At 41.1% G+C, this 227,767-nt stretch overlaps 9 protein-coding genes and 2 long non-coding RNA genes across 11 annotated transcripts; 4 read left to right on the top strand and 7 right to left on the bottom strand.

Annotated features, from left to right (window-relative positions):
* Positions 1–5,401: 5,401 nt before the first annotated feature.
* On the bottom strand, positions 5,402–9,130 carry LOC134672099 (GTP-binding protein Rit2). Its single transcript, XM_063530008.1, has 5 exons — positions 8,747–9,130; positions 7,740–7,813; positions 6,779–6,973; positions 5,899–6,039; positions 5,402–5,588 (listed from the first exon to the last, which is right to left on the bottom strand). Exons 1-5 carry the CDS (start codon positions 8,886–8,888, stop codon positions 5,481–5,483), a joined length of 660 nt encoding a protein of 219 aa, XP_063386078.1. The 5' UTR covers positions 8,889–9,130; the 3' UTR covers positions 5,402–5,480.
* A 7,063-nt stretch (positions 9,131–16,193) lies between these two features.
* On the top strand, positions 16,194–19,552 carry LOC134672339 (WD repeat-containing protein 91). Its single transcript, XM_063530234.1, has 4 exons — positions 16,194–16,534; positions 16,620–16,769; positions 17,715–17,920; positions 19,277–19,552. Exons 1-4 carry the CDS (start codon positions 16,291–16,293, stop codon positions 19,502–19,504), a joined length of 828 nt encoding a protein of 275 aa, XP_063386304.1. The 5' UTR covers positions 16,194–16,290; the 3' UTR covers positions 19,505–19,552.
* Positions 19,553–21,098: 1,546 nt separating this feature from the next.
* Positions 21,099–23,737, top strand: LOC134672338 (protein SPMIP1-like). The gene is made up of 3 exons (XM_063530233.1): positions 21,099–21,349; positions 22,013–22,194; positions 23,503–23,737. The coding sequence occupies exons 1-3, from the start codon at positions 21,194–21,196 to the stop codon at positions 23,711–23,713; spliced, it is 549 nt and encodes a 182-aa protein (XP_063386303.1). The 5' UTR covers positions 21,099–21,193; the 3' UTR covers positions 23,714–23,737.
* Positions 23,738–25,740: 2,003 nt separating this feature from the next.
* On the bottom strand, positions 25,741–170,567 carry LOC134672129 (uncharacterized). The gene is made up of 2 exons (XR_010099304.1): positions 170,142–170,567; positions 25,741–26,858 (listed from the first exon to the last, which is right to left on the bottom strand). It is a non-coding gene; the product is annotated as an uncharacterized LOC134672129 (long non-coding RNA).
* On the bottom strand, positions 35,187–52,473 carry LOC134672070 (MAU2 chromatid cohesion factor homolog). Its single transcript, XM_063529972.1, has 12 exons — positions 52,210–52,473; positions 51,856–52,035; positions 46,825–46,947; positions 46,248–46,376; positions 44,906–45,014; positions 44,332–44,496; positions 43,191–43,370; positions 42,437–42,546; positions 40,123–40,224; positions 39,130–39,233; positions 36,265–36,467; positions 35,187–35,374 (listed from the first exon to the last, which is right to left on the bottom strand). The coding sequence occupies exons 1-12, from the start codon at positions 52,432–52,434 to the stop codon at positions 35,187–35,189; spliced, it is 1,818 nt and encodes a 605-aa protein (XP_063386042.1). The 5' UTR covers positions 52,435–52,473.
* LOC134672100 (large ribosomal subunit protein uL11) lies at positions 53,896–61,814 on the bottom strand. The gene is made up of 4 exons (XM_063530009.1): positions 61,654–61,814; positions 61,501–61,574; positions 60,033–60,213; positions 53,896–54,115 (listed from the first exon to the last, which is right to left on the bottom strand). Exons 1-4 carry the CDS (start codon positions 61,688–61,690, stop codon positions 53,913–53,915), a joined length of 495 nt encoding a protein of 164 aa, XP_063386079.1. The 5' UTR covers positions 61,691–61,814; the 3' UTR covers positions 53,896–53,912.
* Positions 81,593–90,777, bottom strand: LOC134672029 (uncharacterized). The gene is made up of 3 exons (XR_010099296.1): positions 90,523–90,777; positions 87,993–88,181; positions 81,593–83,762 (listed from the first exon to the last, which is right to left on the bottom strand). It is a non-coding gene; the product is annotated as an uncharacterized LOC134672029 (long non-coding RNA).
* On the top strand, positions 92,479–97,747 carry LOC134672028 (tumor susceptibility gene 101 protein). Its single transcript, XM_063529929.1, has one exon. The coding sequence runs from the start codon at positions 92,592–92,594 to the stop codon at positions 93,807–93,809; it is 1,218 nt and encodes a 405-aa protein (XP_063385999.1). The 5' UTR covers positions 92,479–92,591; the 3' UTR covers positions 93,810–97,747.
* Positions 98,402–105,392, bottom strand: LOC134672027 (serine--tRNA ligase, cytoplasmic). Its single transcript, XM_063529928.1, has 8 exons — positions 104,997–105,392; positions 103,943–104,159; positions 102,802–102,962; positions 102,220–102,401; positions 100,989–101,079; positions 99,943–100,199; positions 99,391–99,517; positions 98,402–98,552 (listed from the first exon to the last, which is right to left on the bottom strand). The coding sequence occupies exons 1-8, from the start codon at positions 105,315–105,317 to the stop codon at positions 98,427–98,429; spliced, it is 1,482 nt and encodes a 493-aa protein (XP_063385998.1). The 5' UTR covers positions 105,318–105,392; the 3' UTR covers positions 98,402–98,426.
* Positions 105,827–167,762, top strand: LOC134672111 (dnaJ homolog subfamily C member 13). The gene is made up of 41 exons (XM_063530024.1): positions 105,827–106,014; positions 106,348–106,694; positions 107,021–107,156; positions 107,910–108,120; positions 111,073–111,208; positions 112,512–112,630; positions 113,689–113,835; positions 115,395–115,494; positions 118,311–118,483; positions 119,240–119,447; positions 120,917–121,072; positions 121,735–121,874; positions 122,563–122,665; positions 123,343–123,519; positions 134,802–134,999; positions 138,850–139,058; positions 139,778–139,937; positions 140,576–140,676; positions 141,250–141,424; positions 142,082–142,284; positions 142,598–142,718; positions 143,511–143,675; positions 149,558–149,709; positions 150,202–150,403; positions 153,260–153,445; positions 154,130–154,265; positions 154,686–154,876; positions 155,231–155,422; positions 155,918–156,097; positions 156,847–157,008; positions 157,616–157,825; positions 158,669–158,801; positions 159,767–159,922; positions 161,135–161,242; positions 162,981–163,093; positions 163,388–163,560; positions 164,390–164,618; positions 165,133–165,300; positions 165,525–165,671; positions 166,234–166,456; positions 167,601–167,762. Exons 2-41 carry the CDS (start codon positions 106,359–106,361, stop codon positions 167,672–167,674), a joined length of 6,609 nt encoding a protein of 2,202 aa, XP_063386094.1. The 5' UTR covers positions 105,827–106,014; positions 106,348–106,358; the 3' UTR covers positions 167,675–167,762.
* A 14,969-nt stretch (positions 170,568–185,536) lies between the features above and the next one.
* On the bottom strand, positions 185,537–208,759 carry LOC134672243 (tyrosine-protein kinase receptor torso-like). Its single transcript, XM_063530144.1, has 14 exons — positions 208,171–208,759; positions 198,426–198,462; positions 197,572–197,699; positions 196,585–196,846; positions 196,273–196,349; positions 195,824–195,926; positions 194,926–195,080; positions 194,061–194,181; positions 193,731–193,867; positions 193,256–193,445; positions 189,369–189,534; positions 188,670–189,095; positions 187,189–187,326; positions 185,537–185,729 (listed from the first exon to the last, which is right to left on the bottom strand). The coding sequence occupies exons 1-14, from the start codon at positions 208,342–208,344 to the stop codon at positions 185,537–185,539; spliced, it is 2,307 nt and encodes a 768-aa protein (XP_063386214.1). The 5' UTR covers positions 208,345–208,759.
* Positions 208,760–227,767: the final 19,008 nt, after the last annotated feature.

Below are 227,767 nucleotides of genomic sequence, written 5' to 3'. Positions count from 1 at the left end.
TGCATACGTCCACGTTAGTTTAATGCATATTAAGTTATCAATATTACACTATAAACAGCATTAATGAGCAAGAAACTTCGCCATTTTGAAGTTAACCATAAACTTCAAATTCCTATGAAATTATGACATTATTAGTGGTACAGACACATTTTCACTGCAAAGTTAGTGCGGAGTTAGCTTAGACGGACTCTAGATGTGATAATGCGCAAATTACAATAACAAGTCATATTTAAGCATTTCTCTACAACCCAGCGTCACTCGCCTAAGACGAAACTATAAAACGCCCTAATTTGTACTTTATTAGTACACGTTAAAATCTTTATTAGAATGACAAATGTTAACTGCAAGACCCTTTGGGGATAAGTAGGCATCACACGCCGTCGGCAAAGCTCAAGTTGCTTATGAATAATTTAAATAAACGCCGTTTAGGGTGGTGACGTAAACGCACACTTGAAATAAAAAACGGCACTAAAGTATGGCCACCGCGAAAGAAGGTCGAACGTTGACTTGTCAAATAAGTGTAACAATTACACTATTCGCGGAGTAATATATTGAATTTCATCAACAGGTTGTATCGCATGACTTCACTGCCCCCGACGCACATGTGTTTCACCGTCATACAAGTTTGTTCCTAGCCCCCCCTGGCAGTGAATGCGTTAATGGCATAGCACAATATTTAGTAAAATGACAATATATAGCTTGTTAAATGCGATAACTTTGTGAAAAACTAGTTTTAAGGCCGACTTCAAAACACACTAAGCCTAAAAAGGCAGCACTGAGAACAATATTCTATAGATCTGGCCAAAAAAACTAAAACACTGGCAATACTTTGGGTGCGTTTACGTCTTACAACGGCTGAAAATACCCTAGTTTGACACCGTCTTATTTAACTAGGATTATTGATTATACGATTTGTTCCTATTATTTGTATAAAGTCCTATTTTTTGTATAATTTTAGCGTTATGGTGCTGTCAATAGGACTAAAGTGATAAATGTTCTTAATCTTTTTGTCGAATGATCAAAACAAATAATTGATGCTTCCTTTAAATAAATATACGATAATATAGTTTGAAACATCCTGACACAAATAATAAAAACAAATAGTATTTAGTGTACATTTCGATAATTTCGCTGTCCATGACACAGCACTCAGAACATTTCCTTAATAATTAATTACTAAGTAAGTATATATCAATTTTAATATGATGCAAACCACAAATAAAGTTGTTTTTCTGTATAGCAAAAGCTGCCTGGAATTTATTACTGTGTAACTAATAAATATTACAAAATGTTCTGAATCCCGTACAAAGTAAGCGTTTTGGTACACAATAGGTACACATATTTAATTAGAATTACTGACTAACATTTGTGCGTTTCGACCTATTTATTACTTCACATCACGATACTAAGGTACTCGATACAAATACGTACACCAAACAAGATACTTATCGTATAATTATAATATCTTTATATCATATACTTATAAAGATAAAGATCTTTATCATATACTTATTGCTGTTTCTGTCACACAGATTACAATGAAGAGCTCGATTTATCTCACTTATATTACTTGCTGGCATTTATATTATTTATTTATCGGTTTCTTATGTTAAAATTCATATTTTGTTAAATTTTAGAGTCATGTCATGTGCTTAACTGTAAAAATAGCGTGGAATATTCTGACTGTTTTACAATTATTATCTTTTTGCACATACATATATCACCTTTAAAAACATATATATATATGAATAAACATATAAATGCCAGCGTCAGTTGTACTTTACGGTCATTGCCTCGTATCAGAACTAACATGAATCCCAAATTATGGCCTGTCTGTTAAAAACTACGTTTATTTTGGTATTCATTCCTACAAGGTCCTTATTCACGATATAAACCGACACATTTTAAATACTAAGCTATGTAAGCTATACATTAAAACTCCTAACTCCTCAACCACGAAACGCACGATCCCAGCGTGCTCGCTTGACGCTGACGCTAACCCCCACCACATACTGGCGTCTCCCTAGCTTCAGCGTCTAGCCAACTCTATGGCTGCTGCTCGACGCAACTGCGCAGCGACGTCATTTTCCATAGCGCTGGCTAGACGGCGACGCTCAAAAGGCGCTAGTGTGGAGTGACCCTTATAAGGCAGAGGGAATATATTTCCCACATCATTTTGAACTATGTTTCAAACTGATATGATTCAATTTTGCATAATTTCTACACCCTTATGCGTTATAAATAGTTAAATGTACGCTCGAAGCGTGCGTCCCGTGGCCCTCGGTGTAAATGAACAATGAACAACGCAAGATTTAAAAAGTCTAAATATATTTATTGCTTACTGGGTTCCTTTTGCGGAAGACTTTGCTTCGAAGCCGATAGTTTCAGGTCCACACCTTCTAGGTCTTGCTCTACGTTTAGCTTACTTCTTAAAACGGTCTGGCAAAAATTGGGGCCAATACAGCAATTTTGCCGTCTGTGTTAAACAATCCATTTAGGTAGTTATTCTTAGGCAATATATGTAGATTACATTGATTATTTAACGACTATTGCTATGAACTATAGTCTAGCAAACGAATTCTCATCCCTGAAAGATACAGTATGAATCTGTATGCCTATGCTGTGCTGACAAGATTCTTGCCAAACTTGTCAATAGTTTCATAAAAAAAAACTTCGAAAGCTAATCACTTTTTTTGCGTTCACGGTATACGTAAGTCGTGCAACTTAATTAAAAATTATAGCCCCAAAATTAATGTAAAAAAATTTAAGGATAATTTTCAATCTTTTTTTTAAGATGCTTGCCAAAATAAAATCACTATATGCCAGTAGAAGTAAGCTAAATATAGAGTAGACAAACAATACGTGGTACAGTGCATATGGACTATTCCGTTTGTACATGGAAGGACTATTACTAAACACCTAGTAAAATAATATCAACAACATCTAAATATCTCTCAATTCAACGACATATTGTTACCATTCGGAATCTAGTACTAACACTATCGACGCCTAATATTTATGGATAATAATTCCGAAAGCATAGCTTCCTTCCTACCCTTCTTTACTCATTTCGTTTTATAATACCTTAGATTTGATACGTAGCCATATTTTTTTCCTACCAAGATGCCAGTCGCATATATATCGATATGATTATACATTACAGAAAATATTTCACGATAATTTTTAAATATATAATCAATCGATCAATCTTATAGCGACCTACCCTCATTGCTAGCGAATTTTACCAAAGATATATCAATTGTAGAAAAGTCTATACATAAAATTCATGCTATGCATGTGACAGCTGATGTAGATAGCGCTGTACTGTACGGCACAATATGTTATTTTGATTTATCTAATTGTCAAAAGTTGACGTTTTACAATTCAGTTATAGCCGATCCGTTTTTCTAAGATTAAGTACGCCATAGTAAATGTATGGCGAACGTGATCATAGAAATCGGACAGGTTATACCACAATAATTATGGCGTCAGCTTCATCAGCTGTCAAACTCGGGGTACGATTTTTTCTTAGATTCTTCTACATTCAATAACTCTGTGATTATACTCAATAGCGACTTCTTAGACATCATTGAACCTTTCAGATTCCTTAAGCAATGCATTAAGCTCGACTCCCAAAGCGTATACTTAACCCTTTACCAGGCTAAGGGACATGTATTTCCCACATACGGCACTTCAAACATGTGGTCTATTTTGGGTCAGTAACACTGACATTTGACTGTCATTTTAGAACTGTCCGCCTGGTAAAGGGTTAACTCCAAACATCAACTTGATTTCCACATTCCAACCGACCTTACCATCTTTTCGTGTAACAATATGTGTTCTAACAACAAAACGCTAAAGGCAATGGTCTACAACTAAGTTTAAACATTACTTGGAACTTTCTAAGGCCTGGGGTCTTACTAGAGGCCTGTGCACACCGGATGCGTGTGCGTAGACGTAAGTTTGCGCGCTTTAATGTACAGATCCTTATGAAAGACGGCACATTGCTTGCGTAAAGTGTGCGTGCACGGTTCCAACATTTTAGCGCAAGTGCGCGTCTACGCACACGGAGCCGGTGTGCTCTGCCATAAATCACTCGTATTAACTTCAAATTCAAAATATCATAACGAAATCCGCTTTTATTTAATTAAATTGTTGGGATAAAATTTTTGAAGAGTTGTTTTCTTTAATAATAAGATATTTATGTTCAAGAGGGTTTCATATTAGGTACTTTATGTAGTACATATTGTCAAAATAATAGTTGACCAGTCGGAATTAACACTCTTAGCAGATTGGTCCTCAAAGAAAAATGTTATACCTAATTAACTTTAAATTAGTAAAAAATAAAAATATAACAATCATTAGCGTTACAAATATCTTAACAAATATAGGCCCTGCTTATTTTAGTTTAGTTTTAGGAATTATAGTAGTGATGTTAAAATCTTTAAGAGGTAGAAGGTTAATTCACAAAAAAAAGGTTTTGGCATAGAGGAGATGTAAAAAGGCCTCAGAAATGTGTTTAGAATACAAAGATACTTTAATTTTCTTGTATAAAAATTATAAATTGGAGTCAGATTCATTTAAAATTACGTTTTTTTTCTGTAGTAAAAATAATTTAAAGAACATTTATACTTGGACTAAAATATTATAAATGGCCACTGAAACGATCACTTTTTGACTGGTGGGGATGCCATATAATTAAATATACAGGTACATGATAAGTAGTAGTATTAATAACATTAACTCATTTTTCTAACATGGCTAATAAAACAGTGTAAGTTAGAAGGAAACAACAAAATGTCTCATTTTTAGATGATTTAGAAACTTTTTAGTTGTACAACCAATGATATTGTAAAAAAAAATTGCATATTTAAAAATAAATAAACATCAGTTTCAGATCTGCAACGACTGCAACTAAATAAATAAAATAAAAATTCAAAACAGTTTCACCATTGTAGGTGAATAACCAAGTTAGAAACTTAAGTATTCGATAATGAAGTGAAATGGATATAAATATCAAAATAATATCAGCTTTGGCTTGTTTTAACACAAATTTCTTAATACTTCATGCAACCACTCATACCCACTGTATAAAGGCGTCCGCTAGCTAGCGCGGTTGCACGGAGCGGGTTAACGAAAAGTAGTATGAGTGTTCTTAACAAAGGGCCTACCGCGAACCACGACGTGCTGCCTCTCTATCGCACTTATATTTACGTACGTAAGTGTGGCAGTGAGGCAACACGTCGAACGTGGTTCGCGGTAGGCCTTCTGGCGCGGACGCGTGCGACGTATTTTACCTACAACGGCACCCGCGTGCATCCACGCTAGCGGAAGCCCTAAAAGGTTCATTCAAATTTATTTCTAGAACACTACATAAAAGAATTATAAATCCATTACAATACCATTGGTTCGTACAGTCAAACGTCGCCTCGACGCGTCATTCGAATCTGAACCTAAAGTGGTTGTGTTAAGGCTTACGTTCAGTCGTGGCGCCGCCGGCGGCGGAACACGAGCGCGAAGATGCTGCGGAGGCGCCGCCAGCGCCGGCGCCCGCCGCCCGTCGAGATGCCGGTGCCCATTAGCGAGGACTGGGGACAAAATTGAATCTTATTCTCCATTGAATAAAGTCGAAATTAGAGCGGCATCCAATCCCGTCAAGATACTTGTACCCAACGCGGACTGAAAACCAATTTGAGTCTTATTTACTATAGAATAAAGTCGGAATTTGATCGGAATCAGGCTCTACTTCTAACAGTTATTATAAATTGAACCTAATATCATAGACAGTAAAGTTGCTAATTCAACAGACGAACAACCGTAATAAAAGCGCAGGTCCCAGTTACGTCTCGAAGACCGGGCAGCCGAGCTTCGTGTCAGAGTGAGACAAACAGTGTATACCTGTCTCTGTCGCTCCAACCGGCGTATCTCACGGACGAGCGCGTGAAAAGCGTCATCGACGAAATGTCGCAACGCAGCCGACGTCTCGAAGAACGGGCAACCGAGCTGCGTGGCCAAAGCCGAGCCTTCTTCAGTTGTCACCTGAGACAAAAAGTTATAATTAGCAATAATAATTGTATTTAAAAAAAGGAAAACAAAAAAATACAATGTTGTATTCTATCACCGCGTATAAAGATCGTAGATATTTTTTTACGCATTAAACAGTGAATAAAAACCAGAAAACCATTTACGACAAGTTTCACATTTTGACGGCCATATTATTAATTGTAAATTAATTATTAAACAATATCAAAACTAACTGAATAAGGGTCACTTTAGTTATTTTAATTTTTAATAGGTCCATGCGTTATAGATTCTACTGGCACCAACCTGCTTATTTAGGGCCAAGCCTGTGCCAAGTGTGCCTCATAAGAAGGCTCAAAGTCACTCAAAGGGCAATGGAGAGGGCTATGCTTGGAGTCTCTCTGCGTGATCGCATCAGAAATGAGGCCATCCGCAGTAGAACCAAAGTAACCGATGTAGCCCTCCGAATCGCTAAACTTAAGTGGCAGTGGGCGGGGCACATTGCCCGTAGAACCGATGGCCGTTGGGGCGGAAAGGTTCTCGAGTGGCGACCACGTAGCGGAAGGCGCAACGTGGGTAGACCCCCTACAAGGTGGACTGACGACCTGGTAAAGGTCGCGGGAGATAGACCGGTCAATGTGGCACCCTTTGGGGGAGGCCAATGTCCAGCAGTGGACGTCCTCTGGCTGATAAGATGATGATGATGATGATAGATGTCAAGTATTTTTAGTACAGAGGTCCTTATGTAGTCACCAACCTGCCGACACCTAGGAGCCAAGTCCAGCTTATTCCCAACGAGTACAAGAGGCAGGCGCTCCGTGGGCCGCGCCTGCGCGAGCAACCGGCGGTACTCGGCCGCGGCGCGGAAGGAGCGCCGGTCCGTTACGGAGTAGCAGAGCACGAAGCCCTCTCCGCACCGCATGTACTGCTCCCGCATTGCTGTGAACTCCACCTGGGGAGATGGTTGAAATGCTTTTTTTTAAGGGTTTTGTCACACAGTGACGATGTCACCCCCGTAATTAGATCTAGAGTCTGTGCGGAAAGAGAAGAGTTGTGGAATGTATTGAGCCCCATACATTCCACGACTCTTCTCTTTCCGCACAGACTCTAATAATAATAATGATGTAGCAGTGAAGTATTACCTACACCAGCCATTCTCAAAGTGTGTTCCGCGGAACCCTAGGGTTCCGCAAAAGCCTCTGTTGGGGTTCCGCGAAAATATACTTGTAATAATAAGAAAAAAACCAGCTCTTCTATAGGTATATCTGGTCCACAGTGATGAACGAAAATTTTTAATTTGGGGTTCCGTCAAATATTTCGCTTGCCGAAAGGGTTCCGTCACCAAAAAAGTTTGAGAACCGCTGACCTACACCACTACATCATATTTCAGTATAGTTTGCACATCAACCTGGCCTTGTCTGATAGTGGCGATGAAATGCTTTAAAGTTTATACCTTGTGTCAGAAAAGACTTAAGAGTCTTTTGGGTTGGAACTTTACGTCAGTTTCTTAGATTGTGGACATTAAAATCCAAAAGCCAAAAGGGGCCACGGACCAGATGAGCCAAAACTTATGGTCAGTTTTAGAAGTCTAACTAAATGTTTCAAGTCTAGATGTTGTAAACATTTGGCCAGAAAACCAAATCTTATAGTATGCTACTAATTCTCTTGAGGTTATTTTTAATAGTTGTTCTTACAAATTCAGACGAAGTTTAACTTACTTGTCCGGCTGTGTCCAAAATGTCCAACAAGGCTGGTTCTCCGTCAATGACAGCTTGCTGCTGATATGAGTCCTCTGTGAAATAAAAAAATATGCATAAAAATCAATACATTACACCAGCTATATCTGTGGTCCAGTCAGCAGCAGAAGTTGCTAAGCGGGCGAGGTGTTCAAAATTACCTTGACACACTCTTATTCTCTTAACAATAGCATCGCGTCAAGATCATTTTGAACGCTTTGCCCGCTTAGGAACTTCTGCTGCTGACTGTCCAGTAATATCACATTTGTAAACTCCTACATACAGTCAGTTCCTAACATAAGTATCCGATTTTCTATAAAATTTGGAAATGTGATACACAATAAACAATTAGTATGGCAACTTAAGTTGGGGCACCGATTGTACTATGATTATTTACAGAATTCAACCACTATATATGTATTTAGCGGCCCATTAGTGGCCCATTTAGCAATCCAGGCTAAATACATGGACTTTTGTTGGAAATAAATGATTTTTTGATTGATTGATTGATATATGTTATATATTGTTCGAATTACTTTAAGATCTGGCTTTGTGGCATCTTTGAAAAAATGGTTCAGTATATCTGCATTAGAGCCTTGAATACAGCGCAAACAAACATAATGTGCACTAAACAGTTGTGTGCAAATACAAATTGTTTGTTTATAAACAATTGGAATTCAGTAAACCATACTATCCTTCTAAGGCCCAGTCATAGAAATGAAAAATCCAGAATTTGCCACTGAAATTTGAACCTTTAGTGCAGGGAATAGAGTTGATTTTGGTTTTGTTTGAAATTTGAACGAAACAAAACAAATGCAACTCTGTTCCAATTGAATATGATTTAAATTTCATCGAACTGAATAAGTACTATATGTAGGACCTTGGGCTTTAGGAGGCTATCATGATACATGAAGATTTTGTTTAAAAAAAATTGAAAACAACTGTGGGAAAATCCATAGATAACAAGATAAATAAACATTGACGCATACCTATTGTAGGGTCATGGTAGTCCAGGAAACTGTGGCTCACGAACTGAAGAGTAACCGCGGACTTGCCTACCCCCCCGTCCCCCAGCACGACGATCTTGTACACCCGGAGCCCGCGCGACGTCCCCGCCGCCTCGCCGGCCATGCCTCCACATGCCTGGCCCTTCGGACCTTGGCCTCGCCCGCCTTCGCCTCCGTCACTCGCCGAACCCACACCGCGCCATCGCCCCACACCGCACAAACCCAAGATCACCACCGTGATTGCTTCTTAGCAGAACAGGGATTCGTTCATTTGTTAACGCGCATTGTGTTCATAATAAATTATTGCAATAAAAATCGACAGCTGATTATTGTACGCGATTGACATTTCGACAATGTTTTTTTTTTTATTTTTTCTTTGTATGGACTTGGGGGCGGTGTTGCCCGTAGCCAACGTCAAGTAAAAGGGTAGGAAATTAAACGCGGAAAGGAATAAAGGAACGGAATTTGGAAAAAGTGGTCAGGTCAGGTATAAGAATACAATGTGATAATGGAAAATATACTTAATACTATACTTTTATATTATTATGAGAGATGAACCATGCTAAGATGTTATATAAATCATGATTAATAAGCAAGGAAGGGATGTCTGTTGGAAAGGGAATATGTTTAGATTGTAAAGTTTCCATGAAAACAGTGCGATCGTACAAGGGACAAGAAAAGAATATATGGTTAATATCAGCCACCTCAGCACCACAGTCACATTTAGGATCATCAATAAATTTAAATCTAGCAAGATCAGAAGGAGTACTTGTATGGCCTAGTCTCATGCGTGTTAAACATGATATTTCGCGTCTATTGAAGTTTTTATTGTAAAACCACGGCTTTATAGGGATGTCGTTTTGGATCGTAAGATAATAACTTCCAGATTCTAAGCTGCTCCAAAACCAAAAGAACTCCTAGGCTAACCTGAGATATCTTTTGGGGAGCAACAGAAGATCATGGCAATAATTTTTATATGGAAATATATCACCAGAAGCAACAGCATCTACGGCCAGACGATCAGCTTTCTCATTTCCAGAAATACCACAATGACTTGGCACCCATACAAAATTTATAGTAAACCCTTTCTTTTCGCATTTTAACAAGATGTTTCGGATTTCATATAACAAAGGGTAACTGTTTGTCATTTTGAAAGGAGATTTTAATAGAATTTGGAGGCAACTTTTAGAATCGGAAAAAATTACACATTTATTTAAATTGAACATGCAAACATACTCAACAGCTTTATAAATACCGAATAGTTCTCCAGTAAATACCGAAGATTCTGGAGGGAGTTTAATTTTTTGTACAACATTATACTGGTGATGAAATACACCAACCCCTACACAAGTATTTGTAGAAGGTTTTGATGCATCTGTGTATATGTGATGCCAACCAGACCAATTTTCGCCCACTAAGTTGTTAAATACAGGTTGAGCACTTATTATATCCTTAGAAATATTGGAGTCTAGAAAAACTTGCGGAGAAATAATCAAAGAGTCAAAATCTTTCTCATATATAGGAAGGTTAATATGTCTGACAGTAGGAGAAGATAGAGACAAAAATTTAAGGTAGCTATTAATTATACAAGGAGGAGATCTATTACGCCAATATGGAGACGACTGCATATGATCATAAAGAGTCGATAATTTTGTGATAAGAGGATGTACCGAAAATTGCATAGTCCTAAAAATGAATCTGTCGGATAAAAATTGACGTCTCAAATGCGCAGGTGGATCAACACACTCCACTTGCATGGCATTAGCCGGACTGGTTCGCATAGCACCAAGGATTGTCCTCAGTGACTTATTCTGTATGACATTGAATACTTTAAAGGCATCTTCTGTACCCGGTGTTAAAAGAAAAGAACCGTAATCAACTACGCTTCTTATAACTGCATTATAAATAAGCTTCAAATAGAAAGGATGGCTGCCCCACCATACACCAGCCAAGCATCTCAATATGTTTAATGAGCGTTCGCATCTACCTTTAACATAATTACAATGACCCTTGGCTGACAAATTGTAGTCTAAAACCATTCCTAAGTACTTAACTTCGTCACGAAAGGAGATTGTAGATCCATCATAGGATAATTTTTCATTAACAGTTTTTTTCCTTGGAGAGAATAAAATTGCAGAGGTTTTCGGAACTGAAAGGTCTAACCCATTATTATTTAAATATATATTTAGCTCCTTCAAACTAGAATTTATAATTTCGCAGGCCTTTTGAACGGATCTATTTCTAGAGTAAAGCACTATGTCATCGGCATATTGTAAAATGGATATATAATCTGGCAAATTAGAACTAAGGTCGTATGTATATACATTAAAAAGTAAAGGGCTTAGAACAGAACCCTGTGGTAGTCCTTTCCAAACAGTCCTATGTAATACTTTATCATCTAAATCTAACCTAATCGATCGTTCATAAAACATAGCAGCAATAATATTACACAAGCGTACAGGAACTCCCAAGAGAAACAATTTATTTACAAGAATTGATATATTTACATTATCATAGGCAGAATTGATATCTATAAAACAAGCTACTACATATTCCCGTTTCGAGAAGGCTAAAAGGATATCCGAAACTAACAAACTAACACAGTCTAAAGTGCTTCGGCTTTTGCGAAAACCATATTGAATATCCGGTAATAGTTTCTTACTTTCAATAAACCACTCCAACCTATTTTTAACTAAATGTTCCAAAATCTTAATTAAAACAGATGATAACGCAATTGGACGATAAGAATTTGGATCATTACGGGGTTTATTCGGTTTGAGAAAGGGTAACACCAACTGTATTTTCCAGTTTGGTGGAATGTCACCTGTCATAAAAATCCCGTTAATAATATTGAGAAAGTAACCTATAACCTTGTCACTAGAATGTTTCAAAAATGAATATGGAATACCGTCGCAACCTGGTGCGGAATCAATGACATACGATAAGACATTCTTTAGCTCCAATAACGAGAATGGATCATTAAAACGCTGCATGTTATCATTATCAATATTGGTTGGGGAAGCCAGTTCAATACACACGGGGGATGGGACGAATGGAGGAGCTAATTTATCTAAAAACTTCTCAGCTACTTTAGGATCAAGATTAAGGGTGTTATTTTCTACAAAAGCTCCTCTAAACATTCTAACCTTTCTCCAAACTTCTGACGGGTGAGTACTGGGGCTCAAAGATGCACAAAAGGCTCTCCAACTGTCGACTTTCTTCTTTTTCAAAAACTGTTTTGTTTCTTTTAATGTAACTAATAAGGAATTAAAGTTCTCTTCGCTCATATTATTATTATACTTTAACTCACTCTGTTTTCTCTTTTTAACAGCTTCTGAACATTCAGAATCCCACCATGGAGGGCTGGGAATATTGAATTTAGAGGACTTCTTACGCGGAAATACTTCATCAGCTATATTAATTATAAACTTAGCAAAAGCATCAGAAGTTTTAAACAAATGTTCCCGAGATACATCAGGTAATTCACTCAACCTCTCATCCATATGTTTGCGAAACTTATCCCAATCTGCATTTTGAAGTTTATATGCTAACAGTGGAGATCTTTTAAGTACTGGTTTATTTTTAATAGGAAAAGAAATAAGAATTGGAAAATGATCACTGCCATAGGAAAGTGGAAGTACCTCCCACAATAAGGAATGTGAAATGGAAGAACTACAAATTGATAAATCTAATGCACTAGGATTTTCATTGGGAGCAGACCGACGCGTGGGAACACCAGAATTTAATATACATAAATTATAATAATCAACTATGTCTATTATTTCCTCTCCTAAACTACTTGAATTTAAACACCCCCAAGCAGGGTGATGGCAATTAAAATCTCCTAATATTAAACATGGAGTAGGAAGAGATGATATGATTTTTCTTACTTCACTAAGTATGGAAAGTGAGGGATGAGGTATATACACTGAAACTATACAAATGTTATCTACAAGTGCTGAGATGATGGAAAATTCATTATTATGAGGTGCTAATGGAACATGAGAGAAATGATATGATTTTTTTACAAGGATGGCTACACCACCATGCCCGTCCGACCTATCTTCGCGGAGGCATGCATAGCCTGGAACTTTGAAACATGACTCAGACCTGAGCCATGTTTCAGATAAGGTAATAACAAAAGGGTCATACTTCTTAATTAAATGGATTAAATCGCTTTTTTTATTATTGATGCTGCGACAATTCCATTGAAGAATTTTGGAATTGTTGGCCATTATTGAAGGAAACATGAGAGTATGGACTGGTAATGTGAGCAACGTTGGACGGTTCTGAGTGATTATTATGTAAATTAAAACTTAACAATTGTATGAGTTCTAAGATGAGTTCATTGGTAGTTTTTTTGTTAAACTGTTGTGCAATGGCACTACCATTTCCAGAAGGAGACGGCATGTTATAATCTTTTGATAGATTAAAATGTGTGACAGTGTCGAAACCTTTCTGAGGTTTTGGCGGACTGCGAGGCTTAAGAAATACTGTTTTTTTATATGAATGTGAATGCTGTGTATTAATACCTAAATTATTGTTTTTAGTTGTCTGGGTCTGGGGAGATGACGGAGTGGCCATAACCACATCTGCATAGGGTTTGGTCACAGGAGGGTGCAATTTTGATGCCTCAGAATAGGAAATAGCACTTTGGGCCATAGATAACTTAATATTTTTTTGTCTCTCATACTCAGGACAACGAGCCTTATTGGTAGCAAAGTGAAGACCAGAGCACAGGCAACAAGATGCACTATCTTCTTCAACAGTGCAAGAGGAGCCCGTGTGACCCTGTCCACACTTGTAGCAGCGGGGTTTTGACCTGCATTGCACCTGTGTATGACCAAACCGGCAGCAATTAAAGCACTGGATTGTTGGATAAACATATAGGTCGACCGGCAAAGCGTTATAACACATAAAAATGCGTTTTGGTAGAACCTGTCCATCAAAAGTTACAACGACAGTTTGTGATGGCTTCCACACTGGAACGCCATCCACAACAACTTTATAATTGATTCTTCTCAATTTTAGAACTTCTCCACAACCTACTGGTACACTTATACTCTCTTTAACCTCATCTAAGGACATTTCAGATGGAACACCTTTAACTACACCCATTCTGATAACATTAAATGATGGGATGAATGCTGTATATCTATTCTCCTTCAGTCGGCTGTCTAGAAGAAAATGGTTGGCATCCTCATACTTTGAAAATGACAGTGAAACTCTATTGCGACCAATACGTTTAACGCTGCCATTAACAATGTTCTTAAAGTTGTTACGTTTTAAAAAGTTGCCAAAAGCAACTGAATGAATTGAAGTGCCATCATTTTGAGATTCTTGTTGCTTCTGTACATGTACAATATAAGGTGAACAATCTGAATGAATATATTGTTTCCTAACTGTGACTGTGGGCTGAGAGGAGATAATATCAGCAGGATTCACGGCTGGGGCCGGGGCAGTGGCTGAGGCCAGGGCCGGGGCCGGGGCCGGAGTAGGAGCAGAGGCTGTAAGCGGAGCATGAGAATGCGTACGATCATTATTGTTTGTGGAAACCTGACAATCGCAATTGTCCTTAATAGATTCCCTATCCCTATTTTTATCTTTGTTATGTCGCTTTTTTTTATTACAGTGACGACATATCTTCCTGGATGCTGTCCTTTTTTTCCTAACTTCAGTGGTAGATAATACTGAGCTATCTGTATCCATACTGTGGTATTCTTTCATTTCTCTCTCAGAGCTATTGTTATCTATAGTAATTGTATGTGAAACCGGAGGCCCACCTCCCCCTGGGTCGTGAGGTTCGCCGTCACCGCCCATGGCGGTGAATATACACTAAAAACTTACCTAGATGATGAATTTATATACACAAAATATAATAAACTAACTACTAAAGATATTTACAAACTATTTACACTGAGTTGACCACTATTAACACAAAAAATATTTAAAATTTGTTAAATGTAAAAAAAGACGCGCGCACAGGTCGAAGTTTCCCGCCCTTTTTTTTCTTCGACAATGTTGTTTTGTGTATGTTGGTATTATTGGTGCATTAAACGAAGCATTCATAATTTCATTTAAAGAGGTAAATGTAACGAAAATGAAAAAGGGAAATAAGAGTCTCACGTCCTGCAACTTGACTCTTAGTTATGCTAACTGCAGCGGAATTATTAATATTTGTAGTACCTAGTAGTAGTAGTAGTAATAAAAAGTCTGTGAGATACACCATCTTTTTATTAAATTTGGAATGCGCTTTAAACATGACTGTGGTGGCCATAGACCTACAATATATAGAGACGGGGTCTCAGCGAGCTGTCACTGTTGCCACTTTTGTTTAGTGTACGATTAACAATTTAACACCACCTTGCTGTAGCCATGTCGATAAAGTCATATCGATAAACTATCGACATTTCTTACAATTTTAATTTTACTTCAAAGGTTTGACGATATCTAAAATGAACAAAAACGCTTTTATTCTTTATTGTGGTTATTAGATCACAATTTTATCGTCACGCCCCAACGTCAGGAACCAAGGGAAAGTTCAGATATTTAATTAAAATACATAAACACCTACTAAGATATGTGTTCCGCAATAATTGAAATATTTTATTATATTCTAATATATTTATTATTCATAAGCATTTCAATTATGTATATGTTTAACAAAGATATTGAAGCTTCAATTAATTGCTATTTCGTTCCACTGTGTAGCATTTATCGATATATAACATGATTAAAATCGACTTTTCACATCCCTAAAAGAGCACACATACACGTTTTTACGCACACATACACAACCTGGATGCATCAAAAAAGGCAACACTTGATTTGAAGTTCACCTTGTCAACAGTATGGTTGTCCTTTTTTGACAAATGGCATTTTAAAAGAGCGAGGAGAGAGAAATGATACTAGTTGCTGCGCCGTCAAAGAGAACAGAAAAGGTAGGGGCCTTGGTGGTGGCTAACGTTCAAAAACTATACATTGCTTTAAGTTTTATTTTGGGGTTATAGGGGTCATTGTGCTGGTTTTCGTCCGGTGTCAGTTTCCGTCCACTTGACGAAATTTGAGTATAATACTTCATTGCTGCACAAATTTGGACTTATTGCACCCTTAATATCTAAACAATTTAACTATCCACATAAAAATTATATTTCGCAAGTAGCAAATTATAAATCAAATGTGTTATTTACCAATCCGTCAAGTGGACGGAAACTGACACCGGACGGAAAACTGACGCACTTACCCTTTTCTTTTCTTTTATCAAAATGTCTTTTTTTAGAGGTATAGTTTTGTCATTAAGTTTATTTATACAGTGATATAATGAAGGATTAATCATTTATTATTTTTATTTTTTCTATAAAATGTTTAAACAATGGAATTAATTATATTTTTTTCTAAGTTTAAGTCAGATAATAATAAAAATGGCATTTATATGAACGCACCCGTCGAAAGCAAAATGTCTGTTTGCTGTCACTTTCCAATTTTTGTAAACAAATTTATTTTATTATCAAAATAAATTACTTGAAATGGCTCACATACAATTCGTTGACGAACTCGTAAGAGAATATTTACTATACAGGGGATTTACATCCACTGTAAAAGCCTTCGACAGTGACTTGAAAACTGATAAAGACAAAGGTTTTAGGGTGGACAAGATTGTGGATCAAATTTTGCATTTTATAAACGTTTCTGATCTCAACGGCTTGAAGGAGTACTGGTCCCACCTCGACAGTTTGGTTTTCTCTAAATTAGAGATACATGTTCAACCAGGTAATTTATTTTTTATCTTTAAATCTCAGGATAAGCAACATTAAAATTTGACAGTCACTTTATAAGCTCACCCCACTTGTTTCAGCTGTGAGGAAATTAGAATACAGTCTCTACAAGCTGTATTTAGTGACGGCCGCACAAGGTACCGGTGGTGTGAAGAATGAACGAGTCACAGAATTTTTTGCTAAGATGCTGCCAGAGTTGCAGGGCCAGAATGAGTGGAGGGATTGGTTCAGTAAGTATAATTTATTATTTATTTATTTATTTAAACTTTATTGCACAAAACATGAAAATAATGTACAAATGGCGAACTTAATGCCTAATGGCATTCATAATATAATTAGAAAATAAATAGTTTGTAATTTTTTTTAGGCCAATCCAGAAAATTTTTAGCCTTCTGTCTAACTAAAACAATGAAAAGTCATTTATTTCAATAGGGTGGTCCACACAGAGCAACTATACGCTCAAGGCAATCTCACACACAAAACGGTCAGTGCAGACGTGCCTCGGCCGAGGCACAAATCTCTGTGCTTAGGCAAGGCTTAGAAAAAAGACATGATAATTGGTTAAATAAAGTGTCATTCTATGGAACTTGCTAACTATGTAAACAAACCGCCATATTGAAATTGTCTCTGAATGATGAATTTACTAGCGACTTTTGTTTACATAGTTAGCAAGTTCCATAGAATGACACTTTAGTATTCTTTTTTTTTTTGCTTGTTACCTGTTTCAATATCATCATGACAAATACAAGCTGGGCCATAGGCGTACCCACGGTGGGGCAATGTGGGGCACTTGCCCCACCCTGGTCTCTGACCATAAGCTAAGAATTTCTGTTTCAATCGTACCCTGTTACAACATACCCAGCCTCTCCTACTTCTGCCCCACCCCTTAAAAAATGCTGCGTACGCCCATGAGCTGGGCAAAATCTTGTTTGCTCCTTAATAAAACATTATTCAATTCCTTCTGCTACTTCTAAGAGCCCATTCCCACTTATCAGATGTCAGACCCGGATTGTAATTGGATGTCCCAGTGGCAGAATATTTTATATGAACAAAAGAAAATGAAGCTGTTCACACTTGCCTGACACCGACTTTCTTTGCCAATGGGATTTTCTTCCAATTCAGATCCGGGCTGGGATTGTGAGAACAGGCTGTAAAGCTAAAATTAAACTTTCCAGTGCTCCCGTACATACAAAAACCCGAAGAGAACCCAACATTCAGCCTCTTCTTCACCCGAGCATGGCAAGACAGCGTGCTAGTGTCATTACACAATCTGCTAGCCACCGTGTTTCAGTGCATGCCGCAGCCTACGCTCACGAGTTATGAGAGTGATGTTGCTATGGTGAAGAGGCTACAAGATGAGCTGGCTGCACTTAAAGGAAAGGTAATACAAACATAAATGCATAAACATTAAACAAGGCATGTTTAGTGAACGGCTCATATACTATAAGGGCTGATTTAGAGGGTGCGCGAACTCGCATGCGATTTTAGTTACATTGCGGACTGTTGGTTACGTCCAATTCAACCGAACGATCAAAACCCGCAATGGTATGAAACTCGCAAGCGAGTTCTCGCATCCTCTAAATCAGCCCTAAAGGTGCTACTATATTCTGATAACTCTTGAAATAACTGAAAAAATATCTAATAGTGGCTTCTACACAATAAAATTTACAGTAAAACCAGCTTAAGGAGATTTTGAAGAAGCCATGCCAAAATAGTGTTTTACTATCCAAGAATATGAAAACAAACTGAAGGGACCACCGTAAACTACCATTTTAAGTGGGTTCCACTGTAAACTAAGTAAATTAGCTGATGTGGCCACACTAGGTAGACTACCCAAAATCTGTTTATCATAAAGACGTCAGCTGAAGATTTTGTTTACATGCCTAGTTAACAGATTAGTTCAGTTCAGATTAGGTGGAGGTGAGTGTTCCATAAGTTTCACAACCAAATATTTGAACTGTTCGAGCGGTTCTCAAACTTTTTTGGTGACGGAAGCCTTTTGGCAAGCGAACCACATATACCTATACTTCGTTTTTTTAGCATTAGAAATTAGGTAAACAATCTTGATGTGTCTTTTAATTGACAAACACATTTTAAAAATATCTTACGGCAAATATGTAACAATTATGAATCTAATACGATCATTTATATTCTTCGGCTTTCATAAGTAATAGTTTTTGATTTTTAAAAAGCGTTTTTCAATTAAAAGACATGTCAAGATCGCTTACCTTCTTGCAAGTTCTTTCTAATGCTAAAAAAAACGAACTATATAGAAGAGCTGGTTTTTTTCTTACAAGTATTTTCGCGGAGCCCCAACAGAGGCTCTGCGGAACCCTAGGGTTCCGCGGAACACACTTTGAGAATGGCTGGTTTAGACAACAACGGTTTCACTCACTTGAATTTTTAGTCACTATTGGCGAAATGTTTCGGGCCCTTCGGGAGTCCTTCCTCAGGCTCGAGTGCTCGCGGCGACTGTGCTTCGTGCGTCTAAATAGTTTAAAATATGTCTCACGAAAGTTTAATTTCGGTATCGTCTTGGGTCGTCCCATTCGTTTTTCCTCAAGTTCTTAAAGTCCTATTCTACTTTCGTCACCCATTCTATATTCGTCACAATCGTTGGTGGCTTTCAATGTAGAATGCGTGACGAAAGCAGAATAGGACTTTAAGAACTTGACGACAAACGAATGGGACGACCCAAGACGATACCTTAATTTCAAATATTTGAATTTTATTCCAGACCCATCAGCCAATAGACAAGATCTCTCCAAGCGGACACCAATCGCGACTAGCGCAGTACTCGCGTCTCAGCGGCCCCATGCCATTGGTGGACGACTTCTGCGCGGTGCCGTCAGAGCAGCTCGACAGCGGCGCGCGAGAGGCGAAGGGGCTGCGGGGGCTGATCCGGCAGATGGGCGGCAGCCCCGGCGCGCCCCGGAGCGCGGCCCGGAGTCAGAGCCAGAACTAAAACTACTCTGATTGAATGTTGAATAAATCAATCGCGGTAAAAAAACTTCTATTTATGAACCACTTACAGATTCATAGGATAGTTTAGACTTGTTTTTATTTTAATAGATTTAAGAAAATAATTGTTATTACTTGTAAATATATTAGTACATTCCGTCTATAAACTCTTATTATTTGTTTATTTTATAACGAGTATCACCTCTGTTGCTTCTACTGCTTACTAGTAAAACAGCTGTCTGACCGCCAGCAATTAACAAGTACTTAACGTTAAGACGGTTGGTCAGCTGTACGTACGTACAGTCGCCATCAGATATATCGGAGCGGCCAAGGTGCTCACAAATATCTGAACAGGCCTCTATTGTCAAGGAGTTAGAGCGCGTGCTCAGATATTGTGAACACCTTGGCCGCTCCGATATATCTGATGGCGACTGTACGTACGTACTCTCCAGCAGAGTAAACAGTCAGATATTCAAAAAACAATCCATCTTTAAGTGAGTATTAGGTATATTCTTTGATCTTTAGCTCCTAGTGAGTATTATATTCTTTGATCTTTAGAGTCTGGCTACTGAAATTTTACCTAAGTTATTGGCGGGAAATTCAAAAAATCTCGGGCTGGTCACACTTTGTGTAGTAGGAATTATAGGTTTGATACTAGACAATATTTTTGACAAGTAAGGTACCTAAGGAAATAAGTTTAATAAACGTTTACGTGGTCTCAAAGTCAGCTCACATAATTTCTACCACTATTTAAAGTACAGTCAATGACAAACACATATGTTTACGTTCCAATATTTAGATTTTATAGATATATTTCAGAACTTTTAGTTTATCCGTTTCTTTATACACTTGTCCTGTTTCTGAGATTCAGGCATTAATAAATTCACGTACTTAATCAAAGTAATAGGCAAATGTTAGAACTAGTATTTAAAGTATCAAAATATTTATAGAGCACCAACCTCATAATTTGTTTACATTTGGTTAGGAGTTGTAAACATTGCAGTTTTTCGTTATACAACGCTACACATCGAGTTCGCACATTGTCGTAATTATTTACGTGTTTAAATAATAGTTTGCGAACCTCACTCAGTATAGAAATTATTAATATTATTTAAAATAAACCCCTTAAATCCAGCAAACAATTTGAATGAATGACATAAATTGACAACTGACTTGTACCTTTTTTTTTAAATCATAGACAATTGGTGATACAACAACGAAATATCTGTCAACAATTTTTGGCTAGCCAGACTCTAGTCGTTAGTGGGTTTCTGGCATCGGCCTTAAACTTTTTGCGTTTAGACTTTTTTCTGACAACGTTTCCAAAAAATATAGGTAGGTATTTATGGCATTTGGGTTAGCTGTCATAACAAAATTCTTGTCATTTTATAGCAGTTAAATTTAAAAAAAATATTTTTATAAATTAAATAAACTAAATTGATACGTGTTTTATATATAACTAAAATAGATCAGGAACCTAACACCTAAACTTAAAAAATTCAACGGATTGTACTAGAACTTTCAACCACCGTTCACTGTAAGATTTTATTTAAAAGCTCGTAACTTAACTTCCACTGTTTCCTGATATATATCAACAAAATCGTGGAAACCTGCCCAATTTACCTACCTTCTTAAAACTGACTCCTATAACCCAGTCAGTGACAAAGGCCAACGTCTAAAATAAAGGTTCAAGATGTCGTTCGAGTTTTATCTGGATGCCGAAGTCCGCTCGAAACGCCGCATTCGCAACTGGTACTACAACAACTTGCAGAGAGTGTTGGAACAGGCCAAGGAGAACCAGGCTCGGGATATAGACACTTCTATTGCTATGGCCAAGGAACTCAAAGCGGTAAGTTTGTTCTCAACCTTCTTATACAATTAGACCGGTAAAGACGTCAAGCCCAGCTACAGCCCAACATCAGCCTTCGTGCGTTCCTATAAGCTTCACGACGACGCGCCGCACACGGACCTCGCGTTCAAAAGGAATCATATCGTTCTGTTTGGAAGCAGAATGCCTCACCACTATCACAGAATAAATAATAGTACTAGGTACAGAAGACTCGTGCACTCTAACAAAACGCGTCTGTTACGATCAGCACAGATATGGCCGCTAGGTGGCGATAGCGCCACGCGCGGCTTATGGCTTTCCCCAAAATTGGGGTAGGAACGGATGTTCTTTTAGCTACCTGTAGCAAAGCGACGAAATCTCGGAGTGAGCCACACCTGCCACTATGCTATAGACCGACCGCTTAAATGAGTCCTCGCCTGCGCGGTACGGGGGCGCCAGGGTAGGACGACTTAGGGTCGGTTGCACCAACCACATTTGACAGACTGATCAACGTCAGCCGGCGCGCCCCGGCCCTTTACTATGAAACCTTTCATACATAAAAATTTAGCGAACTCTTTAACGATACGAACAGTTTGGTGCAACCGACCCTAAGGGCGGCAGGGAAGGTGCGGGCGTCGGTCTATAAATGCTTATTTTATAAACTCAATACTTCCTCAAATCTAGATCTTGGATGAACCCCGTGACAAACCTCGTGAAGTGCCCCCTCACGACGTGATCCCACAGGAGAAGGCCGAAATGATGAAGCCTGTTGAGCCAGAAGTGCTGGACATCCTGTACGGTAGCTCGGAGAAGTATGCGGACCGGCGGTACCTCAAGGCCAGGAACAGGAAGGCACCAGAAGACAAGTTAGTGTAAAACAAATGCTAATAATACGTAATAAATCCTTTTTCTATACCGTTAAAGCCATAATCAGTCAACTTTGTCTTGGCTAAAACGTTGGTCGAATGGCTCCTCTACACGATGGGCCAACGGCGCCAATCCAAGGGACGCATTTATGCGTTAGAAGGAGCAAGTGATATTGCTATCTCATTCTACCGCATGGCTACGTCCCTTGGAGTGGTCGGCGCTGGCCCATCGTGTAGAAGAGCCAGAAAGTTTTAAGTGGACGAGGTCAAACAACGAATTTGTTTATCTTGGCTAGAGTCGGGCCGCGCCGGAGCGCATTTTCTATGTGCCTATACATAATGTATGGCAGAAGCGATGGAGTCCGCGCAGAGCTGTTCGCATCCGCGAGGAGCCGACCGGCTTGCGGTCATACAAATGTGAAATGCGCTCCGACTCCGCCCGTTCGGTGGGAATCCTACTTCAGTATGATAAAGATGATGATGATTTTTTAACTTAGTTGAATATATAGGTACCAAGGAACAATAATTGGCAAAGTTATTCGGTTCGTACCGTGTATTTTTTAGGTGTGTATATTAGAAATACTTCCTATGTACCTCCATACAATGCGCAACAATTGCTTACATTGTATGGAGATTGGAGATATTAGATAGATAAATATTAAATTAAAAAATACTTCATCGCATTGTACTGCGGTGCAGTGCAGCCCTCCACAAAGTGTTGGTGTCCAGGCTTCTCAGCAAACATACAAAGTTACGGATATATAAAACCGTTATACGGCCTATCCTAATGTATGGCTGTGAGGCCTGGTCCCTAACACTAAAAGAAGAAGGTCAGCTCCTGGTAGCAGAGAGAAAAGTTTTTCGTAAGATCCTGGGACCTATTCAGAGAGATGACGGCACCTGGAGGATCCGGAAAAATGCCGAGATCGAGGAGTTAGTGGCCGAACCCAATATCATCGGCGAAACGAAAGCGCACAGACTTCGCTGGTTCGGTCACCTACTCAGAATGGGAGAGGATCGGGCTGTCAAGAAGGCGTTCTTGGGACGACCGACTGGTAGCCGTCCAGTGGGTCGGCCCAGGTATCGCTGGGAAGACAGTGTGGCGGCGGATCTGCTTCAGCTTCGCGTCAGTAACTGGCAGGAAGTTGCGCAGGATCGGGACAGGTGGCACGCTCTCGTTTCGGAGGCCAAGATTCTCTTTGGATCGCTGAGCCAAAATAGTTAGTTAGTTTAGTTCATCGCATTGTAGATAAATCGCCCAAAAAAAATTGAGATTACCAAATCAATTAAATCATAATGTTTACACAGATATTACTTCCGCGTGGTATCGAGCTGGGACTACGGCTGGCAGCAGAAGTCGAGCCGCTTGCCCGTGAAGGATGTCCACCACGGCCGCTGTGCGCTCTTGAGAGAAACGTTTTACAGGAAGAATAACCTCAAGCCCGACCCGCCGACATACGCACAGCCGGTCGGCGGGGAGTTCTCAGTGTGCACGCAATACTCGTGCTACGCTAACTAGACGTAGGTATAAACGTTCCACATGACGAACACGGCTTAGTAGGTATGGAAAACTTACCATTAACGGCCGGTTAGCAATCTTCACAAAACTGACGGTCAATGTTAAATTCCGTACATTTTGTCAGAAATACGATACGATTTAAATTGCGCTACCCTTTATAAGGCATAAGGGTGTCAGGAATTATGCAAAATTGAACTCTATCACTTTGAAATGAAGTTCAAAATCAGGTGGAAAATATATTCCCTCTGCCTTATAAAGGCTTAGCCCTTTACCAGGCTGACATTTCAAAAGTGACAATCGAATGTCTGTCTTACTCATCGAAAATAGAACACATGTTTGAAGTGCTGTATGTGGGAATAGTAGATTGTTAACCAAGGGTGGAAAGGCACCCATTTCTGTCGAGGTTGTTTGGCGCTCGAACGCAGTGAGAGCGCCAATAGTCCGAGACAGAAATGTGCCTTTCACCCGAGTTAAACACTCTATTTTTCATATCGAATGCGAGGAAACCAAACAAGACAAGGCAATTTCGCAAAATCAGTAATGGAAGTACCTAATAGATCTACGGCCATGATTTATTTTCCTTAGGACTTACATGCAATCGGAGACTTTACAGGTGTGATTAATAACCCCTAGCGAAAATCATTTAGATTACAATATTTACGAAAACACACGTTTTTTAACAAACTGCAGTAATTTTTAAATAATTTGTTCATTATAGTATGAAAATCAGCAGGATTGCCTCTTACTTTTTAATTTTATACTTTTTCGTTCTAAAAGCCGCAACAGACTACCGGACCGCACTGCGAACTTGGTGCGCCGCACCACGTAATAACATAATAAAAGTATTTTAAATATTAAATAACAATTTAATTAATAATATAAGTAATTTTTTTCTTGTATTTTATTTAATATTCATGAATATAGTGCTAAATATCTTTAAAAATCAAAATAATATCGTACAAACGTTTAACTGTGGCTGTACAAGATTCTGCCTTTGCCCATTTACGCAAGTGTAAGGTTTAAAAAAAAATTTTTGTTGTATTCCTTTTGGTTCCCGCCTTATGAAATCGAGTAAATAGAATTCAACGAAATAAATCAAGAATAATTTGTTTTTAACAATTCACTTATATCATTTTTTATAAAAAAAGGATCAACGTGGGATTAATAAAATTAAAAAATTACCAATTGTTCCAGGCGAGGAAATAAAGACACTATTTTTCCATTTTGTTTCCACCCAGTTGTTCGTGGGACGGAGACGCAGAGGAGTACACCACTTTTCTGCACTAGAGCATAAACGTATCACTTTCTGCGCACCTTTTAGAACAACAACGACCCACTTTCAGAGCATGAGATATGAAAAAATATATCTCTTAGCCTGGTAAAGGGTACGTACAATTTCATTTTAACGTAAAGTACAAGTTAAAATGAAATTGCCCTTAGTGTCTATGTGCACCATATCCGTGTACCTATCAATGCATATCAATCAGCCGCCGCAGAATGAGGTAATTCCATTCGAGGCGGGTGTGCATGGCCATTACCTACTATAGTTCCTACATTCGTAACTGAGCCAGGCGGCTAATCCTATTGTCTATTGTTAAGTAAAACCGCACGTGCTACTTACCTGCAAAAAAGGGTCATCCTTATTCTATTTGGCACCTGAGCGCAGGCTAGTCCAACGCTCAAAAAACCAGTGTAGTTGCGCTCTCCGATAACGCGCCTTTGTTACGCATCTCGATAACACATTTTAGACTGGTTCTGTAGCGTTCGACTTGCCGGCACTCAGTAACCGAAGTACGCAGGTTTTTATGCAGGTGGTAGTGGCACGTGGCACGAGCGGTTTTACTTAACAATAGACAATAGGATTAGCTCGGGCTCAGTTACGAACCTACGAACTATACCACCTACGTACGCTGGATAGTTCTATCACTTGGAATGTTAATAAATAAAATGTACTTGCTTTACGTCTAGTCTAGTCTAACTGGTCAGCAAAAAATAATCTATCAAAAGGTCGAAAAATAATAGACATATTTATAGCAAAAAACATATAATTTTATATTTTTATTATTTACAATATTTCAACTTTTATTTACATATTAACAACAGCAAATGTACCCAGTTTAAGGCCACATCTCACTGTCAGAAAGGGAATTATTACAAAATAAAAATGTGTACAGTTAATATTATTAGAGTCGTTTACAATTAATTTACAATAATCTAGTCGTTGCCCCGCTGTAGAAGCGCTAATATGATGCATGAGGTCAATGGTAAACGCGTTTCCATGGATACATTTGGTGGTCTTGCCGTCTAGCATAATAGCATAAGTTGCGTTCTCGCGCGCGTGTCCATACTTGAAGTCGCGCTTGATGTATGGAGTCGCGCGCGAGAACGCAACTCATGCTAAACCGCCTGATGTTGCCTCCACGAGTTACAATTTATTATGTTCAAAGAGTTGACACTGTAATGATCGCGGACAACAAGCAAAAGCGAAATACAACCCAGTGTAAAGCGACCGTCCGAAGCGTAAGTCCAACCGCAGCGAAATAATTCCATAAATTTAATATTATTATGTTGCGTTACTGCTTTTGGCTTCACACACAACAATGCCGCTATAATTGCACTACGAGTAGTTACTTGTATTTTTTAAACCCTTGTTTAACCTTTTCAGCCACACGCCACATCTATAGACGTCATTACACAAGCTAATCATCTATGTAGCTACGTTTTTAACTAAAGATCCTGAAGATGGCGTGTGAGAGATATCGGTGAAAGTTTATGTTAAGACTTGAAGAAACAAATGTATCCATTGAAACACAAACTAAATAATGCTAAGATGTTACAATTAAAAATAATCAACCATCGTAATGTCAACAACATTCACTCACTCTAACAAATTATCATCTACGAAAAAATAAAATATTAATAAATATGAGACGATTTGTTCATTCTCAAGTTCAATATTTGACACATTATGTACAATAATTATCAGTCCTTATAATTTCGCGGTACAACACACTGGCTTATAATAAATTTACAGGGTTGTGTTCGCAAACGTATTCAAGAAACGTGTTGGCAAAGGGCATTTTGATTAATGTTTTATTTTACAAGAATGTTGATAAATATTTTCTGATAAAAAGCTGGTAAAACCCTTTTCCAGGAGCATTTACCCACGATTTATTAATTACATACATGTTTTTATATATTCAACTTTTGCATTCAAATTTAAGGTTCAAACTTAACTTAAAAGTTTGACATTAATCACTAAGACGTAAATATTTTATTAATATATTCTTTTGTAAAATCGTGTCTGTTCTGCTTGATAAGGGTTAACCTATTGAGTGTATACGTCCAATGACGTCGACGTGATATCACGTCCACGATCATAAAATGGATATGTTACGGTTTAAAATGTGGCAGTATCGTATTACTCATCTCTTACACCTAAATAAAAAGAGATGGATAATACGTTAGTTCCACGGATCAATGCCCTTCGCTAACGCGTTAGAAACTTGTGTACAAACTATTACTTGTGAGGAATAAGACATTATTATGCTCTCTCTCCTTTGGCGCGATGTCTTACTTCGCTATACGCTTTAGCCACGGCTATGCAACACAAAAACACGGTTAAAAGTGAAAAGATATTTTGAACCCTATTCCTTTCAAATAGAGTTCAATAATCTTTACTCTACTTATCTAAGTGGAGCTTATGTCTTTGCAATAAGGTTGACAAATTGTCAATTTACCCTTCGATCGCCAAGGGCGTCATCTGACGCGCGCGGCTATACAGCCTGGCAAAAAAGAGTAGAAATTAAAAAGTGGCAACACTGAAGTGTCATCCCTTTCAAATCAATTTGTATAAAAGAACGGGACACTACAATGTTGCCACTTTTTAATTTCTTTTTTGCGAGGCTGTACAGCCCATTATCAACCTTAGTGCATTCTGGCAAGGTTCACTATAATCACGATGACGCGCCGCACACGATAAGCCTGTGACGTTCAAAGGGTTAACCGTGTATACGGTGGAACGTTCGTGAGTACGTTTTAAGCGCCAATACCTAGGCATAAAGCATTATTAGACCTATCCTTTTTCAGGACACTTTGTGCTAAGAGGAACAGAGAAAGGTATGTGTTTATCTGTACCTCAAAGCAGCAAGAAAGGCGTGTGTAAAATATTATTTTTTGCGTTACAAAGTGGTAGGTAGCACAAAGTACGCGGTCGTTTTCACATACAATACAAATGGGTTGGTGAATGTTAAGTAATATTATCATGGAATTTAAAACATAACGATGAAATCGTATTTTCTAGATTTTAAGTCGTATATATTATATTCGTCATTTCTATTTTTAGTCCGGCCGAACACAGAAGCAGCTAAACTTATTTACAAACCACAAATATTTACTGCGACTACTCAGTTGCACAAGTAAATAAATTGACCATTTCACCTGCAAGCCTATTTATGGATCGCTTTATCCACATTTATCCACGTGATAAAACAACTGTCACTTTTTAACTCTGCGGGATAGAAAGAGACGGACACCGTTTTATCACGCTGTCACGTAGATAAATATCATATCCGTACTGGAGAAATCTCTCGTCTCCCGAGTTCCAGAAGCAATTGTTTTTGAATTTGAATTATATTATGTACTTACAATATTTTGTACACGAAACCTCACGAGGCTAAACGCTTACACCATTCCACTAACCCGGTTAAAGGCCTGTGCACACCGGCTTGCGTGTGCGTGACGTGCACGTGCGCGTGCGCTAAAATGTTGGAGCCGCACACGCACACGTCACGCAAGCGGTGTGCCGTCTCATAAGGATATCTATACTACAACGCCGCACGCGCACGTGCACGTCACGCACACGCAGCCCGAGTGCACAGGTCTTAAACCTGGAGTTACCATGGTTACCAGTATATTTTGACACTGGGTTAATGGTTTAACCGCTTAACACCGAGTTAGAGAGATGGTGCAAGAGGCCCTAACAAGTTTACATTTAACCCTTTGATCGTTAAAGAAGTCAACTGGCGCGAGCGAAGGGTTAATAGATTTAGCTACCGATTTCGGCCGTACTTCCAATGGTTTGTGATGACGTATGAGATCTGACACCGACAACTCACATGGCTATTGAAATTGCACAAATATCTGCATCTCTATCAGTTGCCATAATAGGACGCATCATGAGTTGCGGCCTTACAGGAGATGACAGTTCATAAGTATCAGCCCAAACTCCAATCTTAGTTAAAGTGCATTTGATACATTATAAATATTAAATTCAGACAATAATCATAACAAAATTATAAATAAGGATACAATTTTAATTAATATTCGAATTTTGTTCTATTAACAAGTCCACAAGAGATTATTAACCCTTTTTCAGGCAGCGTCGATCTAGACTTAGGGTAGGATCGTGAGCCTTATGAGGATATCAAGAAGATAATTTTGCGAAAGTTCGATCTAATTCGAACTTTAAATCGGATTGTTAACCCTTTTCCAGGCCGCATCAATATACAAGGTTTTCCCAAAAAATCCAAATATATTCCAATTAATCCAGCTTTGATGATTCATTTGAAGACAAGTCAAATTTCCCTAAAGTGCAATCTAATTTGAATCTTAAATCGGAATGCTAAAGTTGAAATTCTAGTGGCGCGTATGTGGTCGATAAATCGTACTATGCCTGGAAAAGGGTTAAAGATGAAGTTGTAGAGACATGTATTGTGGTCAATAAATCGTACTAAGCCTGCAAAAGGGCTAATAGTCTAATATTCTAAACTTGAATACATTTAAGCTTTTGAACGCCACAGACAGCGCATCCATTTGGCGTGCCACTGACGCCATGGGGGTAAAATTTAGTTTTATATAATAAATAATGCCAACCTAAAAGTGGGGTGTTTTTCAGTAGATTTTCATCTAAAAACGATCGACGTCAAATGCAGTCTTTGGCGTCGTTGTCACGATTTTGCGTTGACGTCAATTGCCGTCTGTGGCGTTCAAAAGGTTAAAAACAAGCAATTAATAACATTGGGGTTTTCTTTATGATCTCTACTTTGACTTAATAAGCCATAAGAAAAAACATTTTGTATACGTTTTGAAACTGGTATTTTTTGTTAAGTGGTAATAATACAACTATCATTCGTGAAATTTTGAAAAATTACGCTTTAGATTAGACATATATTGTCCTACCTATAGTTATTTAAGTATCCAGAATATTACAGCGTAGCAATATACGCACCCTCGAATGATATGAAGTTATTGTCAGAATTATAACTTCTCTTTCACACACCTTAATATTTTCTAAACATGAATGTCAAGTGCAGTGTAGAAGCACTTAACCTGGATTTTTTTAGTTACTTCAGTGAAAATACAATATTACGGCTGGCCGCGACTGCGCGACCGGCGGCGGCGGTGGCGGCAAACGTACGTGGGAAAGAAAGTTCCGATCGCTGTCTCGCTCCAACCTATGGTTACCGCCGCCAGTCACGGAATGCCGCGGCCAAGCTGTTATAGTGCCATCAGGCTTGATAATTGTGGCGGAAGGCCATAGGAAGACTGTAATAAAATAAGGCAATCTCATCGAGTTTGGGCTCGTTAAAAACGTCTTAATAAGAAATAGATGATTGTATAAAGAAAATAACGATAGGAAATAAAGTCAAAAATTCAAAAACTTATTTGCGTTAGAGTTGCAAAAATCATAAGTATCCAATAACTGGTAATTGATAAAAAAATAGTTATGTCATCTCACGTATCATCACGAAAACGTCAACGCCTTGAAAACGGAGAACTATAAGAATAAACCCTCAGCGAAAATTATGTCTTTCTTTCATTATGTGTGTTTTTCACAATTTATAACCCTTAATCCAATAATAAATTAGACCTACTTTGCATCTGCGCTCATTTATAATTTTATTCACTATTCATGCCATATTCATTCACACATCTCATAAAATAGTCAACTATAGTGAGTAACCCTTTTTCATAGTCTAGACAACATAACCCCTTTGGCTGCTAAAGACGTCATTGAAAACTTGTGCATTGCCCAAAGATTAACCTTTTCGCCGCCATTGACTTGATATAAAGTCAGTACATTTCGTGCCTCACACGCCACGACTTCATATCAAGTCGTGGTTTTGGTCAGGTTGGTTACATGCAATTTTTGACATGGCGTTGATGACACTGTATTACTTCATTGACGTGGCGGCGAAAAGGTTAACAATGACGCGCCCCTCACACGATAAGCCTGGCGTTCAAAGGGTTAAGACTGAAATGTGAAAGATTTCCCACTATTTGTACACCATTTTTTCACATCAGATCACACATAGGTATGCAATTAATATAATTTAAGGCGTTTTTGTCGGTTCCTAATTAAAAATAACTTAATAGAAATAAACGTGCATTTTTAATTAATTTAATAATCAATTTTAATTATAGCCGAAGTAAATCTAGTGCTCGTCAACGCGACTTTGAAACTGTGAACGCCAAGAATTCATAAATCCGTACGCTGTAAAAGTGACCTTCATGCTTTCAAATAGAGTCTATATTTGCTAGCTAGTGCCAATGATGTCAGCGTGTGTCATATTTTTTATAAATGAAAACCACTGCAATATGTATTTGTTGAGAAGAAACTGCAAGTTACACGGTGTAACTGAAACCTTGTAGCAATGTTAGGAATAAATGTGAAATTATAAATCTTTCGTTCAGTATAATTATGGAGATAACTTTTTCGTAAGTATCTTCGTTTTGTATTTTAAGTAAGACGGCAGTGAGTTTAAGTAGAATGAAGAAAAAACGAGTACCCATTAAGTGTACCCATCTTATATTGTAAGTTCGGCATTGAAAATCCAATGTACAGTCGCCAGATATATCGGAGCGGCCAAGGTGCTCACAAATATCTGAACACGCCTCTATTGTCAAGACGCTAGAGTCTGTGTTCACATATTGTTGAGCACCTCTTCCGCTCCGATATATCTAATGGCGACTGTACCATCGCCTTGGAGTTTTGTTGTTTTGTTTTGGAAGAGCACATTGTTTATGTGTTTGTACAGTCGACGTCAAGAATATGTTTACATTTTTCGCCTTATTACAAAGGAGTAAGGTGCAAAAGTGTAAACATATCTTTGACCTCGACTGTACAGTCGCCATCAGATATATCGGAGCGGCCAAGGTGTTCACAACATCTAAACGCGCACTATAATGCCTTGACAATAGAGGCGTGTTCAGATATTTGTGAACACCTTGGCCCCTCCGACACCTTGACACCTGATAGCCGAGCCGAACATAATAGGTGAGACCAAAGCGCATCGTCTCCGCTGACTTGGCCATCTCGAAAGGATGGGTGAAGATCGGGCAGCCAAAAGGGCCTACCTGGGGCCAACGGGGCGCCGTCCTGTTGGTCGTCCTAAATACCGTTGGGCAGATAGAGTGGAGGCAGATCTCCGTGAGCTCGGCGTCGGCGAAAGCTGGCGGGATACGGCTCTGGACCGACCAAAGTGGCGTGCTCTTGTGTCGGAGGCCAAGACTCATTTTGGGTCACCGCGCCAACAAAGTAAGTAGTAGTAGTAAGTTGGCCCCTCCGATATATCTGATGGCGACTGTACCTATAGTTGGTTTTTTTTAGCATTAGAAAGAACTTGCAAGAAGGTAAGCGATCTTGACATGACTTTTAATTGAAAAACGCTTTTAAAAATCAAAAACTATTACTTATGAAAGCAGAAGAATATAAATGATCGTATTAGATTCATAATTGTTACATATTTCCCGTAACTTATTTATAAAATGTGTTTTTCAATTAAAAGACACATCAAGATTGTTTACCTAATTTCTAATGCAAAAAAAACGAAGTATACCGTTTGTAAACTTCAGTTTACCATCGTTTTTAAGGTTTTTTATATTACATTTTTTATACAGAATGTACTAAGAAGCTTTACTTGCGTCGCGTATTTAAATAAATGTGCGATAAATTATTCTAATACTATGTACATAAGGCCAGTGGCTTTGAACAGGGCGGTATTCCACCTGTCCAATGTCATTGCGTCTCACTCTCTCATTAAACAAAATGCGAGACGCAATACACATTCGGCAAAGAAATTGTATAGTTGGAATACGCCCCATAGACACTTTCATTGACAAATTGATTTTAATTTTTACTTGATGAATGAAAGTGTCAGATTCGAATTCAGTGGAGCACGCAACCCGTTAATATCAACCACACCACCTGTCTTTCTTACATTGGATTAAATAGAAAGAGATGAATAATCGCCATATGACAAAAATATCGTAATTACTATTAGTAAGTGGCATTACTCGCGACCATACGTTTGTGGTAACTGTATTGTCATCGGATAATGTATAGATTGTATAGTACCGTAGACCGCCATATACTTTAGGGGTTGTGCACAAATCACGCGAGGTATTTTTGGCTACTTTTTGACCCCCCCTCCCCCTTGGTGATATTTGGTGAGGTTTTTGGCTATTCCCCCTCCCCCCATGCAACCTCACGTGTATTTTTTTTCAGTCGACCTAATTTTAAGATAAATAGTGTTGTATTTAGAAAATATTGTTTATTTTCTATTTTCGTTAAATACATTCGCTATTTTGAAGTGCAGAGTGAAGATTTATGTTTAACGAAACCGAGAAAAGGTATTTACTCATGTAGTTGGTTTTTTTTCTTAGTTATGTTTACTGTAGAAAAATACACGTGACGTTTCCTTATACCCCCCCTCTCCCAACGTGATCTATCGTGAGTTTTTCGTGACCCCCCCTCCCCCCATCGAACCTCGCGTGATTTGTGCACGACCCCTTAGCTGTCAAATATGAAGTTAACCCTTTGACGTCAAAGACGTCAACTGATGCGGTCAAGGTTTATGAAGACGCGTTGAGTACGATAGGTGTAGCGTTCAAAGGGTTAAGCAGATACTCTGAGTTTGTTTGTCCTTCTTAAACTATTTATCTCTTTCTATTTGATATCGACACATTCTCATCACTGCACGGCATATATGTATTTATCCTCCTAAGGCCCAGCCATACAAATGAAAAATGCAAAATTTTCCACAGAAATTTGAACCTACAATGTAGGAGATAGAGTTCATTTTGCGCTGTTCGAAAACTGAACGAAACAAAGCAAAAGCAACTCTGTTCCAATCGAATATGATTAAAATTTCATTGAACTGAATAAGTACTATAGATAGGACCTTAGGCCTTAGGAGGATATCTTTTATAAACAGGCAATAACAAAATACAAGCTTCGGGACTTACACAGAATTGCAACCAAAATTTACTATAGTTCGTTTTTTTAGCATTAGTCATAGACTACGCGATCTTCACGTGTCTTTTAATTGAAAAACGCTTTTTTTTTAATCAGTAACTATTATTTATGAAAGCAAAATAATGTAAATAATCGTACCTATATGATTCATAATTGTTACATATTTGCCGTAACTCATTTTTCAAAAGTGTTTTTGAATAAAAAGACACGTCAAGATTGTATACCTTTTTTCCAATGCTAAATAAAAAACGAACTATAATTACAAAATAAACAGAAATCAACCTTATGTTGTTGCTGATACGGTTCATTATGGTTCTGAGTTATAGTTAGTGATTTCTGGTTGTCACCAGAACTAGGTACTCGAGGGCTCTAAAGCATAGCGAATATGTCTATACCGGCTTGGAGTTTTTGAAGGTAATCTCGAGCGCAGCTAGAGTTTCTCGAGAGCTCTCGTTTGTTGCGAGTCTTATACCAGCCGGCATTGTTTTCTTTAAATACTTTAACCACCAAAGATGTCACACGCGCGCGGCTGCAACCCAATATCAACCTTCGTGTCATTCCGACAAGGTTCACAATGACGTGGTGTGGCGTTCTAAGGCTTAACGCATATTCCCTATAAGCAGTAAAGAGGCGTCCACAGAAGTCGAATCCTTAGTACTTGAGATAGTTCAGCGTTCAGCACCTTACCTAAATAAAACCAGGTTGTGGTCCGGCTTACCAGACGGGTATGCAGCCCGACACTTTACCTGTTGACAACAATAACAGGGTTATTCATAGGACAATCTATTAACACATTCAGTGCCGAGAACCCGACTATCGGGTATTTTGTGATTTCGTTCCCAGGCCGGACGACCCGATAGTCGAGATCGTGGTACTACTGCTTTATATGACGAAATTGTTGTGGCCTGGCGCGGACGTCTTGTTTAGTTTAGCTGGGTGGCAATGAATATGTTAAAATAAACTTTAGTGGCCTATAGATTGTGTATCGTGTCATTAACGAAGACGCGTGCCTTGACTCAAATAGGCTGTCAGGGGCGAAAAATCGATCTAGCTTATCTCTGGGAAAACGCGCATTGTTGAGTTTTTATATGTTTTCCGAGCAAACATACAAAGTTGACGAAGAAGAATGTTTCTCAAGAAATTACTGCCTGGAAGTGGTCCTTCAGCAGCGACTGCGAGAAGTTGCAGTGCATCTGGTACTAGTCCCTTACCCGACTACGTGGGGTTGGAGTGCTGGGGCGGCGGGGGGAGGGCGGGCGGCGGGCCCTGCGTCCAGTGCACGAGCGCGTGCTGCGGCAGCTGCGTGGCCTGGAAGTGGTCCTTCAGCAGCGACTGCGAGAAGTTGCAGTGCATCGTGTACGCCTCGTTCTCACGCTCCGTGTCGCCGGCGATCCGGTACAGATCTGGAACGATAGGATTATATTTAGATTCGGATCAATCTCCTGCACTGACGAGTGGAAGTGTCACCATAATCGTAAAATTATAGCTTGCCCTGTCAATCCTTAGAATTGTGTCAAATTTTTGTGTTTTTAATGGAAGTTTATGCCCAAGATGCCAACTCTTTAAGCCAAATCTCATAGAAAACCGGACAAGTGCGAGTCGGACTCGCGCACCGAGGATTCCATATTTTTAGTATTTGCTGTTATAGCGACAACAGAAATACATCACCTGTAAAAATTTCAACTGTCTAGCTATCACGGTTCATGAAATACAACCTGGTGACAGAAATCTGTGGGGTCGGGACGGTGGAGTCTTAGTAATAGGGTCCCGTTTTTACCCTTTAGGTAAGGAACCCTAAAAAGGGGCAAGCTATGATGGCGTCATCTATGCAAACCTTTGACAGTTGCCAACCCCGTTAAGTGATTTCGAATGTCAATTTACGCAGTTATGTTGCCGAACGGGGCCCATGATATTTATTGAGCCGTAGCAAAAAACTAGGAATCCTACCGAGTTTAGAGCAATTATTTCATGCAACCGATGATGCCAAAAATGCGGGGGTGCGCGGGACGAGGTGAGCGAAGTCCCGTGCCGTGATCGGTCCGTTCAAAGACACGGACGTCACACAAAAACACTTTCGACTCGAACATGGAGTAAAATTACCGTATGCGTGGCAGAGGGGGTACCGGGACTATGCTCAGTCTGGAGGATATTTAATTACACAAACGAGTCTACAGCGATATAATTCCATTGTTTTTACCTTTAATTCCGACTCAGACTAAAATTCTTTAATTCAGTCTGGAGGATATTTTTCTGTGCAAAAAGCCAAGACAACAGTAGTAAGATAATGTGATACCCTTGAGTATGGCGGAGGCCCAGAGCTGCACGTGCACGTCGGGGATCTTGCTGGCGAGCTGCATGGCCGGCGTGACCATGTTCATGGACTCGCGCGAGTTGTTGATGGAGAGGAAGATGTGCCCGAGCAGCACGAGCGAGCACGACGTCAGCCGATTCAGGTCCTCCGCATTCGCCATCTTGAGGGTCTCCCGGAGGTAACGTCTGTAAAACAAATAGGTTAATTCTACCGGAACAAATACCAAACCTAACTCAAATTTAACTAAATAGATAGAGTTAGACCAAGAAAAGTCTGCAACGATTTTGATAGTGTTATTTATACGCCATTTCATAGAAGTGTGACCTTTAAAATAACACTTGCACTGCTTGGGCTATCAAAATCGCAGCAGACTTTTCTTGGTCTAACTCTAGTTCAATTACTGGCTTTTAATGCAATACCATCGCCCACACTCTTTTAACTATCCATCGGTGGACCTTATGCCTTTTGTAATAAGGTCCATTGATGGTCAGTTAAGTGTTTTTTTTAAACCAATACCTTAGATCCAAATTATAGGTCTGTTCAAGAGATTGATTGTATTACTGTAGCGTAGGAACACTGGTACATAGTTAAATCTAGTAGTACAGTCTCCTGCAATAATATGTTACACAACGAAGGTCACAAAAATATGTGACACGCTCTTATGGCTCCACAAATAAGATTTTTGCGGCCTTCGTTGTGTAACATACTATTTCTCAAAAATGGACGGCAAAGTCGAATTTGCCGTCTAAAAAATAGGTCGCGAAGCGCGTAGTTTATGGTCAGTCAAAAATTAAAAAGTTAAAAACATTGCAGTCTCGATTTTGGGACTGCAATGTTGCATACAAATTCCATTATTTGTCGAGTTCCAAACTTTTTAAAAGTTGAAATGACCATATCAAATGAAGGCACAGGCCCATTAAACAGCCAAACAGATGATTAGTACGGCGACTATTTAGCTGTCTCAAATAGTTTGGCGTATTTACGGCAGAAAAATACACTTCTATTTTTTTATTCAAAAAATAAAAAGGCAACAAGGGCTTTTTTCTGTGAAAATATATACGTAAGAACGTTGGTTTTGTAAAATATTTCTATGATATTTATATTTCTTGCACCATTTTTGAGAAAAGCACTATACAGGGTGATCAATCCAAATGGGTCAGTACTTATGGAGAAGTCAGAAACTATGAGAGATAGCGAAATCTGTTCTTAGGAACCATGGCTTCGATTTTAGATTTAATAATAATGGCATTCAATTTTTTTTTTAATCTATCATACATAACCGGGATTCGAACATGGTCAATATTCTTGTTGTTTGTTTGTATGGCAACTTTTAAACGATGCGTGATAGGTGGGGGGTGCTCGACCAAATATCATAGAGGGCTCCGAGGCAAAACAAACTACATTAAAAAAAATCAAAATGGCCGACTTTTTTTTAATTTTTTCAAGTTGGTCCGAGCGCGCTGAGATTTGGCATGCGGCGAGCCTAGGGGCCCAAAATTACAATGTCAAATTTTTTTTTTGAAAAAATCCAAAATGGCGGCGGACACGGGCAAAGTCAAAGTTCCAAGTAGGTTAAGCGAGCGAGCCCGAAGGGCGAGCTTCAGGCCGGGAGACCGAAGGCCGACCCCGGCGGAAGGCTGAAGGCCCGGAGCCTCCACCCCGACTCCCAAAACGTGAGGCCGAAGGCCGAGCTGCGTGAATGCGGTACTTCCAAGTGTTCTACCAAGTCAACCGTCTTGATGAGCGAAGCCGGCGGGCCGAATGTCCGACGGCGAAGCGTCGGGCCTTGCGAAGGCCGAAGGCCGAGCTCCGCGTAGGGCCGAAGGCCCGAAGCGTCACACGAGAGGGGGAAGTTGGAGCTTAAACACGACCCAACACTTTTCCTATTGGGAGTCGGGGTGGAGGCTCCGGACCTTCGGCCCTCCATCGGGGTTGGCTTTCGGCCTCCCGGCTGGCCTGAAGCTCGCCCTTTGGGTTCGCTTAACCTACTTGGAAATTTGACTTTGCCGGTATCCGCCGCCATTTTGGATTTTTCCAAAATTTTTTTTGACATGGTAATTTGGGGCCCCCAGGCTCGTCGCATGCCAAATCTCAAAGTGCTCGGACCAACTTGAAAAAATAAAAAAAAGTCGGCCATTTTGAATTTTTTTTTATGTACATATATTCAATTACACAAACGGGTCTACCGCGATATAATTTCATGCATTTCATTAAAGGTAAAAACAATGAAATTATATCGCGGTAGACCCGTTTGTGTAATTGAATATGTGTACAAAACGCGAGAGTTTAAAGTGTTTTTTTAATGTAGTTTGTTTTGTCTCGGGGCCCTCTATGATATTTGCTCGAGCACCCTCCACCTATCACGCATAGTTTAAAAGTTGCCATACAAACAAACAGCAAGAATAATTGACCAGGTTCGAATCCCGGTTATGTATGATAGATTTAAAAAAAAATTGAATGCCATTATTATTAAATCTAAAATCGAAGCCATGGTTCCTAAGAACAGATTTCGCTATCTCTCATAGTTTCTGACTTCTCCATACTGACCCATTTGGATTGATCACCCTGTATATGACTCGGCTGGAAGGCTACTTGCTGGCTTCGGATTCAATTAAACGGACTCCCAAGGTCGTCCGTTTAAAACGAATCCTCAGCCTGCAAGTAGCTACTTCTGAGCCTCGACAATAATGTACTATTGCAGGTGACTGTACATAATTAAATTTAGTAGTACAGTCACTTGAAATAATATGTGACATGTTCTTATGTCTCTACAAATAAGATCGTGTCAGATATTAAGGCCTTCGTTGTGTAACATATTATTGCTGGTAACTGTACGTAAATACTCACTTGGCCTCGTTGTACCGCGCCTGGAAGAAGGCCTGCAACCCTAGTACGTAGTAGGAGGCGGCCCGAAGCCCGTGCGCGTAGGCAGGCAACGCCTCTGGTCGGACCTATATATTAACACCTCGTATGAATTCAAAATTATATGAGATTAAAACATTGCGCGGGCGGAGGCGATGACAACCATAGATTAAATAAGTTCAAACTAACAATCATCATCTCAGACATAAGACGTCCACTGCCACGCCACGCTTCGCAGGCGGGTTGGCGATCGCAGTCGAGCACACCGAATTTGAGGGACGCTGCTGCCCATCCACCGGTGGTCTTGGACGTGGTTTAAGGACATATCCGGGTCCTGGACGTAGTTTAAGGACATACCCGGGTCCTAAAACTATATATAACTAAAACTAACAATATGTTGAGCTAATGTTGTCTGTAATAAATAAATTCAAATTCAAATAGTTTGGAGCGATACAGAACGATCGGATCTTTCGTTCTCACGTATTATGGTAGCCACCGCCGCCGGGCCGTAAGGGCGGTTTCAGACTAGCGTTTAATCGTTACGTTAAAACAAAGTTCCAAATCAGGTGAGAAATGTATTCCCTCTCCCTTATAAGGGCTTACACACAGAATGTACCAGTTGAAACCTTATAATAAGTTTTTGGCAAAAATTTCATTTTTGGTACAAGCTTTTATCGCCCACTGTACTTTTTTTTTCACAGGCAACTAATACTCATCGAGACAATTCTAAAAACCCCAAACACAATTAGGTTTCGTTGTTTTATCACAGAGTTCCTATGGCCACCTCCGGTCTCCATCATCAGATCAGCTCGATGTCACCGTAATATTGCATTGTCACCCGACTTACGTATGTGTGCAAAATTTCAGCTTAATCGAAAACCGGGAAGTGGATCAAATTTAACTTGCAAGATTTGATTACACACAGACAGACAACGGTCAGGTGAAACTAAATAAAAGCTTGTAAAAAGATGACGATACCTGTTCCATTAGCTGCGCTAAGTCGTTGTCCCGCCGCCCCCGTAAGTATACAATGGCCAGGTTAAGTTTCGCGAACATCCATAAGTCTCTCTCTTGCGACATCTGAAAGTTAACACCAATATTAGGACTTTGAAAATCACAAGCTGAAGTCGACTTTGTGCTCATAGAAATAAGGTTTAAATTAAATTGCCAACAGATGAGTACATTGAAATACAATGTTTCAATGTACTCTATTTCGTACCGTGAAATGTAACCAAAAAGCTTAATTGAGTTGATTTCACGGGTTGTCTGAAATATATTATGTTTTAGTTAAAGTATATATATAATGTAGAAATTACAATGACAGTTTACAAAACCACAATTAAACTTTTGTGCTTCAGTTAGACAAAAGGTTGAAATGTACAATTTGTAAACCTTGTAATAGGCAGAGCGCCGGAGTGGGAGGGTTGATTCACCAGACACGGTATACAGGTTAATAGATGTAATATCTCCCAGCTTGTACATACTAATCCCTCACAATACTTGCTATTCTAACCTTATATATGTCACAGTCAAAAGTGTGAACTGGTCAAAAGAACTTTTAACCGACAAAAACAGGCAAAACTGCTTTTGACTGAGCATGTTGGTCAAAAGTAGTTTTACCTGAAAATCATTGGTTAATAGTAATTGTGACTGTTACTATCAGTCAAAAGTACTCGCAGAGATAGGTAGGTTAGGGTTATTTTTTTTTTCTACGCCCTAAAAACGAAACTGCTGCCAGAAATAGGTATGATTTTCAGGTAAAACTACTTTTGACCAACATGCTCAGTCAAAAGCAGTTTTGCCTGTTTTTGTCGGTTAAAAGTTCTTTTGACCAGTTCACACTTTTGACTGCAACATACAGTAGCGACCAAAAGTATTTTGACAATGATAATAACTTTGGTATTGTATGAAACATATTAGTTTTTTCAAATGAATTTTTGATAATTTAATCATTGGCTTAAAATCTTCTTGAAACACGTAAAAAGCTTAGTTTCATTGAATGAAAATATAAACTTGGCAACAAAAAATGACAATTTACGGGTTCAAAAGTATTTTGACACGGTGCTTTTTTAAAATTTTTTTGAGAACAGAGCCGCAGAATTGAAATATTTTGGAAGTAATTACATCTGAATACTTCTCTTAATATGCCAAACATAAAGCATATTCGAACGATTTCAAGCAAGCTGGTGCGGCTGCACTTTAGAAAGATAAGTAGCAAGCTGAGGTTTCGCGGACTTTTGGTGTATCACTGCATCTGATTTCTGTCTGGAATAAGCAGTTCAAGGCTCGAAACTGCATCACAAATAAGCATAGAAGCGGTTGTCCTCGAAAAATGACTTCTACAACTGATCGTGTAATAAAAAAGATTTCAGTAGAACACCCATGGAAGCGTACAGTAACAATTAAAAATTAACTAAAAAATAACTATAATGTAAAGGTTGTTGTTTTTACTATTAAACTACTCTTAATAGAGCATGGATTACATGGTCGACGCCCATTAAAAAAAATATACATATTTCAGCAAAGAATAAGGTATCCCAATTAGCATTCGCGATTCGTGACAAGTTGTGGACAAGTTCCAATTGCTCAAAAACTTTATGGAGTGACGAAAGCAAGTTTAATTTAATGTCGTCGGATGGTATCAAGTATGTGCGTCGTCCAAATAACAAAAGACACGTTGTGCGATACCAGGTACCCACCCAGTCTAGCCTGGTGGCATTGGCCCTAACGTAATGGCTTGGCGATATTTTTCTCGCCATGGAGTCGGGCCTCCCGTACGAAATGATGGGATAATGGATCGATATGTATATGAAAATTTACTCTACACACAAATGATACCATATACAAAAGAATAATGCCACTTCGCTGGGTTTTTCAGCATGATAACGACCTCAAACACAAATCCGATCATGTAAAGGCTTCTTTAATGCAAAAAAAATCTAGGTTTTTGAGTGGCCTAGTCAAGGTACTGATCTTAATGCTATAGAGCTTTTATAGAAAGCGTTGGATCGTCCAGTGTGAGGTGCAGAAATAATTCAAACAATGGGGTTTTTTCCAAGGTCTTCAGTCAGAATGGGCGAACATACTATATGATCATATACGGAAGTTAGGGGACTCTATGCCGTCTCGACTTACGGCTGTGAGGAAAGCCAGAGGATATGCCATTAAATATTAATGAAATGTTTTTTTTTAACCGTCTTGCCGGTATTGAGTTCACTCAATATGAACAGACGTGCCAATATGAGTGTCTGCCTATCGCACCTTATTGAGACATAAGGGCCACAGTACTCACGTGTATCGCGGTGAGGAACTGCGCCTCGGCCGCCTCCATACAATTCATGGACATCGCGTAAAGTCCGAGCAGGCAGTGCAGCTGGGGCGTGTGGGCTGCTGCGCTGGCCGCTGTATAAGAAAAATAGGATATTAGATATAGTTTGTCAAAGGATTCCGATGCAAAAGGGCGTATCGTACAAAAAGTTGGGAGTTACGCCAAAATGTCTTACATTTATTTGAATTGGCAGATACGGCAAAATGGGTTGGAAAATTGTGTTCAAGCCTTGATTATTCATAGGCCTTAACGGACATTTTTTTCAAGTTATCGAGACGTTACATATATCATTCGATAGAGAAAAAAAAACTGAGTATAACTAACTGCATTCATAACTCATTTACGCGATTTTGTCCCTTACGCCCTTTGAGCCTACGGTAGTCGATATAGTTTGTCAAAGGACTGTCTCATTTCAATCATAAACAGAGAGAATCATACGGGCTCCACCATTTTTTTAGTGATGACTTCTTGGTTTTCATGCTCCCTTTCCGAGGTCCAGAGAACTCCAGAGGTTCTCGGGCTGTAGTTTGGAGGCTACTGCTCTATCCTTAGGAGTGGGGGGAGGGTATCTTACTGGTTGGTTCCACGGTGAGTAGGTGCCGGTAGCGCTCGCAGGAGTTTGGAGGCTCCCACTCTACATAATAGGTGTGAGGGTATGTTACCGGTGGGCGCTATGGTGTTCCACCACACTGGTGGAGCTGTAGGGGGAGTGTCTCACCGGTGGGCGCTACGGTGAGCAGGTGGGCGGCGCGCGCGATCTCGTGCAGCGCGTGCGCCTTGCCGCCGCACACCAGCCGGCACAGCGCCGCGTGCTCCACCAGCGCCATGCGCAGCCGCCACGCCAGCGCCGCGCCGCTGCGGGCACCCACCAGCGTCACCGACTCCGAGAAACCGCTCGCTGTAACGACACACAATAAACATTGTGGATATAGCTCCTATACAAACAAACAACGGGTTGCACTCCGGGAGTGCCGGCAGAAGTGAAAACTCAATGACATTCTAACAGTTTTTTGGTCAGGTCACGTGTCCGTCTTACGAATTTTCAATCTGTCAAATCTGTCGGTCACGTGACCTGTCGCGAGTTTAACATTTTTTCCCCATCACAAAAAGTGCACAGCGCCGCTAAAGAAGTTTCCGCTTCAAAAACTAAAGCGTGACGTACTTTTATTGCGTGAACGAATAAAAATACGTCGCGCGCACGTCACACCGGCGCTCCGCTTTCCCCCGTCCTCCTCTACTCTCTCACTCTCACTCTCTCGCCGCCGTGCGCTCTCGCCCCGCTCTCATCACGCTCCGCTGCAATGGGACGAAGCCTTCAACGAGACAAGCAGATCCATACAAAACAAGTAACGTGAAGAAATAACTGAGAGAAGCAAATCAATAGTAGTAGACAGTTGTCACCCAAGAAATGCCTCACATAAGTAGTGTGTGCATTTATCTTGGCGATTGCAATCTCTTCATGAAACAGCTCGTTCCGTGTGAAAGCATATTTGTGTCGCTTAACTTCAAACTCGGATAAATCCCTTCGACCCGATCAACAAATATCTACCCTATTACCTTTCCTTCATACCAAAATCGCATAATCTGACAGAACTCGTTTAGTCGAAAACCGGCTTAGCACGTTCTGTCCGTGCCCCCATATGGGTCACCGAAAGCCTCTATTACAGTCGCCATCAGATATATCGGAGCGGCCAAGGTGTTCACAATGTCTGAACGCGCACTCTAATGCCTTGACAATAGAGGCGTGTTCAGATATTTGTGATCACCTTGGCTACTCCGATATATCTGATGGCGACTGTACAAAGCCTCAAGGTTGACAGTTCAGTTTGGGACAGTAAACGTGTTAAAAAAAGACATACCAGTCAGCTTGTCGATCTGTGCCAGCGCCTTCTCCGTGTACTTGTGTGCCTTGTCCATATAGCCGGCCTGCGCCGAGTGCATGACTGTCACTAAGTACACTAGCACGTAGAGCTGCTGCCGCGACAGCCATACGAATGACTCGCCTGGCGCGGTGCCGCATACCGCTATAACAAAATTACACACGTAAGTAACACGTCCTGGCTGAATATACATATTATAGGAGTTGAGTAACCGGCCGAAACGTAAAATACCTCCCTATAATTACCGTAAAAACCGGCCAAGTGCGAGTCGGACTCGCGCACGAAGGCGTACGGAAGCCTTCGTGCGCATTACGCAAAAAACGGCTTAAAAACCACGTTCGTTGTATGGGAGCCCCACTTAAATATTTATTTTATTTTTAGTATTTGTTGTTATAGCGGCAACAGAAATATATCTTCTGTGAAAATTTCAACTGTCTAGCTATCACGGTTCACGAGAGACAGACGGACGGACAGATGGACAGCGGAGTCTTAGTAATATAGTCCTGTTCTTACCCTTTAAAAAAATCACAATATTGGCAACTTATGTACTCACTGTCATCATCAGGCCACGCAGGGGCCATGATGGTCTGAATGCTTTGCTGCAGCTGTTTCAAGCAAGGCTTCACGCTCTTTACCTGCCCAGCCATTAGATAGTGGCATACCTAGAAAGTGTATAAAAAAGTTAATGCACAAATTAAAAGACAGGGCATAGTCTAATAAAACATGGTCTTCTCTTCCCAGAGTGACACAAGCCTACGTCACAATAACATTGCCACTTTGTATAGCGCTATTGCATACTATTATATTATATAGCGCTGTCGCATGATGACGTAGCTTGTGTCAGTCACGTGGTCGGAAGAGAGTACCAGGCGGAGTATATTATTATACCACGAGACAGGCAGAGTCATCTCTACCCATAGACTAGGAATCCTCTAGACGGAGTTTAGAGCAATTATTTCATCAAACCAAGGCTGCCAAAAATACGGGGGTACGGGGGACGAGGTGAGCGAGGTCCCGTGCCGTGATTGGTCCGTTCAAAGACACGGACGTCACACAAAGATTTCGATTCGAAAATGGAGTAAAACTACCGTATTTGTGGCAGAGGGGATAGAGCTACTATGCTCAGTCTGGAGAAGGTCTCCGTCTCCGTTCTCGACGGTATGTTTCCTGGTGCATAGTAGGTTCTGCCATCTTGTGGGCTACATCGGAAGCATAAACGACACATTTACGCCTCGCGACAAAAATCTGACGGCTCCTTTGCTGCCCCCTATAGTTCATGCACGGGGCCTATATCTCTCTCTGCATGGCATTTGCAATCACAAAATGTTGACTGTTCAATCAACGTCCAATCTCATTAAATTCAGTGTCAGTTTTATGTCGTTCTTGCTGGTATTTGCAAGAACTATTTCAAAAATAAATAATATTAGAACTCGTTAGAGATTGGAGAGAAGAGTAGAGAACGAATTAGTGAGGCATAACGAATATCATTTATGTATTCCACGAAAACACAACGATAGCGCCATCTTAAGTGCGTGCAGAGCCATCTAGCGACAAAAGTTGTTACTAAAATTGTTAGTAAGTACATTCATACAAGCCGTGTTGTTGTAGTTTCACATTTTTAGTTTGGTAGTAATAAAGGAGTTTTTAGAGGTATACAAATTTGAAATGAAATGAAACCCGTATAAATTTCATTGTGATGGTATTGGTTTTGTATAAAAGACATTCCTATGCCATGAGTGCTTAAAACAATTTCGGGATACGGCATGCGGCATATATTGTGACATTAACAAGATATGGATTTAAAAAAGTATGTACCTATATACCTAACCCCCCCCCCCCCCCCCCAGACTTTGCTGTAAATGCGATAAAAATAATGTAGACATTGTTATGCTTACTTGTAATACCAAGAAGAAAACTTTGAGGTACTCCTTCTGGTGTGGACTTCCCATCCAGGAGTCTACTAGGTGGCCTGCCTGGTTCAGCAGCGGTAACACTTCTTGGATTTTCTTATCTATTAACAGCAGCTGAAAAAAACAAATGTGAGAATGACTTTGGAAAACTGGCATCAAAAAAGTTTAATACAAGATATTATTAACATTGATATTTGGGCAACATCACATCAAACCACTTAATTTTCATACAAAAACTTAAATGGTAAACTTGTGTTCTCGTTTTGTGTGACCTCCTTTTTTTTAAGTCCTTTATTTCAAAAGTTAAGTAAAATTTTTTTTTTTTTTTAATCTTGTTTTTATAACAAGGGGTTTTGTCACGCGGTGACGATGTCACCCCAAGTAAATTATTTCAAAAGTTATTTTGTAAACCTGGGTGTAAGATTAAGGGTTAGAAGACATGCTGAACACTAATCCAGACAATAGGATGCGTTAGTTTTTAAGTTTTTTTTTTTTCTAAGTGTTATGTGTTGTTTCAATGCATTAAATTCTAATTTCGAAATGAATAACCAGGTGGACTTACCATTACCCTACTGAGCAGGAAGAGTACCCTTGTGTACGCTGCATTGGAGATCTGGGCGTAGTCCACTCCCACGCCCAGGAGACTACTGGCCACTTCATACTCTCTTTCCGTTGCGTGGATTTGCTACAATAACAGGTTATTTTTAAGTAAATTGCTACAGACAATTTCTGTTTTCTTTTCTCTTCTTATACGCATAGTTTTAACAATCAAGTTTTAAATAAATAAAAATAACACTTTCAATATACGCAGAGTAGTAGCAACCCCAGACGACACTTCCTGTCTAACCGCATAGTAAAAGTGTGGAACAGTTTACTTGAGTCAGTGATCAGTGCACCTTCGATAAACTCTTTTGAAAACAAGCTCGATGAACACTTTCGTAGACTACAAAACACAAGTGGACATTGATGATCAGCTTTAAGCTGCCTGTGCATTCACAATTTCACATATAATAATAATAATAATGTTTAATACGGTTTAATAATACGGTTTAATAGCGAAGAGTCTCGACCAACATCTCGAGAGACTCTCGGTAGGTGGTTGGATTAAGGGACTGATGCAGAAGGCGGTGATCTTGGACACGGCGCGGATAGTACGTCGGTTCCTCTCTCTGCAGCCCTGACCACCGGTAGCTTGGGCCTTGCCCCGCTGCTGGCGGCACCCTAGGTTAGGTTTTTTATAATGTGTTTATATGTATTTTTATTGTTTTGTAAGTGTTTTTATATTTTACTTTTATTTTCATATTATAAAAATACCTAACCTAAGACGAAAAATAAATAAAGTGAATAATAATGTGTCTGATTAGGTATACCAACATTAGGTGTTTCGTGTATTAGGTATATTAGCTTTAGGTATTTTGTGTGGGTGTGTAATGGTTAATATAATTATAAAAAAACTATCATACATTTGTTATAACGCCACTTGATATATTATTGTATGTTATAATTTAATTTTTATTATACGTTTCCTTTATTATATTATGATTTCATCTAAACTGTCATTGATATAATGTCTAGTGTAATATAATTTTCAAATAGTATATAGACATATTTTATAAGTACATTTGTTATATTATATTTTTGTATAACGTAATACTTCATACAATTTTGTCAAGTATAAATATATACAGGGTGTGGCCTGTAATAAGAGCAAAAAATTAAAGTACATACCCTTTAACTAATCAGGAATCAAGTCCAAATAGTTTCAATTAATTAAAATGAAAAATTATTTTTTTATTATTTTCTAACAAAGTTAATCGACCCAGCAATGTACTGCAGACATTATGTGTCCAGTCGGATTACTTGACATTGACATTTACGATCGTTCTCAATAATATTGAAAAACCTATTAAATACATCAATATTGCTTTTTAAACATGCAGTTCTAATGAAATAGTCACATTTTTCAACATTACTTAACAGTTTTCTTATCAAATAGACCTGATGGGCAAAAGGACGAAATGAGTAAAATGCTAATAAAGTAACTTGAGTTATTTATTAAGCAGTTCCAACTAAAATAGTGCACTTTAATAAAATCACTGATAATAATTATGTCAATCTTACTGGATAACCACTTCACAATTCACGAGAAAACTTACACTTTTATAATTTTGTAAGAATGTTTCCTTTTCACGACAACGACTACGAACGACAGTTCAACCTGTTCTCCGTTTGACTCCGCTCCGCTCCGACACGACATCGACATATGCACTACTAGGTGTAGGGCCTTCTCAAAAGTCTCAAAACGAACGAAGAATTTCACAGCTAATTCATCTGGCTGTACAACAGCGTACGGGCACAATCAGAATCACATTTGGTGCACCCAAATTCGTAGCTCTGAGTTAACAATAAAGCTCGGTTAACATTTACTCTTGTTTCGTTATCACTATGTTACATAATTTCACGTGCATAATTGATTAACTTTATAATTTTATTATTTCTATTTTGCTTTATTTTGATTTAGCAACTTGACGTACATTGTCATGTATGTACCCACTAGTAATAGAGTAAACAAACTGAAAAATTTGCAATGCGTGGTTTATGTCTTGTTACTGTGAAGGTTTAATACAATTATTATGAACTTTTTGAAAGGCGACGCAAACGCAAAAGGGGTTTTTGACAAAACAGTGGTAGTTCCACGACTCTTCTCTTTGCGCACAGACAAAAGTCTAACCAAACTTTTATTAACGTATGCTGTCTTTATTATTTCTATGAACTGGCAATAATAGAGACAAGTGTATCTCTGATTCTGTTGTCGCTATCTCTATCATCATCGTGAAGGTTTGAGACAGTTTGAGATAATAATTATAAACTTTACTTATAATAAAAAGCAACGTACTTGATGTTTTTGCATGCAGTCTTTGTAAAAGTACTAAATATGTACAGGGTGCTTAGCCAAGATGCCAATCGTTTGCGCCGTAGTGAACGATACGCTAATGTCTCTCTCTCTCTCACTGTCGCACTAATATCGACGAGTGATATTAGTGCGAGTGAGATAGAGAGAGATAACCGTTTTGTTTGCTACGGCGCAAACTCAGCCCTCTGTTCTTTTCAGTGATAAAGTACCTTCGATAACACTAAAAAACACCCAACCAATTTGGCTGGTTGGCCGCTTCAGAGCCATGTAGAGTACAGATGAGGAAGTTGCGGAAAGTCAAAGTTTCTAAGAAGTTTTTGGAATGGAAAGTTTTATTTCTCATACAAAAATCACTTTGACCACGTCGTAGCTACGTCTATCTCTCTCTCTTCCTAGCTATTTATCCCAAATAATGAACAAAAACTTATACTTACTGCGTTTATTAATCTTAAGCAACTACATAACATTAGTACTTACATTAACACAACCAACAAACAAGAATAACACTTTTCAGTTTCCATTCAATCTTACCCGATAGATTGCTTTTTTGCTTTTTCTATTTTCGATGTGATGTGTCATTAGGTACCCATATTTTATCAAATTACTGATAAAATATGGGTATGTATGTATGTATTTTTTCTCCTCTAGACGACTTCTGGGTTAGATCAATAGAATACACATAGTTCTGATATTTTGATACTGGTGGTTGTAGAAAATTGCGGAGTATTCTCTGGTATACCGCCAACAACAGACTCGAATATCACCGCCTGATGCACGCTGGCCGATAGGATGCACCGCCGTCCTGAGCCCCGGGAAGGCTCGTTGTCCCGCAAACGTGGCACTACGTTCAACGTTGACGATGACACTGTCAGTCTGCCTCCGATCGGGAAATCGTTTGCTGTGCAACAGCTTGGTTTGAACTTCTTCTAGCTGCACCGTTCAATCATGTAATTCAGTCATCTTGTTTAGATTGAATTACATAATTAATTGTTATGCATACGCTTGACAGTTGTCAATATTGACAAAGTTCAAAGCATTTTTCAAATAGGTAGATAATGAAGTAAGTGTTTTATGGAGGTTTTTATTACGAGAATAAATTATTTAAAAAAATGTTTCCATTACATAGCAAAAAAAGTTTTTTGAGTTTGTCAACAAAACATAACGTGGCATTGCATATTGATAGAGTTCTGATTTCCTAATAATAAGAGCTACTTTTCTCTGTATTAATTTTTAAAATAAATTGTACTAAAAGGCGCGTACCAAGACGTCCCGGTACCATGACATCTTACGACAGATAAGCGACCGTAACGCAATGTGAAAATCCATTGCTTGCTAAACTTGACTTTAAATTAAAATTTCTCCTAAATTAAGAATTTTGAACCATCGGGACCACTTGGTGGTAACTTTGGGTACTCCAAGGAATCTCCAGTTTGATTTTTTGCTCTTATTAAGGGCCACACCCTGTATATTGTATAACATTTTTTTGACATATTTCTTTTACTGATAACGTAGTTTTACTTACTTTTTAGTCAGACCTACTGCTTTTGCTAGCTATTTTATTTTAGGGAGGTCGCAGTTCTAACCTAACCGAACCAATTTTTTCACGGTTTTCGTTCTGCGGGGACCGCAGTTCAAACCTAACCTAAACCACTTTTTTTGCTCGAGTATTTTATTCTACGGAGGGTCAAAGTTCTAACCTAACCTAACCCTCCTTTTGTTAGGTAGTTATTCGTTTGTGCGGAGTCGCAGTTCCAACCTAACCTAACCCATTTATGCCAAGCAACTATTATGCCATATAAATAATTATGTGATGTCACTTGTTATAACAAATAATGTGCTTTAGAGTATGTAATAATTATGGCAATGTATATTAGACGAAGTGTTAATATACCTTATGACCATTATACCAATAATAACATTATGTATACCGTTAATTAGGTATTACGGTAGTATGCCATTTATTACGTTATTCAAAATAACGATATATCAAACTATAATATATGAAAAGTAATTATAACAAATGTAATGCACCCATTTTGTGTATTAGGTAAATCGGTTTTAGGTATTTCGATCATTAGGTGTTTAAACTTTAGGTAAATCAACTATAGTATTCTTAGCTTAGGTAAACCAACTGTAGGTGAAATGTACATAAGGTAATTCGTTGATTAGGTGTTATGAGCTTAGGTTAATTGATCATTAGGTATTTTTTTAAATAGGTGAAATGAGCATAGGTGATTCAACATTAGGTAAATCGATTTTCGGTATTCTGATATGTAACCATAGGCACAAGAAAAAATACATCATTTTTGATAACTTAGTTTAAATCTAAAAGATCCAGGAAGAAGGTTGATTCACAATACTTATCTTTCTGATACTTACTTATGTAACTCAGTTTTAAATCAATTTAAAAAACAGTAGTTTTCACATAAGTAAAACTGCTAGAAAAATATTGTAAACATGTAGAAATTCTACTATTATAATGTACCCAACCAATATAATAATATGTAACATATCAAATCAGACACTAACAATTATATTTAATTTAAGTAGTTTAAACAAAATTTTCAACATAGGTGCAGTGCGCAACAACAAAGTCAGGGTGATTAATATTGTGATACAAGACCATAAATTAATTTGTTATCAAGTAGAATACTATATTTACTTGTTTATAATACTTACTGCCAGTTGGAATATTAGCCTGCAGTGCCAGTAAACACTGTGTTGTGATAACTCAATAGCCTTGCGAAGGATAGGTTTGGAGTGAGTGGGCTGGCCCTGCTGCTCAAACAGTTCCGCCAGCACACTGGCCGCCTCAAACTTGACGTCATCGAACCCATTGATAGTCTGGGAGAGGCACCACTGCAACCAAAACACATTAATGACCCACTTATGCACCATTGTTTACATCCTATGAGAAACTTGTCACATAAAAAAATGTGACGAAATAACATTAAGGTTATACACCATAACGGTACATGATGTATTTCACTATTTACACGATTTATCACTCGAATTGTCCCTAAATATACTTACACTCTGCTCTAAATGCGTCCTCGCCAAGTCGATGTTTTTAGTGTGTGTCAAAAGGATATTTCCAAGTTGTAAATGAGTTCGGGCCTCGACCCTTTGGGGCGGTTTAAAATTAAATACAGCTTGTAGGCACTGAATACAACTTTTTATGTCAGGAGGATTTGATGTTCGGAAATGTTCTGCTAAACCAAGTAAAGATATATACCAAGCGTCCTGCGTTGACGCCATTTTGACATTTCTGCTTGGAGGGAACTGTGTTGCTAGGCTTCATCAAAAATAATTTGGAGTAATCTAATGGCTGCGTTCAGCATTTTTTATTAAAGCTGTAACAGACTACCGCACCGCATCGTGACTTTGGTGCGGTCTAAATATCTCTTGAATCTCCCTCTAACTTATAGCTGCATTCTTAATGCTTGTACGATGCAAAGACGCGGGGACAAAACATACGCAATGTGATACTATGATTGGTCGAATTTATTTGTTGCCCACCATAATCCATACTATAGTCAGGGGTGCGAATCTCCTGACTTCGGCCAAACTCGGCTCCGCTCGGCTCAGCATTGCTCCGATGCATCAGGCAGCATGCAGCAAGCTTCCTTTCTGTACGGTAGCACAGAATAAATAATAGTACTACCGTACAGAAAGGAAGCTTCCTACAAAACCGAAGTTTGACAGCGGTTCAGGGTCGAATCATGCTATCCCTTTTTAATACATGACACTATCCCATTCGGCTATTTAGGGTTGTCAAAATTCAAGTGATTATCTTATCTGTGGTCGTGCACGCAAAAGGAAGCCAAGTGGTGCCAACCCTAAAAATTGCTCGGAGCAATGCTGAGCCGAGCGGAGCCGAGTTTGGCCGAAGTCAGGAGCTTCGCACCCCATACTCGAGTTAGCAATATTGTTACGCCCCGAGTTACACACAATGTTTTTCATCACACTTAAGATACAAAAATTAAGTATAAAGACTGTTACTTATGGCACTAATTAACTGTTAATTATGGCATTAGAAACTTCATAACTCCCTGTTTTGTATCGCAAGTGTGATGAAAAACATTGTAACTCAGGGCGTAGTAATATTGCAAACTCGAGTCTATAAATCGCTCCGGCAAGCCGTCGCGATTTAACTTACTCTCGTTTGCAATATTTAACTTAAGGTGACAGTCCATTTCCAACGACAATACTGTTAATTTTACTATGGAAATTGACAATAACAGCGACGCGTTCAGTACCAGTCGTGCAGCTGCGGTCAGAAATGGAATGTTACCATAACGCCCCATGTTGCACAATGTACGTATGTATGTATGTTTATTGGGTAAATATTCGGGCAGTTCGAACCGAACTATTCGGCCGAATACGAACATTGAGAAATATGCCGAATACCGAAATATTCGGCCCATCTCTAATATGTATCATTCCCTCTGTCCCTGTTCATGTATGGCGGTAGTCATGTGAGGCGGGGACAAAATGGGAATACACCTTTTGGGATTTTAACCTTTTGAACGCCAAACGGTGCATCCATATGTCATCCATTTGCCGTGCCACTGACGTCACGGGGGTAAAATTTAGTTTTGTGAATAAATAATGCCAACCTAAAAGGGGTGTTTTTCAGTAGTTTTTCATCAAAAAACGATCGACGTCAATTGCCGTCTAAGGCGTTCAAAAGGTTTAAAAATAAAATAAAACAACATATAAATTAGATCGTTCATCTATTCGTCAATGGTGAGCGCGCCCGTGTTGATGTCGGTGATGAGGTCGTGCGGCGCGCGGCCCTCCACCGTGCAGCCGACGGACTGCGCGGTGCCGAGGATCTCCTTCACCGAGCCGGACAGCTCGCGGGCCATGGAGCGGGGACGCATGGTCTTGGCGATGCTGACCACGTCCTCGAGGGAGATGTTGCCGCTGTGCTTGACTGGAATGGAGAAAGTGGTATTAGTAAGATGGTTGGAGTGCTTTAAGATAGGGTTACTCTAGCTATACTCTGTATCTTCCGGTATTTAAATAAAAGTAAACAAACAATTTGTACATTTTCGAGTAGTTATAACATTTATTGGTTAACCAACCAAATACAAAACCGCCTGGATCAATCACTGAACGACCTGACTTTACCCTACATTATTTGATCGTGTTTGTGTTCATCTTCCCCTAAACTGGCTTAAGTAGCCATTTGAAGGTAGATTTTGTTTACTTCTATTTAAATACCTAAAGATACAGCGTATAGAGTTAGACCTAGAAAAGTCTGTAACGATTTTGATAGCACGCGCAGCACAAGTGAAATTTATACGTCATTCATAATCCATAGAAGTGTGACGTTTAAAATAACACTTGCACTGAGTGTGCTATCAAAATCGTTGCAGACTTTTCTTGGTCTAACTCTATCAAATGTCCCGCGACAGGTGTCGGCATCATGTCATGCAGTCTTTTTTTTTTTTGCTTACTCCCTGCAATTTTTCACAGGGTGAATTCCGTGTCCGTGTTGACTTTGAAGCGGAGTCTTTAAAATTCACGAAACTTCGCCTGACATATCACACGACTTATGATTATGACAGAAGTACACTGGCAACACGTGTCGCACATTGCCAGTGTACCCATTTTTTTGTAATAGGATTTTATTTTATTTTTGTAGTGTATTGAAATATGAGGGTACTTCAGCAAAACCAGTCTGGATATGTCAGGTACGCAAGCACATGTGCTCTCCCGAATTTCGGCTATAATATCGCGATATAATAGTGGCGACGAGACAAATCGGTAGTAAAAGCGTGTATTAGGCTGTGTTAGTGAGTTTTTTGTGAAGTTGTGAGTGCAAAGTGCGAAAAATGGGTATTAAATTTGGTGAATTTGATATGGGTCATGGGTGCTGGGAAAACTACATCACAAGGTTTGAATTCTGTTTATAGTTCGTTTTTTTTAGCATTAGAAAGAACTTCAAAGAAGGTAAGCGATCTTGGCATGTCTTTTAATTGAAAAACGCTTTTTAAAAATCAATAACTATTACTTATGAAAGCAGAAGAATATAAATGATCGTATTAGATTCATAATTGTTACATATTTGCCGTAACTTATTTTTAAAATGTGTTTTTCAATTAAAAGACACATCAAGATTGTTTACCTAATTTCTAATGCTAAAAAAAACGAAGTATAAGTGCAAATGATATTGTGGATGCAGATAAGAAAAAGGCGAATTTGTTGGCGGTATGTGGCTCTCAACTATTTGATTTAATAGTTTCTTTGTCATCTCCAACTAGTATAGAGAACATAACCTATAAACAAATTTTGGAATTTTTAAAGGCTCATTTCCACCCCACACCTAATGAGATTGTAGAATCTTTTAAATTTCACTCAAGAAATCAAGAAGAGGGGGAGAAGATCAGAGATTATGTGGCAAATTTAAGGAAAATGAGTATTCATTGCAATTTTACTGACTTGGACCGAACTTTACGTGATCGGCTGGTCTGTGGTATTAGGAGCAAAGAGGTTCAAAGGAAACTGTTACAGTGTGAGAAGCTGACATTTACTCAAGCAACTGAGATAGCATTTTCACATGAGAGTGCCACATTTGATTCCAGTATTATTGTAGTGCCAGGACCATCTAAACCAAATGTGGAGGTCGATGAACCCATGGAAGTAAACAAGATCACTAACAAAAAGATTGATAAACAGAATAAACCATGCTACAGGTGTGGTAGGCAGCATAGAGGGGAGTGCAGATTCCGTTGGAGTAAATGTAATGCATGTGGCAGAACGGGGCACATTGAGGCAGTGTGTCTTAGCAAGAATAAACAGGATGGTGGACATAAATCAAATTGTAATGGGTTGTATGCAAATGTGAACAACGTGAGAGAAAATAAAGTTGACCCTTATATGGTAAAGGTGTCAATTGATGATTCTATTATTGACATGGAAGTTGACACGGGATGTGCATTTACTCTAATTTCTGAAGTGACAGCCAGACTCATTTGGAAGGGAAAAGTACCTGTGTTACAGAAAGATGATATTGCATTAATTACATGGACAGAAAACCAATTGAAGATATTAGGAAAAACTAAAGTGCGAGCTTCGTTTAAGGGGTTACAAAATGACCTTATGATCTATATAGCCAGAGGTAATGGACCCAGCCTCTTAGGGCGAAATTGGTTTCAACCATTCGGAATACGGGTTCAAGGAGTAATGCATCTCAAAATAAACAGCGAGGAAATTTAAAGGGCTCCTACAGAAATATAGTGATGTTTTCCAGGAAGGTTTGGGAAAGTATAAAGGCCCATTAGTCAAGATTACACCGAGAGAAGGAGCAGTGCCTAAGTTTTTGAAAAGTAGACCCATTCCATTTGCTTTGAGAGAAAGAGTAATAAAGGAAATAGATAGACTGGTAGAGGAAGGAGTTTTGGAGCCAATTGCACACTCTGAGTGGGCTACCCCGATAGTACCAGTTCTGAAACCGAATGGTAATGTAAGGCTCTGTGGTGACTATAGGTCTACAGTAAATATGGTAACCGACACGGATACATACCCTCTGCCAACTCTAGATGAGGCTTTCACAGCCATACAAGGTGGCACAATTTTCAGTAAAATTGATTTAGAAAGGGCATATACTCAAGTTAGTGTAGACGAGGCAACAGCACAGCTATTAACAATAAATACACCAAAAGGCCTTTATAAAATGAAACGTTTAGCTTTTGGGGTCAAAGCGTGCCCAGGCATCTTCCAAAGACTAATATCTTCCTTGCTTACAGGAATAAGAGGGATAGCTGTATTACTGGATGATATCGTTGTAAGTGGCACAAATGTTGCTGAGCATAACTCCAGGTTAGAAATGGTCTTAAAGAAATTACAAGAAGCTGGGCTAAGGGTAAACAAGGAAAAGTGTAATTTTGCAGTAAGAAGTGTGAAATTTTTAGGATTCCTCATTGATGAATGTGGTATACATCCTTGTGAAGATAAAATACATGCAATTGAGAGTACACCGGCCCCAAGTAATGTAAAAGAGCTCCAGGCATTCTTAGGATTGCTTAATTTTTATGATCGGTTTTTACCACACAAAGCTAATATTGCTGAACCGTTGTATAAGTTGTTAAATAAAGATGTGAAATGGCAGTGGAATATGCAGCATCAGAAGGCATTTGAAAAGTTGGGCAAGATGTTGTCGAGTACTGACACTCTAGTCCATTACGATGTGAATAAAGAGATAATTATGTCATGTGATGCGTCACAATTTGGCTTGGGCGCTGTTCTGGAACATGTGATGGAAGATGGATCTATCAGACCGGTAATGTTTGCTTCAAGGACCATGAACGTTCATGAGAGGAATTATGGTCAGATAGACAAAGAGGCAGCAGCTATAGTATTTGGTCTTAAGAAATTCCACCAGTTTATTAGTGGCCGGAAGATTACGATCAGAACCGATCATAAACCGTTGCTGGGATTGTTTGAACCGAAAAAGCCCATCCCTAATGTTATATCTCCAAGAATGCTCCGCTGGGCTTTACTATTGAACTCCTATGATTACTCCATACAATATGTGGAAGGTAAAAAGCTAGGAAACGCTGATGCTTTAAGCAGATGGCCGTCCCGTGATCAATCGTCTGAAGAAGAATACTTAGGAGTCCTCCTCATAGAAGAAACTCCATCAGACCTGGAACTGTCAGCCAGTGAAGTGGCGAAACTTACAACTAAAGACAAGACACTAAGCAAGGTATTATACTGGATTCGAAACGGGTGGCCTAGCAAAGTGGATGCGGAATATAAGGTGTACTGGCAGAAACGTAACGAAATTTCAGAATATAAAAATTGCATTCTGTGGGGTAATCGGGTGATTATACCGGACAAAATGCGGCCATATATCCTACAGGAGTTACACTCAAATCATGACGGGATAGTGATAACAAAAGCCATAGCACGAAGTTATTTTTGGTGGCCAGCTATAGACAAACAAATTGAAAGTTTGGTAAATAAATGCGAAACTTGTGCTGAAAACAGAAATATGCCGGCACAAGTGAGCCATAAGTGGATAAGGCCGGAGAAGGCGTGGTCAAGATTGCATATTGATTATGCAGGGCCATTTCAAGGGAAAACGTTTCTCATCCTGATTGATGCTTATTCAAAATGGCCTGAAGTAAAGATCGTTCCAGATATGAGCTCAGGAACGCTAATAAATGTTTTAAGGGACATATTTGCAGAACAAGGTTTACCAGACACCTTGGTCAGTGATAATGGCAGAAGCTTTATTTCAGATCAGTTTAAAGAATTCTTATGTACAAATGGAATAATACAAGTCTTGACACCACCGTACCATCCAGCGTCGAATGGACAGGCCGAGAGAACGGTTCAGACGGTTAAGAATAAATTAAAGAAACAGTCCACACTTCCATGGAACATAAAATTACCTACAATATTGTATGGGTTGCGTACTACACCCAATAGTACTAATGACAAGTCACCGGCGGAACTTTTAAATTGTAGGCGTTTCAGGACAAAGTTTGACCACCTTAATCCCCTCATATTCAAGAACCAAGAGGAAACGCAAGTATGTGACGAGAATGAAAACACTGAAGTTCGTTCATTTCAAATGGGACAGACGGTGTATTTCCGGAATTACAGTTCAGGACCACGCTGGTTGAAAGGAGTCATAGAGAAGAGACAAGGCATTTGTAGGTATATAATAAGATGGAACGGGAAGCTGATGAAAAGACATATTAATCAGATACAAGGTCATGGGGGAGAGGCGAGAGATATCCGCCAGAATACATCAGAAAATACTGGTCCTGAAATTATACATGACACGGAGGCGAGTAAAACATGTGAAGATAGTGATGACGATGAGGATATTAATGTAAAACTAAATGCTACTCCACCGGCCTCACAGTGGGCTGATATCATAGGGATTTCTGGGCCTCAGGATTATACGTTTAATCAGAGCCAAGAACGCGTACCGCCAACCAACAAACGAGTAAGATCACCTTCATCACCACAAAACATGGAAGCCAAGAGATTAGCCATAGATTCCTATGAGAGTCTGTCAGAGTCTGATTATGAACAGACTGAAGATTCAAACTAAGACTTGTAGACGATAATACCCAGTTAGATTTAGTATAAATATATATGATAGAGTGTAAGGACCTTGTAACAGACAATTGAATAGTGTTAGTGAACTACCAATAAACAGTGAAACTTAGTGATAGTGAACTATCAGTGATTAGTGAAACATAGTTTTAGTGAACTATCCCGAGGGAAAGGCATGTAGTGTATTGAAATATGAGGGTACTTCAGCAAAACCAGTCTGGATATGTCAGGTACGCAAGCACATGTGCTCTCCCGAATTTCGGCTATAATATCGCGATATAATAATTTTAAACAAGATTCCATGTTTTATTACTTCTTTTATTAACATGGTCGACCAACATCTACACTAAGGGCTCATTTAGGGCTGATTTAGACGGCGCGCGAACTCGCATGCGATTTCAGTTACATTGCGGACTGTTAGTTACGTCCAATTTATCCGACCAATCAAAACCCGCAATGGTATTAAACTCGCATGCGACTACTCGCATCGTCTAAATCAGCCCTTAGACGATGCGAGAACTCGCATGCGAGTTTCATTCATTACATTGCGGCTTTTGATTGAAATTTTATTTGAATTGAATTGGATGTAAGCAACAGTCCACAATGTAACTAAAATCTCATGCGAGTTCGCGCGCCCACTTATTCAGCCCTAAAATAAAATAGTGGGTGCTTTTGGCCCAAATGTTGACCTCAAAAGATTGCATTGAGTAAGAATTGATTTCCGAGCTGTAATACCTTTTCTCAGATTTTAGAAAAACTTATTCTGTACTCACTGTTCTTTTGCTTCTTGCGGTCACGGGGCGGCTCTTTCAGAGCTCTGATGATGAGGGCAGCAGCAGACGGCACCACGGAGATCTGGGCCTGTCTGTTCTGCACTGTCAGCTGGACGGTGATCTTCAGGCCCTTCCAGTCGCTGGTGGCCTTGGCGATATCGTCACCGACCTTTTTGGGGGACTGTGGCAAGAGAATAGGTTAACAAGCCGTCTTGGTGGTAATGATCTTGGAAATTTGAGTTACTTCGGTGGTTACATTATTACTACTTTTTGGAATACATTCATTGTACAGAAGCCACATTCCTAGACAAAAAATACATCCAATTAATTTAGACTTGCAGTTTTATAGGTAGAAATTAAATACCAACAGAATAGATTGTGTACCTTTTAGTGATACACCATTTCTAATGTTTTTATTATGAAATATGAGTAACTCACCAATCCTCATGCAAAAAATAGGAGTTAGGAATCCATAGTTTTAGTGGATCCTTCCCCGGGTTACACATGTAAGCAGCCGTTTGGTCGGCTGCTAAAATAATACCATAAAGCGTGAAATGATGATTATATTTTAACCTTTTGGCTGCCAACAACTACTATATGATAATAGTGAAAAATTCACTTTCATTCATTCTGATCAGAGTTAACCACCAAGAACCAAATTTCATTATGCATCTCTTTTGTTTGAATAATAAGAGTGTGATAAAGGGGCATAACCAAATTTAGATGTTTGCATCAAGCCCTAAAGAGCTTACTTGTGCAAGTTAAAATAGTTGTGGCGGTTAAGAGGTTAATGTTCCCTAGCCAGAGTTTTTAAGGCACGTCTAAAGAGAATATTTTTGGTAGATTATTCCATTAGTAATAGACATATTTTTAAGTAGGCAAGCTGAAAATCAGCGCTGCAGCCTCCTTATTGTGGCACAATGCTTAATCCACCTTATTGACCAAATGTTTGCATAAATAAAATCTTTCTTTCTTTGTCCTAAAAACTTTGGTAAGGGAACTGGCGTCACTTACATACTCTTCCCTCAGTACAAGGCGTGGCAGTCATGCCTGGTCCGCGACTCCTTATTGGCCATTCGGAGTAGCCGCGACAGGGAACAGATCCTGAGTCACGGGTTCCTTCCATCCGCCAACCGGAAGGACGCGCCTGGTAGGGAGGCACCCCCCAGGATCATTCAATCATCTTGCAGAGGCAATTAGACTTTTAAAGTATGTTTTATACATCAAAAATGCATAGTTCCTAATGAAAACTCACTAAAGAGAGGCAATTAAACTTTTAAAGTATGTTTTATACATCAAAAATGCATAGTTCCTAATTGTCTCTGTAAACGAAAACTCACTAAAGAGTCTCGTTAGCAACAGTTCCTTAGAAATATCCAAGAACTGTAGCAAATATGTTTAGACTGCCACGCCGAAGTTTAGAGGTTATGTGGGATGAGGTACATGAAAAGGAAGTTTTTATACTCACCAGACCGAGGGGACCGATCTTAGGAGCCAAAGACGATGTGGCACCGACTTCTCCTCCAACACATCTCAAGTTAACTGCAAAAATCAGACACCAAACTTGTAGAAAACACTTCACTATGTACATGATAACTTTTTGTATTGGATGGCTGCTTACCGATTTTAACTTCATTAGGATCGAACTTAGGCGGCATGTTGCTAGGATATTATGGTAATATCTTAGGAAATAAACTAAATTCCAAGCTGATTAAGCTGGATTTTAAATAGCGAGCGCCACGGACGTTCAGGGAGTTCGCCGAAAAAGAACACTTTTCTGAATGACAGCTGACAGCCGCAATTTGTTGCCAGCGGCAATGTAGAAAATATTCATATTTATAATAGCAACACTTGTTACAAGGATGCCATTCATTATCAAACATGTGCAACAAAAATTGGTACTATCATTTTGCTTGCGCGTAGCAGGAATGTTGAAGTAGTTCAATCTACACAATGGGATAACTCAAGTCTTGGGCTAATTAATGCAAATAACTTGCTACTTGCTTGTTAAAGCCCCCTCCAGACTATGTGCGTGAATCGCGCCGCGACGTCGCGGAGCGAACATATCGCGAAGTTGACGTATGACTCCACACCATGGACATTAAACATAACTGGATGGCGGACATTGGCCAAAAAGTGTGTCCACATGAGATAGTCAAGGTGGGCCGTTGTATCTCTTTCTAATTAGGGTGACCATACGTCTTATGTATGTGGGATATTAGGATAACATTGAAATATATATTTTGACCAGGATCTTTTCTTAATCGTGCATAGTTATATTAGTAATAGAAATCATACTGTCTTTTCGCCTAAAAAGGGATGGATATAGTTTTTTTTCTTCTGTAAAACGCCTCACACAACCTTAGGTACTTAATTTAGTTGTTCTAAATGGTGTGTTCACATTACGGCACCTATGCAATTAAAACTGCACGAGGCCATGCGCTTGGCGAGGAAGAGAACCCTATGGAGGAACCTGGTCTTCAACAGAAGGATATGATGTCACGATCCTCAGTATTGAGGGACCAAGTGAAGAAGAAAAGCTGTTACTAGTAGGCGTAGGTACTGGACCACGAACATGGTCGATCGTCAGGAAGGTGGTCCGCCGTAACGTCTGTCAAGAACACAGGTATGAGTGAGAGATAGAGAGACAAATATGCTGACAGAACCAGAGGGTCTACTGTGAACCATGTTCGACGTGTTGCCTCTCTGTCACACTTACGTACGAATTTACAAGTGCGACAAAGACGCAACGGGGTCGGCTCTCAGGACAGTGGAGGAATTACATACAGTATTTGCCGCCTTAGGCCCCAAGCCCAACATAGCAAGCTCTAGACGGCCCCCCTTTCTCAGCTCCCATCATATAGACTGCCGCCCAAAATATCTGGCCGCCCTAGGCCCGGGCCTACTCGGTCTTAGGGCAAATTCGTAACTGCCTGAGGGTCGCGTGGGTCCGCTACACCCGCTTGCTATCGTTTTTAACTAGGACGCTTGTCACTGGACCATAGACATCGAAGTTTGCAAATTGCGAGCATCTTTCTCTGTTACTGTAATTACTCCTTTATAGGAGTAAAAGAGAAAGATGCCCGTAATTTGCGAACTTCTGTGTTCACGGTGCTAGGCCACCTGTGCGAAAAGAGAAGTGTCGTGAAATGTAAAGAAATTAGTGATGTGCCGTTCTTAGTAAATTTTCCAAAGAGGGTAAATTCCCAGTAACGTTTCTGGTATCATCCCAAAAGTCAGTAAATTACGATAAAGTTCTATTTTTCTTTTATTATCAATGTGTTTATTTTTATTATAACAATGCATAAATGTGTCTGTAATGTTTAAGGACTTTGGATTTCAATTTTGGCAATTATTTATTCTGTATTGGCTCTCATTTCACCAATTTAAACATGCCGAAATAAATACATACCTATTTATATAAACTTACTTAAGTACCTAATAAAAATTGTGTAACACTGATTCTCATCGTGCCGACATCATAGTCACCCTAATGAGTTTGACAATGTTGTCTTGTATTTTTATCGCAAAATGTAATAATTGTGGCTTCCTGGTGAAACAATATTCCACAATTAGAAATTCTTTCACTCCCACAACCTTTAACGCAACATTTATTCACCATTTTTAGGAAATTTTGCATTCACGTGTTTTGATAACATGTCATGACGATAGGGATACCAATTAACATTTAAAGTTTCTACAATGTCTACCACACCAAAATAAAAGGTTTTTTTTTGTTGTCCACATGCTTGGTTAAATCAGGTAATAATATTGACATCATACTTATTTACAAATTTCTTAAAAGATATCAGAACCTTACTCTGAATATAGCATTTAAATAATATAAGAAGTTATTTAATTTGAGTAGTATATTGATATAAATACTACCACAATGGTATATTTTTAATATTGGCAACACGTGCGAGTGAGACACGGCGACCCACCTTTGCTATCTCAAGTGGACCGTTTTCTCTAGTCTGGTACGAACGTCTTTCTAGCTCGGTGATAAAGTTCAATTTAGTATGGCAAAAAAAGTGACAATGCAGTCCATCTTATAAGTCCATGCTCCACACTCGCACACTTCACGGCGATTTCGCAGTTTGGTTTGCGGCAAGATGGCGGAAAAGCATCAGCTGATCCAGTTTAACTGTTAGTTATCTATGGCATCATACGTGATTTAGCTGTTTTTCCATTTTGTTTTATTGTAAAACCGTAAAATATATACTTGGTCAAGCAGATCTTGTCAGTAGAAAAAGGCGGCAAATTTGAAAAATGTAGGCGCGAAGGGATAGCGTCTCATAGAAAATTTGAATTTCGCGCCTTTTTCTACTGACAAGATTTGCTTGACCATCTATAGCTGCTTAATATAATATAATCATATATAATTCTTATTTATCTTGCCACAGAGGAGCCAAAATATTGTGTAATGTGGAGTCTTGCAAGTTCGCGCTTCGCGTCTCCTTTGACGCGGGCCGAAATACCGACAAAAAACGGAGAACAAGGCGCGAAGGCGTGAACATTCTGCGAAATCGACGCCACACTTGCGTTCGCGGCTTCGCCCGCGATTCACGCGCATAGTCTGGAGGGGGCTTTACAGTTAGCGAACTGGCAAGTGAGTAGATTATGTACATTATGGATTGACATGAAGTGAGTTTATGCCCTTATGTCAAAATCTTCCACTGCAGTTTGTTTTGTCTGGTAACCCCACAAACGAATTCGATCATTCGATGACAAATTTGAGTCCGGTTAATACACGACCAAATAATGTACAGCCCAATAATAGGCGTCCACTTTTTTGGATGCGTATTATTGGGTTGTACACTACTGCCCTGTTCAAAGAGTGGCTTCGTATTATTGGCACGGACCGAGCTTGTACACCCTGATAACGCTCAACCCAATAATACACGACCCAATAATACGAATCCATTTAGTGGACGCCGAATATTGGTCGCATATTATTGGCCCGTACCGATAATGTTCGACCCGGGATTGCTCAACCCAAGAATGTACAGCCCAATAATTGGCGTCCACTTTTCGCTCCACACCACAGACTATAAATATTTGACACATAGAGTGATATTCTAGGGATGGGGCGACGATTTTTAAGTTAACGATTCAGTAATGTTGCCATGCGCAAAAAATAAGCAGATAATGGTAAGGTTAAGTAGCTAAAGTAGCTAACACACTATCGCACCGCACCAAGGTCATTGAGGGAAGCACCCATAAGTAAGAGGAAGAAAGCGATATCTCTTTCTCCCTCTTACTTATGGGTACGTCCCTCAATGACCTTGGTGCGGTGCGATAGTGTGTTAGCTACTTAACATATTATCGCACCGCACCGCGATCTTGGTGCGTCGCGCCCATAAGTAAGAGCGAGAAAGAGATATATTTTTCTTCAGCCCGCTCCAGACTATGCGCGTGAATCGCGGGCGAAGCCGCGAACGCGAGTGTGGAGTCGATTTCGCTGTCTGCGAACATCGACGCCACACTTGCGTTCGCGGCTTCGCGCCGCAATTCGCGCACGAGTGTGGAGGGGGCTTTCCAGACGGAAACAATTGTTCGATCCATGAAATGTATACTTGGTCAAGCAGATCTGGTCAGTAGAAAAAGGCGGCAAATTTGAAAAATTTAGGCGCGTAGGGATCTCTTCCCATAGAAAATTTGAATTTCGCGCCTTTTTTTATTGATAAGATTTGCAAACCAGCTATAATTAGAATAGAATGACAGAGAAAGGTGCCTGCAATTTGCACGCACCGCGACCCTTCGCACCGGTAAGTGAGGGCGAGAAAAAGATATCTGTTTCTCGCTCTCATTCATGAGTGCGACGCACCAGGGTCGCGGTGCGGTGCGATAGTGTGTTAGCTACTTTAAATGAGTATAGTTTTCCTGGTTCTTAGGCCCCGTTCGCACGACAGCTTTTTCAACGCGCGTTAAAAAAAGCGTTTGAATGACACAAATGGATAACCATTTATGTATTCACACGACAACGGTGACGCTTTTATTCAGTGTTGTTGGATTTTAGACTTTAAGCTTTGGTCGTTAAGTCGAATTTAGAGTGCGACCAGATTCAAGCGCTTTTTTAACGCGCGTTGAAAAAGCTGTCGTGCGAATGGGGGCTTACTGACTGTCAAATTGGTTTGACCAGAAGCCCGCTCCACAATCGTGCGCGAATCGCGGCGCGAAGCCGCGAACGCGAGTCTGGAGTCGATTTCGCATATCAGCGAACTAGACTCCACACTCGCGTTCACGGCTTCGCCCGCGATTCACGCGCATAGTCTGGAGGGGGCTAGAGATACATATGTTTGACGAACTATAATTAAGTCTTCGTCACACAGGCGCGTTTTACGGGTGGCGCGCGAGCGGGGCGTGAGCGTTTTATATGTAAAGTAGCTATAGGTAGTCAAGCAAATCTTGTCAGTAAAAAAAGGCGTGAAATTAAAATTTTCTATGGGACGATATCCCTTCACGCCTACATTTTTCCAATTTGCCGCCTTTTTCTACTAACAAAGAAAAGAGATATACGTTTCTCGCTCTCACTTATGGGTGCGACACTCCAAGGTCACGGTGCGGTGCGATAGTCTGTTAAGCCCCCCATTCACACTCTACCTTGTAGTTCGCCTCGTAATCCGCCTCGTTGGGTAGGATCGTGTATGGGGGTTGCGGACTACGAGCCGTCCTACAAACTCAAGTAGGATGCCATAGTACTGGTGATGGACGGCAGAACAGAGGGCCTACCGCGAACCACGTTCGACGTGTTGCCCCTCCGTCGCGCGTGTAAATTCGTACGTAAGTGTGACAGGGCAGGGGTGCTGCCTAGCACGTCCAACGTGGTTCGCGGTAGGCCCTTAGTACCGTGTGTAAGCTATTTCTTGCTCCGTAGTCCTGTGAGGCGGACTACAAAGTAGGATGGTGTGTGAGCTACATCTTACACCGTAGTCCTGCGAGGCGGACGACAAGGTAGGAGTGTGAATGAGGGGCTTTAGTTACGCGGCGCGCCCCGCTCACGCGCCGCCCGGAAAACGCGCCTGTGTGACGAAGCCTTTACAGAGAATTCTTATTAATAGTTTTTAACAGAAGTAGACCGTTGGATCTGACCTAAGTTTCTGAGTTACACACTCTCTTTTTGTATTATTTAACGAAGACTTCCTTATTCCTTCGGGACTGATCGAATCGGTCGATTTGATCAATAATGAAATTGGCGTCAATCTCCAATTTTAGATTTATGGTGATATTAGAGCCCTCTTAATTGAATAAACGGGTATGTCCTTAAACCACGTCCAAGACCACCGGTGGACAGGCAGCAGCGTCCCTCAAATTCGGTGTACTCGACTGCGATCGCCAACCCGCCTGCCAAGCGTGGCGATTATGGCATTCACCCCCCAAAAAAGGGGGAGGCCTATGTTCAGCAGTGGACGTCTTATGGCTGAGATGACGATGATGATGATGAAATTGAATAAATGCCCCAGAACGAAAATACTAACCTCACAAATTGGTATTCTTGCGTCCGCACCTCATTTTATCGGTAATATCGGTCATTATCGGTCATTATCGGTGGTTGAATTCGGTGAGCCAAATTGGTATTTGCGTCCGCACCTCCTGATTCGATCGGGCAATTGAATCAGATTGGCGAAAAATTGACTAATCTGGATATGCCTTTAATTGACAAGAGTTTAAAGGATATCATACAAATACGACGGAATTAAAATAAAAGGTAACTTGCTTATACTGTTGTGTATTGCTATTGAATATAGTTGTTTTTTTTAGCATTAGAAAGAACTCCACAGAAGCAAGCGTGCAGTCTTTATCGGGCTCTTTAATTGTTAATAATTATTGAATTATCTAATGTAGCATGGTCAATACATATAATTTACTTCAAATTATTACCGCTGAAAGTGCCGGATTTGGAACCAGAAGCTTACTTCTGCGAAGTTCTTTCTAATGCTAAAAAAAACGGACTATAGCTTGGATTGCTCATGATAAAATTAATCTTGATTGAATTTCTTTCAGATCAAAAATCAAGCCTCAACATCGCAATCCCTCAACTCAAAAAAAAGATTCCGATTGTTGACGCCAGAGATATAATTATTTCCAAAAAGCGTGCACAAATAACAGATGCACGTGAAATATTAGCTGAACTAGCTCACAGATTAATAATATGTGTCTACAGATTAGTATAGCCGCCCGTCATACTTTTTTTTTCTATTTATTTTTAGAGCTTGTCACTGAGGTGAACATGTCGCTCCATAAAAAACTACAAATTTATACATTCTTACAACTAACTTATTCTATATACTAATAAAGCCTTTCGTACAAGCTGCAATAGCATCCGACGAAGGAGCAGCCAGGACACTATTGCAGCCATAGATATAAACGAAGTAATATATATGTCCATGATTGCAGCCCCCAACATAGCATTATGGCTTACGCCCGTCATACTGGGTCATACTGAACAACTTTTTCTATCGGACCAACCCCGAAATCCCAAAAAAAATATTGGCCTTCCCATAGAAAACGTCGACATCCACTCGATCAAAATGTATGAAACGGCCAAAAAAGCTTAAGTGATTACGAAGTTGGTCCCATTATAAATGTCATAACTGAAAAATTTGAATTTGATTAGCCTAGTAGCCAATCAGGTAGCGGTGATTGCTAAAGGGGCTTATACATAGAACACGGACCTAATGTAAAGCGCCCTCCAGACTATGCGCGTGAATCGCGGGCGAAGCCGCGAACGCGAGTGTGGAGTCTAGTTCGCTGATATGCGAAATCGACTCCAGACTCGGCTTCGCGCCGCGATTCGCGCACGAGTGTGGAGCGGGCTTAACGATGCATTTTTACAAATCGGTCGTTACAGCCGGTCGCAGCGACGGACTCTAACGCTACGTCTTACGTAGGCGAACAACGCGCGAACGCGGCGCGGCGCCTGACATTCGCGTGCAAATCGCGCCGCACCGCGTTCGCAACGAGATCGCTTACGTAGGACACTTCTATGGGCATCAAAGGATTGATTTCGCCGCGCCGCGCCGCGCCGCGTTCGCGCGTTGTTCGCCTACGTAAAGCCCCCTCCAGATTATGCGCGTGAATCGCGGTCGAAGCCGTGAACGCGAGTGTGGAGTCGATTTCGCAGGTCTGCGTTCTGGACTCCACACTCGCGTTCGCGGCTTCGCCCGCGATTCACGCGCATAGTCTGGAGGGGGCTTAAGACGTAGCGTAAGCCCCCATTCGCACGAGAGCTTTTTCAACGCGCGTTAAAAAGCGCTTGAATCTGTCCGCACTTTAAATTCGATTTAATGACCAAGGCTTAGGTAAGTCGAAAATCTAACAACGCGTGATAAAAGACCGTAGTTCTGTAGAAAGCGACCAACTTTTTATATTTGTCAAAGTGACTTACACCCTAACTCAGTAGCTTTGGTCTCTTTCTGCATTGATAAAAAAATTGAGTTGGTCGTTTTCTGCATAACTACGGTCATTATTTAGCGCCACCGCTGTCGTGTGAATAAATACACATGTATCTATTGGTGTCATTCAAACGCTTTTTTAACGCGCGTTGTAAAAGCACCCGTGGGAATGGGGGCTAAAGGCGTATCCTGACCAGATCCTGACTAGTAAATTTTTCGCCAATCTGATTAAATTGCCCAATCGAATCAGGAGGTGCGGATGCAAACACCAACTTGGTTCGCCGAATTCAACCGCCGATATTGACCGATATTACCGATAAAATGAGGTGCGGACGGTTGAATACCAATTTGTGAGGACTGACGCCACACTGTGGGCTGAAATTAGGCTGTCATTGACACAGAAACCGAAGTTATTTTTATGTTTTCTTGATTGAAATCGGTTTTGCTAGGCATTGTTATAGTAACCTATGAATTTTAGACGATTAGGTATGAAAGTTGTGGAATGAGAGTTACGAATTAAAAAAAAAATCGGGGTGCACTCCTGGGGGCCGATTTTTTAAATTCGACTACTCGATTTCGTGTATTAAATTTCGTTCAATAATATCTCTACTACTAGGCATTTAAATTCTACTAATAGAATTGAAAACGAGTGGTCAATACCACTCGATTCCCAATTTCTATCGCTAGTATTTCAAAAATTAGCATTTCGCCGTTTTCCACCGATTTCCGAACGATCGAACGATCGAATTTCAAAAATCGGCCCCCTGGAGTGCCGACAGAAGTGAAAACTCAATGACTAGTCCAAAATGTCTGCAGCACTACCTATGTATAATTGACCCATCCTCCTTACTATTGAAAAACTTTAGTTCCGAAATTGCTGGCTAGTGAGCTTAAATTTGTAGCGTTAATTGTTTAAAATTCGAATAGAAATTGTAAAGTTACCTTGCAGACCTCGCATCTAAATATATTTGGTCATGCATGATATTCTGAGTTTTCACTTTTATTAGCGATTTTATCAAGATGCAGCTTTATTGAATTATATTTGAATAAAGTTAGAATGTAACTGAGATTCTCGTATTTCAGCCCGTACAAGATTAGAACATTGAGCTTTATTGCTTAAATAATATAAAAGTTCCAGTTTTAAATAATTCACCTGATTATGATACGTTATGACCTGGTTATGACTAAAGTTCTTTGGTGAATAAATAACATTGTGCGTGACACATGACGTCAGCCGTCGTCGTCGTCGTTACGCGTTATGTGTTACGCTACGTCTTACGTAGGCGAACAACGCGCGAACGCGGCGCGGCGCGGCGCGGCGAAAGCGGCCGCCGCCGCGCCGCGCCGCGCCGCGCCGCCTGACATTCGCGTGCAAATCGCGCCGCACCGCGTTCGCAACGAGATCGCTTACGTAGGACACTTCTATGGGCATCAAAGGATTGATTCCGCCGCGCCGCGCCGCGCCGCGTTCGCGCCGCGCCGCGTTCGCGCGTTGTTCGCCTACGTAAGACGTAGCGTTACGCTGTATCGAGTTTATCATTTTTTCCCCACCTCAAAAAGTGCTCAGCGCCGCTAAAGAAGTTTTCACTTCAAAAAAATGTATGGAGCAGGAACAAAAAATCATTATTACTTAGTCAAGAAACAAAACAAACCGTAATATCTTCGCAGGTGGTTAAATACTACGAATTATTTGTGATTTTTTGGCATACTACATATTATTATATCCGTCACGGGTGCGGCTTTTTTTAAAATCATTAATTGTTTCTATGGGAAAAGCACAAAAACCAAAGTCAACATAATATATATTAAGATTTTTTTGACTGAAATGGGTCTTGCCCAGTATGTTTATGCTAAGTTATAAGTTTCAGACGATTTGAGTCGAAAATACTAGTTATGATTTTTTTTCAAACAAAATGTATTTAGCCGGTACAAAAAATCAAAATATCTCACAACAGTTGACTTTGGTTTTCGTGCTTTTTCCATAGAAACAATTGATGTTTTTTTTTTAAAAGCTGCACCCGTGACGGATATATGTAATATGCCAAAAAATCACAAATAATTCGTAGTATAACCATCTGCGAGAATATTACGGTTTGTTTTGCGGTTCTTGAGTAGGTACTTAATAATGATTTCTTGTTTCTGCACCATACATTTTTTTGAAAAAAATTCGTAACTCGACAATTTTCATTCCAAAGCGTGTAAAATTCATAGAGTCGGACCAAAAAAAGTCTGCAGCGGATTTGATAGCCCACGCAGTGCAAGTGTCATTTAAACGTCATAATTTCATAGAAGTTTGACGTTTAAAATAACACTTTCACTGCGTGGGCTATCAAATCCGCTGCAGACTTGTATAGTACGATAGCTGCCTTTTAGGACAGTAAAAAAAAAAGTGGTCGGCCAAATCCTGTGTTGGCAGGTTAATGTGTCCGACCAATTTTGTGGTACCACGTAAGAGCTACAATTTACCTCATCGAAAAATAGAATGAAACAAACGGATTATAATAGCTAAAATAAGCCTGTTGACTTATGGCTTAGTCGGCCTCACCTTAGCCGGGCAGTTTTTGCAGTCCGACCACATTTATAAAGAATAATAATTTCTTTATTGAAAATATGGTTTCTTCGCAGCTTGAACTTAACTTAATAATGCTAACTGAAAAAAGTCATAAGTAAATGAGTCCATGGAGGTCTTAGAGGGCTTTAAAAAAAAAGAAAACATTCAGTTCAAATTTTATTCATAAATCTATCTACTTAATATCTAAATAACGTTTTCTAACTACCGACGTGGTTTCAGAGTAACACTTACGTTGAGATGATGTCTCACAGATGTCAAAAATAAAAAGGTTTTCATCGATTTTTGACAAGTTTTGAATCGTATATCCTACTTTTCCACTACAGATAGAATGAGGAGGCATAACTGACATTTTATCACGCCAGGTGGCGCCTCCATAGTGGAGTTGCTGTCACTGTCAAATCACATACATTGTTTCCAATAAATTGTAAACATTCTCCTTTTTTAACCGACTTCCAAATCCCAAAGGAAGAGGTTATCAATGCGGTTGTATGTTTTTTTTCTCTCCACAATACTGCAATAGTGTGCGACAAATTGTGGAAATATACCTATAGGATCTCCCTTTTTTCCCAAGGACCCGATATGCATAAATCGGTGAGAAAAAGCTTTGAGTACCAAAAACTAAGGCAAATGACAAAGACCGTTTGTGTAGGCTGCAATTTAAGGAAGATAAATATTTTGGAAAGAGTAAATACACAGGTAAGCTAAGTTTTAACGAAGTAGTACATAATTTAGGGCATAATGGCTTGGCTACACATGCTGTATTCCATACGCATCATGACTTTGTGTACCTATCTGATGGGCGGGCGTATATGAAACGCCTTCTTGTACATGCAGGTGATCTAGGTATACACCAAAGCTTAGTTTTCAATCGAACACTTGTAATATAACAGGAAAAACTGCACGTGAGCCTTCCAAAATTTTAATAAATGGTAAAATACACAAGATAACCTCACATATATTAAGTGATTATCTTTGTATCAAATCAGCCTTTTTTCCATCAACTGTAGCATTTCTCCTTCGAAGCTCGGTTAGTAGAAAAAAAATTCCCACCTTTTACCAGTGGTAACTACTGGGAATAAAAATTCCCAGTAGGTACCACCAAACCGAGTTGGTGGTAACTACTAGGATTTTTTTTCTCAGTAGTTACCAGTGGTAAAAGGTGGGAACTAGTGGAAATAACCCTTTTATTGTTAATAATTACTGTTAATCATAATCATCTTGTTATTTCTTCGACTCGCAAAGGCGTTATGTGCCCTTCAAACCATTTTATCTTATACATTTCATCTTTTAATGTCCAGTCACAATGTGTGGCATCAAATTTGATGCAAGTGGATTCTGCCGCACACCGCCACATTGAATTTGTGAAAGCCATCCGTAACAAGCCATACGTCAACAGGTTTATTTTAGCTATTATAATCCGTTTGTTTCATTCTATTTTTCGATGAGGTAAATTGTAGCTCTCACGTGGTACCACAAAATTGGTCGGACACAGGAACCTGCCAACACAGGATTTGGCCGACCACTTTTTTTTTACTGTCCTCAAAGGCAGCTATAGTACCATACAAGTTTCATACGATTTTTCGATAAAAAATTTTTGATGTTTTTTTTATAATTTTGGTCGGACTGCAAAAACTGCCAGGTTAAGGTGAGGCCGACCAAGACATACGTTAACAGGCTTATTTTAGCTATTATAATCCGTTTATTTCATTCTATTTTTCGATGAGGTAAATTGTAGCTCTCACGTGGTACCACAAAATTGGTCGGACACAGGAACCTGCCAACACAGGATTTGGCCGACCACTTTTTTTTTACTGTCCTTTTGAGGCAGCTATCGTACCATACAAGTTTCATACGATTTTTCGATAAAAAATTTTGATGATTTTTTAATAAATTTGGTCGGACTGCAAAAACTGCCAGGTTAAGGTGAGGCCGACCAAGACATACGTTAACAGGCTTATTTTAGCTATTATAATCCGTTTGTTTCATTCTATTTTTCGATGAGGTAAATTGTAGCTCTCACGTGGTACCACAAAATTGGTCGGACACAGGAACCTGCCAACACAGGATTTGGCCGACCACTTTTTTTTTACTGTCCTCAAAGGCAGCTATCGTACCATACAAGTTTCATACGATTTTTCGATAAAAAATTTTTGATGATTTTTTAATAAATTTGGTCGGACTGCAAAAACTGCCAGGTTAAGGTGAGGCCGACCAAGACATACGTCAACAGGCTTATTTTAGCTATTATAATCCGTTTGTTTCATTCTATTTTTCGATGAGGTAAATTGTAGCTCTCACGTGACCCAATAAATCTGGTCGGACTGCAAAAACTGCCAGGCTAAGGTGAGGCCGACCACTTTTTTTTTACTGTCCTCAAGGTCAGGTATCCTACCATACAAGTTTCATTCTATTTTTCGATGAGGTTTTTTTTGATGAATTTTTGTCCAACGTTTTTGCCATTTGTACAAAATCTGCCAGGTTAAGCCTAGGCCGACCAAGTGCGTTGGAAGCTACTAAATGTCAGGTACCTCTACAGGGTAGGTATATTCTATTTTTTGATGAGGTTTGTTTCATGCAGCCGGCCACCGGACTATTATTAAACGTCAAAACTTCTATGAAATTATGACGTATAAATAACATTTGCACTAGTTGCACTGCACTGCTTATAATGCTATCAAAATCATTGCAGAATTTTCTTGGTCTAACTCTATTCATTCACCAGTCAAGCTAACATGTAGATCAAGGCCTGTTCACTTCCTAAGAAAGTTATGTCCCCAAACAATTGCGCATGTGTGCACCTGAAGCTTCTATGTGTGCGTTGGCCTCCGAGAAAAAGTTGCGAGTAATAAAAATAAAAACAATTTTTCTACAGCAACATTGCTCCCAACTCTGATTTAAATTATCACTAATTTTATACATTATTAATCATAAAACGGGACTTAAAACGCTTAAAACTTAATTATACGCGATTCAGTTTTAAAATTGAATATTTGCTTCCAACTGTCTTTATCAATGTCCATAAAATATAATATGGAGGGTAGGTACGTCTACCCACCATAATAAAAAATATATTTGTCAATGACTCTGTCCAACTGCTGTGGTTAAAGTTCATAACGAAAATTTTATTTATTATATCTTTAAATAATAAATACAACGTAGCGGTACTACCACTTAAGACTGTAAGTCTGTACCTACATGGATTACAGCAATGCACGTAGAAAATGTGCTAAATGCGGAGCAACGGCTGTTGAAGCAGCCAGAGTGAAATTCACAGTTTTAGTGGGTTCAGAAGGACCTGAGTCATAATGCATCCGGAAAGCGTATTAATTAACCGTGAAGACATGTATGAATACAAGTTGGAAATCTGTGTAAAATGCCGGGCGTAAAGTGTAGTGTATACTTATGTGTGTAAAGTGTAATAGGTAGGCATGCCTAATGATATTTGTATTACACTGGAAACTTTGTGAATGCGCTTTATTACTGTCAATTTTTTTAATTAAGTTGTCAGGGTTTAATTTTCAGTGTATATTACTATATGTAAAACATATTTTTAATAAATAAAATTATACAATGTTATAAACATAAATATGCCTTTTATTTAAATCAATTGATAATACCACAAACAAGGGGTAATATTTGCATCTTTCATATATTTCGTGATATGAAGATAACAAATATGTTTATCAACAGAATTACTACCTACCAATACCCGCCAGGCTAAACCGGTTGTCAACTTTAGTTCTTGGTACACAGCGCGGCGCTACTAGTATAAACGTATAAACGTTTGGGGACATTTTTTTGTATGGAGTTATCGTTCTTCTCCTAGTGAGTATTATATTCTTTGATGTAGATACAGGGTCAACCAAAACAGCCAAAAACGCGAGCGCAGCGAGCCCCAAATTTTTTGTTGACAATATCGCAAGGCTGGGTATCGATCTTCACCTGGGCCTAAAAGTCTGAAGTGCCCCCGTGAGGGGAACTTTCATGTGGAGTCAAAGCCGTGCTTCAGGCTTCAGGATAAGTAGTTGAGCACAGACTCCAACCTTCGGTCGGACACTAGTTTTGTGTGAGGAGAGAGATTAAACAACGATGCTGGCGGAACCGACGCTTCTATGACGTTACAAATACAAACCCGTAACGGTTCTTGCGGCCCTCAATTTACCGGATTTTTCTTTGATTTACCGGTATTATTGATTGACATTTCGGGCTTTTACCGATCAGCATCGGTAAAACTTGGGGTTTTCCGGTAAATCCTAGGTTTTACCGTACTTCGGGCTTATGTACAATTAAACGACGCATTAACACGGCAGGTGCACTTCGCCCCCCTCATCTTGGCAATGGCCGCGTAAAGCATCATCATCAGGCCTTTTATATATTTACAGATGATTAAAATAATTAAGCAGCATCTGTGATCTAGCGACAGGACCGCTCGTGGCTATATATATATATGACACAATTTTTGAACGGCATAATCGTCCACATTTCTGTCAAGTAATACGAGGGTCCGCACCAGGGATGTTGCGAATATTCGCATCCGCATCCGCGGAACATCCGCATTATTTTCAACATCCGCATTCGCATAAAATCGATGCGGAGCATCCGCATGATGCGGATGTCGACCAAGTAGGTAACAGGAACGTATTAGAGACGGCACCGCTGGCGTAAGTGTAAAGGCTCCAGTACACAGTGGTCAAGGATGGTCCATGCCAAGCCATGCTTTGCAATGCGCAACAGTAGGCCTATATCACGTAGGTGTTCACACAATGGTGCATCAAAAAAAAAAAAATTGCAGGCTCTGATTCATATAAATCTATAATAAACTGATAATTAAGTCTCTTCATTGCTCCACAATGATGACATTTTGTGCTATTAACATTGAATCAAGCGGTCAAAAATTCAAGAAACTAAACAAACAATGGCGACTGTGTGAACACCACAGGCCACGGTACGCCACGATTCCTTTGAAGTGTGCCAAAAAACCGACAACTCCCCGATTGCTCACCACGGCTGATACAACTGACGGCAGTCGTCCGCCATTGCATACCATAGCATAGCCCCCTGTACACAATGGCCAGGGTGTGGCATGGCCCATCCTTCACTGTGTACTGGGGCCTTTAGGTAATTTCGTCATTATATATAACGAAATCGTCTAGATCCCGAAAAACCGGCCAAGTTATTGTTTATTAAATAAAACACACCTATGTGACGTCCCACAGGTAAAGGTACCTTATGGCGGTTGGCGCTTACGCTATTATTAACGCCGCTCCAATATTATTGCGGCGCCATGCGACGTAAGCGCCAGCCGCCATAAGGTACCTTTTGCCGTGGAACGTCACCTATATTCTTGTTCAAATACTAAACGGTTCGTTTTTTTGTAAATAAAAAATACTAAATATGTAATATTTGACGTTTTTTGAGTACCAAATCTTGACATCCGCATCCGCATCCGCGGATGTGAGGCTTTAAATATCCGCATCCGCGGATGTCATAAAAAATCTGCATCCGCAACATAGGTACCTGGTTCGCATTAAGGCGACCCTCATCGCACATATATGTCTTATTGCTCGTTTTCGGGCCAAGTCTTGAAACCAGGACCTAACATTGGTTACGCGACCTCTTAAAAGGTGTTCTTCCACTCAACGCGGTGTGTTGCTAGGTCTTTCCATGAGTTGCAGTGCTTTATTGTTAAACGCAATCATATTACGCTTTACGCAGTCTTTAAAGCGGAGTAATGACGTCTTACGTTGCACTTGCCTAATAGCACTGTCCATTCGTTAAACATGCCCTAGCCGCCGCAAACGTCTCTGTTTGAGTAGCGCGGTCTCAGATTATAAGCGCGGTGATACTAGGAAGCTTAGCAAACTCCAGCGCACTTTCGTTGGTAACCAGTAACCCTGTCTTTCCATGTTATGTTTACTATACCATACCTACCTACTCCGAAGGCAGCGCACGTGGAAGGTGTTAATTAAGATAGATAGATAGAGATAGAGATCTTTATTTTGCATCCAATGTACATATTTATATTACATACGAGTAGACTACATAGTAACATACAGGCACATGGACCCTGGTAGGGTATCGCAAAAATATTTGTAACAAATCAAGTTATAAATTTTATGTGACAAGCATAACATGACTTAAAGTAAATTAAGAGTAGGTAACAATAATTAGGAGTAATCAATTAAATATTTTTTTAACTAAAATGTGTTTTCTTACTTACATATACTTATAATTATAACAAGGTATCTTCCATAAACTCAGATATACTGTAGTAGCACTTTTCGACCAGTTTACTTTTTAGATTTGTTGCAAATTGGTTGTATGATGTTTTTAAATAAGCGGGAATTTTATTGTAAATTATAATAGCCCTGTAATAGGGGCCGTTTTTGTAGATCTCTAGTTTCGGCTCCGGAAGTTCTAAATACTGTTTTCGTCTGGCATTTTGGCAAAATTTAAAAAGATGTATATTTTTGTGGACGAATATGGCTACTTCTAAAATGTAAAGAGAGGGGAGGATTAAAAGTTTCAGATTTTTAAAATAAGGTCTACAGCTAATTGGTTGGTGGATATTTGCTAGGATTCTGACGCATTTTTTCTGCATTACAAACAGTTGCTGAATATCGGTGCTATGGCCCCATAATAGGATACCATAACGCAGCCATGCAACTGCCTGTGAATGGTACACTGCTAACGCGCATTCGAAGCTGGTACTGCTTTTTAATATGCTCAAGGCATAGGTAAACCGCGACAGTTTGTTTTTTAATTTTTCTATCTGAGCTTTCCAATTTAAATGATTATCCAATGTGATGCCCAATAGACTGCAATCAGTAACCTCTTCGATGTTAAGATTTGTTGACACAGAATGTAGGTTTAGGGGTTGTTTCTGTCTAGGTCGGAATTGAATTATTTTGGATTTGTCGTTGTTAGTTAGTAGGTTGTGGTCCTGGAGCCAATGCGTTACTGAATTAAATGTTTGTTCTATATAAGAGTTGCAGTTATTGTCTGGACATTGAAATAATAGAGATATGTCATCGGCAAATATTATTATCTTGTGAGTTGTGATTTTTGGAAGGTCGTTTATGTAGATCAGAAACAACACGCATCCTAGCACACTTCCCTGAGGTATTGAGTTGTCCACATTTAGTATATTGGATTTTACACGTTCTAGTTTTCCAGATTTGTTATTTATATGTTCTGTTTCGACATATTGCTGTCTTGTTGTTAGATAAGATTTCATCCATTTATGTGCCCTACCGCGTATGCCGATTGCATTTAATTTATTTAGTAAGATTGTATGTGAAACTCTGTCATATGCCTTCGACATATCTAACAGTAGTCCCACTGCATGTTTTTTATCTCTCAAGTATTCTACGACTGTTTGGATATAATTGTAGGCTGCAAGAACAGTGGAATATTTTTTTCTAAAAGCGTATTGGTTCTGATCTAGCAGATGGTATTTTTCTAAAAAACTATATATGCGATTTGACATACATTTTTCAAAAATCTTTGATATGACGGGGAGAAGTGCTATAGGTCTAAATTGTGTAGGGTTTTCACCTTTTCCGTTCTTTTTTAAAATGGGTTTTATTTTAGCTATTTTCAATTTGTCCGGGAAGCTGCTTTCGTCGAAGGATTGGTTGATTAATTTGGTAATAGGGGGTGTGAGTTCATTTATACAAGCTTTTATCAGTATTGAGGGGATTTCATCTATGCCGCAACTTATTTTGTTTGGTAAGTGTTGTATAATTGTGTATACTTCTTTGTCAGTTACCGGCTCTAAATACATAGAATTTACAGAAGTCTTCGTTCCTGATTAGCTTACGACGTCCAGGTTTCGGCCCCCTACAAGAGTATTCTCTAAAGACACAAGTTTGGTAGACAGTTATTATGGTCTTTGTCGTAAGGTGTTTGTTATTCCATACGAGTACTCTTGCATATAGCCCTTCGGTTTGCATTATAAGAATTCAGCTGTGACCCAGTTACACCTATACAAACTCTTTAGATAGAAATAGGTTTTTTTACCTTTTATTTTAGCATAGGTTTTTTTTAACGTAGTAGTTCCCTACGGTAAGTACCCTAAAAAGGGCAGCAAAATTAAGCCTACCAAAAATAAACGAAGTATTAAACACATTGGCTGCCCACCATCCTTCACCTAAAGTGTATCTCCCACGCCCCTTACAAATTTAGTGATCCCAGCATCTGACTATACATTTATTACTGAGGTCAATAAAGAGGTAACGAGCTTTCGATTCCACTGGTGATGCTCATGGGCACACAGAGAAGATTACGTGATCCCAACGGTGATGTTCAATGTTCATGGCAGCCAACGTGTTAAAAGATTAGCCTGCCAGGCTTTCCAGTTATATTAGGCTATATTGGTGTGCATATAAGTGAAACAACGACATATGTGCAACGTCTTGTAATATATTGATAATGATAGTAAATATATTTATGGAAGCATAGATTAAGTACATTTAATGTAGGCAATGACTAATGACATTCATTTATACAAATTAATAATAAAAATATCATTTAAAGTATATAATTATGGTCCTATTTTCCCGCACTAGTGCGTAAAATAGCACTTTTCGTGCGTATGTCAAAAGCTTAAAGGGCCATGTACTGTAAAACGTTGTACGATACACGTGCGAATAGGTAATTTGTAAATCGTGTGGATTTAAAACACTCCCTTCGGTCGTGTTTTAATTTATCGCCACTCGTTCGAATTTCCTCTTTTCCGCACTTGTATCGTAAATAACTATTCGCCGCCCTAGGCCCCAGGCCCTGTATAGCCGCCTCTTTCAATAGCACTTGAAAGAGGGTTCTATGAGGTTCATGTTGTTCTAACTAAACAGTGATAGTGATACGTTTCAGCATTAGAACATTATATTTTTCACCACACCTACTCGGAAAGGCTTTCTTAGCACTTCAAAAACTGATAGCAAAGTTGCATTTTATTCACATGTGAGGCAAAGTAATCAAATGCAAATTTTGAGTTGTTTTCTTATGTTTGCTGGTAGAACTGACTTTTATGATGATTTTGGATGATAAATATTTAATAGGTAACATTAATTTGGATTTGATTTTGTTTGATATTTTACATTTAATATTTGCTTCGGGTCGGTGTGGTGAAACATTTTGTGTTTCACTCGGGAGCAAATTTTGTTTAACCCTCGCGCTTTGAAACCCTCGCAACGCTCAAGATTCCATTTTTTTAACCACTCGCTACGCTATCGGTTCAATTTTGGAATCTTTCGCTTGCTCGGGTATCAATATTAGCACGAGCGATTGAACAACAACTTTGCCCCCGAGTCAAACAGATAACTGTTACTGCGGGGCGGGGGCGGGGGCGGGCGCGGGCGCGGGGGGCGGCTGCTCGCGCGGCGGGCGGGGGCCTGATAGGGCTGTAGACATGAATCGCGAATATATAACATGTTATATGTTTACCATACCATAATATTAGAATGCTGCAAGTGTATATTTGCAAGTGTAAATATGCTTAACAAATTATTTAAAAATATTAATCAATAATTATCATGATAGTATTAAGGTTCAATGTAACGGCTCATAATACGAGTTAACATGTTTTGGTAATGTATTTAGGACGATCGACCACCTCGATGTAGACGAGTTGAATCTTAATACTATCACGATACGGGATACGGATTTAAAGGACATTGTTGCTTTAGCACGTGGCTAGGTATAATAGAGGTAGGTACGGGAGCTAAACCGCCCGTAGGTATAAAAGAAATAATGGTTTTTGTTAAAAGCTTAGGGTCTTAGGCGTAAAAATAAGGCATAGGTATATACTATAATAGTAGATGCAAATAATCCAATTAGCTCCAGGATGGTAGTGTAATATGTGGTTCGTATACTTCGTATGCGTGCATGTGCCTCCATCAATTGGTTGAACGAGACAGATTCGAACTGTCGACCTCCGTCTGTGGTGATGTGAAGAGCATCAAGCATGCCAAACCGAGAAAGCTACCAAAACCACACCAATCTACTAAAAGTTTGCAAAGCTCACCGTTTCTACTACTGTTTTAACATTGTTCTATTGATAAATTACTTGGCTATCGGCTACCATAGTATTTGCGGATTCCTGAATTCGACGCCACTTTTATTCTACACGTCGTGAAAAATATTGCGGCGTCGATTTTGGCGTCCTTTGTGTGACGTAACACAAAAAAAAACACATACATTTTCTTCATTTTGTGTTACATTCTTTCATATTTTTGTGAATATTCCATTGTGTTACCTACACTTTTTTGCAATTCACTCGTTTACGGGTTTTACTAGTGCTGCACTCTGGCAACAGAACATTGTATTCTCTATCGCCATAATTTGTGACGTTTTCAACCAAAAGGTTAACATTGTCGGTTGTCGACGAGGCTGATTTCAAATTGAAGCTTTATGGAAATAGCGCCTTATTGACAACAGATAATAAGAACCCATTTGGTTGAAAATGATACATTTGTCCCTATTAACATAATTTAGCCATAATTTCATGAAAGCATTTTTCAGCTTTAGATGTGCATATGCAGTCATGCACATCTAAAGCTGTAAAATACAGACTTATAATTCGAAATGTAATAAGTGACTTAGAAACATATTCCGATTGATCAAACTTTAATTATTCTATGTGCGGCAATTAGCACTGTACGTAAATACATACCTATTTCGAAAATTTAACCGGCCATATGTAAGTACTTACTGCAACTACAAAACGTTGTGCGAATAGTTAAGGTGGTTCGCTTTCCATACAAAAAACAATTGCGTTATATTAAGTAATTACACACTATTAGGTACTTATGTAATTGTTTTTTTTGTATGGAAAGCGAACCACCTTAATTGCCAACGAGAGGCGATAAATTGAAACACGATCTATAGGTCAGGAAATGAATGCTCAAAAAACGTTGTAGAGGGAAATGCTAGGAACACAGTTTTTGACTCCGTAACTTTGTTTGGACTATAACTAGTCTACCCCCCAGCACCGGGGCTACAGCCGGGGACTTTTGATATGTTCACCTCCTAACTAGTCCAAACAAAGTTACGTAGTCAAAAATTGTGTTCCTAGCATTTCCCTCTATAACTTCTTATTGCTTGGCCTACTAAGGGAGTTCTACTTTTCGAACATGTATGTTTGGGACTGCTTCTAACTCGACCTAGCAGAGATACTATTTTCTTGCGCATGATTGCCAGAAAACTTCTAGCTTCGCAAAACATGCCAGATGCACTACATCTACGAGGTAAGCCCAACAGCATTCTGAATGCATTGTTATACTGCACTTTTAATGCATCGTAGGCTCGCTTCGTATAGTTAACCCACAGGCCACTCGAGTAAAAGGAATGGCAATATGCTCTAAAGAGCGTTGTACCTTGACATTACTGATATTTATTAACATAAAAGGTTTACATTTGCTCCATGTGAAGCTGTTGGAGGAAAGAAAATAATAAAACTCATGAACTTTCCTTTTCAATATTTTACTGACAGGTGAATAGGTTCTAAAAATGTAGTGCAATTTCCTTTACCTTCGTATTTTCACGGATACGTCCGAACGTCTCATATATGCTACTTGTATTTCAGTCAATACAAACAGTACTGAGGCGAGGTTGACTAAAGTAGCTTTTATACCTAACTATTCGTATCTTCCCCTGCAATTGGCGACTCACACGAAGACGTCAGTCGCCCGAGGCGCGCGACGCACGTCCGGCGCCGGCGACTCAGCAGAGACTCATTCTGGCTGCTTGTATCAGCTCCTGAAATTTGAGAATAATTATATTTAGAATATTTGTTTAAAATGATTTTATCAGTGCAACATGAACTTTAATTCACTTTCATAACTTTCCTGGCTTATTTTATATAGGCCCTACATACATAGATGTCGCTAGAAATAGGTACGTAACTTTTCTGAAAACCTAAATGTTAAATGTTTTAAAATTATGCCTGCTTATATGACCTTGTATTATCGTAGTTTATATAAACTGATATGTCGTTTTTACAAACACTCCCTCAGTGGACTTGTTGTACAAAGTAGCAACAAAGGTCTTTCAAATTCTGAAAGTGTCATTACGGGATTGTCCATATGAGTATGACACCAACGAAACGGCCAAGCCGTACTGTTTGACCAAGATGTTGGCTTTATACTGTTAGAGCTTATAAAGTTAGGAATGACAGAGTAAAAGTCTTGGTACCTACTACGGGATCTGATAACTTTTTTAGTGTAAAAGCTTTATGCAACTAGTCTTGGCAACACTTTACATTAAATGTTTTCGTGGGTTGTTCTAACCTCAAAAGTAGTAAGGTTGTCTGGAAGAGATCGCTTTCTAGCGATAAGACCGCCTGTTGTTTAATCTCTTCTTCCTGTATTATTTGTATTGTTTTCTGTAATGAGGTGTGCAATAAAGAGTATTTGAATTGTATTGTAGTATACTGTAATTGAGGTAATCTGAAAAAAAAACCGGCCAAGTGCGAGTCGGGCTCGCGTTCCAAGGGTTCCGTATATTACACAATTTTTAACAATCAGTGCCGGATTAAGATATTTTGATGCTTTAAGCATTTCTAGACCATGGTGCCCCCTCTCCCTAGGGTCATCAAGATTACATTGATTTTTTTTGGTAAATTGAGAGAAGTTCAATGCCGCATTACAGCTGAGAATGGAAATCAGTCACATCATTTTATCACGAAAATTTACAGTGCCGTTGCAGTAATGTTGCAACAGAGTACCTAATACTGCTGCAGTCGCCACCCGAATGTCACCTTTATCATATCTAAGAAAGTGATTGAAACGCGAGCGAAGCGAGCGCGAAAATTTTTCGATATAAAAACGCAATATGATAGACAGTTGTACATTTTTACTTTTAGTATGGAAATCAGTCACATCATTTTATCACGGAAGTTTTAATCATTTTTTATCATTTTATTTGCGATAAAAAAGGTTATATACAAGTTGTTTCTGTAAAATTATACATTTTTAAGTCCCATCTTTCTTAACTGACTATGCAGCATGCAAATTTTAGTGTAATATATACCTAACTTAACCTACTTAAACTAGTTTAATACAAATTAATTATCAACAACAATAGAAATAAAAATACACTGTCAATTATGAAATAATAATATATCATGTATCTATCTCAAACAAAACCACTTCAATTAACATAATTTAAAAACTAGATTGTTGATTTACAAGGTATTCATTAATAGAATAAAATGTCGAAGACAGCAGCCATTGAAAAAGTGCTCTTTTAAATTTACTATTGGGCAATTCTCTTATGTTGTTGGGTAACTTATTAAATATATTGACACACATAGCATAACAATTTTTCTTAAAAGTGGCAGTTCTTTGCATTTTATTTATGACCAGCCTGTTAGTGTTCCTAGTATTTCTTAGGAATACTTCGTTGGCTGTTTTAAACATAGGCCAAGAAATAAGAAGTTATAGAGGGAAATGCTAGGAACACAATTTTTGACTCCGTAACTTTGTTTGGACTAGTTAGGAGGTGAACATATCAAAAGTCCCCGGCCGTAGCCCCGGTGCTGGGGGGGAGAGGGGGGAAAGAAGGTCTCATTTTTCGGTTTTTCTCTAATATCTTGGAAAATTTGCGTCTTAGCGACATGACTACTGAGACAAACCAAAAGCTGATAAAATTTGTTACAAGTTTTATTCAGTCAAGTTTTTCGATATCTTGAATAGTTTTTGAGATATCCGCTCTTGAAAGTTTATTTAGGGCTTTCAATTTTATCTTGATATCTACATTAGTGAAGCTGCTAGGCCGTGTTTGGTATCATTTTCGTATAAATCGGGGGTGTTGACTTCATTTTTGGTATCACATTGACACCATTCCTTAGAAAAAACATATAAACTTTAAACAAATACCTTTTTTTTTAATTCCTCTTCACGCTTAAACCGCTCAACCGATTTAATTGTAATTTGGTATACAGATATTTCGAGTCCCAAGACAGGACATAAGATACTTTTTATCTCAATAATCATCCTTTAAAGTTGTGAAATGGAGTATGGGGGGAATTCAACTTCGTCAACGAAACTGAATTCCTGAGGTAAATACTGCTTAAGATAAAGTTTGAAGTCATGTTAGGTATCATTTTCATCTAAATCACAGATGTATACCATCCTAAATTTCACCTAAACCGGTTCAGCGGTTATTGACTCCTCATACAAACTTCCACCCCACTTTTCACATCCTCAAAAGATGCTTTTGGTTATAAAAACCATCCTATGTCCTGTGTCGAGACTGAAACTATTTCTATACCAAATTTTAACGAAATTGGTTCAGCGGTTTAAGCGTGAAGAGGGATTCTTAATTTTTTTTTTTAATTTTGGTTTTACTTCGGAATAGTGCCAATGTGATAACATAAATGAATTCAGCGCCCCCGATTTATACGAAAATGATATCAAACATGGCCTAACAGCATCACTGATGTAGATATCAAGATAAAATTAAAATCCCTAAATAAACTTTCAAGAGCGGGTATCTCAAAAACTATTCAAGATATCGAAAAACTTAACTAGATAAAACTTGTAACTAATTTTATGAGCTTTCGGTTTGTCTTAGTAGTCATGTCGCTAAGATGCAAAGTTTCCAAGATATCAATGAAAAACCGAAAAATTCGACCTTCTTATCCCCCTCTACCCCGCAGCACCGGGGCTACAGCCGGGGACTTTTGATATGTTTACCTCCTAACTAGTCTAAACAAAGTTACGGAGTCAAAAATTGTGTTCCTAGCATTTCCCTCTACAACGTTTTTTGAGCATTCATTTCCTGACCTAACAGGTCTATATTTAACTTAACTAAGTTGACAGTACTTTGCAACAGAGTAATGTTGCTGCAGTCGTCACCCGAATGTCACCTTTGTCATACCTTAGAAAGTTATTGAAAAGGCGAGCGAAGCGAGCGCGAAAATGTTTCGATATAAAAAACGCAATTTTACTTTTAGGCCGAACCAGGCCCGAATCCTGGCATTTTGGTGCTCCCCCCTGAACGTGGTGCCCTAAGCACGTGCTTGTTTTGCTTATTGGTTAATCCGGCACTGTTAACAATGTATTTTTTATGTGAAACGTGAGTGAAATCTAACACTTTAAACTCTCGCGTTTTGTACATATATTTAATTACACAAACGGGTCTACCGCGTTTGGACGCGCGTTTGGTTGGCGTTTGTGGGTTTGTTGGGACGTCAGTCTTTCCGTGACCACAGCTAGTGCAACTCAGCTGAAACGTCGGAATTAAAGGTAAAAACAATGAAATTATATCGCGGTAGACCCGTTTGTGTAATTAAATATGTGATTGAAATCTCTTTAAAAAATCCGTAGGGGTCGGATCTAAAACTGTAATTAAGTCCGACTCACGCTTGACTGTACATTTATAATAGGTTTTCCTGTCATCTATAGGTATAGACCTATTTTATGTATTTTTTTCAAAATTTTAGACTTAGTAGTTTCGGAGATAAAGGGGGGGGGGGGGCGGAATGGTCATTTTTTGCCTATTTTCTTGAATAACTTCTAAACTGTTTATTCGAAAATTATAAAAAAAATATATTTGAGATCCTTACAATAAGCTCTTTAATTTGATATGTAACATGATATAATTTGAAATTTTTTTTTTTATAATTTTTTCATTTACCCCCCAAAAGTGGCCCCCATGTTTAAAATTAATTTGTTTACGTTACATGTCCATATTTGGGTCACAAACTTACATATGTGTACCAAATTTCAACTTGATTGGTCCAGTAGTTCCGGAGAAAATCGGCTGTGACAGACGGACAGACAGACAGACAGACAGACTGACAGACAGACGCACGAGTGATCCTATAAGGGTTCCGTTTTTTCCTTTTGAGGTACGGAACCCTAAAAAGGACTATAATTATTAAAATCATTTAAATTAATTAAGGTAAATGTGTGGAAGACTGTCAGGTAAGACGACAAGCTCTTTCAATCCTTCAACTCTTGCACTTGTGCATTCTCTACTTACAGAAGTTTTGTAGAGCAGAATAAGCGAATCCATGTAGATGTAGTGTAGGGACGCTCGGCAGGAAGCAGGTGGGCTGTCGATCACGTGTTGCGTTCATTCAGCCCAATTCCCTAGAGTTGGAGCTGCAGCTAGGTTACTGTCCCGGCGGCATTAAGTGCCACACCATTCTCCTCGAATCTTCTTGTTTTCCTGCAGAACAGAAGAACATCTTTAAGTTCGTTTTCTTTCAGTGTGTCTTTACCGAATGTATTATATCGCGGTGCCGCATACATGAATTACATGATAAGTTCGCCTTTGTACTAATGATGTGTGTTCTTTCATGTTTTATGTTTCTTTTTGTACAAGGACTATACCAAACAAATTTAAGAATATCCACAGATGGCTCAAAAACAAATGAAGGGACCGGATGTGGTGTCTTCTCGGAGGACCTGAACATATACATCTCAAAACCCCTGGGTTACACTGGGAACACAATACGGGATTCCAAGCTGAATGTGTAGGAATAATGGAAGCTTGCAAAGCGATAAAAAGACGAGAAGTAAAACAAGAAAATATACTAATACTGTCAGACAGTAAATCAGTACTGCAAGCACTAGGTAGCTACAAACTTACATCGGAACTCATACTTGAATGACATCGAGGCCTCACTGAAGTGAGCAAAGAAGGCAACAAAGTAACAGTATAATGGATAAAGGGGCATAGTGGATCAAGAGGAAACGATGCAGCGGATGAACTGGCCAGGAAAGGTTCAGAAACCAGCTTCACAATAAGTTGTTGTTGTTGTTGTTGTCCTAAGGCACCCCAGAGGTGCAAAGGGCCTTCACAAGCTCGCGCCACGCCTTCCTATCTTCAGCGACCACTCTGGCCTCGCTCCAGCTCAACCCGACCGCTCGTAGTTCATTTGTGACGGACTGCTGCCAAGAGTGTCACAATAAGTACTGGACTAAAATGAACACCTGTAGGCAGACCAAAGAACAAAACTACAAGCTTACACCAAAATATTACTAAAAACACCCAGACACGTTTTACGATTACAGTGAGTTTTTTAATATTCCATTAGTAATTTAATAATTAATACAGGCGTGACATTTGTATAGTACCGATATAAATTACATTCTCATTGTTAATAATAATTTCGATATATTGCAAATTTTAACGATTAATTTTATTTATATAATTTGGATTATGTTTACAGGTATATGCACATAGAATACTAGACCAATACTAGTACTTATATGGAAAAAAAGACATGTAACAAATTGTTATCAATAAATTTTTCATTTCATTTCATTTCATTCATTTCATTTCATTTCACACCAACTACGCAAAATAGTAGGATTAATCACAGGTCATAACAGACTAATCCAGCGGTCGGCAACCTTTTAGCAGCCAAGGACCAAATAGTAGTTACCGAAGTTGATGCGGGCCGCACTTTGTTAATATTTATGACTTTATCAGACATTGTTGTTTGTCAATATTACATACAAAATAGCCTAGGAGGCACGCGGGGTGCAAGTGAGAGGTTCGCGGGCCGCTTGTTGCCGACCGCTGCACTAATCAAACACCTACATAATATGGGTAAAACAGACAGCCCCATGTGCAGAGTGTGCATGGAAGAAGAAGAAACAGTAAAGCATATTCTCCTACACTGTAGGTAGAAGGTAGAAGTATACAGGAACCAATACCTAGGGACTCCGTGCACATTGAAGGAGGCAGTTAGCGACCTGAAGACACTGCTAGGTGTCATGGAGGAGCTGGGGCCACCCCATAAACACAATTGTTTTTGCTCTTAAGTAGTAGTTTTTGATGGTGTTTGACCCATTGATCAGTGACCCAGTCTCAGTTTTTCTGATAAACAGCTGTCTTAATGGACTCACCAATATGTTTTGCAGAAACCTCCACCTTGTAGCATACACCTTGTTTTCTCAGTCAATCTCAATATAAATAAATATATTGGGACATTTTTACACAAATTGACCAAGTCCCACGGTAAGCTCAAGAAGGCTTGTGTTGTGGGCACCCAGACAACAATATAATTATTCAATATACAAATATCTGTCTCATCAAACAAATAAATTCCCTAACCAGGATTTGAACCCAGAACCATCAGCTTCACCGGCAGGGTCACTAGGCTAGGCACCCACTAGGCCAGACTGGTTGTCAAATATAACCAAGATATTCTTTTGAACAAACTGCCATGTCACTGCTGGTTTCAATCTGTGCCCTTCATAATCTACATACTTACTGCTGTCTGTCTCTCATGCAGTCTAAAAAAATTAAGTGTGGGGTACAAACTTTGTGTCGGTCGAAAGTCGAAACCCTCTTGCCTTATCTCCTGATCCACCTTTCAATACTGGTCATCACTCAAGTAATTTTCCAAATTTCTGGGAATACTTCTAGCTCGAGACAGAGGTTAAATATGTGCCATAGCGGCTCCGCCAGCACCATGCTGTACAGTCCATACGCACGAGGGAATACCATGCGGACACGAAGATTTTTTTAGCTTAAGTTGTTGAATTGCGGCACTTACCTCCAACTTCGGCTTCTCCATTAATTAATATTTTTTCAGTACCTCGTACCTCTACTGAGTCTACTGTTTCTTTTATTAGAATTCATTTTATTGTATTTGTAAACCAACAAGTGTCAATACAATACTGTCAATGTCACTGAAAGATGGCACTAGAAAAAACCGATTATTTTTAAATTGTCAAGAGCTAATGTCAGAACGTCCCTACTAATTTTGACAGCTCCCTTAAAAAAAAGAATCTCTCTGGTTTTTGGCTTCCTATTAGAGTCTGTGCGGAAAGAGAAGAGTCGTGGGATTTGAGGGCGCGCCAGTGCTATTTTATGGTTTTTGCTATGCTGACAACACTGGTCACGTGATTATAGTACGACACTAAAGTTCATGATACTTGAATCCCTTTTTTTCTGGTTTTTTACCACGGCTTACTAAACGGAGCCTGGTGGTGGTGTCGGCTCGTTAACTCAATCCTCTGATTTAGCGCAGGCACTAGTTTTCTTTTTAAAACACTTGTTTTTATATCTCAGATACTAAAAAGTGACTCCGATTGACAAAACTGCTAAAACTATTTAAGAATCTGCCCAATACAACTGTAATTTTAGTACCAAACAAGATACGAGTCTCATTTATGTACTGCCTAATCTGTGCAGTCCAACAGTTATTAAAACCGGGTAGATCGGGTAGAAATTGGGCAATAGAACTGTAATTTTATCTGGGATATATTTCACCCATTGTAAACTTGGCTGATATATTTCAGCCATTGTAATGTATGTGTACATTATTAATAATAAATATGAATATGAATAAAAATAGTGCATAAGTAGGTAGGCCTTATTGGGATATGTCCGGTTCTCTCATCTCACGATATTTTACTTCGCCGAAAAGTCACTGCTAAATATGAAATATAATTTCGTAACTAACAGAACCTACAAATAAAGAAATATTTTATTAGAAAAAGTTTTATTCTTTGTAATCGAAGTCGGAATTAAAATATTCAATGTCACTTATGTTTGAGCTAGCTTCAAAACAACCAGGGACACTCATAGAACTATTTTCATCTGAACTGGATGTGCTTGAATCCGGCACGTAGATTACGAATTCTTGCATATCACCTACTTAGCGGTCTTTTATTCGAGATACCGTAGGTACTTTTACACAATCCTGAAAAAGAAATTACATATAAATATGCATAAAATGGCAAGTATCAAGACTATTTGTCAGTTATTTTAAAGATCATGAAAAACCTGCATATTTATGAAAATTAATATATTTTGAATGAATATACTTACCGATTATGTACCGGAGACAAGTTACTTAGGGGGCTTATTAAATAGGTAATTATTTAATATTAAATACAACATCAATACCCGCGAATAGCGGAAACACGTTCCGCGACTTTTTGTAAGTCGATAGTCGGCTTTTAGCCGTTTTCTTCCCGCTGACAAAACCGAACAATGTTAAATATAATTTTCCTTGTGGTTTTATGTACGGCTTTATCGTGTTTTGAAAATTTTTTATACATAAAACTTGCGGTTTTTGTTAATAAAAATATACATTGACAGAAGTTTGTTTACTTTTTACAAGACAGGGGTCAAAGGTTTGATTGCCATATAAAATTTAAAATGTTAGTTCCCGTTTCTGCCACGACTCTTCTCTTTCCGCACAGACTCTATTGGGTCGTACATTATTGGGTCGGGCTTTCTCGACCTGTACCAATAATGCGCAGCCCAATAATTGAAAGCCAAGGGACTCAAATTATTGGACGCGAATTATGGGGTCGTACATTATTGCCCTGTGAAAAGAGTGGCTTCGTATTATCGCCCCGGACCAATATTGCGCGGCCCGAGAATGCTCAACCCAGGAATGTACAGCCCAATAATACGCGTCCACCATGGACGCCTATTATTGGGCTGTACATTCTTGGGTTGAGCATTATTTGGTCGTACATTAGTGGCTCCCACAAATTTCATCACAAATCTTTATTGACTGATGTGTTTTGTGAAGTGATTGCATTTATCTAGCATAATTGCATTGTAATAGAAGTAATTCACAGTGCAGTTAAACGATAAAGCAGAATCATGGCTAACGACGAAGCTATTTTGAAACAATACCTATCCAAGTACCAGCATCGCGATTACACAGCTCGTGAGGTAATTAATTTGATACAAGCACACAGAAGTCTCACTTATCGTTTGGAGGCCTTTGTTTTCAACAATGGAACGAGGAAAGATCTGCTCAACTTAGAAGGGACTGTTCCAGTACACTACAAAGGTGCCTATTACAACATACCAGTATGTATTTGGCTAATGGACACCCATCCAACTAATGTACCTCTGTGTTTCGTTAAACCGACGCCCGACATGTCTATTAAGGTCTCCAAATACGTGGACAGCAACGGGAAGGTCTATTTGCCATTTTTACATGAATGGAACCCACAGAAATCAACTTTATTGAACCTAGTTCAAGCCATGATAGCTGCGTTTGGGGAGTTGCCTCCAGTGTACTCTAAACCGCGCAGTGAGGCAGCTAGGCCTCCATATCCGGTCAATTCGTTCATGCCTCAGCCCTATCCAGGTGCTGGCTATCCTCAAGTCACACCACAGACAGGCTATCCACAGCCAACACCATATCCAACTACATCCAATGTGCCTTATCCAGGATATGGTGCTCCATACCCTGGTGCCGGCCCAGCTGCTACTAATGGAGTGCCATACCCTCCAATGCCAGGGAGCACCCCCTACCCACCACAACAGGCTACTTATCAGACTGGACCAGACACCAACAGTGGAACAATAACAGAAGAACACATAAAAGCATCCTTATTATCTGCTGTTGAAGATAAACTGAGGAGAAGACTCAAGGAGCAGTCCCAGCAGTCACAAGCAGAGCTGGAGACACTGAGGCGGACTCAACAGGAGCTTCAAGAAGGGAAATCAAGGCTGGAGGATATTTTAAGTAGACTGCAGAGGGAACGCTCGGAACTGGACAAGAATGTAGTTATTTTACAAGAGAAAGAAAAAGAACTACAGGCAGCTGTTGAGAGATTAGCAGAACAAGAAGGAATAGATGTGGATGAGGCAGTGGTGACCACCGCTCCTTTATATAATCAGCTATTAAATGCTTTTGCCGAGGAAGCTACATTAGAAGATGCTATGTACTACATGGGAGAAGCATTACGTAAGGAGGTCATTGACTTGGACACTTATTTAAAGCAGGTGCGGGCTCTGGCAAGGCGTCAGTTCACTCTGAGAGCTCTAATGCACAAGTGCAGACAAAAAGCCCAACTGGCTTGTTAAGAAATTGGCTTGGAAATGTTGTGAATCCTTCATAACGTTCAATATTCTGGTCAAAATGCAATAATGCTCTAAAACTGAGGTCAAAATTTATATGCAATTTATTTGAGAAAACTGTTATTTTCTATAATAGTGCATGGACTGTATAAAAGTTTCTTATGATTGTTTAAAGAGACTGCTTTTTCTATTAGCAATCATAGTTTCTATAATCAGTTTCACTGTCATCTGTGAAAAACACACAATGATCTTAGTTTGTAAATTTGAATGAAAAGAATATGTATCCATTTAATGTTTTGCTATTACTAAGACCTTATCTCAGTGGGAATGAAATCTAGACTGTGTGAGTAAATGGCACATTTAAATATGTGCCATTATCAACAAAAAGGGTACTTATTGTCAGTTGTAAATAATGTGCTATTTACATTCGACAGTTTCAATTCGAAATCAACCTTATCGACAACTGACAATGTGGTACCTTTTGGTTGAAACTTCACATATGCTATTATAAGAAAATATCTTATTCAACTGATATGGACTATCAACGTTAATTTACTGAGACTAAAATGATTTTTGATTTTATGTACCATACACTTACACACACACTTACACATATACGTACACTTGGGAATAGCATAGGCACTGTTGTGTTAACAAAAAGTATAACAAATAACATTTTAGCTTCATTTATTTTTGCCACTGAGATAAGAGTGTTATATCTAGATTATTACCTAGCTTTTTTATATAGTAGTTAAAATTATATAACCAATATGTTTTTATTGTCTGTAGACTTTTGAACAATACCTTATTTGTATGTAGTATAAGGTTATAGCAGACCAAGATATTTAAGCAGTGCAAGCATGTATCATTTCCTCAATATACTCAGGACACTCTGGACTTAAATTGATGAGTCAATATTCTTACGAGGTGGCTCCCTCTATATGATCTATGAAGGAAACTTGAAACCAAGGAATTTTCAACCATATAACATTTAAAATTCATACTATTTTCCTATTTATTTTTGAAATAAATGAGTCTGTACTGTACTGACAATCTCTCTATTAAAATCTCTTATGTAATCATATTTATTTGTATTGTGATATGCTTTAGTCAAGTAGGATTCTGACAAATCCAACTGTTATGGGCCTTCCCATATTTGTTACTAGCAGCACCAGTCTGTATCTTTAGGTATTTAAAAAAAAGAGTAAACAAAATCTACCCTCAAATGGCTTCTTAAAGTCAGGTCGTTCAGTGACAGATCCAGGTAGTTTTGTTTTTGGTTGGTTAGTCAATAAATGTTATAACTACCCGAAAATGTACAAATTATTTGTTTACTTTTATTTAAGTACCTAAAGATACAGAGTATAACTACAATAATTGTGTGGTCTTTCCTGAGTTAGCTATTGTCTAGTAATGAGGAAGGTAATGTTATAAGTTTCGCAATAAATGACTTGTAATATAAGTACAATCTACTCGTGTGAAAATCCTACAGTTCACATGTCCACTTGAGCTGCCATTTTTCTTCTGTGTTCAATTCAATCTATCCTTCTAAGGCCCAAAGTCCTACCTATAGTACTTATTCTGTTCAATTAAATTTAAGTTACATGCAATTGGAACAAGCAAACAAATGCTTTGTTTCGTTAAAATTTCAAACAATACATAAAATCAACTCTATTCGCTGCGTTATAGGTTCAAATTTCAGTAGCATATTTTGGAAATTTCATTTGTATGGCTGGGCCTTACAAGGCTATGGGTCCCTTATTTAAATGGTAAGGTCAATACGTATTGACCTTTCCATTTAAAAAAAAACTATTAGGTTTAGCATAATGTAGATAACAACTGTTAATACCACAAAACGTTTTCTTGTACGGTCGAAAGTATATTTATGACCCATTTCGTACAGTCGCCATCAGATATATCCGAGCGGCCAAGGTGCTCACAAATATCTGAGCACGCCTCTATTGTCCAGGCGTTAGAGTGCTTGTTCAGATATTGTGTACACCTTGGCCGCTCCGATATATCTGATGGCGACTGTACCTTGTCACAGTGACCATCAATATGAAAGTCGCTAGTGACTGACAAGGTACAAAATGGGTCATAAATTTAAATCTTCGACTGTACTACCATCTTCCATTTACCAGTAATCCTAGCACAGGAGATAGACTAGCCGTCCCTCTCTAATTAATACAGTTAGAAAATATCGGGCGAGATTCTGTCGCGTCGGTCCTGTGGTTAAGCCTACTGAGCGACTTCTACATTTTAACGTAGATTCTCTACTGGCACTTAAAATTTTTAGGTGATAAAAATTTAGTTTAATATATTGAGTGCCATTTGAGAGTTAACCTATCATAATATGATTACAAGGAGGATTTTGTTAGGTAAACTAGTAGTGGATTACGTTTTCCTTTGTTTTGTTTCCGATCTGCCAGCAGACAAGAAAACAGTATCACTTTGTTAGATGCAAACACATACACACACACACACACACACACACACATGTACATTACACTAAGTAAGCGATGTACCATCAACCAAGAAAGTGCATGGCGATACCATCAACCGAGAAAGTGCATGGCGACTTTATCAATGAATGAATGAATTCGTTCATATTTTTTCCATGCAATTTCGAGGCTCACATTACCACAAAATTAGGTAAATGTTCGGCAAATATAAATGCTTCAAAACCACGATTGTAAAAAGTTAATTAATATCATGCTTTTGTTGACGTATCATAAAATTTATACATAATCATATTTATTGAGTAATTTCCTTAAGTAGTATAGTTGTTATGCTAATTTAAATGAGCTAAGGTGTATTCGGGTAATTTTGAAAGTTGACTCTAAAATAATGGAACTAGGAGTGAATTTCGTAATTACCCAACGTTTTTTTACTTTTCGAAGATACGCCTTGTGTATGAAATCAATTAAATTTGGACATAATCCATTTGGCCAGAGCCTTTTCATTAGACCATAGTCTACTAACTTTGAAAGTTGGGTGGCTAAATGTGCCCCATGTTTGACTATGCTATCAAACACGGTGCAGAGTTAGTTTAGACTGTTAGGGGTAACACTTGAATATTTTCGTTGTAAAAATGTAACATTTTCACAAGATTTTGTTTGAATCAATTGTTTATCTCATGCGATTTTTACTTTGGGCCTGGACAAACAAAAACGATCATGTCCCTAGTCTGACAGCTGAAATAAATGGCGCTGTGCGCCAAATTTTGTGGTCGTTAGTCAAACGGCAGCGTTCGACAACCAGTGTTACCGCATAATCTACAGAACCGTACAGCGCCATCTACATCAGCATAATTCGAAGCACGAATTTGTCAAAGACTTGACTCGTCTCATACAATCGAGTGCGTAGACAAGATGCCACGCTCCGTAGCGTAACGTAGTTATCTCTCTCTGTCACTCTTCCATATACTAATATGGACACTACCACACTATGGGCACTAGCCACAGAGACAGTTGCGTTTCGTTCGCTAACGATTGGCATCTTGTCTGTAGAGTACCTGTAATAGTTAATATGTTACGCAACGAAGGCCGCAAAAATATCTGACACGATCTTATTTGTAGTCATAAGAGCGTGTCACATATTTTTGCGGCCTTCGAAGTGTAACATATTATTGCAGGTGACTGTACGCACGCAAGTGACTTGGGCCCAAAAAAAGTTAGTTCAAAGTGAGCTCTAAATTTCCACACTGCATGTTATTCGTTGCTTCACTAAAGCAAACATATTTTTGAGTTATTTTTTAGTTTAATGAGGATTTAATTGTTCCTTTGTACAGTTATACATATTATATTATACATAACTAGCCATGGTAAGGTCTCAGAGGTTACTGTTAATGATTTTTGTATGTCGATTAATGTAAGTTTTGCATTGCCTAGGATGTTTAGCCGATGGGCTGTATTGTCACAATAAATATTGAAATTATATTCAAATGGTGTTTAATTCATATTAAAATAGTTTAGTAATCTAATAATCCGAAGGAAGAATCATGTCCCAAAAAAAGGATAACACAGGACCACAGAATAAATAATAGTACTAGGTATAGAAGGTTCACTCTCTAATGAAACGCGTCTATTACGACAGATATGACCGCAAGGTGGCGCAAGCGCGAGCAGGCGTTCGTTCCGTAGATGATGCACTAGTATTCGACATTGACACTTTATGTCAAAGTAATATAGGTAAAATTTGAATGGCGAAGATTTTTCTGTTTTTGACATAAAGTGCCCATGACGAAAACTAGTGCAGAGTCGAGCACTAAGTACTTATTTATACCTTACTGTTAGACTTGACACCAAAAGTGGTGTGGGACGCACGCGAAATCGCGGTGAGCCACGCCTGAGAGGACACGTATTATGACGTATTACCATGCACAGGGTAATATTGTGCGAATAAAAGGGCGTCTCAGTCCGCATCAAATAGATAGTGTCAGCCAAATATATCGTAACGCACCTTAGTTAGGTTGTAGGTGTTTTTAAGTAAGTAAACAAATTAATTCATTTCAATAATTTAATAATATTAAAAAATATTTAAATGCTTCGCATAAAAATAAAGAAATGCATTAAGCCTTGTCAATATCTTCAATTTCGCGATGTCAATATCTTCGAAGTGAAACTACTTCTTCTTCCCCTCCTTCTTCTTGGCGGCTGCTGCGGCTTCAAGGTCGATGGGCGCGGGCTTCACGAACGGGATCAGGTCTTGGTACTGCTCCGGCATCCAGGGTTTTAGGGCTTCGGGTACCTGTTGACAAAAGTGCACAAATTAGATTGAGTTGATACTTATAGGGACCGTGCGCGTTGGAGGGTCTGCCATCTTGTGGCCTGTATACAACATATGCGCACAAGTACATTGCCAAAGCAAGTGCTATCATCTTGTCTCGTCGGTGCGTTTCTTTGTGCGTAGTAGGTTCTGCCATCTTATGGGCTACATCGGAAGCATAAACGACACATTTACGCCTCGCGCCAAAAATCTGACGGCTCCTGCTGCCCCCTATAGTTCATGCACGGGGTCTATAGTCATTATTCACACACACCTTAGACTTTTGCGGTATGCAGGCTTCCGCGATTACTATACACACTAAAAATTCACTGATAGGTACACTGGACATCGTCGCCCATGGACATAAGCCACATTAGCCTTTTGAACGCCAAGGACACCTAAAGGCGTTGTAACTAGTCGTGCCCACAGCGCCATGGACGTCAGCGCGATGGCGTACGGCGTACGCTTTCAAAGTAACCTTCACACTTTCTAGGTTATATTAGCTCGCTTGCTGCTTGCTATTATAAGTGACGTTTTTGTTTATGACATTAAGCATCCAAAGGGTTAACCATTTGGACGCCAATGACCGATATATCCGCGCCGCAGGTTCAATGCCAAAGACACAGACCACAGAGCAACATAGACCTACGTGCATATGCATAAAGTTCAATTTCAGTTTTGACACTTGGGTGACGTGGCGTCCGCGTGACAGCTTTTGTGTTTGACACGGCGTAAAAGAGCCACTTAGGCGTTACAGACGTTTGATACAGATTTTTTGCCAGTTAATAACCCCATGCAATTATTTTATTACGACAATTACCTTGATGCCCTCCTCAGTCTGATTGACTTCTAGCACTGCGCAGATAACCCTGGTGGTGGCGCACATGGTCGCGTTGAGCATGTGCACGTACTCTGTGGCTGCGTTCATCTTCTTTGTCTGCCCGTATCTGTCAAAAAGTTATTAAGTTAGGTAGTCAACTTTAAGCGGAAAGAGATGTGGTGGATTTCTGACGAGGTGGAAATGGTGGAACGGATCAAGGAGACGAAATATTTGTGATTTGCTGTCATACTCACTTAAATCCTCTTGCATTGTTTTTTTTTGCTTCTGTTTAAATCAGTGTGTTGTTTGGTCAGATTTTAATGGTCTGATAGAAGGTTCTATTAAATTCAGATATCCTAAAACGCAAGGGATCGCTGTCTCTGAATCCTTTTCAAATATAATTTTTCTCTTCTTTCAAGTTTTCTGGCAGCAGACGCAAAATGAACTTGTCTGGGTCTTGATCCCCAGACTCCTGGTCTGATACTCCTTAGATTGCTCCTAAACCTTCGACAAAATTCCATTCCGCCTTCTATGAACTTCTAATATCCTCACCTGACGAGCAGCCTCCGGGCCTGGTACTCCAGACAGTTGCTGCACGACACCAGCTCCCTATAAGCCCCAGACCCTGGGAACCACGCCTCCAGGTCCAGCTTCTTGGCCGCGGCATGGTTGAGAGCCCCCGACACTATGTTGACCACGCGGTACGGGATGCCGAGGACCTTGCAGAATGCCTCCGCGTTGCTGATCATCTCATCCATCATGAGCCAGGAGGCGTTGTCGTGGGGGGAGGTTAGGACGAATTGTTCTACCTGGATATTTAAAACTGTTTTAGGGTAACTTCGGAAATCATGTGACAAGAGAAAAGACGTAAAAACTACATAACAGATAATAAATAAAAATAAATATAATAATAAATATTTTAGGACATTCTTACACAGATTGACTAAGTCCCACAGTAAGCTCAAGAAGGCTTGTGTTGTGGGTACTCAGACAACGATATATATAATGTATAAATACTTAAATACATAATAGAAAACACCCATGACTCAGGAACAAATATCTGTGTCATCACACAAATAAATGCCCTTACTGGGATTCGAACCCAGGACCATCGGCTTCACAGGCAGGGTCACTACCCACTAGGCCAGACCGGTCGTCAAAAGATGATTTTGTACATTGTAGACAACCGCCATGTATTTTTATCTGTCATGGAGGATAAAATACGCCTACCTAAAAATTTTGTGCTAGTTCAATAAAAACTCAATTTATTAGAACCAGGCTGAAACCAAAATTTTTGGCGAATGGATCCCCCTCGTGGATCTTTGGAGTGAGCACTTTTTTTTTTTTTTTTTCTGGCTTACTCCCTGCAATTTTGCACAGGGTGAATTTGCCAATGTCGGTGTGAGCACTTAAGCCTTCAATTAACCTATAGTGTTTGACAATGCCAATAGCATAGAGAAATATAGTTTTTTTTTCTCTATGACGTTACTATTAGGAGAAGCAGAAATAAGACAAAAGAATACTTTTGGCAATAAATATTAAATAAATAAAAGGATTTTAGATTAATATTATAGGTTTCTTGCAAAGTTAACATTCACCTTTTCAAACTGGTGCACCCTGAATATACCGCGCGTGTCGCGTCCATGAGAGCCGACTTCTTGCCGGAAACACGTCGACAGACCGGCATATCTGGAAATTCATACTAACGTTATCATATTCAGCTGAAACATGGCCACTGGACAAAGGCAGTCTCAAAAGTCCGTCAACTGCTGCTCTCGCGAAGTCACAGAAAAAATAATAGTACTAAGTACAGAAGATTCACTCTCTAACAAAATTTATTACGACTTACGACTATTATGAGAGATATGAGCGCAAGCGCGAGCAGGCGACCGTTCTGTCGCGGAAAGCCCCATCACCATATTGCGCGGCAAACCATCGAACATTGGCTCGCGCGGCAGCCGCGCGCAATGGATACCGGGCTGGCTCGTGAGCCAACTCGATCATTGGCTCGCTCGAACGCGCTGCACGACGAACCATTCAGTGTCGGTTTTTCGACGCGCGGCAAAGGAATGTTCGCGCGCAGTTGGGACGGGTGTGTATATATTTCAGTTGGCTCGCGCGGCAGCATACATGGATAATGAAAAGTCTCGTACTTTAATTCAATTATACGGCACTAAACAGTTTCTATGGAACAGTAAATGTAGTGATTATCGCAACAGATCATTTTTCTATTTGGCTATACTTCGTTCCGAATAATTTTTAAGGTGGTGGAACTAATAACAACGTTATAATGAAATAAACACGATCGACCTACTTTATAGATATTATAGACACTGACACAGCGAAACTTGGTTACTAAGTGTAAGATAATTCAATACCTACATATTTATGTCTCTATGTTCATGATTTTAATTTATTTATTGTTTATTGTTCTTTAAATTAGAATATTATCTCTTTGCCTGAGATACAGGATTATGTTCCTAGTTCAGGCGCACGTAACAATGTACGTAAAATGTAAAAGTTCACGCATAATGTAACATTAGCAATAAGGTTACTCAATAAATTATTCTTATTCTTATTAATTATTTTTTTTGATATAATGTGGTCGATCGTCGGATCGCCTTCCGCGCGCGGCCGCCACGCATAAGTTCAAGATGGTGTCGAAATTGGCTCGCGAGCCAAAATACAGGTTTGCCGCGGTCGAACATTGCTTGCGCGGCCGCCGCGCGATATCGAGACGGGCCTTTAGATGGTTTGCTGCGCGATATGGAGACGAGGCTTTAGATATTTGTCTTCCATGATTACATATTCCTTATCCTCAGTACACACCTGATAGGCAGGGAAGCTTCAGGCAGCCACTCGTCCCTATGGTAAGCTGCTATGGGCTGCTCGGAGGTAGCAATGAGGTATTTCTCTTCGACTGCGGAGTCTCCCTTATTTTCTGAGCCTTTTCCAATCACTTTGTACAGTTCCTCATCAAACTGCGCTAGTTGGGCCACTTCTTGCATCACCTGAAAATATAGATTCATTTTAGTAACCATTGATTGAACCATTGAACTCACAAAGCCACTAATAATTATTTATATTGAATGTTGTTCTGTGGCCCACGACAGACACCAATGGAAAGAGCTGGAGGAGGCCTTTGCCAAGCGGCACACTCACAGGCGTGTCACTCCGCGATTTCGTCGCTTTGCTGCAGGTAGCTAAAGGTATATCCATTCCACACCAATTTTGGTGGCTAGCCATAAGCCGCACGTGGTGCTGTCGCCACCTAGTGGCCATATCTGTCCTGATCGTAACAGACGCGTTTTGTTAGAGTGAGTCTTCTGTACCTAGTACTATTATTTATTCTGCGACACTGAGCTTAGAGGCATTCTCTAACTCAGAATATAGATAGATTGAATTTTGTACCTCTTTTCTCATGAAGAAAGGAGTGTAGAGCGGGGTGTAGCCCTTAGCCAGCAGCATACGTAGAGAGAGTTGTACTAGAGCCTGCTCTAGAAACACGGCGGGGCCCTTAAGGTAGTACCCGCGCCCGCCGGCAACCGCTGTGCCACGGTCGCCATCCATACCTGACAAACATTAATCATTAAACTTTTTTGCCACTTATTGCAATGTCTTAATAAGATGCAAATTTGAGAAACATGCTTTTTATGAAAGTAGATGCCGATTCAGTAAGTGAGTAGGATATATTTCTCAAGGCTGGGTACCGGTTTTTATTCATACAAAAAAATACCGGGATTATTATGTTGTACGTTCTATGGTTTATTATTTCATTTTTAATGGGGCAATCTCGTTACCTGATTACATGATTTAGTACTATGTAAAGAGCATAAAATGTTTTGGGTTTTTTTAAAGAAACCTGAAGCTTACTAGGTAAAAAATGTAATGTAACACAAATTACAAATAATAACTGTCTAAATCGGTTCATAAATGACAGAGTTCTGAGATAACATATATACCAAAAAAAAAATTCATCTTTTAATAGTACATTATTGTCGAGGCTCGGAAGTAGCTACTTGCAGGCTGAGGATTCGTTTTAAACGGACGACCTTGGGAGTCCGTTTAATTGAATCCGAAGCCAGCAAGTAGCCTTCCAGCCGAGTCATATATAGTGCTTTTCTCAAAAATGGTGCAAGAAATATAAATATCATAGAAATATTTTACAAAAGCAACATTCTTACATATATATTTTGACAGAAAAAAGCCTTTGCAGCCTTTTTATTTTTTTTATACAAAAACAGAAGTGTGTTTTTCTGCCAAAAATACGCCAACCTATTTGAGACATCCAAATAGTCGCGGTACTAATCATGTTTGGCTGTTTAATGGGCCTGTGCCTTCATTTGATATGGTCATTTCAACTTTTAAAAAGTTTGGAACTCGACAAATAATGGAATTTGTATGCAACATTGCAGTCCCAAAATCGAGACTGCAATGTTTTTAACTTTTTAATTTTTTACTGACCATAAACTACGCGCTTCGCGACCTATTTTTTAGACGGCAAAGTCGACTTTGCCGTCCATTTTTGAGAAAAAGTTATTTAATAACTTACCATCAATCATGCAGATAAGATCCACATGTGAGTACTTGGTCCGCACAGTGCAGTCTCCATGGGTACGCTCCACCTTATTGTGGTCCTCGTCATCGTCCACCGGCACTGACTCATGCAGGTGATTGCCGACTTCCCGTAACGCTGCTGAGCGAGTTTTCTCTGCCGTTAAGAGGTTCTGCTCATTCTTTGTGATTGCTTCATCTATAAGTACTCTGACCTGTATTCAATTGATGAATAATTAGTTGTTGTTAACAAACAAAGCTTTACTGATTGATATTTTATTTCTTTATTTCAAGTATTAATTTAAACAAACCAAAATTAATTTTACTGATGCAGAGAACACATTTTTTAGCAAATAGAGTAAATCTTATTCTTCTTATTTGTTTATTTACAAAAATACAGATTAATGTTAAAAGTATAACGAAAAGTTTTATAATAAACTTTTGTTTCAAATGAATATTTTAGTTCTTAGTAGTGACATTGTTAACTTAGTTTAAATTTAGTTTAGTTTCAAGTTAATTTTAATGTATTTTATTAATTTAATGATTGAGTATGTCAAGGTATGAGTTTAAATTTCTAATAGGATTAGTTGTATAGATGGTTTATGTAATATTTGGATTATTGAATAAATTCAGTTACATTATTTAAATGAAACTTCAATATGCAGTAAAAGGTAGTGTACAAAATGAGTTATAAGGTACTGTTATATTATTCCTATAATATTTATTTATTTATTGTCATTTTTTGTTCTTAATGTTATTTAAATAAATAACATGAAGTGTTATATTATAAAGCTTTCACAGAAAATTTCAATCACTTCTAAAAACTGAACTGAAACAGCTGACAAAATATTCTGACCATATTGTAGAGTTACAAACAATACATTTTATTTACACATGAATGATGCAACTGTATTTCTTTATGTAGAAACATATGTTTGAGGAAATGTGAGTCATACTTCCTCATACTTCATAAAATATCTATAGTTAAGTATAAAAATAGTATTTAAACATGAAAATCAATAATAAAAAAGCAAAATGATGCAATGCGGTACCTTTTTGATTTGATTTACAGTTAGCGGTTTGAGCTGATCACCAACAAGATTTGTGAGGTTATCGGCGATTTCCGCCGGGACTTCCTGATCTTCCGGCCCCGCGGCCTCCTTGGCCTTCATCTTCAGCCCGATCTCTTTACTGCAGACATTCTTCAGCTTATTTAAGTTGTCAGCATCATGGCGCAATCGTCTCCAAAGTGTGTCTTGTTCAACAACAGTATCCACCAAAGCGACATCTTTGAATCGCTTGCGTTGGTTCTCACGGATCTTGTCTGGGTCGCCGTCTTTGTCAGCACGGAATAAGTCTAGATCGAGAACCATTATGCAGCTATTACGTGGCACGCAAGTTAACTAAAACTTTAACAACGGCTCCACGCGACTGCTGAGACTGCAGACGAAAACGTCGAAAAAACGAAAACTGCGAAAAGTGAAAGGCACGTTCAGAAGACAAAGAGCTGACATATTTTAAAATATGTTACATTGCATTTTAATTTACTTTTTTTACAAAATCTTAGAAAACAAAATACATGATGAGAGTAAAAAAAAATATTTAAAATATCGTGTGCTGTATTTACTTCTGATTGATATAAATGTATTCTTTTGTTAATAATAAAACTTTAATAGCATATGATTTTTAAACGATCTTTAACATTGACATTTCCCAGATAATAGTGTTACTACTTTTAAAAATATGCTGACAGCTTACCTTTCGTATGTTTATTTTGGTCCAAAATTGTAATTTTTAGTATTTTCCTGTACATTTCTAAAATAATAACACTAAGTTGATTATTTTATTGTAGTAAGAATTAAAAATAAGCTTTCTCATGTACTTAACTTTTTCGTCACTTTGGCAATTATCAACGTTGGCAATTCCAACTCTGAACTGTCAAGTTCAGCGATTTGTCGGCCCATAAGCTAGACCTCCTTATTGTTGAATTTATAACAAATTTTGTATACTATGTGGTTCCTATCTGATATTAGCTAAAACGATTGTAGCTCGACTGTCCGCCTCTTATTTGTGAGTATTATATGAAAGCCAAAACCATTTCCAGCCCGGCAAAAATATGTTTCACGAGTCGTTGTTTACACGTCTTCATCGAACATTATTGTTTCATATATTTACAAAGGGGAGGATTCGACCTGAAGTTATTTTCAGGAAGTGCGTCTAATGTCGAAACTAATGTTTAGGAAGTGAACGAAACTGTGTGAACAGAAAATACATTGAGAGCATTAATTTAATAATTATCTGCTTTGTCATAATACTCATAATGTTAGCGATCCCATAACAAGATTTGTTTATCGTACTTCCTTGAACCAGGTCACTGTCGATATAAATGATCCATTGTTGCAGGCAATGCTAAAATGATTCCACTAAAAGACAACCAGGATGTGGCGTCATTTCTCGTCACCAAGCACTCATGGAAGGGGAAGTACAAACGGGTGTTCTCAGTGGGGACCCACGGGATCACCACGTACAACCCGGACCGGCTGGAGGTGACCAACAAGTGGCTGTACGCGGATGTTGTCACCGTGGCCTCGGCCAAGCACTCCAACTCCACAGCCAACCAGGACTTCATGCTGGTGATGAAGAAGGAAAAGAAGGTGGACACTATGAAGTTCTCATCGGAACATAAGTGTCTCATTCTCACTGAAGCTTTTAAATACAGGCATTTGTTTGCCGAGAAGAAAGATGTTCTTGTAAGTATTTTTTACTTCATTTTTTGAGGGAAAGGACTTAAAAAAGTCAACCAAAACCAATTAAAATCACATAGAAACAATAAAATTAACATACATATTACCACCTTAGTTCTAAATAAAATGTTAATAAAATACTGAAATACTAACATCTATTCTGTTATCATGTGTTACAAGGAAAAGTTATATCACTTGACTAATCATTAATTAATATATTTAATAAGTTCAAGTCTAATATTAATCAACAACACCCTCAGTTCATTATCAAACTATATTTCTGACTTCTACCATATTTAGATGATCTTCAATATTATTGTTGTTTCTTACAGAGATTTCAAGCCTACAAGCACCACTGGAGTGGGACTCGGTTACCAATAGTCCTTGAGGTTGGCCCCTGTGCTTTGGAGCAACTAGACCCTTCTACACACACACTCTTAGCCAGCTACCCTTACTCTGATATCCAAGGTAATAAAACTTTGTTTAGTGGGATGTTTGATAAATAAACAATTTACCCCTTTAACCATTTGACATTCCTTTTGAGTCATTCGATTTCGAACCGTAATTCTTATTCATATTCATTATAGTAGAGATGCGTTTTTGTTTTAAGTATCATGGCGAGTATGTTGCCGCTACGGACTAAAGGGTTAATGATAACAAATGGATGACTAATCACTCTATCAGGGCTTTTGATATCCCATAGCAGTGGGAGACAGTCCTCCTTTCAGTGGCCTATTTTATAAAGCTACAAGTCACAATTTACACAGGCATTGTCGGCTCCATGCGGCTCAGCATTGCTCCGAGCAATTATTAGGGTTGGCACCACTTGACATCTTTATGTGTGCACAACTACACCTACAGTATCTGTCGAAGCATCAAGACATTCATTATGATGCTTCTCTACTAACAATTGGGATGTTTCCTCTACTTAAAGTAAATTATTCACACCGTGCACGAAATAAAGCACCAGATAATTGTTAGGAAAACTTAGATAGCAGTTATTTTTAAACCCAATTTCTATTTAATAAATCGGATTGAAATATAAAAAGTACGTGAATTGACTGAATAAATTCCGTATTGGCAAATAGTTTTGACAGTTCTACAAAAGTTGATTTGACTAGTAGGAAAGTAGCCATTTACTTAACCTCAGCAGTTACTAGCAACATTGCAGTAAAAATATTATAGTACAAAACCAATACATGATTTACTTCTTTATTTAAGGTATTCTCCCAGTAAGAGATGTCTCCGGAGGCTTCGTCCTGGCCGTCGGGGGCTACAGTCGCCTCCACCTCTTCTCCAACGCCATGGACCATCAAACCATCATCAACAAGATGCTGGAGATGGCCAATCTAACACTGAGCATTAGTATAAAAGTGCTCAACACAATGATCACTTTGGAGGACTATCACAATCAAAGATTTGGAAAGTACAGGTATGACTCATTTGATTATTTTGAGTTTTAGGGTTCCATACTGCAAAAGGAAAAAAAACGGAACCCTTATAGGATCACTCGTGCGTCTGTCTGTCTGTCCGACCATTCTCCCCCCTTTATCTTCGAAACTATTGGGTCTAAAATTTTGAAAAAAATACACAAAATAGTTCCATTTATAGATGTTAGAAATGTGCAGTCAAGCGTGAGTCGGACTTAATCACTTAGTTTTTGATTTGACCCCTATGGGCTTTTTAAATACATTTCATTCACATTCCACATAAAAAAATACATTGTTAAAAATTCAGTAATGTACGGAACCCTTGGAACGCGAGTCCGACTCGCACTTGACCGGGTTTTTGATAAGTATGATTCAAAATGATAAAATATATTAAAGTGGGTTATCTCTGATATCTGATGTGGAGCATTAGCGCTCAAAATTTAAGTTTTAGGTACTATTTATTGTCAGATTGTCATTTTGTTAACCCTGGTTAAGGCATAAGGGTGTCAGAAATTATGCAAAATTGAACCCTATCACTTCGAGATAAAGTTCAAAATCAAATATATTCCCTCTGCCTTATAAAAGATAATAAATTAACCCCTTAAACGCTACGCTTAGCGTGCGCGACCCGTCATGAAACCTTATCGGAATGCACGGCTGATATTGGGCTGAAACATTCGCGCGTCAGGTGACGCCGTTGCCGGTCAAAAGGTTATGGCTCCTCTACATAATGGGCCAGCGCCGGCCACTCCAAGGGACGCAGCCATGCGGTACAATGAGATAGCAATATCACTTGCTCCCTCTAACGCATAAATGCGTCCCTTGGAGTGGCCGGCGCTGGCCCATCGTGTAGAGGAGCCATTAAGGTTCTAATAATAAGGCTCTGTTTGAAATAAAAGTGTAGTACAACTTCAAACAAAATTGCCCTAATGGATTCCAATTGGAATGAAACTAGAATTCCTGGTACATATTTCCATTTCCTGTTTGATTATGGTTTCATTAACTCTTATCATTTGTTTATACTTTATAGGAAGGAATAGGTCTGCTTTGTTCAAAGTTTTTGCTTGACAAGTTTTTCTTATCAAATCAATGGCCTATTAACCTCGTGAAACTAAATGTACATTAGAATGTACATATTCGTTATAATCTAATTTGAACCTTTCATGAACCAAATAAAGTAGCATTTCTTTTGTTTCATTGATGTTTAAAACAAACGAAATTCGTTCCAATTTACTTATAGAACTTGTTCTATAGAATTTATTTTTAATTTAGGGTGGCCAGTTACTGGCGAATTACCCTAATTATGTCTATTTATTTATTTATCATTGTAGCTCAAACGATTTTATTTATTTAATTTTTATTTATTTTTTTAATTTTAAAGTTAAGGTTTACTCGGGTAATTCCGAATGTCGAAAACTGTCGGATAATTCCAAAAAGAGACTTTTATTATGATGGAATTAAGGGTGATTTTCATCTGAATTTCGGAATTATCCGACATTCGGTATTACCCGAATACACCTTAAGGTTTACTAAAAGTGGCCAGTTACTGGCGAATTACCCTATTACCCTTTCTTCTTTCGTCAGTAAAAACAAAGTTATTTTAAATAATAAGTTAATGATGTCAACGAACTCCCGATTCGGAGCAAACCGAACCGTTAGCATGTTTACGGTTGAGTCATTTATCTTTTGACCTTGCTAGTTGTGTCGTCGAACTGATATATTTTAAACCTTATTCTAAAGGAAATAGGGTGGTCAAATGGTCGGAGAGTATTGCTGTTTATATGAAACAGGAATTATCAATGTCGTATACAATTACATACGCTGTTTCACAGGAAAGTGTAACTTTTTAATTACGTACCTACATCCGTTAGGACAAATTGATTTTCCTGTCTCAATAATTCGGCTATTTACATATTTTAAAACTGCAGAACCTAAACGAACTTTTTAAAATCTGTTATTGGTGTATACCAATAACAGATTTTAAAAGTTCGTATGTTTCGTTGTATGTATATATGAATAAATATGTATATATTACTCTCAGCGCATCTCCCTCACATTAATATTTACTTACTTACTCCGTTGGCTCAGCGACTTTAAATGAAATACATATATCAAATGAAAGCCAATGATAGAGGACCTTAAAAGCTACCGATTTGACCGAGATGACGTATGAGAAATCTTTACTTAAGGCATTTTACTCCATAGTACAATAAACGTGATAGATTTATATCGATTTTGATTTTCAAAATGGAGGAGCTATAGTGGTTCGCGAGGTCTACACCTTGCAGAGCCACTATAGTCGCACCAATAAAAGTCTGCAGCGGATTTGATAGCCCACGCAGTGTAAGTGTTATTTATACGTCATAATTTCATAGAAGTTTGACGTTTAAAATTACACTTGCACTGCGTGGGCTCTCAAAATCGCTGCAGACTTTTTACGGTCTAATACTATTAGATTATGTATTTTTAAATGTATTGCACGAAAGCATAAAAGGCTTAACAATGAATGCCAAATGAAAGTGATTCATACATTTCATACTTTTTGCAGACTTGATAATTGCATAATTAGTGATGTTTGTTTTAATCATGAGAGCCGCATAATGAAGCTGTCTTTGTCTAATCTAACATCATTGTGGTTGTCTAAATACAATGTTACGCGATGAGTTATTGTTGCGTCAGATTGTGGGTCAAATCGAATTATTCGAGTTATACTTTTTATACTGTCTGTAACCTAGTAGAATACTTTGTAATTGTATGTATAATGCAACTGCTATTGCAATTGCTAGTGTCGAAATCAGAATAATACTCTAATTTTCATTTGGCAAACAATTCAACTATTAACATGCGGTTTTAATTGAGACAGTTGATTAATCAATCAATTTAATTATTTCAACTAGGTTTTCCAGATTTTCCATACATTTTTACCGAAAAATTGCTGTCTGTACTTATTCTAGCGGCGACCAACATCAGACCTCGCTGAGCGAGTTCATAGTCCACAAAGTGAACCCAGCGCGGCACATGGAGCCGATGCGGCGCACGCTCTGCCTGTCCGACACTTGCATCTTGGAGCGAGACCCGCAGACGTACTCGGTGTGTACAGATACAGACTAGTTCATAGTTCACAAAGTGAACCCAGCGCGGCACATGGAGCCGATGCGGCGCACGCTCTGTCTGTCCGACACTTGCATCTTGGAGCGAGACCCGCAGACGTACTCGGTGTGTACAGATACAGACTTGTTCATAGTTCACAAAGTGAACCCAGCGCGGCACATGGAGCCGATGCGGCGCACGCTCTGTCTGTCCGACACTTGCATCTTGGAGCGAGACCCGCAGACGTACTCGGTGTGTACAGATACAGACTAGTTCATAGTTCACAAAGTGAACCCAGCGCGGCACATGGAGCCGATGCGGCGCACGCTCTGTCTGTCCGACACTTGCATCTTGGAGCGAGACCCGCAGACGTACTCGGTGTGTACAGATACAGACTTGTTCATAGTTCACAAAGTGAACCCAGCGCGGCACATTGAGCCGATGCGGCGCACGCTCTGCCTGTCCGACACCTGCATCTTGGAGCGAGACCCGCAGACCTACTCGGTGTGTACAGATACAGACTTGTTCATAGTTCACAAAATAAACCCAGCGCGGCACATTGAGCCGATGCGGCGCACGCTCTGCCTGTCCGACACCTGCATCTTGGAGCGAGACCCGCAGACCTACTCGGTGTGTACAGATACAGACTTGTTCATAGTTCACAAAATAAACCCAGCGCGGCACATTGAGCCGATGCGGCGCACGCTCTGTCTGTCCGACACCTGCATCTTGGAGCGAGATCCGCAGACCTACTCGGTGTGTACAGATACAGACTTGTTCATAGTTCACAAAACTATTTTAGACATATATAGCTTATAGATCTCCCAGATGATACCATTGCAACCTACAGGATATAGTAATCTCTTGTATTTAGTGTATAGTCAGCAGCAGAAGTTGCTAAGCTGGCGTGGCGTTCAATATTACCTTGACACGCTCTTATTCTCTTAACAATAAAGTCGCGTCAAGATCATTTTGAACACCTGGCCCGCTTAGCAACTTCTGCTGCTGACTGTACAGATTACATTTAACAATTGCAACCTGTAGCTAAACTACGCATAAGGTTTTGGCATGGCATCTTCTTGATGTCTATTGTCGAGTGTACAGTCGCCATCAGATATATCGGAGCGGCCACGGTGCTCACAAACATCTGAACACGCTTCTATTGTCAGGGAGTTAGAGCGCGTGCTCAGATATTGTGAACACCTTGGCCGCTCCGATATATCTGATGGCGACTGTAGGTACTTGACCAGTAGACATAAAAATTATTGAAAATGTTTTTATCAAACAAAAACTTTTCTTTCAGGTCGTGTGCCTTCGTCCTCTGAGCGACGTGTTCGCTTTAGTGAGAGACCGGGATCATCCACAGAAGTTCTCCATTGAGTATATGAATGGACAGACGCGTACTTACATGGCTGGTGAAAGGTAAGAAATTCGTATTCGAATAACCTGAACTTTAATAATGAAATGAAAATATTTATTTTCAGACAACTCTTGGCCCATAGATAAATACCTTAAAACTAGCATACATATTGTTATAAAATACATCTTAAAACTAAAAACACACAATTATGGCTGCGATGCAGTTCGCAACCCCGCAATGTCAGGGAGCCGGCCGCGGAACCGCCGGAACTTGACACTCTTCGGCCAAAACTCCTCCTTGGTCGCTAGATATTCAGTTGGAACGCTCATAATGGTGTTGACTCTTGTGACCCGATTGTGTCTTTAAGATTCTTTATCCTTTTAACCGCCGTAGACTGATATACATATAAGACAAACAAAATGAGGCTCATTGCGCCGCGCTCTGATAAATAAGACGAAACTTCGTGTAACTTCGTACCGTCGGCGACACGAGCACGCTGGATGAAAAATTCTATGGCGGTTAAAAGGTCAAGGTGCTCAACCGTTTCAAATTAGGCGGGCTCGATTCCTGTGAAGTTGGAAACTTAATTGTACTCGCCGCTACTGATATACGTATACAGTCTTAAAGTCAAGTTCTGTCACGCAAGCAAACACATTATTTGTTTATTTAGCTAATAATATCTGGGAGAACGAGCTTTGTGCGGAAAACATGTAAAGACTCAAAAATGCGCGTTGTCCCAGAAATAAAACCTAGCTACATCGATTTTTCGCCCCCGAAAACCCTATATAGCAAATTGCATCGAAATATTTAGAGCAGTTTCCGAGATTCCCGAAATATATATATAAATAAATGTAAAAGAATTGCTTGTTTAAAGGTATAAGATTTTTTCCTATAAATCTTTGATCTCGTTTTGTCGTCGTTCATATAAAATTATTGTAAATTTAAAAGTGGAAAAATTACTGTCCTGGGTGAGACTTGAACTCACGGCCTCTGGATAGTTCAAGTCTCACCCAGGACAGTAATTTTTCCGCTTTTAAATTTATTCTAAGCTTAATAGCATCGTTCGCAGACGTTTCTGCTTGTTAAAAATTAAAAAAATATTGTATCTATTTTATTACAGAGACGCGTTATTAGCGTCACTTTTGGACGGCGTCCGTTCCGCCGGACAGCGCGACGTGCACGTACGCTCCGGCGCCACCCCCCGCGGCTACAGGCTCGGCCCGCTGCACCAGCCTGTCGACGAGGAGACCGAGTCCAACCATCTCAGGTATCCATTACATAGACGCGTTATTAGCGTCACTTTTGGACGGCATCCGTTCCGCCGGACAGCGCGACGTGCACGTACGCTCCGGCGCCAACCCCCGCGGCTACAGGCTCGGCCCGCTGCACCAGCCTGTCGACGAGGAGACCGAGTCCAACCACCTCAGGTATCCATTACAGAGGCGCGTTATTAGCGTCACTGTTGGACGGCGTCCGTTCCGCCGGACAGCGCGACGTGCACGTGCGCTCCGGCGCCACCCCCCGCGGCTACAGGCTCGTCCCGCTGCACCAGCCTATCGATGAGGAGACCGAGTCCAACCATCTCAGGTATCCATTACAGAGACGCGTTATTAGCGTCACTTTTGGACGGCGTCCGTTCCGCCGGACAGCGCGACGTGCACGTGCGCTCCGGCGCCACCCCCCGCGGCTACAGGCTCGTCCCGCTGCACCAGCCTGTCGACGAGGAGACCGAGTCCAACCATCTCAGGTATCCATTACAGAGACGCGTTATTAGCGTCACTTTTGGACAGCGTCCGTTCAGCCGGACAGCGCGACGTGCACGTACGCTCCGGCGCCACCCCCCGCGGCTACGGGCTCGGCCCCCTGCACCAGCCTGTCGACGAGGAGACCGAGTCCGACCATCTCAGGTAACATGTTTCAAGGTGCCACAGACTAAGCAAGTACCGTATGAGACGTTTGTAAAGAACGCAGGTTAACAGTACCACAGAGTATAAAGACACCCCGGCTCGGCCCGTCTCACCAGCCTGTAGATGAGGAGACAGAGTCCAACCATCTCAGGTATCCATTTCAGAGTTAAAGTATGCCACGGACTTGCATCTCGCTCAAATAGGGAACATTACGCAAAACTCTGCGTAGGTGGTGCCACTAGCACTGTCCATCACAATCGGGGTGTCTACCGCGAAGAAAATCGAAATTTCGTTATCTAATCTCTCTACCACTCTTGCATATTCGAGGGATAAAGATGCAGATAACCAAATTTCGATTTTCGCGTTTCGTCAAAAACAGTTTAAGGCACAGTATGTATAAGTTACTCTATGGTTTACTAGCTAGCTTAGTGCTACACTCTGGCGGCAGAACATTGGAGTAATACCCCCTATTGGGAACAGTTCATTAAAGAAGACAGCTCTCAGTCAATTTATTTCTTAAGAACAATAAAATATAATGAAATTGTCATTCGTCTATAGCCCGTAGCCCTTTCAAATTTCACGGAAATTTGCAATAATCTACAGCATTTTTGCGGTTTAAGTTACGTTGGGATGTTTACACAATTTACGATATGTAATCGTTACCCACACACCATACACGGAACACCATAGATGGCGCTAGCCGGGGTGCACGCAGACCAAAAAGGAGATGGCGGGACGACTTGGACGTATTTAATCCGGATTGGCGGGAACGTACAAACGATAGGGTTGAGTGGAGGAAAGGAGGGGAGGCCTTTGCCCAGCAGTGGGGTGCTAAACTAGGCTAACGAAAAAAACACATCTCGTGATTGTACTTTATTACCAAAGCATAGAGTCCTAAGTGCAACACATTTGTCCACAGATTATTCCAGAACCCGGTGGGCATGACGCGAGCGGAGGTGATCGAGCGCTTTAACGCTAATGTCGGTTACAGCGGACTCAACTATTCCGTCAGTGCTGATGTAAGTACATACTATTATTTACTCGATTGCAAAAATGCCAGCCAGAAAACGACCTTAAAGCTTTAAATTTATGATTGAATTTTGATTCTCTTCGACAACTTGATATTACGTCAGTGAGAAGAGAAGGGAATAGCAATGAGCATTGGTAAAGCCTGCAAAATTTTCACGAACATTAAAACGCGCAAAAATATATGATAGGTACGCTTAAAAAACAACAAATAAAAAAAATCGTGTAAGATATAATTTCAGGTGACTGCATTTTGTACAGAAACGAATGTTTATTTCTTTAATTACCTTCATCATAAAGTCAAGTACAGTCGGCATCAGATAGATAGTGACGGCCAAAGTGGTTAAATATATCGGAATATATCAATATTTCTATCTATTCGTACTTGATGCTACTTCAGACCGTCTGTCGAGGACTAATTCGAGGTTTTATATGTTATTTACTTTTTATATATTTTGTCTATGTTTTACGGTATTTTGTTTTACCTTTTGTTTTTTACACTAGCTGTCATTAAATGCTGTTTGAAAAGCCCAGCTTTTTCGTTTGCTCCCAAAATTTTAGCTATCGAAGTGGAAATTGTCCTGGATTCCGGGACACCGTCACTATCTATTTGAAGCTGACTGTACGCCACCATTCAGTGTATAGTGTCAGTGTCACGGATAATGGCTTTTACTAATATCGTAATATCTTGAATCGCAAATCAGGATATTAAATATATCAAAACGGGTCACGTCGTCGAAAATCGCTCGACATGTTTCACTCTGTGCCGAGGAGTATCACCGGGAGCTCGCGTTGGTGGACCGGCGCAGACATCGATTTGAGTGACCCGTTTTAATGTATTTAATATGTCTGTGTCTCACCGAAGTTTTGCTACTCTAAATCAGGACTTGAGAAGCTTTTACTAACATGATTTTTCTAGTGCATGATGATGATGAATGAATAGTATAACACGTAGCATTGTTAGAGTAGTTTTAGTTAAATATGATTTTTTTTTTGTCTTAACTTTGCTTGTTATTTATATTTTTAGTGAACGTAAATTCATCAAAAACCAGTCTTATAAGTTAGGCACTTGTCCCACCAAGAGCGAGTAAGCGATTAACTATCGGCGATTTTCTCGCCCAAGAAACGAACAAAAGATAAGGATTTTGTGTTAGTAAAAGAGACACATATATTAATAGTTCATCGCTGGCTGTTCACACTGCCGGCGAGAACACTCGCTCTACTAGTTTGTCGCCGCGATAAGATAAAACCAGCTCAGCGGTATGTACTCGCTCGGCGATGCTCGCTTCGTAGTTAGAACTCAAGCTGCGAGACCAATCAGTCTGCGTGTTCGGCTACGCTGCTCCGCCCGAGCGAGTGACGCGAGTAATAGCCCGTCGCACTCGAACACTCGCCTATAGCCGAGCTACAAAACTATTGGAGCTAACATTCGCTTCTCGCCGCTCGCCCACTCGTTTCTAGTTTATCGTTCTACTCGCTTATCGCTCATCGTCGGCGGTGGGACAAGTGCCTTATAATGCATATCTCAGTGAAATGTAGTTTTTAATTCACATAATGGTTTTTATACATTTGATTTTCTATCTTACCATACTAATTAAGTCTATATTATTTCTAAACAAAATTTGTATTAATTATCAAACAAAGAAAATTTAAAATAGAGGACTATTGTCAAAGTAAATTATATCCTCCTAAGTCCCAAGGTCCTACCTATAGTACTTATTCAGTTCAATGAAATTTAAATCATATTCGATTGGAACAAAATTGCTTTTGCTTTGTTTCGTTAAATTTTTGAACAACGCAAAATCAACTCTATTTCTTACATTGTAGGTTCAAATTTCTATGGCAAATTTGGCATTTTGCATTTGTATGACTGGGCCTTAGGAGGATAAAGTCAGTACATTTACTGCTATCTTTCGACACAAATGATTAAAACTTTTAGAACGCCATTTGCCTTTGATCCTTATTCCTTCACTGATATGTGTTAAATTTGTTAAAAATGGCGTTCTAAATGTTTTATACATTTGTGTCGAAAGATGGCAGTAAATGTACTGACTACATAATTTACTTTGGCAATAGTCCTCTATTTTAAATTCTCTTTGGTTGGTCCTTTAAATTTTCGACATAGGCACGTATTGTGCTAATTACCGCACTAGGGCGATAAAGTAGCATTATATGTACTGTAAACTATATTATTTACCTGTAAACATGTATCTACTTGCATGCTCCACCCGCTGCCCATAATGCATCGTATATTTTCGTTTGCATCGTGTTTTGTTTGCCATTTTGATTTGTTTGTGCCTTGTAGGCCCCTTCCCTGTTGTGGCGGATACTTACATGGGATATAGTAAGTCCCCTATATATATTTTTGGGTATTTGACACTTCAATTTAAACCTTGCAGTTTGCGCACAAGGCTCACAATAGCTTGCTATGTAGGTACACTAAACACAGGGATATAAAACACATTTTTTTGCATTTTGGTCAAAGGGGTATCATATTCATCAAGAAAAACATTGACATACTTTTTTCAGTAAAATGCTTTAGGACATTGTTTTTTTATATCTCATAACTTTTGGTGGCAAGCTCAATATGTGCTTAAATAAAATATTGTTCAGAATTTACAAATCATACTACCTTCCGCCAAAAGTTATAAGTAAGAAACCATGAAAATCAGATATTAATTTTACTTATAATATGCATATCATATAGTTACTCATAGGAATGTTCTTGTCCATGTTTCACCAAAAATGACTTAATAAATAGGTAGCATGTAAAAACAAGAACGTGAGTCTTAATGTTTTCTATTTTCAGCGCTTATTCGCTGAGAATAAGGAGAAGCTGATAACGGGAGCGCTGAGCGCTCTCGTGAACAGCACCGCTACAAGCGCTACGTTGCCTCCGAGAGAGCTAGAGGCGCTGTTTCATGCGCTGAGGCGGCTGTGTGCGAGCAAAGTGGGTTTCGCTGCTTTTACTGCGTTGCCGGGGTATGTATTGCTTTATGAAAACAAAATAGACTGCTAAGTGTGTGTACAGGGCGCTAAATGCGCTCGGGAGCAGTCACGCTGCAAGTGCCTCCGAGAAAGCTAGAGGCGCTGTTTCATGCGCTGAGGTGGCTGTGTGATGAATTGATGATTTGTAGGTATTATGTCAGTAATAGCAAAGAGTTTATTAATAGTACAGTCAAGGAATTTAAATTCCGACCCATTTTGTACTTTGTCACAGTGACAACCGTATGAGGTCTCTAGCGGCTTTCATATTGATTGTCACTGTGACAAAGTATGAAATGGGTCGGAATTTAAATTCCTTGACTGTACAAGAGGTATAAAATCGATAAAAGAGTCATGCCAGTTTTAAACTACCTTTTACCTTTTAGTAAGAACTAAAAACCAGCAAGTAACTACTTGACCGACCACAAGAGTTAAATAACTGGTAGATTTATAAAAATGCCAGTTTTGAGCTAGAGGTGAGGAGAGCACGTCGAGGGACCCCCAGACAGGCCAAGAACGAGTGTGTACATGCTGCTCCCTTCTCATCTCGCTGTTCCTTGTCTCGTCTCACGCTTCTCCGATTGGATCGGAGCGGTGCCGAGACTCTCGGCGAGAGGTACACATACCTACAGCTAACATGAGGCTTTTATTTGCGTTAGCGTCGCCGTGTTCACCGTGTGTGTAATATTACCTGCGTATTTGTGCAGATGATTTTTTAAACTATGCATGTTTGTTACTTATCCCATTTTCCAGATTCCGCGAATGGATCGGCTCGGCCGTGGTGGGCGCGCTGCGTCGCGGCTCGGCGGCGTGCTCGCACGCGGCTCTGGATGCGGCTTGCGCCCTCATGCAGCCGATGCACCACGAGCCAGATCTGAGGCAGGAACAGCTGAATAAGGCCTCCATGTTGGCTACTCAGCCTTTCTTGGAGGGATTACTGTCCATGTGGGCGGAACATGTTGTGAGTATTATACAAAAGATACCAACAAGTTACAGCGACGGCAGCTTGTTCGCACGCGGCTCTAGATGCGGCTTGCGCCCTCATGCAGCCGATGCACCACGAGCCGGATCTGAGGCAGGAACAGCTGAATAAGGCCTCCATGTTGGCTACACATTACACAACCCTTTCTAGAGGGTTTACTCTCTATGTGGGCGGAACATGTTGTGAGTATTATACAAAAGATACCAACAAGTTACAGCGACGGCAGCTTGTTCGCACGCGGCTCTGGATGCGGCTTGCGCCCTCATGCAGCCGATGCACCACGAGCCGGATCTGAGGCAGGAACAGCTGAATAAAGCCTCCATGTTGGCTACTCAGCCTTTCTTGGAGGGATTACTGTCTATGTGGGCGGAACATGTTGTGAGTATTATACAAAAGATACCAACAAGTTACAGCGACGGCAGCTTGTTCGCACGCGGCTCTGGATGCGGCTTGCGCCCTCATGCAGCCGATGCACCACGAGCCGGATCTGAGGCAGGAACAGCTGAATAAAGCCTCCATGTTGGCTACACAACCTTTTCTAGAGAGTTTACTGTCCATGTGGGCGGAACATGTTGTGAGTATTATACAAAAGTTACCAACAAGTTACAGCGACGGCAGCTTGTTCGCACGCGGCTCTGGATGCGGCTTGCGCCCTCATGCAGCCGATGCACCACGAGCCAGATCTGAGGCAGGAACAGCTGAATAAAGCCTCCATGTTGGCTACTCAGCCTTTCTTGGAGGGATTACCGTCCATGTGGGCGGAACCTGTTGTGAGTATTATACAAAAGATACCAACAAGTTACAGCGACGGCAGCTTGTTCGCAAGCGGCTCTGGATGCGGCTTGCGCCCTCATGCAGCCGATGCACCACGAGCCAGATATGAGGCAGGAACAGCTGAATAAGGCCTCCATGTTGGCTACTCAGCCTTTCTTGGAGGGATTACTGTCCATGTGGGCGGAGCATGTTGTGAGTATTATACAAAAGATACCAACAAGTTACAGCGACGGCAGCTTGTTCGCACGCGGCTCTGGATGCGGCTTGCGCCCTCATGCAGCCGATGCACCACGAGCCAGAACTACGGCAGCGACAGCTGAATAATGCTTCCATGTTGGCAACTCAGCCTTTCTTGGAGGGATTGTTATCCATGTGGGCGGAGCATGTTGTAAGTACAACATGATAATGATTCAAAGTAGTTTTTAGTGACACGCAAGCCTTAGAAGCAGCGCAAAGACTGAACGACCTTGAGTTAAGTACTCAAAGTCGGTACTTGGCTAAGTACTCTTTAAGCCTAAGAATTAACTCAGTGCTCTAAGCTTCTATCCTGGAGTTAGTTTGCGGAAAATGCCCAATCTAAGTAACTAGGCTCTCATCGCTTAATAGTTTGATATGGTCAAAGTATGTCAGTAACAAAGCCATGACAGCTTTATTGACTATGTATTTTTTTACAGACTGCCGGAAGCGGCGCGCTGGTCGTGGCGGCCATGCTGGATTTCCTCACGTTCGCGCTATGCGTGCCGTACAGTGAAACTACGGATGGCAAGCAGTTCGACCAGCTACTCGAAATGGTCGCCAACAGAGGACGAGTGCTCTTTAAACTCTTTGAGGTACTTGTATATCTTTGTACAAAGAATATGAGACGACTTAAAGATTTAGTCAGACCCAACCGGCAGTGAAAGCGATTAGCGATCGACTATTTTCGAGCGCAAGAAATGTATTTGTACTTGTTAATCCCATATGATAAAACCGGACAAGTGCGAGTCGGACTCGCCCACCGAGGGTTCCGTACTTTTTAGTATTTGTTGTTATAGCATCAACAGAAATACATCATCTGTGAAAATTTCAACTGTCTAGCTATCACGGTTCGTGAGATACAGCCTGGTGACAGACGGACGGACGGACGGACAGCGAAGTCTTAGTAATAGGGTCCCGTTTTACCCTTTGGGTACGGAACCCTAAAAAGATGATGATGTTCAGATTGTACAGTATTTCCATTTGTGCATCACACAATACAATTTACTAATTTTTGTTCGCTGACCGTTCATACTGCTTTTTTTTAGATAAAACGCTAGGGAAAAAAAGCGTCTTGCAATTCAAATCCTCAACAACAGCTCTGATCAGGGTCATCAATCATCATTGATGATTCTTGTAGGGTCATCACCCTACAAGAATAGATGTCAATGACTGTACTTTCAATGCCTGTCAATGGGTAGTTTATCCTACTTAAATATTTTAAATATGCAATTTCTAATTCAATAACTTTTTACAGCACCCATCAATGGCTATAGTGAAAGGCGCAGGTCTAGTGCTTCGCGCTTTGGTCGAGGAAGGCGGTTCGGGCGTTGGCTCTAGAATGCAAGCGCTAGCGTTGGCCGAAGCGGCATTACCAAGACATCTGCTCACAGCATTGTAAGTAACATTTATTCAATTGTGGATTTTCTAGTTCGTTATCACGTTGATTGCCACATCACGCGGCGTCGCGTGATGCAGTCCATTACCCTGTGGCCGATGACGCGATGTCGCGTGATAAAGCCATACAGTTTTGTTCGCGCCGCAAAATGGTGGCCGTAGCGTACTGGCTTATGGCATTAGTTTTGGCCACTAGAGAAGGGATTTACCTATTCGACATTCGTTGGCCATCTCGGTATGTTCGCCATTTTTGGCTTGGCAATCAACGTGTTAACCTAGGTTGGTGTCTAAGAAATTTTTGATCCTGTATATAAATGGAGTCGATTACCATAAAAAGATATTTTGAAATTGTCGATTTTGTTATTTTACTGAAATTTTATTCCAAAATCTGCAAATGTCAGTATTTTAAATTAAAAAGTTAGGCAAGGTCTCCTAAGACCCTTTTCAGCAGCAAGGGACGATTTACTTTTCCATCCTGTACATACTGTCGCCATCAGATGTATCGGAGCGGCCAAGGTGTTCACAATATCTGAGCACGCACTCTAACTCCCTGACAACAGAGGCGTGTTCAGATATTTGTGAGCACCTTGGCCGCTCCGATATATCTGATGGCGACTGTACACAGGTCTGGGCCATGGGTTAATAATATTGTAATAATGAACGCGTTCCAATCATTGTTGTGTCGCAGGTATGCTGGGGCCAGGTTGCACCACAGGCATCTAGCCAGGCATTTGGTGGCGCTTTGGTTAGTCGACCATGCACCAGCTCATAATTTACTTAAACGAATCATGGTGAGTATCTTTTTCTATATTAATCTTCAAGTTTAGTCGCCATTCTGTTATATCTGAGCGCCCAAAGTTTGCACTTTGGCACATATTTGCATATGTGAACAGTTTCAGAGTTTCAAGTTTTAGTAAGATAGCCAGAGACATACGTGTGTGATATATGTTTCCTCGTTAGGTGCCTTATCCATCATATAATCTTGGTTTGTTGAAATGAGATTAGCTTTAATGTAACCCTCTAAAATAAAATTTACCCAGTCCAGTCGCCTTTTCAAACAAAGTAGGAAACGTGCATAATAAGTTTTTGGCAAAAATTTCATTTTTGGTACAAGTTTTTATCGTTGACTGTACTTTTCTTTCCACGGACAACTAATGCTCATCGAGACAATTCTAAAAACCCCAAACACAGTTAGGTTTCGTTGTTTTATCACATAGTTCCTATGGCCACCTCCGGTCTCCATCATCAGATCAGCTCGATGACACCATAATATTGCATTGTCACCCGACTTACGTATTGTATGCAAAATTTCAGCTCAATCGGAAACCGGGAAGTGGATCAAATTTAACTTGCAAGATTTGATTACACACAGACAGACAACGGTCAGGTGAAACTAAATGCTTGTAAAAAGCAAAAAAGATCTCTTAACCTCTTGTTTAATTTGATAAAAAAATATATTTAATTTTAGCCCTCCGGACTTCTGGCTTTCCTCGAATCGACAGAGGCGCCACCTGCGGCGGCGTTAGAAGCAGACCGCATAAACGAGAGAGACAACTTGGAGCTAGCACAAGCTTCGGTGAAGCCGCGCGCGGCGCACTGGGAGGCGTTGGAGCGGCAGGTCAAATACGTCGAGAAACATCTAGAGGTGTGTATATATTTTGGCTATGTGTGTAACAGTGGCGGTACCAGCTGCGGCGTTAGAAGCAGACCGGATAAACGAGAGAGACAACTTGGAGCTAGCACAAGCTTCGGTGAAGCCGCGCGCGGCGCACTGGGAGGCGCTGGAGCGGCAGGTCAAATACGTCGAGAAACATCTAGAGGTGTGTGTACATATTGGCTATGTGTGTAACAGTGGCGGTACCTGCTGCGGCGTTAGAAGCAGACCGGATAAACGAGAGAGACCACTTGGAGCTAGCACAAGCTTCGGTGAAGCCGCGCGCGGCGCACTGGGAGGCGCTGGAGAGGCAGGTCAAATACGTCGAGAAACATCTAGAGGTGTGTATATATATTGGCTATGTGTGTAACAGTGGCGGTACCAGCTGCGGCGTTAGAAGCAGACCGGATAAACGAGAGAGACAACTTGGAGCTAGCACAAGCTTCGGTGAAGCCGCGCGCGGCGCACTGGGAGGCGCTGGAGCGGCAGGTCAAATACGTCGAGAAACATCTAGAGGTGTGTATATGTCGGCGGCCGATCGTAAGATCAGGCAGATCATAATGTTCCTGTGTAATGTTTTGACGATAGTCACATTAAACCAATATATAGGTAAGGTAGATTCGTTAGGTTGCTTCAGATGCCCGATAAAAATATTACAGGAAGAAGAAAAAAAAGATCCGCTGAAAATACACGTTATTACATAGGTTACGAGAATAGTAAAGAACCTGAAACCATGCGACTACTTTTTATAAAATAATATATTTTTGTTTTTAGCCACCCATTCATGTAAGACTGCATGGTTTGGGGGTTTATCTAATTTCACACACTTTTTGGGTGTTTGGAAGTGTTATATGTTATAGATTAGATACATATCCATGAGTGGATCGTGTGGGCAAACTTTTCAGAAACAGAGCCTTACAGCCTTATTCGAACTTTAAGATACGTCTATAAAATTAATAGATAAAAGATAAGATAAAAAGATAAAAAATAGTTTATTCAAGTAGGCATATTACAATGCGCTTATGAACGTCAAATAAACCTTTACCGGCTCCAACCGTACACCTCTGCCCCGAGAAGATTTAAATCCCCCCTCAATTGGAGGAGGGTATCCCAATATGGGACCGGCAACAAACTCGGCGGGACACATCTTTTCAAAACATTATTACATCTTATAATTAACATGCATTACGAGTAATTAAGATATAATAGATCTCGAAACGATATGGATTAGATGTGTCAGTGACAAAAGTGATGTTTTTGTTTGAAGAAACGTCACATTTGACACTGACATATCTAATCCATATATTTCCTAGATCTATTAACTGACGTATCTTAAAGTTGGAATCGGGACGAAACTCAATAGAAATAATTAAACCACTTTTAGAAATCTTAGAGCCAGAAAGGTTGATTTGAGTGTTTTTGAAGAACGTTTAAGTGTATTATTGTATGATTCGTGTGAGATACATAAATGGATTTACATTTAAAAGTTGTATGTAATTATGTATCATAATTCTGAACGTTTTTTTAGTTACCATCCATTCAGCTTTGATGTGTCGGCGGCCGATCGTAAGATCAGGCAGATCGTAATGTTCCTGTGTATTGTTTTGAGGATAGTCACATTAAACCAATATATAGGTAGGATAGACTCGTTAGGTTGCTTCAGATGCCCGAAGGGCAAACTGCCCAGAAATAGGAGCCCCACGTAGTGGGGCTTCGTCGACTCTGGGAACGAGTCAAAGATTTTCACGTTTCAAGGGCTCGCGGTCGGGTCCGGGTTTCGGGTACCCGTTGCCGGGGCCCCGTTCTCGTGTTACACGGCACCGGATTTGTGGCCCGTTCGGAACGGATAATTAGGATCCGTGCAATTAAGATCCGTGTACCCGTGTTACCCGTGTGTCCGGATCCACGGATATTAATTACACACGGGTCCGGCCCGTTCTCGACGTATAGTGACGATGGCGATCGATCGCGTTCTTTATAAAACCAAAGAATCTTATACCTTTAAACGAGCAATTCCATTATATTCAAATACTAAATGTACTATTTAACTAAACAGACCTGTAACCATTACTATTGTTACCAATAAACTTTCATTTTCATTTTTTCATTTTCATTTTTTCATTTTCATTTTTTCAATTTCTATTTTTCGAGCATCTCGGAAATGGCTTTAACGGTTTCGATTAAATTTGCTGGGCGGGGGGAACAAAACGAAAAAAAAAAACAGAACGGCAACAACTAGGTATGACTAAATGAAAACAGCGGAACTAAGATTAGAAACTTTGACCGACTGAGTTGCAAACTAAAATCTTAAAAAATCCATAACTGAAAAAAATCCAATTCTTGTTTGTAAAACAGCACGGCTACTTCTTTAACTTTCCAAACAAGAGGTATGCCGGGTAAAATACCTGTGTCAAAATTACCACGGCTATTTTATTGCATGTGCCGCCCGCAAACCATTATTATCTTAATCTACACGTGTACATTTCTATGAACTTCGCACGAAATAAAAATTATCTAAGTAATAAGTGGGAATGTGAGAAAAAACTAGAGTCGGACAAAAAAAAGTCTTCAGCGGATTTGATAGCTCACGCAGTGCAAGTGTCATTTATACGTCATAATTTCATAGAAATTGCGATTGAAAAAAAATGTAGATTTAACCAAATCAATACGTTCATTTCATAAATTAACGTATTGATTTGGTTAAATCTACATTGTAAGCCTATGATTACAGTTCTTATTTAGGTATTTATTATGTGTTCCGTACTCCACATCGGATATCTTCATTGAGAGAGTAACGCGATCGTTGACCAATGATGCCGCTAGCGTCTATGTAGTCGCTCCGCCCCACGCCGTGACGTAGTTCCGCTTCCACTTCCTGCGAACCGTTGCTCGCTTCCCGCTACTCGCCACCGCCATGTCATTGTTTCGTCGACCGTCTTGACCGATGGTCCGCAAATATTTTTTGCGTATATTTTTGCAGCATGGTGCTTTAACATTTCCGATCCAAAGCTCGGTCGATTAAAATAGTGAGATATGGCAGAGATCGCCACTATTAGTCTTTTGGCGGTCTCGCGATCGAAGCCATCGAACGGTGCTTTTCGATTCTACCCACTTTTTTCTTGCTAAATTAATTTTCGCATTCCATGCTGCTAAAATCGTTACCGTTAACTCGCATTTTCGAGATCGAAGTAGGAAGTGCGTCAGTGGTTTTTGTTAACAAGTGGTAACAAGTCGCTCCGCATCGGAGAGGGAACGTGCGGTCATCGTGCCTGCGGCGGCGGGGGCGGCGCGACGGCGGACGGCCTGCGCGCGCCGCTGCCGGGTGCCGCGCTTCGCTGATAAGGAGGTTTGGATTGTCTCGAACCATCCGGTGAGCCAGTTTAAGATATTCTAGAAGTTACTTCGTCACTAAAGGAGGGTTCTCAGGCAGTAGCCTGGGAGTACCTCGTGTTGTTAGTTGCGGCGCGACCGGGGCGCCCCGTCCCCCGGCGCGGGGGCGCGGGCCCGGCGCCCGCCCCCGCCCGCGCGCGCCGCGTCTTCTGCTGTCGTCCAAGGTGACTCCGAGACACCGCGACGCTGCGGGCCACGGTGGACGCCTCCAGTCCGCAGGACTCGGCGAGACGTCACACGCCCGCTCCTGTTACTGCAGTCGCGGTGCGGACGCCTCCAGTCCGCGGGACTCCGAGAGACGTCACACGCCCGCTCCTGTTGCTGCAGTCGCGGTGCGGACGCCTCCAGTCCGCGGGACTCCGAGAGACGTCACACGCCCGCTCCTGTTGCTGCAGTCGCGGTGCGGACGCCTCCAGTCCGCGGGACTCCGAGAGACGTCACACGCCCGCTCCTGTTGCTGCAGTCGCGGTACGGACGCCTCCAGTCCGCGGGACTCCGAGAGACGTCACACGCCCGCTCCTGTTGCTGCAGTCGCGGTGCGGACGCCTCCAGTCCGCGGGACTCCGAGAGACGTCACACGCCCGCTCCTGTTGCTGCAGTCGCGGTACGGACGCCTCCAGTCCGCGGGACTCCGAGAGGCGTCACACGCCCGCTCCTGTTGCTGCAGTCGCGGTGCGGACGCCTCCAGTCCGCGGGACTCCGAGAGACGTCACACGCCCGCTCCTGTTGCTGCAGTCACGGTGCGGACGCCTCCAGTCCGCGGGACTCCGCGAGACGTTACACGCCCGCTCCTATTGCTGCAGTTGCGGTGCGGACGCTTCCAGTCCAGCGGGACTCCGAGAGATCCGCGTGGCTCTGCGAGACGTCACACGCCCGCTCCTGCAGCTGCGGGCGCATCGCGGGTGGATCGCGCCAAGGTGAAGGCGGACCGCTTCTGCGTCCCGACTGCTCTAGCGGAAGGAAGGTAAGTTACGTGTAAGCAGTGGAAATGCTACGAGTACAGCGACGATCGCCGCGTTGGTTGCCGCCCGTCATGACGCCGCTGGTGACCTACGCGCCGGTGGTGGCCACCACGATGGCACCGCCGAGGGCAACAGCGTCGCCGTGATGATGTGTGCAGCTACGAGCCTAGCCATCGGCGCCTCCCGTGCCGGTAACGTCCGTCACGCGCACCGGCGCCTGTCGAGCTGGCCGCCACGACGGCGCCTCTCGCACCTGAGCCTGGCGACGGTGGCCGCCATGATGGCGCCGCCCGCTCGATGACGCCGCCTGCCCCCCGAGCTGGCCGCCACGATGGCGCCTCTCGCATTACGCATCGACGCGGCGGCGGCGGCTGCCACAATGGCACTGCCCGCCACGATGATGCCGCCCGCCACGATGGCACCACCACCTGCGCACTGGCGCCTCTCGAGCTGGCCGCCACGATGGCGCCTCTCGCCTCACAGCAGTGCCTCCCAGACCAGCCAGCCAGACGGCGACCGCCTCATGCACCGGTGCCTCCCGAGCTGGCCGCCACGATGGCGCCTCTCGCATCACGCACCGGCGCCTCCCGAGCCGGTGGCGGCGGCCGCCACGATGGAGCCGCCCGCCTCACGCGACAACGCCTCTAGAGCGGGCCGCCACTATGGGTCCTCGCCTCACGCACCAGCGCTTCCCGAACCAGTGGCGGCCGCCATGAGCCGCCCGGCCTCAGGCACCGGTGCCCCACCCCCCCCCCCCCGAGCCGGCCGCCACGATGGCGCCCCTAGCTCCACGCACCGGCGCCTCCCGAGCGGCGGCGGTTGCCACAATCACGCCGATGCTGTCCACCGATGCTGCAACTACGACGATGTCGTCCCTTGCTCGCTGGGCGCCACAGTATCAGTTTTGTCCTGTCCACATGGTTCCATTGAGGTACGCAGGCGCCTATAGCTATGGTGCAGGTATAGGTATGGTATGGTACAGCACGAACAGACCGCTAAGCTCTTGGTTTCGGGTAAAGAATCCTCCGGCGACGGCAGACAAGGTCGTAAAGAGCCCCGTCCTAGTGCGGCTCGACTGCCCGGAGTTGAAAGCGGTAAGATATGTCGATACTCAGAGGAAAATACGTCGTGTTCCCGGGCTTCATAAAGGTGCTGATCGACTTCGCTGTGTCGCTTCGAAGTTCCTACGACTTCTCGAGGCCATGGAGTGGTCCAACCGGAGAACAGCTAGCGACAAGGCCCTGTGCGACCGCTCGAAACCGAGGTGAAAGGCATCGAAAAGGTCTGCAGACTTCACATAATTATCTCTGCTTGCTCGCGCTCTCCAGCTTAACTTCCGTCTTACAAAGACGAACTCGTGCGAAAAGCCATAATAAACAAAATGGGACAAATAAACCCGCTGCGCCTGAACAAGCTTGAGTTTCCGGTGCTAAGAGAAAGGGGCCAGGAGGACTCCAGCAGTTTCCATCTGTCTATATTCGACTTTATCGAAACACTTTTGTTACGCAAAGCGCCAAAATCGATTTTAGACTTGATTTCATCAGTTCGATTTCCTTAAAAGCATGCTACTAACTCGATGCCCTATACTAACTCGATATAGGGTGTCTCTTCGGATAAAGCGAATTAGACCATCACGCTCCTAGACATCACGTGGGACACGCGGCACAACACACCGATTGAAAGTTTTCTTTTTCACGACATACAGGCCTGCCTTGCTGCAGAGTTTCTCGCAGAAATGAGACCCAATGCCTTCTGTTCAGTCTCAAATTCGCAAACTTTAGTTCATGGAGGAAGGTGAAGCCTTCGCAGTCCCCAGCAACACGGAGCTGCCGAAAGCCTCGCACCACTTTCTTCCTCATCTTATGCAAGCAGTCCGTTACAATCTCCAATATTGGTAGACAATGTACGAGGTAAGGCCCTTTCAGCGAAGAGTAACCGTTAACGGGCCGCATCTGCAGCGCTGACGACAGAAGTGTAAACATACAACCGCACCGGTACAGTATACATAAAACGACGGCGACACTACATCCCTTCCGTTACTACGGCTGTCGCAAAAACTGCTGATGCCAGCAGATCGTCTACAGGTCGCGCTGGTTGCTTGCTACTTGCCAGGTCGGTACAACCCCCGAGGGCGACGGTTTATCAAGAAGTCACTGCGCGCCCGAGTGGCAGCTGCGCCCAGCAGCCGCCGAGACTGGCTTCACCTGACAGGCGCCTTGTTGGCCGGCCTCCGCTTTCGAGAGCCCTCGCACTGTGCCACGGTATTTCTTAACAGACTCATTGAACTGCTACCACGACCTTTGACAGCTGCCTGTGAGACTTGGCATGGATGTCTCCACCTCCCAGCCTAGTCTGTGTACTGCGACGGCGTGATAAGGAGTCTTAAAGCAGCTGTGGTAAGCTTGCAATTTACTGGCGGTCCTAGTAAACACAACGTCAGACCGCCCTCCCTTACGAGTCAACGACCTTAAGAATGAGGCGTAGCTCCTGTCAGATAGGACGCTCCAACACCGAGCTGGCGGGATCAGGAGTGACATCCGCTACTGGCGTGACTGGCGCATGCATATAACATGCCAAGGTCTAACGCTACGTAGCGAACGAAACGCAACTGTCACTGTCTCACTAATATGGAAGAACTGGATATTCCCGATTCCGGTACTGTGTTTGTATAGAAAACAGTAACGGGAGCCCCTAGATCGTCCCCTTGTCTAGGCTGCATGTACGGCCACAATGTAGAAACGGTCTTTATGGTGCATCAAAAATAAGATCAACTGCCAGGTACCTCTATCCAGTGAAGTAGCGAGCTATCTCAGACGTCTATTTCTATTATTCATGTTAGCTTTCAGAACGATACTCGTTCATAAGCCTCTCACAAGTGCTGTGTATGAACCACTATCGGACACTATGCCTTCTTCCAACGCCATTAATAGCGAGACCAGCGCCTCCCAAAGCACGAGCTTGGGACGCGAGACATCTACTTGCCCTAATTTAAATAGCCCTACAACGTTAGGTACGTTAGAAGAAGTACGATAGAATAGCTGCCGCACTTTTGCTGTTAGCATCAGGCCGCAGGGTCAATGACCTTACTCTACTACACTGTAGCCCGGGCAATTACATAGATAACTTTAACGCTATTATTTTGTGTCCGAAATTCGGCTCTAAACCAGATAACGTGTCTTACCGACTGGACTCTTAGAAGCTCCGGAATAAAGTATAGACCCAGTATAAGTAGGTAGTCTGGGTACGTCACCTTGCGAGAATTACACAAAATGTTAGGGGACACTTCGCTTATTTCTTTCAGCCACAGTCTCATCCAAGCCGGCCTCGCCTACGATTGCTTTTGATCCACGATGTACTTAATAACTAAATTGGCTGGAAAGCTATTCACTTAGCGATATTTTCGCTTATGTTAATTGGGAACATGACTCGCCGAGATTCTGCGGACCGGATGCGATTTCGAATGAGAATTCTCTTAAACCAGTTTAACGTCAGATTCGAACCTGAGATTACAATTTCAATTCTCAATTTCCTGTAATTCACATTATAACGAGTCACTGTGATTTCATGGGTTGCAATATGGTGTATACATATTTATTCTTTCTCTGAGTTCTATATATGACAGTAGGTGTAGCCCTATCGCTTGCGCGCCCGCTAACTCGCCACCAGGAGATAATAAACAGGTCTCAATGAAGATATCCGATGTGGAGTACGGAACACATAATATAAAAATTTTACCTTCCAATAAAATTATTATTATGTTTCCTATCCACATCGGATATCTGAGTAATGCCTTCCTGGCAGGCTACTAGGCTACTTTTATGCCGACGGTACTTCTCCTCAACAATGACATGGCGGTGGCGAGTAGCGGGAAGCGAGCAACGGTTCGCAGGAAGTGGAAGCGGAACTACGTCACGGCGTGGGGCGGAGCGACTACATAGACGCTAGCGGCATCATTGGTCAACGATCGCGTTACTCTCTCAATGAAGATATCCGATGTGGATAGGAAACATAATAATAATTTTATTGGAAGGTAAAATTTTTATATTATTTTAAGTGTTAGTTGAGTTTAAGATTATGTTTAGTTCAATTACGTACATATTAGTAACGTGCAACGTTACAAAGTATGACGTTTAAAATAACTCTTCCACTGCGTGGGCTATCAAATCCACTGCAGACTATTCTTGGTCTGACTCTAGTATCTTAATATTTATTATAAACCTACATGCTCATTATTTAATCATTTTTACAAGCAGTAACATTTAATATACAATTAATATAATTTAATATAATTCGACTAAATTACATTTCAGCAACACCTCCATATTTTTTTTTCACAAAATAAATCAAGACATTATCCACCAGTAGAATACCACCTCTTAAATATTGTTTAAACTCGAACCGGCCGGAGGAGTCGGTCCGCCGGCGCCGTGTATTGAATACCCGAACGAAGCCGAAGTCCGCGGCTCCGGAGCCGAGCGTAGATCCGGAGCCGAACGCACTACACGGGAACGGATCTTGACGGGTTCGTGTAATTCGGAGGCTTAGCACCGCCGGGGCTAAGAACACGGATACACGGGTTGGCGTGTAGCACGGATATCGGGAGCCCTATTCACGATATGCCTAGGAATTTCACGATATGCCTGATCTTACGATCGGTCGCCGAGAGATGCATCAAAATTTAGTTGAACATCATTTTTATCAGTAAATTGATCATACGTAACAGACGAGCGTGTGTGTCGTGTTTGTACTTTTTATTCTTAGGTTATTAATTAATATTCTCTGGCTAACCAATGCATCAGTAGAAAAACCGGACAAGTGCGAGTCGGACTAGCCCACCGAGGGTTCCGTATTTTTTTAGTATTTGCTTGTAACAGGCTATTTTGGTGTTTTGGTTTTTAAGAGCTATGGACTATCAGTGGTACTCAGGGTTCGTGGGTCTGACGCTCTATTGTCACACTACACGTCTGTGATATTCCTAAAGATCTATTTAATAACTAAAATTAATTTTAGACAGGGAGAATGAGAAGTAATGGGCGCCAGCACGCTGTAAAGCGTACAGAAAGGTAAAAATAAGATGAGAAAAAGAAAACTATTGTTTAAGCTCGAGACAATTAAATATAATATCAATGCTTTACACAAGGAAAACAGTAGTACAGTAAGGCAATACAGAAAATAACCTTACTATGCTATCGGACTGGCCACGCAGTCTCAGTTAAAGTTTATTATGTCTATGCACTAATTATGCACTGAGCACTTGAAGTTTATTAAGAGGCCACTATTGCGTGAAGCTAATTAAAGTCTATTGATACTAGCACACCTAAATCACGTGTCACGCCAGAGGCGCATAGGTGGCAGCCAAAAGCCGCGGTGACACGTGCCGAAACCGTCAGCCACGTGTCCAAGTGACCGCCTATCTACCACGCCCGCGTCGCGATGCGCAACAAGAATCACGAGCCCGAAAGAGCCAATAACAAATTAGATCTGACCACACCTGAGTCACGTGTCCGTAGCAGAAGCCGGTGAAGCCGTGGCTACGCACTACTCCAGAGGCGCGCAGGGGAACAGCCAAGAGTCGCTGTGACACGCGGTGATACCGTCAGCCACGTGTCCAGGTGGCTGCCTGCCCGCTTCGCCAACGTCGCGCTGAGCAGCACGAAGCTCCAGCCCAAGGTCCACAGCAACGCCCGGCGTCGACACGTGCCCGAAGAAAAAGCCCAGGGTAGGGACCGGCATTAAAGCTAAGGGAAAAAAACCACATATTGAAACCCAATATCAAAAAAGATTGATTCTCCACTGAAATTAACTGGACAATTACTAATCTGACACACCGATCTGGCATTTACAGGAAAACCTACAAATTGGCCATGCGGTCATCCGACACACATGGACGAAAAAAAAAGGTTACATTTCCTACAATAAAATCGCAAATGCTTACCCGGATTTCAAGTGAAGCGATTGATGCTACACTGCTGACATTTATAAAAAAATATTTCTTTAAGAATTCCCTACAGGAATTTAATGTAGGACGCCATATTGTTCTGTTTGCTGTAACAAAGAAATGTAAAATCAGTAAAGACGAACGTTATAAAAACCGGGCTATATTTCTATAAAGATTTGCGCTGTGGCTCACCTTGCTACAAAAAGTGGAGATGTATTTCCATATTTTACTGGGATGGCTCCCGTACAAAGCGACCAGAGAAGATCTGCACCAGCTTCCTCACATGGCTGCGGAAATCTCAGTGACTTGATCGCGCTCGACAATCAATTTCCTCTCTTGTTACTTTTTCAAACAAAAACCCACGCTCAGAGCCCAGGAATTTTGCCAGGCATTGCAAACGATGTCCCAAACAATATTTGAAAATTATCATATTAAAAGACCAACGATACCGAGTACTAATATTTTTGAAGAATTAAACCTAAATATTTCAACCACTAAAGAAAATATTTAATACTAAATAAGAACCATAATGTTTTCTAGAGCAACAGCTCGCCACTAAGTGTTGAAGTGCCCTCTTGTGCGAATAGATGGCGCTGAAGACAATCCCGTACGGCCTGTTTTATTACAATGCCACTGTGAGTATCGAACTAAAAAAAAAGAAATTGCCTCAGTTACGTTTGAAACGTAACATGCTGTTAAAGTGGCAACAGAAATACATCATCTGTGAAAATTTCAAATGTCTGTATCACGGTTCGTGAGATACAGCCTGGTGAGAGACCGACGGACGGACAGCGGAGTCTTAGTAATAGGGTCCCGTTTTACCCTTTGGGTACGGAACCCTAAAAAGGTGCGCAATCCAAAATGTGTACTGAAGTTTAACATTTATCGCGTACAATTTCTAGTTTTGTCGCCATTTTCTACTGACAATGGCTCGCCTAACGAAACATAATGAACACCGAGCTTAAATCATGCTTCCCTTCCAGCACTACGCTACGCTAGCGCTGCAGCACTGGGCGGCGCGCGCGGGCGGCCCCGCTCGGGCGGCGCGCGACGCGGCGCGCGAGCGCCCCGTGGTGCTGCGGCGCCGCCGCGAGCGCCTCAAGTCCTCCGCCAACTGGCCGCTCTTCTACTACCAGTTCCACAGAGACCACGCGCTGCCCAACCTCATATGGAACCACACGGTACGAGTACAGTGTACACTACGCTACGCTAGCGCTGCAGCACTGGGCGGCGCGCGACGCGGCGCGCGAGCGCCCCGTGGTGCTGCGGCGCCGCCGCGAGCGCCTCAAGTCCTCCGCCAACTGGCCGCTCTTCTACTACCAGTTCCACAGAGACCACGCGCTGCCCAACCTCATATGGAACCACACGGTACGAGTACAGTGTACACTACGCTACGCTAGCGCTGCAGCACTGGGCGGCGCGCGACGCGGCGCGCGAGCGCCCCGTGGTGCTGCGGCGCCGCCGCGAGCGCCTCAAGTCCTCCGCCAACTGGCCGCTCTTCTACTACCAGTTCCACAGAGACCACGCGCTGCCCAACCTCATATGGAACCACACGGTACGAGTACAGTGTACACTACGCTACGCTAGCGCTGCAGCACTGGGCGGCGCGCGACGCGGCGCGCGAGCGCCCCGTGGTGCTGCGGCGCCGCCGCGAGCGCCTCAAGTCCTCCGCCAACTGGCCGCTCTTCTACTACCAGTTCCACAGAGACCACGCGCTGCCCAACCTCATATGGAACCACACGGTACGAGTACAGTGTACACTACGCTACGCTAGCGCTGCAGCACTGGGCGGCGCGCGACGCGGCGCGCGAGCGCCCCGTGGTGCTGCGGCGCCGCCGCGAGCGCCTCAAGTCCTCCGCCAACTGGCCGCTCTTCTACTACCAGTTCCACAGAGACCACGCGCTGCCCAACCTCATATGGAACCACACGGTACGAGTACAGTGTACACTACGCTACGCTAGCGCTGCAGCACTGGGCGGCGCGCGACGCGGCGCGCGAGCGCCCCGTGGTGCTGCGGCGCCGCCGCGAGCGCCTCAAGTCCTCCGCCAACTGGCCGCTCTTCTACTACCAGTTCCACAGAGACCACGCGCTGCCCAACCTCATATGGAACCACACGGTACGAGTACAGTGTACACTACGCTACGCTAGCGCTGCAGCACTGGGCGGCGCGCGACGCGGCGCGCGAGCGCCCCGTGGTGCTGCGGCGCCGCCGCGAGCGCCTCAAGTCCTCCGCCAACTGGCCGCTCTTCTACTACCAGTTCCACAGAGACCACGCGCTGCCCAACCTCATATGGAACCACACGGTACGAGTACAGTGTACACTACGCTACGCTAGCGCTGCAGCACTGGGCGGCGCGCGACGCGGCGCGCGAGCGCCCCGTGGTGCTGCGGCGCCGCCGCGAGCGCCTCAAGTCCTCCGCCAACTGGCCGCTCTTCTACTACCAGTTCCACAGAGACCACGCGCTGCCCAACCTCATATGGAACCACACGGTACGAGTACAGTGTACACTACGCGCAGCTAGCGCTGCAGCACTGGGCGGCGCGCGACGCGGCGCGCGAGCGCCCCGTGGTGCTGCGGCGCCGCCGCGAGCGCCTCAAGTCCTCCGCCAACTGGCCGCTCTTCTACTACCAGTTCCACAGAGACCACGCGCTGCCCAACCTCATATGGAACCACACGGTACGAGTACAGTGTACACTACGCTACGCTAGCGCTGCAGCACTGGGCGGCGCGCGACGCGGCGCGCGAGCGCCCCGTGGTGCTGCGGCGCCGCCGCGAGCGCCTCAAGTCCTCCGCCAACTGGCCGCTCTTCTACTACCAGTTCCACAGAGACCACGCGCTGCCCAACCTCATATGGAACCACACGGTACGAGTACAGTGTACACTACGCTACGCTAGCGCTGCAGCACTGGGCGGCGCGCGACGCGGCGCGCGAGCGCCCCGTGGTGCTGCGGCGCCGCCGCGAGCGCCTCAAGTCCTCCGCCAACTGGCCGCTCTTCTACTACCAGTTCCACAGAGACCACGCGCTGCCCAACCTCATATGGAACCACACGGTACGAGTACAGTGTACACTACGCTACGCTAGCGCTGCAGCACTGGGCGGCGCGCGACGCGGCGCGCGAGCGCCCCGTGGTGCTGCGGCGCCGCCGCGAGCGCCTCAAGTCCTCCGCCAACTGGCCGCTCTTCTACTACCAGTTCCACAGAGACCACGCGCTGCCCAACCTCATATGGAACCACACGGTACGAGTACAGTGTACACTACGCTACGCTAGCGCTGCAGCACTGGGCGGCGCGCGACGCGGCGCGCGAGCGCCCCGTGGTGCTGCGGCGCCGCCGCGAGCGCCTCAAGTCCTCCGCCAACTGGCCGCTCTTCTACTACCAGTTCCACAGAGACCACGCGCTGCCCAACCTCATATGGAACCACACGGTACGAGTACAGTGTACACTACGCTACGCTAGCGCTGCAGCACTGGGCGGCGCGCGACGCGGCGCGCGAGCGCCCCGTGGTGCTGCGGCGCCGCCGCGAGCGCCTCAAGTCCTCCGCCAACTGGCCGCTCTTCTACTACCAGTTCCACAGAGACCACGCGCTGCCCAACCTCATATGGAACCACACGGTACGAGTACAGTGTACACTACGCTACGCTAGCGCTGCAGCACTGGGCGGCGCGCGACGCGGCGCGCGAGCGCCCCGTGGTGCTGCGGCGCCGCCGCGAGCGCCTCAAGTCCTCCGCCAACTGGCCGCTCTTCTACTACCAGTTCCACAGAGACCACGCGCTGCCCAACCTCATATGGAACCACACGGTACGAGTACAGTGTACACTACGCTACGCTAGCGCTGCAGCACTGGGCGGCGCGCGACGCGGCGCGCGAGCGCCCCGTGGTGCTGCGGCGCCGCCGCGAGCGCCTCAAGTCCTCCGCCAACTGGCCGCTCTTCTACTACCAGTTCCACAGAGACCACGCGCTGCCCAACCTCATATGGAACCACACGGTACGAGTACAGTGTACACTACGCTACGCTAGCGCTGCAGCACTGGGCGGCGCGCGACGCGGCGCGCGAGCGCCCCGTGGTGCTGCGGCGCCGCCGCGAGCGCCTCAAGTCCTCCGCCAACTGGCCGCTCTTCTACTACCAGTTCCACAGAGACCACGCGCTGCCCAACCTCATATGGAACCACACGGTACGAGTACAGTGTACACTACACCGAGACCACCCCGTAGTTCTAAGGAAACGACGGGAGCGCCTCGCTATACTATAGACCGACCGCTCGCCTGCGCGGTACGGGGGCGCACGGGGTAGGACTCATTTAAGCGGTCGGTCTATAGCCTCGTGCCGCCCAATGTACATTAGGATGTACACTCAGTTTCGATGGAATGTCAACCTTAATTAAGAAGAAAGTAGGTAGCATTTCATTTGTCTCCTAAAATTTTCGAACAAATGAAACTGAACCCAATTGAAAATACAACAAGATTCTAATTTCCTTGGCTATAATTTTGTATGGTGGGCGGCACGAGGATAGAGACACTAGATCAGTAGCCTCCTGAGACGAGAGCGCACCACCGCCAACGGCCAGAACAATAAATGTTAAGCTAGTTAAAGATACGTTTGCATTTTCATGTACAATTCGTCCTCCAACTGACAATTACTGATTAACGGAAAAAGTTCACTAGTGATTAACGGAAAAAGTTCAGTAGACTATTTCAAACGAAATAATGATTGAAAGTACAACTTTTCGTCTCTTTAATAAATACTATCCATATTTGTCATGCCTTATCATATAAATTCCTAACTGCTAGGTCATTTTAATATAAATCCAAAGACAGGAACAACACTTAAACTTTATTTCTTTATCATAGAATCACGACAAACTCCAAAACAACACGCAAAGTGTTATTAACCAGAATAGCTTTATGTAATAGATTCTGTTATTTACTACCTACAAGGTATCAATTTTATCATATAAGTTCCTGACTGCCAGATCGTTTTAATATAAATCCAAAAACAGGAACGACCCTTAAATTTCATTTTTGTATCACAGACTCGCGAGGAACTCCGAAATGCGCTAGAAAACGAGCTCCGAGCGTTCACATCAGACCGGGAAGTGTGTGGCGACACCCTAACCTCATGGAATCACGCCGAACTAGAAGTGCACTATCAGTGTTTACAGAATGAAGTCAAAATTGGCGACTACTACCTGAGGATATTACTGGAACAGAGAGACAATGATGACAGTCCCATACGGAAGTCGTAAGTGATTTAAGTCATATTACTCTTTCCCATAGAACCTTAGTTTACTAAAGAACGAGCTTCAAGTTTTTTCTTTAGCTAAAGCAGTGCTAACTCCACCAATGTCTACAGAATGAAGTCAGGATCGGCGACTACTGGACTAAAGTCAGCAACTGATTTTAAAGACCAAGTTCCTTCCGCGCGATGAGTCGTGAAGTGGTTAAGAGTAAACCATTAGGGTAACATTCCATTTCTAACCGCAGCTGCATTACTGTCAATTATACTATGGAAATTGACAATGACAGCGACGCGTTCAGTACCGGTAGTGCAGCTGCGGTTAGAAATGGAATGTTACCATTAGCCTTATGAATGTTAGCTGCCGCTCCGTTGGTTGCCTAAGTTACCAGTCAAACTCGTAGAAAGAAATATTTTCAGTAATTTTATTTTGACATATTTGTTCAGGAGTTAAATATCAGTACTCTTATGATATTTTGCTGGGAATATAGCCGTAATCTTTCAATGATTCCCATCTACATAGTTACAGATGTAGTGCATAATTGTTTTCCATCGTATTTTCTCGGAAACGTTCGTATTTGTCATGCTAGTTTATTCAAACTCAGTACCTTTTGTACCGAGACTGACTGATATAGCAATAAGACGTTCGTACGTTTCCGTGAAAATACGATGGAAAGTAATTATGCACTACATTTGTAACTCATGTTAGCTAATTATCTTTTCAGCTACGAGTTCTTCAACGACCTATACCACCGGTTCCTATCAACGCCGAAGGTCGAGATGAAATGCATGTGCCTACAAGCTATGAGCATAGTCTACGGCCGGTATTTTGAAGACATCGGGCCATTCGCTGACACCAAATATATAGTACAGATGTTGGATAGAGTGAGCAAAATTTATGAATATTTTCTACCTTATTGTTTGGTAATAAAGTTGTAACTAGTTCTTAGTCAGCTTCAGCGGAATTTAGGATATTATAATTTCGTGGTTTTAATCGAAAAGGGTACGCATTGTGGGTCATTAAAAGGATACTAACATGGCTCTAATTAAACCTGGCTGAAGTTAAGATTAACCATATTTTGATAATAGTAGTCACTCGGTAAATCATATATAATAATATAGTATATAAGAAAGTAGCTCAATTTAAGCAGCAGCGTCTGGAAGACCTAGATGCTAAGCGTCATATCTGCAAGACGCGACCTAAGCCCTCCTACACATACACCCGCAACTCGACTGGACAACTCCATTGCGCATCGTGTGACCGCATCTTCAAGACAAAGTTTGGTTTTGCGAGCCACATAAGGGCATTTCATAATCCGGATAAGAATTGTTGACGGAGGATGAAGAGAGAGAGAGAGAATAGTAGTACAGTCGACGTCAAAGATATGTTTACACTTTTTGCCTTATTACAAAGGAGTAAGGTGCAAAAGTGTAAACATATTTTTGACGTCGACTGTACCTATTGTACCCGTCATAACCCCTTCTTTCATTTATTATTTTATGAGTTATGTACTTTGTTACAGACATGTGATAGAATGGAAAGAGACAGACTGGTTCAATTTTTATCGAAACTGATATTACATAGAAGAAATGTTAGTGAGATTTTAGAATGGAATGGTATAAGGTAAGATTTTCTTAACATTCTAATACAGACGATGTTCATACAGAATAAGTAACCAATTGTCACTTACCACCTAAGTCACTATTGTACCTACTTATTCTTTGCAAATAAATACTTATACTTATACAAGTAAAAATTACTTAGCGCCAGAGATATTAAGAGCCGATTGTTTATTGGTCTGAATAACGGAAAAATGTTAAATAGAAGTGAATTTCAAATTTGTGTGTGACTGTGTGATGACGTGAAGACTGATAACTGACTGCATTTCAGACGTGTATGTGAAGATCCTAATACCTTTTATCTACTGGAACTACGAAATACACCTGGTTACACTTAAATAGACATATTTAAATATTTATTTTATTCTGTTTTTAGTATTTGTTGTTATAGCGGCAACAGAAATACATCATCTGTGAAAATTTGAACTGTCTAGCTATCACGGTTCAAGATTTACAGCCTGGTGACAGACAGACGGACAGCGGAGGCTTAGTAATAGGGTCCCGTTTTTACCCTTTGGGAACCATAAAAAGAAGCCATCCATATTTACAAGATTTTGTTATCTGGATTTTTTTTCAGAATATTAGTAGACCTAATGACATTAGCGCATTTACACACAACTCGTGCGACAGTACCAGCGCAGAGCAACGTCATTGAGGGGCCGGCGCGGGCCGAAGGCGGGGACCGAGAGTGGTACTACAACATAGAGCAGGGCGGCAAGGTTGAGAGGAAGGGACCCATCAGTTTCCAGCAGGTAACCTTACCGTAATGTTGCTGTCAAATTTAATATGATTTATTCTGATACTGTGATCTGGTGTGGCGAGCGGATCGACAGATTTAACAATGTACGCAAGTAAATTAATTATTAATAAAACACTCTCGCTAAACTGCACTGAGGCCCCGTTAGCTATAGATTAGGAGCATTCCACAGGCTGTTCCGTACAAACGCATTCTATTTCCTGTGTTGCGACTTTTTTTCGGCATTTAAAGCAGGCGATTATTTTTCTGTGCACATTTTTGGCCATTTGTCATAGAAAAGGAAACTCTTATAATTATACCTGCAAATCCTCAGAAAATTTGCGTTTGTACGGGACAAACGGTAGACAATTTCATGGAAAGCTCCATTATGGAGTCAGTATGCTCCATTATGAATATTTGCTGTAAAAATTACTTTTCATTTATTAAACTTGAATCTTTGTATTATTTAGTGGAAAAATGATGATATTTCCATCGGGGGTTGATTAAGCTTATCAGATGCCACGAGCGAACGGCTCTACCCAAATATGCCGTGAACACGGTCATTTATAACAACGTTGTGATTTTTTAGACCTTATCTTGTTAGCTATAAGATTTACAATCGTTTAAATATTACTTAACTTCTCTTGTTATTAACATTATGTCTTGTTCGCAGCTCAAAGACCTATACAAGAGCGGTGAAATCAACAACAAGACGAAGTGCTGGGCCCACAGCATGGAGGGCTGGCGCTGTATCGGTGCCGTTCCTCAACTCAAATGGACGCTAGCGGCTAGAGGAACCGCTGTCATGGACGAGAGCGCTTTAGCGTCTACTGTGCTTGATCTGTTGATAGCTGCGGCCCAGTACTACCCAAGTAGGTAAGTTATCTAAAGCCTAGTTAAAAGCAATGACATGAAAATACCAAAGGAATTTTTAGCGCGCTAATCTTACGGTAGATGTCGCTAGGCGCCTTCATGATGCGATAAAGGATAGTTTGGAACAATTATTCGTGATCGCATAACATTTTTTAAAGGTAGGTCAGTACAGATGAAGTCAAAGATATGTTTACATTTTTCGCCTTATTACAATGGAGTAAGGTGCAAAAGTGTAAACATGTCTTTGACGTCGTCTGTACATCCAACAGATGAAGCAGCAATGAAACAGTTTTCATAATGATTGTATATTTTGCAGAGACGAGGAGGACGCTGTAATACGACCTTTGCCAAAGGTGAAGAGAATGTTGTCGGAACCGGCGTGCCTGGCGCACGTCGTTCAGCTGCTGCTCACCTTCGACCCCGTGCTCGTCGAGAAGGTAAGAATACCATCACGCTCCGCGATAAGAGAATGTTGTCGGAACCGGCGTGTCTGGCGCACGTCGTTCAGCTGCTGCTCACCTTCGACCCCGTGCTCGTCGAGAAGGTAAGAATACCATCACGCTCCGCGATAAGAGAATGTTGTCGGTACCGGCGTATCTGGCGCATGTCGTTCAGCTGCTGCTCACCTTCGACCCCGTACTCGTCGAGAAGGTATACATATTACATACACGCTCTGCGATTACGCCATTTAAGGCCCATTTGCACCATTCTACTAACCCGGGGTTAACCGGTTAAACAGTTAACTCAGTGTCGAATCGTACTGGTAACCACGGTAACTCCAGGTTTAAGCGGTTAACCTTGGGTTAGTGGGATGGTGCAAGTGGCGCTTAGGGTCCTAGCTAAATTGGTTGTTCAATACTTACGCCATGAAATGTCCCATTTAGCTAGAGCCCTAAATGGCGTAACAATCACGGAGCGTGATTGGAATTGGATTGTGAAGGGAACCGCCCTGCCGCACGTTGTTCTACTGCTGCTCACCTTCAACCGTCAAAATGTAGCCGTCAAATAAATAAAGGAAAATTCTTTTTTAATTTAAAATTTTTGTTTGTTTAATTTATTTTTTTCCAAGTGTCCTCTGTAGTTGTGTGATCTTTGGCGTTGTTGATCTTTCTAGAGCGTCTGGTTTATTTTGATGTAGCCTTGTATATTCCTCAAAATCTTCTTTTCAACACATTTTTATTCACAAATTCGCTGTAACTATTTACACTAAAGATTTCAACTTTTTTTAGGTGGCAACCCTGCTTTACGAAGTGATGCAGGACAACCCTGAGATCTCCAAACTGTACCTGACCGGCGTGTTCTACTTCATGCTGCTGTACACGGGTTCGAACCTGCTACCTATCGCGAGGTTCCTGCGACTCACGCATATGAAGCAGGCGTTCAGAGCCGACCAGGTAAGATATAGTTCGTAGGTTCGTAGGCTAACAGAGCCCGAGCTAATCCTATTGTCTATTGTTCAGTAAAACCGCTCGTGCCACGTGCCACATCCACCTGCATAAAAAGTACAGTACTTCGGTTACTGAGTGCCGGCGAGTCGAACGCTACAGAACCAGTCTAAAATGTGTCATACGAGATGCGTAACAAAGGCGCGTTATCGGAGAGCGCATCTACACTGGTTTTTTGAGCGTTGGGCTAGCCCGCGCTCAGGTGCCAAATAGAATAATGAAGACCCTTTTTTGTAGGTAAGTTGCATGTGCGGTTTTGCTTAACAATAGACAATAGGATTAGCCGCCGGGCTCTGTTACAAAGCTACGAACTATATACCTTTTGTAACAAGCTTTAAACGTAGCACTCAACCCGTAACCCGTTTTTTTTTTTTTTTTTTTTTTTTTTTTTTTTTTTTTTTTTTTTTTTTTTTTTTTTTTTTTTTTTTTTTTTTTTTTTTTTTTTTTTTTTTTTTTTTTTTTTTTTTTTTTTACGAGGGGAAATGCGTTACGCATACTCCTGCCTCTCGGGACTCTCCTCCCTTGGCGCTTACCTCGGCCCTGCCATGTGCGTGTCGCCCTTGCGGGCTCGCCTATTGCGGCTTTTGCCACTGTCCCTCCTAGGTGTGCACTTTTTGCGCCTTATCCGCCTCGGGACACTCTCGTCAGGTCCCAGTTAGGGCGGCAAGCGGCGGTCATACGCGGCCCGCCTCCGCCCGGTCCTTTTTCGGCGGATAGGGAGCGAGAGGGGATCGTCCTCTCGCTCTCTCTCCGCCGCCTCCTTTAGGGACATGACAGCGTCGCAGAACGCGACGACCGCCTCCCAGGTGCCTCTGTTACGGACCATCGCACTGGCTATTGCCGGCAGCGATAGGTCTGCTCCAAGAACCGCCGCCATCTCCGGTTCGCGGGAACCGACCTTGTTGGAGACATGCGTGGAAAAGGGCCCTCACTCTCTCCTCCAGCTCACCAAGCGCGAGCACCACGACACGTCCGGGCACACCGTCAAGTCCGGGGGCGCTGTTTTTCAGCCGGAGCCTTAACACCGCTGCCCCGAGTTCCCCCTCTGTGACAGGAGGTATGTCCTCCTCTACCGCAGTGCTGGTAACGTTCCCACCCATCGCTGGCGGATGCCATACACCTCTTCCAGGGAACAGACCAGTAAGGATTCGTCCTAAGAGGTCCGGCTCAAGGCTGCTGGTTAGCGGAGGGGCCCAAGGCCGGAGTTTTGCCCTTACAGTTTTGTAAGGGCGTCCCCATGGGTCCCGGTCCAGCGTCTCCAGCCACTCCTTCCACGCCGCTTCCCTAGCCTGTGCGATGCCTGCCTGCAGGGCGTGGCATTTGGCTCGGTAGGCGGCGTAGAGCTCATCCTCCCTGGCCGGATCGCGTATCCTTCTCCGTCTGCTCCTGGTGTATTGGCGGCGCGCAGCTGTGCATCCGCTTCGTGCCTCACGAAGCTCCTCGCGCCACCAGTAAAGCCGGCGCCGCGGCGGAGTCGCCTTTACTCGGGGCATTGCTGCATCGCATATGCGCTGGAGAGCAGCAACCTGCCGCTCCGCCTCGGCGTCGACTTCACCGATGGGCCTAGGCCCGGCCTGCCACCCCTCGACAATCGCTGCCTCTTTGGCCATTTCTCGGTCGAGTTTGCGCAGTTTCCAGCGCGGCCCTTCCCCCGCAGTGGGTCGACCGACACCCCTTGGAGTGGCAGGGAACGTGGAGACATCGAATCGAATGTAGCGATGATCCGACAGCGTCTCCACGTCTACCCTCACTCCCCACCCCATTACGCGCCGTGCGAGAGCAGGGCTGGCCATTGTTAGATCCACAATTGACCCGCCCCGCTGTCGCACGCACGTGTGTGTCGACCCCCTGTTGAGGATCTGCAACCCCACTTCGACCGCCCATTCTTCCATGGCCTGCCCTCTCGCGTCCGTCGCTGGGGATCCCCATGTCGTGGACTTGGCGTTAAAATCTCCCGCGACGAGCACCAGCCCCGGGCGACTGCTGCCGATCAGAGAGCCCACCTCATCCAGGAATGACTCGAACTCGGCCAATCTCCTGTTTGGCGAGAAATACGCCCCGACCACCATCGTGTCTCCTAATAGTGTGGCGACAAAGCCGTGGCCTCTGGTGACGTTTTGGTGACGCGGCGCATTAGCTTGGGCCTGCGTGACAACCGCTACTAGGCCATCCCTGTCACCAGCCCAGTTGTCCCTCGGGGGCACAGAGTAGGGCTCTGCCACCACCGCGACATGTATCAACCACTCCGCCATGCTTTGGAGCAGGAGGTCTTGAGCTCTGGCGGAATGGTTGATATTCGCCTGCAGATACCGGACGGCCATTCCTAGCCATTGGCTGTCCGATCCTCCTCGACCCCAGGCTCAGGCCTTCGTGGGGGACTTGGCTGCGTAGAGGCTCCGGGGCCATCTGCAGCAGTTTTCTTCCGTTTGGGTGGGTTTGTGGGATGCCCGCAGCGGCGCACAATGAGCAATGCGCGGTGGCATTGCAGTCACGCGCGATATGGCCCGTCCCACTGCAACGGTAACATATAAGGCTCCGATCCACCTCCGACTTGCACTTCGCACGCACGTGTCCCACTTCCAAGCATCGGAAGCATCGCGTGGGCCGACTGTCGAGCAGTCTGACCTGCGCCGACACCCACCCCACGCGGACCCGTCCGCCCTGCGCCACCTTTTTGGCAGCTGCGATAGGACACCGCAGCCACACCGTACCCAACCCCGAAGGGCCGAGCGTGACCTCCCCGGACTTGATGTCCTCCTCTGCGCAGCCACCTTCCTTTGCTACCGCCGCCACCACTTCCGAGGAAAGTACGGAGTCGTCCAGGCCCGAGATGCGCATCTCCGCGCATTTGGTGGGCCTAGATATACGGACCAGGGCAGGGTCCAGCGCCTCCCGCAGTTTGGCGGCCAGATCATCTGCCTTTTGGCCGCTCGCCGCTCCGGGGATCTCGAAGGCGCGGGCATCCGTGGCGGTCCTTCGGATCCGAACACCCGCGATCCCCATCGAGTCAATGTCGACCTTGCTTTTAGCCTCGCTGAGTACGGCGGCGTAGCTCGTGCTGCTATCGGCCTGGGGTATCAGTGTCAGCACCACCGCTGATGTGTTAGGAAGGCGAAGCTTCCGGGCTTTCTTTGGTGGAGCCTTGTTCGTATTCGGGCTCACCTCCTTTTTTGCACCCTTGGGCTTTCCCTTTTTCCCCTTCTTTACTACCTCGGACCAGGTTGACGTGGCAGGTGCAGGCGCCAGCGCAGCAGCGGCGGAGCCTGGCATTTCCGGGGCCGGGATTTCCTGGGCGGAGCTTCCCTTCCGGGGCTTCTTCTTCTTCTTCCTCCCCACAGAGCCTGAGGAGGAAGGTCCCTTTGCAGGCACCATAGGCGGGACCAGGGCCTTCGAGGAAGCGCCCGCGAGCCTTTTTTCCTTCTGAGTAGTCTCGCCGCCGGACGGAGGGAGGAGTCTGTCTTTGATTGTGGTCATGTGGGCGTCCAGGTACGACGTCACCTGGGCCATGACCACGCGACAGATCTCCTTCGTCAGAGGCGCCGAGGTTTTGCTCTGTTCGGCCACCGTCTTCGAACTCCTATCCTGTCCGGGTAGGGAGGATGCAGCACTGCCCTGCTGACGCATCGCCTCCATTTGGGCCTTAATTTCGGCCATTTCTTTTCGGAGACTGGCCATCTCCCCCCTCAGCCGGTCGTTGTCGGCCTGAAGCCGCGTCGTTTCCTCGGTGGCTGTGCGTTGGCTGAGTTCAGCAAACGCATCCGTGATTGCCGACGAGGCGTCTTTTAGGCGGCGGATGTACGGGCCCTTCAGATTCTTTGATGTGGCTGCCACCCTTTCGATGACAGCCACACTATCCGCGACCTGTCGTCTCAGGTCCCGTATGCCGGGCTCTTCTTCGGGGTTCGCCCCAGGCCGAGGAATGGTGTCTTTGCGGAACCCTTGCCGCGTTCGGATTTCCATTTGTTCCAGCTCTTTCTCCGCCTCGAGGCGAGCCTCTTCCCGGAGGGCACGGTTATAAGCTTCTCTTGCCTTAGCCATGCCCATGTAATTCCCAGTCGTGGGGGGGCGGCCCCGGCGTTTAGAGGCTTGGGATGAGCCCCCGCTGCCGGTTGAACGGCGCCCCTCATCTCCGCTGGAGCCTGGCATAGAGTCCGAGTCGGATGGTCGAGGTCTTTTTTCTGGGCGGTCCTGCCACATCCTACCGTACTCTTCACCCTCCGTTGTCTCCACGTCCGAAATTGGCACTAGGCCCGCGGGTTTGAGTGGGGTCGGCATCCGTGGGCGCACCTTTCCCTTTCCCTTTCCCCGGTTTTTGGGGTTGCCCGTTGGAGCCTTCCCATCCACGTCGGTTCCTTGACGTTCCGTGGTCGGGCTCCCATGGCGACTAGGGGGGGGGAAGTCACCGGCGACGGGCTGGACCGCACCGTGTACATGGTGCCGTCCGAGTCACCCCCACTTCCCGCTAGAATCCCTGGAATCCCTGGGTCTATTCGGGTCAGGAGGACTTTGGCGACCCTCTCGAACCTGGCCTCACGGCCTCCCTCGAGCGCCAGTAGTGCGCGTGGCTCCTCCTGTCTTGCCCCTACTTCTGTGGCGGTGCTCGGAGTTGCACCTGGCGCACGCCGTATAAAGCGGCCCTGCCTGTCCCTTGCCGCTGTTAGGACGTCAACCCCTCCAAACGGAGGAATCTGCAGCTCGGGCAAGCTGAGGTCAATGCGTGGGCTTGGATAGTCCACACATTGACTGTGCTGTGACACGTTCTCCCGTGCAGGGACAGGCCCCTGCACGGGCGAACGCGCCAAGGAGCTTCGCGGAAGAAAGACCCTTTCCTCCTCGTCCTCCGAGTTTCCTCCCCTCATCCGCAAAATATCCATATCGCTTGCGTAATCGAGTTCCGTTTGTTCATAGCCAGTGTCGTGTTCACGAGAGCCGGCATCCCGCCGGCCCACGAAGCAACTTTTGCCCCCTCCGTATACGACGGGGCTCTCACCCGCCGAAGCGAGTGAACGGGATTGGGTACCCGCCCGGAGAATTTTAAAGTTGCTGATCTCCATGATTAGCTTTTTTAAGGGGTGAGCTCCCCCGCACGCTCGGGACTGGACTCCCTCCAGCCACGCATCCCATCGGCGCGATTGCTCACCTTGGGATTGGGGTAATTTACTATAGTGGTTTTCTTCCACGCGGTGCTAATCTCAATGAGCAGCACCCCCGGCCGGCTCAGTGCGGGTTACGGGTTGCCCGACGGGGAGCCGAAACTCACCCAGCAGTCGCATGACTGCAACTGCCAGACCCGTCGCGCCGCGTGCCTTGAAGGCCCGCCATCCCACGCCGCTCGAAGGCGGCCGCTGCCCAATATTAGGGCTCCTTCAAACACGGTGCACGCGCACCACCACCGTGCGTGCCTCCGTCGCGGGTACCTGGCCTCGTGAGATCCACACACATCTCAGGCCAGGCCCGCCCACCCTATGTACTTCCCCTGCGCCCTCTGCTCCGTCAGAGGGACGCGGGGAGAACCGTCATGTGCCGCTTTTTGTCTGGTCTCTCACTCCAGGCCTGTCCGGTATGGGTAGCCCTGTCCGGCGTAGCCCCGAGGATCATTGAGACACGCAAGCCCCCCACCACGGCAAGGTGGCAGCACTTCGAGGGGATCATGGCTAACCTAACCTAACCTAACCTAACCTGTGTTAAATTTGTTAAATATCAAAAGGTGTCGCGATCTACTCGAGCATAGATCAAAGGTATGGCGCCATCTTTTCGAACGATGATAATACTTTGACAATACGCTATACTAAATTATCTTTGCCACTAGTCTTGAAATGCTTTGTTCGCAGACTACATCGGATATAATGCAACGTTCGATCCTCGGTCAACTCCTACCGGAAGCCATGGTCTGTTACCTGGAGAATCACGGCGCGGAGAAGTTCGCGCAGATCTTCCTTGGAGAATGGGACACGCCTGAAGCCATATGGAACTCTGAGATGAGGTTAGTACAAATGTTTTTTATAAGTCACAGGAAAAAACCGAATTATGATTTTTGCAAATAGTCAAAGCGTGTTTTTAACCGTGTACAGATGAATGACCTGTCAGTATTGATTAAGAAGTAAATTATTATTCAGAAACAGCTTGATTGATGACGATCCTGGTCACGACACCAATTGTAACATCTGTCAATAGAAACTCATAAACTTTTAATTAATTAAATGACTGAGAATTAAATTCTTTACTAAGCATCAGTTTCACTAATACGTATTAGAACTTGTTTGTTACAATTGTGATTACGGCAGCCTTACTTTACTATTTTGTACAGACTCATCCCATGACTTTGGTTCTACGCTTGATTGATAAAATATTCGGGTATATTTCGTCTGTAGTATCAACAGATCAACACACGAGATGTCTAATTAATTCGTGTTCCAACAAATAACGTGGCTAGTGCGTTTGAAGAATAATTTAAAAATCGCTATTTTGTTCACAGACGAATGTTAATAATGAAAGTATCAGCACACATCGGCGAGTTCACACCCCGCCTGCACGCACACATCGCAGCTCGCTACCCATACCTAGCTATACCCGCTGTGTGCTACCCACAACTACAACACGAGCTGTTCTGCAACATGTTCTATCTGCGTCATCTGTGTGATACACACAAGTTCCCTGACTGGCCGATTCCAGAACCGGTGAGTAATAAAGCATATTTTTGATTTAAATATCACTTTAAACTCTCGCTTTTTGTACACATATTTAGTGATTTTAACGGGTCTATAGACGGACCAAAATAGTCTGCAGCGGATTTGATAGCCCACGCAGTGCAAGTGTCATTTATACGTGATAATGTCATAGAAGTTTGACGTTTAAGGTGGTTCGCTTTTCATACAAAATTCAATCAAAGCTCATTAAGTAACTACACACTATTAGTACACAAATATTTTCGCATTTATCTTCTTTCGAATATTCGTTTGCGCGAAATTAACAGGAAAACAATGTTTCATACAGAAATCATGCAAAAATCATAGTTAACTTTTCATCAATTTTACGTATGTGTGTGTCACAAATGTCGTGTACAGATACATTTGCGACGTTGCCATTCCATTTCCGACGTTGCCGGGCTGACCACGGCTCGAATTTGGAGTGCCGTCATGTTTAGTGCAATTTTGTTGACACTGATATTTGACAGGTAGTTAATTGACCTAAGCGAGAAGTTCGTCAGCTTAGCTAAGAACTATCATGGCGTGTTATGCAAACAGTCGCTTTTTTGCTTGCAAACGGAAGATTCCCGGTTCGATCCCCAGTCATTGTATGCTGGAACATAACTTTTTGTATTTTTGTTACACCTAAATTTCGTATTGTTTTTTTATTTTTATTTAATTTTTCTTATTATCATAAATCGATTATTAAGTATGGGCTACACGTATTGTTTTATTTTTACAAAGATAATTAGTAATTATACTCTACCTAATCTCTCTGATTTTTACAATCAGGACATCTTCACTGCAATAAAAACCGGGCAAGTGCGAGTCGGACTCGCGCACGAAAGGTTCCGTGCCATAATGCAAAAAAAAAAACAAAAAAAAGCAAAAAAAAAACGGTCACCCATCCAAGTACTGACCACTCCCGACGTTGCTTAACTTTGGTCAAAAATCACGTTTGTTGTATGGGAGCCCCATTCAAATCTTTATTTTATTCTGTTTTTAGTATTTGTTGTTATAGCGGCAACAGAAATACATCATCTGTGAAAATTTCAACTGTCTATTACGGACTATTACGGTTCGTGAGATACAGCCTGGTGACAGACGGACGGACGGACGGACGGACGGACGGACGGACGGACAGCGAAGTCTTAGTAATAGGGTCCCGTTTTACCCTTTGGGTACGGAACCCTAAAAAGTAGTGTATAAAATTTCCTGTGGTTAAAAATAATGGATTTTGTCTATGAATGAAAAACACAATTATTACTATAGTTTGTTTTTTTTAGCATTAGAAATAAGGTAAACAATCTTGACGTGTCTTTTAATTGAAAAACACATTTTAAAAATTAGTTACGGCAAATATGTAACAATTATAAATCTAATTCCTGAAAAAACCTGATAACACTGAGTATGTGGGGGAAGCGCTGCTGGCCTAGCCGAAAGCAATTCGGAGGTCACGGGTTCTAAGTGTTCTAACCCCGGTTCGTACCAATGATTTTTCGAACTTTTGTACGAAATAGCATTTGATACCTACCTATTTACACACCGATACCTATTTTTCGGTGAAAGAAAACAATGTGAGGAAACCGGACTAATCCAAATAAGTTTACTCTCTGGGTTGGAAGGTCAGGGCAGTCGCTTTCGTAAAAACTAGTGCGCATGCCAATTCTGGGATTAGTTGCCAAGCGGAGATTGAATATCTGGGAGACCGACCAAAGCTTAGAAAACATAAAAACTCAAAAATGCGCGTTTTCTCATAGACCTAGCTAAGAGATCAATCCCCTTATAGCAAATTTCATCGAAATCGTTAGAGCCGTTTCTGATACCATCCAAATATGTATATAAATAAATAATTATATATATAATAATTGCTCGTTTAAAGGTAAGATAACACAAAGGAGAAACGAAAAGAAATTACCTACTCGCACCAGTCTTGAACCCCAATCCTCTTGCACGTATTTCCACGAACATACCGTTACGCTATTGCAACATACTTACGTTGTGTGAAATTGTCTACTACAAGGATCACGGAAACACTGTTTGCAAAAAGAATAGATAGTATAGAGGGGTCCTGTCAAAGTAAATTTTGTAGTCACGGTACATTTACTGCCATCTATCGACACACGATTAAAACTTAAAATAAAATTGAAAATGTATAAATGAATTAAAATATGTTTACGGATATATGATTATTAATTTTTATTGTTCCACAATGACCCATGTTCTTTCACTGATACGTGTTAAAATTGTTAAATATCAAACGATGTCGCCAACGCCATCTAAACGACAATAGACCAAAGGTATATGGCGCCATCTATTCGACAGTGACTTTTGCTTGACATCCGAGGCACGTTTTTTTCTTAGACTTTATTTATCTTATACGGAATTATATATATCTCTGCTGTTTGCATGTGTGAGTAATAGTAGGAAAAAGCGTGACAGCAACACTCCGTCGAATTAAAAAGGTGGTTTTTGCACAATGAAGTATTCAATGTTTATTCTAATAGTTCAATATTTACTTAAAAAGTGCGCGAAACATACTTTTAAGTATACAAATACCAAGACCATTTCACAAAAAAATAAAATCTGAAATTTTGCAAAAGTGGTGCCATCTAGCGAGAGTTAAGTTTTGAGTAACCTAGGCGAACCACCTTAAAATAACACTTTCAATTGCGTGGGCTATCAAATCCGCTGTAGCCTATTCTTAGTCTGACTCTAACGCGATATTTTTTTCATTATTTTTACCTCACGGTTCTTGTGACTGACCTCCCAGACTTTCAACAAAATATGAGTATTGTAATTTGTCGTTAAAATAATAAATATCACAAAAAGTATTGTTCTTGTCAGGTTCAACTTCTAAAAGACGTATTAGAAGCATGGCGGCGCGAAGTCGAAAAGAAACCTCCTTCAATGACAGCGAGCGAAGCTTATGCAGCTCTTGGCCTAACTGGACAACACGACGAAGCAGCCGTTCGCAAGGCGTATTATAGGCTCGCGCAGCAGTACCATCCGGATAAAAATCCGGAGGGCCGGGTGAGTTTGGATATTTCAACTAACAACCCTAAAAGTAAAAAAAATAAAGAACTTATATTCGCCACTAGTTTTAACCATAACTGTCATATATAACAACGAGGTACTGTACTCACAAACAAACAAACATCTTATACTAACTTAACCTAATTCGTGAGATAGTTACTAATCCACAATCTCAGTTAGATTTAAATACTTGATACCTGAATTTTATGGGTAAAATTTCGAGGCCGCAATTAATGGGGTTGGCAACTGCCAAAGGTTTGCATAGATGGCGCCATCATAAAATAAAAAAAATAAAATAAAAATCATTTATTTCGGACCACAAAAATCCATAACAAAAACAAAAAGGTTAGTCGAACGTGTACATGCAGGAACTTGTTTAAGACTATGTTAGTACTTACTCAAACTTATTAGATATCTAACTACTACATTTCATAAGGAGCTAAGGAACGGTGCAAGTTCGACCAGTGCTGCATATAGCGACTATCGGGCCTACCCGCTATCACACTCCTAGCTTGCCCCCTTTTCTACAAGATTTAGCTTAAAGAACTGGCATCCAGGGCATAAAATTCCATAAAAAAAAAATTGACACAATTCTAGGGATTGACAGGGCAAGCTATGCTGGCGCCATCTGCTAAATACTTCGACCGGCCAACCCCATTTATATTGAATTTTGTATTTCAGGACCGCTTCGAGGCAGTGAATCAAGCTTATGAATTCCTATGCAGCCGCAACGTGTGGACAGGTGACGGGCCGAACGCAAACAACATCGTGCTCATATTGCGCACGCAAACTATACTTTTCCAGCGATATTCGGACGGTAAGCTCCTACTATTTTTTTGCTAACTTCGATCATACAAGCGTTTGTATTGTGACAATGCCGAGACAAAACCAGTGTAACTCAGTTTCACAAATAAAATAAATCAGCTGAAATAAGTCTTCCGATAAGGTTGTTCAGGGTATAAGCAAAGGAATGGAATTCGCTCCCAACGCTGGTATTACGACAGTTATGATTCAGGTGTCTTCAAAGCAAGAACGAATAGGTTATTTCTGAACTTCATTTTAGACTGACGTCACTTATCATGAGATGAGACTTAGGTCAATGACTTGTTAGTCTACCACAAAAAAATATGATATCCTGGTCACGGCACCAATTTGTAACTACATACCTGTACATTTTTTTTAATAAAAGTTGGAACATTATTTTACGTAATATCTCACTGTCTTATTTTATCCCTAGTACTGGCACCGTATAAATACGCCGGCTACCCCCAACTGCTTCGAACAGCGCGTCTCGAAGCCGAAGCGGAGCAACTGTTTGCCGAGAAAGATTCCTCTGGTCTGTTGCCGGCGGCGTGCGAGCTGGCTCACGCCACTGTTAAGTGCTCGGCTCTTAATGCCGAGGAGTTAAGGAGGGAGGGAGGTTTACAGGTAAGAAACTCATATATTTACAATAAAAACGAATGATATGCATCGACTCTTGACCCAGAACAAGATGGAAGGACGTAGTGCTTAAGGACATGAGTGAATGCAAGTTATCCGAGAACGACGTGGACGTGAAAAAGGTTAAGCAGGAAAGCTGACCCCACCACTATTTGGGATATGTATCGCAGTAGTAGCTAAGAAGAGAGAGAGATACATCGACTCGCGATATTTCTTTTAAATCTTTGAAACTAGCCCATAATCAACTTTATAGAACATTCGGGTTCCTCTTAAGCATCCTGAATTAGTATTAGGAATAGAGGTGGATTAAAACTCAATTAAACTGTAACATTTTTTAATCAGGTCCTCCACGAAGCCTTAACCCGCTGCGTGCCCGTCCTCTCCACCTCGACTAAACCCGGCGACGTGGCAGCCGCCGTCTGCGCGCACGCCGCTCGTTGCTTCGCCGTCGCCGCGCAGTTCCCCGCCTGCCGCGACCTGTGCGCCACGCTGCCGGCGCTGAGCGGAGACGTCGTGCCGCTACTGAGAAGACCGGTAAGCACACAGATAACTGTTTACAATAGGTTAGCTAGGCGTTTCCTCGTTCCGTGCCTAATTTCTTTCTGACAGCCGTAGTGTGCCGCGGTGACTGAGAAGACCGGTAACATAGACACAAATTAATTAAAAAAGAAACGCATCACACACACACACACACAGATTAATTTAAACTGTGTTTTTATGATCTAGAGACTTAAATGACAGCTCGTTTCCCTAGTCAACTTACCAATCTGCCTGGTTTTGTATCTTAGTTTGTCATGTAATACGAGAAACATTTTCTTTTTCGTTCTAGTATCTTACGGTGCAGTAAATTAGGACTATTTTGGGATGTAAAACAGCTGTTGTTGAATTAATGTAGATGGAAAATAAAATGGAAAATATGTGCTTTTTTAGAACAGCCACTGGCCTAAATCAAAACTCAAGATTCATGCAAAGGCGATAAACTTCTTGAAGTTCATTTTGTGTTTTACTCACTCACCCTATCTTTCGCAGCATCTCGGCGACACGGCGTGCGCGGGCGCGGAAGCGGTGGCGGCGCTGGCAGCGGAGCCGACCATACGCGAGCAACTCGCCCTGGCCGGGGCCTTGCAAGCGTTGCTGCCCAATGTGCTGCAATACGACTACACGCTCAAGGAGTCCGGTGTGGAGACTGACGCACAGGCTAACAAGCAGGTTCGTACTCGTAGTCATACTTTTATTCATTGTATGAGTGACACCTGTCTCGGTGTACAGTCAGAGCCACCATTTTTTTTATTTGCTAATGTGGTACACACATGGATAGAACACGCATTTCATTGAATTTTATGTATAACTGATTTCGCAAATTCGCAAACCTCTTATTAATTAGCTGAACCCACAGACAAGACATCCTCCAGACTGAGCATAGTCGCGCTACCCCCTCTGCCACAAATACGTTAGTTTTACTCCATGTTCGAGTCGAAAGTGTCTTTGTGTGACGCCCGTGTCTTTGAACGGACCAATCACGGCACGGGACTTCGCTCACCTCGTCCCGCGCACCCCCGCATTTTTGGCAGCATCGGTTTCATGAAATAATTGCTCTATACTCCGTCTTGAAGATTCCTAGTCTATGGGGCTGAACCTGATCCGAGATAGGTACTTTTTCGTGCTTCTATATAAATATATGTTTAATAAAAATAGGAACTATAGGTCTAGATTAAGAAAAGAAACTGTAACAATATTTTTTGTATGACCGTTTGTTTCATATTTAAATAAATAAATAGATATTTTCATTCTCTCATTCATTCCATTCGTGCCAGCTTTTATCAATCGATCTGGACGTTGTTTCAGACCGATTGCAGCAATTCTCTCGCGAGATGGCTTGCGCTTTGTGGACCCGCCAAATGTCCTCTAGTGTCGTTTTATCAGCCTGAATGATTTTCGTGATTTTTTTTGTTATACAGGAGGTGGCGAACCAGCTGGCGCAGCTATGCGTGGCAGCGCTAGCCGCCATGTACGGGCCGCACTCGGAGCCCGGGCCTCTGGACGAGCGGATACGGGAGGCGCTGCAGGCCACGCTGACGCCCTACCTGTGCTCGCGGCTCGCGGACGACGACCGGCACGAGGTAGGCTCACTATTTTTTCGAAAGCTTCTTCCTCGCGTTATCCCGGCATTATGCCACGGCTCACATAGGAGCCTGGGGTCCACTTGACAACTAATCCCATGATTTGACGTAGGCACTAGTTTTTACGAAAGCGACTGCCATCTGACCTTCCAACCCAGAGGGGAAACTGGGCCTTATTGGGATTAGTCCGGTGTCCTCACGATGTTTTCCTTCACCGAAAAGCGACTAGTAAATATCAAATGATATTTCGTACATAAGTTCCGAAAAACTCATTGGTACGAGCCGGGGTTTGAACCCACGACCTCCGGATTGCAAGTCGCACGCTCTTACCGCTAGGCCACCAGCGCTTTTTTCGCACTATTTTTTCGAAAGCACTGGCAGGAAATAGTCTGAAAGATATCATCTTATCAGTTGAAATAGTGGACATAAGCCGCCCCCAAGAATTGCCATGACCGATCCCTCTTTAATCTGGCAACTTTGCGAGTTTAAAAGTTGTCAACACCTTTGGTTCTTTTACTTTTTGCGAGGATCTAGAAGGTAGTTAGGAAGGAACCGTCTCTAAATGTCATGTTTATGTGTGTCCTTTTTCAAATTATTTTTGTTCCAGTTACTTAAAACCCTGACCTCAAACTGGCGGACACCCTTACTGGTGTGGGACAACAGCACAAGAGCTGAGCTACGCGACATACTCCGGGCCAAAATGGAGCCGGACGGTCCACTGATCCCACCCTTCAAGTACACAGCCCATGAGGGCTTGTTGGTCGTCGGTGGGGTCTATGTGGCCATATACAACGACCAACCAGAGTTCCCCATACCAGTGAGTCAAGTTACATTCATAGAAAAAAAAATGCTTTGGAAAAGAACATTGCCCTCTTCAGATTTTCAAATCATTAGGGATGCTATTTAGCAAAAATGGGTCGACCCACAATATTTTTTTGATAAAATGTCAACTTAAAGCTTCAATTTTTTGATTTGATCTCATTGCAAAATGGATGTGGGTTGTCACATAATTGCTTATCAGCATCCAGTTAAACATATTAGAAAGTAATCTGTGAAGCATAATTTAGACCATTTTGAACAAGATCGGTTGCACCGTTCTTGAGTACCGACAAACCAAATACCTACCTACCTACCTACCTATTTATCTGAATATGTTTTGTTTTTTAGGGGTATTTTAGGGTACCCAAAGGGTAAAAACTAAGACTCTACCGTCCGTCTGTCTGTCTCCAGGCTGTATCTCATGAACCGTGATAGTGATATTTCTGTTGCCGCTATAACAGCAAATACCAAAAAGTACGGAACCCTCGGTGGGCGAGTTCAACTCGCACTTGTCCGGTTTTTTTTTATGTGAATATACGGAACCGTCATTGACGTGTTTATAATATAACTTTAACACGTTGATTGCCAAGCCAAAAATGGCGAACATACCGAGATGGCCAACGTTTGTCGAATAGATAAATCCCTTCTCTAGTGGCCAAAACTAATGCCATAAGCCAGTACGCTACGGCCACCATTTTACGGCGCGAACAAAATTGTATGGCTTTATCACGCGACATCGCGTCATCGGCCACAGGGTAATGGACTGCATCACGCGACGTCGCGTGATGTGGCAATCAACGTGTTAACCAGTACGCTGAGACCTGTAATGATTGTGCCACAGAACCCTCAGCAGTTCATCCTGGACCTGCTGAAATTCATCCTGGAGCAGACCAAAGAGGACATGACTCCGGAGCGCGTGGAACACATCACCATGGCGCTGTCGGCTCTCGCCAATGTCGTCATTAAAAACCCAGGTATAATCTTATTCATAAGGGCCGCCCCATATCTAGCGTCCCTCGAGCGTCGGCGTCTGGTCAGCGCTATGGAAAATGACGTCGCTGCGCAGTTGCGTCGACGTTGCGTCGAGCAGCGGCCATAGAATTGTAGACGCCGACGCTCGAAAGACGCCAGATGTGGGGTGGCCCTAAAACTTTACGTGCCTGATTTAGTTAAATTAAGCTAAATTCCTAGCTAATTCATGTTCGCGTTTATGAAACACCCTACTACACACACTACTCTACTACTCTTTTATCTTATTGTTTAACAATGTTGCATCCTCAGCTACTGCATCGACGTCCGATTTTTTTCTTCTCCACTTAACATTCTAACCTCCAGGACTTTCCTCTTAGAAAACACAAACTAGAACATAATTTGTTTATCGCGTTTGTAATTATTGTTTCATATAAAGAAAAGAGACGTCTCCAGTACTAATGAATATGCGAATATCTTATTAGAAGGTTTTTTTTAAAAAGACGACTACGACAATTGGAAGTTTCTATTATTAATTGTGTGTGCCTCATAAGAAGGCTCAAAGTCACCCAAAGGGCAATGGAGAGGGCTATGCTTGGAGTCTCTCTGCGTGAACGCATCAGGAATGAGGCCATCCGAAGCAGAACCAAAGTAACCGATGTAGCCCTCCGAATCGCTAAACTTAAGGGGCAGTGGGCGGGGCACATGGCCCGTAGAATCGATGGCCGTTGGGGCGGAAAGGTTCTCGAGTGGCGACCTCGTACCGGAAGGCGCATCGTGGGTAGACCCCCCACAAGGTGGACTGATGACCTGGTGAAGGGCGCGGGAGTCCGCTGGATGCGGGTGGCGCAAGACCGGTCATTGTGGCACTCTTTGGGGGAGGCCTATGTCCAGCAGTGGACGTCCTCTGGCTGATATGATGATGATGATGATTATTAATTGAACATTATCATTGTATTGCTTGTTTCAGGCTCCGAGATCCAGTGCATAGGCCAGTTCGGTCTAATCTTCGGCATGTTGTCTGCGCGCGCGCATCCCAGTCTACAGGACGCGGCGCTGCGGAGCGTGCTCGCCGCCGCCGGCAGCCGCGAGTGCGTCGAGGACGTCGCGGCCAGCCAAGTGCTAGGTAAAGACAGTGGGGAGACACTCTTCTCACTCTTCTTCTGACTTCGGTATAGTCGCGGACGGTCTAGAACGCAAAATTACTAGTGTAATATTTTGCCTATATCGCTTTTAGTCTACATCGTGAACGGTCCAGAACGCAAAATGACCACCTTTTATATCACACAGGTAGGTTCGTTGGTTATCTTCAAATGGCCGAAGGCCAAACCGCACAGAATAGTAGCCCCGCGGCAGCGGGGCTCCGTCGACATCGCTAACGTAAAGATAAAACGTCGGAAAATGAAGTAGGCATTTTGCGTTCTAGACCGTCCGCGAGTAACCCCTACCTTCGGTCAAACTCGGCTCCGTTCGGCTCAGCATTGCTCCGAGCAATTATTAGGGTTGACACAACTCGACATCCCTTTGCGTGCACGTCCACAGATAAGATAATTATGTACTTGAATTTTGACAACCCTGAATAATCGAAAGGGATACTGCCATAAGTTAGAAAGGGATATCATGAGTCGACTCTGTATCGCTGTCAAACTTTAGTTTTGTAGGAAGTGTCCTTTCTGTACTATTACTTATTCTGTGGTAAAGATAACATAATGCCTGTGAACGCTACGATAGAGATAACAGACGGCTTTTGAGGTGTTACATCGTTGTCAGGCAAATTTGAATTTATGGTATTAGAAAATAGAGTTGAATTTGTTTTGTTTTAAATTCAAACGAAACGAAGTAAAATCAACTCTGTTCCTTTTATTAAGATTTAAATTTCATTGTAGGTAATTTGTACTAGTATTAGGGTCGGTTGCACCAAACTGTTCGTATCGTTAAACAGTTCGCAAAATTTTTATGTATGGAAAGTTTCATAGTAAAGCGCCGGGTCGCGCCGGCTTACGTTGATCAGTCTGTCAAATGTGGTGGGTGCAACTAACTGGCCCTTATAGTTCGTATTTTTAGCATTAGAAAGTACTTGAAAGAAGGTAAGCGATCGTAACATGTCTTTTAATTGAAAAACGCTTGTTAAAAATCAGTAACTATTACTTATGACAGCAGAAGAATATAAATGATCGTATTAGATTCATAATTGTTACATATTTGCCGTAACTTATTTTTAAAAATGTGTTTTTCAATTAAAAGACACATCAAGATTGTTTACCCTATTTCTAATGCTAAAAAATCGAAGTGTAGAACATTGAACCCCTTGAGGTTAAACCTAGTATGTTTCTCCCAGGCCATCTTCTCGCGTTGCTGGGCGCGCGGCCGCCGCGGCCCGACGCGCTGGGCGCGCTGGCGGCGCTGCTCGCCAACACGGCGCTCGTCAAGGAGGCGCTCGCCAAAGGTACGCACACACCCTACTGCCAAATACACGAAGGAAATTAAATCTAATTTCTCAAAAATGGACGTCAAAGTCGACTTTGCCGTTTAAAAAATAGGTCGCGAAGCGCGGAGTTTATGGTCAGTCAAAAATTAAAAAGTTAAAAACATTGCAGTCTCGATTTTGGGACTGCAATGTTGCATACAAATTCCATTATTTGTCCAAACTTTTTAAAAGTTGAGATGGCCATATCAAATGAAGGCACAGGCCCATTAAACAGCCAAACAGATGATTAGTACCGCGACTATTTAGCTGTCTTAAATAGGTTGGCGTATTTTCGGCAGAAAAATACACTTCAATTTTTTTATTTAAAAATAAAAAGGCGGCAAGGGCTTTTCTCTGTGAAAATATATACGTGAGAACGTTGCTTTTGTAAAATATTTCTATGATACCTATTTATATTTCTTGCACCATTTTTGAGAAAAGCACTATATATGACTCGGCTGGAAGGCTACTTGCTGGCTTCGGATTCAATTAAACGGACTCCCAAGGTCGTCCGTTTAAAACGAATCCTCAGCCTGCAAGTAGCTACTTCCGAGCCTCGACAATAATGTACTATTATAAGTTATCCTCCAAGAACGCTTGAAAAAAACAACGGGTTGCACTCCGGGAGTCGACAGAAGTGAAAACTCAATGACTACTAGTCCAAAATGTCTGCAGCACTATGTATAATTGACCCATCCTCCTTTCTATTGAAAAACTTTTGTTCCGAAATTGCTGGCCAGTGAGCCTAAATTTGTAGGTAGCGTTAATTGTTTAAAATTCGAATAGAAATTGTAAACTGTTACCTTGCAGACCTCGCATCTAAATATATTTGGTCATGATATTTTGAGTTTTATTCATCAGTACTAGAGTTCCGTAGAAGATTAGAACATTGAGCTTTATTTCTTAATATAAAAGTCCAGTTTTAAATAATTGACCTGATTATGATACGCTATGACTAAACTTTTTTGGTGAATAACATGGTCCGTCACACATGACGTCAGCGCGTTACGCGTTACGCTATCTCGAGTTCATCATTTTTTCCCCACCTCAAAAAGTGCTCAGCGCCGCTAAAGAAGTTTTCACTTCAAAAATCGACGAGTTTCCTCAAAAATAAAATTGCGCATTTTTAGGAAGCAATTTTCATATTTTTAGCTTTTATGCATAAATTGCTACAATTTATTAAATATTTTACACCTATGTTTGTGATTTTTTTCTCTATCGAATGAAAGTAAAAAAATCGGGATGCGAATCGATGAAGTCACTAGAGAAAATCCTCAAGATTGCTAATTATTTTTTTGACAACTGTATTGTGATCTAAAAAAGCGGTACGATTTTTCAAAAGCTCTATTCCCTGAACCACCTTCACCTTAATGAGATTAGTCTCGGTTCTTCACTTAGTAAATGTTTTTCTTCATCGAAATTACGATTGGTTAATATCAAATGATATGTCGTACGTAACTTAAAATATGCCGGCAGATTCAAACTTGCGCCATCGGTATTGAAAGGAGCAAGCTTTACGGCTCGGCCACGACATTAAGCGACTTGCGACGGCGGCAGCGACAACCATAGGTGGGAACGAAAGGTGTCTCGCTACAACCTATAGTTTTATCGCTGCCGCCGTCGCGTGTCGCTTAATGTCGTGGCCGAGCCGTTAGCTTTACGCTCTACACTACCAACGCATTCCCGGATTATACAATACTGCCCGTTGTTTCTACAGGTGCTGTGATATACCTGTTAGACTTGTTCGCGAACAGCAAAGTTCCCGAGATGAGAGAGTCCGCGGTCGAGTTGTTAGCTCGAATGATGGCCGACAAACTACATGGACCCAAGGTATTTATTTTTAACATTTTAATTCTGATATTAATTTTGATAGCAATTCTACCTTCGATTTACCTTAAACGTAAATTAAACTTTTCTTTGTTTATATAAAGATTCCATGTGCGGTTTATAGGAGATGATTTTAATGAATATCTCAAAGGTACAAATTATGATCAGTTAACTATTTTCAATCATACAAAGACTGAAAAAATTGGCAGTCTGAATCCTAATCTACACAAATCTTACTCTAATTCCCACAAACTAATTAAGAATTGCTTTGAAATAATGAAACAATTTATCCAACAGGTCCGGCTAACAATGTCGCGCTACGTACCGGGCGTGTTCTGCGAAGCCATGCGCGAGAGTGGACCGGCGAGCGCTACGCACATGTTCGACTCGCGCCACGAGCATCCCGAGCTTGTGTGGACGGACGAGGCGCGCGCAAGAGTGTGTAGCACGCTGGCCGAGCGGGCTGACAAGTAAGTAGCTAGTTACATTGTGCTACAGGTTTCGTTTCGGTTAAAGTTCTCCAAGTATGTCAAAACAGTATATAAAGAAGCATGTTGAATGTTAAACTTAGAGATAGAATAAAACTGGAGGACATTAGAAAGAGAACAAAAATAATCGACGTAAACCACACTATGAAAAAACTAAATTGGAAGGGGACCGGCCACATGCTCCGAGACAAAAGAGAAAAATGGTCAAAGGACATCACAACATGGTACCCAAGAGACGAAAAAAGGAATGATGGTAGACAAAAATGAGATGGGAAGACGAGTTCAGGCAGGTGGCTGGAGCCTTGTGGAGAAGACAGGCTCTGGACAGGGACGCGTGGAGGAATATGGGAGAGGCCTATGCCAAGGACAACCAGACAAAACGTATGCGGAGAAAGGCTAGCAGTAAGCAGTAAGTAACAGGTTTCGTAGCAAACGTAGCGCTTCTATTACCACGGCGTAGTGCATCTGCGTAGTGCTACGTGCTTGGTGTGTGAAGGTACAGTCGCCATCAGATATATCGGAGCGGCTAAGGCGCTCACAAATATCTGAACACGCCTCTATTGTCAGGGAGTTAGAGCGCGTGTTCAGATATTGTGAACACCTTGGCCGCTCCGATATATCTGATGGCGACTGTACAAGTTTTGTAGCACACGTAGCACATCATTTGGCACTTCGTACCGCTTGCGCGGTGTGGACAGGTGTAGCACTTTAGTCGAACGTGCTAACAAGTGTGAATTTCGTACCATATCTATTCCATCGGCACAGATTTATTTAAAATTATTTCTTGCACTAAGTAACCCCTTCCTTTCAGACACCAATGCAACCAGCTCCGCGACCCCAACTCCACGTTCGAGGACCGCGAGACCCTCGAGCGCGCCGCCGGCGAGGACACGTGGGCGCCGCCCGGCGAGGTGGTCGTCGGCGGCGTCTACCTCAAGCTGTTCCTGCAGAGCCCGCACTGGAGCCTCCGCAGCCCCAAGCGGTTCCTGCAGGAACTACTGACCGAGTGCGTGGCCGCGCTCGGCAAGGACGCCAGCGAGGTATGAGATGAAGTCTGGAAATAAATATGTACCTTCAATGAAAAAATAAGAACTAAGCTAAGAACCTTGCTTTAGATTCTAAAGCTCTCCGCTCAGGGGTCTCCAAACTTTTTTACCTGAGGGCCATATTGCGCCTCAGAAACTTTCGCGCGGTCCACCGTCGGTTTTTGCCCCGGTGTCTGGTTGCTGCTGTTAGAAACAATTCCACTCTCAATGAATGCCGAACCCCTGGAGCCTGCCTCAGCAGCCGGACAGTGGGCACTCGCTTTGGGTGTCAGCGGGCCGGATTGGAACGCGTCGCGGGCCGGATTTGGCCCGCGGGCCGGGGTTTGAAGACCCCGCTGCTTTAGAAGGTTAAACATTAGCTCCTAAACTACTGACGTATTTTCGTAGTATCTACGAAGAAAACAAGTTTCTGTCCCGTATTCACTTTACAGAACTTAAAGGAAACCGACTTATATAGCTGATTAATTATCTCATAGAATATTCGAATAACCTATATGTTTTGTTACAGGGCAGCAGAGGCGACATCTGTGCCAAAGCGCTGGCCGTACTGGTATCAACGCGTCCAGCGCTGGGCGAAGTGTGTGCCCAACTAGGTGAACTACCTCGACTCATGAGATTACTGCCGCAGTGCCCGCTACACGCCGTACCCATCGTCGCAGCACTCGCCCGCACACAGGTATTTATTGTTTTGCGATAGCCTGTCCAAGCTCGAGAACTTATTAAAAAGTGGCAACACTCTAGTGTCGTCTCTTTCAAACCAATTTATATAAGAAAACGGGACGACACTACAGTACAGTGTTGCCACATTTTAATTACTTCTTTTTTGCCAAGCTGTAAGGTTACTTACGAGTATTAAGTTTTCTTCGATTACAATAGTTTTATATTGCACTTTCTTTGCAGTCGTGCGTAATGGCGATGAACCAGACTGAAGTGATGTCCGGACTAAAAACCGCCGTGAAGTCATGTCGGGAGATCATCGGCAGCGCGTGTGAAGCGCTCGCCTCCATATTCAACAGCTCCGTCAACACGGACCGCCTCGTTCTACAGGTATTTTACTAGCTACCCCTGTAACCGAAGTGATGTCCGGGCTTAAAACCGCCGTGACACATTTTTACTTCATCGAATTGAAACGGTTGTGAGACATACCAACATTAAATAATTTGACGGTTTAGACTCACTTGGTTTTAGTCACTCGCGCGACATGTTTCAGAGAGCCTTGGTCTCCTTTCTCAAGCACTAACAGTGCGAGCAGCCCTCACGACGGCTTAGAGCGTTAGTGCTTGAGGAATGAGACCTAGGCTCTCCGAAACATGTCGCACGAGTGACTAAAAACAAGCGAGTCTAAACCGTAAAATTATTTATAATTTTACTTTTCGATTGGCGTGCAGAAACTATCGCGCGCCAAGAAAATTAAATGTATGACTTATTCTCATGCATGATGTTTGACAACAAAGGTTCATTTTGGTTAAAGGTGTTGCTCTTCGTTACCATCATTTGTTCATTTTGTTTTATGTTGTCCAATGAAACACAGCCGTTAACTAGTTGCTGGTGACATGATGTTTTAAACAGCAAAATGTACCATATATCTTAATATCATTTTTCTCTACAGGCTCTAGAAACTGGTCTAATAGACGAGCTCCTCTCCCTCCTCGAGACCCGCCTGGACGGGCAGGCCGCCGCCCAGCTGGTCAACGCTTTAAAAGCCATGGCGCGCTCCACCACGCACGGGGAGCGAGTGAGAGGCGTGCTGGCCAAGAGCCGCGTGTGGGAGCAGTACGCCCAGCAGCGACACGACCTGTTCATCACTGCGCCATCACAGCACGCGCTACAAGGTGAGCCACTGTAGCTAGTCAACGCACTGAAGGCCATATCCATCACGCACGGGGAGCGAGTGAGAGGCGTGCTGGCCAAGAGCCGCGTGTGGGAGCAGTACGCCCAGCAGCGACACGACCTGTTCATCACTGCGCCCTCACAGCACGCGCTACAAGGTGAGCCACTGTAGCTAGTCAGCGCACTGAAGGCCATGTCCACCACGCACGGGGAGCGAGTGAGAGGCGTGCTGGCCAAGAGCCGCGTGTGGGAGCAGTACGCCCAGCAGCGACACGACCTGTTCATCACTGCGCCCTCACAGCACGCGCTACAAGGTGATCCACTGTAGCTAGTCAGCGCACTGAAGGCCATGTCCACCACGCACGGGGAGCGAGTGAGAGGCGTGCTGGCCAAGAGCCGCGTGTGGGAGCAGTACGCCCAGCAGCGACACGACCTGTTCATCACTGCGCCCTCACAGCACGCGCTACAAGGTGATCCACTGTAGCTAGTCAGCGCACTGAAGGCCATGTCCACCACGCACGGGGAGCGAGTGAGAGGCGTGCTGGCCAAGAGCCGCGTGTGGGAGCAGTACGCCCAGCAGCGACACGACCTGTTCATCACTGCGCCCTCACAGCACGCGCTACAAGGTGAGCCACTGTAGCTAGTCAGCGCACTGAAGGCCATGTCCACCACGCACGGGGAGCGAGTGAGAGGCGTGCTGGCCAAGAGCCGCGTGTGGGAGCAGTACGCCCAGCAGCGACACGACCTGTTCATCACTGCGCCCTCACAGCACGCGCTACAAGGTGAGCCACTGTAGCTAGTCAGCGCACTGAAGGCCATGTCCACCACGCACGGGGAGCGAGTGAGAGGCGTGCTGGCCAAGAGCCGCGTGTGGGAGCAGTACGCCCAGCAGCGACACGACCTGTTCATCACTGCGCCATCACAGCACGCGCTACAAGGTGAGTCTGTGGCTCACCTCAGCGGTTCTAAAACTTTTTTGGCGACTGGACCCTTTTGGAAAGCGAAATATTTGACGGAGCCCCAAATCAAAAAAATCTATATTTTCCGAGTAAAGCTCGGTCTCCCAGATATCGTGTCTATATGTATTTAAGAGAGCTTAAAGATCACTTTTGAATGACACTATCTCAAACTTTATCAATATTACAGCGGCGCCTACGTCCGCGGGCTACCTGACGGCGCCACCGTCGAGTATCACCGCGCAGCCGCCGCCCATCGATTGACGGCTGCCCGCCTGAACTAAACAGCCTGACACGGTTAGCGACTCGTCTTTACTATACTCTTAGGGATAAAGGACACCCGAAATGACACAACATGTACACAAGTTGTACTCGTATGCTCAGTATAGCCCCCTAAGGCCCAGCCATACAAATGTAAAATCCAAAATTTGCCACTGAAATTTGAACCTATAGTGTTCAGAGTGAGAGAGAGAGAGGGTGTAATAGAGTTCAGAGGAACGAAACAGAGCAAAAACGACTCTGTTCCAATAGGATTTAAATATCACCGAACTGAAGAGGTAGGTACTATAGGTAGGACCATGGGTCTTAGAAGGATAGAACCGTTTGCTATTTTGTAACCTAAATCAGAAACTTATAACTTGATGCTACCATCTACTGTTCTCGTAGGTACGTTTTCTTGTGCATAGTATATTCTGCCATATAGTGGGCTACATCGGAAGCATAAACGACACATTTACGCCTCGCGCCAAAAATCTGACGGCTCCTATGCTGCCCCCTATAGTTCATGCACGGGGCCTTGCGCGTCCCTTGCGCGTTGAGGGTTCTGCCATCTTGTGACCTAAATCGGAAAATTAAACTTGACACATACTTTGCGCCAATAATCAAGGGGCTTCTGTGCTGCCCCCTACATTTCATATACGTTCCTTATAGCGCTTCAGCGGGCTACTTGACTAAGGGCCAGTTGCACCAACCACAGTTGACAGACTGATCAACGTCAGCCGGCGCGCCCTGGCGCTTTACTATGAAACTTTCCATGCATAAAAAATTTGCGAACTCTTTAAGAGGGCGTAGAGGAGGGTAAATTTTCAGATTCTGTCAAATTACCCCATTTCACACACAAACGCAGCTCACGCACACTACCTCAATTTACTGGGACAGGTCAGTGACCCCTAATGTTTTTTTAAAGGTGCTGCTTCGAGTTTAGTGTTAACTACTAACCTTCTTTGAGGAATTCAAACTGTCACAGCTTTCCTTTGTGAGAAGACAGAGAAAAAACACTTTTTTATATATAGCTTTCCTTGTTTGTTCATGTCATGTCATAGATATGTGACGTATTAGGTAATTAATTATTTTCGTTGTTGACTTTTGTATTAAGATAGGTTCAAAACGGCGACGCTCTTAACTGTCCATCGGTGGACCTTATGCCTTTTGTAATAAGGTTTACGGACTGTCAGTTAACAGTGTGGTGGTGGGCAATGGTAGGTATGCGGTTTGTAGACAGACCGAATTAAACCTAGGAGTTTTATTATTAAAAATATAAGAAATCATCTCATCTATCTACTCGAAAAAAGTGGACTATATCTAAAATTATCCCTTTATTACTTATAGGTCTTGTAACATATTTTTTTACAACTAAAGACGCTTATTTAATTTCACTTATAACTTAATTTTTAAAGCTCTGTTAATAATAAAGCTTTAAAAACATCTAATAAAATTCAGGTACTACACTTATACTTTTGTAAGTCAGTAAGTGATGCTTACTTAAAACTTATTGGGAAATCAAATAACTCATAATTACCTATATTAAAATATATAAATTTACTATTTCATCTCATTTCATCCCAATCCGCATTGGGCTAGCATGGGGACTATAGCCCAAGCCCTCTCGCGCATGAGACGAGGCCTGTGCTCAGCAGTGGGACGTATATAGGCCGAAATGATGATGATAATTTCATCTCATACGTTCAATAAGGCCCAGGACCGGGCCTTGTCACCCGCACTGACAGAGGGCCTTTTTAGCCCTACATAATATTAAAGAACTGTGTCCCGGATAGTATGGGTTCTGGTCCATGGCGCGTCCTGAAGTAACTTATACAGTGTGTAATCGTTAAGTGTAGCCAGGCTATAATTCCGTAAATATAACAGATATCAGAAAACTTCAAATTGATATCAAAAGTGCGTTACCCAATGAGTAAAATTACATTTATAACTTTTTTTAAATAAAAGTAGATATATCTCAAACATTAACTTCAAACCCTCCCATACATTTAGTACGACGACTCACCCCTCAAAGAACGTCGGTGTCCTAAGAGACAAAACTGCTTGAGATTCATTATTTGCGATAGTAAACTGTAATAAAATAATAAAACTACCGTTTATTAAATAATAATCTCAAGCAGTTTTATCTCTTACGACACCAACGTTCTTTGAGGGGTGAGTCATCGTACTAAATATTTAGGAGTTAGGGAGGGTTTAAAGTTAATGTTTGGGATATTTCTGCTTTTATGAATAAAAATATGAATATATTTTACTCATTGGATTACGCGCTCTCTATATCAATTCGAAATTTTCTGATATCTGTTATATTTACGGAATTATAGCCTGACTACACTTAACGATTACACCCTGTATATCATTAGATAGTTCATAGCCTATATCGATAGAATATATCGTTCTTATGAGCGTATTTGGTGGGCATACCTTATTATTAAAAAAGTCTACTGCTTTATACTCGGAGTAATTAACAATGGAGCCGCCATTAACAGGCGTTCCCCTCTGTCGAAAATAGGCGGCCAATGGTCAACCACATGTCAACCATATGTATGGACTGACGTTTGGCTGACTTGACGTACCTATACATTTGATGTGCCCCTCCCCCGCAAAAAACGGCAGACTATTTTGTACCGAAAATTTTAGACATGGCGTCTCCGTTGGTTATATCCTCTAAGGCTTTATAATAGGGTGGCACTGGTGGCAGAAACTCATTTCATTTGTAAAATTATCACCTGTAATTTATCTGTAAAATATAAAAACATTGTATTCACACTTTTCAAATGCCAGATGATTATTTTATTTAATTTTATTTCAATATTTAATGTTTGACTTGCCACGTGCGGTGCCACAATTATTATTCAGAAAAAATATATGAGTGCCTATTTTAAAGTGATACTTTTTAGAATGGAGTATAAATGAGCAAAATTTAACAATTTTTTTATTTAGTACAAATCACCACACTGTGATTGTAAAAAAATACATATAATATTCATTTATTGTGCAAAAATCAGTTTATTTGTATGAATCGTTATACATACCTATAACGATTATTTAAAAACTGAATTCCTCGTCCCTAGATTATACAAAAATTATATATAACTTGCCCTAGTTGCTAAGAGCATGAAGAAATATAGCATAGATTGGACCGGGGAGCCGACCATTTCCCCTCTTCCCTTATTTTTGGTATACGGTACGATCTCGTTGCTACCGGGCCTTATCAGCCCATTATTTGGTAATAACGGTATGCAAGGCATCTAACACAACTAATAAAACCTCCATGAACAGAAATGGGTGACATATTTTATAAGATTTGACAGTATCCAAGAAGAATCTTCAGATTCAGAATCATTAAACGGCAATTAAGCCACTAGTATTGGGTTGCCTATAATCATTTTTCTGTGAATGTACTCGTAAACCTCTATCCGTTAGTATGCGATTCATTAATGGACGCACCATGGCCCAAATCGGGACACAGTTCTTTAACACGTAATATTAATAATCAGTGAACATTATTAATTACGCTCAAATGCTTAAGTTTCAGTACAGGTAAAAGTACATATGAGCTGTACTTTTAATTGTTAGTACAATCGGCATCAAATAGATAGTGACGGCCAAAGTGACCAAATATAGTTATAGGATCTAAATGTGAGCGAATAAGGTCAGGTGAGGCATATAAGGCCCACCTTTATATTAACTGAAATAGTTTTATTAATAATCAGGATATTATGACCAAACCAATTCAATATATATTTCTCATTTGTTCATGTTTCTTACACTGCTACTGTTGCTGTTACTGTTACCGACACAAACACCAGAGAGGAGGAGATCAAAATACGCATCCAAAACGCCCTGCGGTGCAGTGCAGCCCTCCACAAAGTGTTGGTGTCCGGGCTTCTCAGCAAACATACAAAGTTACGGATATATAAAACCGTTATACGGCCTATCCTAATGTATGGCTGTGAGGCCTGGTCCCTAACTAGGGAATGCTCCCGGTACTGAGTTTGTATGGCGAGAACCGGGAATTCCCGGTTCCGGTCCCGTGTTTGTATAGAAAACCATTACCGGGAGCACACCCTATCCCTAACACTAAAAGAAGAAGGTCAGCTCCTGATAGCAGAGAGAAAAGTTTATCGCAAGATCCTGGGACCTATTCAGAGAGATAACGGCACCTGGAGGATCTGGAAAAATGCCGAGATCGAGGAGTTAGTGGCCGAACCCAATATCATCGGCGAAACGAAAGCGCACAGACTTCGCTGGTTCGGTCACCTACTCTGAATGGGAGAGGATCGGGCTGTCAAGAAGGCGTTCTTGGGACGACCGACTGGTAGCCGTCCGGTGGGTCGGCCCAGGTATCGCTGGGAAGACAGTGTGGCGGCGGATCTACTTCAGCTTCGCGTCAGTAACTGGCAGGAAGTTGCGCAGGAGCGGGACAGGTGGCACGCTCTCGTTTCGGAGGCCAAGACTCTCTTTGGATCGCTGAGCCAAAATAGTTAGTTAGTTAGTTCATGTTTCTTAATATACCAAAATAGTTATAAAAATATTCCGGCGCTTTTGAAAAATCCATTTTATAAAAAAAAACATACCATGTTGGTTCGGAACCGGGCCTTGTTACTGGCACTGACAGTGGGCCTTCTTACAATTAGTCATAGTACAAGTTCAAGAATAACAGAAAATACTACCGGGCCTTATTAGCTTTTATCATGAATTAATTTCATCTTAGATTTAAAATGATCTATAGTAAAATACGGCCTACATGAGTCATGGAAAAACAAATTGTATTTTATTTAGTACCTATTTGTTGTTCAATATCTTCAGTAAGCTAACTTATAAGACTCTATCTATTATAATTAATCTAGATTGACAGTTTACTTAGCAAATTGTACTTTTACCTTTAGGTTTTATGTCGGAAATATTTCACCCAATTTGTACTGAAACATAAGCATTTGAGCGTAATTAATGATGTTTACTGATTGTTAATCTTAAATATACCTATTATGTAGGGCACTTAAATTATTTTAGCGGACCAAGCGGATGTGTATGTTTGTGGACCACTTTTTTATTTAAATAATTAAATTGTAATTCATTCAAAAAAAGCTATTACAATTAGGGATTTAGATACCTCACCTACCTTATTACAAAGCATTACAAAAATGTCCAAAGGCCAAAGCCACGCCGATAAGACATAAGACCTCATAAACGACTTCATAAATATAAACGTTCACTGAAAAAACCCAAATTCATTTCTGATAATTTTATTTCGTTACTGAGTTATCGTTTTGCACCGAATATCAATGAAATAAAAGCACGTTGTTGTTTGATAGATACATTTATATAAACATCGTCACATGAAACCAATATAGGTACTCGTAAACCAGACCACTGCGATGCCACTGGCTTTAAATATCGTTCTTTCAACTGATGATATAGCCACAAAAACCCGCTGAAACTGCAGGTCGAGTCTTGATTTCAATTTCTTGATGATATATCATTGCATTAACTTTCAAAGCACATGATAGATCTTAGAATAGCAACAAAACTGGTTGAAACTAAGAATTTTATTGCTGAAATTATGTGAACAACATTGCTTCGTCTTCATAAATAAAATTTTAATAGTTTATATTGTTTAGGCTAAAATGTGAAGAATTTTGTTGATAAATTGTTTATCTAGTATATTGACATTATGTCATATATGTTTTTAAAATGACGTAATATGAATACCAGCACAATGAAAATTTATTCCAATAAGAAATAACAAATCTTCAAACTTTTTTCATTTTAAGTGAATTAGGAAGAAGCTAAGTATACTGATTTGGTTATTTTGGTTGTATTAATATATTTTATTAAATAATTTGTCATATTTTTTAAGTATTATGACTTGTGAATAAAAATAAATCGAAATTTTAATGACTCTAGATCTCCGTGTGACGTTATTTATTTACCCTATTAATTTTGAATACAGTTTTTCACTGGTATCATCATTCGTATACGGACATGAATTTCTGTCAATATATATGCCAAATCGAACTGTCAACTTGGAAAAAAGAAGTACGCGTCCGCTTCCAACGGCCCACAGCGGGCATCTGAGGAGAAGGAGAATTTGACAGATATGGCGGATGTATGGAAATTATACGAAAGTTTACGTTTACGATTGAATTTCTCTGTAGCCTTTAAGAGGAAAAATAGGAAAAGCCTGATTCGTTGTAGTCCAGTTATCTGGCTTTCGAAATCACTCGATTTTATAGCATGAGCATCGATTTTTTTATACAAATTTTACTAAACGCTGACACTCGTTCATCACGTTTTAGGTACAACTTTGCATAAGTGTATTTATTATATTGTAAAACATTTCAGATTTTCAAGGGTGATTCGTTGTAAACACACTCTTTGGGATATTAATGACATTTATTATAATTTTTTTTATCAAGAGATGTGAACGCTAGCGACTAAACGGTGACTGCCTTTTTCGCTGATTTTGCTCGATGCAGTCTTAACGGTACGATTAGTTTGGTGCAACCGACCCTTAATCGTGCCCGCGCAACCGCCCCCCGGCGATTGATTGCCCGTTGCGTAGTGGCTGTACAGTCATCAGATATATCGGAGCGGCCGAGTTGCTCACAAATATCTGAGCTGAACTTATACTGCTTTTATGACACCGGCTTTAGAATTCTGAAATGAGTATTAAATTAAGTATATATTTTGAAAGTCCATTTAAATTGTGTTATTTTTTTTACCCGTCATAAGGTAGAAGTACTAGTGCGCGATGCTGCACTAGTATTCGACATGGGCACTTTATGTCAAAGTGACAAGGATTAAATTTGAATACAGAAAAATCTTCGCCGTTCAAATGTAACCTATGTTACTTTGACATAAAGTGCCCATGTCGAATACTAGTGCAGCGTCGAGCACTTAATACTTCTACATTATTTGATGTTCAATTTCAATATAAAGTTTATGCAGTACCTAAGCCTAATGTTTTATATGGGATTATGAATAGTAAAATTTTCCTGTAAATAAGTGATAGTTAAATAAAGATATCTGCTTTTTTTTTATAGAAATTCAGCATTCCAAATTAAGTAGTTGCGATAGAGACATGACAATTTTAGAACCAATTGATTGAACAAAAACTTTTTGAAAAGTGTGATGTTTGTGTTCACTGAAATATTATTTTGTTCTGTAATAACTGTCGGCTATCATGGGAATTATGTAACTGTACATTTTATTAACAATATGCAACTGAATAGTATTCGAAAAAAAATGTTGGGTGATTTCACGAAAAGTAACGCGAGTCACGATTTCATTGTCTTTTTTTTCATTAATGATGTAAAGGAACCCGCAGCAAACATAGGGAAAAAGTGGTTTCAGTTTTAGTATGATGTTAATTTGGCTCTCCTGATTATTTTTTTGTATGGGCACAACTCTCTCAGAAGTATACTTTCAGAAATAATCAATGTAATTGTTTTATACAAAATATGTGTTTGTTAACCATATTTACGTAATTCCTCCTCATGACAGTTGGTGGCTGCAACTTATAACGTCAGTAACTGTCAGTGCGTGTCATAACAATATATCGATTTTAGAAAACATGTCGCGTAAATAGAAAATTATATACTTGATTATTTCTGAAAGTATACTTCTGAGAGAGTTGTGCCCATACAAAAAAATAATCAGGAGAGCCAAATTAACATCATACTAAAATTTCGTGAGATTAAACTGAAACCACTTTTTCCCTATTTTAGCTGCGGGGTCCTTTGGGTGTCAAATTGTCAATATATCTAGGGAGAAAAAGAGGCACTATTAATCTGAAGACAAATTAACACTAAAACGAAATAAAATGGCGAATCGTATCACTGTTCTCGTGGCCCTAGGGCTGATTTAGATGCGATTTTAGTTACATAGCGGCCTGTTGGCTACGTCCTATTCAACCGACCGATCAAAACCCGCAATGTAATGAAACTCACATGCGAGTTCTCGCATGGTCTAAATGAGCCTTAGTTGTTAGTTAACTTTAGAAATAATTAATCAGGCCATGGCAATAAAGTAGCCGATAGAGTTAATACTAAAAAAAACTATAAATATTGATGAAAAAGATCAAAATGTCCTTTTGATGACTTTAGAGATCAACATGTGTCAATAAATCCAGCTCCTTAAGACAAGTACCCTCACCATAAGATTTATACGGGCTTAAACGGTAGCGACTGCGTCAACTCAAACGCAGTGCATCTCGCGGGTACCAATGTCAGTACGAGGGATATGCATTTTGTGTTAGTTCACGCAGTTGCTAGCGAATATGTCCGTGTCAAACTCGTGGTAAGGGTACTGAGGGGCAATATTACTCCCAGTGTCGTATCGTCATAAATAAAATTAAAGCATACTAAGTATTTTTGCTTTAGTTTTTATACGCACGCATTATAGTTGAAATTCGAGCATTTTTAGAAACTTAGTTGCCCATGTTTTCATTTGTTATTATCGAAGTCGAGTTCATAAATATGTATGCATTTCTTCACCTCAATCCATTGCAATAAGGTGAAATAGTGTGTACATAATTATGAACTCGACTTTACCTATATTGTCTATGGTTATTCTTGTACTTACGTGTCTATAGTTATTATCGCTATTCATTTGTCATGGAACCTCTTTATACCGGGTGTGGCCTGTAATATGAGCAAAAAATATTTATTTTGTATGAAAAATAGGGAGTCTAAATACTTCATAATTTTTAAAAGTTGCTGAACAAAAGTGTCACCGTTTGAGGAGTACAATCTATGTTTTAATTATTTGCTCGTGTTACAGGCCACACCCGGTATTAGTGCCACCAATGTGTCGCGTCACAAGGGGTCTAGCAAAGATGCCAATCGTTCGCGCTGCGATAACGAAACGCTTTCGCATTTTTATCGACTGTTACCATGCCTGGCAGCATAGCCAACATGCCAATCGCTTACGCTCCGTAGCGATGGAAACGCAACTGTCACTGTCGCACTAATATGGAAGAGCGATTGAGAGACACAAAGCGTTTCGTTGTCGTATCGATAGCGATTGTCACCTTGGCTAGGCCGGCTGTCACGTTCTGTAACAAGTGTGTAAGTGCGAAAGTGACGGGTATAGTGACAGGCGATAAAAATGGAACCATGCTGAACATTAATCTTATGTCAAACCATCAATATCGCGTCGAGCCAATAGTATTGTGAGCCAAAGTTATCGTGTATTATAATTTACGGTCGGTACTTTGAAAAAAGGACTTATCTCGTTGCGATAAGGTCCATTTTAGGGTGTCCGCTAGCTGCCGCGGTTGCACGGAGCGGGTGAGCGGGTTAAAGTAAAATAGTATTAGCGTTGTTAACTGGGCTATAAGCGCGAAAATCGAAGTTCGCAAATTGCGTGCATCTTTCTCTGTCACTCTAATTAAGCCTTCATTGGAGTAAAAGAGAAAGCAATTTGCGAATTTCGGTTTTCGCGGTAGGCACCTGGCGCGGACGCGTGCGACTGATTTTGCCTACGTGCGCCCGGTTCGTGCACCCGCGCTAGTTAGCGGACCCATATATGCCCATTGGGTCGTTTTCGACCCACTGAATAAAGGCCTGTGCACACTGGCTGCGTGTGCGTGACGTGCACGTGCGCGTGCGGCGTTGTAGTATACAGATCCTTATGAGAGATGGCACACCGCTTGCGTGACGTGTGCGTGTGCGGCTCCAACATTTTAGCGCACGCACACGTGTGGCTCGGCCTTAAAACTCGCTCCTACTCATTAAAATTAGTAGGATAATGAGCAAGGAGTTCAGAGCTAAAACGTTTTGGGCATATATGGGTGAAATGCCGCATATGTATTTGTTTATGTATGAAGTATGATCTCTCCTTGGAGGTACACAATAAATGTTATTCCTATATGACTAGATGTAAGTTTTTTATCGATCTGTATTATAATGGGGGGCGTAGAATTCACACTTTTGTATGGATGTAGGTAGGACGGATACCAATACTCTTTATTTTATCTGTTTTGGTTAAATATAATCTGGAAGATTTGTTTTTGCTAAGTGATTACTCGAGTTTTCATATCTTGCCATAACTTGTTTACTTACAGAGCCGCAAAACTTGCGTTTTGAGACTGACAATCGGAATGGCATTTCAGTAATCTAAGCTAAATATAAATTAATTTAGACCGGTCAAACTAAAATAGCCTTAATTATTCGATAAATCGACGAAATCGAGTTATTGGAGGAAATTAAGAGATTATGAGATTTATTTGTATGAAATCATAAATTTACACAGCTTAAATAAGGTTGAAATCCAATGAGGGATAGCAGAAAGTATCAGACGGTAGAAATATGTAAGAAAATATACTATGTGCCTAGTTTAAACAGTCGAATAATTCGATTTGTATCACATGATGCAATTTCATAATTTTCCAAAATTGTTGTTACAATAAATTGTCTCAACTAAGTGACGAAGTGAAGTACGGCGATAACCAAGACCTTATGTTATTACGTAGGGTAATTCGCCAGTAACTGGCCACTGTCAGTAATTGGCCACCTTAAACTAAAAATGAATTCTATTCACCTATAAACAGAATTCATTTTAGTATGTTTCAATAACCTAGCCGTCAACTCCTAGCCGCCTTATACTAAAATGAACACTGTTTATAGGTGAATAGAATTCATTTTTAGTGGCCAATTACTGGCGAATTACCCTATTGATTGAATTATTTAACTGTTTAACTCGTGCAGTATCGCATGTATGGTTATTAGTGTGATAATATATTAACGAATTCAGTGTATTATATTATGTTTTAATTTAGCCATATCATAGTTTAGGTGTCTACAATGAATTGTGAATGAAACTTATGTTTGCTCATGACATGAGTACGTCCTAATTATTGAGTTTGTTTTGGTCGGAGAACGGTAACGTTGGTCGTGTGTTTTATAACTAACTAGCTAACTAAAAGGACGTTATACTGTCCTAGTATTTCACCACCTAATTCCAATAGTTTCCTATGTTGCTTGGAATTAAGATCGAATGTGGCAACTATTGGGACGATGTGCAGAAGTGGGACATTTACATTATGTGTCTTATAGTTCGTTTTTTTAGCATTAGAAAGAACTTGCAAGAAGGTAAGCGATCTTGACATGTCTTTTAATTGAAAAAAGCTTTTTAAAAATCAAAAACTATTACTTATGAAAGCAGAAGAATATAAATGATCGTATTAGATTCATAATTGTTACATATTTGCCGTAACTTATTTTTAAAATGTGTTTTTCAATTAAAAGACACATCAAGATTGTTTACCTTGTTTCTAATGTTTAAAAAAAAAGAACTATAGGGTATGATCTCAGTGGCGAGCGTCTAGCAGAGCGTACAGCGTGGCGTCAAGCTTCCAATCGAACACCGTGCTTGTACAGGTACACAGCTTAAAGAGCGTTTACGTTTTTATTTTGTTTAACATGGACGCCGCGCTAACACGCTCCGCTTGAACGTCCACTAAGTTTGCACACTTAGCCGTAATATACAGGGTGTGTCTGACCATGGGGCTTTAAATCCAGGGCTCGATTATACTCGCAAAACTGAACTTTTATTATGGCACCAACCCCGAAATCCCGATTTATCTTTTCACTTTTTCATACATTTTGGCTGATCAGATGTCGACGTTTTTTATGGAAAAGCCAAAAAATTGTCCCCGATTTTAGGGTTGGTCCCATAGTAACAGCCCGTTCGCACAGAGTCTCCGTATTTACGGTACCCGTTTTAACGGATACAACAAAAAATTATGCTTTGTTCATACATAGGCACCGTATAACGTATCCGGCATTAACTGAGAGCCCAGATATATGACGGATACGTATTCCGTTCATCCAGTATTCGATGACAAAACGGAATGTCATAATTTAACGGACCGACATTTTTTACTGTATACTGAATACTGTGTCATATGTTAAGTCGCTCATACAACTCCATACGCCATCAATGAAAAAAAACGGAACAGTAAAACGGAGACCCTGTGTGAACGGGCTGTAAAAGTAGCTCAGATTAGCGAGTAAAATCAAGCCCTGGATTTAAAGCCCCATGGTCAGACACAGACTTTATACATATAAAAATAACTCGATTATCAAGGCCTTTGAACACCATCAATTCTCTAGCGTCATGAGTTATCGTACCCATCGCGTCAAAAACGCTTAGTGTAAGGCCTGAGTGGACGCTCGAGTTGAGCGTGCAGCGGGGCGGGGCGTGCGGCGTGCATGTTAAACAAATGCAAACGTATAGGAGCGGCCTCAGTGCACGCTGCTCAAATCACTTGTGAGCCCGACGCCACGCTGCACGCCCCGCCGAACGCTCCGCTCCGAGCGTCAACTCAGGCCTTACACTTGTGTTAAATCGTACGCTGTTAATGTTACATTCATGCTTTCAAGTAAAAGGTTATATCGGCTGGCTTGCGCCTATGGCCTTGGCTTGTGTATAACTTTTTATATGACGTGGCGTTCAAAGGGTTAACTTAATAGTTTAAACACACGATCAGCGAGGGTTAAGGCTGAGATGGCACCACGAAAACGGATAAAGCGATGTATATGGATATTTTTATATGTAGCACTAAGTTATACCATTTAAAAATATTAAATTATACTATATGAAGCAATTATACGTTGTTTCATTGTATTTAATACGTGACTTTCCACGGCAAAAGGTACCTTATGGCGGCTGGCGCTTACGTCGCATAGCGCCGCAATAATATTGGACGGACGTTAATAATAGCGTAAGCGCCAACCGCCATAAGGTACCTTTACCCGTGGGACGTCTCATATAATACTTATCCCGATGTAAAAATTACCCCACATTATTACGATTGGGTGACATTAAAATAGTAGGTATAAAATATTAAACTACCATAAGATAAGTACAAAGTATTTATTCTTAATCACATAGTAGAACTTATCAATACTGTAAATTAAATAACTACTTATTTAATAAAATAGTGACTGGTCTTGCGTTATGCAAGTAAATCAAAAATTAATACATTAGGACGTTAACTACAATTACAACTAAAGACGGCTTCAACATAGGAAAATATACCTTAATAGTTACTACATAGATCACATTTACACACAGCACTGGTTTGCCACATTGGAAAAAATATAAAGGCGTTAGGCAGACTGCACACGTTCGAAATGTCTCTCTGAATCCATAAAGCCCAGAATCCCATCAAAGTCATTATGCTCTGTATTTTTCATATTATGAATTTCTCAGATCGATCTGGGAATATACTGACTAAGGCCCCGTTCGCACGGCAGTTTTTTCGACGCGTTAAAAAAGCGTTTGAATGACACCAATGGATAACCATGTATGTATTCACACGACAGCGGTGACGCTTTTTATCAAGCGTTGTTGAATTGGTATCGTCTTGGATCGTCCCATTCGTTTTTCGTCAAGTTCTTAAATTAATCCTATTCTGCTTTCGTCACTCATTCTACATTGAAAGCCACCGACGATTGTGACGAATGTAGAATGAGTGACGAAAGCAGAATAGGACTAATTTAAGAACTTGACGAAAAACGAATGGGACGACCCAAGACGATACCGTTGGATTTTCGACTTTAAGCCTTGGTCGTTAAATCGAATTTAGAGTGCGGACAGATTCAAGCGCTTTTTTAACGCGCGTTGAAAACGCTCTTATGCGAATGGGGGCTAAGGAAGAATGATACTGACGAGCGTTCTGAATTCAAAATATTAAAATTAAGATTATGTATCCCTGACGCACATCTTTCCATACTTTATAATAATACATATATGGATGAGCACCGATGAACACACACGTATGAATTTGCTAGTTGACATTCGTGGGAGAGGGTGAGATATACTTATATACCCTTTGGCACCCCAAAGGCAAGACAGACATTCCTAAAACAACCGATATCGATCGGAATATTTAAGACATGTGTGAGGTAAAGCCAGGGCCGGATTAAGGATGTCGGGGCCCCTAGGCAGTGCGAAGCTCGGGGCCCCCTACAGTCAACTCTGCACACAGCACATTCAGTACAGGGAAATAAAAGTTTGCGTTTTTAATTTCAATTTTCAGGCGTCGGCCGAGCCGATCCAAATCGAACGATGTCTTTTTCGCTCTTATTGCGTGGACATAAAGCTTTATTCTATCGGTTTTTGCCAATTCCGCGTCGCGTCAAGTGTGGGGAGCGCCCTTTAGGCTTAAGGCCAATTCCCAGTGGAATACCAAAGATGAGAGCTTCAGCGTCACTTTCTTATCTACCTCTAATGGCCAATTTTAAGCGAGGCTAAAAGCTAAGCTCACTAGTGCCGCAAAGTTGATTTTCTCAATAGTTAATATTTTGAGAGGCTGAACAGCCATTGTCTGACCATAAGCCTGCAATAATATTGATAGCACTCGCAGTGCAAGTGTAATGTTAAACGTCAAAACTTCTATGAAATTATGACGTATAAATAACACTTGCACTGCGTATGCTATCAAAATCATTGCAGACTTTTCTTGGTCTAGGTACCTCTATTAATTCACCAGTCAAGCTAACATGCAGATATAGAGTCAATCATAGAACCAAATATAAACGCGAGCGCAGCGAGCGCGAATTTTTTTGACAATATCGCAAATTGTGAAACCATGTTCAAAGGCCGGGTATCAATCTTCATCTGGGCCTAAAAGTCCGAAGTGCCCCAGTGAGGCGAGCTTTCATGCGAAGTCAAAGCCGTGCTTCATCAGGCTTCAGGATAAATATTTAGTTCAGCACAGACACGAACCAATGTCCTTTGTATTAAAAAGTGAGACCGCAGGCCGAGCTTGGCGCAGCGACGCCAAAGGCTAAGCTGAAGTAGAGGAGATGTGGAACACAATAAAGAAAACCTCTATTATTACAACTTTACAACAGGTACCTACGCAGAATGCGCCTCGTAAACTTTTACGTATTGCTTCAATTTTATTACAGTATTTCATTAATTTAAACCTTCAAATCAAGAGTGAACAGGCACCTTCTGGGCGAGCTCGCTCCATCGTAGGCTCGTCTACGCCTCGGCTAGTCTGTGGCCATGAGTAAGCCCATTCATAATAATAAAAAAAAAAAAATTAAAGAATGGATCGAAAAAAAAAACAATAACAAAGCATATTCATTATTATAACATAAAAAAATTTACTCATGAATTCTGAGCCTTTTGAGAATTTTATTTGGTGCGCACTGTGCCGCCTGGGCCCCCTAGCCGAGGCGGGGCCCCCAAGCCGAGGCGGGGCCCCTAGGCAGTTGCCTACTTTGACTTAGGGTTAATCCGGCCCTGGGTAAAGCTAAGAATCTGAATTCAGATTATGAATTTAGAGAGACAATCTGACTGTGTGAGGCCGGCTTATAACAGCAATTTCTGTACAGCGAAGTTGAATGAAATTAAAGTAAAGGTTAAGAACCCTTCAACGTGCACACTAGCGCAGCTAAATAATCATGATTATATTTAAATTTAACGACAGGTATATAAAAATGGGGGCCGCTACGGACTGTATTGTGTATTTAAGTACCTTTTGAATACATCAAACTAGTTTTTATGTTACTGGATTCGTTGATCTAGGAACTTAAAACAAAAACGGCCGATTTTACTTTGGACACATAGGCCCCCTTTTTTAAATATCTTTCGTGAAATTTAAATAATCACGATTATTTAGCAGTGGCGCTAGTGTGCACGTTGAAGGGCTCTTAAAAATCACTGCTGTACCGAAATTGCTACAAAAGTTTCAATATCTGGTGATGCTAAAAAGTTAGGTAACTCATAACATTACGATTTTCGACTTTGTAAATCAAAATTTCACATTTCATATCATATCTATCGTGTAATACGTATCTAAAGATATTTCTTAATAAGGTGGTAGCGAAGAGGTGATAGAGACAATTTAACGAATCAGTAAATGGATTCGGTATGTCCTACTCGTACTTAAAATACCTATCTCGTCGGTTTTAATGAAAAAACCTAATTACTTAAATAATACAAAAGTCAGCATTAAATAAAATTATTAAACGAGTTTGGTACAGCAGCAGATGCTTTGCAGGCGAGGTGTTAAAAAAAATGATCAGGCCACAACTTAATTCTCAAGAAATTTAGATTACATACAAATGAAATACCTTATTACCGGTTTAGATATTTCCGCTTCTGCTGCTTACTGTACTACAAAGAAAAGCACCAGAGGGGCTACCGCGAAAACCGAAATTCGCAAATTGCGGGGATTTTTCTCTGTCACTCTAATTACGCCGTCATTGGAGTAAAAGAGAAAGATCCCCACAATTTGCGAACTTCGATTTTCGCGGTTATAGCCCCTGTAACTTCCAGTGCAATATCAACAACATCTTCCCAGTTCGTATCTACTTCTATTTAGCTACTATAACTACTATAAGGCACTCATTCTTATTTGATCTTAGTACTCTGACATCAACTTAAATGTCTCTTTATGGTCCCGGTTTAAAGTTTCCCGATTTTTTACATCTCTAAAACGTGAACGTTGTGACAATTTTGAAACGTCTACATTAAAAGAGGTACGAATTCCGTTGGCAATGCATTGCATATCATACCACAGCCTCAATGATGCGTTCAGATCTATTAAATGCGTCGGCTGCTTAGATCTTTTAGTAACTGGAGACGCCTTGTCTGTCATTTTCTGTACAAAACAGTCTGCCGGTTTTTGCGGGGGAGAGATATGTCAAATGTATCACTATTTCTACATGATTCGTACAAACAGCCATGTCAGATAAACGTTAGTCCATACAAAAGTGCGAACAATTGTGCAAGTTTTCGGCAGCGGGGTCAGCTCTTAAAAGGCGTCTCCGGCTATTAAATGCTCTAAGGTCGGTTGCACACATTCATACACACACGTTTTTGTCATCATCATTGCTTTCGTAGTATCCGTTGTTTAAAAGAACTTCGACAAAAGAAGAATCCTGAATCTACATGGGCGCGCAATGGTGTGGTCCGAAAATTTTACATTGAGTTCCCTGTCGAGATTTTCTCGAAGAACTACAGTATGGAGTTCCTCAAAAAAGGTGGGTACCTACAGGTTTCTACACCGCTTGCCCTTGTGAGATTCTATGGTGGTGGTAGTGAAGGTTTAGGAGCACAAAGGTACACTGACACTGATGCTCGGAGGTTTGTTCGGTGCGGGAGGCAAAGAGTAGTGGTTGCTGTGTGTGCGAGGCAGCGGCGAGGGGTATCCAGAGCCGAGGCGGCGCTTTCCTCTGTGAAGAGAAATATACCTAGATTTAATCAATTTTGCATAAAGAGATTTATTTCAACGAAGGGGACATACTGGTCGATAGTATTTTAAAGGTAGATTTTAAAAAATCTCCACTAATTCATGCGAAGTCACGTGTCGAGCGTTTTTCTACTGAAAACACGTGAGTGACCCGTTCTTGATATATTTAATTCATGCGAACTTTAGGAAGAAAAATTACAACTTTTTGACTCGACGATACAAATATTGTATTAAAGTTCTTGCAGGACTTGTTAGACAAGGCTGCTCCTTCAATCTGTCTTCCAAACAACGTTCCTCATTAATCTCACTATTAGGTATAGAAGTGTTACCTTGCGAACTCCATGATCCTCATGTAGTTCGTGGCTCTTCTGGCTTCAATTCCATGTCCAGGTCCAGCGCCAGATATTGTTGAGCACAAGCACAGTGCAGCATGGCTTCTAACTCGCCGAATAGTTGAATAAAAGCTTTATAGAAGTTACCTTGCGAACTCCATGATCCTCATGTAGACACTCCGTGTCTCTTCTGGCTTCAATTCCATGTCCAGGTCCAGCGCCAGATATTGTTCAGCACAAGCACAGTGCAGCATGGCTTCTAACTCGCCGAGTAGTTTAATAAAAGCTTTATAGAAGTTACCTTGCGAACTCCATGATCCTCATGTAGACACTCCGTGTCTCTTCTGGCTTCAATTCCATGTCCAGGTCCAGGGCCAGATATTGTTCGGCGCAAGCACAGTGCAGCATGGCGTCTAGTTCGCTGTGTAGTTCGGCGAAGGTCGGTCGGTCGCGCGGCCGCGCTTGCCAGCAGGCTAGCATTAGGTCGTAACTAAAAAAAAAATATATTGTCAGACAGGCGTTAAGAAAGTAGGTACCATAATTAGTCTAATAAAACATGGTCTTCTCTTCCCCGAGTGACACAAGCCTACGTCACAATAACATTGCCACTTTATATAGCGCTATCGCATATTATTATATAGCGCTGTCGCATGATGACTTAGGCTTGTGTCAGTCACGTGGTCGGAAGAGAGTACCAAGCGGAGTATACATAATATTATACCATGGTAGGTATACCTATACCTAATGGTGGTGTCGCACATGATTTATTTTGGTTTATAATTTGCATATAGTAGAGTTTCTACTAGAAAATAGTAGAGTTTAACCCCGTTAATACCAGTTAACCCCGGGCTAGTGAGATGGTGCAAATGGCGCATAGTATTTTAAATAACAATTGCCATCTCCGGCATATAAAATGAAATAGCCTGTAGGTAATTTGCTGCTGTCCCCAACACGATGTACAGACCTCATTAAGTCCATCACAGGAAATTCAGTCAACGATTGCTCCCACTCCGCCAAAAACAGAGCCACATGGCGACGGATCGCAAGAGCTGCGGTGGCGCAGAAATCGACCGTCCATGACATGACCACGACCATTCTGTCAAGAGTGCACGGCTAAGAAGAAGAAATTTACTGCTACCTACTAGATATATTGACTATCTCGGTTAGTATTAGTACCTATGTCTCACAACAGTTTAAATTCGATCTCAGTTAGTGTTTAAACAACTGTGAATAAGCAAAGGTTTAGAAAGAGAAGCGTAATGAAAACCACTATTTTGTATATACAATAAATCATAATCTTAATGCTTCCATTCATGTTCAAAGCATTGGAGTGCGTGCCAAATCTGTATTGGATATAATAGATGTGCACTGTTTATTTACTAAATGGATCATGTGGATTTAACTTGAGAACAGTTTGATTTTAGGTGCGTTACTTTGTAATAAGTATTTATTCTACAGAAGCTGGGAGTGGGGTATAGATCGTGTCTAATAGCATGTTGCATCTCGTGTTAAATAGCATGACAATACGAGCCACGCACGCGTCTTCGTGAATGAAACGATCTATAATTATTAAATTAGGCAAACATCAAAAGTTTAATTAGAAAAAAATCATTAAAGACGGTTCAACAGGCTGTGAGAGAGTTGCAGTCTTAGACATACGTCCCATAGCATAAGTACATTGGTCGATGGTTATGATTTTGGTCTGAAGTTAAGGAGCCTTTCTATTTTATATGGGACAAAGTACAGCTAACGACTGGGATACAATGGCGTCACTTTTGTTTTTAGCAGTGACCATATCCCAACACCTCATCGTTTTACCTGGCTCGCAGCGTACAGAACGAATCGCTGGCAACTTTTAGCAGTGACCAAAACCAGCTAAGGGTACTCGCAGCTGTTTCCCACACCACCCACCATCACCACCACACACACCTGGTGACCGCTATACTCACAGCTGCTTGGTGCAGGCGTTGGGGCGCGGCATGCGGTAGCCGGCGCGCAGCAGGCGCGGCAGGCGCGCGGCCGCCACGTCCGCGTACGGCGCGCCGCCCACCGTCACCACCTCCCACACCACCACGCCGAACGACCACCTGGAATATTACCTACGTTACTCAAAAGGCGACACAAATATCTTCAAATACGTAAGCCGATGATGATACATTCATGAACCCTCGACGCTAGTATAAACAACAAGGGTATGGTAATCTAAATATATCGGCACAGAATAAGTAACTAATACTTATATCGGAGCGGCCAAGGCGTTCACAATATCTGAACACGCACTCCAACGCCTTGACAATAAAGGCGTGTTCAGATATTTAATATCCAAATCAGCTAACAAATTTTGTGAGCGCCTTAATCGCTCCGATATATCTGTTTGCGACTGCACGTAATAGGCTGTCGCATTCATATTTGTTCAATATTCGTCATTAAGTCAAATATTTTATTATAACTTAGAAATTTGCGAAAAAATTAAGTGAAGAACTTGAAAGGTTGCCTTATAGTTATGTTTGCTCAGAGCAAAAAAAGGTCAACCACGGCGTTGCATGAACAAGAGATTTCCTTTAGCAGGATTGGTCCTTAGGACCCAAGGATGGGTTTAAGAAGTGGAGCTACCCAGATTTTTGATGCAGGTGGGGGTGGGGGGGGGGGGGGTGTTTTAGCGTCTGCGACGTTTGAGGTTAATAATTATTTAAGTTTAGGTTCCAAGTCAAGTTTAGTATCATTTTCAACTAAATCAAAGATGTAGACATAGATTTCATCGAAATCGGTTTAGCGTTTATTGATTTCCCATACAATCCTACACCTTACCTTTCATTTTTAAGGTTTTTTTTTTTAATAAAAACTATCCTATGTTGTTCCCTAGGACTCAAACGATCTCTATACCAAATTTTATCTAAATCGGTTCAGCGGTTATTGAATCCCCATACAAATTTCCTCCTCCCTTTTCACACCCTTAAGGGATGATTATTGAGATTAAAAGTATGCTATGTTATTCCCTGGGACTCAAACTATCTCTGTACCAAATTTTAACTAAATTGGTTCAGCAGTTTAAGCGTGAAGAGGAATTTAAAAAAAAGTATTTTTTTCATGTTTTATGTGTTTTTACTTCGGAATGGTGTCATTGTGAAATCAGGAATGAATTCGGCACCCCCGATTTATACGGAAACGATACCAAACTTGACCTAGTAGCTTAAATGATACAGATATCAAGATCAAGTTGAGAGCCCCCCCCCCTAAAAATTTACATCAAAAATCTCGGTGGCTCCACTTCTTGAATCCATCCCTGGGTCCTAAAGGACCAATCCTGCCAAAGGAAATCTCTTGTTCATGCAACGCCGTATATTAGCTCCAGCGCCATCCGCTATTAAGCACTCGAGGGCGCGTCATTAGACCGCCTGTGATATTCACTTGTCTATCAAACAATACTTACACGTCGCTCTGTGTAGTGTATATCCTGTGTGTCAAAGACTCCAATGCCATCCATTTCACCGGCATCTTTCCATTGCCCTTCTGCTTATACTGATTCTCCTGATAAATATCCCTAGACAGTCCAAAGTCCGCTATCTTCAGTGTCCTATCGCTGGTCACCAGAATATTTCTAGCTGCCAAGTCACGGTGGACTACTCTGTTGGAAGCTAAGAATTCCATTCCCATGGCTATCTGACGACAGAAAGATAGCAAGTCTACGTAAGTTAGTTCAGTGTCGCAGACTCCGTTGAGGTCGTACATCTTATTGACCACCAGTTTGGAGTGTTCGTGAGAACTTTTGAAGAGATCGTTCCGATAGTTAGATGTTTCTAAGTTATTGTTGCAGTATTTGGCGTTGCGTTTGGAAACCATCACATCCCACGAGCATCTGAAAATTCAGTTACGTTATGTATGAATTTACTGAGTGTCTAGAATTGCTTCGGCTTTTCAGCTACGGAACAGTTGGATATCACTAGCCAGACTACTAAGCCAGAGTATTTGTTTCTTGGTCGGTCTACTAAGGTGTTTTCCTAAGTTGGCTGGATGAACACTAGTAGCCCAAGCCTGTGTAAAAAGAAATACTGCATCGATTCTGCACCGACAAATTATGGCAAAGTGACTATCAAAGTGGCAGCATCTCAGGCTTTACATATACATTTACCTCAAGTAAGAGAGGAGATCCCCGCGGCTGCAATACTCGGCGACTATCAGCGGCCTGCGTCCGCTGCAGCAGCCCACGAGGCTGACCACGTGGGGGTGCGCGCCGACGCTCTTCATCAGCTCTGTCTCTGCGCGGAACGAGCGCACTTCGTCTCTGGATGGGTAGTCTAAAGGAAAGTTAATATTAATTTTACAGTAAGTAAGTCATCATCATTCTTTTGCCCTTGTCCCATTCACTTGGGGTCGGCGCAGCATGTCTTTTTCTTCCATACCTCTCTGTCATCATCATTCTCTTGCCCTTGTCCCATTCACTTGGGGTCAGCGCAGCATGTCTTTTTCTTCCATATCTCTGTCACCCGTCATCTCATCATTCACTTCATTAATTTAATTGGGTCAAACAGAAAACTGTGTTACGTCTTTCCTGTAGACATACACAAGAATTAAGGGCTGTAAAGGTTAATTTTCTTGTTTAACTCTTATCCACGTGAAAAGGTCCTCCTTTTATTTGGAGAACTATGATAAAACTAGCTGTGCCCGCGGCTCCGCCCGCGTGGAATTCGGTCTGTTCTATTTCTCTCCCTCTCCCCTGGAGGCGGAACTTGAAGTAAAGTTGACAGATGGATATGCTAGAGGACTGTAGTAAAATATTTTACAATTAGGTACTACTAAATTAAACTACACTCCAAAATCAATAGCTTTTTTCGCCCTTATTCAAATTTTACGTGATTTAAACGACAGAGTAGTAGGTGTATATGGGACGACCCCTACAGTAAGGTATACCTACGCGCGCGAGCAAAAGCGAAGCGGCTTGCCTGGCTAAAGCGCCACTCACCGTGGTCTTCTTCAGACTCCTGAGAAAAACCACGTGCCCTTTGTAACCTCAATGCGTTGCGAGACTTTCGCGAATCATTCAATTTTTTTGGGGAAGGCATGCTAGTAATGCGTATAAAATGCGAGTCCCAAATCGTTTGACTCCGCAAACGACCAGTGCCGGATTAAGATATTTTGATGCCCTAAGCATTTCTAGACCATGGTGCCCCCTCTCCCTAGGGTCGTCAAGATTATATTGAATTTTTTTTTGGCCAATTGAGTGACGTTCATTGCCACATTACAGCTGGATATGGAAATCAGTCACATCATTTTATCACGAAAATTGACAGTGCTGCAGCAGTAACGTTGCAACATAGTACTATTTTAGATATAGAAAACGCAATTTGATAGACAGTTGTACATTTTTACTTTTAGTCCCAACCAGGCGCGAATCCAGGATTTCATACAGAGAAGGGATGTGACAGTTTTCTATCAGCCTAGCTTCGCATAGGGCTCGATATTTAAGGGTCTCAGCGAGGTTGTTTTCATACAGAAAAGATGCAAGAAAGCAGAGCTTGGAATTGACCAAGTGAATTGTATTGGCGAAATGTGAGCAAGGCAGAAGGCCCAGCTGCGAAAGAGGAAAGCTTGGATTTGGATCCACGCCCAAGTGTAATTAAGGCAGAAGATCAACTTTGCCGTAAGGGAGAATGCCTTGCATAAGACCTCACGCCGAACTGCAAAAGAGTGGCTTGAAATCGAATCTATGCATGTAATCACGACTCTTCTACTGCTCGCTCTTTGGCTTCACTCGAAAGCGCTACTTGATAGGATGCTTTTAGTTTTCGGCTTTCACGGGGCCCCTGAGACCTAACTGCCAAAGTGTTATCACTTTGACAGTTAGGTCTCAGGATCGCGGCTAAGTAGCAACTCGCCTTGGCCGACAAATCTGCCGTGCAAGAGAGCAAAATTCGCTATAAAATCGGTAACCTATGTCGAAAAAATCGGCTGGCCGCAAGCCCGAAAGCATGATTTTTTCCATGACTTTAAGGGCGTCCGCGTAAGGTCAAATCGAATGCCTACGTTGGAAATGTTCATACGTACCCTCACTCTCTTACTTTTAGTATGGAAATCATCATCATCATTGGCCTGTCACATCAATAAGATGATGGTTTAAGCAGCGTCTATATTAAGAGTGCGGCACTTCCGCAAATGACTATTAAGTCCAATGCGAGAGCGGCAGCCGCGACCGCATAGCTGGCAGGAGAATGCCGGGCGGCGAAATCAGTCACATCATTTTATGACGAAAATTGACAGTGCCGCAGCAGTAAAGTTGCAACAGAGTAATGCTGCTGCAGTTGTCAACCGGATATCACCTTTATCATATCATAGAATGGTTATGAAAACGCGAGCGAAGCGAGCGCGAAAATTTTTCGATATAAAAACGCAATTTTATAGACAGTTGTACTTTTTTACTTTTAGCATGGAAATCAGTCACATCATTTTATCACGAAAATTGACAGTGCTGCAGCAGTAACGTTGCAACAGAGTAATGCTGCTGCAGTTGCCACCCGAATATCATCTTTATCGTACCGCAGAATGTTATTGAACCGAAAAAATTTCGATATAAAAAACGCCATTTGATAGACAGTTGTACATTTTTAGGATTCCGTACCCAAAGGGTAAAACGGGACCCTATTACTAAGACTCTGCTGTCCGTCCGTCCGTCTGTCACCAGGCTGTATCTCACGAACCGTGATAGCTAGACAGTTGAAATTTTCACAGGTGATGTATTTCTGTTGCCGCTATAACAACAAATACTAAAAACTGAATAAAATAAAGATTTAAATGGGGCTCCCATACAACAAACGTGATTTTAGACCGTAGTTAAGCAACGTCGGGCGGGGTCAAGTACTTGGATGGGTGACCGTTTTATTTTTGCCTGTTTTTGCATTATGGTACGGAACCCTTCGTGCGCGAGTCCGACTCGCACTTGCCCGGTTTTTTTACTTTTAGTCCCAACCAGGCGCGAAAAAGTTTGCCCCTCCTTCCTAAGTAGCGCCATAAGATTCAGGGGCAAACTTAAATCAAGCGAGTATTGTGGCTACCCCCCCTTATATGGGTTGAATTTTTATAGCCTATAACCTGGCCGGAGATTTTCTCGACAGATTAGTAAAGTTTTCATCAAAATCCGTTCAGCCGTTTTCACGTGATGCGCGTTCAAATAAACAGACAAACAGATAAACAGATAAACAGATAAACAGATAAACAGACAAACAGACAAAAATTCTAAAAACTTTTGGAACGTGTTCTGTTATCGATTCTAAGTATCCCCAGCCAACTTTTTTTCAAATATCTTCCATGTACAGACTTTCGACCGTCTTCAGCTTTATTATATGTATAGATATGTATAGATCATTACTTACATGCCCACAAGCTGTTAACTGTTGCCCACAGGAGAGAAAAATGTACAGTTCGCGCGAACACACTATATAGTTTTCTCTCCTCCCTTCTCTCCCTTAACTCTTGTGTATGTCTACAGGAAAGACGTAACACAGTTTTCTGTTTGATCCAATTAATGATACTTAAAAAAAAATCCTTAATATATTTACAGTAATATAACATTGAACAATCAGCAGCAGAGGTAGATAGAAATGAAAGAATGAATAAACATTTCATCGAACATGTCTTTTGAAAAGTTTCCCGATAAAATAAGATCTGCAGAGATGCACTTGGGCCTGTAACCTCGTCTAAATTTAACCACTCCGAATGGCAGACGTATGTTCCAAAAGTTTTTAAGTTACGGTAGGTAGCTGATTATTTCTGCAAAGAGCATTTTTCCTCAGTCTTCCTTTGGGGGCTACAACAAATGGCCGATAAGTCACTCTTGTACAGTGTTAATTATAATTAAAAGATGCATAAGGTATTCGCGTCTTTTGTCACCGGCTGTTCCTAGAAGTATCTGGTTGTTAAAAAAACTGGTTTTTAGTTCCTTTGTTTCGGGGATCAGTTTCTTTGGATTGCCTTCTATATTTTTCTAGTGAAATATGAAAATAGATTACTTTTCTTTGGTCTTACCTTTAAGCATTTTAACCGCGACCTCTTTGCCGGGCGCTAGCGTCCCTCGCCGCACCACACCAAAAGCGCCCTCGCCTATAACTTCGTGTAACTGAAGCTTCTCTGGTCGAATCTCCCAGCTGTCTTCAGTAACTGGCAGGTCACTGATTATCTCAGGAAACAGCTTCTTTGGGAAGTCTTCTGGATCGTCCTAAATTAAGTTTACAATGGATTGGATTAATCATGATGCGTCCACAGTTGCAGTAGAGACCAATACGCAGACTAAAAAAAATATTTAAGTTATTTGTGTCTGTCCAAAAGCTAACTCTTGGCAAGCGTGCATGACTTGGCAAGCGATAAAGAATGGAAGTGCTATTATAGACGTCAAATACCTATCAAAGTATGAACATTCCAGTGGCACTTTTAAACTTTTTTGCTGCGAAGTCGGTGCAGAGTTGGCTTAGATGAATTTTACGTATTCAAGCATATATTTTACCTCAAGAAACAGCAGTTTCGCCTTCCTGTCGCGGCGCCGTCTGCACCAGACAACAACGCTCACTAGCGTGGTTGCCAACAAGAGCACGGCCAGAAGAGAGCCCAGCACCGGCACTGAGCTGGAGGCTACCTGGCCACCTGCGACGTGCAAAGGATTAAGAAATTAGTGGAATAAAAGGTAGGCGATAGATGTAAGGGGCGCAGTTTATCTGAGATATTGTATTTTTAGCGATTATTGATTAAGCCTATACATCCACCAAAACATCTTCTAGCCCCACATAGTTTGAAGAAGCCGATAGAACCGATAAGCATTATAATACCTATGACTTACGTGGAAAAATGCCGCGGATGCTCTCGTGCATACAGACGGGGCCCTTAAATGCGCATACCGACACGCTGAATTCGTACAGCCCATAGTCCAACACTCCGGAGAACGTCATTTCTGTAGCCTTCTGTGGGGTAAAATGTTCAGATTACTTTAATACTTAGAAACCAGTAATTGCCGACTGCCGTGCACTATAAAAACTAAACTTTCTTTCACTTCAAGTTACTCAAATTATGATTCGGTTAATTGACTTTCGAATGCTTGCTTTGCTCTAGTTTGCTTACTCCGGTCCGGTCTTCTACCCATATGCAAAATGATTGGTGACTGATAACGGTTTTTTCTTACGGTATGTAGCCTACGTAGGAACTTGAGGCACTTAACTACCGGGCTGACTGTGAAATACTAAAAACAAAAGCTAAAACCACCTGTGGCCATCACGTATAATTAACCCGGAGGGGTGCTGACCGGTAGCGAGTGTGGCCACACATTTGCTGCAAAGATTGGCTACGTCAGTCACCCGAGAGCGCACCAGCGACGCTCTCAGCTGTGCAAAAACTGAATAAACTGACTACATCTCAACTGTTCTTATTGCATGCATGACCATCAATGCCTAATACAACTGTCAGTAGTAGACTATCCTTTAAGCAAACTAGGCACGTCACTAACAATGAGGAGGAAAGGATAACTATGAAGTGTTAGCTTTGGATGCGGTGCACATTTGACGACATTTATTTTAGTCTTCCTCCGACTCGCGCATAGTACGTACCTAAGCCATGTCTTTGCAACCAGTGAGATGCAGTCTGCGGGTGCCGGACCCATGATAGATTTCAGTATTAATTTTTGGTTTCTAATAATCATACAGAGAACTTACCCCAGACACATTGACCTTGTATTCCTCTTCCCCCACTTGGAGCTCGACCCGGTACCGGTCCGGGCTGTGTTCCGGCTGCAACCAGCTGACGCCAATGTCCCACGCATCCCCGTTGGGAACAGGGAGCAACGTGATGTTTTTGACTGCTTGCGGTTCTGGTATAAAGAAGGATAATGTATTTTTCTGGAATATAATGAACTTTCCTTTTTTAAATACGCAAATGTGTTATATAAATGTACCCAGGTGATCCGTTGTAGACTAATGAGAACACGTTCACACAAGCAGTCTTTGGCTATCCGGTCACCAACTAAGGAACTCTCAACTTTGGTTAGTAAACCAGGGGCCGTATTCGAGAACGGACATTTGACGTATCAGGGGGATATCCAGTTGACGCGGATAAATCGTGACTCAGGAAAACTTATAAATTAGAGTGTTAAAAAAGTAAGTAGGATCAAGGGTGAAGACTGTTTAACTCATGTATACTTTAAGTAAAACCTGGTGTTAGGTAATTGTTTTATTACACTATTGGGTATCGTCTTGGGTCGTCCCATTCGTTTTTCGTCAAGTTCTTAAATTAGCCCTATTCTGCTTTCGTCACTCATTCTACATTGAAAGCCACCGACGATTGTGACGAATGTAGAATGAGTGACGAAAGCAGAATAGGACTAATTTAAGAACTTGACGAAAAACGAATGGGACGACCCAAGACGATACCCACTATTGTAAAAGAGCTAGTGGTAACATTCATCGGTGCAAATAATATTTCTTCAACTATAACCATTGACGAGAGATCTTATATCTTTGGGAAGTACCTACCGGTGCCTTCGCTTTAATGCAAAATGCTAATGACAAACTATGTACTTATTCGATATTATAATTTATAAAGTATAATTCGTACCTATGTCGTACAGAAGTCCGCCTTTGCCATAACCTGAGACTGCGAAGTAACATTTGCTCCCCAAGGGTACGGCTTGTGAATACTTGATATCTGTTTCTCCTGGCTGGTGGATAAGAAATATATTTTTAAAAGTTACTAAGGCCTACTTGCACCATTCCACTAACCCGGGGTTAACCGGTTAAACCTGGAGTTGCCATGGTTACCCATATAGTTTGACACTAGTTTAACGGTTTAACCGCTTAACCTCGGGTTAGTGGGATGGTGCAAGTAGGCCTAAGTAGATAAAATAACACAGGGAGAAAATCGTATAACTAGTTTCTCTGAGCTCTACTCTAGTTGAGGCAGCAATTGCAAGGTGCATCAAGCTAATATCATCATTCCTGATAAAAGAAACATTGCAAATGTTTTTTGGCGAGAATGGCAAGCATTAAACATAAACATTTACTAACCTTACAATGAATGACCTCTTCGGTGCGAAAATTGGTTATAGGGCAGTCATTTATTACTCTGAAAGATGTGTCCGATCCTGAAAAACAGAAGTAAAGTATTTTTTACCTATATGAACAAACGAACGAATCAAGAAATTTTGAAATCAGTTTAATAAGGGAATATGCGTTATGCGTGAGCTGTTAGGTAAACCTTTTAAACGCAGTTGCCTACTAAATATAAAATACCGGAACTGGCTTTACACTCAGAAAAATATTGGTTATTTTGCAAGTGGTTAGGAACGGTTCTAAAAATATTAAAGAAGAATCTTTTACCATTAATGATTTTCCAAGTAAAATTAACATTAGAACACTGGCAACTCATCATGTCACTATAATCTCTATCAATATTGATAGTATAATTTATGTTTTGCTCATTTTTATGAGTGACATTCCATGCAAGTAACTTTGGACCCAGGAGCCAGGGAGAGTGGGTCCCGTTGTCAACCACGGCTGTTGTCCAAAACGTGTAGTTTAGAGTGGAGTTTAGCCAGACTTTTTCATTGCGAGACGGTGGTATCAGGAGATGTTGTACGATCTGAAAGTATGAGATAAATTTATGGAAAAACTTATTTTAATATAATAATTTACACATGTGTTACTTATTTATAACTAACTCAATGGAATGTGAGGAAGTCTAGCCCACTACCGCATCGTCTGCATTACCTGAGCTACTAAAGCTTTGCTTCATTGTATTCTCTTTGTTTTAAATTATAATGCCTATTTCTAAGTTAGCAAGCTCTCAGGGCGGCTATTAAAGAAGCTGGCTGCCTCATCTATAATACACAGTACACACATACATTTCACAACTCTTCTCTTCTTCTTCCTCGCGTTGCCCCGGCATTTTGGCAGTGCTCATGGAAGCCTGGAGTCCGCTTGACAACTAATCCCAAGAATTGGCGTAGGCACTAGTTTTTACGAAAGCGACTGCCATCTGACCTGCCAACCCGGAGGGTAAACTAGGCCTTATTGGGATTAGTCCGGTTTCCTCACGATGTTTTCCTTCACCGAAAAGCGACTGGTAAATATCAAATGATATTTCGTACATAAGTTCCGAAAAACTCTTTGGTACGAGCCGGGGTTTGAAGTTTGAACCTGCGACCTCCGGATTGAAAGGACCTCCGGATCGCACGCTCTTACCGCTAGGCTACCACTGCTACCAGCGCATAATACATTTCACAAACCACGTTGCAAATTCGCCGAGTGCAATCATTTCGCACGCAACTAAAGACAGAGGTCTAAAAGATTTATGTAGGTACTTACATGACTCTCGTCATCCGACACCATGATAACGGCTTGCAGGAAATCTGAAGGCGATATTTCATAATAGACTTCTTTATCCAGCTTCGTGATATTAAGTTCCGATGGTGGCGCCAATAGGACCGGCGGACCTAAAACAGTGGTGTAATTAGTTGCAGTAGTAGGTCCGGGGTCAGCACAACGGCATTAAGGATGACTCACGTTAGACCGGGCCGTGGCCGGGCAGGAGCATCCGGAGCTTCTAGCGTGAGTCATCCTTTAGAAAACACCAGGTTTAGGAATCTAAAAGCGTCATATGTTGTTTTCAGTTCGTAGAGATCTAATATATGTATGTGTCGCTGTGTGTTTTAAATATTGTGAGTCTTAGTATCATGCCTAGATGCTAAGCGTCATATCCGCAAAACGCGACCTAAAGCCCTCCTTCACATACACCCGCAACTCGAGTAACTCGACTGGACAACTCCAATGCGCATCTTCAAGACAAAGTTTGGTTTTGCGAGCCACATTAGGGCATTTCATAATCCGGATAAGAATAGTTGATGGAGTCGCCTTTGCCGGATACGACAAGGAAGGAAGAGAGGGCGATCATGCTTAAGAGCAAAGCATGGCCGAAAGGCTCGACATCAGCGACGGAGTGCCTTTTCATAGAAATTCGTAGTTGCTCATTTTTTTCTCTGGATATTAACATTATACATAATATTTTTATACAATTTGATGAAAATGAACCAGAGCTATACCCCTTTAGTTTATTTTTTATTATTATCAGAGTTACGAGCATTTTAAAATTTTTGTGGAATATGTTTTCTGCTTGCTTGAAAGCAATTGAAGATATAGAAGATTTAAAAACAAATACTCACTTAGCCAGTTAGATAAACATACTGGGTCGTCCGGTGCCTGAAAATAGAAAAAAAAGTTATGTTTGTGCTAATGTTTTAATACTTTTAATGAGTCATTAGATAAGACAAGACAATAGACATTTGGCTGCGTTTCTTTATAAGTAAACTTGCATTTCTTGATCATCCTGAAGTCCACACTAATCTTATAAGAATATACAGATACTCCAGAGAAGAGGGCTTTGATTATTGTAAATTTTATCACATATGGAGATAGGTAGGCAGATATATGTATTCGTTTACCAGACTGTATTATAGTCACAGAATAATTCCTAGCAGAGACCATAGACAATATTGAGATTTTTAATTTCGGGCGTCCGAGTAGACTTACCAGCCAAGACGACCTTGAGATTTTAATTAAGAATTGAATTTTGATTGTATGATTGTCATTTCAGGAACGATATCTCGTCCGTGAGACCCACGGGGTTAAGATACGCATGGGATATCTCTAAAGTAGGTATAGGTACATAAGTAGAGTAGGTAGAGGTCATTGGCATTGATCAGATGACTAGGCTACAAACTGTAGCTGCCCGATTCGAACGTTAAGATGGGTCAAACAGAAAACTGTGTTCGCATCTTTCCTGTAGACATGCACAGTTTTCTGTTTGACCCAGATACGTCAATTAATAGAACTATAAACGATATGATTTGGATGTGTCAGTGTCATAAGTGACGTTTTTGTTTGAAGAAACATATCTAATCCATCTCGTTAATAGTTCTATTAATTGACGTATCTTGAAGCTCGAATCGGACCGTAGGTCAGTTCACGCCCGAGCGTTGAGGTAGACTCCACTCCAATACTACCACCACTATATTCCAAAACGTTGGAAGTACCAGATAATATATACGTTCACTTTACATTTAGATTTGTTGACCAGATGCAGACGGAGTTTACGCACGATAACAGACAATTAATTAGTTGTAATATGGCTTAATTAGCCATATTATAAATAAATACGGGGCAGTCGGCAACGTACGTTCTACATCTTTATATTTTGAAAATACTGGTACGCATTATAGGTATTTTCACATTATGTTAGGATTGGCTGCGTCAAACTGTTTCTTCTTCTTCTTCTTCGCGTTATGCTGGCTGGCATTTTGCCACAGATCATGGGGTCCTGCCGGCCTAGCCAAGGTGACAATCGCTATCGCTTCGACAACGAAACGCTTTGTCTCTCTATCACTCTTTCATATTAGTGCGACAGTGACAGTTGTTGGCTACGCGGCCTGGAGTCCGCTAGACAACTAATCCCATAATTTGACGTAGGTAGGTGCTAATAGTTTTTACGAAACTCAAACTCTTTGTCATCGTTAAAGACTTCGCTAAATTTTATTGTATAGAAAGTTTCATATTAGCAAACAGCCGCGGCACGGCGGGTGATGACGTTGATCAGTCTGTCAACTGCTGATGCTGCAGCTGGCACTTACTGGAACAGCAGGCCGTTAGACTCCGACCACGCTAACTTTGCATTTATTTAGCAGTAGGTAACAATGAATACTATATCCCATAGAAGTGCCATATATAACATAGCACTTGGCAGGAAATCTTGGCGTGGTCTGACTATACATATAAATACATATTCACCCTGGCGCGGGTCCAGAAGATCACGGAAAGTCGACCGACCCAAAGGGTAAAAACGGAACCCTGACTAAGACTCCGCTGTCCGTTTGTCTGTCCGTCTGTTTGTCACCAGGCTGTATCTCATGCATGAACGTAGTATATAGCTCGGCAGTTGAAATTTTCATAGATGATGTAAATATTTCTGTTGCCGCTATAACACACAAACACAAACACTAAAAAGCATGGAACCCTCGATGGCGAGTCGGACTCGCTTTTGTCCGGTTTTTTTATACTATTACCTAAGCTATTTAAATTGATGAAACAAATATTTTAGCAAAACTTTTTTAAGATTTCTTTCAGCGGTTTTTCTTGCTGACTGTCTACTTAGATAACAAAACTAATTGGATACAGTCGAGTCGTGCTTTCTTAAAAACAAACTAAAGTCATGTATACATAAGGATCATGATCCAATACAAAAAAGCTAAATACGCTGCTCGGGTGTAAAGGCGTATGTAAACTGGGTAGACTGTGTTAAGGGCAAAATAATATGTGAATGTGCCCTAAGATTTGGAGTTATCGCCTGCTGTCAATGACATATTTGGCATTATGTCCCGTAAACATGTTTTTCTAGACAGGGTGGAATTGCTCGTATATTTTGTGTAATGTCTATTTTGTTTACTAACAATCCTGGATAACGCTTGAGGAATATAATTAAAGGAATATCATTAAGCTCACGTTTAATATGTATACGTATCCAGTGTAAATTTTATTCGATAGCGTGACTCGCGTTTGCGTTACTTATGTCTATTTTACAAGCTTTTATTATTTTTTTTACTTTCACCTGACCGTTGTCTGTCTGTGTGTACGCAAACGCGTACGTCACGTCACGATATCGAAAGAAATTGACATTAAAACATTTTTGTTTAGTTTAATTTTAGTTTAGTTTAGTTTTAGACTTTGGTAATTATACTAACTTACGCAGCTCTGTTTAGACTTAACATCTTTCTTACTGTTTATTTTACTTTCTTGTCCATAATCTAGATTCTAGCGTAAGGCTTGTATTGTAAGTGTTACATTAAGTACGATGTTTAAGGTACCTACTAAAATAGGTACCCCATCTATTAGTCCGGAACAAATCGCGTATATTTTTCGCTTATCGGAATTCGAGCTTCAAGAGTTCGACCAAGACAAGGCTGCAGCAATTTTGATAGCCTGCACGTGTTATTTTAAACGTCAAACTTCTATGAAATTATGACGTGTAAATACACTTGCAGTGCGTGTGCTATCAAAATCGTTGCAGACTTTTCTTGGTCTAACTGCCCGATTCGAACTTTAACGATACGTCAGTTAATATATCTAGAAACGATATGGATTAGATGCGTCATCAAAAGTGACGTTTTTGTTTGAAGAAACGTCACATTTGACACTGACATATCTAATTCATATCTTTTCTAGATATATTAACTGACGTATCTTAAAGTTCGAATCAGGCCATAACTCTACCGACTAATCCAGGCGTTCCTCTTTTTCAGCCCGCAGCCCGGCGCCCTAACTTAGCTAGGCTATTCGAAATAGATAGGTAACATTTCGTAACATGGAGAGCAGGATTGCCTCACGGCGCCCCTCTTTACTGTCTACGGCGCACAGTTCGGGAACCCCTGGACTAGTCTGAAGCGACCATTAAACTATTAAATATGATCAATGAGTCATGATATGAACCCATGATCGGGGAGGCAGACTCAACCGGCCTCCAGTGAGGTGCATTACTCCAATGATAAAAGTTTATTGCACTGAGCAACGAACTTTGGCTATGTGTGTCATCGCTCCTAAGACGAGAAAAATGTTATTTATAGTTGTCTCTCAGATAATATAAGTACCTAAATAAATACAAAAAAGGTGAAACTACAGAGGTGAAGTTGTAAACCGAACCATAATACTCCGATCCTAGCCGTATGATGGTCGTTCTTGTCTACGTGGCAGCGTGATAAAACGTGTGGTGTCACTTTCTATCCCACGTGTTAAAAAGTGACAGTTATTTTATCACGTGGATAAAGCTATCCATAATACGCCAGCAGCTGTTAATAGGAAGGTACTTACATATTTAACTCGAGAAGGGCATTATATTTAGGTACATACTTAAGAAAAACTAAGTACAATTTTAGTTTAAACATGCAATCTTCCTTTCCTAGCTCTATGGATACAAATTGTTAGTATAGTTTTTCAAAGGATTGTCTCATTTCAATCATAGACAGAGAGAATCATGTTATCTTCGTCTTACACTAGTACTCTAGCACCCAAAAGAAAGGATGGGTATAGTTTTCCTGGTTTTTACTGACTGACAAATTGGTTTGACCAACTATACATCGAAAAGGGCGCTATGTTTATTAAAATAAAACTGTTATTATTAGTTTGAACATTATTTTTAGTACTTGCCTTACGGAAGAATGTTTAGTGAATTTAAAAATATGTAGATATTACCTCCGCATCGTAAAATAATTGAGCGTTAATATAGGGTAAGTATAGTTCGTAGTTTTGTAACAGAGCCCGGCGGCTAATCCTATTGTCTAATATTGTTAAGTAAAACCGCACGTGCTACTTACCTGCAAAAAAGGGTCATACCCATTCTATTTGGCATCTGAGCGCGGGCTAGTCCATCGCTCAAAAAACCAGTGTAGGTGCGCTCTCCGATAACGCGCCTTTGTTACGCATCTCGATGACACATTTTAGACTGGTTCTGTAGTGTTCGACTCGCCGGCACTCAGTAACCGAAGTACGCAGGTTTTTATGCAGGTGGTTGTGGCACGTGGCACGTGGCACGAGCGGTTTTACTTAACAATAGACAATAGGATTAGCTCGGGCTCTGTTACAAAACTACGAACTATACCTACGTAAAATGCAATTTTGCCGTTAAAATCCCGAGGAACCTTTATTTTTATTTTCAACGGAACGGAGACGGTGAATTTGCATTTAGGGTGAGAGGCTATTTATTTGTTTATATTTATGCGCACCGTTAATGACCTAAATGCTAATTTTATATTTGATTCTGACCATCGAATCATACGCATTGCAAAATTCGTTCACTGAGATTTGAAACCAGTAGGTACTCAATTTCCGTATAAGTTAGATTTAACGCAATTTGTACGGTACAGCCTTCATATTAAAGTTACAATTTCAATGCATTTTTGCCTAAGGAATTTGTTATCGATGTTGTGAAATTGACGAGGTTAGGAGTGTTTGGTAGACAGTTAATTTTAAATATCCAGTACCTTAATCTACGGTTTTTGTACACGCAAACATTGAACACAGAGGAAAATGTACAGTTCGCGCGAACTCGGTAGTTTTCTCTCCTGTGGGCAATAGTTAACAACTTGTGGGCATGTAAGTAACGATTTTATCATAGTTCTCTAAATAAAAGGAGGGCCTTTTCACGTGGATAAGGGTTAAATAAGAAAATTAACCTTTATAGCCCTTAACTCTTATATTCTGATGCCACTCGATAAGAACAAAAATATCAAGATACTCGACATACTAGTATGTACAGTCACCTGCAATAATATGTTACTCTTCGAAGGCCGCAAAAATATGTGACACGCTCTTATGGCTCTACAAATAAAATCGTGTTAGATATTTTTGCGGCCTTCGTTGTGGAACATATTATCGCAGGTGACTGTTCATTGTACATTCGATACTTACATTCAACAAAACCTATATACCTTAAGAGGCCCACTGATTAACAGTCCGCCGGACGGTATCGGCATCGGCCTGTCAGTTAGAACAAAATTTTGACAGTTCCGAACAACTGACAGGCCGATACCGTCCGGCGGACTGTTAATCAGTGGGCCCCTTAACAATATTGGAGCTGTATATGCTAATATGTATACTTACATACATATATAAGTAAATTGAAAATTTTTGTAGTGAAGTGATACACTAATGAGTAATGATGATAGATTGATGATTCTAAAGCCGGTTACACACCACGAAATGTGCAGTCTGTTCACTTGCACATTTTAAAAGGTGTTTAGCCGGCTGAAGACGTTAAAATACTGGTAAATGTACTAATCATCGAAATCGATCGAATGTTGTTTGTCAATATAGGTACGGAAATTATAGCCGAGGCGATTTAATGAGCGACTGAATTTGAATTTGACTCAGATGGTTACTTATAGGTACACGTAGTTAAAAATAAGCACTGACACACTGAGAAAAAAATCGTTTTAAACAATTGAAATTGCATTAACGTTTAATGTTACTAAGTACCTATTTAAATTAAACAATAATAATTAGAAATCAAATCAAATCAAAATCAAAAATATTTATTTGCATAAATAAGGGTACAATAGGTGGTATACAAAGTTTTCAGTCGCATTCCTTATTTTACCATAGAATGCAGTTTTAAGCCTAAAGTCCGGGTGAGAGGGTCGTTTATTTTCAACTTTACTAGGTAATTATATTAATTACAACCAGCTTAGAGCTAGTATACTTATTAGTGTATTGTATAGATCAGTACTTATAATAAGATAAATTCTAAGACAGTTATTCTTAATTAACCTGATTAAGCTATTTATAGATGTGATATAAAGGGGCCCACTGATTAACAGTCCGCCGGACGGTATCGGCCTGTCAGAACAAAATTTTGACAGTTCCGAACAACTGACAGGCCGATACCGTCCGGCGCGGCGGACTGTTAATCAGTGGGCCCCTTAATATCTCATTAACTTAAGGGCAGCCACGATCAAAACTGCATTTTTCTGGATTAAGTAACTTTTTTAATTAGGGACGACAGACGTGTATCGGTGCGCTCCCAAGACACACAAAACCATGATGGATAATTTTAATCAAATATGGGTAAATAAGTAACGTACATACGTTCGATAAAAACAATTATTTTAAGTTGGGTTCTATATGTTTCTGGACTATCATCGTGGTATCTAGGTATTTATATGTAGTAAGGCTGCTGAGAAGAGGCGGCAAGGAGGTGTGGAGTTTCAAATTCAGTAGAATAAGGTGATTTTATATCGGAGGATGTTATTATTTTTATTTACAAGCTTTTATTTAGTTTCACCTGACCGTTGTCTGTCTGTCGGTCTGTAATCAAATCTTACAAGTTAAATTTGATCCACTTCCTGGTTTCCGATTGAGCTGAAATTTTGCATGCATGTATAAATCGAATGACAATGCAATATTATGGTACCATCGAGCTGATCTGATGATGGAGACGGGAGGTGGCCATAGGAACTCTGTGACGAAACAACGCAACCTAATTGTGTTAGGGGTTTTTAGAATTGTCTCGATGAGTATTAGTTGTCTGTCGTAAGAAAAGTACAGTCAGGGATAAAAGCATGTATCAAAAATGAAATGTTTGCCAAAAACATATTGAGAATTAAATACATTAATTAACGCGCCTGTCTGTAAAAGTGACACAGTTGAATTATAGCACCATGCGGTGTATATTAGGAGCAGGCGCTGTTTCATTTCAACCTTCGCTTTCTGCATACTTTTTTACGTTTTTTTGCCGACTGTACAAGATAATTCTTTTTTTAGTTAAATGATTATAATTTTTAAGTTTTAATTAGGTATAATTTTAATATTAATGCCATTTTGTAAAACTGTAACATTGAACTTCAGAGTGACATGATTATGTGCGGTTTTGTGGTTAATAGTATGGACGTGTAACTGCGTATAGATGCATGTAACTGCGTCGAAATCTCGGGAGCTCGAAAACAATACAAAAGGTAATCACGGTCCATATCCAGTACGGATATGATGGTCGTATTTGTCTACGTGACAGCGTGATAAAACGGTGTCCGTCTCTTTCTATCCCGCAGAGTTAAAAAGTGACAGTTGTATTATCACGTGGATAAATGTGGATAAAGCGATCCATAATAGGCTTGCTGGTCGATAGGTATAAGTCTAGTGAAACTAACCGTGAATCATTCAAATCTAACCAAATAGTCTACTCGAGAAACTGAAAACGGTGAAAAATAGAAAAATACTCCTAAAAATACGTGTGATACCTCATTAGATTCGTAATGGCTAGAAAAATGTATGCGAAGCGTGTATTAGCACACAAACAATATCAAAAGTTATACCTAAACAATAAAAGGGGGAAAAATTAGATATTTTTTATTTCTCCAATATCTCATAAAGTATTAATATTTAAGAAAGAAAAATTAATATTATAAAATAGGAGTATATTTTCAATAAAACATTGCACACTTGCAGAACTGTATCTCCATTATTTATACTTTTTATTCAACGCTGAACACAGCCCTCCGCACCTCATTTTCGGGAAACGCGCGCGGCGTGAAAAAGCGAGTACGTAACATTATAACATTAAATATATTTAAACTTTCACGATTATTAAACATTATCAAACTGCACAACGGGACTTAATCGCGTATTTAAGTTTTAAGATTTACCTCCGACGTTTCGAGGACGGCGTTGTCCCCGTGGTCTCGGAGAAGACTGGCTCAAGTTGACATCAACATCGCGCGCGGCTAGAAGATGTTGATGTCAACTTGAGCCAGTCTTCTCCGAGACCACGGGGACAACGCCGTCCTCGAAACGTCGGAGGTAAATCTTAAAACTTAAATACGCGATTAAGTCCCGTTGTGCAGTTTGATAATGATTAAATATATTTTTCACCACACCAGCCCGGAAAGGCTTACTTTGCACTTCAAAAACTGATAGCAAAGCTGCATTTTATTCACATGTGAAACAAAGTAATCAAATGCAAATTTTGAGTTGGTTTCTTATATTTGCTGGCAGAAATGACTTTTAAATGATGATTTTGGAAGATAAATATTTAATAACATTCATTTGGATTTGATATGGTTTGATTTTGTTTGATATTTTACACTTAATATTTGCTTCAGGTTGGTGTGGTGAAAATTTTTGTGTTTCACTCGGGGGCAAATTTTGTTTAACCCTCGTGCTTTGAAACCCTCGCAACGCTCAAGATTCCATTTTTCGAACCACTCGCTACGCTCGTGGTTTAATTTTGGATTCTTTCGCTTGCTCGGGTATCAATATTAGCACGAGCAGTTAAACAACAACTTTGCCCCCTTGTTAAACAAATAACTATTTAAAGATATGAAATTCATTGAAAAATTTGAAATAATTATTGTGTATTTAAACATGCTGGAAAATGTACTAGTTGTAGAAATTTATCTTGAAGTTATTTTTTCAACAAGTTAGGCTAGTTAACAAAATTTTCTCGTATTTCCTTCTTTATTGAAAACTTAAAAAAATATGTTTAAATAATTATTAATTATCATTAATTTTTTTCGCGTACTCGACAAACTGAAAACGGTGATAAATAGAGATAAAAATACCCTAAAAAATATGTGTCATAATTTTTCCTTTTCTAGAGCCCTTTTCATATACATGCTTAATAAGATGAACACGTTATAAAAGTTCTGAATAAATTAATAGTTTGATCATAATATTTTTGTAAGTATATTTTACAACTTTACCTTAATTTTTAGTATTTTGGCAATTTTCTATGTTATTCTAAAACTTATTTTAAGCAAAGTATTAATTTTATAAAACTTTTATGATGTGATCTTATGAAGCACGTATATGAGAAGGGCTCTAGAAAAGGAAAAATTATGACACATATTTTTAGGGTATTTTTATCTCTATTTATCACCGTTTTCAGTTTGTCGAGTAGACTAAAAAAAAATCTAGTCCAAAAATATTTTACGAATTATTTTGAGGGCCTCCTAGCCTAGTCGGTAGATATAGTGATAGTGACCCTGCCTACAAAGCTGGAGGTATGTATACATATTTATGAACTTGACTATACAAGCCTTCACTAACTATAACGATCTGTGTTTAATTGTTTAATTGGCAAATAATATATATTGCTTATTTAATTTGAGTATACAGGGTATTCACGTAAAATACCGATAGTTGAGTCATCCATAAAATTTGTTTCAATTTATAATAAGTAGGTGAATTCTACAAGTAAGTAACCATCTGTGAACAATTGTAATTTTATTAATTTTTAATTTACGTCACATTTTTACTAGTCTTCATTCATGGATGACGTAAAACACGATCAAATAAAACAACGCGATGATAAATCAGATTAATGAGAAATAATTAATATTCATTATGTAGGTACTTAAGTGTAATTCTTACCGTGAAAATGTTGCAGATTTCTTCAGCAATCGTATTTAACGTTTTATTAGAATAATTTAGTTCATCCACTAGCACTGTTTCACTTTTAATCGATTCTGTCCGAATTATCAAACACGCAATACAAACTAAGTGTATACACCCCCTAAACACAAATGTAATTTTCCCAGTCGCCATTTTGGAAAACCGAGTTTTATTTTTCTTCAGTCATTAGCACTTTCTTTCAGCCAGTGAGGGTAGACAGTTTATTTTTAGGCGGCAAGACAACCTTATCAATGTCTATGATCTTTGTTTACCATTTCGTCGTAAAAAAAGAATTTGAGAAAAACAATTGCCATTAGAGTCCACTTGAAAATACTGGCAACGTTTCAAGTGACTATAAAAAATATAAGTTCCAAATTCAAATTTTGAAATGCGTCCGGAAAATTCGCGCGTAGCTAGGCCGAGCGGTCGTTCTTTAGAGCCGCGAGCGTGGACTGGGCAGCGTGAGCCGCGCGTTTGACTTTCCATCGTAAATCGCGATTCGTTATGCAATATGTACCTAATATTTTGTACTTTTTGTGCCTCAGGGGTGGAGGTTTTCCGGGCGACCAGTTTTACTACACATTTATCCGGACTGCGGCGACAACGCGGCACATTAAACGTGTGACTATGAAAGTAAATAAAAGTTGTATGTTATTGTGCAGTTGGGTATTATCAGAGATATATATAACTCCGTATAAGATAAATAAAGTCTAAGAAAAAAACGTGCCTCGGATGTCAAGCAAAAGTCACTCTCGAATAGATGGCGCCATATACCTTTGGCCTATTGTCGTTTAGATGGCGTTGGCGACACCGTTTGATATTTAACAATTTTAACACGTATCAGTGAAAGAACATGGGTCAGTGTGGAACAATAAAAATTAATAATCATATATCCGTAAACATATTTTAATTCATTTATACATTTTCAATTTTATTTTAAGTTTTAATCGTGTGTCGATAGATGGCAGTAAATGTACCGTGACTACAAAATTTACTTTGACAGGACCCCTCTATACTATCTATTCTTTTTGGTATTATCTACTGTAATCTCTTAAATGTGACTGCATGTGCTTTAAGCCAATGTTGCTTAAGCGATTATGTTACTTAACCCTAGTAGCTTACATACTAGAATAGCATGTCTATCCATGAATTTAATTCTTTCGTCTCTGAAACTGATATGTCACTAGGACACTGACCTTAGTCTTATAAAATGTTTATTAGGTTGAAGTTCGGAAAAAAATCTCCAGACTTGCAGATCGAGCAATTAAAAGATTTTTTTGCTGGGTTTCAAAATGGGACAACTTTAGGAATACAGAATTAAGTCGCTTTTCGAATTTTCCCTATTTTTCGGCAGTTGGTTAATAAGTTGTTTGAATTGAACCGATTTCAAAAAGTATGGGTTCTCAATAAAATTCGTCGGTGTGATTTTTACGAGCTTTTTTTTATATCCCTGTTAGTAATATGTACTAACATACATACTAACTTTTTTGTTAGTTACCAGTGCCTCTACTATCAGTTGGCAGAGTATTTTTCACTTACACTCGGTGAATAAACGTGCCGTGTGTCACGTTTTACGTTTCTTTACGGTCTTATGTACCTAACTTCACTCCACTCCAAACGATGTTGTCCCTTTCTAAGTATACTATAAAACAGAGCAAGAGTTATATCGGAGTTTTATACAGCGCCTCTAGGATTCACCTATAGAACTAAATAACAAAATTGACACATTTTCTCACGTCTACGTAATTTACTATCTATGCATCTCGCTCTCGCAAATTAGTGCAAGTGAGATGCACAGAAAGTTATGTTACATATACTGATGGTAGCCGTGAATATGGAGGGTAGAGGTAAGGAGAATCCTTTATGACTTTATGAGAAAACTCCTTTATGGGAGAATATTTGCAAAAAGTGGGCACGCTGTCAGCTATTATAATTTTTCTAAATCTCTCCAGAGTAGCGAAAAAAAGAAAACCCATAAACCTAGTTTTTCATTGTATCAATACCGTACTAAAAATCATGGAGAATGGAAGATACTCGTATTTACAAGTGAAAAAACGTTTTCTCTTTTTGTATGGACGATTACGTAGTATACTTCCCTCTTAAGGTTTTTGACGGACACTTTTTCATTATTAATTACATGGAGATTGTATTCCTTACCTCTACCATCCACTAAGAGCATTTAGAAGGGACATGTCATCGCTGTCATTTTCTTTACAAAACAGTCTGCCGATTTTTGCGGGGGAGGGGACGTCAAATGTATTGCTATTTCTACATGATTTGTACGTAACGTACAAATAGCCATGTCAGTCCATACAAAAGTTTGCACAATTGTGTTTTTCGGCAGAGGGGTAAGTAATAATGTCAACAAAAAAATAAAGAGTATACCTACGAGACTACTACGACTATGATATTTGATTTATTCGGTTGTCAATATAAAACAAATGTAGGTGTTCTTTCTTCCCGTATGAGACGCCATTACTATGTAGTTTGGCTTGAGATTAATAAACATTACCTATATGGTGTTAAAACAAGCTTTTCTTTCCTGCTTGGAACCCTAATCCTAAATCCTAACAGTAAGCACTCAATGGCCACTCCAGTTATTAAATGCTCTAAGACCAATTTTGTCACTTTGTTACTGACTCAACCTTCATTCTACAATTTTTTAAAGATTTGACGTTGCCATAGTTACGAAAATAATAAACACATCAATGTTAGTAAACAATGTATTAATTAATAAAATATATTGTATTCAAGACAAAAATTGCAAAATATGATAATTACGTAAACATCATTAATAATCGAGTTAAAATTATGACTTTGCGTGTTAAAAAATAGGAAGCAAAGTATACGGCGCGATTATACAGGCTACTTTTGGCTACATATTTATTACGTTTGATGAAAATAATACACACATGAGAAGAAATCTTAAAATATTAAAATAGGTATGTATTATAATGGTTCGCATCAGTCCGCACCGCCTACTGCTAAGTAACATTATCTAATAGAGTGTGCGGAAAGAGAAGAGTCGTGAAATTTAGGGGAGCCCATACATTATACCTACGACTCTTCTCTTTCCGCACAGACCCTACGACCTACGTATGACCTTAATAGCGATCTTAATTTTATAGTACCTATATGATCTCGAGTATATTTCAGTGCCAAGCGCCCCATTTCCAATACAAAATGAACCCACGCAGCGGGTTTTTGGCAATAAATGTGTTTTAAATTTTCAGATTCTGAACCACCAGCAAAAGTTTTTGAAGAAAGTTTTATATTTCCTGTTACCAAGTTGACATGAAAAACGAGTACCTACCAAACACAATAATTTGAACAACGGAAAATAAAATAATACTTACTTAGTAAAGAAAAATAAATAAACTCACAGAACATTTGTATGTTTTATTTTATTTAAGATAATAATGCTTAATAAAATACATAGCAATTATTGTGTAAATATTGTGCACCCAGCAACAAAAACAGCAACATGTCTATGTACCGCTCCTTGTATTGAGCCTTAATTCTTAATACATATGTAACTTCTACATGCATACGCATGCATACATGATGCAATCCGGGTTTTCAAGGAAATGTTGTTTTCAATCAGCTTCTTGCCTAAAACCAAAAACTGCTCGTAAGCAATGTGATTTTCGCAAATGTAGCAGTAGAAATAGGAAAATATGATGTCAAGTATAACTCATTACCTTTGTACTAAATCAGCCTTTTATCGAACTATTAATTGATTTATCCCTTAAAGTTTTGCTTGAAGTTCACATACTGTTATAAATTTATACATATTACGTTGAAAATTGCATTAATATTCGTGAAAAATCTGCGTATTTGTTGTGTTTACAAGTTGACAGAAATGTCACGTTGGAAACGCACGTATTTTTCCATAACATCTGTCACGTTTACTCGCGTAAAGTATTTACGCAGAATAATTCTGGCTCAGTTTTCATTATATAATTAGAAAGAGAGCGTTTTAGGTGTGAAGTCAGGCAAGTATGGAAAACTCGCGTAAAAACGTTTGTAACTCATGGTACAAATTGAAATTTTTAGTTCTTTACGTGACCGGTAGAGGCACTGTACAATTACTCCATACATTTTCCTTAACTTTCTCACTATCTTCACTTCTCACGGTCATTCACTAAAACTCATAGTAGAGCTACAGGACCCCTATTCGACAAGCGACGTTTGACGTATCGTGTTGATCTCCCGTTGATGTGGGAAAAATCATAAGTTCTCGAATACGTAGGTACAATGTCAAAATTTGACATTAACAATCCACAGTTAGGGTGACAAGCAAACCAAACCGAACCGTCCTTAGTTTAGAGTTGAGTTTTGGTTGTACCAAATGATATTATCCACCGTTGATGGAAGCAACACTCAGTATGGAATAAAATCAACTGTTGAGTTGTACATGTCGAATTTGGCCCCTGGTTAGTGTTGGCCAAATCTAGGAAACTAAATTAACAAAAAACTTTTTACAAAAAAAAGAAAACCGACTTCAAAAAGGATGAAATAAAATATTATCCATTTTAAGTCTATGCGTTACCAACTGATATGTTTGAAGTCGGTGCCAAGCCAACTTTGGAAGCATACCATGATTTTGGTGCGAATCGATAAGGATGTACGTTGGTTTGCCTTACACGACGACAATTAACGTACTTTCTGTAGGTACAGTTGACGTTAAAAATATGTTTACACTTTTCGTCTTCTTACAAAGGAGTAAGGTGCAAAAGTGTAACCATATCTTTGACGTCGAATGTACCTAAGAACACACCTCAGAACACACGATCAAACCTTCTTAGCACAGTCCGTACCATGTTAGTCGGCACGCAAGCGTGAGATTGGGACTGAAGTTATTTCCCGTCCCTTATTCAGAGAACTACGTTTCATAATATAAAACAATTCAAGGAATTTACTTTCTTGCCAAATGTCACCTGAAGCGGTTCAGTTGTATAGCCATGAAAAGGTGACAAAGAGGCAGACAGAATTACTTACACATTTATAATAGTTATTAATACAGTTCTAATGGGATTTATAGTCATAAGGCTGATTATATTTGACGGGTATTGTTACTACTTGGCTTGGCACCGACTTCAAACATATCAGTTGGTAACGCATAGACTTAAAATGGATAATATTTTATTTCATCCTTTTTGAAGTCGGTTTTCTTTTTTTTGTAAAAAGTTTTTATTTTTCCATTTTTAGTTTTAACGCAATGTTAAGAGCGCGACGCATGAATGAAAAACAACATCATGATTAACACTAAATTCGTGTATCTACTTTAATAAATATGTAATCAGGAATTTTCTCGAGTACGTCTGGGAAATTACAATTCCTGTCACTACACTAAATCCATCCTCCGCCCCGCCACTGACCCAATCTCTCAACCCCCCCGATCACTCTACCTCACAGCGTATCTACTCCTGATCCATGTACCCCTCGGCCCTGAACCAGCAGCCCTACAACCACCATTACCCGACCCCTTTATCCCCGACCCCTTAACTCCTAACCCTAACCCCCGATCAGTAGCCTTACCAGCTTTCCAAGAGTTTGACATTGATTTATTCGCTAGCGTGTGTGTAACTTACTTTCTTTGCATCTCGCTCGTATTGGCATATTAGTGCGAGCGAGATGCATAAAAAGTTAGTTACGAAGACGTTAGCGTCGCTAACTTAGCGAATATGTCAATGTCAAACTCGTGGTACGGCTACACTTGCACTACATCAAATTGGCGGTGTTCGGAAGCAAATGCTTGAGTTACTTTAGAAAACACCGAAATCACTTTACACGTGCCTTTAAAAACTGAGGAGTTCCCTCAGTTCCTCATCGATTCTATCATCAGACCAGAACCAAAAATAATACGAAAACACCTAGGAGGCAACTCCTTCCAAACAAAAAAAGAATTACTCAATTCGGATCACAGGTGCCGGAGTAATCGCTGAACATACTACATTTAAAAAATCATCATCATTATCATCAAAACAATCATCATCATCAGATCTACTTCATCAAAGTGGTGGTTTTCGGGAGAAAATGCTCGAGTTGCTTAAGAAAACACCCAAATCACCATGCATGTGCCTTTAAAAATTGAGGAGTTCCCTCAATTCCTCATGGATCCCATCATCAGAACAGAACCAAATTAAAATGGGACCAACTCGGAGGTAGTTCCTTTCAAACAAAAAAAGAATTACTCAAATCGGACTACGGATGTCGGAGTAATCGGTGAACGTACTACATTTAAAAAATCATCATCATTATCATCAAAACAATCATCATCGTCAGGTCTACTTCATCAAAGTGGTGGTTATCTGGAGAAAATGCTCGAGTTTCTTAAGAAAACACTCAAATCACCATGCATGTGCCTGTAAATTGAGGAGTTCCCTCAATTCCTCATGGATCCCATCATCAGAACAGAACCAAATTAAAATGGGACCAACTCGGAGGTAGCTCCTTTCGATCAAAAAAAGAATTACTCAAATCGGACTACGGATGTCGGAGTAATCGGTGAACGTCCATAGAAAAAAAAAAAAAAAATAGCCACAACCGAATACAGAACCTCCTCCTTCTATGAAATGGAAGTCGGTTAAAAATTCCGATTTAGCAGAAATTTTGCATAAAATCTGATGACAATATGACAATGCAATATTATGATGACATGGAGCTGATCTGATGATGGCGACAGAAGGTGATGGGAGGTCTCTGATAAAAGTGATAAAACAATGCAAACTAATTGTGTTTTAAGGGGCCCACAGATTACCAGTTCGCCGGACGTTATCAGCCTGTCAGTTGTTCGGAACTGTCACCTTTTGCGTTTAACTGACAGGCTGATATCGTCCGCCGAACTGGTAATCTGTGGGCCCCTTTAGGGTTGATTGAATTGTCTCGATGATTAGCTGGTCTACTGAACAGCTGTGAGTCCTGTTTTACTATGACAGCGAGGCATGTGCTATCACAGAATAAATAATAGTACTAGGTACAGAAGACTCACTCTCTAACAAAACGCGTCTGTCACGATCAGCACAGATATGGCCGCTGGGTGGCGATAGCGCCACGCGCGGCTTATGGCAAACCCCAAAATTGGGGTCGAACGGATGTACTTTTAGCTACCTGTAGCAAAGCGACGAAATCGCGGAGTGAGCCACGCCTGGTGCTATGAAGAAAATCCACCAACAAAAACTTCATACAACTGAAATGCGGTGGTCGGATGGAGTTACTCTCAGAGATAAAGTAGCCAAAGTGCATAATAGTTACATAAGGGGTAGTTTCAAAGTAGCGCCCATTACTGGCAAACTAACCGAGTTACGGCCATATGTAAAGCGAAGATCCGAAGACCATGTCGTGAAAATGTGCCCTCCTTCCGTGCCTCCGATTTCGTAATTGGACTGTGTTATGGAATAACGAACTAAGTAGTTCGTTACTCCATACTACTTAGTTTGTTATTCCATAACACAGTCCAATTGCTCTCTAGGGGTAAGACAGACAAGACCACTTGGATAGTGGGGTGCTCCATTCGGTTTTGGGTGATCTTGAGATTTTGGTCCTCGTTGGACTGGTCCATAAATTCAAAGTCACTCAGCGAGCTATGGAAAGGGCTATGCTCGGAGTCTCTCTGAGGGATCGTATTGGAAATGAAGTCATCCGTCAATAACTAAAGTCGTCGACATAGCCCACTGGATTAGCAACCTTAAGTGGCAGTGGGCCGGTCATATTAGCCGTAGAACCGATAACCGTTGGGGTAGACGAGTTCTCGAGTGGAGACCGCGCATCAGCAAACGTAGCGTCGGACGCCTTCAGACTAGATGGAGCGATGACCTTCGCAAGGCGGCTGGCAAGAGCTTGATCAGAGTTGCCGCAAATCGTGCTCAATGGCATGTAATAGGAGCGGCCTATGTCCAGCAGTGGACGAGAGTAGGCTGATGATGGTGATGATGAGATTTTGTTGGCCCTGATGGCCGGATGAAGGTGTGGTATAAAAGTTAATGTAAATTGACAAAACAGCAAACCATAGTCATTCTCAGATAACCATCACGTTTTTTTGACAATATTTGGCAATTTGTAAACGTGAAAACATTTTTAAATTGACGGCGCTGTTTGTAAATGGCGGATTCTTGCAATTTGCCTGCGACATATATTAGGCAACTTAATTCTAAATATTGACATATGTATAATTGTACCATACCATGCAAACTTCCACCAAAAATTGGCTTGAACGAGATCTAGTAAGTAGTTTTTTTTAATACGTCATAAATCGTAAACCGCAATTTTATTATGTTACTGCTATTTACTACGGAACCCTTCATGGGCGAGTCCGACTCGCACTTGGCCGCTTTTTTTGTTTCATGTATCGATTTGTGATTGCCCAATATTTAGTCACATCCCCTATTATCTAAGCAGTTCTCGGGAACTCTATGACGACTATACTATGACTCATAAAAAATGTGGAATAAATTAAGGCGTAAACAGGAAAATAATTGGATGATGATACACGTTGACAGTCGCTATCAGATACATATGTCGGAGGGGTTAAGATGTTCACAATATCTGAACACGTACTCTAACGCCCTGACAATAGAGGCGTGCTCAGATATTTGTGAGCACCTCGGCCGCTCCGATATATCTGACGGCGAGTCGACTGTAGGTACTCCAGTCATTTTACGGCCTGTAAATTAATGTAAAGATATTTCGATTAGTTGAAATTATCCCGCAGTCGAATTGCCCCTCTGCACCTATTGGAAATAATTTATCATAGCATGTAATTAGAGTTAGACCAAGACAAATCTGCATTGATTTTGATAGCACACGCAGTGCAGGTGTTATTTAAATTTTAACAGTGAATAGAATCAAGCGTTAAGCTAAGCGCGCACCACGATTTTAATTTTTGCGACACGATTTTAGAATCGCGCTGTAATTTATCGCAGAAAATTCACTGCGCGCACTGCGATGAAAAGTCGACGATTTGTTCATTCTCGACATGGATTTCGTACCAGTCGCTTGTCGTGAAACAATATGCAATCGCTGTATGACTTTGAGTATTTATACCACAAAGGTGATCTCCTTCTATTTCTATAATTAAACGGTCAACATCTAGCGTCTCATCATGTGACTCCATTGGAGAAGCAGGTTCCGATATGTTGACGCTTGGAGAGCGAAATGCCGACTGAGGTCCGGGGTGCGATTTTATTATCGCAGTGCGCGCGGGGCCGTACAACTCCGTATGCTGCAATTCACTTTGCGACAATCGCGTCGCGAGCAGTCGCGGAAAAATGTGACAAATCACAATTTTAAAATCGCTGCGATTTTTTTATCGCATATGCGCGCACTGCCATATAAACACATACGTTACATTTCTGCGACTAAATTATCGCGCGACAAAAAGTCGTGGTGCGCGCTTGGCCTTACTTTGCGGAAATCCATATTAATCAAAACCAAAATATTACTTTCCTCATCCGCGAAAAGATATTACGTGCTAACGTGCTAGTCAATCCGTGTCAGTGCTAATAACCCGTTATACTTACTTGCGTATTTTTTACATGTTCCTAATGTGGAACATTAACTGCATGTACAAAATACGCAAGTAAGTATAACTGATTAGCACTGATTGACTAAGCACGTTATCTTTTCGCGGATTAGCAAAGTAATATTTTGGTTTTGGCTATTTAAATTTAAACGTCAAATATACCGGGTGTGGCCTGTAATACGAGCAAATAATTAAAATATACACTGTACTCCTCAAAAGGTGACACTTTTGTTCAACAACTTTTAAAAATTATGAAGCACCCCCCCCACGCTAGCCCAATGCAGATTGGGGACTTTAGTATCATTTTTTATTTTAGCAAATTAGGAAAGACATGTACCGGGTGTGTCCTGTAACATGAGCAAATAATTAAAACATAGATTGTACTCCTCCAACGGTGACACTTTTGTTCTACAACTTTTAAAAATTATGAAGTATTCACGACAAAATCACAATAGATCATGTTGGGGGAGGGGGGATATAAGGAAACCTCACGTGTATTTTTCTACAGTGAACGAAACTAAGAAATAAAACCTACCACATGAGTAGATACATTTTCTCGGTTTCGTTAAACATAAATCTTCACTCTGCACTTCAAGATAGCATCATCATCATCATCATATCAGCCCTTTATCGCCCACTGCTGAGCATAGGCCTCTCCAAAATAGCGAGTCTATTAAACGAGAATAGAAAAATAAACAAGATTTTCTATTTACAATACTATTTATCTTAAAATTAGGTCGAATGAAAAAAATTCAAAAAATACACGTGAGGTTCTGTGGGTGGAGGGGGGGGGGTAGCCAAAAACTTCACCAAATATCACCAAGGGGGAGGGGGGATCAAAAAGTAGCCGAAAACACCTCGCGTGATTTGTGCACAACCCCTTACTTACTCCTCTGGCGCAGCGACCCAAATTGTGTCTTGGCCTCCAACACGACTGCTCGCCACTGATCCCGGTGCTGTGCCATAGGATGATATTATATTATCAGTTTTAATATAGTTTTATTTAATACAAGCGCTGATGGCCTAGCGGTAAGAGCGTGCGACTTTCAATCCGAAGGTCGCGGGTTCAAACCCCGGCTCGTACCAATGAGTTTTTCGGAACTTATGTACGAAATATCATTGGATATTTGCCAGTCGCTTTTCGGTGAAGGAAAACATCGTGAGGAAACCGGACTAATCCCAATAAGACCTAGTTTCCCCTCTGGGAAGGTCAGATGGCAGTCGCTTTCGTAAAAACTAGTGCCTACGTCAAATCTTGGGATTAGTTGTCAAGCGGACCCCAGGCTCCCATGAGCCGTGGCAAAAATGCCGGGATAACGCCAGGAAGAAGAGAAGATAGTTTTATTTAATATTATAAGTAAAGTGCAAAACGTAAATAAAGACCAAAAAAAGTAAGACAATGTTGCCACTTTTAAGTAGCGTTTTTTTAAATCGTAGAAGATAAATTACCCACAAAAAAATTATCATAGCGTGATTATTTATCAAAAGGAATTTATTATTTTCCAAACAAATTATTGCAGTGGCAACATTGTCTTACTTTTTTTGGTCATGAATTACGTTTTGCAGTTATAGAGATAGTTGTATTTATTGTTGATTTAGTTTTTATTCTTTTTTAAATATGTTAATACTTGAAAAGCACTTTATACTTTTTTGTATGCTTTTGTTCTCTTCTTTGTCTCTTCTCAAAATGTTTGTGGCACTGAATATGAAAGTTTTCATCTATTTGAACATACCTATCTATCTGATTATAGATGTAGTATATATTATACATCTATTTTTACCTGCCGGCCTAATAGCCAAGGTGTCAATCGCTATAGCGTCGACAATGAAACGCTGTGTCTCTCTATCCTTCCATATAGTGCGACAGTGACAGTTGCGTTTCGATCGCTACGGAGCGTCATTGGCATGTTGGCTACGCGGCCGGCTACGGCGTAGCTTTACATGCGTGCGTAGCTTCTTCAGAGTCGCATAACGCTGTCTTGCTCGCACACCGGAGCGGCATACCTACAATCTACAGGTGGTTTTTAGGGTTCCGTACCTCAAAGGAAAAAACGGAACCCTTATATAGGATCGCTCGTACGTCTGTCTGTCACAGCCTACTTTCTCGGAAACTATTAGAACAATCAAGTTGAAATTTGGTACGCATATGTTAATTAGTGACCCAAAGACGGATATGTAACGTAAATAAATAAATTTTAAATATGGGGGCCACTTTTGGGGGGTAAATAAAGTAAAATATATATATTTATTTTAAACTAAATATATCGTGTTATAATATATCAAATGAAAGAGCTTGAACGAGAATTTCAAATACCTTTATATATATTTATATTTATATTTATATAAAGATACTCCACTGGTACCCTAGAGACAGCCGCCGCCCGCCCGGCCGCCCAAGACGCCGCTGGAGAGACGACATTCAGGCTGTGGCCGGCGTCACATGGACCCGTGCCGCCACCGATCGAGAATTATGGCATAGTATGGAGGAGGCCTATGTCCATAAATGCACATCCAATAGAATTTAAATTATTATAATCGCAATAAAAAATAATAAATATTTTTATAAGATATTAAATGTACATTTAATATAATATAATCGCAAAAATGTATATAAAATAATATAGTTACATGAAACTAGATCTTAATTAGATGATTTTACTGAAAAATGTAAATAGTATAAATTTAATGTTTTTAAAATGAATCATGCATGATGTACCGTTTTCTATTGGAATTAAATGGCTAAATTATTATTAATTATTAAACTATTATATATATATATTTAATAATTTTAAAATCAACCCCCCCTCCCCGAATCTCCGAACCTACTGGGTCTAAAATTTTGAAATAAATACTTACACACAAAATAGTTCTTTAGTGAGTATGTATACAGGGTGATCAATCCAAATGGGTCAGTATGGAGAAGTCAGAAACTATGAGAGATAGCAAAATCTGTTCTTAGGAACCATGGCTTCGATTTTAGATTTAATAATAATGACATTCAATTTTTTTTTTAAATCTATCATACATAACCGGGATTCGAACATGGTCAATATTCTTGTTGTTTGTTTGTATGGCAACTTTTAAACGATGCGTGATAGGTGGGGGGTGCTCGACCAAATATCATAGAGGGCCCCGAGACAAAACAAAGTACATTAAAAAAAATCAAAATGGCCGACATTTTTTTAATTTTTTCAAGTTGGTCCGAGCGCGCTGAGATTCGGCATGCGGCGAGCCTGGGGGCCCAAGATTACAATGTCAATAAAATATTTTTGGAAAAATTCAAAATGGCGGCGGACACGGGCAAAGTAAAATTTTCAAGTAGGTTAAGCGAGCCCGAAGGGCGACCTTCATGCCGGGAGGCCGAAGGCCGACCCCGGTGGAAGGCCGAATGCCCTGAGCCTCCACCCCGACTCCCAAAACGCGAGGCCGAAGGCCGAACTGCGTGAATTCGGTGCTTCCAAGCGTTCTACCAAGTCAACTGTCTTGATGACCGAAGCCGGCGGGCCGAATGCCCCACGGCGAAGCGTCGAGGCTTGCGAAGACCGAAGGCCGAGCTCTGCGTAAGGCCGAAGGCCCGAAGCGTCACACGAGAGGGGGAAGTTGGAGCTTAAACACGACCCAACACTTTTCCTATTGGGAGTCGCTTTTTGGGCGTCGGGGTGGAGGCTTCGGGCCTTCGGCCCTCCACCGGGGTCGGCCTTCGGCCTCCCGGCCTGAAGCTCGCCCTTCAGGCTCGCTTAACCTACTTGGAAATTTGTCTTTGCCCGTGTCCGCCGCTATTTTGGATTTTTCCAAAAATATTTTTTTGACATTGTAATATTGGGCCTTCAGGCTCGCCGCATGCCAATTCTCAGCACGCTCGGACCAACTTGAAAAAATTAAAAAAAAAGTCGGCCATTTTGATTTTTTTTAATGTACTTTGTTTTGTCTCGGGGCCCTCTATGATATTTGGTCGAGCACCCCCCACCTATCACGCATCGTTTAAAAGTTTCCATACAAACAAACAACAAGAATATTGACCATGTTCGAATCCCGGTTATGTATGATAGATTTAAAAAAAAATTGAATGCCATTATTATTAAATCTAAAATCGGAGCCATGGTTCCTAAGAACAGATTTCGCTATCTCTTATAGTTTCTGACTTCTCCATACTGACCCATTTAGATTGATCACCCTGTATAGTAGTTTCCGAGATCCTTGTTCGATAATGTTTTTTTTTTGACATGACGCACGAAGATTAATGCAAATATTTTTATATGTGTATGTAGTGGGTATTAGTGGCTACTCATGCATTTTTTTTAGGGTTCCGTACCCAAAGGGTAAAACGGGACCCTATCACTAAGACTTCGCTGTCCGTCCGTCCGTCCGTCCGTCCGTCCGTCCGTCTGTCACCAGGCTGTATCTCACGAACCGTGATAGCTAGACAGTTGAAAATTTCACAAATGATGTATTTCTGTTGCCGCTATAACAACAAATACTAAAAACAGAATAAAATAAAGATTTAAATGGGGCTCCCATACAACAAACGTGATTTTTGACCAAAGTTAAGCAACGTCGGGAGTGGTCAGTACTTGGATGGGTGACCGTTTTATTTTTGCTTTTTTTTTGTTTTTTTTTTTGCATTATGGTACGGAACCCTTGGTGCGCGAGTCCGACTCGCACTTGCCCGGTTTTTTAGGTGTACCTTCGCGAAAAGTATAAAAAAATGAGAAGAAATATATTTTTTTTTATAATGAAGTATACGGACATGATGCAGGCACATGCAGGTTAAACATATCCATTTTGTAGTCTATTTTATTGTTGGCAAATATAATTTATCTCTCTGCACCAATTGAAGATATCTCTGTTTGGCCCTATGGTTGACTGGCAGAGAATGCCATTTGGCATTAAGTCCGCCATTTGTACATTGTTGTATATATTTTGTGCAATAAAGTTTCATTAAATAAATAAATAAATAATTTTGTTTGGTTAATCTAACTTGAACAGTTTACAAAATATTACACTTTTAATGATACACTGATGATTTTACATTATCCTGAATAACTCGAAAACAAAAGAAGATCGAGGACTGATATTAAGCATAGAGAGTTCTTAGGACCTGCCAGTACACCACCTGAAAGAATGACCAAATCCGTCGTTGGGGGCACTTCTTGTTCTCTTAGCCTGCTAGACCCTTTGGACCAAATGGAAATTTGCCATAGCGAAGTAAAAGTAATAGCCTCAGTGCTAGACTAGTGCTAGACTTAGAAAAAAAAACAATAACACGAATATAGACAAAAATAAATATAGACCGCATTATATTCTCCGCTTCTCCCTATTCTAGTAGGTACGGTCAGCCAAGAAAGTGGTTTACCAATTTTCGACTCTATTATCTGATTGATAGAGCCGAAAAGTGGTAAACCACTTTCTTGGCTGACTGTACAAAGTTCATTGACCTTTAGACAATTTTCGCCATTACGTTCAATCATTAGGTAACATATTAATATAAGTCAACCACAACATAAGCCTGACAACTTCAACCTTTAATGATTCGATCGTTAATAAATGATACATTAATTATACGTTAGTAATAATAGTTCAGTGTTAATTACTTCCGATTGTATAGTCTGTATCTTTAGGTATTTAAAAAAAAAGTAAACAAACAATTTGTACATTTTCGAGTAGTTATAACAACCAAATACAAAACCGCTTGGATCAGTCACTGAACGATCTGACTTTAACCTACATTATTTGATCGTGTAATGTTTTCATCTAGCCTCAACTGGTTTAAGGAGTCATTTGTAGATTTTGTTTACTTTTATTTAAATACCTAAAGATACAGACTAAGTTATTAACTTATTATACTTTTGTAGAGTGAGATATAGCCGAACACTAATTGGACCTTAATAACTAGTTTACCTACTAGTGGCCTCACAAATCCCCATGGCTCCACAAGTTTGAAAAAACCCAAAATTGTTATCGTTTAAAAATATTTATTTAATTCTTGATCTGGCTCACAACATTTTACGAAAATCGGTTGAGCTAATAATTAAATGAAGTAAAAGAGAAAAATGCCCGTGATTTGCCAACTGCAGTGTTCGCGGTAGGCCCCTGCTCCTGCTGCCCATTTGCCACCGCGCGTGTTACTTAGTTTACCTTGACTTGACTCTAAAATAATTGTTAGTCTGGAACCGACTTCTCTTCTGAACCAATCAAGTCACCCTTTTTTTAAAAAGAAAGAATAAGAGGGTTTATCAGGTCAGGTGTGACTTTTTTCTGAAATGTGTTTGACCTACCTACGAGTAATAGTGATTTCGGTTTTTTTTTATTGTACTAGTATTTATTTACTCATAAAGTAATAATAATAACCGTCATGCTTAACTTGCGGGCCTCTCGGAAAGCGACATTTCGATCAAGTAGAATTGCTGATGAAATCCATAAAGTTATGGCGTACCCTTTTACGAAGTAGTTTATTTTGTTAAAGTTTATTTTTTGCCGATCCAGACAGAATGATCTGATTTTAATGTGTTGAATTCCAAACATCATTCCATCAAGATCGTGTCCTGCCTGCCTACCTGTGTGGTCACCTTGAGTATGTAAAGTAGGTAACTAGACTAGACTAATCTAGACGAAGGTGACCTATCTAATCTAAAGTTTGATGCCCCTATATATAGGTCATTTGAGACATGCCGGAATGTTGTAATGCGACGCCCAGACGGGCAGAGGTAGCTAGGTGAGTCCATTTCCGTAATTTGCGACGTTATGTTTCATTCTGCGTCATTCGATCCAATTTTTTGCGAAGATAAAATGTCTGGGACCAGGTGTTTTTAAGCAAAAAGTCTAAAATTATAAGTCTAAGTAAAATGTTTAGTCGGATAGTCCTAGGCTTTAGGTAAAGCCCTGCAAGCAGTTTGTACAGTCAGCAACAGAATTTGCTAAGCGGGCGAGGTGTTCAAAATGATCTTGACGCGACTTTATTGTTAACAGAATATAAAGGGGCCCACTGATTAACAGTCCGCCGGACGGAATCAGCCTGTCAGTTAGAACAAAATTTTGACAGTTCCGAACAACTGACAGGCCGATACCGTCCGGCGGACTGTTTTTATTTAATCGTATGGCATATTGTCAGTACTAATAATAAGGCGGACTGTTAATCAGGGGCCCCTTAAGAGCGTGTCAAGGTAATCTTGAACACCTCGCCTGCTAAGCATCTTCTGCTGCTGACTGTATCAACCACTAACAAGAGGAAGTAACGTAACAGCTGTCGAAAATTTAAGTTTAAGGAATGTATAATGAATACTAACGTAGGTACAAACGTTATATGGATTTGGGTGATAATAAACACTTTATGGTAATTATCGGTTTGATTTAGCACTTAGGTACAACTTATAATTTTGGTCTACGCTTGCAGTATTATATTCTGTGACGCTTGCACATGTTACTATAGAGAAGCCATACCAAACAATGATACTGTCGCAATACTCGCAACCGCAACCACGCGACCAAAACGTCGTAAGTGCCGCGAAATTCATGGCGGTTACGCGTTTAGGTCGCGAGATTCACGTGCCGCTTCTATGGTTTATTGTCGGCCGACAACAGCTCATGGCGCAAAATTCAGAGCGGCTACCGCGAAAACCAAAATTCGCAAATTGCGGGGATCTTTCTCTTTTACTCCAACGAAGGCGTAATTAGAGTGACAGAGAAAAATCCCCGCAATTTGAGAACTTCGATTTTCGCGGTTATAGCCCTGGTCCGCTGTGCCGGTTCTACAATAGTCCCAATGCCTGCTGCGACCGGTTCATGGGTGTCTATTGTTGCGCCTGTGAACGGGTTCCAGCAGGCGTTCTACATGACATTAAAGCTCTCCAAGGGGCCTCTACGTGTTGGATCTATATCCCCACGCAAGCCTATCAAAAGACCGGGATTTGTAGGCCCGTGAAATCCAAAAGGAGACACAAAATTTCAATGATGTCTACGTTTTTTACATCCACCGTCGACATATGGCAAAACTCACGAGGATCAAAAGTCTGAACCTAGGAGATTAAATTGATTAAACCTACATTCTGCTTTTAATCGTAAAGTATAATAAAGTACATAATGGAAATATTTTAGAGTGCCTTGCGCCTCTTTTATTAAATTTGCAGCACTATGATGACAGTTAACACTTTTAGTGCGAAGCGCCCCTTTTCCAATACACCATGAACCCACCTAGCAGGTTCTTGGCAGTGCATGTGTTAACAAATTAAACTGTTTAGTTTAGTAGACGTTATCTCGTTGCAATAAGCTTGTAATAATTGTAATCTAGAGATTATTATGGACGGTATAGTCGGCGCAACCTACCTAAGTATTTGCAGAGTAATATACAAGCAAAGTCACCAACGTCCATATTTTACTTGATAATGATGAGTAGTAACTTATATTGGCCCACTTGCACCATTCCACTAACCCGTAGTTAAGCGGTTAAACCTTTAACTTAATGTCAAATTGTACTGGTAACCATGGTAACGCCAAGTTTATCCGGTTAACCCCGGGTTTGTGGAATGGTGCAAGTGGGCCTTATGAAGAACTACCGTTTAACTTATTTATTTATTTATTTATTTATTTATTTATTTAAACTTTATTGCACAAAACATAAAAATAATGTACAAATAACTTATAACAAGGGCCAATTCATAATTGACAAATATCAATTCTTACGTTGCGTCGAGTCGACATAACTCGACATACTGCCGTATTCGAACTTCAAGATATTCACAAGAGACGACACGTATACGTTATAGTTTAGATATCAACTAGTTCTCTTTTGCAGCGCAATTCGGGCAACCAATGTCACTTTTACGTTAGATAGAGTAAGATATCTATTAGATGTGAATTGGATCTCCAAGTCATATCCTGTGGAAATCGTTCAAGAGTATCTCCAAATCGCGCAAATGTCAAATTTGACAGGTTAGATCTTAAACATATCGTTATCGTATCTTGGTGATGTCTAAAAGATATCTAATAGATGTCTATTTCAAAATCCGAATAGGGCCCAAAGATAATACATATTATGTATTTATGTTTTTACTAAGGAGTAAATTGGTAGTGACCGGCTAGCATGAGTTACGTTCTCGCGCGCGAGTGCATACTTGAAGTCGAGCTGGATGTATATTGACATTATTGACTCGCGCGCGTGAACGCAAGTAATGCTAGCACTTCTGATTGTGTTAGTATATTTAATCATGCTAATCCAAACAATTAATTGCTGTCGATCATCATAAACTTTATATAGGTTATGGGCCTAGGATAAATCTGAGCCCCGCGAACTTTTAATTAGTAAATAAATATTCTTTATTAACAAATGAAGAATATAAAGATAACAAAATTATAAATTAGAATCGATTCTACATGATCTATGTATTTGAATTGTGGCCCAAGTAGCACAGATTAGCTGTATAGCAGCCGCATAATGAAGTACGAATACGCTTGAAGCTGGAATATAAAAGCTGCATAATAGCTGTATAAGCGTCTTTTCAGCTTTTATAACTCTTAAATGGGCACAAATTATGCAGCCTTAAATTCACATAGCTGTTTAAGAGCATTGTAGCAGCAATTAAATGGAATTATAAGGGGTAACAGGAGTTATAAGAGGTGTATATTGACTGGGTGAGAGACCACCAGTTACCCTTTATTCAGTTAATATGTCACATGTGCGCCCTAATACCGGGAAAGATTGACGTTGGGCTGAATAAAAGATAATTATTAACATACTTTTACACCTCTGCCTTAAAAAACATATTGAAGCAAAAACGTTTAGCGCAACGACACCATAAGTCATTTTGTTAAAGTGTTTAGTTAAATGTTAGTACATGATCTTTTATATATTAATGCGAGAAAGATGTTTGGGAATGCAAGTTTATTGACATTATATATATACATTATCTAAGAAAATTTCAGTGCGCCACGTAAATAATCAGGATTTATTTAAATTAATGATATAAATAAGCTATTGTGTAAAAACTATTTTAGTGGTTTGGACAGAATTATGAGATAAAAAGTTAATAATACGTTATAGGAAGTACTAAACTAATGATT

The sequence above is a fragment of the Cydia fagiglandana genome, chromosome 16 (assembly GCF_963556715.1).
Source record: "Cydia fagiglandana chromosome 16, ilCydFagi1.1, whole genome shotgun sequence".
Taxonomy (NCBI): Eukaryota; Metazoa; Arthropoda; class Insecta; order Lepidoptera; family Tortricidae; genus Cydia; species Cydia fagiglandana.
Note: the sequence above shows the minus strand (reverse complement) of the source record. Positions and strands in the feature narration are given on the sequence as shown.

What these genes read in the sequence shown, in the direction of transcription:
- LOC134672099 (XM_063530008.1), bottom strand. Translation starts at nt 8,888, where the DNA reads ATGGCCGGCGAGGCGGCGGGGACGTCGCGCGGGCTCCGGGTGTACAAG. An exon ending in TTTTGGACACAGCCGGACAA is followed by an intron (nt 6,974 to 7,739) that starts GTAAGTTAAACT and finishes CCATCTCCCCAG; the next exon opens with GTGGAGTTCACAGCAATGCG. An exon ending in GGTTGGAGCGACAGAGACAG is followed by an intron (nt 5,589 to 5,898) that starts GTATACACTGTT and finishes TTTTGTCCCCAG; the next exon opens with TCCTCGCTAATGGGCACCGG.
- LOC134672339 (XM_063530234.1), top strand. Translation starts at nt 16,291, where the DNA reads ATGGCTCACATACAATTCGTTGACGAACTCGTAAGAGAATATTTACTA. An exon ending in AGAGATACATGTTCAACCAG is followed by an intron (nt 16,535 to 16,619) that starts GTAATTTATTTT and finishes CACTTGTTTCAG; the next exon opens with CTGTGAGGAAATTAGAATAC. An exon ending in TGGCTGCACTTAAAGGAAAG is followed by an intron (nt 17,921 to 19,276) that starts GTAATACAAACA and finishes ATTTTATTCCAG; the next exon opens with ACCCATCAGCCAATAGACAA.
- LOC134672338 (XM_063530233.1), top strand. Translation starts at nt 21,194, where the DNA reads ATGTCGTTCGAGTTTTATCTGGATGCCGAAGTCCGCTCGAAACGCCGC. An exon ending in TGGCCAAGGAACTCAAAGCG is followed by an intron (nt 21,350 to 22,012) that starts GTAAGTTTGTTC and finishes CCTCAAATCTAG; the next exon opens with ATCTTGGATGAACCCCGTGA. An exon ending in AGGAAGGCACCAGAAGACAA is followed by an intron (nt 22,195 to 23,502) that starts GTTAGTGTAAAA and finishes ATGTTTACACAG; the next exon opens with ATATTACTTCCGCGTGGTAT.
- LOC134672070 (XM_063529972.1), bottom strand. Translation starts at nt 52,434, where the DNA reads ATGGCGTCAACGCAGGACGCTTGGTATATATCTTTACTTGGTTTAGCA. An exon ending in GGCTAATATTCCAACTGGCA is followed by an intron (nt 46,948 to 51,855) that starts GTAAGTATTATA and finishes CTGTTATTGTAG; the next exon opens with CAAATCCACGCAACGGAAAG. An exon ending in TTTTCTTCTTGGTATTACAA is followed by an intron (nt 45,015 to 46,247) that starts GTAAGCATAACA and finishes TACACTTTCTAG; the next exon opens with GTATGCCACTATCTAATGGC.
- LOC134672100 (XM_063530009.1), bottom strand. Translation starts at nt 61,690, where the DNA reads ATGCCGCCTAAGTTCGATCCTAATGAAGTTAAAATCG. An exon ending in AGATCGGTCCCCTCGGTCTG is followed by an intron (nt 60,214 to 61,500) that starts GTGAGTATAAAA and finishes CTCTTGCCACAG; the next exon opens with TCCCCCAAAAAGGTCGGTGA. An exon ending in CCGCAAGAAGCAAAAGAACA is followed by an intron (nt 54,116 to 60,032) that starts GTGAGTACAGAA and finishes TCTCCATTCCAG; the next exon opens with TCAAGCACAGCGGCAACATC.
- LOC134672028 (XM_063529929.1), top strand. Translation starts at nt 92,592, where the DNA reads ATGGCTAACGACGAAGCTATTTTGAAACAATACCTATCCAAGTACCAG.
- LOC134672027 (XM_063529928.1), bottom strand. Translation starts at nt 105,317, where the DNA reads ATGGTTCTCGATCTAGACTTATTCCGTGCTGACAAAGACGGCGACCCA. An exon ending in TCTTATCTGCATGATTGATG is followed by an intron (nt 102,963 to 103,942) that starts GTAAGTTATTAA and finishes AATGTTTGTCAG; the next exon opens with GTATGGATGGCGACCGTGGC. An exon ending in GCCCGGAGGCTGCTCGTCAG is followed by an intron (nt 99,518 to 99,942) that starts GTGAGGATATTA and finishes ACTTTTTGACAG; the next exon opens with ATACGGGCAGACAAAGAAGA.
- LOC134672111 (XM_063530024.1), top strand. Translation starts at nt 106,359, where the DNA reads ATGATTCCACTAAAAGACAACCAGGATGTGGCGTCATTTCTCGTCACC. An exon ending in ATTTACTTAAACGAATCATG is followed by an intron (nt 122,666 to 123,342) that starts GTGAGTATCTTT and finishes ATTTAATTTTAG; the next exon opens with CCCTCCGGACTTCTGGCTTT. An exon ending in ATATGGAACTCTGAGATGAG is followed by an intron (nt 149,710 to 150,201) that starts GTTAGTACAAAT and finishes TTTTGTTCACAG; the next exon opens with ACGAATGTTAATAATGAAAG.
- LOC134672243 (XM_063530144.1), bottom strand. Translation starts at nt 208,344, where the DNA reads ATGGCGACTGGGAAAATTACATTTGTGTTTAGGGGGTGTATACACTTA. An exon ending in AAGAGGTCATTCATTGTAAG is followed by an intron (nt 195,927 to 196,272) that starts GTTAGTAAATGT and finishes CTTATCCACCAG; the next exon opens with CCAGGAGAAACAGATATCAA. An exon ending in AACGCCTGCACCAAGCAGCT is followed by an intron (nt 185,730 to 187,188) that starts GTGAGTATAGCG and finishes TTTTTTTTTTAG; the next exon opens with TTACGACCTAATGCTAGCCT.